The following is a 274,165-nucleotide window of genomic DNA, read 5'->3' as shown; positions in this document are numbered from 1 at the left end:
TCTGAGCGACTTTGACAAGGTCGTGATGGCTAGATCACTGGGTCAGAGCATCTTTAAAATGGCAGGCCTTGTGGGGTGTTCGCAGTATGCAGTCGTTAATGCCTACCAAAAGTGGTCCAAGGAAGGACAACCGGTGAACCAACGACAGTATCATGGGTGCCCAAGGCTCATTGATGCCTGTGGGGAGTGAAGGCTAGTCCGTCTGGTCTGATCCCACAGAAGAGCTATTGTAGCACAAATTGCTGAAAAGTTAAAGCTGGCTATGATAGAAAGGTGTCAGAATACACAGTGCATCACAGCTTGCTGCGTATGGGGCTGAGTAGCCACAGACCTGTCAGAGTGCCCATGCTGACCTCTGTCCACTGCCAAAAGTTCCTACAATGGACAGGTGATCATCAGAACTGGACCACGGCACAATGGAAGAAGGTGGCCTGGTCCGATAAATCACATTTTCTTTTACATCATGTGGAAGGCAGGGTGCGTGTGCGTTGCTTACCTGGGGAAAAGATGGCACCAGCATGCACTATGGGAAGAACGCAAGCAGGCAGAGGCAGTGTGATGCTCTGGGCAATGTTCTGCTGGAAAACTTTGGGTCCTGGCATTCATGTGGATGCTATTTTGACATGTACCACCTACCTAAACATTGTTGCAGACCAGATACACCCCTTCATGGCAACGGTATTCCCTAATGGAACTGACCTCTTTCGGCAGGATAATGCGCCCTGCCACACTGCAAAATTTGTTCAGGAATGGTATGAGGAACATGAAAAGAGTTCAAGGTGTTGACTTGGCCTCCAAATTCCCCAGATCTCAATCCAATCAAACATCTGTGGGGTGTGCTGGCCATCAAGTCCGATCCATGGAGGCCACATCTCACAAATTACAGGACTTAAAGGATCTGCTGTTAACGTCTTGGTGCCAGATATCACAGCACACCTTCAGGGATCTAGTGGAGTCCATGCCTCGACGCGTCAGGGCTGTTTTGGCAGCAAAAGGGGGACCAACGCAATATTAGGCAGGTGGTCATAATGTTATGGCTGATTGGTGTATATATAAGTATATAGTGTATATATACTTTTGGTCACATAGTATAACATGTATCTTACATTATATATAAAATGTATATTATATTGTATATTATATATAAAATGTTCTAAAGTCAATATAAAAACAACTGTTAAGTTTATCAAATCCAATCACCTTCACTTGTCCAAATGTGTATTTAAAAAAAAATAAGAGTAAGTTATTAATATTCTTGTTTCTCAACTGCCTTGTCACTGAATCCTTGAGCAAAGCAAATCTATAAATGATTAAATTATAAATCTATAATCTATCATGTAATATCTGACCTGAAAAGGCCTTCCAATGAACATAAGATAACATCTTCAACAGTTCAACAGGAACTCTTCTTTAAGAGTGAGAGCTCTTCCAAGAATGGGCTAGAGGCTTCTATTCAGGGAACTACTGAAACGTATTCAGTGGAAGATTGCCACAGTGAAACTTTAGCCAGGACAGGTCAGGTCAGAGCTGAAGGATGAGGCATGAATCAGTGCACGTCTGCAGAATCTCTCAAGCTTACTCATCACAACCTGACAGAATGATTAGAGGCTTAACTGGACACAAACTGCTCTGCTATTCAGTAGGCAGTCAAGTTTTGCATATATTTCTTTGAAACCTCACTAGCTCTCTAGCTTTTTGTCAGAATGGTTCTTGCTCGTGCAACTCTAACACAGTGTGTCCATTATTGTGTGTGCCAGTACTTCAAAAGCCCATGTACCCAGACATGTCATAGGGTCTCTGACAAGTGTAGGATAATGACTATCATTACTGACCCAGTATGTTTTTTTCAAAACTAGAACCTTGTTCACTCTTAATACATATACATCTTTATAAATAGGTCTCAGAGTATCTGAGAGTTATGCATAATTTTAGTAGTGCCTTGATGTTGTTTTGAGAAAAAGCACAGAATAGATCCTGGGACAGTATGGTAATCTGGCCTTGGTGCTTTCTCAGGTCTAAATCCCCATCCTAAATACTGATACACGAGCCTGTGACTGGTACAGCAAGTGCTATCCTGGAGCGCAAGTGTAGCACGTAGACATCTATAACTGTCTCTTAGCAAGACTTCCAGTAAGACTTTGACTGCTGCAAATACTGCTGAAGTGTTTATACTACCAGTACACCATTCTGCACTTTCAGTTCACCGTATGTTAGTGCAGCTCTATATAAAATGTGTATACATGCTGACATTCAATACAACCAGCAATTATTAAATATTCAGTTAGTACTAGCCCAAGGCCCACCATGACACTGAAAACATGAACTACACAAGATATATGTATATTGTTAAATCCATACAGACGTAATGCATTTGTTGATTGTCTTGTTGACAAGAAGATCCTTATAGGACTGAGGTAAATAAGCAAAGACACATGCACACAAAGCAGTTTGCTAATTCCAGCTGAGGGTAGAACGTGTGGCTCTGTCTTTCATCCTCTTTAATTAAGATTCAGTCCTTGGCATGTCTGTGAGAGGAACACTGGTCGTGTGCTGAAAACAAAAGCAGTCCTTCGTGACACTCTCCACTCCAGTCCATTTGTTCCCCTCAAGCAACATGTTTTTTCAGTAATTGATGTTTGCTCTTGAACACTGTTTATAACTCCTGCAATTGGACACACACATACACACACCTATATGCAGGAACATCATATATTTTAATTCTTGAGACTTTGCTAATAGATTCCTTTTTGTGATATTTTCAGTCTCTAATTTCATTCTTGTCTGGTCCAGGCAAGAAATTCAAGAAACTAAAACTATGGTCACATCAGAGCTGACAATACAGAATTCACCGCATGTTCTGAGCCTTGTGGGTTGAAGAGTCTCACTTGGCAAATTGCAGTGTGTCCAGTGTACACTTTCCAGTATAGTTGGGGGCTCATATGTTGTCCAAAAACTTCATGCTTCAGTTGGTGTTACACTTTTTATTTATTTAGTATCACAAACACTGAAAACCAGCAAAACACCATAAGAAACTGCATGGATACCATTCACCCTGCAAGCTTCACAGTATACAAACATTCTGTACATAGTGTACTAATGTACTGTATATTGTATATATTTTTTAGTTTCCTATGCCTCCCTCTCAATTAGTGGGTCACAGCATCCTTAGAGACAGCCATACTACACGAACAGTATGTTCTCATGCAGGACATTGTAGAAGACTAGACCAGATGCACAGAAAGCTTGCATTAGTTTTCAGCACCAGCCCTCAGCTGTTAGCCATATCTGACAAGCCCATCCTCACAGACCACTACAGACAGAGTGAGTCATCAGAGACAGGACTCTTAAAAATCATCTGGTCATAGTCAAAAAACATGTAGTTTTGTTTAGTATCCAACCATCCCAGAATTATACACATACGTCAAAATGAGCAGTGCTTCATTAAAGCCAAATTTTAAAAAATGGCAAAACATGTTCAAGAATATATTAAGTCTAATCCCTTTGGCATGCTACTAAAACACAGTATTCATTATGTAGACAATCCAAAATGTTTACAAGCACACTGTTTTTAGACTGAAGGTCAACCTTCCATCTGCCACAATGATCAATAGAGTGTGACGTAAAGAAAAACTTACTTGAAATCCACCTTTTATGGCAGATCTTATCAAGGGACACGCTACCCTGCCCAATTGTGGGGTTTCCTTCTCCCAAAACCCCTAAGCCAACTCGTGAAAAGTTTAATCATTAGCTGGTGACCTCAATCTGGTGTGTTTAGAATTAGGAAACCCTGAAACTATAAAGAGTATGAGCATGGAATCTCCAAATCAGACCTGAAATGTTGGTATATGAAAATAACCAAAAGTGGAATAGGCTTTGACATATCATAGATGCAGATTAACAGTACATGTGAAACAATTAAAGCCCTATGAAAAAGTATCCATATTTAAATTATCATATTTAGAAGTCTGTATGTACTTACTTACCAATAGTCTGCAATTTCACTAAGCTTCCATTTTCCACAGCAGCCAAGATGCTTGTGCATTAGATCATGCACTGAGCACATGAAACAAGACATTATCCAATCATTGCCTAACCCTGTTGCGTGATTCTAGCTCTGAGCCAATTACATGCAAGGAAAACCCCATGTTCAGTGAAGGATGTGTCAAATATATACCACACTGTAGGTCCTATGTAATTGCTAATATTTTATTTGTAAATATTTAAGACTTCTTACTCATTTTTTATACACTGAGAAATGAAAAATGATGAGTATTTTTTTTTTTTTTACAATTACAGTAAACACAGCACATTTTGTGACTTCAACAACATCTGGGCATCATAAGTATGTATGTTTATGTATATGTTTTTATGCACATTTGTTTTTATGTGTGTGTGTGTGTGTGTGTGTGTGCCTGCATGCATGTGTCTGCAGAATGTGTGTAGAGCGTGCTTCAGCATACAGGGTGCCTGTTTGACATTTTGGTTTGAATGGTTCAGCAAACATAGTGGCCTCAGTGCATCAAATGTCACTACAAATTCAGAGCTGCTTCCAAGCATGCACAAGGGTCTATGTAGACCTACCACTAGCTCTTTTTTAACCCCTTCAGCTGGTCCATTCGTCTTTCTTGTATCTACATGTAAAGTCTCTTAGTAAATGGTTAGACCACTATGAACTGAACCTTTTCAGTGCACTTTGGCATAGATTAGGGAGGGACGAATAAGATTTTTTCAAACGATATTACCTCAGTTAGTTTTCTGATGGTGGTGGTGGAGAGTGCTGTCTAACACGTCAGTCCAAAATCTGCCATAGATGTTTAATTAGGTTGAGATCTGGTGTCTATGAGTTCCAGGATTTACATAATCAAATTTTCATCATCAAACCATTCAGTGAGCCCTCTTTCCCTGTGGATGGGGACATTGTCATCCTGGGAGAGAGCACACCCATCAGGATAGAAATGTTTTGTCATAGGTGTCATAAGTTTTGTCATGGTAATCAGTCAGAAGAACTTTTTGTTAATTTGCAGTGACCCTTCTCTCTAAGGCATAGGTTCTGAACTCTGGTCCTGGAGTACCCCCTATTCTACACATTTTAGTGTTTTCCGATTAATCAGCTAAATAAACAGGCCCTTCCTGACTAGAAGTTGGTGTGTTAAAGCAGGAAAAACACCCAAGTGTGCAGAACAGGGGGTACTCCAGGACCAGGTTAGGAACCTGTGTTATATGGGGAAAAGTGGACCCACACCACACCAGCCAAATGCTTCCCATAACAGAACCACTGATTCATAGCACATAGCACTGAATAATATGCTGGGACGTAAAAGGGTTAACTGAACAACATTTAGTGGAGGCACATGTTTGTGTTTAACTTCACGAATGGCTGTGAAAGCAGCAAGGTGATGTTAGGAAGTGACCAAGTCCTATTTGGCTTGGCCCATGGCTACTGCTAAAGTTGGAGGGAGCTGCAGGTTGAGGACAGCTAGAAAAGGAGAAAGCAAGCAAGGGAGAGTGGACAGAAAGAGATCGTGCTCCTTTTTCAGAAGGTGCACTGTATGGGGACAGCTGCATTGGGAGTAAACAACAGCATCAGATTTCTGCTTTGATGGCTGCAGACATGCTGAGCTCGCCCTTGACGTGATTCACACATGCTGTAATGCATACATTCCCTCCTGCACATACGCCTTCTCTAGCCTATTATGCAACATTGTACTTTGCACACATTTCATCCCTTTATTAATTCAATTCCAATTCAATTTTATTTGTATAGTGCTTTTAACAATGGACATTGTCCCAAAGCAGCTTTACAGAAATATATATATTCAGGATATAAGTTATTCACCAGTCAACAAAGTTAGTTTCCGAACTTGAACTAGTCTGTCATACGCTAGGATGTGCCAGGACAACATTTTACATAACAATAATAATAGCAGTAAAGCTAATTATATTTAGATTTAATAACATTGATATTGTCATGTGAGAATAACACATCTCAACTATTTATTTAGTTGAGTATTATTGCAACCATTATATAAATTGTCGACTAAGTAGTAATGAATGAAGTGATTAAGAGATATGAGCTTCATATATATTTTTTTCATTGACAGGTATTGCGTTATGTGCTTAGTTGTTGTTACTCTCTTTGAAGGTGTCCAGCTGGGTTAAAAGCACATCACATTGATGCCATGCCCATGTACTGTATTTGGAGGATGATAATCTCGTCAGTCACTAGGCAGCTCCTGAATAGTTTCCAGCTAAACATATACTGTAAATAATACCTCCTCTGATACACAACAGGTGGTATTTAATAATATTGTGTTTCCCTGGCTTTGTGCCTTTGGTTCTCATTCATATCCTGCTGCTAACCTTTCCCCTACATTACAGGAATTCGATCCAAGAGCTCAAGCCTGACGTGATACATGTACCATCAGGGCAAACAGAATCTCGTTTCTGACATCATCTCCTTTAAAATAGTGTACGTACATAACAAGCTTAGCACAATTACAGGTAGTTCAGCTAGAACTAGCACAGAAACTACTGGAATGCATGTTTCTTTCTTACACTTAGTTTTTATTGTCAAATGTTTTTACTCAATAGAGGACTCCCAGTGCTAGTTAAATAATACTAGCTCATCTGTCCCTGAATATTTTAGCCACTGAGAAATTATTAAGTATAAAAAGTCATTTATGGAGGACAATGTTTTGAGACAATGTTTTCATTATAGTTTTATTTGCAAATTTGCCCTTAGGGCACATATGCATATACGTACAAATACAGCTGTATGTATAAAATATGCACATAGAAAATTTACATTAATGATATAATTCTCAAATTCCCAAAGCAAAACTAAATTACAGGTACTCTGCACTCTTTTAATATTATTGAGTGTCATTTCTAAAATATTAAGCTTTTAATGGTCTTATAACAACAAATCACTGGATTTCTTTAAATGTTTAAGCCTGGTGGCCCTTGATCAGCTGCATCAGGTGTGGCAGATAACCAAATAATGACTAATCTTTTGAGAAAAAAAAAAAACATCCTAGAAGATATTTTTGCATCTTGTGCACCCAGACGAGAAAATGGTGGCACAGGAGCTCTCAGGAGTGCATTTGTTTAATTCTTGCTAATTTTCTGACTGATTCATTGTTAAGACCATTAAAAGCTTGATATTTGCCTTAATATTGGCCTTTTGTTTTCACTCCCTGGCCCAGGAGTATACTGTTAACATGTGAATGATTAAAATCAAGTTAGATTTTTCATAGCAAAATAAAAACAAACCATTAACTCTGATACAAAGTTGTATACTATCATCAAAAGTGCATTCTGAAATCATGCCCTCTGAATTCTAATTCACCATATTTCAGTAAAAAGGCACTGTATTCCCACTGTTACATTGATTTTTTTTAACCAGTCCTAATTAACTTTTTTAGACTGAGATCTGGAATGACAATAAAGGCAGGCTTATCATTACACCAATATGGCAAAGCTCAACTTCCATCTGAAAAAAAAAACCTTTCAGGTCTAAATACTGAGGATACCCCAGAAATAATCAAGAAACACAAAGCAGGCACTATAGTCTAATGCTGTTCTCAAGAAGCTAATTCTCATACAAATGAACACATCCCTTGTTATTACATTACATATTGAGGCTTAAATAAGCTTCCCAACTTGCAATAACAATTACACTTATTAACAGAATTGTTCATTTCTCAGGAAACTAATCTCTTTGAAGATTTTTGGAGCTACATGTTTAACATAACTGGAGGGTAGTGCCACTGCTATTGCATCCCTCTTGCACCTGCAATCCAAGAGGAGAGGGAGAAAATGTTAGGCTTCACCTTTTGCCAATTTACTGAAGGAAGTGTGCACACTTGTGTTTCAGACATGTACATGTTTGCATACCTCTGTATAGGCTGGAGGGGGTGTCTGATGGTACTCTCTGGCATGCATGAAGATAGGACAGTCATCTTCATCGTACTCATCTAGCAATGGTGTGATGAATGGGTCCAAGCAGCCATGCACAGGTATTTCGCTGTAGCTAGGTGGAGCAGAGGGCATGGACACCAAGCTACTGGTGGCTGTTGAGCTCCCTTCCTGCCTGCTCATGCTGCTGGTACGACTGGCAAAGCCAGTAAAGGGGATTGTCCCAATGACCAAAGGAAGTTCTAGGGTTAGCTTCTCACTTCCTGGGATGTGCACATAAATCTGAAACACATACAAGACAAATTAAGATCTATGCATGTGCAATTGGAGTCACTTACACTCCTGGGCAATGACAAATAATAAGCTTTTAATGGTCTTAACAACAAATCATTGATCAAAAAATTAGCAAGAATTAAACAGATGCACTCCTGAGAGCTCCACCATTTGCTCATTTACTTTTGCTGCAGTGAACTGTTTGGGGAAAAGCTAAAAATGGGGAAATTCACTTATATAGTCTTCTTGTACGCAAAGGTAAAATGTAAAATTCAAACTAACACATGTCTGCGTGTACAAAACTTTCCAAAAATATCTTCTGAGATGTTATTTTTCATAAAAGATTAGTCATTATTTGGTTATCTGCCACACCTGATGCAGCCCATCAAGCATCACAAGGCTTAAACATGTAAAGAAATCAAAGGGAAAAGCTCTCTCATACTAAATTCCTTTATCTGTTTGTTTATTTCTTGCTAATTTCCTGACCAATAATTTGTTGTTAAGACCATTAAAAGCTTAATATTTTGCCATTTTGGGCTTGGCCTATTTTTTATTTTTTTGGCCCTGGAGTATACATAAACTCATAAGATGACATGAATATGATATGGCTTTTATGGGTGTGTGCTGAGCTCACCATCAGAGTGTAGTCCATGTGGATGATGTTGCAGCCCAAGATGGTGGGTTTAAGTTTGGGCACTCGTAAGGTTTTGCCTTGCCATATGTCACACATGCCAGAGATGATATGATTACCCCTGACAGCTGAGATCTTTTCGCGGAGCACCTTAGTGCGGCCGTTGGCCCGATAGGTGTGTGTGATAATAATGGCAGCTTTAGGGACGATAATGCGAGAGCAGGCGTTCTCAAATCTGGCATTAATGCAGATGTTCTCTCCTTCACAGTAGCCCTTACGGTCAATCTTTGCTGTGATTGACACGCTGCCATCAGGAATGAACATGCAGGTCAGCTTCTTCTCCTTCGCCCCAGCGACAGGAGACTGGAGAAAAAAAAGGATCAGGAATATTAAGATCTTAGTACTTTCATTTATCATTTGAGTAAAGTGTTGGTGACCAAAGGGGAATTTTATAAACATGAGCTGTACTGTTGAGGCTGACTCACTGTAAGGTCAGGAGTGTTGACATCAATCGGTTCCTCCACCTCAAAGTACCTTTTGCACTCTACATCTGACTGGCAGGTCCTCTCCATCACCGCTTTCACATAGTACTCAACATAGCCAAATTTACCTTTGTATGAGGACACCAGCTGCCTGTGAAAACAGAAACATCTGCTTTCAGATAGCTGAACAACAAAACATCAGGCATATTTCGATGACAAACCATGTATGTAGAGTTGCTTACCCTGACTGGGGAAGCTCGAACCCAAAAGTGTACTCATATCTATTTCCAGGTCTGAGAATAACAGATCCATCCGAGTCTGAAAATTATTCAAATGAATGACAATTTTAATTATTATTATTATTATTATTACATTTATTTATTTATTTATTTACATTCTTAAAATCATCATGACCCAAATGAATTGCAGATCATAGCAGGATCACTTGCTTTACCTGCAGGTTGCTGGTCCAGGTGAAGAACATCTTGGTAGTTGAGGTAATCTACGGCATCCTTACAGCGCTGCTTGCCTTTGCTGTACTCCACTTGGGCGCAGCCGATTCCATACAGTCTGATGGCTGTGACTCGGGTAATCTCCGACACCTCCACCACCACTCGCCCAGCCACTTTATCTCCACTGGAATAAAAAGCCTTGCTGGAATCGTGGAGCTCAATCTTGAAACTCTTTGGTTTTTTAGACAAAACAACCATTTTCGCACTCTTTGAAAGACTAACACGAGTCAAAACACTGAATCCGCTCTCTGTGTTTAAATTAAGCCTCTGTACTGCTCATTTACTTAACACACACTCCGGCGTGCAACTCTTTCAACTTCAACAGGTTTGATTATTTGTTTGTTTGTTTTTTGTCTCTGTCCAGTGGAAGTGTTGTGAACAGAGAATGGGCTCAACTCTTCTATATTTACCAACATGTGAAACCGTTCACTGGCCTAGCCTCTTTATAATATGATGTGGCTACCTGACATGCCTACACGTGAACAACGCGTGCATGCTGTGTATTACTCCTTGCACTGCGCTCTGATTGGCCAGGAGTGTTGTTTGGGTATCTTTCAACCAATGAACGTCCAGCAGCGGCGCGTGAACACCGTGTGAACATTGCCACATAGTGGGAAGGGAGGCGTGGCCAGTTGGAAGGTACTGTACAAGTAGGTGGGGCGTTTAAGGGGAACCCTACATGGACACCCTATCAGATAGTGTTTATTCCTCACGCTTCCAGTGTATTGTACACACGAGGTCAAAAAATACTCACCCTTAATTTCTCTTTCTTGGAATATAGGCCTAACCTTGACTAGGGTTACTAATGATACTTCTGAACCGTATTAAATGACAGATGACTGTTTATCCAGTGTTTATTAAGTGAATATGTCCACTAATTCCTGAACTTAGTATATAAGGCTCTGTCTCCATTTCATTCTTAATCCAACCTTAAACCTTCACAAATTTTCTTCATGAATTTTCTTCAGTGTTGAAGATTCACACACACACACACACACACACACACACACACACAAACACCTTTTTCTTCTTAAAAACCATGATCCTACACTCTCAGAAATAAAGGTACCAAACTGTACTTTACTTTTGTTGCCACTTTACCCTGGTCATGAATCCAGAGCCATTCCTGTTAACACCGTGCTCAAGGCAAGAGAATTCACCCCAAATGGGACGCTACCGGAGGGCATTCACACATACATTCACATCTAGGAACAACTTAATATAGCCAATCTGCGTATCTGCTTGTTTTTGGACAGTGGAACCCTAGAGGAACCCCCCATAAACACATGGAGGACATGCAAAACTTTGCACAGACAGTGACTGAGCTCAGAAACAGGTGCTACCCATGTGCCACCCTTCTGCATAATAATAATAATAATAATAATAATAATAATAATAATAATAATAATAATATAAGACAGTACAGGTTTATGTTGTGTCTTGGGAGTTTGGTAATGGTTAGTATTCGTTAGGGGTCTTTAAATGTATCTGCAGGTTTTCATTCAAACCAGTGAGAAACCAGACCTATTTAACTGTTTAACCGGTCGATCTTGGTCAACTATCAACTCTTGGGCTCCTCTTCAGCTGGAATGAAAGCCTGCGGCAACACTGGCCCAAAAGATTGAAGACCACTGTGACAAACTTACATGTTCGATGATTTTCTAATGAGATTCAAAGGTGCCCTATAAGAATTCAGTAGTCTTTGACAACACATTCAGTTATGGGCTGTGATTTAACAGTGTTTTATTTTTATAAACAACAGCATTCCGCAAAGGGGAGACTAAGCTACATATATTTCCAAAATATGTACCTGTCCTTGGTACTGAAATATTTACTGTATATCAACATATACACTGCCAGTCAAAAGTTTTTTAACATGTAGAATTTCTTATGTTTTATTATAGTTTAATCACTATTATTGCCACAGACCAAACAAACAAAATGATATAGAATAGCAATTAAATACGTAAACCTAAATTTTTGGGGAACTTGTAGACCCCTGAGCCATACACCTCACTCTGACATCAGCCATCAGTGGGAAGAGCTCAATCTTCGCAGTGCCCATTTCAGCCGGCTAAGTAGCTATCAGTGAAGCTATCATATCAGTAAAGTTCGCTTGCTAACTAAGAATTTAACAGGCTTAGCTTGCTTTTTAGTTAACATGCCTAAATTACACTCACCGAGTGCTTTATTAGGACCACTTGTACACCTACTCATTCATTGTCCGGTTTAGTAGTTATTGTACTGTCTTAGTTACTGTACTGTCTTGTGCTGTTTGCACATGTTAGCATGTGCACTTTATATAGACATGTGTAGTCTCTTGTAGTTCTGTGTTGTTTGATGTAGCACCATGGTCCTGGAGGAACGTTGTTTCGTTTCACTGTAGTAACTAGCTGTATATGGTTGAAATGACAATAAAGCCACTTGACTTGGCTTGACTTGACTTCATACAATTATCTAACCAGCCAATCATGTAGCAGCAGTGCAATGCATAAAGTCATATAGATACAGGCCAGCCCGTTCAGATAATGTTCACAACAACCATCAGAATGAGGAAAAATGTGATCTCAGTGATTTTGACCGTGGCATGATTGTTGGTACCAGACAGGCTGGTTTGAGTATTTCTATAACTGCTCCTGGGATGTTCACACACAACAGTCTCTAGTATTCACTCAAAATGGTGCAGTAAAGAAAAAACATCCAGTGAGCGGCAATTCTGAGGATGGAAACGCCTTGTTGATGAGAGAGATCAGCGGAGAATGGCCATAATGGTTCAAGCTGACAGAAAGGGTGTAGTAACTCAGATAACCACTCTGTACAGTTGTGGTGAGCTGAAAAGCATCTCAGGCTATAACAGCAGAAGACCATGTCAGGTTCCACTTCTGTCAGCCAAGAACACAAAGCTGAGGCTGCAGTGGGCACAGACTCACCAAAACTGGACAGTTGAAGACTGGAAAAACTGGAAAAAAGTCTAGGCTGGTGGAGGTGTCGTATTGGTGTGGGGAATGTTTTTTGTCACACTTTCTTTCTGGGCCCATTAATACCAATCAATTATCACTTGAATGCCACAGCCTGTTTGAATATTGTTGCTGATCATGTGCATCCCTTCATGGCCACAATTTACCCATCTTCTAATGGCTAGTTCCAGCATGATAATGCACCATGTCAGAAAGCAAAAGTCATCTCAAACTGGTTTCATGAACATGACAATGAGTTCTTCAGTGGGCTTCCCAGTCACCGGATCTGAATCCAGTAGAACACCTTTGGGATGTGGTAGAACGGGAGATTCTCAGCTTGAAAGTGCGCCTGAAAATCTGCAGGAATTGCGTGATGCAATCATGTAACATGGTCCAGAATCTCAAAGGAATGTTTCCAACAACTTGTGGAATTCATTCCATGAAGAATTGAGGCTGTTTTGAGAGCAGGGAGGCCCTACCCAGTATTAGTATAGTGTTCCTAATAAAGTGCTCAGTAGTTTGCTTTAACAAACCTATATGGCTTGCCTAAAATCTACGTAATGAAACTACCTAGCTAATGCTATATAGCTAGGTCATGTTTTTACTGAGGAGTTGCCTGCAATGGACATGTTTAACTAGCTAAATTTGTTCAGCTGATAAATGATATAATGGCATCTGGTAAGGGAGCACCTCAGCTTTCATCACAACACATTGATGTTGTAATTGTAAAACCTTACATTTTGAACATGCCCACAAACAACAAAGTTGTAAGCATCAAGAAACGTGTATGCCCAACAAGATACAGGACTCAATACTAGTATTAACTGTAAAACATACAGTAAATATTTGGTATGGTACAAGTGCATAATTAGACTGATAAAGATTTTGGCCTTTTCTTATTAGCTTCAGTCAAGATTGTCCAAATAATATAAAGTAATTTCCTAATTAACAAATCATTCGATAATAAAAATATATTTTTTAAAACTGTTGTGGAGGCATTTTATTCCATGAAGAAACATTTCTATCCTAATGCAAGTGGTTTCTTCCCGGATGACAATATCCCCATCCACAGGGCATGAGGGCTCAATAAATGGTTTAATGAGGATTAAATTATGTAAATCATATGCTATGACCTTCACAGCCACAAGATCTCAACCCAGTTATGTAGACAGAATGCTGTTTATTGTTTATTGATATCAACAAATATCGAAAAATATCATACCATTACAAACCCAAAACCTGTAATAGATTCAGAGTTTTTTTTTTTTTTTTTTTTTTTTTGCTTGAGCCCACTAATTTTTTGTCAGTATCTGTCATAGAGAAGCAGGTTAAAAGCCGAGGTTGATACTTTGAACTCACATTTTAGAGATATCTACATCAGTGAGATGTGCCTAAGTCTTGAAGAGCTTTGATCTTTTTGCAAAGTGTGCACTGGAGATGGCATACTCAGCCAGAGTATATGTCATCCTCAGCCAGAATAATGTGGGCAGTGATCAAATGCTTGCACAGAGTCACTCATATCAGATGACTGAGCATTTTCATCTCCCACTCTCAGTTGGTGGTAGCTGTACTGCCATCTACTGAGCAATCCTTGCAACCTGCTCTCAAGTGCCTTGCTCCAGACTATTAGGGGGCCTTTGGCCTCTAATGATTCTCTCTGCACTTTATACCCATCACTAATGGCAGGGCTCTGACTGTACAATTTGTCTGTATGATCTCTTTTTTATGTAGCTTCTTTTTCATACATTCTTTTATCTTGAATGTCTTGAAAAATCTCTTTATCCTGATCAAGGTCACAGTAGATCTGGAGCTTATCCCAGAAACAAAGGGCATGAGGCAGGAATACACCTTGGAAGGCACACCAGTCCATCACAGGGTACCATTCACACACTCATTCTCACCTAGGGGCTATTTATAGGAGCCAATCCACCTACCACTGTGGGAGCAAACCAGAGAACCCAGAAGAAACCCACACAGACACAGGGAGAACCTGCAGAGAAACTATGTGCATCATCTGAGCTCAGGATTGAATTGAGAACCTTAGAGCTGTAAGGCAGCAACGCTACCTGCTGTGCCACTGTGCCACCTTATATGTAGCTTCTTCATGAAATAATATACTGTATAATTAAATGACCAACCGAAAATACGTTTTTTTTTTTAACAGGCTACTTACTCACTTTCAATACCTGCATTTTCCTGCTCACGGTTGTAGTGGATCTGGAACCTATCCTGGGAACACTGGGTGCGAGGTGGGAATACACCCAGGATGAGATGCCAGTCCATCACAGGGCACTATGCACACACTCATTCACACCAAGGAGCAATTTGTCCAATCCACCTACTGGCATGTTTTTATGGAAGATGAGAAGAAACTAATGTGGACAACATGCTGAGAAAATCCACACAGTAACCCCAGCTCAGGACTGAACCAGGGACCCTGGAGCTGCTGTGCCACCGTGCTGCCCTAAACAGGCAATTTGTAAAATTAAAAAAAAAAAAAAAGCAACTGTATAACATTTTTACTCATGTATTTGTATTCATATGTGTGCACAATTTAAAAAGTACATTTGTGTGGAAACAATAGCTGGTTTTAAAACTGTTTAAAACTGTTTCTGGTAACAGAAGGCCTACATTCTAATACTTTTGATGTTTTTAACATGAACTGAAAAAGATCATACCAAATTTTACCAAGATTTCACTAACATATTTTTAAATAACATAATACTGAATTTCCCAATAGACAGTTCCAGACTGTCTTCTCGAGTACATCCCATGAGACAGTCATTACAGTTATAAATCTTTCAAACTAGTCATAATAACAAACATTCATACATTAAATAATATTCTAGTGAAATATTTTGTCACTTTAACTTAGATCTGAAAATAAAAATAACATCCCATGTTACTGGAGAATATTGCAGGTCACATATAATCATATATCAGGACATATTAAGCCATTTTAGATAGATCTTACAAAAAAATCAATTTGATTGTTCAGTCACCAAGGTTCTGAGAAAATATGACATGAAAGAGGTATAACTGATTATTTTTTATAAAATATCAAAATAGGAAATAGCTGCCATTTGAGTGATATCAGCATGATCACATTCAAAATATGAGTCTACATGTAAGCAGAGCCATGAATACTGCTATGAGCCATGATGGTTGCCTGATTGCTGCAGCTGCCACTAGATGCACCTTTTCTGGGTCAGCAATCATGGCTCGGGCATCCTCCAAAGCCTCAAGCGCAGATGAGCTGGAGTTCATGTCCCCAGTGGCCAGCAAATCAAAAAGGCATGCCTGGAAGTAGACGTCCTGGGCTGGAAGTAGAGATGAGCAGTGTATGTATGCAAGCATGGTGGGCCACACAGGCGGTGTTTCTATGCGCTGGGAGGCTGGGCATCCCCACAGGCACAGCTGCAGGTCCTGCTCAGGGGTATATGACTCAATAATAGCACGTGGAGCGCGCACAGCCAGCCCCAGTGAGTGGCCGCTCTGACGTACCACCACTGTGGTGCCGATGTGCGCTGCCCAGATCTCAGCATGGCGTCCCAGGGCCTGGGAACGCACCTGCAGGCTGTGCTGACCTCTCCGCTCACCACTGCTTGTAGAACCATCTACAAATGCTGCAGGGACATTGTCCACCTCCGCCTGGTAAATCTGCTGCTCAGCACACTCCCGCCAGTTTTTAAAAATTATAGTGATCTGTGGAGGGAAAATGGAGATGAGGACAGGTTTACTCAATGTCTAATATATAAAATTAGTATATAAATAGTACCTCTATTATTTTACATAATGACCATGAAATCCACTATATGACCAAAAGTATGTGGACACCTGACCATCACTGCCATATGTGGGCCTTCCTAAATTGTTGCCACAAACGAAGCACACAATTGTATAGAATGTCTATGCTGTAGCATTACAATTTCCCTTAACTAGAACTAAGAGGCCCAATCATATTCCAGCATGACAATGCCCCTGTGTGGTCCATGACATGGTTACATATACAGTAGTGTATTTGTCTGTTCTAACCTTGGTGAGTGCAGTGGCATAAGAGCTCTCTCTAGTGTGTGAGCTGGTGGCCTGTATGTAGAGAAACTGGTTGTCAATGAGGGGCCAGGCTCCAGGTACAGCACACGTCTGGAACTCATTGTTGAAAGTGCGGATATGAGGGTCTCCGAACACACCGCAGTGCAGGTACTCCGGAGCACGGCCTTCGCGCTGCACATAGCTTTTCTCGTAAAAGCAGGCATCCCCAGATACTGGGGCCTGGGGTAGAGGCCGGGGTTGGGCTGTGGGCCCTGACTTAGGACACCGGTGCTGGATGAGCAAGTCCTCAATGCCCTGCACTGCAGAGTGGTAAGCCAGGTCACCACGGCAGGCACGGGCAGTGCGCCGGGTGCAGGTAGCGTAAGAGCGCAGGGCGCTGCAGTAACCCACATTGCCTGAATCTTTCCCACTACCACCACCACTGCCTCCCAGGTCTAATGTTGCAGCTACAAATTCTGAGTTACACCTCAGGATCCTACACTGGGCCCATGCTGCAGCAAAAGAGAGTCACAAAGATGTAAATAAACAACATCCAATGTCACAGTTGTTTCACATAATGTTAGCCTTGATATGACAAAAAGAGAGAGAGATAAAAAGTCATACCTTGTGAAGCTAAAAGGAGAACAAGCAGCAGTATGTTGAAAACGTGATGTTTCCATGTAATTTGTACATGGTTACTGCAGGCAGCCCGTGTTCCCATTCCCATCCATACAGACACAGCCTTAGTAGACTGCTGGAGCTCTTTACACTGTGACTTTGGCTTGGAAGACAGAGGTTCACTGCACACAACAGCCACATGATGGAGACATGTGCAAACACAAATAACATTATAAATGCTCTGCTCGGCCTTTAATCTGTCAGCATTTACATGTCTGGTGACTCATCCATTAACAAAAGCTGTGATTTTACTGTATTTTGTTGTAATCTTTTTTTTAATACCTCTATGTCCTTTTTAAACAATAGGTTATAGTATGATATACAAACAGTTCTGAATTATTATCAAGTCAAAAGCAATTATATCATGTGGTTCATTATCATAATATGTACTGTAAGTCATTCTTACCTTAAGTGTCTGACTGATGCTGTTGCTCTGGATAAAATACTGGTTCAAATGTAATAAACAAAAGTGTAAAACCCATCCACTGAACGGTGACATCATTAGCACATTGTCAAACCTTGGAATGAAAGAAGCACATAAAAACACATTCAATGAGTATCATCCAGGACCTGAGGGGTAACATTTTGGATGAGTGGACAGGTGAAAATAACTTCTGCACACGTAATGGTTCAGTGCAATTTTTTTTTTTTTTTTTAAATGCTGCGGTTCACTACTGTAGTGAAAAGCCTGTCCTATCAATATGGAAGTACTGCAGTTTGGACCTTGGCTACAGTTCTGTTATTTACAGAGTGGATAGCAAACACTAAAAGAAAGAAAGCAAACTCATGGACATTCGTGTGTATTTGCACTGAGATCACAAGCTCTAATTTAAAGTGGTTGTAAGCAAATCAGGCCAATCTGAATATAATCAGATTATAATAACAGAGCGAAAGATAGAAATCTTTTGGCATATGTGCGCAATTATATCAAAGATCATATTTCAGTTAAAATGTTTATTACTGAGCCCTTCCATTGATCCTGTTTGGTAAATTCCATTGACTGCACGGGGACATTTAGGTTTAGGTTTATGGGTAAATACAATTTGAGTTCATTTTTTCACTAATGTCCAGAAACTCTTGCAGTAGATTGTTTACAGAATGCTTTCCTGACTGCTAGCAGAGTCAGCCATGACATTCCAGTTGAGGGAATCCTAAATGGGACAGGAGAAACAGGGGCAGTTGCAGGACAGAAATACAGGGTGCTAAATAAACCCTGTGATGGTAGCCGGCTGCACACAACACCCCACCCCTGTCCTATCTGAAAAAGCATAGACAGAAACACTGGGTCAGGTGCTGGAAATACAGTCAAGCTTCCAGCATTCTGGCCCACATGGGCTATCTTCTTCCCTCAGCAATCTAATTTCATCTGGTGTCTCAATGAGCAGAATAGCTAAGCTATTTCTGACATCTGCCGCCGCAGAGGGCCTCTATGCTAGTAAAGACCATGCACCCCATGCATTTGTCCAGTTTGGTTGGCCATTTGTTGTGTAAGTATGTGTCTGTAGAATGTTACTGATTTTGATTCAGCATTTCTGAACACAGCGACAACACTTCTGAACACAGAAACCAAATAACATATTGATATAAGAATTCCCTGATGAGCACCGGGTTCCATCCCCCACCAGTTACAGGAACCTCCAATTCACAGGTGCACACACATGTACACACACACACACACACACACATGAACTACTGTAAACTGATCCCTTTTGGAACCATTCTTTATTAGAAGTAACTGTAAATTGTAGCGTCATCACCACACACACACACACACACACACGCCATGTCTGAGTTTTGAAGGAATGGCAGACCCATGCTGTATCTCTGTGCATGTTTCTTTTATTTTTTCTGATATTTCTAGGTTATTTGTTAAAAATACATCACTCAAACAACACCAACTATACACAATATATTTCCTTCACCTTCTACTGTCAGATAGACTAGAAGGTGAATTATGTATGCTATATTAGGAATACTAATACAAATAGATACACAGTATAGATAGATAGAATAAATAGATAGAATAGAATAAAATAGATAGAATAAAAACCCTCATATCACAGATCTACTGGTGGCATTTGACACTTTCTTTTATATATCCTACACAATTCACATTACAGCCTAACTGACAGTAAAATGTGAAGTTTAAGAAATATATTGTGTTGGTATTATTTGAGAGATTTCTATTTACCTCTAGGTTGTTTGCTGAGAAAAAATTCTCTCAAATAATATCAACACAACATGTTTCCTTCATATTCCACTGTCAGAATGGGTGTAATGTGAAATATGTTTATTATGGATATTAATAAAAACCATCATATACCAACCGTGGATCTGTGACAGCTACAATTCCACAGTTCCTCCCTCAAACTCTTCAAATCTTATTTTAATAAAAAATACACATGAATATAGACCTGTCCAAAACAATCACCAGTAACCAGTTGCAGCCAATTGCAACTACAAAGTTTCAATTGATAAGTATAAGTATAACAGTATTCATCTGGTGTGTCTTTCTGACAGTGCAGTCAAACCCTATAGAGTATACACAGTCTCTTCTATTTAAACTTATTCTCCTGGTTAGAGAAGAATGTAAGGTAGTTACCATCATCACGTGACGCTACAGACAGCAAGTTTTAAGCTTAATTATTGATTGTTGTTATACAAGGGTTTTACAAGGATGACTTACCTCTGTCAGCTCCGTTAAACGAGACGTGTAATCACCGCATATCCACCCCAAAGGCTGATAAAAGGGCGCCCAGAGTCGTAGTAGTGCTAATTGTGCCAAGCTGTGCTGGTCAGTGCTGAATGAGTGGGAGAGCGCCTCGGCTGACTGCGTAAATCACCCGCAGCGCACACCTGCCGCTCTGCGCAACAACTGCGCCGCTCTACACGGGTCCAGAGCGCAGGGAGGCTATTTTAGACACAGCTCACGCCAATATAACGAACCTGTGTGAGCGCACTTCAGCAGGGGGGGTGTTTGACAACAACCCTTCATTTATGCAACCTTCATTTATAAGGTTTGTTAGGGTACGATGGAGTAAAAAAAAATAATAATAATAATTACTTTGGTTAAATGAACTACTCGAGCAAAACCCGTGCTTCTAAAGTTAGTTATCTGATTAGGATGTAGCATTGATTAAGGTGCTATCAAAATGCCTTCTGTGAAACACGTGTGTCTGCTCATCTGCATATGAGAAAAGTGTCAGTTTGGCGTGAACTGTGATTGGATAACTGTGTGCACATCCAGTCTGTGCATTAAAGCTATCAGGAATTTGTAGAGCTGTCTGTCTTACTCTGATCTTCACTGCATTAAAAAAATGCTTAATCTTCCATAAAGAAGTGTTGCCTACTGAAATGAATTTTAAAGTAAATTTAACTTAGGTATGGGACACTTTAGCATTGCTGTGCTCTTTGCTTCCTCTTAACAAGTGCAAGTAATTGCTATTGATTGATAAGTCTTAGTAATGACACCATGGGATCAAATTCACATGAATTTATGGATATGATATACATAAAGGGTGCAAACAGGCCAAAATGGGCTGCGTCTGTAAAAGCATACATGTAGGCTCTAGTTTGTATGTTATACATACAGCATACAGAATAGAGCCTCCCCCACTCTCCCAAGGTTGTGGCATTCAAGCAATGCTCAGCTGGTATTAAGAAAACATTCTCCACAACATTAGACCACCACCACCACCAGCCTTAACTGTTCACACAAGGCAAGTTTGGTCCATGGATTCACGCTGTTGACACCAAATTCTGACCCTACCATCTGCATATCACAGCAGAAATTGATATTTGACGTTTTTCCAATTTTCAACTGTCTAGTTTCCATGAGCCTATACCCACTGTAGCCTCAGATTCCTGTTCGTGGCTGACAGGAGTGAAACCCAGTGTGGTCTTCTGCAGTTGTAGTCCATCTGCCTCAAGGTTCAACATGTGTGTTCTGAGATGCTTTTCTGCTCACCGTGGTTGTAAAGTGTGGTTATTTCAGTTATTGTAGACTTCTTGTCAGCTCGACTCATTCTGGCCATTCTCCTCTGACCTCGACATCAACAAGGTGTACATGAAAATCCCAGGAGATCAGCAGCATCTAAAATATGCAAACCAGTTCATTTAGTACCAACAACCATGTCACAGCCAAAGCCACTGAATTCACATCAGATTACACAGATTACACATCACATCTATCACATTTTTTGCTCGTATCAAGTTCAGCCACTGGGGAAAATAGTAATTTAAACATATTACTTTACCAACAAGTAAAAAACTAACAGAGTATAAACTATTTAGCTGTTACCCTACTAACTAGAATTTACTTGTTCACATACCAAGGAAGTTGGTATCCTCAGTGCTTTAGTATCCATATATTCATAATAGCATCTTGTGTAATTTACCAGTGTGAACACAATTCTCACACTAAAAGTTGTTTTTAAATTCAGATATGATTATACATCTTAGCTTGTTTTAGAAACCCCCAGCGTCTTGTTCTAAAAAACGTATGTAAAAAAGAGTTCCAATTCCAGTTTACATATGTTTTGTTATTTATAAGCGATGCAAATATAAACCTGTATCTAAACAAGCTAAAATGTATTTTTGCCTCATTGATATCTGGTTTTTAATTACAGATCAAACCGAAACACCTTCCCAGAGTGAAAACTGGAGTGGCTGACTGCTACTTCTTTATTATAAACATCCCTGGGCAGTCTTGGCCTAATGGATAGAGAGTCGGACTTGCAACCTGAAGGTTGTGGGTTTGAGTCTCAGGTCTGGCAGGGATTGTAGGTGGGGGGAGTGAATGACCAGCGCTCTCTTCCACCCTCAATACCACGACTGAGGTGAGACCCTTGAGCAAGGCACCGAACCCCCAACTGCTCCCTGGGCGCCGCAGCAAAAAAGGCTGCCCACTGCTCCGGGTGTGTGTACTTGGATGGGTTAAATGCAGAGCACAAATTCCGAGTATGGGTCACCATACTTGGCCACAAGTCACTTCACTTCACTGTGTGTTTCATCCCATTTTATGTACACTCATTGAGCACTTTATTTATTAGGAACACTATACTAATACTGGGTAGGGCGTCACTTTGCTCTCAAAACAGTCTGAATTCTTCATGGAGTGGACTCCACAAGACATTGGAAATATTTCTTTGAAATTCTGGTCCATGCTGACATGATTGCATCACGTAATTCCTGCAGATTTTTCATTCTACAACATTCCAAAGGTGTTCTACTGGATTCAGATCCGGTGACTAGGAAGACCACTGAAGAACACTGAACTCGTTGTCATGTTCATGAAACCAGTTTGAGATGACTTTTGCTTTGTGACATGGTGCATTATCATGCTGAAAGTAGCCATTAGAAGATGGGTAAATTATGGCTGTGAAGGGATGCACATGGTCAGCAACAATAGTCCAACAGGCTTTGGCATTCAAGTGATGAGTGACTGGTATAAATGGGCCCAAAGTGTGCCAGGAAAACATGCCCCACACCATTACACCACCTCCACCAGCCTGGACTATTGACACAAGACAGGTTGGGTCCATGGATTCATGCTGTAGGCACCAAATTCTGACCCTACCATCTGTGTGCCTCAGCAGAAATCGAGATTCATCAGACCAGGCTACATTTTTCTATGTTTTCCATCTTCAGTTGTCCTGTTTTGGTGAGCCTGTGCCCACTGCAGCATCAGCTTTCTGTTATTGGCTGACAGAAGTGAAACTCGACGTGGTCTTCTGCTGTTGTAGCCCATCTGCCTCAAGGTTCAACGTGTTGTGCATTCTGAGATGCTTTTCTGCTCACTACAATTGTACAAAGTAGTTATCTGTGTTACTGCATCCTTTCTGTCAGCTTGAACCAGTCTGGCTATTCTCCTCTGACCTCTCTCATCAACAAGTCGTTTCCACCCACAGAACTGTCACCCTAAAATCTGTGTTTTTTCTTTATTGTACCCATTCTGTGTAAACTCTAGAGACTTTTGTGAGTATAAATCCCAGGAGATCAGCAGTTATAGAAATACTCAAACCAACCCATCTGGCCCCAACAATCATGCCACAGTCAAAATCACTGAGATCACATTTTTTCCTCATTCTGATGGCTGATGTGAACATTACCCGAAGCTGCTGGCCGTAATCTGCATGATTTTATGCACTGCACTGCTGCCACACGATTGTTTGATTAGATAATTGCATGAATGAGCAGGTGTAAAGGTCTTCCTAATAAAGTGCTCAGTGAGTGCATGTAGTATTTTATACTGTTTGGGTCCATATACTATATTTTGACATAATTATTAGTATGACGTTAGGCTGTAGCCACAGGCTTCTTTCTGATTGGATGACGCTGGGAGACAAGGCTGCAGGGACAGGACAGGTGGATGTGTAGCTGTTTGGGATTGAGATGTGCTATAGGCAAGCTGATGTAATATGTAAATATGTAAACAACAGGTTCATCGCGTTGTTAATGGGTTTTCCTGTATCGATTTTAAAAGTTCAGGGCAAACTATTTTCTAGGGCGACTCAGTCACCTGTTAGTGAGTGGATGACGATATTCGCGGTCGGTCTGTTTCACTGGCCATCCTGAGAGCACTCAGAAGTCTGGCTCTGCGTGTGTGTGTCCGCGTGCACGCCTCACTGAGCAGGGCACACTGCGCTTTGTTGGCCGTGGAGGCGGAGCTCGAGCTCGGCACTGAGGTGAAGCTCCGCATGACGGGAGTCGCATTGTGCGCCGAGATTTGGAGGAAAAGGCAGAAAAACGAAAACTCGACACCGAGGAAGCGGAAGAAGGCGAGGAAACGGACTATACTGGAAGGAGGGAGAAGTTCCTCGCTGTATTTCATTAAGCGCATTTGTGTGTGTGTGTGTGTGTGTGTGTGTGTGTAAAAACAAATGGTTTGAAACTAGTAGGGAAGGAAGGCTGCGACAACAACGACCGCTCTATTGTTATGGGTAAGTTACTGTTTTTTTTTGTTTGTTTGTTTGTTTATTCATTCTTGTGTCACGTGTTATTTATGTGATGTGACATGCGAGTTTATTATAGAAAAGTTAACTTTTACTTGGCGAAATTTTGTCAAGCTCTTTAGTAGGCAATGAACTACAACGTATCTAAGCAACCTGTTGTCTAGGAAACGCCCTCGCGGCGTTATTCATTGGTGCTTCATGCCCCGCTTTATATGAGCACACGTGCTCGCTGGATGTTTGAACGAAGGACTCGGCAATGCATAGGAATGTAAACTAAACAACACATGCCATATAAAATGTTAACGTACAAAAAAAAAAGCCTGTTGGGAGCATCCTGTGATGGACTCCGTTCCTGATGCTCCTCCCTGTTGCTCGTTCTCAGTCTAACACAGTGAATAAAACAAACAACCAAAGTTCATTATGCTTTTAAATGTTGCGTCACAAAGTCAAATCTATTATTATATAAAAAAGTCTAAAATGTCTAATAAAGCACATTTGAAAAGTGAAAAGTGTTATGGGCACTCTCCTCCAACTCGTGTGTTTTTGTTGTGTTTAGCGCTGCTCTGCGGTTGGATGGCCACGGTGTGGACAGCGCATGCGCGAACATCATGTTTCCCGCCGGCCGGCAGGTGCGGGACGCGGTGCATTGTTGTAAGATTTCCCGCCAATATTGCACTCGTCCCGGCCTCCCGGAGCGCGAGGACACCGCGAGCCGGTCTGAACTAGTACTGGCCGGATTCATTAACGATGACTGTGGGCGCGTGAGCCACTGCAGAGAAGCGGCGAAAATACTGACTGAAGTTGTGCTGCTGGGATACGAGTTATGGCAGGAAGCTTGGGGTAAACTTGGGGTAAAAAAAAAGAGTAAAAAGAAAAGATTGGGGACAACGTTCTTAAAAATACACTACATTTTTTATAAATTAAAAAATATTAATAATAAAAAAAAACATAGGTTCCATAGAAGGGTTAGAAAACACCTGTAAATGACAGATTCTGACACCCCTACATTAGGCCATACCATTTAGTTACTCAGAAAAAATGTATAAACAATGTTTTTTGTATGTTAAATAGACAGCTAGTCTTGTGGTAGTCTCAGTCTTGCAATTTGAATGAACTTTTATATAATTATGCCTTACAGTTATATGTGTTAGAGTCCCATGGATGTCACTGTAGCCTGTAATCTGCCCTGTGAGTAACTGTCACAATGAATGTAAAGAGTCCTGGTATTGTTTCATATCTGAGGCTATTCACTTTTAATTATATGAATATTTAATGGTGGTCTATTAAACCTGCACATTTTTCATTTTACAATACAGACGGATATTACACAGGATGGCTCCGTAAGTGTTATTCCTGGCAAATCTGTTTCTTATACACTTTAAAGTTGGTTTAATTTGATATTTACAATAATGGGATGACAGATTTACGGCGAGAACTTACCAAGGAAATCTGTCCTAGACGTAAAAGTCAGTGATCATTAACACATGGTCATCTTTACACATTTTCCCTTTCACTTGTTCCCTCACACATCATTACACATGCACGCACACTCACACACACTCTCACACACACAGCTTTTTGCTTTTTACATTGACCTGAGGCACCTCCTTGCTACAACAGTCTCATTCATAGAATAAAAAGTCAGTTGTTGATTTCTCTACATTGATTTAGCCTCTTCAGATATAGAGGGATGTGGTGTCATTTTCTCTCTTTTTGATCTTGTGTTCCCTTTCACACAAGAGCTCAACAGTCTGACTCGTGCACAGTGGCTGGTTGCAGACCCAGAGCAAATGTAGAGACTTCGTGAGTGTTTCTGTATGAAGAGGCAGTGCAGATCAGGGTGGCCAGCTTTGATTCTCCTATTCCTCACACCTGAATGTGCATTAGTACTTGTTTATGCTGTGACTCAAAGTCCTCCGGGACAGTGTCTGTAAAAAGACAGATATAAATATTTTATAAATATTCAGCCATCCTGTAAAGCATCCATAATCCTTATTTGATTATTATTCTATCACTAAAGACTTTTACTTTTGATTCTACTTCTCAGTCACTGCAAATCATTGCATAAAAAATTGGCATTGCACAATTCACCGGATGTTTATCTGAGTGTGTGTTAAGGGTGGGATACCATTGCATCGGTAGCGTAGATTGGACCAGATGATGTTCTCTTGAGAAAAGCAGAAAACTCCAAGCCGACCTCCTCTCATAGACGTGTCAACCACTACATCAGAGTCAGCCACCAATTCCATTCCCTCATAGAGTTTTACTCTGCCATGCACACAAACACATACTTAACTTATAGAATTCTTATTATAAGACATAGCAGTATATTTCACTATCAAGACTGGACTTCATCTGGAGTTCTACAACAAACGGTTTGATTCTGATAAAAAAATAATAATAATTCTAATAATACCAGTTTACAAAGTGCTTTCCAGAACAATACACACAGTGAAGAAAGAAAACCACATGAAAACATACAACAGATTATTAAATGTAATCAAGCAGAAACTAAACAGCTAAAAACAATAAAATCTGAATACGTTCAACCCCCCCCCCCCTTATTATCATCGTTGACGTTATCAACTATTTTATACATTATTACATTGTAAACATCTTACATACTTTTCTTTTTTACATACAATTTTTTAAAATTAAAAAATCTTATAGTCACCCGTGTTGAGGCTTTGTTAGCCAAACCTTACCACTGGCTATACTGTATATTGTGACATATAGCATATTGTAAAAATGTCAAATACTGTGATACAACATTTCTGCAATATTGTCCACCCCTAATACACAGTAATTATCAAGTAATTACTTATTAATATCAGAAATTACTCATTAATTAGATAATACTAAGTATTAGTGGCATTAGACAGTGTGGGTATACAGGTAGTATAGGAATTAGTCAATGAAAAGTGCCGGACAATTACTGCAATACGGCATATCCGTGCTAGAGTTTGGTGAGAGAAAAGCTGTTGGTGCTTAAGGACAGGAGAGAAGAGTCCTGTAGGAGTCTGGAGGATGACGTGATGTTTTAGAGACGCTGGACTGAAGTGTAGTATAGTGTGTGTGTGTGTGTGTGTGTTTAGTTCTATTCACCACTCTAACTGAATACAAAGCAGGTGTTTCTCTGTGTGCCTGAAAGAGCTTGGAATTTCACAGAGAACTGGCTATATACACACAGCAGTCTGACAGAGCTGCCCCCCATTCCCTACTCCCCCATCTGCTGTAAGTAGTAATGTGCAGAAAGGACTGTGACAACTTCTCAAAATCTAAATCCAAATGCCAGCCCTTGCATGTTTTTGTTTTTAAATGTAATTCAGTTATTTGATGTTGGTTAGAAAGTACCATTGCATATACATGCATTAATATATAGCTTACTTATTAATCTCCTATGTCAGGTTTGGCAAACTGTTATTTTCTGAAACACTTGCATTTGGTCAAATTTTGTGTGCTCAAATGAAAAATATATTATACATGAGTATATACTGTATATGTATATAATACATTAAATCACACATGTTCCTTGTTCTGTGTCCTCCCTTTTCCTCACTGTCTCTCCAGCCTGTCCACTACAGTAGTTTCCGTTGGATCTGCATATCAAGAGGCACCAAGGAAATTCTTGCCAAGGATTTCATTGGCATGGCAACCACAACAATGGAAGGCCAGGAGGCCCAACCACTCACTAAAGTCACAGAGGTTTTGGAGGGCTAGGGCTTTAGGAAAAGGGGGGAACGGAACAAAAAAAAATACAAAGACAAGCATCCAGACCCCCATCTTCATGCCCACCAGTGAGGATTTTGTTCACCTCATGTTGGGATCAATGCATCCATTAACTGTATACAGAAGGGCGCCCTCTAATGTTTAAAGAAATGTTTTACAGAATGTGAGGTAATGACAAAATATTTCTGTAGATTGAACAAGTACTAAATAGTAGGAATGAGATGCAGCTGTTAAGATTAGCAATACGACATGGAGAAACTGTAATGGAAATTTAGGTCGAACTTTTTCTATGGGATGCTGGTCTTTACCCTTGCCAGCCTTACATACACTCACCTGATGTAGCCAACCTGGGGCCGGTGACTGAGCTGCCAGCGATAGGAGGTTTTGTCTTTCCAGCCGACGTTGCGTGGGTCTTTCCACAATAACTTCACCTCACCTTCTGTGTCTCCAGTGTGCCACAAAGCGTTACGGAGAAATTCGCCAGGCCCTGTGCGGGACTTTACTGCCTACAGGTGGAGCCAGAAAGCCAAGTGTAAGCCCTTTCCTACATAATCTGAGTATACATTGGTCTGTATAATGGGGTCTCTAATCTACAAACACAATACAACACATTGATGATACAGAAACACATGGGAGAAGCCTGTTAGGTAAAATATATAAAGCTATTTCAATTAAACACTTCCAAACCAATAAAGTTGTGCTGAGCTGGATAGAATTTGATGTATGGCTACCTTGAGCTGTAGGCCAGGCTCAGCCATGGCTCTAAATGGCACAGATTGCCAATAGGTCTGCTCAGTCTGCTTCCACATCACTACATAGAAGCTGGATGAGTCCTGGTACCCGAAGATGAAGCCAGCATAGTCATCATCAGTTACTGTGTTTACATGGAAAGTGCCCTCAAAGTCCACACCGTTAAATGCTGTATAGCCTGAAAAATGAGCGGGGGTGGGGGTGGGGGGTTAGAACAGATGAGCAGAGGATGAGACAACTTTGTGGTTAATTTCCCCTATGTATGAAGACTTTGGGGACATCCTCTGTATGTATATATATATATATATATATATATATATATATATATATATATATATATATATATATACACACGCACATATATACAGCCATAACATTAAAACCACCTGCCTAATATTGTGTAGGTACCCCTTGTGGTGCCAAAACAACTCTGACCCATTAAGGCATGGACTCCACAAGACCTCTGAAGGTGTGCTGTGGTATCTGGCACCAAGACGTTAGCAGCAGATCTTTTATGTCCTGTAAGTTGTGAGATGGGGCCTCCATGGATTGAACTTGTTTGTCCAGCACATCCCACAGATGCTCGATCGGATTGAGATCTGGGGAATTTGGAGGCCAAATCAACACCTTGAACTCTTTGCCATGTTCCTCAAATCATTCCTGAACAATTTATGCAGTGTGCCAGGGTGCATTATCCTGCTAAAAGCCACTGCCATTAGGGCATACTTTTGCACTGAAGGGGTGTACTTGGTCTGCAACAATGTCTAGGTAGGTGGTACGTTTCAAAGTAACATCCACATGAATGCCAGGACCCAAGCTTTGCCACCAGAACATTGCCCAGAGCATCACACTGCCTCTACCAGCTTGCCTTCTTCCCATAGTGCATCCTTGTGCCATCTCTTCCCCAGGTAAGCAGCGCACACGCACCCGGCCGTCCACGTGATTCATCAGACCAGGCCACCTTCTTCCATTGCTCCATGGTCCAGTTCTGATGCTCACATGCCCATTGCAGGTGTTTTTGGTGGTGGACATGGGTCAGCATGGGCTGTCTGACCGGTCTGCAGCTTCTCTGACCCAGTCGTCTAGCCATCACAATTTGGCCCTTGTCAAAGTCGCTCAGATCCTTATGCTTGCCCATTTTTGCTTCCAACAAATCAACTTCGAAAACTCACTCTTCACTTGCTGCCTAATATATCCCACCCCTTGACAAGTGCCCTTATAAAGAGATAATAATGTTATTCATTTCACTTGTCAGTGGTTTTAATGTTATGGCTGATCGGCGTATAGTGTATATGTTATGGTTTGTGCACCAGCTGCATGATTGTGGCTAATTTTAGCAGCACTAAAACTACCAATGTGAGCAATCAACTGGTGTTTAAATGCTGAGTTTTGAAAGGGGACCTACCAACTGCCAATCCAGGGTCACTGTTCATCGTCTGAACAATCTCCATACCCTGAAATGTCACAATAATCAATAAGGATTTTTTTCACACATTAGCAACTATGTGAGTATTCTTTACTAAAGTGAAATTCATACAGTTAATTCATGTACATTGCAAATCCATGTGCTTTTGCAAACTAGTTAAAATGCACTAGTTAAAATTTGGTTAAGGCTTTGGTTGAATTAACTGTGTACTTTGTCTGTCAAATGGTTAAAAGTGTATTATTCTCCATGAAATCAGATCAGCACAAAAGCACAACACTATAGAAATTATCTGCCAGGCTGACCTGGTTAAGCACCACCCAGTTAGGATCAATTTGGGCATCACCCTCAGGGTCCAGTATGACAGTCTGATAGGCTCTGAAGTCTGTAAGCGTGACCTCAGAACTCTCTGGACACACGTCAATCAAATCCAGTACTGCATCATTGTCAAAGTCATTCTCACATACGTCTCCAACACCATTACCTGGGGAGATGGGGAGAAATATAGTAAAAAATGGGGTTGGACTTTAATATTTTAATAAGAGAGTGCAAAATATTAAAACCTTAGAATCATAACAATCTATCTCACTTTTTTATTTTGCAAAAATGAGCTAATGTGTACTGTTTTTTACATGCCACTGAATATATGTGATACATTTTACAAAAAATTTGCTTTAAGTTATAAAATTAAAGAATTGACAAGTTGTATCTGTTTTGACCTTATTGACCAAAGAATTCTCATTCTTATCCCTGGTTCTTATTCTTATCTTCTTGTAATCTTATCCCTGGTCATAAACAGGTAACTACATGTTTTTTATTTTTTTTGGAAAGACTGAGTGGGTTTCTCAGCCCTGTAGATGTATACAGATAATATATATATATATATATATATATATATATATATATATATATATATACACTATATTACCAAAAGTATTCGGTCACCCATCCAAATGATCAGAATCAGGTGTCCTAATCACTTGGCCTGGCCACAGGTGTATAAAATCAAGCACTTAGGCATGCAGACTGTTTTTACAAACATTTGTGAAAGAATGGGCCGCTCTCAGGAGCTCAGTGAATTCCAGCGTGGAACTGTCATAGGATGCCACCTGTGCAACAAATCCAGTTGTGAAATTTCCTCGCTCCTAAATATTCCACAGTCAACTGTCAGCTTTATCATAACAAAATGGAAGAGTTTGGGAACAACAGCAACTCAGCCACGAAGTGGTAGGCCACGTAAACTGACGGAGAGGGGTCAGCGGATGCTGAAGCACATAGTGCAAAGAGGTCGTCGACTTTCTTCACAGTCAATTGCTACAGAGCTCCAAACTTCATGTGACCTTCAGATTAGCCCAAGTACAGTACGCAGAGAGCTTCATGGAATGGGTTTCCATGGCCGAGCAGCTGCATCCAAGCCACACATCACCAAGTGCAATGCAAAGCGTCGGATGCAGTGGTGTAAAGCACGCCGCCACTGGACTCTAGAGCAGTGGAGACGCGTTCTCTGGAGTGATGAATCACGCTTTTCCATCTGGCAATCTGATGGACGAGTCTGGGTTTGGAGGTTGCCAGGAGAACGGTACATTTCGGACTGCATTGTGCCGAGTGTGAAATTTGGTGGAGGAGGAATTATGGTGTGGGGTTGTTTTTCAGGAGTTGGGCTTGGCCCCTTAGTTCCAGTGAAAGGAACTTTGAATGCTTCAGGATACCAAAACATTTTGGACAATTCCATGCTCCCAACCTTGTGGGAACAGTTTGGAGCGGGCCCCTTCCTCTTCCAACATGACTGTGCACTAGTGCACAAAGCAAGGTCCATAAAGACATGGATGACAGAGTCTGGTGTGGATGAACTTGACTGGCCTGCACAGAGTCCTGACCTGAACCCGATAGAACACCTTTGGGATGAATTAGAGCGGAGACTGAGAGCCAGGCCTTCTCGACCAACATCAGTGTGTGACCTCACCAATGCGCTTTTGGAAGAATGGTCAAAAATTCCTATAAACACACTCCTCAACCTTGTGGACAGCCTTCCCAGAAGAGTTGAAGCTGTAATAGCTGCAAAAGGTGGACCGACATCATATTGAACCCTATGGGTTAGGAATGGGATGGCACTTAAGCTCATATGTGAGTCAAGGCAGGTGACCGAATACTTTTGGTAATATAGTGTATATCAACCACAAAGTTGTTGATTATACTAGCCATTTAGTTAAAGCTTAAGAGTACCAGCAGCACAGAAAACAGATTGTCAGGAATGTTAAGTTGTGATGATCATGATTAAAAACACCAGTGCAAACAACCATGAAAAGAGTTCTTTACCATCTGAATCTTTCTGGTTTGGATTGGGAATAAGCCGGCAGTTATCAGGACCGAGTCCTATCGCAGTCTCAGTGTCAGGAATTCCATCATTGTCATCATCATCATCACAGTCGTCTCCAATACCATCGTTATCCGAGTCAAGCTGAGAGCTGTTGGGGATGTCGGGGCAGTTGTCTCGACTGTCTTGGTGTCCATCCCCATCACTGACCAAACAACCATACAAACATAAATATATATACATATACAATAGGAATGTAACCAAATATGAATATATTATGTGGAAAGGTTCATATGGCATCTGGTTGAGATTAGAGGCGTGCATCTGTACTGGGATCATGTAGGGTAGAGGACAGACATGAAGCTTACAGGGCAAAAAAAGACCACATTAATTAAACTGACCATGAACAATGCATTTACAGCATTCATTAATCTTTTGTAACTGCCTGGTCAGGGTGGTTTAAATTAGGCTACTACATTGTTTAAGGCAATATTTTGGGAAATAAAACCAACTAAATTTGTTAGAAAATGTAACAGGCAGGTATACAACAAAATATATAACAAAAATAATAACAGTATGGGCCAGATTTTTTTTTTAAAGCAGCTATACAGATGGCAATGGCAGTGGCAATGTATTACACCCCTAATATACAGTTCAAGGCAAAGGTTTGTATCCCTCATGGTTTTTGAATTGAAAAAAGAAAATGCACTTGTATTTCACAAATTATTTACAAAACGTCACAAATGAAATGTAAGTGCAACAAACCAAAATATAAATCAAAATCCACAGAAAAAAATTGTTTGAAAAGAAGACTTGCCATGACCTAAGCCTCCAGACCTGATCTAAAGAAGACAATGTAAGCCTGTGTATGTATAAATCTGGCAGATTTATATTGTTCTTGATAGAAATGTCAAGAACAATGGGCAAAGAAGCTTGGCCAAGCATTCTCCATTAACCTCTCTGATCAACAACTGAACTGCTAATTACTGGATGTTTTTTCTGTATTGCACCATTCTGAGTAAACTCTCTGAGTCTGAGACTGTTGTGTGTGAAAATCCCAAGAAATTAGAAGTTATAGAAATAGTCAAACCAGCCCGTCTGGCACCAACAATCATGACATTGTCAAAATAACTGAGATCACATTTTTCCCCATTCTGATGGTTGATGTGAACATTAGCTGAAGCTGCTGGCCCGTATCTGCATGACTTTATGCACTGTACTTCTGCCAGACGATTGGTTGATTAGATAGTTGCCTGAATGAGTAGGTGTACAGGTGTTCCTAATAAAGTGTGTGTAGATGAGAGAGGATACAAAAGAGGTGCACCCAGGATAGGTCCTGCATCCACTGTGACCCTGACCATGTAAAGCAGTAACTGAAGATGAATGAAAGAATGATAAGAAACATCTGCAAAATGTAACACACTAACCTTGTTACTGATATAAATTACAATTGTCTTCTTCAGTATGCCCTAGGGGTATGCAAACATTTGCACTCCTCTGTAGAGTACCAAAATATTACCATCAAAGCACATTACAGAAATATGTGACAGACTGTACAGCAGGCAAAAAGTCTGAGGTCTAGGTGGCGCCAGAGTAATACATAATGTTCATTACACTGCACATGAATTAAAGCTAGTGTGTGCGTATGTTTAAACTTACGAGTCCTGGTTGGTGTCACACACATCTCCTACCAGGTCATTATCTATGTCAGTCTGCAAGGATATAAGTAGCATTATGTTAGCATTTTCTTAGCACTTGAATTGGACTCAAATTACAAACAGCAAATAATCCCAGTGAGTAAAGACCATTGACTGATCAAAAACTAAAACAAGTCCTTTAAAATTTAGAATTCTAGATTTTTAGAGAGTTTTTTTTTTTTTTTAACACAACAGAAAAAGGGCAGTGGTGGCTCAATGGTTAATGCTCTGGGTTACTGATCAGAAGGTTGGGGGTTCAAGCTACCACTGTTGGGCCCTTGGCTATCTCTACTCCAGGGGTGCTGTATCATGACTGACCTGGCACTCTGACCCCAGCTTCCAAACAAGCTGGGATATGCATAGAAAAGAACTTCACTGTGCTGTAATGTATATGTGACAAATAAAGGCTTCTTCTCTAAACACATACAAAACAGTTACTATCAACTTATGCACAGCAATAATACAGATGGAAAAATTAAGTTTTGATCATAATGCAATCTGTCTGGTACAAACAAACCAGACATTACCCACCCAGTGAGTACTACTGCCAGGACTACTGGAATTTTTAAACTCCAACAGAGAACTAAACTAGTCCTTTTTAATTGCTTAAACTGAGACATTAGACCTTAGAATGGTGCTTTGTAAACTCTGAGGACCTGCATGGGGTTGTTCATCTCAGGGCAGCTGTCACAGGCATCTCCCACTCCATCGTGATCCCGGTCTGTCTGCATAGGGTTGGGCACTTTGGGACAGTTATCCAGCACATTCTGAACACCTGCAGTGCATGCAGACACACACGTCAGACATGCAGTCTCAAACACATTACAGCTGAAGGACATGCGTAGATACAAAAGTAGTGTGATTACATTTCTTGAAAACTAATCATATGCTTACTTTGGCCCCAAAACTAATATTATCCAGTACCTTGACTTAATCCTAACCCTAACCTAAAAACAAACTTCAATTACTGCCACTTTGATCTATTTTTACATGTTTAACAGCTTCCTACATTACCCACGATGCCATTCAGCTACCTGCTGATACTGTTGCCAGTGGGAATTAGCGCTCCCTTCATCTCTAGCTAAAGACAGCAATTACCCAATGTATTTTAGTCTTTTAGTCTGTCCAGCTCTCTCACCTCCTCATCTGTATACTCTTCTCAAACAGATCAGGTTCCAAAGCTCTAACTTTCATACTAATATAATCAATGCTATCAAACTCGTTATCATGGAGATCGCTAACTAGCTGAACTGAGTCTCTGCAGTAGCTTACCTGCATCCTATAACTACACTGCATTCTGGAACTTTGAGTTTAACATTTACTGATTTCTACACTGCATTTCTCATTAATATGACATTGAACATTGCTGGAAATCGGTGTGTGAGAAAAGAAACTTGACCATTATTATTTATCTATGAGATCATTTTTTTCATTTATTAAACACCATTGTAACTGTGCTAGCAATGTCCTCCTATGATGTCAGCACAGCAGACAATTGCTAATTTCTCACAGAAACAACAAAAATACACCAACAACCAACAAATTAGCACCAGAATCCCTAATCACATCATACTAATTTCATTATAAACATATTTAATGTGTATTTATGGTGATGTTTTACTTTAATCCAGGGGAGTTGACAGAGACACAGGAATTATACTGACCGTCTCCATCAATGTCTTGGTCACAGGCATCGCCCTCTCCATTGTTGTCTGTGTCTTTCTGGTCAATGTTGGGCACATTGGGACAGTTGTCACATGCATCACCAAAGGAGTCTGTGTCTGAGTTCTGTTGGTCTTTATTAGGTACCAGCCGGCAGTTGTCCTAAAACAAGGTGATTAGGGGAAACAAGCATTTATGCATAACCTATGCATGGACATGTTATGCTGTATGTCACACTGTCAGTAAGTAAACTTGGCATAGATAAATATAGAGGTGTTTTAATGACAGAATAGTCATATAATGAGCTCCATTGTTATACCTCCACATTCTTAATGCCGTCGCCATCAGCGTCCTCATCACACTGGTCACCTATGCCATCATTATCTGCGTCCTCCTGGCCTGAGTTTGGTGTGTGTATACAGTTATCCTGTATAAGAATGATAATGGACATACCAAAATAGACACATACATAGGTGTGAGAAATATATGCGAAATCATATGGAGTGTTCTTTATATTATGACAAAGTATGAACTGTTTAAAAATGTTACAGTGTGGTTGAAAAAAGGTAAACAATTGCTAAATACATAAAAGCAAATCATTAGAATCAGAACTGTATATTAGGTTTGTTGGTGTGCTGTAGCAAAAAAAGAGTAATTAATCCCTACTAACTCTATATAGAATTAGAGATACACAGAGATAAAATGTAAGACATTTAAATAGACTACAATTTCCAGGAGCAGAAGGACACAAAATGTATTTAGATGGACCTATGTATGCCAGTAAATACATCCGCTGCTCACATACTTAATTATATAGCAGTTAATCATCCTTTGAGGAAAGTGGTTGGGTCATTCCTGGGAATTAAACACAGAGTCCCAGTTTGTGGATACTTCTTTGCAAATTGCACCACTTACAAGCCAGAAGGAAACGAAACCGACAACTTGTTGTAATTAATACATCATCCATGATGATTTTCAATTGAGTATGAGAAATATGAGAAATTCAAATATGTAAAAAGTGATATACTGTAGTACAGGCTATGTAATGTAGGCTAGGTGATGAGTTCAAACCTGTTTGCAGTGCTTGTTATTGTCCATGCAGGGTAGAGCACGATCAGGGTAGCCATCAATATCTGTGTCTATACCACATGTTTTCCCGTTACCAGCCCAGCCAACATTACACTGAAAAACACAGAACAGATATAAGACATAAGAATAGTACACACACATCCTCAATCAGACCATACATTCAACAAAAAAGTCCAAGTAAACATAATCATGAATTAAGAAGGCACAATAAAACTTGCATGTTCCTAGAATGAGGCCTCATTTGAAACAAACGTGATGTTTTTACCCATTTATAAGGTTAAAGTGATATTAGCTGTTAGCATACCGCGCAGGACACGTCCCCGTTCCTCTCAATGATACAGTGAGCATGGGAGTGACATGGGTTAAAGTCAAGTGTTGCACAGGATTTCCGAGGAAAACAGCCTGCCGTCTGATTTCCCACATAGCCAGCTTTGCACTGCCCACATTTAAACGACCCCTGAGAGAAAATGAGGAAGAGAGTGTGTGTAAAGTGAATTGGAGGTTTCTTGGCACTTCACTGTATTCCAGCTGACTTCATCGAAGCTTCCCATGTGTTATTAGGGAATTGGGCTGCTGAGGTCTAAATAAGAGCCATAATACTTACAATGGTGTTTATGCAGACAGAATTGGCTGTGCATGCATTGGCAACTTCCACACATTCATCTATGTCTAGACATTCCTGTGAAGGAAAAACCCATCAGATAAAACAGCATTGTGACAGCTATCATGTAAATACAATATCCTCTATGCCTATCATTGTCAGTTCGCAGTTCTCCCCATTACATGACAGCTACTGGGAGGGAGAAGGCTAGCATGGTGAAGCCACCAGATTTTTTTCAAACTGCCACTCACACAATGTCAGTAACTGCCCTTTCCCATATACATAAGCTCAAAGATCCCTATGATTAGCTAGTGTTGTCCTGATTAACAGGGGAGACAGTAATGACATTCTTCTTTCCTAGAAAGCAGAGCAAATTATGCTTTCTTGGGCCCCCTAGGCATAGATGGTGGTAGCATCATCAGGATTCGAACTGACAATCTCCCTGTGATAGGATGAATGCTTTTGTGCCACTCAGGAGCCCAAGACAGATTATGTAATTATGTAGTCATGTATTATGTGAGTAGAGTTGCCACCTTTTCAACATGCTAAAACTGGACACACTATGCCCTAACACTCAACGTCAAAATTTCATTAGACACACCCCTAATGTTTCTTCCAACTGTAATTTGCATTTGGCCATGCCACTGTCAGCAGAACTATCTTGTACTTCAAAACAAGCTTGTAGAATTCAGCACAAGAATCTAAAATTAAATCAAATGCAGATTTCTTCCTTGACAATACTCTGACATTTTTTTTCTTTTCACTTCTTTTTGGGGATTTCTTCCTTTTGCACTTCTCCTGCATATTTTAGACAGACACTGTGACTTGTAGCAGCTCTCTGTATGATTGGCAGTTGCTTTAAAATAAGTGCCAATTATACAAAATGGCACAATTGGCATAGAAATTTTCAGTGGGATGGGGAAGTGGGGAGTGACAAAAGAACTGTCCAGTATGATTTCGTTGCTTGTTTTTTCCTACTGGACATAAGGACACAGCTTGAAAACCAGGTGGGTGGCAACCCTATATATATAAGTGTGATTGTGTGTCCTAGTGAGCACCTGTTTGTGGTTCCTGGCGTATTCCAGACCAACCCCTAAGACAGGTTTCCCCCAATATCCAGGTGGGCAGGGCTCACATCTGAAGCCCTTTACTGTGTTTACACATGCACTTGGAGAGTAGCAGGGCTGAGCCAGTGAGCACTGAGAGAAAGGCAGAAAGAAAACACAAGTATATGCATGCCTTGTATTTATATATTCCAGTGTTTGTTTTTATTATAGCAACAGACTCACTTCGTCAAGGTCTTGACAGTGGGTGCCATTGCCGGTCATCCCTTCAGGACAGGGCCCACAGCGGTATCCTGGGAACTCAAAAGTCTCCATGCAGGGAACGCCCTTAAAGCAGGGGTTGGGCTGACAGCGGGAACGAGGCTCACTGAACCCTAAACAACACATCACAAAAAAGAAAAAGAAAATGCTACAATACTCCAATGTTTTTTTCCCCCCTGATTGCTTAACTTTGCCATTTCTAGTCGGTTTAAAATGATACATTTATTAGCATGTTATATTATTGCAAGCAGTACTCACAAATACAAATGTGACATGGTTGTCACTTCAGGATTAAAACATCCTCAAATTTAACTGTCTACTGTTCACACTGATAGCACTCGAGAATGCTTGTTCTTTTTTGCCACTTTTCTTTTAAATGTAAGATCAGACTACTTCTCTACCTACACAGTTGGTGTTGAAAAAGCTAGTTTCATGCAGTGTCTAATATATCGTTCTTTTTTTCCCCACTGATAGAAGTTAAAAGTAGAAGTAAGATTATTTACCTATGAAAATAATTTGCCATGTTATAAACTAGTTTCAGTTTACTGCTTTATAATGTGACTTTTCCCAGTCGCTCAATTCAGAACAGAGAGTTGGGTCAAATTAAGTAACTCAAAGTAAATCTAGTTTCATTGGTTCCCTGGAGCGAGCTGGGCAGAGAAGACTTACCGCACACTTGGCACTCCAGTATGGTATTCCTAATGAGAGACATCTCCTTCACCTACAATAGGCAGAGAGATATGCACACCCACACACAGTCAAAACACAGCAAAAATAACAGACATTTATCATGATCCACACTTAAACACACACACACACACACACCTGCTCTCTGATATCTTCTCGAAGCTCACCCAGGATCTGATTAAAGATAATGAGCTGTCCAATCAGAGCTTTGGTGTGATCACCTGTGACCAACAAACATAATTCTTTATTATATGCACCCACAAATACAGATGTTCTATAGTTGGTTTATAGCACTCACCAAGGATGGAGTTCACTTCCCCATTTACTGTGAATGGAAGCAAAGGCAGAGATGCAAATTTATAAAAACAGAATACATGAAAGAATAGCCCTAGAATTCACTACATTCATTAATACTTTGAGACTATCTTAGAATACACAAACATAATTAAAATCAATATTATTGGATGTTTCATTAGCCAGCTGTGTATCTGATGGTGTGTTACCTATATTGTATGAGGAGGAGTCACCCTGAAAAGGGCAGCCAGTGAGAGCACCTGCACTAGCTACAGTCCCCCCGAGTGCTAGTTTTAGGCTCTCCACTGATCCCTGTAACCAAACACAAACATTCTCAAACACATAGAAATATCCCTAATTTACTCACTCAAGTTGCCCTTCTCTCACAGGTTCAATTCAAAATAGAAATGTGGGCCAAATCAAGAAACTTTAACCAACCTAGTCAAAACTCTCTGTTGTACATGACCACAACACTTGTTGATCATCATGTTATGAGAGAACAAGTAAAACGGTGTCTGAGCAAAGCTACTATACCTGAAGCCGAGCATATGCCTTGTAGCCATTTCTTATCTCCACCAACTCCGCCTCTGCAGGCAGGGCGACCAGTGGTGGCAGGCGTTGGGCGGAGTCAGCCAGGCGGCAGTTGACATAAAGCTCAAGGCTGAGGTTTTCTCTTTGCAGACCACCTATGCGGAGGATGATGGACTGAGCACGCCCGTCTGCCAAGTTAGAGCTTTGCAGATTTACTGTGTGCAGCTTGCCATCCTCGCGAACATACCGCACAAGAGCTGTCAGAACAGTAACATCATTATTACAAACTTTATTATCAGTGAACCTAAACGGTGACATCACTGATATTATAAATTGGTTAGTAATAATCCAAAGATTATAGTGCAGTTAACACACTTATTATGTTATTAAGGGTGATTTATGCAATGCAGTGGGGCGTTTGTGGTAGGTAAAAGAACGTTGATGTATTTGTATGTGTATAGTAACAGAGTATTAAGACTACCCTCTGGTGACCTCAGTATTGGGTCTTTTTTAGTGGAACAGTTCAAGCATTGTTCTCATAGCCTGGCAGTCTCAGTAATGCATTGCTCTGGTTTCTCCTGCCATCTTGCAGCACTATACAGACAGCAGCACCCTGCTCAAGACTGCCATCACATCATGTTTAGATTTACTCTTATGTTTAAAAGTACCTTTGTTGATTTTGCCCATTATGGCAAGCTCCAGGTACTTTTTATTGTCCTGCTTATTGTAGAAGCCGAGTAGCACTCCTCCAAGTTTGGGTGGCAGGCGGAAGGTAGAGACGATGTAGAGATCACTGAGAGTCTTCAGTGCTCCAGACAGCTTTTCCACTGCAGCCACATTCTGCTTGACATCCTGCAGAGCCAACAGGTCTATCACTGAAATATAGGAAGGATGGATTTTAGTGCTTAAGCAGGCATTTGCACCTAATACACAATTATGATAATTTAATAATTTCAAGGAACATTCCAAGACTTTTCCAATTTTCTTTTTATGTTTTTTTTTTGCTCTTTCTAATTTTGAGCCCCATATACACACTCATTCTAGATTTGAAAGTTTTTTTTTTCTTTTGCATATATTGAATTGCATTTTCATGCACGTTTTGATCTCCAAACTATAAACAGCTCTGTAACCTGTGAAAGCTTAGGATATATTATTTGCTTATTTTGGATATTCCTAAAATATAAGTGTGATATACAGCTCCCCTGTGTCTGGTTTTTAACTCCTTAATTCCTTGCAATACAATAAAAATAATTAAATGTGAAGGGTGTTGTGAGACATAAGAATGTAATTGCAACTTTCCATTCAAAATACAACAGTAGTTTTACCATCTAGCAAGCAGAAATACTCCCTTACAAGGTAAGTGCTTTTTTTTTTGCCTGAACCACTGTCCCCTGTGTATGGGCCTGTTGTGGAAAGTACAGAGTTTTTTTTTTTTAACATTTCCAAGCCCACTGCCCAAAGAATCTATAAACAACATATCCTCCACAATTGCAGAATAAAGTAATGAGAAAAATCAGGAAATATTTCCTTCCGTATAGCACCATGGAAATATCAGTGCACTTTTAACAACAAATGTACACACAAACATTACATACATACTATTTACCCCACCATGAAACCAACTATTTTTAACTTTTATTTTATTTACAGCAATATTTAGGTAATTGCAAGTGTTAACCAGTTGCCTCCACTTTGACAAAAGCATTATCAACCATATAAGCGCTAATCTGAGTATGTATCTCGGACAAGTGTCACATTTACACCATTTTGGTGCCTGATTAAGTAGCAGCTTAAAGACCCCTGCTGCCTTCCAACTGCTCTCCCCTTAGTCATTTCTGACATATTGACCCACTTACTATCAAAATGTTTATGCAATGGCTTGTGGCAAGCCAGCAGTACTGCAGCCAGGACAAGGCTCTGTGTGTGTCTGAGATAAAGACAGAAGGAAATAATGAACCAAGGAGACAGTACACGGGTCTAGGGTAGTGGGAAATCTCTGAGCCTCTGTGTCGTCTCACTCTGTGTTCATGCTCCTTTAGGTCACCACATAGATGCAGATGGATGAAAAATCAAAGGAAATCCCACCCTGTTATCCACCGCCTGAGAAAGCTGCAAAGGGCTTCAAAGGTATATGAGCTAAGATATCTAGAATATGTCAAAGACATATGTGTGGAGATGCATAAAGTATTCCTGAAATGCATGATATGTGTACTACTACTACTACTACTACTACTAAGAATAATAATTTCTCCTCGTGTTATACTTTTCATGAACCTACATGCTTTGAAAAGTTCTTGCTTTCTCAAGGGGTCCTATCTGGAAACTTTTCAGAAAGGGAAACCCTCTGTTGTAGGTTATAACCTACAATAACCTTTTACTCACTTGGTGTGCAGACAAAACAGAACATTGTTTCTGTTATTTTCTGAAGTTTTTATTTGATGACATGATTCATTGGAACAACCACAGCTGTAATGTCTGAGGTTGTTGAGGATGCCCAGAGCACGCAAAGAAAAATGTGGCATTTTTAGAAATGTATTTATTTATTTTTTGCAGTTTCATATTACAGCCTTCTGTGATGTCAATATTGCAAAGGTCAACAAAGGATATATTGTGTAACCCTATGATAGACATGTGCAGACACATGTGATAATGTATCAGAGCAATTAGAAAAATGTATTTATCACATGCACTCAGTTATGTTTTAGTGAGGCTTTGGCTTTAGAACAAACTTGTTAAACATGTGAATCACTTCTTCCATTTTTGTCAGCTTAAATCATACAGAAGCCCTACATCTGTCTCCTGTGCTTATTATAGCAAGCAGCTAGACATAGTAAACTGGTTTTTTTAGAACAGAAAGGCTGTTTTTGTTTAAATCATTTAAGCATGTAATAGAACAACACCTAAGACAGACTGATGGAGTAATAGTGATACCTTGCTTGTCTTGTTTCTCCAGAGGTTCACACAAGCAGGAGATCTGCATCATGGTCAATACAATCCAGACTGGCACAGATCGCATTGCACCCATATTCTTGGATAAAGCGTGACAAGAAAAACAGGCTAATCTCCAGTGGAAGAAAAAAAATAATAAAATGAGTTATAAAACTGAGAAGTTTTCCTTATCAGACAGGGGGGAAGCTGCGCGTGCCGCGTTCAGAGCGCGCTCCTTCCGACCAACTGGCTCGTGCACTCAGAGAGAGAGAGAGAGAGACTGAGTGAGAGAGAGAGAGAGGGAGAGAGAGAGAGAGAATGAGAGAGGGAGAGAGAGAGAGACTGAGAGAGGGAGAGAGAGAGAGAGAGACAGTCCAATTAAGCGCGCGCGGCGGTGGGTTTGTGTCGGTCAATTAACAGCGGTGGACTTTATGAGTCACTTTACTGATTCGGTTCTTTCGAGTGACCTGATTAAGTGAACATCCAGAAATACTGTGTGTTATCTCAGCCCACATCCACGGCTTCATAACGTCACTTTGTCTATAATAGCACATGTATATGAAAGAACTACCAAAGAGCTACCATGTGTGTGATAAGATACACTGTATGGCCAGGGGTATGTGGACACCTGACCATTACACCCATATGTGGTTCTTCCCCAAACTGTTGCCGCAAAGCTGGAAGCACACTATCGTATAGGATGTCTCTGTATGCTGTAGCATTACAGTTTTCCTTCACTGGAACTAAGAGGATCAAACCTGTTCCAGCATGACAATGTCCCTGTGCACAAAGCGAGCTCCATGATGACATGGTGTGTGAAGGTTGGAGTGGAAGAACTTGAGTGACCTGCACAGAGCCCTGACCTCAACCCCACTGAACACCTTTGGGATGAACTGGAACACTGACACCAGGCCTCCGCGCCTGATATCAGAGCCTGACCTCACTAATGCTCTTGTAGCTGAATGTACAGAAATCCCCACACCCATGCTCCAAAATCTAGTGGAAAGCCTTCCCAGAAGAGTGGAGGCTGTTATAGCTGCAAAGAGGGAGACCAACTGCATATGTTGCAGTGAAACCGATGGATAGAAGTAACATGGTCTATCAAACATGGTTTGCTAATCGGTTCAGGTTAACTGAGACAGACTGGCTTTTCCAATGAACTAATCCTGCTGTTATAGCTGTAAGAAATAAATTATAGAATGTCACTCAGGCCAACATCTTACGGTAATAATTTTTACTTAGTCTACTGTGTTCATACAATATTAGATTATGGTGGTGATGATTTGGAGAAGATAGAGCATAGTCCTGTTGCTGAAATGTGATTTACTGATGTCATGAATAAGTATGCTACATAACATTTTTATGACAGAGAAGGACTAAACCAAAGAATATATATATATCCCAAATTACCAAACATGTTTCCTTAGAATACAATATAACCATTTTCCCTACACAGAATAATAGTCAACATCTTGAGGATTTCAGAAATATAATGTGTTAGGTATGCTATTTTAACAATGTCAAGAAAGCTTAGACAATGTAGAAATTAAAAAACTGTCCCAATATTTATGGATTCACCCTATATATACATCTTTGACAATCAGCAGGTTAAAATAGTCAATAGTGGACATTATATGGCCTTGAAGAAGTTTAAAAAAAAAAAAAAAAGTTATTTAAATTAATATTTCCTGGCGAATACAAGAAATATACTGTCTGATTATTCTGTACTCTGTTCTATTAGATGAGGAAACATGACGTAATCTGAAGTTTAAATAAACCAGGTCTTGTATTAATGAAATCATGATGGGCTAAACATGCATGCATCTGGAACTGAGAGAAGAAATAATTTCCAAATTAGAGTTTGTCACTTGAAAAGGAAGCTCAGAGACCTGAAAAAATGTAAGTGTAGCAGCCTCTATATTCACTATTTTCATTAAATGGAAAATGTCCAGAAAGGTAATTGAATGTTTGAGCTGATCAGGAATTTGGTAAAACACACTACTATAATATGAATAAGTAGTTTAGCCTTTAAAGGTTTAATACTCCTTGAAACCTTTTTTTTTTACACGACAAGTTCACAATGTAATACAGCTAGCCAGATCTAGAATAATAAGTAAGAGTAGGCCTATATGATACTATAAGTTATATGATTGTTATTTCTGATTATGGGGAAGGAAAGCAACCTTATTTAACGAATTTAAAGTCATATTTTTGTAGAAGCATAATGGCAAATGTGGACACAATACCATAGAATCTCAACAGATTTTAAATATACACAGACTCTGCAATGGCTAGAGTAGTGACTGGGAGAATGCTGAGAAAAATGTATTAAGATTGCACAGAAAAATGCAACAGCTTCTCTGGACTTCTACAGCACACTGATATGGTAGAAGGAACAAAAAAGGGACAGATGTTGAGGTTATGCACATAATGATCATACACATGTTCTGACACACCAGTGTTCTTTTCACACATCACCAGTATAAATCAATCCTGTGATGATTTGTGATGTTCACAATTCAATAGTCCAGTCAAAACCTCAGAAAAGCACTGTGTTGGGAAAATAAAGGCACGGTTGAAATGAAACAAGTACACTGGTATTTCTGAGACGCGGCAGCTGACCCCTTCAGGCAAACACTTAACCCCTAATATGACCTCGCAAACCTTTAAGCCCACAGCTCTGAAACCTCTTAGCTGCAATTCACTGTACACTGTTAAAAGAATGATGATCTTGGAATTATAAACCCTGCAATTTATAATAATGATTCCAAGATGTGTTTATTAAAGTCTCAAAAACTTTTTAGCCAGTTTTTTATTGAGGGCAGCCTTGACATCTCCCTCCCCTGCTCTGAGAAAATGTTTATTTTTGATTGCTACTGTGTTGCCTCAGCAACCACTTTTAACAGCATGTGCCAAGGAAATATTTCCCCACACGCTTCATTATTGCTGGACCTTGAAAGCAGGAGATTTGGAAATGAATGGTTGGTTCTTGCCCTTTTCAGACACCATTACACAATTCCAAAGTGTTTCTGCTAAAAAGGCACGCTAAACATGAAGTAACGTGCCTGTACGGAATGGGTGGCTTGTTGAAATCATTCTCTTTCAGAGAGAAAAATTCAGAGTTTCCAGAAAAATGTTTGAATGCTTAGCAGTAGTGAGTCTAAAAGGATGACTCACACTTTTTAGTTCCTGAACTAAACTAAAAGCAGATACAATCATGACATGCATGTTCAGGCATTAAACTCCATCCTTCCGATTCTGTCTGAATTGCAATTGGAATCACAGAACAAAGCTGCACAATATTTTTCCTACAGTACATTTTCCAGATCTGTTTTCTGATGTCATTAAACTTCAGCTCCCATTGGAGAGAACACATAAGCCTTGAGTACACATGCGTGTGCACGCAAGCAAACACACACGCACACACACGCATACACATATTACATACCCCCAACCCCTCCCCCCCAACCCCTCCCCCCAACCCCCCCACCCAAAAAAAAAAAAAAAAAAAAAAACCCTGGAGTGAACAGGAGCCAAGGTGGGATTCCTGAGCGATGCTGTAATACACAGCTGTGTGTCCATAGGGTGCAGTGTGCAGTAGAGAGACAGCCCTCAGTTTGGCAGCTCCTGTAAGATGTTTACTGGCCTTCACAGAGAGGAAGAGGAATATAGAAATTAAAACCCACTAGGAGTTTCTTTTTATATTGCAAATACAAAGTCTACTATAAATTCTCCTAAGATAATGGCTTGTCAGTAAGTCAAAATGACAATAAGACAAAATGATGAGACAAAGATGTTTCTCAAATAACATTTATCACATGTAAGGGTGTGATGATCAGGTGTCCACATACTCTTTGGCCTTATAGTGTATATAGATAGGATATTCCTATATATAGTATACTGTTTATACAGAAAGCTAGAGAAAGCTAGAGAAACCACTTGGCCTCATGCCACCCTGACGGTCAGTGTAACGTTGTCTGAGCAAACGAACACAGAAATATCCCAGGTAATAATAACTTTAGGGCCAAGTGACCAACATCAATCTCTAGCTAGTTGATGTGTTCTGATCTTAGATTTGAGTGGGGCAGCACTCACCAACTGGGCCACATTCGTTAGGAAATTCTTCCATCTCTAGCAAGCTAGAGCCTGAGCCCCTCTCACTCAAACAAAAGAGACACTTATGTCATAATCTGATAACACAGTACTGAAGGCTAATAGCTCCAGCAAGCCTAGAAGGATTTGTGCTAAGGCTGGCATTATCAGTCCCAACATCCTCAATAGCAGCTGGTACTTCACATGGTGACCTAGCTGAATCTGATTGGCAAGTATAATAATGTCTGCCACATGTTGAGTTAACAGGGTAGCTAGAATTCTCAGTGAATAAAGCTTCCTGAAAAACATCTATGATGATAGAAGTGGCAGGGTAGAAGGGGAGAACAAGGGTAGAACTTTGAAATTCAGTGCCTGTTCTTGGAAGACAAACCTTAAAAGATAATTGTAAATTTAGTTAAATTTACATCTAGATCTGGATTTCTGTAAAGCTGCTTTGTGACAATGTCCATTGATGAAAGTGCTATATAAATCAAATTGAATTGAATCTAATTTAATCTGTATTACCTTCAGTCCCCTCAAATTTAAAATTGGACAGAACCCAGCATTCTTCTGAACACAGAAGTATGTTGAGTAGAACCCTTGTTTGAACTTTTTGATCACTCCTTTGTTCAAAAGAGAATGAAATTCTCAGGTCAGAGCAACAACTTTGTTGGCAATGTTTTTGGCTGTAAAGCATTCCATGGCCAGCCGCTTCATGGGCATGCTCTGTGGTATGGCTTAATGGATGAGGGCACTTAGATGCCTTCAAATGGTGTAAGGCTTGTATGAGGCAGATGGGCCATTGTGGGCTATGGCACTGGGTTGTGGTGACTTAAAGTGCCACATAGATGGTTCCTTTTTTTTGTTGTGCTGGTGATTATGCAATCTGCACCCTCCTATCCAGGGCCAGGGTGAGGGTCACTCTTTGGCCCTGCCACCAAAGATGCCCTAGAGAATGCAGATTTCATAATCACAAAACCAGCACAACCAAACACACCAACTATCAGCAGAGCCTACTAGCCATCCAAGAACATCCCAGACCCATTTTTGGACATTGCTGAGACCAGACTGCTCATTATCAGACTGATATGCTAGTTGTATTTAATACTTTACTGTGCGCCAGCACACACGCTGAGACCTTCCAACTGTATGACTGTTGGAAGGTCTCATTGTGTGTGCTGGCGCACAGTAAAGTATCCAGGGGATTCTCACCAACCCTGGTGGGTAGAAGGGGTGAAGGGGAGTTCCTTGTTTCAACCATCTTAAATCCCCAAATAACTTCATCCAAAAAAACCCTGAAACTCAGGTTAATCTGATATACTTTCAACCTGCTCATATTGGACTCTTTAGATTCAAATTAAATTACTTTTTTTTTTTGGTGAATCTGGATTGTTTCTGTGCTAATGAAATTCATGGTGATGTCCTTCGTGCTCAGTGGACTATACTAACTGATTTGAGCAGGCTGGCCATTTCAATTATAATCAGTTTGTTTAGTAGGCCACCAACAAACCAAGCTGCGTTCAAAGATTCAACTTCTCCTTTAAGCATCTTGATACTAGATAATCAATTCACTCTTGCCAAACTGCCGCTGGACATGAATACTCTCTAAAACGTTAAGATCTTTTTTTCCTGATACTGGACTGTGTCATACAACAGTTGGACATCAATACCTTTTCAATCCTTAAGGCCACTTAAGGATGTACTACTGCTGTACCTTTTTTACTTTCACAGAAGCAAAGTCTATAATTACAAATATTTGTTCTGTTTTTGAGCATATAAACCAGACATTTGAGGAGAGCAGCTGAAATTAGATGGCACAGTCACACACTGAGTTAGATGTAACTCACTGTAGTTCATTAGCCAGGTCATCAACTGTTCTTTAAACTTAATAAAGCATGACCCTTTCTGTAGACACCTACCCCAAATTATAGTGATAAGACAAGAGTCACCCAAACAAACACTTTTACTGCTGAAAGTGATTTAGAATAGCATGCAGGTAAGGAAATGTAGGTAGAATTGCATTATATATAAGAACTGTAGCAGGTCCCAGAAGTACATACATAAAGAACTGTGATAGATGGTAGGAATATAAGACAGACAGATTATTACTGTTAAAGGGAGGAAAGCTTTGCATACCAAACACCTACAGAGACATAAAAATGACTTAGAGGCCCTAGACTTATAGGCCCTACAAACCCCTCATCTTGCAAGAAAGTACACATATGAAATTATAAAACACACACACACACACACACACACACACACACACCCCATACAAAGTACAGTATTAAAGGTAAACCTACATAAGTAGGATCATCTACTCTAGTGCTAGATATGGATAAACTTTTTGGAATGATCATTATCTAAATTATACACCGTACTTTTTGATGCAACTTGTTAAACACAAAAGAAAATGTGATAAACCCCTGATGTTTTGTTGCAACCAGGCAAATAACACTTTATTAAAGCTCTTGTTTCAAATGTTGACTTACAATGTGTTTTTAAGCCTTTGGAACAAACATAAAAATTTCAATTAAAAAAATAATAAATAAATCAGTGACCTAAGCACTAATGTCCCTTGAACATCATTACTGGTTTGAACATTGCACAGATCAACAGAATGTGTGGCTCAGTGGACAAGGCAACAAGGCAAAAGAGCTTTTCATCTAAGTGCTATGAACAGAGACTACAGATCGAGTTGAGATGTTATTAGTTGGTCCACCAATGGAATTTCACCAAAATGTTTACTAGATGAAAGTAATATGTCAATTAAGATACAGAGCATTTACCACCTAGTCTATAACCCATAGAAATTAGACTTGAAGCACGGGCCATATCTGATTATCACTTTCAAGTCAGATCATAAAACATAGTACTCTTCATAGTACATTTCAGATGTGGTACAATGAAAAGCTAATGTCCATAATGTGGAAACTAGAAACCCTTATAGCACCACGTGATAAAGAACTGAAAAACAGAAAGATAAATGATGTCATATATGCAGGGGAAAAAAAGCAAAGCCCAAATCCCATTCAAATTTCTATGATTAGAAAAGACACATCGTAATCTTAACCTTCCTCATAGTGTGAATCTCCAGTGAAAATTTCTGTCCACCAGATATATTAAGTGTTCCCATTTATTTCCCACTCCTCCCTCCATCACTCCTCCTCTTCATCCTGAAGTTCAATGGAGGCGGTGTGTCCTCTTGACCCCTCCTCCTTCACATGCTCAATAGCAACAATGCCTGTGAGGAGAGCGTAGCCCAGCATGGCTGCTACAGCTACCAGGACAGACAGCAGCTGCTTGCGTCTCTTATAAGGCTCGTGGTCGAAGTCACTCCCCTCCTGCACATTGGATGCCGGCTGACCCATTCCTTCTGTTAACAAATAAGAATTAAATCACACATTTATTCATTCGTCTTTAATAACAGCTTTATCCTGAGCTGGGTTGCGGTCGTTCTAGAGCTAATCCTGATAACACTGGGCACAAGGCACCAAACCATACATGATAACAGTATACCTCTTTATCTTATCTCAGTCTCAAATACAACAAAGAATATATACACATGATATGTCACATGCTCCTGTACAGTAGGCAGGATACTACTGGTTCTTGTGGAGCAAATACTACTCTTCCTAATAGTGACTGGCACCTCACCTCGGTTCTCATCGGGGAAGTACAGGGACAGGATGTTAGAGCAGAAGTTGGTCAGGTTGTCTAGAGCCTTCAGGTGCTGCTGTAGTTTGCTGCTGGGCAGCCTGATCTTCAGTAGAGGTGCCAAGTGTCCAAACACATAAGCATCGAGGGAGGAGGGCCTGGAGGGTAAATCTCAAAGTGAGCTCTCTATAGTCTGCTCTTCATAGCTAGGAGGAATTTATCAGGCTTTAGCAGTGATTGAAGCAATTCTACAGTAGCACGTCAAATATACTATATACTCTGGCACTTTAAATATCAAAAATATATATACAAAATATAAAGAATATGTGCAGAATGACTTTGATTTCTTAAAATGAACAAAGATACAAAATACAAATCGACAAAATACAGTTATGTGCAAAAGCTTGCATACAAAATGAAGGCAGAGAAATGCAATCTGTGCAGGGAAGGCCTGCATTCCCTTTTCTGAATGTGATATAAATATTATCTAATAACTTGTACACATTTTGATCTGACTCTGACGTCTTTCACATCTTCTGAGCTTTTGGATCTTCCCTAACCCATTCCTACTGACTATATCTATCACAAGTTTGCTAGAAGTCATATAAATTCTTCTTCAAATTAGGTCTGGAGATAAATTTGCTTCAGTGACTCCTTGACAAATAGGGCCCTAGAACAAGCTGGTTGTGAATCTGTGCAGACTCACGATTTAACAGATTTACTAGCTTACAAATAAAGTAGTCATCACTTCAGGAACCAGGGATGTGACACAAAGAAGGATGGAAGCTCATTCAAAAACATTTCAAAAGCCCTAATTTAGCCTTTGTGCATTGAGGAACTTACGAGTCCCCGAAGAAAAATCTGTTCGAGCCGAGGCGTTGAGAGAGAAGATTCATGCACTCCAGCGCATCACTGTACAGCTTCAGAGAGAAAGAGAAAGAGGGAGTTTTTTTCTAAATGCATTATGTCTATGACATCCTGATAAAATAAATCAAACTTGCAGGTGTTTAAGTATGTGTATGTGTGTGTGCACAAAGAATCTGTGGTACGCAGAGCAGCAGTACTTCTCTCAACACCTTTGCCTGTAATATTCTGATGATCATCAGGATCTTGTTTGGTTGGATTATGTTATTATATTAGCTGTGGAAACAAACTTGGCCGCAGGGTCGATCCCCAGCTGCATGTATGGACACCTGGGCTTTCGATTGCTATATTACACATTCCCACTCTCAAAGTCTCAGCCCCAAACTCTCCTTCTCCAACCCATAATTCCATGCCTCTGCACCTCTTTCTCAGCCTCCTCGCCGGCCTCCAGAGTGCTGTTTCCCCGCATGAGTCGCACTCTCTCCAGCTGCTGGCACTGCATGCGGCTCGGCAGGAAAAAGTTCAGTGGAAAGGAGATATTCTCTGCATGCCAGCGACGTGTCACCTCAACATAGTTCTTAGGATCAATCCACAGAGCATAAATCTGCAAGTGTGTGTACAACAGACAACAGTGGAAGAGAATGGAGAGAAAGACATACGGGGAAAGATTGATAGTGAATGGATTTTTATAAGGTCATTCTTCTAAAAATGCAAAATTTTAACAGCATTCTAATAACATTATCTATATAGTTAACACAAGCTTTATATGGAGATCCTTTCACAACAGCAGTTCAGGTGATGGAAGAGTTAAAAATGGTCCTACTCCAGCCCCACTACCTCCAACTGAGAGGAAACTGTCTGGAATTGTTCTACAGCAGCTATTAAATACCAGAGATAATAACCCAGTCACCATTTACCTCCTAATGAATCATAGGAGAAAGCATGGCAGGAGAGAGACTGTTAGGACAAACTGCATATAATGAGAGGTAATGAAAAAGATATTGTTATATAATATTGGCCCCCTTTCAACACTGAGGGAACACTGGGCTCTTTCTTCAGTCCACCTTTCTTATCATTTGCACCATTGTGTTCTCACTAACAACAGGACTGGATCATGTATCTCTGCAAACCAGCTTCTGTGCTCCTCATGCGAATCTCACCAGAGCAGGCATCAGCTTTTCCTCCACCAGAGAGATAAAAGCAAGTGTGTCGGCTCCTTCTTTCGCGGACAGATCGTAGTCTGCATTGTATTTCTGAAATAAACACGACGATCATTATCAGCCATTAAGGTATCAAAATGAGGACCATACTTGGATATGTTCAGTGTCATCACAATACAAAAGAAAGCACAAACTTAGTACAGGCTATGTGAGAACTAAATAGGAAAATATACCACAGCAATTTGGCAATGATTACAATTAATTTATTAATGAATGACATCACATACTTTTTAAACATTTAATGTTGTGGAATGTCCACAAGACAAGTTAGTTCCTGTCATCACTTATTTTAACACATCTATAAACAGTCTTTCCCACACTAGCTTCTCTTTTGCCCCCTCACTCTTGAAGTTAGGAAGACAAAAATGTGTCTAGTCACGTTACCAAGAAACCAGAAAGCACAAAAGACTCTCCTATGCCGGAAAACTTACTGTCTCCTTACAGAAATCTTCACCATATCAATGGTTATGTTTTTCTTTGTCAAACAAGACGTTTTAATTTACTTAACCTGTTAATTATTAGCCTTAGATTATTGTGGAGTGTTCACCATACAAGCCCCTATAAATGAGTTGTAACTAAAGAAACGATAATATATTAAAACAAGTGGATTAATATAATCCTCTAGTTTGATTTACAGCCAGAACTATGAGCCAGAACTATGAGTCAAGGACAGCGGGTTACCTGTTTCCTGAGCTGGATGATAATCTTGCTGGGTTGAGAGAAGCTCCCATCCTCTTTGGTCTTCAGAGCAGGGAGTGAACCTGGGAGCATGCAGCCACAACACACATCAGTCTGAGCATACTACTCAATTATTTACTTCTCACATTACTGTAAGGCTACTGTGTGTAATTCTCATAGCAAATGCTGGTCTGTCTATGTTACTGATAGAATTAGTAGAAGTAACTTATTACTACTATTGTTATCTAGTATTACATACTGCTAACTACCACTGATAGCACTAACCTGTAACCAGTACTAATGCTACTCATGCATCTAAAGGAGAAGCTTATCACTGCAGAAGAGTAATGTTGAGGCAGGTAAATACAGCATGCATTATATACGATACAATGAGCACTAAAATTCCTAATTCCTTTAGCTGCTATGTCTATTTCACCATTGTCAACCTCCAACACAAGATCCAGTTCAGATAAGTCGCAGTTTTCTGGGATTAGTGGCTTAGACACTTTCTGACTTTGGAGGTAACCTGATCAGTTTAAAAGCACCATACTTACATTAACTACGCATGCCTGCCCAGAAACCAACCATTAAAATCCCCCTGAAAAAAATCTGCTTACCTGTGGGACTCCTCCAGGGGTTGGAGATCTTGTGAACTTTCAGTGGGGTTCCAGCAAATCGAGCATATGCCTGGAAGCACAGAAGATCACTTAAGAAGCCAAGAATGTTATGAGTAAGACTTGTGTTGTAATCCAGGCTGGAGCTGCACAACATTGCAGTGGTAAGCATCTAGCTCATTTAACACACTCTATTCAACTAGTTGGACCTTTATGAGCAGCATTTGTTGTATTAGAAAAAGAAAACCACAAAGGGATATGGCCCTCCAGGCCCGTTTTTTTTTTTTTTTTTTGCTTTAATCCATTCATAAGGCACTGGTTAAAGCAGTATTATTGAACCTTTGGAGATTTAGCAACCTCTTCGGTAGAAATGTCTTTGCATGCAACTCGCAGAAGAACGTTTTGTAACGTAGTTGAATAATTTAGTAGGAAAAGCTGAACACACACCAGCTACTGAGGTATAGGCACACAACTTTACAGTGATAAATTAAACACAGCCTTCCACAACTCAGCCTGGAAAAGATCTAAATTAATCGCACATTTAATCAAATTATAACCAGGCCAGACTGGAAGAGCACCAATGGACCTGCTGAAATAGAAAGCATTAACACTCTCTACACACCCTACAGGACATCTGTGGATGGGAAACACAGCCAGGATATAAAACAGCCCAGAAACAGACAGTGTGTGTCTTCCTCATGAGGTATAACGCTTAAAAACCTAATAAATATCATAAACCATAAATAATAACAGCCTGTTCTCATACGAGACAGACACAAACACAGATGAATAACCCTTTCAAAACCTTTTTTCCACTGGCAGCCTTATTTTTAGCATAGGAAATTTAGGACAGGATGTGAAGCAGTTCAACAGTTCAGCACATAAACTTGCAGGTACTGAGCCTAATTTTCAGTTATGTTAGCAGTGAATAAATTGTACACATGTCCAGAGTGGTCTTAAAGGAGCTTACTGAGGAGAGAGAAAAAGACAGACTGGGTCAAAAACCTAAGACAAGCAGTGTCTTAGACAAGTGGGAACCACGGCTCTACAATTAGGTGACAATTCAAAGAATTGTGGAATTTTTAGCCAGACTTTTGAGAATTCATAACATATTCCTTATAACAAAGCAGATTGAGGTCGTGATTTAGCTCAATCGTGATTCTGGGTTAAGTAGACTTGGCAGTGAAAGACAGGAAGCCATGCTCTGCTTATTTTATCTTGAGAAAGGAAGCAGTTCACAGCTTCTCTGGCAGAAAACAGCCACTCAACACATCACTGCATGTGGACCAAACTTAAACTCAATGACTTGCTGCAGTTTAATTCCTGTCAAAGATGTTATAGCCAAAGAGCTGTCTTACTAACTACCTAATGCCAATGCCTATGTCACTAATTACATGTAAAAAGCATCCAGCAAATCAATCTTTCTATTACTTATGTCCCAACAAATCTGGGCTAAAATAAAAATGTGGAATAACAATAATTTATTTATTATTTTTTTTAGATTTCCAAGTTTGTAACAATGAGAAGGGTATAAAGAGTACTCCCAGATGAATTCTATTAAGACAGAGACAAGAGTGGTATTCTTTATAGCTCCAAAATAGTTTGGGTGTCATATACATTAGAGCAGAACCATAAAAACCACTTGCATCTATGTGACATTTTTGCTGCAAGCCTCATTTTTTTTAATGTGGAAAGGAGGCACGTAGACTCTCTAGCATAAAGGGTTGGCGGATGAGAGAGAGAGAGAGAGAGAGAGAGAGAGAGAGAGAGAGACAGGGGACAAGGGAACGTCATGGAAAACACTGCTAAATTTCTTCCACAATGTCTGCAGGTCTTGAGATTTTTTTTAAAGCTGTTTGAGGAATTACAAAGAGAAGTGGACTGAGGAAAAAGCAGCAAGCCATAAGGCAAAAAAAGTTAAGTGGTGGTGAAAATACATATCTAGTATAACCACAAACAGAATATAAAAATCATTAGCTTTCATTTCATTTCAAATGTTAATAACATTTTAATGCAAGATCACTGTGACACTGAAACCTCCCCAGAGTCTAGAGCATTAAAGGCTTATAAATAGTCTATATTATACCAAAAAAAGTAATACAGCGACACAAACCTTTAAAGAGCACCATCATCTTTGAAAGGCTATGAATTATTTTCAGTTTTCTACTGAAATGTCAGTTTTTTGTTTTTTTTTTACTATTTTTTACTATATTTCTAAACTAATATAAACACATTTCACACAATTAAAAAGTTAGGAATAATTTTAAATGGCCACTCACTAAATACTGTCAGAATGTCCAGGAAATTTCAGGTTAGTTGAGACTGACTGTTTATATTCTACACTAAATTTCTGGAACTTTCCATCTTTTTTGCAGTTTTATAATTCAGAAATTAGAAGTCAAATGAAATCTAAGTGTCTTTACTGTCACTGTGCGGTTGAGTATTACTGCCTAAACGAGCAGAGCAGTGGAAATAGACACGATGTGATGCAGCCAGTTGGAATAGACCATTACCATCAAAGGCTGACATCATGCCTTCAGATTATTGGAGAATTCCTCCACAATTTTAAACTGCGTGTCGTAAAACCAGAGACATGAATGCCCATGTGCTGTCCAACAGAAACACGAACAGGAAAGTTGCTGCAGGCCAAACTGCTTCTGCTGACAGTTTAGTTTACAGCACAGCACCAGTTCGTATAAAAATGCCATAAGCACCATTCCAAATGGACTTTCTTCTATAAACCATGCTAAGCTGCAATTTCACCACAGTATAAAATGTGAGATTTAACTGTGAAAATAAATCACGCATATTGAATGAATGTATGATTTAGTGCTGGGTGTAATATGCAATCTCTTAAAATACGATCACGAGGTGTCAATAAAATATTGAAACTGAAACCGGACGGCACTGAAACTTAACTGAAACTGGTCAACACAAGCTGTACAGTTAAGACCATTTTCAAATGGCAGCTCACTAAAGAGTAGTACCATACTGATATAACTGCTGGCCTTGATTGAGAGATTAATTTAACTAAAGTCCTCCAGTGCTCATTGAATTCAGTTTAAGGTGAGCCTATACACAGATCACACATCATCTATGCTTTACACACATTATCTGTGTAGGAATTTCCAACATATGAATTTCCATTAAATGGGGAAAAAAAAAAATATATATATATATGGGATTTGCCTAATTATAAAACAAACTAGAGTGCATGTGAACATTTACTCTTCTGTTGCCTCCTCCACGCTGTTAGTTTATTCATTGCAAGAACAACCCAGAAATCATGTGGAAAACTGAATGGAACTGGGCTATAATTTTCCAGACAGTCTGTGAGAGAGTACTATGATGTATCACTAACTGCTTGCTGTGTCAGGAATCAGGCTGTAGTTATAGACCCCGCTACAGGGGGAAAAAATGCCACAGGCATTTTCCCAACCACCAAGAAGAGGAAAGTTCTTCTGAACCCACCTCCTGCAAATAAGCCACATTATCTGAAAGTTTTTTAAAAAAGTGGGGGATCCTGAAACGAGGGAAATTAAATCCATGTGGCTACTATGGTGTTACAGAGATATGGACAGGGATTTCCTGGTGAGGCTGAGACAGAGTGGAAAAGTAGGAAAGTGAAGAAACTCTTTCCATGAGAAGTTATTCCTCTGGAACAAAAGAAGCCCCAGAGGCACAGAAAAGACTTCATATTGTTCATTGTGTTATTTATGAGATTAAAAACACAGTTTACTAAAACAATGCAAATATCAGGCATCTGCAATCCTGGTTTTAATAGCTTTATTAATAATAAGATGTAAATGTGTAATTACCACTTAATTATCAATTTTTTTTTTTTACAATTCCAAAACAAGCATTAGTCTTAACCAAAGTCAACTTTTCTTTTGTCAACTTATTATAAAACAAAAGCATCCAGGAAATGAATCTTTCTATGATTTATGCTATATAAAACCTTAAAAAGGGCCACAGTGAATGTTCAGAGTCAAGTAGCAACAGCACAAAATGGGAATAACAAAACCAGAAACCCAGAATTTGCCAATCTTGAAAGCTTGAGCCAGCAGAAAAAAAGAATGCATGACTAGAGTCATGTCCTTCTGGCAGATTCAGCAGGAGGAAGCACTTATTAACCTTTCAGGACACCCTGTTTTATACAACAACAGTATGTATATCAGAGGTGTAGTGATACTCGCCAGTCATGATTCTATTCATGATACTGGGCTCAGGTTTCGATATTCTCAGAATATTTTGAACAAAATTGGAATGAAGGAATATTTTGACTGAAAAGACTCCTTTTTCATTTTTTTAATCATAAACAATGCAAAACAATGTGCTATTTTGTCTGTATAAAACTGTGAATAAATAAAAAATTGCCAAAGAGGTTTAATATTGTAAACAAATAAGGTCCATAAGTATCTGTACACCACCACAGTAGATGTGAAATGAAGCAATCAAGATGTGACTGAAGAGTAGACTTTCAGCTTTTGGATTAACTGTTTAGGAATTACAGTCATTTTTTTACAGAGACCCTCCATTTTCACAGGGTCAGAAGTAAGTGGACAAACTAACAATCATAAATATTAGGATTATTTTTAATACTTGGAGGCAGATTCTTTGCAGACAATGACTGCCTGAAGTCTGGAACCCATAGACATCACCAAATACCAGGTCTTTACTTCTTCTCCGCCTTCAGTTGCTGCTTGTTTGTGGGACTTTCTGCCTTCAGTTTTGTCTTCACTAAGTGAAAAAGCATGGGTTGAGGTCATCAGACATTTAAGAACATTTAAATTCTTTGCCTTAAGAAGCTCTTGGGTTGCTTTCATGGTACATTTTAGGTCATTATCCATCTGTACTGTGACTCACCGTCCTATCAGTTTTGCATCATTTGACTGAATCTGAGCAGAAAGTACAAGTCTATACACTTCAGAATTCATCCTGCTACTTCTATCAGCAGGCACATCATTAATAAACACCAGTGGACTGGTCAGGCTTTTTTAGAGGGTCTAATCTGGCCTTTCTGTTCTTGAGTGTTACCAGAGGTTTGCATCTTGAGGTAAACTGTCTGTATTTACATTCATGAAGGCGTCTCTTGATTGTAGACTTTGACAATGATATGCCTATCTCTTCAAGAGTGTTCTTGACTTGGCTAGATGTTGTGAAGGGGTTGTTCTTCAACAAGGAAAGAATTCTGCAATCATCCACTTTAGTTTTCTTCTGTGGTCTTCCAGGCCTTTTGGTGTTGCTGAGCTTTCCAGTGCATTCCTTCTTTTTAAGAATGTACCAAATTGTTGATTTGGCCACTCCTAAGGTTTCTGCTATCTCTCTGATAGGTCGGTTTTGTTTTTTCGTCTTAATGACGGCCTCCTTCCCTTGCATCGGCACTTCTTTAGACCGCATATTGAGAGTTCCCATGAACAGCTACCAAATGCAAATTCAGTGCTTGGAATCAACTCCAGACCTTTTATTTCCTTAATCTGTCATGAAATAATGAGGAAACAGGCCACACTTGGCCATGAAACAGCTTATCAGTCAATTGTCCAATTACATTTGAGCCTGTAACAATGGAGGGACTCTGTAAAAAATGGCCATAATTCATAAACGATTAATGCAATATTTTTGTTAAACCCCTTGAATTAAAGCTGAAAGTCTACACTTCAATCACATCTTGATTGCTTCATTTCAAATCTATTGTGGTGGTGTACAGAGGTAAAAAAAATGTGTCGTTGTCCAAAAACTTATGGACCTGACTGTAAATAAACAAACAAATAATTAAAAAATATTTGATTGATTGAATAAACAAAGGCTTTGATGTGGGGAAAATGATCAATTAAAACATAATGAGCTCTGTAGCAGTGCATTACTTTAGATGGAAATAGAGCTCCAAGGTTAGCTAAAATTCCTGACTTCTGCAGCATCTTTCTCAGGCAAGGTAGATTGCAGGGCTGGTGTCAGTTGAAAGCTACCGCAGAGCTCTCTTTAACGCTTACAATGTGGTCATGTAACCATATAACATGTCAGTCAGTGTGATCCAGAGCTAACAGTCACTTCACAAGTGCATATTATTCCCATTTTGGTAATGGTTCAGGTGCTCAATGAAAGAATATGATCACGTGACCAGTGTGCTCTCTATATATTTCAACTCTATGGAATATGCAGGTTGGAACCTCTGGGTGCAAACTGTAACTTCATTACATGCATAATTAACAGAATGCTGATATTGCACATTTCCATGATGCACATCATCACATTTTTGTGTCATGATGCTTCATGTCACAATTGTTTTGTTACACCCCTAATGTACATACATACAAAAATTATACCAATTGGTTAGCGGGAGATAACAAGCTACCACTACCTAACTAAATGAACCTTCTAATAAAAATTTGATAAAATTAGTAGACAGACAGTATTTTGACCAAACTGTGTAATCTCTTACAAACAACAATCTAGCTAGCTGGTTAGCTGTTCAATGAACCGGTACTTAGTCACACCAGGACTACTTATAACTGCCTGATTTTGCTCCACCTCTGAACAAAGTTGCAAGGTGAAAATCTGGTCTGTCCATGGCTTAATGCTAGCTAAATCACAAGACTTCATTTTCATGATTGAAATTTGAAGAACACAAAGTGTAGATAAACAAACAAGCATACTGCTGCAGTTATATTAAGTCTCAGAATCAGCACAGAATATTCATGAATCAGTACTTTGTATCAGGCAGCGAATTTATATGTGCAAACTGTGTTAAGCTAGAAAACAAACTCCCCTCTATTTATGTGCCAGTTCAAGGGTCTATTTACTGGTTTATACTGATGTTTGCACAGCACAGAATAATTTTTTAAATGATTTGGACCAAAATGTAATTGCCGATTCCTGCACAGATGCCAGGATAAGACGGTATTTCCCTGATTTCAAGCACAGCCATCAAAGTCCTGTTCTTACAACCTGGTTTAATGCAACAGTTAAACTTTTATTTTAACCAGTGTGTAAATCCACACCAGCTATTAGAAGAATCATAAAAACACACACACATGCATCCTGCAGTGCAAGTGTCCATATGCCTACATGAACTGGAAAAAATTTGAACGTGTGAAATTTGTTTTTCTTAGCTGTAGTTGGTGTGAAGTAGGTCATACAGATATGTGTAGACACGGTAGAGGTTGCATTTTGTAGAGAAACAAATTTTTCAACCCATTAAAATGTGTGTGATTGTGTAGGACGCAATCCTCCATAATGAGTATATACAAGCTCCCTGGACAAAAAAACAAAAAACATACAGCAAAAGCAGCTCCTTATTGTACATACTCAAAGGTTAATGCACCTGGACAAACGTAATTTAATATAAAAGTCAGTTGTTGGCCACACCATGAAGTTGCTTAATTGTGCGTCATGCCCAAGCAGAGCACAATACTGACACGTGATGAAAAGTGTAGGGCCAAATCTGTGTCTGACTTCACAAGTATTACATAAGTCAGTAACACTTCGGGTGTTTCTCTGTATGTGTTCTCGTGTGTCCTCCCCTGACGTCATCTTTTAACGCCCAAGATTTATTCTAATGCTCAGTGGCACAAGTCCATTCTTTGTGTTCTTGGCATTAAAAAAAAAACATGTTTACAAAAATTTAGATTAAACATAAGCAAAAATAGATCGTACGGTGGCACAGCAGGTACCACTGCCACCTCACAGATCCAGGGTCCCTGGTTTTAATCCCGAGCTCTAGTTAGTATCTGTGTGGAGTTTTGTCTCACCTCCCAAACACATGCCAGTAGGTCGATTGACTAAGATAAATTGCCCCTACGTGTGAATGAGTGTGTGAATGTATGTGTATGGTGCCCTGCGATGGACCAGCAATCCATTCAGGGTGTATTCCTGCCTCATGAATAGTGGTCCTGGGATAGACTCCAGATCCACCGCGACTCTAACCAGGATAAAGTGGTTACTGAAAGTGAATAAGTGAGTGAGATATACAAAAATACACCCAGTTGGATCTGCTTTCACATTATTGTGAGTGAAATTTTATGGCTTAATAAATTAAAGATTTATCATAACCTTTTAATTCCCAGATCTTGAACAATTGCTTGTTCTGCAAAGGGAAGTGTATTTTGAATACTGTGGGTCCAGTATTAGTCCAGGGATTTGAAACAAAACAATCAAGATGTGATTGAAGTGTAGACTTTCAGCTTTATTTTAAGAGGTTCCACAAAAATATGGCATTTACCATTTAGGAATTACAGCCATTTTCAGCAAAGTACCTCCATTTTCAGGGGCTCAAAGGTATTTGGACAAAGTGACATAATTGTAAATATAACCATAATTTTAATACGTGGATGAAAATCCTTTGCAGTCAGTGACTGCCTGATTATGTCATCCATCAATTATGTCACTTTGTCAAAGTAGCTTTGAGCCCCTGAAAATGGAGGTACTTTGCTGAAAATGGCTGTAATTCCTAAATGGTAAATGCCATATTTTTGTGGAACCTCTTAAAATGAAAGTCTACACTTAGATCACATCTTGATTGTTTTATTTCAAATCCACTGTGGTGTATAAAGGCAAAATCACAAAAACTCTGTCATTGTCCAAATACTTTCGGACCTAACAGTATGTGTTTTTCTGTTTCTCCCTTCCTAACAAGTATTAGAGTATGCCAAATTTCCTCTTGCACGATCAATGTTTTTTTTTTTTTTTTTGGTCTTATCGCTGTTCTTATTACATTTCGTGCGTGTGCTCAAACTACAAACTCACACATAACGTCCAACCTGCTGTAAAATATCGGGGAAGAAATGTGTTTTTCTCCCAGCAAGGCTAATCGCGTCGCTAAGCTGCTCAGATTTAATGAACTCTGGGGTTTCGAACAGGCTGTAAAAGCTCCAACTCCCATGAGCATTGCATTATATTTTAAATTAATTCAGTAATATATTTAACACACGAAGCCTAGTCTCTGAGCCAGACATGTGCTTTCCTAAGAGAAATAAACATGTCTAAGCAGCATTATTAAAATCATTCTTATTCTATGTAACTTTAATGCAATGGAATGAAGATGACTAACAGCCAGTCATTGCTGGGTAAAAACCATATCTGATAAAGTTGCGTCTCAGAAAGCATGAACACATGCTGTTTGAGATAAATCTGGTTAGAGTACAGAATAAAACAATATCAAGGCTTACCAAAACAATTAGACTGTCGGTATCAACAGAAGGCAAACCCCAACTCCCTTTCCAGCAAAACAACTCTAAGGGGGCCGCCATCTTGTTCAACTACAATAACCTTTGACTCGGAAGTAATCTTTTAGAGCGCTGCAGAAAACAACAAAATGTTTTGGGACATTCTTTGGACCTTTTTTTTTGTTGTTGTTAGAAAAAAAAAAACGGCATAGTGTACAACAATTTAATATGTATATTATTTTTTCTAGATAGTCTGATGGCATATAGATGACCAAGATAGGTTACTGAAGATGAATGAATGAATGATGGTCTACCTGACCAGGACAGCTTATTGATGAATGAATGAATGAATGAATGAATGATGGTCTACCTGACCAGGACAGGTTATTGATGGATGAATGAATGAATGAATGAATGATGGTCTACCTGACCAGGACAGGTTATTGATGAATGAATGAATGAATGCATGATGGTCTACCTGACCAGGACATGTTATTGATGAATGAATGAATGAATGAATGAATGATGGTCTACCTGACCAGGACAGGTTATTGATGAATGAATGAATGAATGAATGCATGATGGTCTACCTGACCAGGACAGGTTATTGATGAATGAATGAATGAATGAATGAATGATGGTCTACCTGACCAGGACAGGTTATTGATGAATGAATGAATGAATGAATGATGGTCTACCTGACCAGGACAGGTTATTGATGAACGAATGAATGAATGAATGATGGTCTACCTGACCAGGACAAGTTATTGATGAATGAATGAATGAATAAATGAATGATGGTCTACCTGACCAGGACATGTTATTGATGAATGAATGAATGAATGAATGAATGAATGATGGTCTATCTGACCAGGACAGGTTATTGATGGATGAATGAACGAATGAATGAATGATGGTCTACCTGACCAGGACAGGTTATTGATGGATGAATGAATGAATGAATGAATGAATGAATGAATGAATGATGGTCTATCTGACCAGGACAAGTTATTGACAGATGGATGGATAGATGAATGAATGAATGAATGATGGTCTACCTGATTATTGATCAGGTTATTGATGAATGAATGAAGTGAATTGATTAATTAATTAATCTGATGGTCTACCAGACCAGGACAGGTTACTAAAGATGAATGAATTCATGTCTAGAGGTCTATGTAGTGCTAATGAAAAGTCTCATCTGTATTAAGGGAAAATAGAAAGGGTGGAACAGCAAATCATAATGTTAAAAATAAGGTTAATCACAACAGAATCATACACAGTTACTGTATGAAACATGCCATGGTATATACAACAATTCTAATAGTTTGGTTAACTGTAAAAATATATTCCAATAACACACACATTTGCCCAGCTGCCTCTGTTCATATGCAGTTCCTCTTTTTGTTGAACAAAGCTTAGAATTCTCTATCCAAGAGGCTAGTAGGAGACGTTTTATCTGTTGCTAATCATTAGTGTACCAGAATCTGAAAACAATTTAGGCATATTATGGTGTCATGCATGAGGATATTGTTTTATAGACGCAGAGGGACCCTTAGCTGGACATTAATTTGCATCTGTGTTGCAACAGTTCAACACTGCTGCTGGCAAGACATGGGCCAGAACATTCACAAGACATGACATCACATGTTGGGTTCAGAGATAAAGGGGAGTGCTGTTTATTTTTTTAGAGGCCAGAAAGGTCTCCACGTTTCCTCACGTCTTCTTGCAAAACTCATTTGAACTTGGTTGCTTTGACTGCTGAAATGTTGTTCTGTCTTCTGAGTTTATTACCATGGTTCCTTCACAAATAAACCACATTCACAACCACTTTGTGTTCTCTTCTTTTAATTGAGGCCAAAAAAAAAACTAAATGCCAGTTCAAAATACAGACAATTACAAAAAAGCAAAATCACAGGTCAAAGTTAGCCAAAATGTATGCCTACTCTAGAGACAATGTACTTCAGTGGCCTATGTATAAAGGAAAATCTGCTGCCTTCTAGTGGGGAACTGGCTGATAGACCACGTCTTTGACAAAAATGGCCAGCGTCCAGCACAGTTTTTGATCTCCTGCCCAAAACCAAATGATTCAACTTTTTTGACTCAACTCATATTGTATATGACAAAGTGGGATCTATGGACCTGCAGGGGTGTGTGAAGCATAACCAGGAGTCCATGATTTTCTAATTTTGTTACAGTGGTGGAAACTACAACCACCATTGTCAAAGTTATTATATTTATTATTGAGTTCTTAGACTGAATTCTTAGCCTTAGTTATTAGCTTGATTTACTGGTCACATGAATTAAATGGGTTTAATTGAATGGGTTCAGGAATTTAAAAAAAAAAAAAAAAAAGGTCATCGTGTCCAGTTAATAGCCAAACATTTAAATAATGAGCCTAATATTGTAATATTGAGCCTAATTATTGTAATTTTAAATAATGAGACTAATTATTTTAGAATAATTATAAAGTTTGGCAATCCCTGGTATATGCTGTATCAATGTATATATGCTGTATATATATGTGTACGTCAACAGATAAAAAATACTTACTAAGTGCATTAATGTTTTTACAGTTTACAGCAAATCACTAAACTGTATTAGATTTAGGTTACATATAGCACTGTAAATGAGCACTCCCGCTATAGGCTGCTGTAGCAGTGCTTCACAGTTCAAGTCCTGGAGACCCCATGCCCTGCAGATATTTGTTTTTCCCCCTGCTAGTAGGTCTTTCCAATTAAGTCAAATTACAAAATGCTTTATAATTACCCATTGAGTGAAATCAGGTTTGCTGGAGTATGGAAAGCAAGAAACATTACAGTGCAGGATGCCAGGTGACCTCCAGAACTGGCACTGAGCGCTGAATACTTTTCAGTTGCAGTGCTGATATTAATGAGATTTAGCAAAAGATTGTACATTCACGAAAAGATACATGGTAAATTATGGTGAAAAAAAAGCAGAAGTATAGAATGTATAGGACCATTCAAATGTTAGATTTAACCAAAATAATGGTTACCACTGAAGATTTAGGCTCAGGATTTTGCAACATGCTCACGTCTCCCGGTTACAAATCTGAGGGTAGCATACTGTGTCTCACTGGAGGACTGTGAAGAATGATTGCAGACACATTAAAGTGTTTATTTTTGAAAGTACAATAAGAATTAGCAGAGCCAGGGAAGTATTTCTGTAGTTTCCACAAATTTTGTATGTACCTCTGACAAGCCCATGAGATCTTGTTATTTATTAGCTCTCAAAAACAGCCACATAATTTGGTAAATAGATACAACATCATTTAAATAAAATGTGGTGCTAACATAATGACCCTGAGTGAATGGCTATTATAGTTATATACTATTTCCTAACACAACCTTCCTGTAAATATACAGTAAATATACCTGTTACTTCCCTGGTTCTGTAAAAAGACATTAATATATCTGTTTGTTATTCTTACTTGTTGATGTTGCTGTGATGCATTATTGTCCCTCCGACGCATCAAAATAGCTGAAGAAAATATACCCCTCATTGTTAAAATATTGCATCAGTAAGCCTATACTGTATCTTAAAAACACTCACATTCTTCAGATTTCATACCTGAATATACATTTTTGTATATTTTAGCATGGTATATATACTCCGTTGGCTTTAAGGGTTACCTTTAATGTCTTATTCCGAATATAATAATTTCTCCTTTTTTACATTGCATATTCATGACATACCTCTTCTGTGGCAGGCACATATGGCTAGAATTCCCAAGATGATCAGAAGTGAGATTCCTCCCAAAACAGCCAAGGGGACCAAACACTGATGTTCCTTAACTGCAATAAATCATTAAACAGATGGTTTATAGATGATAGAGATAACTTAATCATAGCCAGGATGGAAAATTATCAGTCAGTGTGTTTCCCAGTTACCGGTACTCAAACACCGTTCCTTTGAATAAAATCATAAGTAAATAAAGGTAAACACCAAAATTCTCATTTTTGGGTGAGAAAGAGCAAATCTTGAATGAGTATTTATAAATCTCACTGGCAAAAAAAAAAAAAAATTGTTCCAGGGAAATTGCTGGAAAAAATTAAAACTACATTTAATTTGAAAACCGAATGAACTTATATTAACAAAATAAGGCTTAATTCTGCAATAATGATCATCAGAAAACAAAAAATAATACCTTGTTGTAAATCCTTCTTGCAGTCATGAGTGTTCACTTTCTGCTTGTTGGTTATATCTGGTGCTGAGACAAACAAAAACTCACATCAAACACAAACCTAACACACTAGAGACCAGAAAAACGTACATCTAAAATTATAAATTAATATATTTATTAAGGACATTTACCTATGACTGTCAGCACTGTTCCATTACCCATATAATCCACACCTTCATTCAACAGTAAACAATAAAATGTGCCATTATCCGAAAGATTGGCTCGGGAAATTTTCAGTGTACACAGTGTGTCTTGCTGAGTTTTTCTGGTAACGGTACTGAAGCCTGTCATGTAGAGCCTAAGGCCATTTTCTTGTTGGTACAGGAGCCATCTGACTGAGGAGCACTGACCAAATGCATTTGCGATATCACATGTTAATGTCACATTTGCACCAACATCCACAGTCAAACTGGAAGACTGAAAGACCAGCCTCCCACCTATAACACACATTAAGAAAACGTTAAAAAAAAATAATAAAATTTAAAAAAAAGTTTAAAAAAAAACATTTGATTGTTTTAGTGAGGAATATTTACATATATCGTTATTTATAGAAAATTTATTTTAAGAAATAAACTGCCTTACCAGTACATATAAGTTGACAGAGAAAAATCAGAAAGAAACTGTAAACCATCTTGTGATCTTGACTAACCACTTCTACTGATACTTAAGAAAAACAAAAACTGCTAACATTTGCATGTTACCTTCGATCAATTCGTCAACAATGCTTCTCATGTTTTGTGACCTCAATTTAAAAACCGCAAATAGGCTACCTACTTTTGAATTTTCCGTAACTGTCTTTGATTGTTAATTATCAAACACAGCCATCTTGCTTGTGCTACGCAGGTTCACATGTTTAAACTGAGCCCTATCTGAGAGGCTTTTCCTTTGAACAGTTTAAGCCTGCTTATCATAAAAGAAAAATCTATTACAGGTTTTGAATTTTGATTCAAAATTAACAGCCATGTGATCCTCAATGAATCTCCAATATGAATCACTAGTGGGCAGTACTGAGCATCATATCAGGACAAACACCTAGTTTGCCTTATTTATCACCTCTTCATGACCTCTTAAAACAATAAAGGAATATTCCACAGTCATAGAAAAATTTCTGCAGTCACTCCCAATCTATGCTGTTTTTTAAAAATCATTTTCGTACAGAAACACAGTTATATTTATGTTCCTGTGTAAATAAAGTATCCTTGTGGATGTGGCCCACTGATTAAGCAGATGGGTCCCACCCCAGTGCCTGCTCAGGTGCTCAAACAATAAAGGGACTGTTCACTCTCATAGTGAGGCACTGCATCTAAAGCACTGTTTCATTAGGACAAAAGCAGAGCAGAAGCGTTTACAGGCTGAAGGATTAGCACTAATGTGCATTATCATCAAAGACATGTCTCTTTATTGGATTATTGGGCTCCTAGTGCTTTGGTCAGGTAAGATGTTAATATATTTTTAATGTACAGGGATGAAGATGATAACAGGCGGAGAATGAACAATTTGCAATATTTACAGTTATGAGCAACAACTCTTGAACTATAAATTACATTAAACAAAAATGTTCCTCTTAGAAAGGCATCACACAAATTTGCATAAGTATATAGTATAAGTATAGTGATGTAAGCCAACCTGTTCACCTGTCAACCTGTTCATAAAATGTTTACATATATAGTGTTTTATCTTCCTCGAGGACCCCTAGAAAGTATGTATGGTATGTATGGTCATCTATAAAGAGTATTCCACTACTACGGAATTCACAATTGTTAAAATTTTTAGGAATCTAAAATGAGAACAACAACAACAATAATAATAATAGTAAGGAAATATCATTTAGTTTTTGTAAAATATACTCTGGTGTCATTGTTGCACATTTTATCCACAATCCAGTTGTCCCAAAATAATTTGAATGAAATTTCCTTAATATAAAGACAATGTAGCATAACATTTATGTCTCTATCTCATGATATGTAGAAATATGAATGATTTGGCCATTTGGCTGATGATCTTGAGTAAATATTTCCCATGGATCTGTGTTTGTGCAGGTGTTATTACAGCTATCAATGTCACAGCAGCTCCTGGAGTTGGCACAACAACTCCAAATGAATTCTCTGCCTTTATCATTAGCATAAAAATAACTAACCGCATTTACAACGACTCACTTGAGGACCACCAGTCAGAGAACTATAAAACACTACGACAGGATGTTGAAAATTTGGTAAGATGCCTTATTCTTATCCAACAGAAAGAAAGACTCAGAGTAAAAAAAAAAAACTTCATTAATGAGTAATCATACACTGTCCAATGTAACTGACTTACACTAACATTTTTATTAGTATACTTTTACATACCTCATGAATTTTAAACCTAGCAAACTTCTTATTTTTCTCCATTTGTTCAGTTTCTTGAGACGTATAGCTTTTCACCATCAGCTCAGTATCAAGAGATTGCAGAGATGACTTTCAGGTAAAAAAAAAAAGTTTAAACAACAAATACATTACAAATAATAACAAAGTTGAAATAAATATTACATAATATTAAAAAATCATGGACTTGTTTTTGTAAACCATGGTGTGGAGTAAATTTTATGTACTCCTTTTCACAATGTGTAATTTTATTTTCCTCAGCAATGGATCTGTGATTGCCAATTCCACAGTGTTATTTGGAACTAATCAAAATAGTGGACAGACTGTGGGACGCATCTTTGTTACCAATTATCAGCAACACCCCTCACTGATGCTGGATCTAAATATCAATTATACTGCAGGTAAAAACATCCCTCATATCGTTTCTCATAAGAGTCTGAGTTTTTACTACAATACAACAATCCAGTGGGTGACTAGAGCATTAGGGCTACATACAGAATTAGACAACGTTCTAAAGCCATTCCATGCTTTAATATTAATACATGCTCAGTAGATTATAGACAATATATTACAGAGTCATACATGACTGTAAAACCTTAACTGTCTATATGATTCTGTCTTCCCCTTGCAGATCAGGAACCCATTCCTGTCCCACTCTCTCTCTTGTCAAACATTCCTCAGTCTATCTCCTCTACATCCACGACTACATCCATCACCAGCCCTAACAGTCACACCACCACAGAGTTATCTGACCATGTTCAATCTGAAAATGAAAGTTCTACAACTTCTACAACCTTGGCTTCGACCATCAGTAGCTCAGACAAATTAACAGACAATAATAATGTCACAACTGCAACCGCACAAACTCATTCCACCACTAACGGCAGTGACCTGATCCATTTTGCTTCTGAGACTACTTCAAATAGTATCTCAAACAACAGCATTACAGCAGTGCATCCAAGCACCATCACCTCAACCATGTCAGCTTCCAGTCCTTCAGCCATGACAGTGCATTCAGGCAGCAACATTTCAACCATCTCTTCTTCTAGTCCTTTAAACACGACAGTGCATTCAGGCAGCAACATTTCAACCATTTCTTCTTCCAGTCCTTTAAACACGACAGTGCATTCAGGCAGCAACATTTCAACCATCTCTTCTTCCAGTCCTTTAAACACAACAGTGCATTCAGGCAGCAACATTTCAACCATCTCTTCTTCCAGTTCTTCAACCACGACAGTACATCCAAGCAGCAACATTTCAACCATCTCTGCTTCCAGTTCTTCAACTACGACAGTACATCCAAGCAGCAACATTTCAACCATCTCTGCTTCCAGTTCTTCAACCATGACAGTACATCCAAGCAGCAACATTTCAACCATCTCTGCTTCCAGTTCTTCAACCACGACAGTACATCCAAGCAGCAACATTTCAGCCATGTCTGCTTCCAGTTCTTCAGTTAGTCCAGGGAAAACAGTAACCCAAAAGCCCACAGGACCTGAAGGGACAGACTCAGTGGCAACAGAGCAGGGTGTGCCCGGTTGGGGCATTGCCATCTTGGTGCTGGCGGCCATCATACTTTTCTTCATGCTTGTCCTCATCATACTGCTGGTGAGCCTCAAATAGACTACAAATTAAATCATTCAAACATTGATCTAAGCTGTATCATACTGTAACATTCCTCTGTTTCTTCTTCTTTTCTTTTCCATAAATATATTGTTACATAGTGGAGATCTTGTGATATTTCAGTACTGAAACCTTGATGTCCATACAAAATCTTTTTTACTTGGATGTAATGCATGACTATGTTGTTCACACCGGTGTGCTCTTGCTGTGGAAGGAACATGCCTGTTGTGTCACTATTGTTTTGCTCAAACGTAAAATAAAGCATGCTCCTCCTCACAGCTGCTGTTTTGGTGCTGTTGGTGGAGACAGCGTGGCTTCATGAATGTGTCTGATCCAGACCCAATGGGCTATTATAACCCCGACATTCCTATGTACTCCACTCACAGCACGTATGACTCACACAACGGCAAGTCACTGGTGAGTGAATCTCCATCTAATTTTTGGCTTTACACATGTTGCATAACACTGTTTAAGGGAGCACTCATACCAATCAGGACTTCTTCATTTGCTGAGGAAATAAGAGTTTTATTATATTTAGGGTTTACCTAGTGTGACCACAGAGTGACAATAACATTTTTTATATACTGGCAAAAAAAAAAAAAAAAAAAAAAAAAAGATAACAGACAAAGAAGTTGTTTCCTTTAGAAGTCTTGGGTACTGAGTGAATATAATCTGGCACTAATTACAAATGAATAAAGGGCTACTTCTTTTGGACTACAGATGCAGTAAAAAAACCACAGCTGATTCTATGAGTCGTATGTCATTTATGACTGCACTCAATTTACAGATTAACTCAAATTAACTAAAGACTCAGGTTCACTGATGTAAAAAATGTAATCAAATAATTTAGAAAAAGTAACCAATTTATTATTCACGCTTCCAAATTTATTCACCTCTGACCACTTGTAGTTGACTTTTGGAATCTGATTCTGTAATCCAGATTACCCAGCAGCTCCTTTAGTCACACACATTCACACTTGCATCATATATACACGACTACATATCCTACATACTTATCCTTTGGCAATCAGATGTAGAGATGTGGAGGTAACAATAGGCTCTTGCATGGACTCCCCATGCATCCCCCATCTCCATGTTCATCCAGGCAAAACTGGCTGCAGTTACTAAACAGCCCCCCAGTCTCACTTCCCTCCCACCTGTATAGGGCTCTCTTTGTGCCCAGCCAGCTTTGACAGGGAAACCTGAGGCGTGGGAAACTCTACTCCCGTTCTGTGTTTCTCTTTCCCGCAACTGCCCTGGAGTTAGCGCTTTATCAGACCTCACACTGCACACACACTGCACATCTATGCACAGAAACAACACCGCCTTCACGCACACACGGCTGTATCATTTAATACATAGTTGTGCTCATCATTGAGATTTGCAGGCCCGCAAACATTTCTGTAGTCTGATTTCTATAAATGCCCCATAACTGATCTCACTCTATCAAAACCTTTTGCCCAAAGAGATTAGTAACTGAAACGGCTATTAACAGAAAGGGGTGTGTTATACACAGTGATACATGTTCATGTGACCACAAGTTACATATTCATTAAAGAAAATTCATTAACGAATATTTATTTACCAATTATACATATGATATTACAATGTCTAAATGATTACGTTAGGACTCTGTTTGAAGTCAGTGAAGACTGTTGCTCCATTTCCCTCACACAAAGAGGCCATTGATAGGCCAATAATAAGCCTGCATGCTGTCCACACTACAACAAACTCACACACAGCAGCTCCTGGTGAAGGAGTTTTGCTCTTTTTTTACTCACTGGAACCTAATTCAGTGACCTATGAAACCGTAGGGAAATGTCAGTGAAATTATTGCAGATATTAGTCATTTCAGTAATCAAACTGTACTAATACTCTAACAGAATCTTAATTAACAGGATTCAGACTCAGACAGACCTCCTAAAAACCGGACTGGAATGTATGCAGTGAACAAGTGACACGACACCCAGGGCTTAAAGTCAAATGGTACAACTTTTGAATTATACAATGAAAGCCACGTCATCATTTACTCACCACTACTCAACAACAACATTCAGGTGCTGTTTGGCTCCCCTGCTCTACCTTCCACCTACCAGTCCAGCTCATGAAGAGGCAACACATAAAAGCTGTTCACAGACTGACTGGGGATTCTTCTGTACAATGTTCAGAATATATAATGCTGATTTCAGAGCAATCACAAACCACTACATATTACTGTCACTTTGGAAAACTGCAATGTTCTATAAGACAGTATCTGTTTGCTTAAAAATGGTTTAATACATATTATTATCTAATGCAAAATGTCATTTCAGATCGGTCTGTGATGTCTTGCAACAAAGAAGGATCTATATTCGTTTTGGAAAAAGAAAGGAAAGTGTGTCATTTTATTTTAAAAAGGAATACATTTGATACAAAGATACAAATACATTTTTTTGCTAAATTAACCAGGGATGTCTCTGGTTAAACAGTGTTGAATGGGAGCAGGTTTAGGGATAACAAGCTGTGCCAGTGTCCAGAGCACCTCAGCCCCCCAGGGTCATTGCTTCCTGGGGCTATTGTGCTCATAAAAAGGTTTCTTTGTGTGGATGGGACCAGCTCAAAGATTCTCCTCCAGGTCTCAAAGGGAAGAAGAGGGAAACAGAAAGAATGGTGATAGACAGACCTACAGTACTCTTAGAAAAGTGGAACCCTTCTCCTAAAGAGCTGCTCTTCATAAAAGAGAAGAACATACAGAAGTGAATCAAATATTAGCCCAGAATTAGATCAAAAGTCTGAGTGTGCAGACCAATCTGCAAATCGGAACTCTGTTGAGTCTATGTAGACACATAGTCTTACATGTTTTGTATAGTCAAAATTTATTTTGTGACGTATTCCATATTTCTGCTTACATCCTGTTACACCCAGACAAATCCAGGCCAGGCGGGGCTGAAACTGATAAACATTCAAGGTGATAAGGTAACAAGGTGATTGAACACATTTCTATGACATGATACTGAAATAATTAAAAATCCTTTTAGGCATTACTCACTGGTTGCACCCACAGTGGAATAGGGTGGAATTTTCAGGCACTTGTGGCCAAAATATTTTTTGAATTACAACTGAATGTCTCGCTATTAATGAAGGTTCCAATTAGAATTAGGATTTAACTATCCAAAGAAGAACCAGTTTTTGCGTGTATTTTATAGAGAAATGGAATTTAAAGCCAGTAAAATGTACACAGGCACATGTTATCTGCTGTTACTGTCTGTCTTCAATTCAAACTGAAGTGTTAGAAAAAAAATCACTAAATAAAACATAATGCATTGTCATAAAAGTTCATGATGTGCTTATGTATAGAGTCTTTTTTCTGAGGCTATTCTGTTAAAACTTTTAGTTTCTTATAAATGCTTTGCATACAATTGACTATAATGAATCTGCCAATGATTGTTTTAGCAGCTATTAAAGTTTCACTGTCCAAAAAAAAAAAAAATGCCAACTGTGAATCAATTAACCTGCATCATAGTTTATAAAAGTGCTCATGGTCCTTATAAGCCCAGGACAAGTCACAATGGCTGTGCCACTGTTATTGTTTTAGAACAAACAAGACCACACCTAATGAGACGACCAGTCAGCATGGCCTTTGTAACACTCATTGTGAGACACGCTCTATGTTTTAATCCTGCTGTATCCACATGTTATGCAAGGTTCATAGTGCTGTACAATGAGTTTAAGATGAGTTTTGTAATATGTACTGAATAAAATATAGAAAGACAAATCACTACTATTTGAACATAATAATAAATTAATAGATCAATAGATTAAATGAACTACACTACTTGATTAGTGGGCTAAGTGTTTATCTGAGTAAAAACTTCACAATTCAAGCAACTGTATGTCATTTGTTTCAGAGGTAACAAGAGTCTTTACTGCCCCCTTGTGGCTGGCAAACATTTCATGTTTAATTAGATTAATTAAAATGTTTAAGAAAAGAGCAGAGATGCTTAACAGAAGTAAGATCCTAGCATCATGTTTTTGATGGCACTTAAAGAAAACAACCTCAGTGCATTATGAAGGTAAATGTCAGGTGCTTATTTGGGTTCCACAGATCAGGCCTGAGAGTGAGAAAGCGTCTGCTGCAGTTAGCCCTTCTCGCAGCTAGCTGCCAGGGTACTCAGCCAGAGCTCTAAGGCGTACTTGGTTCCGGTGCTGACCCGCTCCACATCCTCGCCCTCAGCCGGAGCCCGGTTACAGAACACTGACACGGGCAGCGTGGACTCACGCAGTTCACCCTCAGGAGACACCTCAGTAACACTACCACAGAGAACACCACAGCATCACAAATATTAGGGCAGAGCTAAGAACATTCAGTACTAAGATATTTTACTTATGATCTGCATTTAGAGAAGCTCAGCTATGAATGGTGTTCACAGGAGGTTCTACAGTGTTCCCCAATTAGCTATTCAACTAATTACCACTTCTCATTAGTAAAACTGTCTTACAGCAGAGTCAGCAGTACACTCTACAGTTCTACAGTTGAGACAACCCCCAAATTGACCATGTGTACAGAGTGACCGTTTTGGGAGTAAAACACTAACTGGGCAGACAAATCTATGCATTTGAGAAAACATGAGATGATAAGAATGCTTACAAGCAAAGCATTAGTAAAAATGTTGTTTGCTGAACAGCTCATTTGCATGATGCAGGTTTCTGTAATATTAATATGGCACAGCCCTAATCCATATTTAAGTAGATGTGTTCGTAAGGTATGCTTTTTGCAAGGCACACTTCTAATTAGGAAGAGAATGTCTAAATACCTGACGGATTGAGGAAGATCAGCAGGTATATGAAAAGACTTTTCCTCTCCATCCACAGCCGATACGATAGCCTTGACCAGTCCTGCATCAACCCACGCACACGCACTCACCTCAGCAGGCTCTGGTCTCATACAGGACTAATAAGGAAAGAAGGGACAGGCTCACAGATAATAAAGATACACAAGTACAGTCCAGTTACTCAGCTTGCATCAAAATGCCATTTAACTGGTGATGGAAGAGAGCGTCTAAATACATGACAGATTGCGGAAGATCAGCAGGTACTGATAACTCTTCCATCACCAGTTAAATGTCATTTTTTCTGCATATAGCTGAGCTTAGATGACAGAGGGTGGCATTACCTGTAGCTGCAGGTGTGTACGGTTACTGCAAAGCAGCATGTAGGTGACAATGTGATGTCTCTGGGGCAGTCCTCGGGACAGCATGGGTGGGTATACAGACTGTGGAAGAGACAGGTTGTAAGAAGAGTCTCAATATAATATTAGGCAAAACCCACACTGAAAATGACCTCTTTGGATATTATCTACGGACAGAAAATCCCAGAGTAGAAGGACAAAAACTAATTAAACAAAAAAAAAAGAAAAAAGAAAAAAAAAGGCCTAATACATGGGGACATTTTGACAGTAATGAGCCCTGGTTTCAGTGTAGACTTTCAGAATGTTAGAATTTTTTTTTTAGTATTTTACAAAGTCACTTTTTGTTTTGTACTGCAAACATACAGATCGTTTGCTTTGGCCTAGTGTGTCCACACATCAGCACTCTGAGCTCACCTCCCAGAGGCCCAGCAGCTGAGAGGAGGAGATGTCCTCAGGGTCCAGTTTAAGTCCAGTTTCCTCCCTCAGCTCCCGCAGGCCTGCATCCAACAGCTAAAGCCAAACAAGTGAAAAGAAAGGGGCCATACTTAATGTCTACAAGATGCAAAATATGGTCTGATCTTTATTTGATTAATGAGCCTCTGGTTAATCTGCATAAGTAATCAATTAGTAAAGGTTGGTTAAAGTAAAACATAACAAACAAAAAAAAGTTTCTACATGTACAGTCAACTCAAATATTATTGGCACTCTTCATGAAAATGTTTAACACATTTTTTAAACAATATATGGGCGTATGTAGGTTCATTTTGACACAATATTTTTTCAAACATAACTTTTTTTAAGTCACGCAAAACACTGTTTTCAAAATTATCAACACCTTTACAATTAATATTTTATGACACCTAGTTGAAGACACATGTAGATGGATCTTGGTCCACTCCTCCAGGCAGAACATTTTAATATTCTTTATATTCTTAGTTAGTTGACTGTTGATTTGAATGTATGTTTGAGGTCATTATCTTGTTGAAAACAGTGGTGGGCGATATGACAAAAATATATCACAATTCTCAAGGGCATTTCTACGATACACATATGTATCACAATGCATAGATTTGCTCGCAAACTGCCAGCAATACAGTAGTATTTTATATTTAAAAATAACATTTTTTTAAACATATTTATACAAAATAAATACAAAATATTTAACACTGAAAAGGAGAAAAAACAAAAACCTGTAATAAATTGAACATTTTACAGTTTTAAAGTACAAAATCACACCAGCTGCTTCCAGTAATTAAATTTATTACAAGAAAAAAAAAACATAAAAACACATAAAAAAACATAATTTATCACAATACCAATATTATATTGTCATATCGCCCAGCCTTATTTGAACAATCCATTAGCAAGATCAAACTATGTCTGAGTTTTAACTTCCTGGCAGAAGCAACCAGGTTTGGTGCTAAAATGCGCTGGTACTGACAGAAGTCATGATGCCGTCAGTATTCACAAGAGCCCCTGGACCGCCAGCTACAAAGCATCCCCAACACATCAGTAATCCACTAACCTGTTTTACAATGTGTATCAGGTGCTTCTCCTTAGCTGCAGCCCCCATATTCACTAAAGTCGCTGGTGCTGTGCATTGCCAAAAAATTCACTTTTGGTCTGACCACAACAAAGAATTTCAATATCACTTTCGATGAGCACTGGATTTTCTGGCTTGTTCTCATAAAGGGCTTCTTTCATGCAAATAGTTTGATGTCATGGATGATTGGTTGATTTAATAGTTGATTTTAAAGCTTGGTAACCCCAAACAAGCTGTGCAATGTTAAAACTATGGCCTATGTGTTCTCCTCTGCTTGTCTAAAAATAATTTTAATCAAACACTTTTTAACCACATTATTGAAGGGTGCCAATAATGTTAGAGTTGACTGTAGCTCAAATTGTACCTTTTCATCCAGTTCCACATGGCCACCTGCAGAATGTGAGAACAACATTTAATCCACAATAAGAACTGCTTAGCTATGTCAATGATCTGAAATGCGGGCGAAAACATCATGACACCTTTGGGATTAAGAGATATTAAGCATTTCAGACTAACACTCTGCCCTACTGGCCATATGATTGCAAAAATGGCTCAACAGTCTGCAGATTTTTACTTTACAGTTTAGCTCATAAAGCTTATAAAGCCTGAGCCTGCACAAATAGGACATTCCATTTGTTCTCTCCTAAAGCTGCAGTTTAGGGTGAAAAAAAAATAAAAAAGAAAAAAGAAAAAAAAAAGCACTGCAGTCTCAGCAGCATCATGCTCACCAGGTGGGACCCACACATTGGGAAAAATCCTCAGGGCATGAGCTCGCCTGGTCAGCAACAGCCTCTGATTGGCTGACTGGAGCAGTATGGCCACGCCCACATCCACCCCTCTGCGGAGAGTGTTTGCAGGAAGTGACGCCGCCTCTGAGGGAGAGAGCAATTTGATTGGGCAGAACGACGCCCTCTAGAGGCAGAAAGTGAGTTTCATCCACAAGCAAAATAAAACCGCACCCTTTGTCTAAATTTTATTCTACATATCGTTAGGTACTGTTTTGCCACGCTGTTTAGTAAATTATTTAACATGCAACCCTAAAAACCTTTAAAGGGTTGTTTAATGATTAACTGATTGAACTATGGCGTAATGATGTAGTCAGTAAAGGCATAACCCGTGTTGAAGTCTAACCTTAAGAGGCACGCCTCTCTCATGACTTCCCTCACACAAAATAAATCGGTTGTTCTCCAGGGAACAATTCACAGTTGTCTGGTCGTCATGATGTCCAGTAAAGTGTCCAGTAATGCTCTAGGGAAATAAAAACACCAGTCAAACAGTCTGTACAAGTGTCTATGTGTTGACACTGCCAGCAGCTCCTGTATAACTGACCTGAACAAACTGGGCACAGTGTGGAGCTGCGCTTTCTTTGGATAAATGCACCAAAATTCGTCGTACTTTCTCCATTAATATCGATAAAATTAAACAGCATTTACAACATTAAGTTATAATAACTCGTGAAGAAGGGTTACCACTACAATAACAGACCTGACATAGCCCTCAAACAACAATAACAACAAATACACAACTATGCATGAATCCGGTATCGCGGTAACTACTAGACTCTCCCCCAAAATGGCTGCCGATTTTTCAAAATAAAAGTCACGCACAGCAAACTAACTCGCTGTGTTTGAAATGGTGTCCTACTCACTACATTGAAAAACACATAGAACACTGTTATAGGAACAGAAATTGTTATTGAAGAAAATTATACACTACATTACACGGGTTTGCTCATCACCCTGTGTCACTTGGCATGTATCAAACCTAAGGTCAGTAAAGTAACCAAGCATAAACCAAGCATGTGTGACAGATCATCTGCTCCATACATGTATGGGGAGTCTGAGGAGAAGTCTGAAGGTTTAAGCCTGAGTTTATAAGAAGTCTGAGGAGTAGTCTGAAAGTTTAAGCCCGAGTTTATAAGAAGTCTGAGCAGAAGTCTGAAGGTTTAAGTCTTAGTGTTTTGTTGTTGCTGTTGTTGTTGCTCATGACATAAGCCTACGGTATTAATGCACCACCTCTCCCAGAAAACAGGTTAAAAAAGGTATAATGAAACAATAAAAAGAACCACAAATAAAAAAATTAATAATCTTAATATAACCAGTTCGGTACAAATTAAATCTTTATATTAAAATATGCATCGCTTAAAATGGCCATATAAAAAGTTGGGTGATTAGTAGAATCTTGTTTCTAAGGCTAAAACATTGACATTTAAGCTTGTGATGTACACATGCAAGAATGTTTTATTTAAAGTTAATTCAGAATGTAATCAGAGTTTTGATTGACACAGTGGTGCAGCAGGTAGCATTGACACTTCACAGATCCAGAGTCTCTGGTTCGATGCTGAGAGCATTCGATGTGCATGCTCTCCTTGTGTTCAGGTGGGTTTCCTCCCAAAAAACATAACCAACGGTGGATTGGAGTGAATGTGTATGTGTGTGCATGTGTGCATGCTGCCCTGCAATGGACTGGTGTCTCATCCAGTATTCCCAATTCACAGACAGTGTTCTCTGGATAGACTCTGGACCCACCCCAACTCTGCCTAGGATAAAGTGGTTACTTAAGATGAATGAAAGAATCACTGTTTTGTATTCGAAGATCTGTTATAAAGTTGGTCAAATACAACTAGGCAACTTGTTGTCAGTAGGTGAATTCACTTAATTCGCTTCAGTGAGCAACAGCATCTCATTTAGTACATATGTTTGTTAAGTTTTTAAATAAAGAGTGCAATATGATTGGAAACTCTTTAATGTCTCTACCTGCCTTATCTACCATCACAAGCCGTGTCTGAAACTATCACCTATTCACTACATTGTTTATATTCACTCTTGAGAATAGTGCACTATTCTCAGAGTCTGCCATTTTGTAGTAGTATCTGAAAACATAGGGTGCTTCTCCTTTCTTAAATTGAGCCTCTTTGTTTCCTTTTCTTAGATCCTTTCCTTGCTTCCTCAGAGGGAGGTGCTGAACAACAAGGAAAGGAAACAAGGAAACTCAGTTTAAGAAAGGAGAAGCAAAAAGTGGTATCTTTTTTAAGATACCACTACAAAATGGCAGACCCCAAGAATAGTGCACAATATAGTGAATAGGTGATAGTTTCAGACACAGCTTGTGATAGTCGATAAAGCATGTGGAGACATTAAAGAGTTTGCTGTCATATATAAAAACTTCAGCCAAAAATAATTAGTGATGCATAAAAGAATGAATTACGCATTATATCTCTCAAATGTAGACTGTAACTGATCGGCATGTTTGGTGTCTTCAGTTTTGTGTTGTAGCTGATCTGTAGCTACCAGTTTAGCATCATGTAAATTGCATGCCCACATTATAACAGCAAATATGTGTTCTCTGATTAATTACATTAATTACATGATTAATTTGTGGTAAGGGGAAATCATGTTTATTTTTAAAATCATTTAATTTTGCCTGAACTATTCCTTTAATTATTATGAAGCTGTTTTATAATTATTATAATGTATTATTCCACACACTGGAACTACAAGCTGAAACTCATACAATATAGAACCAAAGTGTGAAATTGGAGCAGGACAGCAGGAGAGTGCAACTATTTAAAAAGAATCAGCAAGTGAGTTACTTTAAGACCTTGCTGGGATACTATTTTGGTGCTTTTTAAAAGAAAGAACTAACATAATACATTTTTAGGTATACTGAATATTTATTTTACTTTGTGGGTGTGACATTTTCCTTTAATTTTTAATGCAGAAAATATTCCACTACTGTTTGTCTAGTAAATCATGTTTATTTTAAACATCAATCATCCATAAACACGCATGAAACTGTCTATGATTTTCAATCACGACATATAAAGAAGTCGAAGAATACAGGCAAAATGTAAATCTGACATGCTGTTGTGAAGGCAATGACACACTGACACAAACAGTACTGTGAACTGATAACATGCTTCCACAAGAGGAGATTACACCGGCTGAGCCCTTGCGTGAGGCTTCAACCTCTTACTTATTGTTGTTAGTGTCCATTAATTTTGGTCACAAGTGGTGGCACTTACAGAGTTGGCAGTCATCTTAGCTTTCCTGAAGTATCAGTAAATATAAAACAGGATGACAAAAAAAGCCAAGCAATGCCAGTCATTTGTTAACACTTAGATGATCTTGACACAATTCTCCCTCATTAAAAACATCGTCACTTTCATGTATACACTGGGCAATATTTATCAAGCTTTCATTCTTTTGTAAAGTCTGTCAACTCTGGGTGACTAAAATGTAAACGCAAATATTCTTACAAATACATTGACATTACTAGTGTTCATTACATATTGCTAGTGTGTAATCGTTGAGTTGGCCAGATAGATTCCTTGGACTCTTTTGCACCTAGTTCTTGTTTGAGGAAAAGCTTAATAAATGTTGTTCAGTATTTTCCCTCTTTACTTGCCTTATAATTTGACTGATGTTTCATGCAAATGATGTTCTACAGCACCCCAGCACAGACTTGCATTAATAATACACTATATTATACATCTTCGCTCATATTTCTCTCTTTGTTTTTTTTAAAGCAGTTGTAGTCCAGTATAAACATGGATTATCATGGACAATCTGTCTTATTTGGACATTAGTTAGCATATTAAAATAGAATTGCTACGTACATTTCTAAACAATCTTACAGCATTCACGTCTATGGCCTGCTCATTACTGATCCTACATAAGCATTTTCATGCAAACTTGTTTATTAGTGCAAAATGAATGAAATTCTAGCAACTATTTAGCCATCAAAATTCATTGCGGAGTGAGAAAACAGCCAAATAACGGGAGCTGACAATTTTACAAATTATTTACATTGTCACGAAAGTTTTTTTTTTAAATTGTGTGTGATTTAGAGGCGAAACAGTTGGTTCTTTTGATTGATATGAAACTGTGCTAAAATCATTGACCTTATCCTGTGAGAGATTTTGTTATGTCAGTTCCCATTACGCACATTAGTCCTGGCCTGTCCTCCAGAACCATACTGTGCGTTTGCAGTGGAGCCAGGAATAGGTGTCAACTCCTGGAAGCAAATGGTGAGGAGAAACGTAAACATCAAATGCAATAGCTCTAAGCAATGTAAATTATATCAACAATCATTTACAATAGCCCATTTAGGCCATCAATAATTGTAAAGAATCTAGCCTACCATGGAATGTTATCCTACCATGATTATAGCTTATAGTTATAGTTTTTACATTTTATAGCAGCAATCTTACCTTAATAGCACTAACAGACAGGGCATACACTCCGAAAAGTGCCACAACCAAACCGATAATACACACCAATACCAAAGATCCAATCAAGGTGCCCAAAATGCCATTCACCAGGAACTGCAAAAAAGTTAGAAAGGAATTTGAGTAACATGATATCAGAAATAGCATTATAGTATCCAGAGCTCAAAGCATATATGTAAGCAATGTAAATAGGATTTTACTCCTCAATTAAGACACATGAACTCACTGAGCACTTTATTAGGAATACTATAATAATACTGGTTTGTTTGCTCTCAAAACAGCCTCAATTCTTCATGGCATGGATGCCACAAGATGTTCGAAACATTTCTTTGAGATTCTGGTCCATGTTGACATGATTGCATCACGCAATTCCTGCAGCTTTTTCAAGTGCACTTTCATGCTGCAAATCTCCCTTTCTACTGCATTCCAAAGGAGTTCTATTCAGATTTAGATCACTGAACACATTGTCATCATGAAACCACTTTGAGATGACTTTTTGCTTTGTGACATGGTGCATTATCATGCTGGAAGTAGCCGTTAGAAGATGGGTAAATTGTGGCCATGAAGGGATGCACCATTACACCACCTCCACCAGCCTGGACTGTTGACACAAGGCAGGTTGGGTCCATGGATTCATGCTGTTGGTGCCAAATTCTGACCCTGTCATCTGTGTGCCTCAGCAGAAATCAAGATTCATCAGACCAGGCTTCGTTTTTCAGTCTTCAACTGTCCAGTTTTGGTGAGCCTGTGCCCACTGCAGCCTCAGCTTTCTGTTCTTGGCTGAAAGAAGTGGAACATGACGAAGTCTTATGCTGTTGTAGCCCGTCCACTTCAAGGTTTGTGTATTCTGAGATGCTTTTCTGCTCACCACAATTGTACAGAGTGGATATCTGAGTTACTTTACCCTTTACCCTTTCTGTCAGCTCGAACCATTATGGCTGTTCTCCACTGACCTCTCTCATCAACAAGGCATTTCTCTCTGCAGAATTGCCGCTCACTGGATTTTTTCTTTATTGCTCCATTCTGAGTAAACTCTAGAGACTGTTGTGTGTGAAAAAATCCCAGGAGATCAGCAGTTACAGAAATACTCCAACCAGCCAGTCTGGCACCAACAATCATGCCACAGTCAAAATCACATTTTTCCCCATTCTGCTGGTTTATGTGGACATTACCCAAAGCTGCTGGCCCGTATCTGCATGATTTTATGCATTGCACTGCTGCCACATGATTGGCTGACTAGGTACAGGTGTTCCTAATAAAGTGCTCCCTGAGTGTATAAAATACAATACTGTGTCAGATGCTCAAAGGCCACATTGGAAAATGTTATACTTTGTTAAACGATACAATCTTAAAACTCTTGATTGGCGGTGAGATTTTTTATTGGTGTTTAGAAAAAAACCTTTGACAAGATCCAATAAACTTTTACAAAAAACGAAGGAAGTCATAGTCAAAAATATTGTTGCAGAGGAAGTACTGTATTAAACATTCTGGTCAGTGGTGCATATATTAAAGCACAGAATATAACTCACCTCCTTCTGTCCCTCTTTATCTCCTTCTCCACAGCAAGCCCACACTGAATGGAGTGGGTCACAACACCACTGAAACGAGCAGGGCAGAGCGTGGAGTCACACCTTTCTCAGAGGTGACACATACCTTCCTAGATATCCTTTATCTATTTATTCAGTTTTATTCACATTATAACTGATGCTTTTTATTTCTACTATATACTATAACGTATTATACTGTATATAGCATGAACTAATGAGCGGCCTCAATCTAAGGGATAATTGGGAGATTAATTTGAATATATATTCCTGTATTATGTATTAGACATTAAATATGATCATTAAAAAGAAGAGTCCACATTTGCAATTAAATAAGGAAAGTTATTGCTGCGCAGGTAATGGTTGACAAAACAAAAAAATACTACTGATTATATATTTTGGTATGTGAGTGACGGTAAATGAGTTAATGTCAGGACGTATAACATTTTCCAATTCGAGCATCACACATTTGAATATACTGCAAATTTAACTGATCATACACAAATGTATATAACTGCAACACAGCTAAATTCATGACTGGTGCACAAAACATAAAAAAAAATTGTAATTTTTTTTTTCCATTGAATTCTAAAATTATGTTGCAGATGTTTTCTTGGCATTGGCAAATTAAATGATGGGAACAGTCTGAGGTGTGTGATGTTGCAGATGTTTACCTCAGTGTCTCTGTAATAGTAGGATTCCCCACGAAAAGGTATATGTCGGGCTATGAGACCAAATCCAACAATATCAAATGCTGCGGTTAGCAACTGTAAAACAATGGTCGTACCCACCTGTGAAAATAAAAACGACAAATGTGAAGTCTCTGTACAAAAAATGCAAATCTGTTTGTAAAATTCAGGCATACTGCATACTGCAGTATTGAGTTCAACAGAGATCTGCCCAGAGTCCAGAGTGAATGAAACTGGACACATTCCCAGAAGAGAGAGACTGAGCAGCAGAGTGACAAATACGTTGTACACAGATAGTATTGATACTGGCATGAGCTAGAAGGATCAGATAACAATAACATATAACAAAAATAAAAAGTAAAAAGTACTGAGACAATGAAGCAATATAAGACATAGCAGATCTTACAAACTGTGACTGCTAGAAAGCTTTGAGAGAGAACATTCAAGAATAAATGGGCTTTCAGCTGAACTGTTACATCCAAGTACATCAAGGAAAGTGCAATGGAAGATGAACCTTTGAGCAGAGAAAATCTAAGTGAATGACTGACTACACTAAACTGGCATTTCAGTCCCAGTGCTAACACTGCTAATCATCATCATAAAAAAAAGATCTTAAACAATAGTCATTTGCCTATTTACCTTTTTGTCAAAAAAAAAGAGGATAAAAACACAGATGTCTAGGTGCTGAAGAAGCAAGATTCCAGCTATCAGTCAGCACTGGGTGCTGTCCAAGGGGCTAGACTGCACATGCCCAGCATTTTCTAAAATACAAGTGCTTAACAGATTTTATACATTTATTATACTCATTAGATGGAGAATTTATTTTACTTTAGGGGATATAAAATATCATACCAGACATTTAGACGGTCTCCTACCAGTATGCACCAAGACAATTCCGGTGAGCATGAGCTGCAGGAAAGAGCAATACAAAATACTGCATCACTTCAGTAAGTCCAACTACGACAACTAAATTGTTTAATAACCCTAATTATGTTATTACATGGCATGCAGTGCAGACCAGTGAATTCCAGGGTAACTAGTGCAGTTATTTATTATTGTTACTCCTTTCATTGCAGATCTCTCAATTAATTAAACTGAATGTATTTATTCTGGAAAATAAACTCTAAATTTACCTCAGCCATTGACTCTGCATACAGTAAAGTTAAATCTCTTGCTCACTTGTTTATGACAGACGCTGAGAAAAAGCACTCTACACCCTGTGTACAACAACATAGTGTTCCCCAATCAGAAAGGGTTTACCTTTTTCAGAAGCTATAGGAGCCCTTAACTGTCCAAAGAATGCTTGACAAACCCTTTTTTTCTAAATGGATATAGAAATTATAACTGATCTTTAATTACTTCACTCCTTACTCCACTGATAGGTCAATCTAGGTATCTAGGAGTTATTTTGACATTGTCACGACTTTATGTTGTAGTGAACAATATTTTCAATGAGTCCATAAGTTGATAAGAGCCAGGTCTTACTTGAGCACCATTCACGATGAGGATGATGACCTCCCGCTGGATGTGATAGTGCAGTTTATACACAATCGTGCTCAGAGTGACCGTCAGCAAGCCAATGATGATCTCCACTGCCTTTTAAACAGATAAGCCGCTTATTTATCAGCATACACACCACAATGTAATTCTTTTATAATGAGATAGTTCAACCGCAGTACAATTATTAAAATCACAGTTATGGATTTCAGAACTATTAGGGCAGAAGAACATCTAAGATCACCTATGAGCTATATTACTGCATTAATTAAATGTACATAAATGCATTTTGTAGGTAAATGCAATTGCCAGATAAATAAATTGACAGTGGATTTCTTTTTTTATTTTATTTTATTAGAATTTTTTTTTTTTTTAAATCAGCATATAGTGCACTCCACCCAAATATGTAAAAGAATGAAGTCTGACTAATGGATCTGCTCCAAAGCACTGCTGCATCTCTTTGCTTGCGTGTTTGTTTATGTGCGTGTGTGTCAGAGAGAGAGAGAGAGAGAGAGAGAGAGAGTTTGTTGATATGGGCGTTTCCTTGTATATAGTCAGTGGTAATTTAATCACAGAGGTGAATTTTGAAATGATCAGCACTGATGACTGACACAATCAGGTGCAAAAGCTATACTCATTAATATTTAGGTCACTGATCATATTGCTGTTGTCCATGGCGTACAGTCTATATCGCATAGTCTAGTCTCTTCTTATCAGAGAGAGAAAAAAAAAGAAAAAAAGAAAAAAACTCACCCCGAGGGTTTTGGGCTCGCTGCTCTTGAAAGCCTTAATCTGAGACGGGTACAGCGACATGGTGCTCTGTGTGTGAGCCAAACAAACACAGTCAGCGACACACATTCATCAGCACAGCAAGATGAGAGCATCCCAGTCTGGGACTGAACCGCATCACACACACACACACACGTACACACACACACGCGCGCGCGCGCGCACACACACACTCCTTACATCTTAAACAATCGCAAACGGGCTGAAAATCAGAAGACTACGACTTGCGTTTGCATGCATAGAGTCTGAACAAGTCGTACCTTGAGCTGTGCAGAGGCGGTGATGAGAAAGCGAGGAGGGGTCCAAACCTCTGCAGCACTCTTACTGCCTCAGTGTAATGAGGCGAGGCAATCCGGACACAGCCAAATGAGGGCGAAATTAACCAGCTTCCGACCTCCTTATTCTAGTGCAATCCTGACAGCAAGAGCTGTGTTGTGTGCTATTTTGTAATCTGGATATGAATTATGTAAAGGCTTTTGGGGCTGTAGAGCGCAGCTGAGAATGTGGTGTGGTGAACTGCAGCAAGTAGTGAAGGTCCACTGCTGGAGAGTATTTACACTCGAGTGCTACGTAGTGGGTGTGGGAGGAGATGGAGAAGGTAATATGATGTTAAAGAGCCGACACTGTTTCTGTGTGAAAAGGACATGCACTGAATGCAGACACAGCAAGTGAGCAAAGGTATTGCCTCACCCAACTACTATACTGTGAAGATCAAGCTATGGCTCAGTGTCACTGAGAACTGTGTCACTAAATCATACAATGACAAGACGAACACACACGTAATGCACTTTAGGATTTATTGAAGAATACATGCATGCAGAATAACTGCAAGTAGTTTCAAAGGTTATACACGTTTGTGCAAAGGTGCAATGTCAAAAGCAGAATACATGAGATGTAAGTGTAATATCAGTTTATTATATCTGTGACTCGTACATTAGTGTCCAAAAAGCTGCAAAAGTACTACTCTAAACTAAGTGATACTACACTCTAAACCATAACGTGCTTTCATGCGATGGGGTCACTCAAGGCTCATAGGTTGGAGGTAAAGCCATGTCTCTGTTTAGCAGAGCTTCCTGGCTGCTGCATTTTCCCTTCAGCACCACCGCCTGTAATCAAAACAACAATAATGTGACATGCATGTCATCTCTGTATGTCTATGACACGTTATACAAGGGTTAGAGATGGAATGATTAGTGACTGGATCTGTGACCCCTTTTACTGACTTGGATTACATGTCTACTGACACCTGTAAACTATGCAGTATAAACACAAAACTCATGAAATATTTAAATACAATTGTTAAACTAAAATTTGAGTTTTAATAGTGTATTATTATCAATATGTAATCTGATCTCATATGTGATGGAGTAATGCATATCCCTGGATGCTTAACACATCTATGGACCTTTGTCATTTATAAATGACAAAGAAAAGCAGGTAGTTTTATGAATTAAAATAATCCTACCAATTGCTTTTCACGTTTATAAAGTTACATGGAGTTTCTTTTATCCAATCCAAATTTTTTTGCTGCCAGATACCTAAACTCTTTGACTACCAAGTCAACATACACATAACATAAAGTGCTAACTTTTGCTACACATGGTCAAATGACAGCATGGTAAGCACATACTTAAATACCATAAAGTCAATTTGTAAAAAAAACAAAAAAAACAAAAACTTTCTAGTTCTTTATGGTATTTATGACAAAAATGCATTACATGATGAATAATTAGTGACTTCCAAATTGATTAAAAACTATGCACCATGACAATAGCTTATTAGGGAATATATATGAAGTGCATAATCTTGGTTACAGTGAACATAATTGAGAAATTTTTTTTTGGTAGATGTCAGTAAGTTTTATGGAAGGAGGAAAGGTATGGCAAGATGGTGTAGTTTTTCAGCTTTTTTAATGTAGTTACAGTGGATAATTAATTCATTCATTCTTCTTTAGTAATCACTATATCCTGGTCAGGGTGGTGGTGGAGTCTATCCCTGGTACACTGGGCACGAGGCTGGAATACACCCTAAAGGTGTAAACCAGTAAAATAAACCATGTTTATGAGTAGAACTACACAAGGCCCTGGACGAGTTTCCAGTTTGTGTTTCCACCACACTGAAGGAACCATGACCATTACATAGCGAAAACAGAGGAGGTTGATATTTATGTTGTCTCTGATATTTAACACGCCTTATTAAAATGATGGATATGAGAGCTAGTCTTTACATTTGACCTAAAAGCAGTGCTGAGTACAGCATTTTTTCTTTTACAATAATGAATGATTGCAGAAAATTACATACTCTGGAAAAAGAACTGAATAAGTTCCAGGAACTACTGCCCAGGAACTAAAATTAACCCTGGATCCTCCATCATAAAGACCCTAAAAGTTTCTGAGTTCCTGAAAAAGTTCCCTGACAAGTTTCCTGAGATGGAAATGTGCCTTCTGATAGTGGTTCTAAGTCCTGGTCCTGTACTCGTCACTGCTTATTTTGTTATTTTCCTCATTGTATACTTGATCCACATAGGTGATTAGCACTGGTGTGTTAGGGCAAGGTAAACACTAAAATGTACAATGGCATTTTAGGACCACTGTTAGAGTGGTATTTGGTGAATAGAAATATTTGTCAATTGAAGTAATAGTATTTAGTGAATAAAGTCATAATATATCGAGAAAAAGTCATAGAGCAAGAAAAGTATTTCTTTATTAATAAAACTAATACTATAGTATAACATCACCAAATCCTACAAGTCCCTCATTTTAACACATGCACATTGCTCTGATACCATTTTGTCATAGTATTATGACTATTCTCAAAATATTGCAATCTTTCTTTCTCATAATATCAGATACTATGCCTTTGTTCGTGAAATATCACAACTTTATTCTCCAAACTTCTATTTTTATTTTTTAAACAGTGGCCCTAAAATGCAGTCATGAAATGTGCAGAGTACATGTACAGCAGGATCAGGTTGGGGAATCAATGACCCATGTCTTACTATATACTATTTTGCCCCAAAAACAAGGAAATGATGCATTAAAATGGTAGGTTCAAGTATCAGCTTTACTGACACTGCTCCCTGCTACTGCACAGCTGCTTTATACTTCGTCTAAGTTACATATTGTACATATTTAGCCAGTTAGTAAACTGCTATAAACTATCTTGCATTCCTTAAAGCAGACAAGCGTGAGTTTTCAGTTTCTGAGTCTCGATTTATATTGTCACGTTCTGAGCAGTTCACTCTAACCCTAAACCTATGTTTCTATTTATCAATAACATTAACTTGCTAGGCTAGCTTAGCAAACATATTCTGTAGCTACGAGTTTCCTCTTAAATGTTGTTATCCTCTCATTCTTACTATTTTTTAGCATATTGGATCAAAATAAGTCATTGAGACTATTTTGTAAAATCACAAACTGTGTGTAGTGACCCACTAATAATATTTACATGCAAATACTAAGAAACTCTAATCATATATTTATAACCATTATCAATGGTTATAAAATATGATCAGTACATAAACCTATGTAATCATACTAATCCATCCAAAAAGAGCTAACCATTTAAAATTCATGTTTCTGAGTACAGTACATGTTTAAAGAATATCAGGTGAAGAAATTTACTACGATCATAATAAAAAAATATTATAATACACATTACAAGAGAGTCAGACTGCTGAGTGAAAGAAGAAGTAAAATAAACCATCAGCTTAGCCTTCTGGAACTCTTACCATTTTGGTCCCAGATGCTTGTACGCTGGCCTTGCAGGAAAAGACAATAGTCGTCATACACACGCACACCTCCAGCACGGACAAAACCAACAGTATGCCCTTTATTCCACTTATTAAATTCTGAAGAATGTCAGGAAAAAGTAGGAATGGCAAGTATAAGTCAACTAATCCAAGCAAAATTACATAAGAGGTATGGTTGTAGACAATAAACCAGAACAATCATATTGAAAAACATTAAAACATTTTTGTAAAGACTAAATGCAGATGCCAGTGAGAACACTTACCTGCAGACTCTCAGCCATAAATCTGCAGTTATAGTAGCCATAGTAGCCAGACTCACTCTGCTCAGTGCCACAGGTACTCAGGTTAGGTTTTATGGCAAGTGCAAAGCAGAAGTAGCAGATGCCGGACATGGCCAGCAGAGCACTGATGATGTTCAGGCCAATTGTGCTTTTAATCTAACCAGAGAGAAAAAGCTAGACAGACTGTAGCCCATCACAGTGTAACATCTTTCATTCACAACTGGACAAAACATTCTGGAGTGATATAGATTTCAGACACTTGTATATGAACTATGAAATGGCACAAAAGACAAACATTTGAAGAAGAAATCTGAAGAACTGCAATGATGCCTGTTGAATTGTGTCATATGGATTACTTACAAGTGGAGGACAGGTTCCCTTGTGTGCACCCAAGGTTACAGATCCAGAGAAGATAAACTAAAAAATAAATAAATATTAGTGATATGTTCATTTTTTAACTTAGGTTAAATAGGTTTTAATGTTCATTATCTGACTCTGGTCACTAAAGTAACAATATTAGGTATTGGAGACCTCTCTGGTAAAAATGTGTTATTGCAAACAACACAAGTGACAACATTTCACAAGGTGTTGTAACTGTAGCAAGTTAAAAAGAAGGAGAAAGAAAATGGCACAAGCGGCATAATAGTAGCTGGATAGTAGTAGGCTTACAATCAGTAATTAATAAAAATTTGCATGATTTCTATAAATATTGATGAGGATGTTTATATTACATACACCAAATAATCAATTAGTCGACTCCTAATACTGTTACTGTGCTTTGTAGTTAGATGTTACAGAATAATATTAATTGTTTTATCGGCTTTTTTTTTTTTTTAATTCTAGACATGCTTTCCGCAGTTGTGTGTAAGGATGTCATTGGAGCTGAAGCTGTTAATACTCACTGATAGTCCAAGGCCCAGAGGGATTTCACCATACAGTGTTTGTGTGAACCAAGTAACTGTTCCCAAAGCTATCATTACGATCCCAATCAAGATCTGGACAGTCTAGGAAAGGCCAAAACCCAAAATCAATCAACTCAGAATTATACACAAGTGATTAAAAAGAATACTCAAGGGTTTTATCACCTAATCGCTATCTGCTATCTGTAGCACACACTGCCACACCTTGTATTGACATTTAAACATGTAAACTTCAAGAAATGGATTCATGTTTAATACTCTAGAATTAGAAAATAAGTAAGAAATAGATATAAGTGAACTGAGAAAAAAGTGGAAACTGGAAAAAAAAATCGAGGCCACTCTAATTAGTTATTTGTAGTACCCAACATATCTCAACATCGTACAGTTACCTATCGATAAATCTAGGATTAACTGGTTTACCAAACAAGTGCACTAGAATCTGAGAGTTATTTTTTCCTTATTCCATTTCCAAGAGTAGGTAAACTGTATTGTATTGTAATCCCACCTGTTTAAAACCTTTTGACTAGATGTGTATGTGTGATTACACATATAAGAATTTTTTCCCTGTCAGTAGCAATTTTAAGCCAACTTGCTCTGGTGTATAGACAGCAGAGTTTGTTGTTATTTTGTGACTTACTATAAAGGAACTATTTCAGTGAGTGGGATGGCTATTCTTACCCCTAATGCTACAGGCTCTCCCTTCAGGAACATCCTGGTCATGTACGGTGCTTCAGGTACTTTAGTCTTGTTGTCTTTCCTCTCACTGGGACACTGGGCAGGCTCTGGACTCAACAGAGGGATGATCTGGGTGATCACTCTGACTCCATGGGCATCTGTGGTCATTGAGGAGTCCATTTCTCAAGAATATGGGCCAAAAGCAAACAGTGTCTGTAAAGCATGGATGTTCATAAAGCATGGTTCCAGTATCTACTGACTGAGTGTTATTAGATTTTGACAGATATGTCCATATTACAAACTGATTCTATTATATAGGCTATATTTTTTTTATTTATATTTGAAATACAGTAAATATATTTGGAAGTGCTAATACATGCCATATATTACACATATAAATTTGAAAATAAGCAGCATATAGGCTCTCTCTCTCTCTCTCGCTCTGTGTGTGGGTGTGGGTGTGATAATAGTAGCCTATAGCATGCCAAATTTACATAGATTCTGTGTACTGGCTTCTGAAGGAGCCAGTTTTAAAGGGTGCACGGGTGATTAGTGTACAAAACCTAATGGAATTGGCTGGGTGCAATATGGACAATTCTGAGTCAGTTGCAAGAAAATTAGAAATCCGATCTATCTGTGTAGTAGAGCAGGCTCTGAGAAGGTTTTGGAGAGCACTAGTTGAAACAGAAAGAGAATTTCTGACAAAGTAGTACAATGGACAAATAATACCTGATGAGTCTGATACCTGTCAAAGTTTTAAATCATGAAAAGATAAGAAATAGATTAGATACACCTTGGAGGGATTATTTTAAGGTACAGTCAACGATAAAACCTGCATGAAGGCTGCTCTATAAACCACCGTTGACGAAAAATGCTGGTGATTTACACTGGCGAGTTCTGCATGGTATTGTTGCAGCGAATGCTTTCATGTCCATCTTCAACCCCACAGTCTCAGACAAATGTCCTTCTTGTTTTTTGAGAGAAACTATTTTTCATTGTTTCCTAAATTGTGAAAGATGTGAAGAAGTTATTTCATATGCAGAACACTCTGTCAATAGCTTTCGGTGAAAGGTTTAGTGAGCAGATGTATATTTCTGGCTATTCTTATGGTAAAACAAAAAAGAAAAAAAAGGCAAAAATGGCCATTTATTTCAGAAGAAAGAAAAAAATAGAAGGAATTTCCAACTGTGATTGCCAGTGTTCAAGTGTTTGGTCAAAGCAAGGATAATGATGGAATATAAATATCATGTTAAAATGAAGGATGTGAAAACATTTAAAAGTATATGGGACTTTAAAGCTGTTTTATTCTCTCTAAATTATGGAGAAATAACTTTTGTATATGGATTTGGATAAAGAAGTGGCAATAATGTAAAGAACTTGTATGAACGAAAATGGGTTTAATAAAGTATTGTTAAAATCTCTGTGTGTGTGTGTGTGTGTGTGTGTGTGTGCGATAAGAGTAGCCTATAGCACGCCAAATTTACAGAGATTGTTTTTAGGATGCTTTTACTATGTGAGTATAGTGCTGTAGACAAACACATCTCAGTGGCCTGTGTTCAGGTTAGTAGCTGTAAGTGCAGGGTTTAGGACAAACAGTTTAAGAAAAACAAGCGGAAATGGGGGAAAATTAGGCCCAAGGATACAAAACCGCTACAACAACTACGTCAGTGCTTTTTGACGCCGTCTTTGACCCCGAATTTGCATTTTTATCTGAAATTGTCAGGCATTATTCTTCTAAGTTCACATTTAAAGAAGCTGAATATGGCGTTTAGCTCTGGTGAGCGCGTTAAAGCGCAGGTTTCTCCTTAAGAAGAGCGTCTCGGTCTTCGTATGTTTGTAAACGTCTGAACTGCCATTACACCACTGATATCTAGCAAAAGACCGCTGGTTTTTATTGAAAATAAAACTGAAAATAAAAATCCCAAGTTTGTAGAGGTTTTTAACTTACCAAACTGGTCGGGTGTTCAAAGGTTTTCTGTGCGACGTGAACGTTGTTGTGGACCGATAAGTTTCGGTTTCATTTCACCGGGTTGCCATGACCTGCTTTCTCACCAGTAATCAATATTTATTAAAACCCGTCCAATTTACAATAAACTATCTCAAATTATATTAACCAAATTAAGTCTAAAAAAATAACATTTGTTCGACATGTGTGTGGGTGTGTATAATATTTATTTATCTAAAAAAAATAACATTTGTTCCACACACACACACACACACAAACACACGTGTATATATATATATATATATATATATATATATATATATATATATATATATATATATATATAATTATTATTATATAATTTATTTATTTATTTATTTACTTATTTATTTATTTATTTATTATTTATTTATTGCACCTCCGGGGTTGGGGGCTTGAATGCTGTGTGCAGGTTGCATGTTCTCCCCGTGCTTCAGGGGTTTCCTCCAGGTACTCCGGTTTTCTCCCCCAGTCCAAAGACATGCGTTGTAGGCTGATTTGGCATTTCCAGATTGTCCTTAGTGTGTGAATGTGTGTGACTTGTGATAGTTTGGCACCCCATCCAAGGTGTCCCCCACCTTGTGCCCCGAGTCCCCGGGATAGGCTCCAGGCTCCCTGTGACCCTACGCAGGATAAGCGGTACAGAAAATAGATCGATATATTTTTAGTGAAATCAAGTAAGCAATCTGGCAACCATGTCTGGATCGATGGGACAACTACCCAACTATTTATTTTACTAGTTTATTTATAGTTTATTTATTTATAGGCCTAGCTAGCTGTCACTACCTTCCTTTTTTTTATCACAACATGGCAGACACTACTAATTTTGTTGACCTAATTTTGTAAAAGTCTTTTGATGCTCTTACTGATGAGGAAAGGCCGAGAATTAAACAGGAGGCCAGACCAACAGATAAAACAGAGCACACATAGATATATTTCAATAACACCTGCCTGTGTTCATATATTTTAAAAACCACCAGTCAGGACTGCCGGAACAAGCAAGTTTAGCAAGCTAACAAGAAAGCGAACTATTCTTTGGCCCCACTGACAACATTATTTGGAGGCATAAACACTGGATTTCATCATTTTCTTCAGTGTGTACTCCAGGACCAGGTTTGGGAATCTGTGGTTTAGATCACAGACCATATATAACAGGGATCACCAATCTTATGCCTAAAGGGCAGGGGGGACTGCAGGCTTTCACACCTTCGGTAGGCCCACTAACAACTTCAAAAGACTTCAGAAACTTTGAACATAGTCACAGAAATCCTAGCTAAAAATTTCATATTTGGAGGCATGGAAATGTCTGTGTAATGTGGTAGAAATGTACATTTCTTAATTGATGGGAGCTAAATCCCATCAGTTAAATCCACACTTTGCTAATTTTGCTAATTCTTAAAGACAGTTTGTTTTTGAGGAGCAACTTTGAGAATGCCTATGTACCCTCTCCACAAAAGGACTGCAGTAACAGCAGTCAAACAAAACAGAAGGGAAACAACCACCACCTAATTATAGTAACTCATTTGACATGTTAGAGAAATGGTCATCTGTATTCAAAGTGCCTCCACTCAAATGATCAGGGATCAGTTCTATCTCTTAACCCATTTGTAGCCTGGTGGTTTGCAGATCATGTAGAGAACTCTTGGAATGAGGAGAGGCATGCATGCTCAGGGAAAATTCTGTTGAAAACATTGCTCTTCAGAACCAGTGCTACTCCACAGCAGTGCTGCTGCCATTTTCATGCTACCAGTCGAGGAAGCATGTGTACAGCATATAATATAGCCTTACATTAAGAGTGTAATCATTTCAAATGTCCATATCATGGCATACTGTTGTACTGACATCTCCTTACACCCATCATATCAGTAAGCCTTACAGAGTTCACACTGTAAGGAAGCTTTTCTTCCCTAAGTTAAGTGTGTCATCACTGACATTATATGACACTGTGGGGGAATAAATTCATTCATCAACTGCAAGACTAGGAGGGGAGGATAATAAATAGCATCATTAGACTATACTTCTTCAGTTGAATCAGCCAAGTTAGACCTGTTACACATCTTTGGAATAGTAGACCATATCAGAATGCAAATGTTTTCAGTTTTTTACAAATACTTTTAATACAGTTTAAATATTTCTGCTCTACCTGCACACTTCAGCAACTTGCAACTGAAATTTGGACAATTGTTAGTATTTTTGGCCTGTATGATGGCCTCCAATCCATCAGTTAAAAAAAGGTATAAATGAGCATGTCTATTTTTATAGTTAAGTTTCATATGCTTTAGAATAGCCTTCTGTAGTGCTTTCAGTTGCTCAATAAAAACACTATGTATGACTGCAAATATTACAAAATAATCCATTTTTAAAAACAGCTTCCAGGTTTATTGCATAAAAATACTGTATTTTGCAAAATAAACAATAATATCCCCCTCACACTTTTATTATTTACAAAAGGCAAAGAGTCCAGACCGGCAGCATCTAATTTTTTTCCTCCTTTGACAATTAATGATCATCATCTCATGAGTGATAGACATGTGAGATTTATACACTGAGATAAGTGCCACATAGAACAGCCTGGGCTCCACAGTAGAATCAGTTCAATCCTCTTTACATCTCTTGCATAAAAATTACAAAATTAACAGAATCATAATTTCCTAGGACAAACACATATTAAGTAACTTGCTCAAGGTCATCATGGTGCTTCAAGACAGTAACAACAAACCTTTCGGATCATTTCTGAATCAGTAGTGCATAGCTACTGCCAAATCAAAAAACAAAATTCTTAGTTACTGGCTGGGAGTTCAGGGTAGATTTCTAGCCCTTTAACCGTAGAACACTGGCTCTTAACCTATGTTCAACTTACAGACACTCATCAGTAATGTAGCCGGTGATGGCACACAGAAATACAGAATTCTGTTTAGCAGATGAAAGAGGACTTGATCAGTCAACTTCTAAAGTGTCTGAGCATTTCATCATTATCAATGCATTCACTGGATAATCATTCTGTGTTTGTCCATGTGTTAAAATGAACTTGCTGACTCCATTTAGATAAATTTGTTCAGGTGCGTGGCACTGGTTCAGCTGTGCCGAGTCTCTCATGTTCAGTGCAAATAGAAGTGTGTCAATCCTCGGCACATCACCGGGCCACAGCACACAGAACCTGCAAAGCAGCGCCCACTGCTTACACTTGGGGAGGTGTGTGGAACTTCCTGGGCTGGTGTGCTGCCCTAATGGGGGGTGCCAAGGGACGTCTAGATAAAAGAGAGAAAATTTTAAATCTGTTTTTTTTTTGCTCCATTTTCCACATTCACTGTTCTGATCTACTATCATTTTAAGCTACCCAGTGTCCACATTAAATGTTAAAATTGCACTTCTTAACTTGCCTTCATATAATACATTTTTGTAAGCCTCCTGCAATACATAGGTAAGCTATATTCCAAATGGCTTCCTGTCCACTATATGCTCAATATACACTCACCATCCACTTTAATAGGAACACCTATATCACCTGTATCTAATCAACCAATCATGTAGCAGCAGCACGATCCATAAATTCATGCAGATACAGGTCAAGAGCTTCAGTTAATGTTCACATCAAACATCAGAATGGGGAAAAAAATGTGATGTCAGTGACATTAACCGTGGCAATGGTTGTTGGTGCCTGATGGACTGGTTTGAGTCTTTCAGAAACTGCCGATCTCCTGGGAATTTCACACACAACAGTCTCCAGAGTTTACACAGAATGGTGTGAAAAACAAAAAAAATTTTATGCATTGCACTGCTGGCACACGATTGGCTGAGTAGATAACTGCATGAACATGCATGTGTACAGGTGTTCCTAATAAAGTGGGGAATGAGTGTATATCATAGGTACCATATCATACTTTTGGTTTTACAGAAAAAATGCATACTTTTTTTTATTTTATCTGTAATTTGAATGTAGATATATAGTATATAACTGAAAATATGCAAACATGCATCAAGCAGCATTGGTCATTCAGCCACAAAAAGCTACAAAAGGTACAATATGGGATCTTAATCAACTGTCCTTTTGAAAACTCTTTAGAAATTTCTTCTGACAGTCGTAACATACACATTATCTTTGAATGTTTTCAGTCATACAAGTCATTTTGAATGCTTGGTGGCTCTGTTCATCAAAACTGATGAGTGACAAAACTTCAAAATTATATCACAGGGCCAGAAGCCCTGACATACTACTGCTCAGTGAACAGACACAAACCCTACTAGCATGCACACCTTGCAGGAACAGCAGCAGCAGAAGGGCTGAAGCTGGCAGAAGCAGCAGCAGCTGTGTGGTGTCCTGATGGCTCAGAGAGGGGCAGCAGTGGCAGAGGAGCAGGGTAACCAGAGGGGTCTGCGGGCAAAGGCTTTCTAGGAACTGGAGGTCTTGGGGGAATCTGCTTCTGGCTCTGAAAGAGGAGAGTGAATATAAGAATCCAATATACTGTTCATAGACGATAAAAAGAAGATTAGCGCAGAGCCTGTGGACCGTCTCTCTGCAGGCATGCAGCTGCTGGTACCTGTCTGTCAGACAGGACAGGGTCGGGGGGGAGAGGCTTGCTTGGTGCAGCGGGTCGTGTCACCTTCAACTGGAGATCCATTGAAAGACGCGGGAGTTTAACAGAGAAAAAACGGATGAAACCACTCCACCTCCACTCACGACCACCACTTTATTCTCACGTCACAACACTTATCCATCCCAAATCAATCACAGAGAATCACAGGCCATGCATTACTCCTGCACTCCAGGAGACTAACACATTCCCTTGATTAACTTAAGCATGTCAGATCAGTTATTTTATTTTTCAATCACATGACTTGTAAAAGGTGACAGAGTAAGTCTGAAGGTTTCAGCAGGCATTCCAAATGACCTAATTTAGATGACAGGTGATAAGTGAAGAGATGATAAGAGATGACACCTTAAGAAATATCTAAGTATGGTTGCATGGTGTCCTTTTTCTTGTCCTACTTACTCTGTCTCCCTTCACAGTAAACGAAAAGATTTAATCATATGGATGACAACCAGCAAGAGCTGCAGCAAATTAATACTCACTTAAAGCAGGGTTTCTCACCTTGAGCTCACAATCCAAAAATACAACACTGTGTTCAATATGGTCTTTTAAGAAGACAGTAGAAAGCTGTCTTATCAAGTTGCTGCTGAGAAACCCAGCCTTAAACAATCCGATTTATACCCAGCGCCTCTAAATAGCAATCTAGCTACAGAAACGCATGCACTGACAAACACAGTTCAGGCACAAGCTACACAACACTGGAAAACAGGCTGGAGACAAAAAGCAGGTGACATGATTGCTATTGACAAGTGAGGTGTCAGGTGAAGACTCTCTGCCGTGCTAGATGAAGCACGGGAACAGGTGGACATGCGCGGCTGTAACCTGTCTCTACCTTTCGCTGCGTCTTGCTCTCTGAGGGGGCGGGGTCAGGAGGGAGGGGCTTGTTGGGAGGGGCAGGCCGTTGCCCTGCCGACTGCGGCAGCAGAGAAAGCATTAAGTAAATATACTGTTAGTAGTAACTGAATATAATATGGATCACTTCACAACAGGAATCCAGAAATATGAGAAAATAAATTGAAATTGAATAAAAAGTAAATAATAAATCTAAAAAATGTTGTGAAATTAAAAAATAATTACACCTTGTGAAACTAATGCAGTATAATGAGGTATTTTTATTTAAGAGAAATGATCATTGCACAGCATTAAGCACCACAGTGTGATTAATCAGAATAGAGTATATGGATGCCCTGGACTGTGAATAAGATATGTGGAGTCCTGTCTTTCTCCAGTAATCTCTCTAGAGAAGGACAGTTTACCTGGACAGGCTGTTTAGAGACAGGATCGGGTGGAAGAGGTTTAGTAGGAGGAGCAGGCCTGGTCTGAGCCTAACCACAGAGAGAGAGAGAAAGAGAGAGAGAAAGAGAGAGAGAGGGGGGGTGGGGTGTAGAGGGAGAGGTAGAAGAAAGGCAGATAGCACATGCATGCATGATGTTTAAACAGTGAGTGCCAATAAGTTTCAGTGAGTTAGAAAAAGCAACATAGTGGTTTTTACATAGAACCAGCAGTGGTTTAGAGATAAGTGAAAATGTGGAAGCTGCTTCATTTCCCATCAAATACAGCTGTGGGATGTGAGATACGAGGTATTTTACAATTCCTATAAAGCTGTCATGCTCAGTCTGTGGTGTCAGATGATCCATGTAGCCCTAACAGGAAAGCAAATACACGCAGGAAACAGGTGATGTAGGTGTTACCTAGGCCTTAATATAATAAACAGCATACCAATGAGTGTAACACAACAGTCTGTTGTCTTATAGTCAGTGTCTGCAGGACAAGTGTGAGATTCTGAGAGCATCACAGCTGTAACAAAGTCTTAGCAGGTTAGATGCCTCCATCTTGAGATGCTCTGCAAAACCAATCTTTGTTTAGTTATTCAAGTACCAGTTCGGTTGAGAGGATTATACAATAGGATTACGCAAAATAAAAAAATTACAATGAAACCTGCTGAGACTCACTGACTTCTTCCAAGAGTATGAAACCCTATCACATACTACTGCAAACAAACTTAGGCATAAATACACAAGCTTTAATTGCACTAAAAACAGAATTTTTAAAATGTAAAATTTAATCTAAAATTAAATCTCACTATATCACTCACTTATAAAGTCGAATAATGATTCAACCCTGGACCATATTTTTCTTTCTCATCTTTTTGTTCTTTTCAAGCAGAGTGAAGAGAGAAGAGACACCTTGTACCTTACTAATGGCTCGTGTGAGTGGGATGTCATTCTGCGGGGTCCACTGGTACCTCAGCGGCAAGATCTGCTCTCTATTATGTGTGTTCACTCGCTCAGTGGCAGGGGTGCTGTGAACAACACATACTGGGTCAGAACTGTTCACTCTACACCAAGTCACAATGAACACCTTAGCTAAAGTCATGAACTCTTACAAGGCTCATAGATGAATCAAAATGACATGATTTTGAAGCGTTGTGTCTCAATTCAAATCTCTAGAAACCTCTATTTTTTTTTACAAGTGACTGCAAAAATCAGTCCAGCAGTACATACTGCACTGTAGCCATGATACTGCTCATTGTTTTTTAATTTTTCAGAACAAATTCATGTAAAGCACACAATATCTACCTATAATGCACTACACTACAAACACATATGAGCAGTAATGTTCAACATAATTAACATTACTGCTCATATTTCTCAAATACCTCTCAAAGTGTTCCTCTGGTGGATTCATGCAATACTCAATATAAGCCACAGAGACATTACTGTGTTATGGGTAAAACAAAGAAAAGTGCGAGTCAAAAAGGTCTTCTTGTTAGTAAAGCTAATATGAAACCATCAGCTCGTTAACATATTTTCAAATATGAAATCATCAGCTCAATGAAATCATCAGACATATCCAGCATATCAAGACATCATCTCTCTCTCTCTCTCTCTCTCTCTCTCTCTCTCTCTCTCTCTGACTCACCGGCTGGACTGTCTGGCCTTGCTGAAGGGTGTGTTGTTGAAACATAAGAACCTTCGGCGGCAGCGAGGAAAGCAGAGTGCCAGGAGCAGTAGTATCACCGGCAGCACAAACAAAAAGATCACTAGCAGAGCCACACGAATGGGATTGGAATCTGCACACAAACATATTGATACATTAATATATAAGTTTTATGTGTAAAGAGATATGTCAACATTCAGTTTATGTAAACCAAACAAGTAGGCATGCATCGTTAGCTGACACCTCTGGGCTGATGTGCAGGGCCGCTGTCCACACTGCCCCCTGTTCCTGAGTATTTACAGTCTGGTGGAGCCCAGCCCACATCACAGTGACAATTCTTATTGCTGTTACACACCTACACATGGAGAGGCAAAAGTGACAGGAGATTAATTAATATTACCTGTTTGTAGCTGCTTGATATATCAGGCTGCTATCAGTATTATAATTTTAGCTAATAGTATATAGTGTTAAGTATTAGTTAGAGAAAGTGACCAAACATAAAATACCCTCTTTGGCATGGCTATGTGAAATTAAAGGTGTAATATCTAAAATGGATCTTGCTAGTTTCTTTGTTTCAGGATTTTGCTTACATTTTCCAGCCCAGAAATTAACCCTGCCTCCAGCACCTTTTCTTTAAAAACCAAGTCACAAGGCATATGTGTACTTTTAACAGAGAGGACGGAGCTGGTTGGGAGAAAGTGAAAAAGCGTGTCAATGTTTTCATTGCAAATGGGATTTAGCTTGCAGGCATCAAGGGGCTCTAAAAATTACACAGTGTTCCTAAGAAACCAGCTCTTCTTAATTAGAACATGATTGAGATATTAGGAAAGCCATTTACTGGATTTAATAGATTATTTACAGTGCCAAATGTTAATCAGATGTACAAATTCTACTTTAATACACCATTTCTGAAGTAGCATAACTTCATACGGTAAACAATGCTGCACCAGAAATTATGGAAGAATTCCTTTTAAAAAGTACTGGAACATTTGGAACAACTGGAACAACTGGAACACTGGAACACAAAAAAAGAAAGCAGAGCTGCAAGTGTGACCATCTCACCCCATGGCCATTGCACTTCCCACGACACTCCTCAACACCAAGGATTGACACTTCCTGACAGCGCTGGTCTAAACACACCTGTGTGTGAGAGAGAGTGATGTAGTATATACATATTACAATAAACAGTATATACTACTGCACTGCCAGTATAGCATAGATATTTACTAAGTGAAAAGGGAAAACCATCCATCAGCACCAACAGGTGCCTTATTAAGCTAAAATAATTCAAAAAGCCACAAGTTACATTTTACGGTAGACAACTGTTCAAGTGATTTGCATCTATAGTAAACATGAGGTTTACTAGCAATGAGTTGTTGGTACTCAAGTGTATCATATGTTATATATATGTAAATATATGTATATGTAAATGTTTGGGTGTGTTTTGTGCAGCTGCCATGTGAAAACACTGACCTTGCCAGGAGCACATGCAGTTCCCTGAGCTACCATGGCTGGGTCAGAGACATCATCACCCAGGTGGAAATATGCTCCTCGACAGGTGAAATATGCTCCTCCTTCACTGTGGTTCAGTTTCACCTTGGTTGTCAGAATCTTTGCATTTGAGTCTATCAGTGGGCGATCACTGCCACCCTGACACTGGATTCTCCCACACTGCACATCACTGGAGAAAGAATAAAATACAGAACTAAACAGCATTTCTATAAACAACACTTTTAAGCATTCAGTATGAGTATTCAGTCATAATTTAATTTATCTTTCATGAAAACAAACTGATATTCTTGTTTATTCTGTCCTTCTTTATCGAGACATTATATGCAGCAAATCAAAGCACTTTGATTTATTGTATTTGTAGCTATTATCTGATTTTAGAGACTATACTTGCAGAGTTGGATACTTGAGGACACATACTCATTTGAGCAGGGTATATAGGTGCCATTGGGCATCTGGCCACAGTTGCCGAACATGTTGCCCTGTTTGTTAACGAAGGAGAAGCAGGCTGGAGGAGCACGGGTGGAGTCTGAGAGAACCACAAACACAGATTAGTTCTACGCTTGCACCCTTTAACAGACAGGAGTACTTCTGACAGGAAATAGATAAGGCTGCGTTGAAATATGTAATTATCAGTTTGAGATTAACCCACAGACAGATTTGTGGCATATACAGTACTGTGCAAAAAGTCTTAGGCACTCTATTTTTTTTTAGTACAAATTTTGCTACTGATGTTTATTTTATGACTTCTGCATTATTGAGTCAGTACAAAAACATTTTACTTTCCAAACATTACATAACAGACCTCCTGGGTTTTTCATCCAAAAATGACAGATTCAACCCGACGAAAAAAGAAGCAAGTGAGACAGTCAGACTGTCCAGGAGAACTGTGACAGATTCTCCAAGATGCTCAGTAAAATGTACCAGCTAATTTTCATATAAAACTTTACAAATAGTACCTGAGACTACTATATATATTTTTTTTCCAAAAAAGCAAAGGGTTTTCACACCAAATATTGATTTTGTTTAGTTTATTACTGTTTACTACTTTTTGTAGTATTTTTTGTAGAAACATTTAATTTCATTATTTTTGAAAGCATTTTTGCTTTACAGCATTTCTTTGCATGTGCCTAAGACTTCTGCATGGTACAGTTTTTGTGGTATATTTGGTACACTAAGCACATATTCTTACAGAATAGTAACACAAATGGACTCTGTGTTTCTTACGGATGATTACATAAGAGAACAGGTTTCACTTACTGGCTCCCCACAGCATATGACACTGCTCATCCATAGTGGTACACACTCCGCTGTAGCAGTAGGACGTGCCATCCTGACACGTCTCACCGTTCTGGAGAAACACATTGGGAGGGCAGTGTGGGGATGCACCAGTGCAGTACTCTGGTAGATCACATTCTCCCAGAGGCTCTCGACACAATGATCCAGCAACACGCAGCTGCCGAGACAGAGCAAACGAAAGCAAGCAAGCAAGAGACAGGAGAGATGTGAGATAAAAGAAACAAAACTATTATTACGGTAATAGTTATGAACATGGATCATGTATGAATTGTAACAAAAATAAAAAATCATACATACTTTGCAGTTCTCACAGCAAATGCCATCGGAGGAACACTGGGCACCTGGAATTAGCTTACAGGTGCTGGCATTACAACATGGATCAATGCATTCCTGCACATATACACACACAACCAGTAATTCAGAAACCTGCAGAGCATACTCTTCTTTAAGTAAATTTAGTTGAATACAAGGAATGTCCACAAATTCAATACTACTTCTTACATCAAGTAGGCCACAATCACACTCCTCTCCCTTCTCCACGTACAGGTTGCCACAGCGTGGCCCTCCCAGCATCTTTTCTGGCTGTGGCACGTTAAAAAGGCACATGCCTCCACCATGCATCAGGCTCAGAGAGAGATCTTTCTCACTGCAGCTGCTAAACAGCTGACCTGGCATGAACCTGTGAACAAAACACACACAATTGAAGCTGAAGAAGGCTAATCGTCTGATAATGCTGGACCTTTTAGTCTATTTTCATGTGTAATGCTACAGCAGGTTTGATGGTACACCATTATAAAGCTATAAGGAAATCTGGAATACAAACTGTTAATACATTAAGGTCCTATGCATTCCCTGAAATATAGCACACGATCACACAGGATATAGCACTTATTTAATTATCAACAAGTAGAACGTAACACGAGTCCAACTTGTTATTAATTTGCATGCCTCCAAAATATACAAAAGTATGTGGATACCTGACCATTCACACCCATATGTGCTTGTTGAACATCCTATTCCAAATTTGTTTCCCCCTTTGCTTTTATAATAACCTTCACTCATTCCTAGATTTTGGAGCGTGGCTGTGGGGATTTGCCCAATCAGCCACAAGAGCATTAGTGATGCCAGGCACTGATGTTGGGCAAGGAGGCCTGGCACATATTTAGTGCTCCAATTCATCCTGAAGGTGTTCAGTGGGGTTGAGGTCAGGGCTGTGTGCAGGCCAATCGAGCTCTTCCACTCCAACCCTGGCAAACCATGTTTTCATGGACCTCACTTTTTGTGCACAGGGGCTCTTACCTTGACCCTATTTTGATCAATTCTAAAATCTAAATCAAAATCTTAATCAGTTCATCTGCTGGTTACAATGATAATTCCATATAAATCCTACAAACATTTAACCACTCATTCTTGCAATATCGCACTAACGATAATGTTGGACAGACGCATGGATTGACAAATACAGACAAGCCAAAAACATAATGCCTCCTCTACCTGAATACATTTCAGGAGTGATGAGCTATTCAGTGCTTACAGGAACCCTATTAACTAGCGAGATTTAAGAAATATTCTAGCAGCTTCCAAATCTTGTTGAACACGTCAGCTGCTCATACAGTGTACTGTCATCCTATTTTTCAAACTATGAAGCTGTAAGCAGTTATGAAAACAGCTATTTAGGTTGTAGTCATATAACGTAATTGTTATATACGATTCCCTCACTAATCTACCCAGAAGCACTCACCCTGTGGACGGCTCCATGATGCAACCCCCAAGCCGTGGTTCATTCTGGCACTGACAGTGGCGGTCAGCTGTGTCATGGTTCATGCCCAGGTTATGGCCGAGCTCATGCGCCACTGTGGATGCAACTCCCAGCACACTTACCAGATGATCCTACAACACAAAAAAGGGCGAGGTATCTGACATTAGTTATGCTTTTTTCAGCATTGCACATTCTGCACTGATTGAGATTGATGAGCTATGATGAGCAGATTTCAGAACCATCACACACACTGTCTGTGAGAACACCGGATTACACTGTTTATTACCAGCATATCAGTAGTCTCTCAGTAACTGTGAGAGAACAGATGTAAGCTCTCCAGCCTCTAAAATGCAAATACCTCTGAATGTATAGTACTGGGCAAAAGTCTTAGGCACATGCAAAGAAATGCTGTAGAGCAAAGATGCCTTCAAAAATAATGAAATGTTTCTACATTTAAAAAATACTATAAAGATCAGTAAACAGTAATAAACTAAACAAAGTCAATATTTGGTGTGAAAACCCTTTGCTTTAAAAAAAATAGCAGTCTCAGGTACAGTGTGTGCAGTTTTATAAGGAAATGAGCTGTAAGTGTTACTGAGCATCTTGCAGAAGCAGCCACAGTTCTTCTGGAGACTTTGACTGTCAAACTTGCTTCTTATTTTTGCAGCAAAACCCAGCAGCCTTCATTATGTTTTTCAGTCTGAAAAGTGTCTCTTATGTAATATGCAACTTTCTTTACTGACATACACACATTTTTCTGTAACATTTAATTTTGTGCTGGAAAACTAATGTTTGGAAATCTAAAATGTTTTTGTACTGAATCAATAATGTAGAAATCATAAAATAAAAATCTATAACAAAGTTTGTACTAAAAAAAAAGGTGTATTTGTCATTTTAAACCAGTGAAAATCACTAAACAGATCTGGATGGCCAATTTAATTTCATGAAGAGTCTCACCACACTAACTCCTCCAGATCTGTCCTTGGTGCACATGGAAGACTGAGAGGCCATGCCCACTGTTGTGCCATCAAACGATTCACCCCTTTAAAAAAATCAATAAAACCCTGCTGTAACATTGTACACTGTTACACCCATTGTTTGAATTAACACAGTCAATACCTTCCAAAGCTATAATGATTTGAACCTACATGACTAGCTGTGCATTGTCATGGCGTAGTCGTGGCAGCAGCTCTCTGTTCCTCCATTCCAAAAAGCGGCTGAGTGTGTCACTGGGGCTCTTATCTATCAGGATTTTATCTTGATCACTCCAGATCTCCAGCCCCACTAGGGCCACTCGCACATTCAGCGGCCGATAGAACTGAGATCCATACAGGGCAGGAGAGGGAGAACAAAACAGCAACAGAGTTTGAATACCGTAAAGCACATAATACAATACTGCAGAGTTTTAGACCTGTTTTTGACCTGATTTCACTTTAACACTGAACTGAAGAGGACTTTAAACTGAGACAACCTTTTCTTTTTTTTTTTTTCAAAGGGCTTGAGTACACAAGAGTCTGAGAATTCAGTCTAAATGCTAATCTTTTTATATGTGATAAAAGGCCTTTTGTATAGTTTATTTAAAAAACTACACTAGATTTGTGGTCACATGGCAAGTGATGCAGTACAAGCAGAATAATACTACAGTACATTCAGGTCCACTACAAACACAGTAGAAGAACAAATTTACTACCTCCTTATAAATTAAGGATATGCGTAAATACTTTCTGTCTGTTTTTAAATTACATTTGAATAAAAATACTAAACTGATTGAATGCTGCTTATAACTTTGCATTTTTTATTTGGACAGACAAGCAAGCATTGTACTCAGAGGTAACAAATGAGAAGATTATTAAACCAAATTCCACAAATGAACTCACCCAGTCTACCTGGTTGGCCACATCCAGCATGCGATAAATAATAGTCTTCTTGTTCTTCTGATAATTTAAGTACTGTGATAAAGACATGTATGCAAAAAACATCAAACCACCTTATTTAATCAGATAAAAAAAAAGTTACAGCATCCTGCAAATGTCATATGTTTACAGAACAGTAGAATTACCAGTAGATGGTGCTGGAATAACAAATGTGGCACTAATTTCAAACAAAACTCAGTGGACCGTATTATAAATGCTAAGCCCTTCATGATACAGTGCCACCTGTAACTATTTGGACAAATACTTACAGACTGCATTGTATACGACTCACTTACCTCCTTGTGATCAACCACCAACACCAGCTCAATGTATTTGGTCTCTAAAAGAATATCTCTTTTAGTCTATGAAACATAAACACAGAGAAATAAATGAGTACAGCAGACAGATGTCTCTTCACATTATTATTATAGACAGCTGCAAGAACACACACACACACACAGCTCTCACCCTGTGTATTTGTGGAATAATCTGAATAGGTGGTATAAAGGTGTGAGAAACACCACATCCCCCAGATTCAGAGCTCAGCTGGTGGGTTGGGTAGAGCGTGTGCAATTCCTTCTCTTCTTCTGAACTACCACTTCTCCTTACGTCTTCATCGCATTCGTCTGGCTGCAGTTCAAAGCTCAAACTTGCATTGATTACAATCAGTCCCCTGCAGAGATAGGCAGGAGAGTTACTTTACTAATATTGATTTCCCCTTCCCCACTATATGTCAGATTATATTACCATCCATGCATATGGGATTAAACCCAATACTTGTGTATAAATGATACTTTTGAATGTGAAAAATTCTCTAACTTCCTTATACTCATAATGCATGTACTTAAACTCATCATATGTTACAATGTTGTCTTTGCTCTCTGCATTTCATGGAAAGAAATGCCTGTCTTGACTCTGAGCTGACCTAGTCCCTTGATCTACAAGCCATGCAGTGATCAGACACATAGTTTACCAGCATGAAACAACACAAGTGGTAATTATGTCTCTGTGTATAATTCTGGGGCGGCATGGTGACGCACTGGGTAGTGTTACTGCCTCACAGCTCCAGGGTTGGCGGTTCGATCCTGAGCTTGGATTACTGGCTAAATTGAGTCAGTAGATGGATTGGTGACGGTAAATTGTACCTTGGTGTGAATGTGTGTGAATGTGCACTCTGCATTCTTGGGACACATCATGCCCAGTGTTCCTGGAACAGGTTCTGCATCTACTGCCACCCTGATCAGTATAAATGTATTTACTGAAGACGAATGAATGTATAATTCTGCACAAATCAATACACTTTCTCAACACACAACCTGTACTAATACAGCACTGTTTGGAACTAGAGACAGAATCAGATTTTACAATGGTTATTCAAACTTCATATTCAAACACTTATATTCCTTTCATTACTTACCTATAGACTGTGTTAACTTCTAACAGGTTGTTCATATTCAACAGTCTCCAGCCTCTCTAAGATTCTCACAAGAACACTCTTTGCTACATAATTATTGTAGTGCAGTGCAATTTAGAGAAATATATTTAACTATTTTGCTTCAGAAGAAGCATACTCAATATTAGATATCATACAGCTTAAAGATTATATGAAAAACAGGTCCGCACAATAATCTAAACCTAAAGTAAACCTCAGCAGACTGTGTTTACAGCAACAGAAGACTAACGAGTAGATTCTTACCGTAACCCAGCACAGGTGCTGATGGCCACGCGGGACTGAGGGAACCCTCTCACAGAGCCATGATAGTAACACTGAGCCTAAAAGAAAACAGGTGTAGTTAAATATTTCACTCTCCTCTGCCATGTCCCCTTCTCACTCTCTATTTATCTGACACACAAAAACATGAAGGTCTACTTTCAATCTTACAGGACCCATGGGCAAGTGTCATGCCATTTTTGAGACAGAAGCAAAAGTCACTGTTTCTGTAAAATACAAGGTACTACTAGCTTTACATTTGCAAAAGGCATTTATTTAAACTATTAACACTAATTAAAAAGATTTACATTGTAGAATATAAAGTGCATTAATTAATGTGCACGTTAATTTGTTCATAAAAATGAACATACCACCTGGCTCTCCTTCATGGACACCCCTGTTCCATTTGGCAGGTAGTAGAAGATATTAGGCGGCTTAGGCAATAGCTCTCTGCAGAATCCAGCAGATGAAAATGATTGAGGTGGTAGAAAGGCAGATAAATAAACAAAATGAAACATAAGATAGTCATAATAATGCATTGGCCTCATATGCTGCATATCTGTGATTGCACACTCACTGGTTCTTTTCCAGGTCCAGCAGAAGGAGGCTGTCTCCCACTTGCAGCCCACACAGCAGTCTGTCTGGGTGACCATTCTGCAGAAGAAGAATAAATCATGACTGACAGGCACCATTCAATGATTTTTACAACTAGAATTCCAAGAATGTAAAACGACAGAGTATTTCTACATACATATTGTATATGTACAGTGTATGTATATACACATGAATACATGCAATACATATAATTGCAAATGCAATGTACATGGCATTAATTTAGTGAAATGTCATAGTGTAATGTCCGGTGGCAGATTGGCATGAAACCCTGCATCGTTAATCCTTGAGTGTAATCTTATAAAAGCAAATTTCAATCGCTATTGCTATATACATAAATGTTAATGACATATTACTGGAAATACTCAGTGAAGTGCCACTATATTATGTATGAGAATGAAGTTCTGCATAAAGACTTTGTGCGTATTTAATGAGCCCAGTTCTATACGGTATTATTTACAACAGCGCCTTTACTCCAGTTGGTCTTATTAAGTGAGCCAAATTAGATTTACAGGATCAACAAATTAGGCTGATTTAATCTGATGTGATTATATCTGAACAGAATATAACTTAGGTAGATTCTAGAATATTTACAATACGGGTGCAATTTGAGCTATTTTTTTGTTAGTTTGTTTTGGTTATTTTTATTAATAATTTTTAGTTACTGAGTTTTTCTAATACTACAACTTATCTAGTAATTTGATTTTCACAAAGAGGACAAAATGTTTTATTAAAACTACCACACTATATTCTTTGCACATAAAATAATGTAAAAGCGTATATGATATACATATAAATTGCTTAGCAGTGCAATCCTCTGTATTCACATTAACCTAAAGGAATGTTATCTCCTTAATGGACCAGGCTGACTTTCTGCTGCGAGACAGATTTAAACTCACTGAAGAATTCTGGTGCACTCTGATGAGATGTCTAATATCCACTTCTCTTCCCCACACACATCACCATTAGGAACAAAAGATCTGCTGATCTTGCTGATGACAGACAGTTAAGTGAGGCAGGCAGTGCTGCACTATAAACAGACTTCTCTTCCTTTTGCTCTCTTAACAGTCATCTAACATCCTGTTATCTGAGTCTTGCACAAATCACATTTCCCCTACTTATGAGCCTTGCTCAGAGGAGCCAGACTAGGAAAACTGCCATATCGAGTGATTGCAACACACATGTAGATGCACTAACAAGGACGCACATACACAAATGATAACCTCCACCCCCACCCCCACCCCCACCCCGAAGTACTGGAGAAAAAGTGAAAACTCAGTCAGCTTTCTCCTGCACTGCTGCCTCAGCTTCCTGTCTTTCTTCTCTCCCTCACATTGGGAACAGAGAGTTCACACAGACGCTATCTCAAAAGAAAACCACTATTATCACATATTCCAGGCTGACAGGCACCAGGAGACTTATTACTGGCCTATCTGTGAGTGTTTAACCAGTATTTCAGTAACATTTTAATTTAATTGAATTGATGGTCATTCTATTTGACTGTTTTTTACATTTGAAACTGGTCTGATGCTGATAATTACACAACATGGTAAAAACAAAGTTCTAAGTAAAGGCAAATTATCATGTATCCCTCACACAATATCCACGTTATGTAACTATTATCAGAGTAAATGATAATGCCAACTGCTTTCAGTCCAACTCCAGCACTGGTCAAATGGGCAAAACCAACTGCTGGACCTTCTTAGTTTTTAGGGTGCATAAGGTCAACCTTTCATCAACCTCATTTTAACACTGACAACTTGGATATATTTGACTGATGTGTCAACGGTTATCACTTATCATAATCCTAGAGAAAAGAGTGCTATGGACAATTAAAAGACAGCTTTGCAAGGAATTTCCACAGCTGTGTGTCTAATTCATCATGAGGTTATGGGGGTAGAGGTTGACTGAGGGCAAATTTGCATCACTCTGATCTCCCTATCTTCTCTGAATGATCTTTTTACTGAGTCCCTCCCAGAAATGAAACTGTTAGAGCCTTACTGATACAAATGCCAAAAAGTAGAGTTTGTGTATTATATATGGATTAGATAAATACACCCACAATTGGCTGTTTGCAGACTTTGCAGGGAAGAACTCAGACACAAATATTCGAGATACTTTTGAGCAATGTGGGCAAACTGCCAGCTAGTGATTCCATGCAAATAATGTGAAGGGTGGAAATATGACTGCAGACTAACCACAGCACAGCAACTGGGAAGAGAAAAAAAAGCCTGGAAGAAACAAGAACCTTCTCACGGGACAAGCTAATAGATGATGAGAATAAGCAGAGAAGGGAAAACTGAGAAAGAGAAAATCAAAGGGGAACTGAGGAGGAATAGGAGATACAAAGAGAAGAACACTACTGTTAAAAAAAAGAGCTAGATGAGTGAAAGCGAGAGTGTGAGAGCTGGCATCTCACAGAAGTGATCACAAGACAATCAGTGGTGTCAAAGAACCAGAACTAATGACAGTATGACACACTCAAAACTACGCTAAGCAGATAACACCTCCCAGACCATATCAACTTCTCCTCCTCCTCCATCCTCTACATCTTATCCATTCTGGCTCCTTCCTGGAGTTTCTTTCTGACCTTTTCACTCATTGCATTCTCTGTATCCCTTTTGTTCTTCTTGTTCACGCCATTATCTCCTGACTCTCTGGAGCCTTTCAACCACTCTCTGACCTCCACCACTTATGTTGATGTCTGCACCACCCTTTACTGCTCTGTCTCACTATCGCGCATACACCCCACCTCCTGCCCATGATGCAATGTCCCTACACACATGTTCCAGCTGGTGGGATGACCTCAGCAGTGCATGAATGCTGGGTGTGGTTCATAAGCAAGGCTCAGCGAGAGTAAAGAGAGTGGGTGGGTAACATTAGTGGATGGATGAAGGGCGAGCAAAGTCTGTTTCCTTCCAGTTATTCATAAAAGAAGATCTACACTTATTGGTTATTACATTACAATGAGATTAGTCTTGTGGTCATGAGCAAGTAATCCAGTATGGAGACAGTAAAGCTAGTATTGAGTCACAGTGTTACTACAGTGTCTCTTTTACAAAATGACTACTGCCTGATGCTGTTGGTTTAGATCTTAATTAGACGAAAACATTCTTTGATTAGAACTTTGGATCAAAAGCAAATGTTTTGGAATTTAAATTAGACTTTTAGATACAGTAACAAAATAGACCACTCCCTGTCTCTGATGGTCTCTTGGCTTCCTCACAAATCCGTGCAGTTACACAACACATCATAATGTTTCAAGAATTTTACAAGCATGGGGGAATGAGAGATGAAAGCTCCATAAAACCTTGTGTTCTCTCTCTCTCGAGGAGCAATGCCCTAACTATCATACACAGCCACTTTCTTTTCATCCTTTCATCCATTTCTGTAGCTGCAGTACTTCTCCTGTAGCACACTGATAGGTCAGTGAATGAATGTTCTGAGGTGTAGTCATGCTGATAAGCAACACAGTGTGTCTGCACACTCAGATACTCACTGAACTGCAGTCTAATTACAGACTTTACAATACAGCAGCACAGCATTACACTGGAACAGCACAGAGACTCTAAGTGTGTCCAAATGTAACTGTGTCTAAGTGTATGTGTTTGATCTCACTTAACTAAGCAGTGGTGTTAAGTGAGATCAAGGCTCAGACAAACCGGAACATGAGTCAACACCAGCATAAGCCTATTCAGAGTGTAGAGTCATATAACTTCAATTAATTTTCTAGAGCAGCACAGCTGTGACAATAAAGGTGTTTGTAATATAACTGATTATATATTAATGTACTTATTCTAATATGCTATTGCTTCTGTAGTATCAACTCATTTCTTGTAAATTACCTTTATGGCAGACACTATATGTAATCTAAGGCTTAAAATGCGTTAATGTGTTAATCTAAGAAACAGGTGTAATCATTGATATGGTAAAGCATTCTGTAAGAAGACTTTTATTTAACATTTATGGAAGGAGTCTTGGGTGTCAGCGCTTTGTAACAGTCATTAGGTTTCCTCCATGGTAGAGGAAACCTTACCTCAGGACAGAGGACTTTGCGCATTCCGGTTTCTCAGTGACATAAGGTTTTGTTTGTCTAATTAAGTTCAATAAAGAGGAAAAAAGCAGGCTGGTAGGGATATGGCAGTTTATAGCTTCTATAATATAAGTGAGCAGAAACTAAGTTGTCTCGTGGGCACTGCACAACATTAAATGTAATAATAATCAACTTCATGATGGTAACGGGCTTCCGGTCCGCATCAGGTCACATCACACCTCCACGGCGTTGGTAATTTTCCTATAATAGCACGTCTGTCATATTTTATTGCTTACACATTTGAGCTTCAGTTCTTTTAAGAACTTTTATTCCTTTATCAAAGAAGTCAAGCAGCCTGTCACTGTACATATAAGATCCAGCTAATGGTCAGCATACACACAACATACAGTGTATATGAGCTAACCTGTGCTAATTATTGTTATCCGATAGACAATACACACAAATATGTTTTGGAATTAAGATAATGTGTATTTGTAACTACATTTAACCCATTAAAGTCTCAGTATATTATTCGGTAAATCCTGATATTTCTTCATTAACTACAGTAAATCCAAACAGGAGAAGTATGCAGTGATCAAAGGGAGGAATGTACATTTGGACCCAGTGACGGGAGTCGGGAGTGTAAGAGGTTACTTGGGAGGGGGTTAGATTAATTCCACATCAACTGAGGTCAGACTTGGCATTGGGAGCCAAATAATTGTTAAAGGAACAGGGTGGACCAAAGGAATAGACTTTGTTCATGAATGGGTGTCCGTTAGACAGGAACAGAAAAGGCTAATAAATTACACATGTACATACACCCACACATACCGACACCCACACCCATGGCATCACCCCACCTTTCCACTTTCTCTGAACACTGACACACTGCTCTCCACCTTTCCTCACTTTTGGAAAACAATCTAAAAACAGACCACAGTTGCCATGGTTGCACGAGCAGCCTGATTCACTGACACACACACCCTCTGCATTTCAGAAAGGGGCTTCCAGATAATGATAGCTGAAACATGGAGAACCAGATGAGTAAGGACAGTGTGGGTAACTTCCAATTATAAGTATGACAATAAAGAAAGCACTACAAAAACTGACATCTTACCAAGTGAAAATATCTTGAATATAGTCAAATTTATCTAGTATTTCCTATTATAAGGTCACAATAAGCCCAATACAAGATTATTAAACATATTTCCAGGCATTTTTACCCATTTAAAGCTTTACATTTTCTTATTCTACTGGCAGATAATTTTGCTTCTTTTGAGAAATAAATGCTTAAAATGAGAAAAATTATCTGCCAATAGAATAAGACATAAAAATCAAAAGAAAAGTTTAGAAATAGATTTAATAACCTTATATTTGGTTTATGATAATCTTGTAATAGAAAATACTAGATAAATTTGACTATATTCAAGATATTTTCACTTACTAAGATAACTGTGTCTTAGTAGGTCACAAATACTGTGAAAGAAAAAGAATTAACAATTAGAAACTTTTAGACATGTTAAAATGCCCACATACAAGTTGTTGTCTGTGCATGTCTGCATGGGACATGTGTGTGTGACTGATTTCGTGCTCCCGACACCTGCGCTGCCTCTCCAGAAAGTTCTAAAGCTAAGCAGAAGACTAGAATAAATGTCGGGGTCTGGTCCAGTTCCTGAGAGAGTTTGCTCAGTCATGTCTTCAATCTGTGCTTTTTTAATGAGGGAACAAGGAGTGATGAGAGGTGGATCTGCTGACTAGTTTCCTTTTTTCTGCGCTCCTGCAATGCAGGAAGGAAGTAGGCGCTCTGGCATTTTTTACTGGTGACTTCCTGAAATAAGTATGATCTGAGAGGAGAGGATGTGGAGGCAACATTAAGGGGATGGTCATGTCCTGTGCAGCTGAGAAGACCCCTGATATCATATCCTGTTGTATTCCACACACACACAAAGCACCTTAGAGCACAATGGTACTCTTAGGACTACAAAGTTAAACCTGATCCCAAATGACAATGCTGAATAGGGGTAGAGTACTGTGTCATTATAGGTCATAGATTTTATAAAATAAATATAAATTTAAAAAATAATATAGAAGTAATAATGAACTTTCAGATGTACAGAGTCCTGTAAGGCCACAGCACCACACATTTGCATCTCATTATCGTCGTCTTAGGGAGTTTTTCCTTGCCATTGTCGCCTCTGGCTTGCTTATTAGAGATCTAAATCTAAATCTCTATCCGGATTTCTGTAAAACTGCTTTGTAACAATGGCCATTGTTAAATGAATTGAATTTAATATTTAATTACAACCCCTTTTTGAAACTAATCAGTTGAGTTAAAATAAAAGCATTCATAAAATTTGTGATTTCTGAATATGTATCACTCACAAAATAACTACGCCCAATTAGCTGAAAACAGCATTCTGTAATGTGTTGATAAACCAGTGTTTGTAGCCTAGGGCCTCACATAATATGTGTACGCATGAATCATGTGATGTCATTTGTAGCACAGTCTGTATACGTATATAATGTATGCATATAATAGAAGTGGCAGAAATATCAAATATGACAATACGCTATATAATCTTGTTGTTAACAATCTTCTTGTTGCTTAACACACGACAGCTGACAATAAGCACAGTCTTCTAATAAGAGTATCTCACCAGAACCTTGGCTCTACCTATTGCTCGACTGAGAGCAGTGAGCAGGCATTGCTTGCATGATTAGATTTGTCTGTGATGATCCTGCTACAGCCCCAGATACACAGCCTCAGTGCCGACATAAACTGATTTTCTACTCTGTCTCATTTAGTGTTCTATAAAACAATCTAATCCACTTAGAAAAAAATTATTAGCAGTCAGAAAACAGAAACGTGGGAATTCTGGTTGGGACTTCTGTGCTTGCTTAGAAGCTTTTGCAGTTTTGCAATTTGTTTCTGCACAAGCTGATAATGTAGTCCATGCCCACAGAGTACAATGACTTGCTTCCCTCACCTGTAAAACGTTACTCAGGCTCCTCCTGTGTCCATCCACAATGACAAAAGGTCTCGTCTTCCCCAATGGCTTAACTCCTCTGCTACGACCTGTCACTGCAGGGAGACAGAGAAAAAAATGAGCATGCATATCAAATAAAAATATACCTGTTTGTCTACATAGCTTATTGGTCAGCTATCATAGGTATTTGTCATTTTCACTGGGTGCTGCTTAAATCGTATTTTTGCTCTACGGCAGTCACAAGGATGTCTTCCAGACACAGAACTCCAGTCAGTCGATAATGACATCATCATTACTGCTCTACAAACAGTCTTAACCTGACTGCCACCTCCTAGCAATGTGTACATATCCATTACACAACTGTAACAGTTTCCAAGGAGTTCATAAGTTTGATGGCAAATAGAATTTTAAAAACAGAATGTACTATTTTATATGTAAGCAATAATGTTTTACTGTCACTATTAGAAACCTCCACACACTACATACTATAGTAAATACCATTAAAGCTATAGTGCACAGGATTATTTTTGTTTAAAATGAAAACAACATCATAATTGAGTGATGGGAGGAAAATATACTTTATGATATGTTCCTGAGCTGCTGTAAGTCGCCCTGACAATCCTGTCAGCACTGTGGCAGGGGTATCAGCTTAGAATAGGTGGGATATTTGTACACATACATCATTCTCCAGCTCACATATGTCAAATGTCCTCACACCCCAGCTTCAAGCACGAAAGAAGTCTGACTGTAGAGTGCCAGCCAGGAGTCAGAAGCCAACCGGGGGGAGGAGAGTGTGAGAGTATAAACAAACACGAGTCAGAGTGAGAGCCAGTATGACACTACAGGAGAAAATGGATTCAGTACTGTCAGTTTTTTGCTTCCTGAACAGGTTTTGGTGGGAATATAACGATAGACTGTCAGTTGATTTGTCCTCTGTAGAATTTGTATTGTTACCGAGTTGCACAGTTGTCGAGCTAAACAACTCATGATAGCTGGCTAGTGACTAATGGGACATGTTTGTGCAAGTCTCTGTATTTTTGTATTTCTAAACTGAGCTATATCCAGCAAAAGTGAGTCATCCACGGTGTCTGCTTTCCCTCAGTGTGCATATTTATTAGTTTGTGTTTTAGCTATTGTGCTAACACTATCCAGCTTGTTTCTAATGTGTTTGACATGTTGGAGGATTACATAATAAAATATACAGAGAACACAGACTGGGTAATATATATACACAAGTGACCAGATGTGATAGTTATTGTTTTCTACACTGTATTTCAGCTAGCTAACATACACTTCAGCTAGCTAACATGGCTAATCCATATTTATTGGCCTCCGAGATACACACCAATTAGCCAGTGTACTTTGGCTCAGTATGCTTCTGTAATATTGAGGTAATGGCAGAATATAATTATATCCTCAAAGTTGCAAACACTTGGTCCTTTTCCCAAAATGCATACTACCACATCAAATATTTTGTCAATAAATCATTGGTGTAATTACTATTTAATCATACTACTTAGTGTGCTTTATGCAGATTGGGACATAGCCCTCAATTCTGTCTGAATGTGTTTTAGTGCTGTGATGTACTTTTAAACATTGCATCTGAGCTGCATGAATAAATGAAGAAATTTGTGCAGTGGACCAGCAGAACTCACATAAGGAAACATTCTTCCACAAGGAGCAATGGCAGAAGTAATAGGATTTTTCCGCCACAGAGGGGGAAATTCCAAAATCTTGCATTCAGTATTGCATTTCGCATTCCCCTGTCTTTCAGCTTTAAGCATTGCATTGTTTTGCATTAACATACACCATAGACTGTATTCACTGTCTGGTGTATTAATATTACCATATTATCACCTAGAATTTTTGTGTATTAATCTGATTTAAGTGCTCGTAAACTGACCAGTCCCAGGATGAAATTCTTTCATGATTACCACTGATGCACTACAGTTCCCAAGAATATTGCGCAACACAGTTGAGAGCTAAAGGCTCAAATGAGGAGAAATAATGAGATAGTGATGATAGAAATTGCAGTGTATATATGACCAAAGCTCTGCTACAGTTACTGTCTAATCTACACAGCAAATACAGTACTTTATGGTATGTGTGTGTCACCTACAACCACAGCAGCATTAACAACACTGACCATTTCTACTGCTGAACAACTGTTGTTGTGACTTAAAAACAAAACAACTTTTCACATTGCAATATCAGTGATTAAATTAGTTTATTTAATTATCATCATATCAAACTTTTTATCTATTGATAAATTTACAATGACAGTCTTTGTAAATTGTTCTGTGGAACTAATAGGCACATGTGTGTGTTGTCAGCAGCTGTGTGTGTGTATGGGTGAGTAGCAGTGACCATCTGTGGTCAGCAAATTTTGTTTGTGACTGAAGGCTAAATACTATAATACTACAGTCCAACAAAGACTTGACAGTATATTCCTTTTAAAAAATAAAATTATAAGCTTTGTTGTTGCCCACGATGTCTTATCTTTAGCTAATACAATGCTTTCTCTTTCATTGCCTTTAGCACTCGCGCAAAGCGTTGCCCTCCGTTTGTCTGGTTATGAAGTTTAGAAACAGCTCTTTACTCACTGCACAGAAAAAAGAGACATTCTAAACCAAGTCCACCCAACAACAGAACATTGTTAGAGATTATGGTTAGAACTAGTGCTGCATATTTCAGCTGTGAAGTACAGATATTCATGTATTTTAAATATACTAAATATACATTACTATATATTTCCACTTGTTTGACATTACTCAACTAATCCAACTAATCTAGGACTAAGAATTGACATAGTTCAGGGTAAGACATATGTGTAAAAGACCCTTATGACCCTTATTAACAGAGGGGACCTCCAGACATCTCTATACACAATACTGACTTCCCAATTGATGATGATTTCTGTCACTTGCTCTGGATTAATGCTTTGACAATAAATCTTATCGTTGACTATATAAATTTGACTATTTACACATATTACTCAATTTTCTTGCCAGACCCTGAGTACAAAGTGTCAACACAAACAGACAGCACTTCGCCAGACTCTTTGACCCTCTCTGACCCGATTTCTACATTAGCACTGGGTTTCGTATAGGGCACATATTGCAGGCTAACTGAATGTTTTACAGACAATATGACGACAACCGATAATATAATATTCCTGTCAGTACAAGCAGCTGCACACTGACCACAGACCAAATCAGACACTAAATATTTTATTCCTGGAATATGCACATATTCCTGGAAAATGCCATGAGGGCAAAGAAACCAGGGTATTTCTCCGGTCTGGGTTTTTAACTCTATCAGATTTGTTGCCTATTTTGAGTTGTGGATATGGTAGGTGAATATATTAGGCCATTTGAGCTTACAGTTTTTTACTGTGGATGGTATGAAAGCATGTGATCATATACGGTTTATGTGATATTTTGCTTATGTCTTATTTTTGTTCTTATTTTTATCCATACCATTACAGATAATGGCATAATTTAATGGTACCATTAAAACCCGTCCTACCCACAATGTGGATTAGGGCTTAAATGAATTAAAAGCAAACTGCTGGAGCTCTTATCCTTGTACAGTGGATATAAACAGTCTACACACCTCTGTTAAAATAGATTTTTGTAATGTAATAAAATTAAGCCTAGATGCCAGATCATTTTCCACCTTTAATGTAATATAATAACCAACAAAATTCAAGTAAAAAACTGAAAAAGAAAAGACTTACAGTACTGTAATGCAGTACTCAGTCTTTCTGGGTAAGTGTCTACCAACTTAGCACATCTAGATTTGGCAATTTTATTCCACTCTTCCTTGCAAAAAAATTCCTGTGCACAGCCCTCTTCAAGTCATTTCACAGGTTTCAAAGCCATTACTTTGTTGACTTGGATTTGTGGATTTGTTGTTATTTTCCTGCAAGGTGAACTGTTTTCTTCATCTTCAGTTATTTAACAAAAGCCTGCATGTTTTGTGCCCAAATAGACTGGTATTTGGAGCTATCCATTATTCATTCTATCATGAATAGAGCCCCAGTCCCAGTTGAAAAGAAGCAGCCCCATAGCAAGATACCGCCACCACCATGCTTCACAGTGGCTATGGTGTTCTTAATACATTTTGCCACATGGTTTGGGGTGACCGTATGTATGGTTTGTCAAAATTTAGATGTTATGATAATTATTTTGAACAGGAGTTTGAATGAGATTGGTTAATTCTGAACACATTAATGTGTCCTATTACAAAAGGGTGTGTACACTTGTACCTTTCGTATGTATCTTTTACCTAGAAATGTTCATGTAGTGTATCTTTAAAGCCTTAAAAACTAATTACTGTCCATTTATGTACCTTACATCTTTTGTAACGGTACAGTATACCCATGTTTACAGGTGAAAGATACATAGTAAAGTTACATTTATTTTTTCCTAAGAGTGTAATGATGATGTATAGTGCCTCGTACCTGAGTGAACAGAATGAGTTATTGCTGGTGTGCTCGTCAGCACATCATCTTGGCTGTGTGTCTCTGTCCTTGTGTCAGTGCTGAAGACTTCCTCAGGTAAAGCTGAAGTCCACGCCTTCTTATGCTGTACACTCACTCTGCTGTGGTCACTTTGTGTGAGTGTACCCCTAAATGTTATAACAGGGGTGCCCTGAAAAAGCAGCACAGTGACAAGGCTCCGAAACACAAGCAGAAAACCGTGGCTCATTGTCTATGTTTCCATTCGGTGTACAAGAAAGGAGTGAAAAGCTGCCAGATGTGTTTCCACAACGACTACATCCAGGTGTCGGAGTGTCTGCTACGTCTTGAGGGGACACACTATCCGGAAATAAAGGCAGGCGGGGTGGGGGGAAGTTATTTACTAAATGTGTACACCTTTCACCTGCTGAGCCTCCAGTCCAGAGTGAACAGTGTAGATCGGCCCCGCGCTCGCGCCTTCACACGCAGGCGTCATCTCCGATTCAAAATGTCTCCGCTGCTGTCAGTTCCAACACTGAGAGAAAGCAAGTGCCTCTGTCCTTCTCAGCCTGGTGCATCTCAGCGTCTCGCCGTGGTGCGACCGTGTAGCTCTGCAGCTCTGGCTCAACTAAATGTTTACAAGGTCGCTGTAGTGCTCGTCAGCAAGGCGGGATTTCCTCCTGCTGCTTAACCCTTTCATGGCCGAGCACTAACACGGACACTGCTAAGCTTTATCCGACCTCTGAGCTTAGTTCACACTGGGTCGAGCAGGGGAAATAATTTTTATAATAAATCTTAATCTTTATAATAAATTGTTCCACAGAGCTGTTGAAGTCTGGAATCTGACTGGCCAGAAAGTTCATTTCGTTTAAACAGCACTGCAGGGACACTAGTTCCAGCTATAACAGGTTTATATTAATGCACTCCTTTATAGGTTATTTATTGCTTCTCTTGTTCTCCAAGGACATTAGTAAACAGATTTCTTAAAAAATAAATGAATAAAACAACAAAGAAAAACTATAAATTGTAGATCTGGTGAAGATATTCATTTGGAATTTATGGAAGGAGTCTCCAGTGTCAGTGCTTTGTAACAAGGTCCTAGGTTTCCCCCCCCACAGGAAAGTCTTCAGGACAGAGTACTCTGTGCTTGCCAGTTTATTGGCAGCATAACAAGCTGCATTGTTTTTGTCTTATTAACTTCAAGAAAGAGAACAAAATTGACACTGGTGAGTGAACAACTGTTTATCGCTGTTATACCATAAATGATAAGAGGAACAAAATTTTCTCATGGATGTTCCACAACTTTAAATGCCTCTACAAACAGTTAAAAAGCATGATGTGTTGTTCATTAATAAATTTAAATTGTAATTAATACATTGCTGTGGTATAAAAGGATATAAAACACTTCTTTTGTGCTGTTATTGGAAAATAATCAGCTTCAGTGTGACATCACACCATCCCAGTGTAGATCGTTTTCCTAATGTAGATTCGTAATTTGCTCTAATCAGACAAATACAGAATACTAAACCACCTTAATGCTTGTAAATAGGAACCACACACATTTAAAATGTTTTATTTTTTATTAATGGGAATGTTTAGTAAACAGATAATAAGTGAATTTGGGTAAACATTGCCATTTTTGTCCCATGCGAGACTAATTAATGAACATAGTAAACTGTGTCTGTGTCAGAGTCACTGTCTTGAGGCTCCCTATCTTTGGGGAAGGAGCAGATACAGCTGTTCCCCAAATCCCTCCAGCATTGTGCACAGTAGAGCGCATTACAGCCAACAACAGAACAATGCACAGCACGCCGCTGCCTCATACACTCCACACACACCCAACACCAACACACACCCCACCCCAATCGTTCCAGTGGAGACAGCAGCACAGACAGCACCTGAGAAAGACAGAAAGAAGAGACAGTTAGAGAGAAAGTGTGAGAGAGACAGACAATAGTGTGTCAAACAGAGTGAAAGAGAGATAAAGAGTGTGGGCAATGAATACAATTGAAAACGGCAAAAGAACAGAGTGACAGCAAGAAAAAGGAGAATGGAGAAGATCAATGAAACTGGGATATTCTGGCACTCTTGTTTTTTCTTTTGTTGTGGAAAATTAATGAGTCTCTATGAGAAAGTGGAAGGTTGTGTAACAATCTTAATTAAAGCCTCACCACCATAGTCTTCTAGGTTCTACATGCATGTTACACTAAACTCTATAGAGTTTGTAACATAGAGGAATACAACTTAGATATAAATTTACTTAACATAGACTGTTAAAACTTTGTCAGCAAAATTGTCATTTAAAACTGTGTGCGTGTTTTTGGTCCTTTTTAGTAGTAATTGGAGTGTAACTGCATACACACCGTTTTTGGTGCTTGTCGCTGACGCCTGAGCTGTTTGCTCAACCGGTTGACAAAAGTAATGCGTTTCTGGATCTGGAGGTTATAGAGGAAAAGAATCCGTTTCTTCTCTCTCTATCCAGGACCAAGAGCCCAAACAGATCAAGATCATATGGAAGATCCAAATAGTCAAGATAAGACAATGAAGTAAAATATAAGAAAGAAACATAGCTCAAACATACTTTAAAGCTAGAAAAATAGATTCTAGTCGTTTTCCTTTGGCAATAAATGGAATGAGCTGGGTGAGACACAATGGTATAAGCAGTGATCTGTTCTGCGTAATAGTGTTATTGATGCTGCAGCTGTTTCAAGCCTGACGGAGCCCCTAATCCTTCTCATAGACACATGGGTCCTCAGTACACGATGTGTCTAAAGCTATTAGTGTAAAATGCTCTCTGCTTATTATTACACATACACATACATATTTCTCCCTACACAACAAAGTCCACAAGAGTTGAATTAACACAAACAGTCCAGCTGTACACAAATGAACACTGTAAGAGATAATACAACAATAGGGATTTTGCTGTGCTCATGCAGCATGTTCTGTTAATTCTAATGAACTCAGTGAAACACACTGCAGCACACCACCAAGCGTTTAAGACCTGTAAATCGTTCTCCGAGCCAAGTCCTGTTCTTTCATTTAAGAGCTTTCTACCATTCTGCAAGTGAGGTATATCAAATGCAGTGCAATACTGGTACTTGTAATGGTCTTATTAATTATTTAGAAGGAAATAACAATAAGTACCCTAGAAAAAAAAATGCAAGGTCTGCAGTCTAAAGAAAAATTAAAAAAGTAAAATCCTTTTTCATAAGCAAGAACATTTAGTATACCAGATATGCAAGTTTACATTCATAATTTACATACTAAATAACATCTGTTAAGCTTCTGGAAAGGCATGAAGGAGCATCTGATTTTAAATATACAATGATAAAACCATAAAATTAGATTATTACTTTTATCCAGTTGTGGTAATAGATCATTCTTGAATGTACTTGTTCACCTGATTACTCTTGACAGTGACCATAATGAGGCTAAAATGGAAGTTAAGACTCAGACAATTCCTTAAAGACCTACTCAATCAGGCTTTTTTCTTGTTGGCCCATTCTTGTGATGTATCACTGGGGATAGCCATCACCCATAGAAAGACACCCTATGTTATTTATTTGCTGGTAGAAGCTGTATAATGATGTGTATTTTCATAGATCCTTATTTGTACTGGTTAATGCTCCCTGTATAGCAGAAAGCAACTTGTTATAGATTTGGAACATTGACAAACTCTATTCTTTAATATGATTTTGAATAAATGACAGAATATCAGCGTGTTTAGAGAAAATATACATTCAGTGCTTAATTATGACTGCATTCCTGCTCATATTTCTATGTGAAAGTTGACAGACTATATTAGGGCTTATATTGGAACATTGTATAAGAGGCACTATCTGTGTGTGTGTTTTGTGTCTGAAACAGTGCTAGATTAAATCCTACTCATCTCATATTGCAACTATTTGTTATGTAACACTAAAACTGTTTAACATTTTGCAATGAGAGCTTACATATGCAGCAAAATGAGTCATTTGTGCTGCTCTGTGTGGAGGATGGATATAAAGTTCCTAATAAATGACCAAAACACTTGACAATAAATACTCCTTCATCTAATTACTGCAAATATATGAAATATATTAATCTTTTGAACTAACTGGGCATAATAAAATATATATTGAACTAAACTAACAGTGTTACCTTAGGGAAGTAGAAGGTGGTGATGACCCTGCGTAGGCGGTTTGTATAAACCTGCAGGCAGCACATAAGGCCCATCAGCAGCACTGGGAGGGTACTCCACAGGTAGTCAGCCTGGCTCAGGGTACGAGGCTGTGGGAGACACTCTATAAGCACACACCAACACACACACACACACACACACACACACATGCACCCACAGACGCATTTGTAAGCAGTTTTGTAACGAGTTTTGTGGGGACACGCCAAAAGTCCCCTCAAGGATCTGGCAGTTTTGACATTTGGTCCCACCAAGATATAAACATGCCCACTCGTACACACACACACACACACACACACACACACACATCTTTGTCTTACTATCCTGGTAAGGACTTTCAAATGACATAATTATTAATGCAGCTAATTAATGCTATGTCTACACTTATTGTCCCCACAAGGTCGAAATTGTCAGATATCCCCCTTCTTCTGCACACACACACACACACACACACACACACACACACATTATGTGATCCATTATGTCCTCATCTCAGAAAAGCTGGTAAACAATTTCAGTGACCCACTGTTCTAAGACTGCAGAATGACTCACTTTTGAAATCTACAATTGCCAACATACAGTTTTGGGCAAAAGTTTGCATTCCCCATTGTTTTTAATGGAAATAGCAAAATGTGCTTTCATTAAAACAATAAAAATCTACAAAAATAGAATTCCAAAATGAAATATGAGTGTATGCTGAAACATGACAATTACTAACCTAAGAGAAAATCAATATTTTTGAAATGAAGCTATGTCTCTTTGTTACCCTCTCAAGTCTCCAGACCTGAGCTAAAAAAGATGAATGCTTGGCAAAGTTATAAGTTATAGTTCCAGTAGGAAAAATGGGCAAAGATCTGTCAAGCAATCTGGCAGAGATATACCAAATATGGCAGGAGGCATGTGTAGTGGTAAGTGGGCTACAGAGGGGCAAAGATCCAAAAGCTGTTCAGAGGATAGTGAAGAGGTTGGAAGTAGTTATAAAGGTGGGCATTTAATTTATTAGATAAATATATGTATATATCACATTGAAGCCTTTGAAGTGATTTCATTCATTTTTCCCCTTTATTCATATTAAAACATGTTGTTACTTGTGATCCTGAAGGATATCTATGATACTTTTTATTTGTTTTTGTTCTAAGGCCATGTAAACTGGCAGTACAGTGGCATAGCAAGTAGCATTGCCTCTTTACAGTGCCAGGATCCTCGGTTTGATCCTGAGCTGGGATTACTGGCTGTGTGGAGTTTTGCATGTTCTTCCAGTTTCCTCCCACAGTTTAAAAACATGCTACTAGGTGGATTCCCCCCTAGGTGTGAATGAATATCCTCAGGGTGCCTTACAGTGGACTGGGGCGAATTCTCCTGCCTTATGCCCAGTGTTTCCAGCATAAGTTCCAGATCCACAGCAACCCTCACCAGGATAAAGTGGTTACTGAAGATGAATGATTGCAAGTTCATGTAATATTTTGCATTCAGTTGTATAAATATGCTATTTACTCTGATATGAGGTTTTGAGAATCTCATTTTATTTATTTTTTCTGGCCTTCAAATCTAGTTAACATACTTAGACCATAATGCTTTAATATATATATATATATATATATATATATATATATATATATATATATATATATATATATATATATATATATATATATATACAGTCAGGTCCATAAATATTGGGACAGTGACACAGTTTTGGTAATTTTGCCTCTGTACACCACCACAGTGGATTTGAAATGAAGCAATCAAGATGTGACTGAAGCGTAGACTTTCAGCTTTAATTCAAGGGGTTTAACAAAAATATTGCATTAAACTTTTAGGAATTACAGCCATTTTTTACAGAGTTCCTCCATTTTCACAGGCTCAAAAGTAATGGGACAAACTAATATAATCATAAATATTAGGATTATTTTTATTACTTGGAGGTAAATCCTTTGCAGTCAATGACTGCCTGAAGTCTGGACCCCATGGACATCACCAAATGCTGAGTTTCCTCCCTTGAGATGATTTGCCAGGTCTTTACTGCAGCCATCTTCAGTTGCTGCTTGTTTGTGGGTCGTTCTGCCTTCAGATTTGTCTTCAGTAAGTGAAAAGCAGCTCAGTTGGGTTGAGGTCAGGTGACTGACTCGGCCATTTAAGAACATTTAATTTCCAAGCTCTTGGGCTGCTTTCACAGTATGTTTTGGGTTGTTATCCATCTGTACTGTGAAGCGCTGTCCTATCAGTTTTGCAGCATTTGACTGAATCTGAGCAGAAAGTATAGCTCTGTACACTTCAGAATTCATCCTGCTGCTTCTATCAACAGTCACATAATCAATAAACCCCAGTGACCCAGTTCCATTGGCAGCCAAACATGCCCATGCCATAACACTGCCTCCACATGTTTGATGGATGATGTGGTATGCTTTGGATCATGAGCCCTTCCTTTCCTTCTCCATACTTTTCTCTTCCCATCATTCTGGTACAAGTTAATCTTGCATCAGAACTGGTCAGGCTTTTTTTAGAGGTTTTTTAGCAAAGTCTAATCTGGCCTTTGTGTTCTTGAGTGTTACCAGCGGTTTGCATCTTGAGGTAAACCGTCTGTATTTACATTCATGAAGGTGGCTCTTGATTGTAGACTTTGACAATGATAGGCCTACCTCCTCAGAGTGTTCCTGACTTGGCTAGATGTTGTGAAGGGGTTGTTCTTCAATAAGAAAAGAATTCTGCAATCATCCACTTTAGTTGTTTTCTGTGGTCTCCCAGGCCTTTTGGTGTTGCTGAGCTCACCAGTGCATTCCTTCTTTTTAAGAATGTACCAAGTTGTTGATTTGGCCCTCCTAAAGTTTCTGCTATCTCTCTGATAGGTCTGTTTTGGTTTTTCAGCCTAATGAAGGCCTCCTTCACTTGCATCAACACTTCTTTGGACGGCATATTGAGAGTTCCCATGAACAGCTACCAAATGCAAATTCAACACTTGGAATCAGCTCCACACCTTTTATCTCCTTAATTTATCATGATATAAGGAGGAAACAGGCCACAGCTGGCCATGAAACTGCTTATCAGTCAATTGTCCCATTACTTTTGAGCCTGTGAAAATTGAGGAACTCTGTAAAAAATGGCTGTAATTCCTAAACGGTTAATGCAATATTTTTGTTAAAGCCCTTGAATTAAAGCTGAAAGTCTATGCTTCAGTCACATCTTGACTGCTTCATTTCAAATCCACTGTGGTGGTGTACAGAGGCAAAATTACCAAAACTGTGTCACTGTCCCAATATTTATGGACCTGACTGTATATATATATATATATATATATATATATATATACATTAAAGCATTATGTATTAAATGTATATATATATATATATATATATATATATATATATATATATATATATATATATATATATATATATATATTTACCAAATAATTATAAAAATGACATGGGGTAATCCAGGAGGTAAATGTAGGTATGAAAGATAATGTCAATCAGGTACAACACCATCAGAGTATATCACTACAAAAAATGATATCTTAGCATGTAAAAATCTTGATTATAGACATATTCAACTAATAGCTCTGTTTTTTTTTAGATACCATTACAATAAAACAACTTTAAGATTGAAATTAGTAAATATATACAGAAAAAGGCTTAATGGCTTATGAGATAATGAGAAATATTATGAGATAATGAGAAATATTAGATAATGTTTCCTTTATTCGAGAGATTTATTCTTGCTAAGATATAATTTTTTGCAGTGGTATGGTTATGCACGGGCCTTACCCTATTTAAAAAAAGCCAGTAGGAATGTATACAGGCATATACAGCTCTGTATTCAGCTCTGTATACCAACATGTAAAGGACAGACCTGATTAGACAGAGGCCAGACCGAGCCCCAAGCTTGTGTTTAAACTGCCCGATCCAGAAACTTTGATCAGCTTAAAGTCACAGCCATGCTAAACATGTCAGGACAAACAGGGTTCCAAAGCCTGTGACTTGCAAATGTGGTAATCATTTTACCACATGCAGACATAACAGACATACTAAGGGCGCTCTTGGAGATCTGTCAAGGCTCTGAAAACCTTTGCATAATCACATCATAGGCTATCAAATCACAGAATATCAAATCACTGAGCAATACAGGAACGATGGACAGTCTTACTGTAAGCTATATTGTGAATGGACTCTCAATGGATAATGTTCCACCTCAAAGCCAACAGCTCATTAACTAAATCCAGATCAGTGGAAGTGCTGAAGCCTGAGAGCCGAGGACTCAGCTATAAATGTGCTGAGACCTTGCCTGCATGTTCTTAGCTCATTCCTGGACTGAAGTCACTGTCTGGTTTGGATCATAAAACACTGGTAAGGTCAGCCAGGGGTCAAATAAATGTTTGATGTCACCCATTTTCATTTACACAGTAAGATAAAATATGTCTCAGGACCATGTGACATACAAGGCAATGCAAGGCATCATATCAGTGTAAAGAAAGTGTAATGTAGAAAACTAGAAAGACACCTACGCCAGTTACTGGACTGCAAGTCTAGGTTAGAGGAGGTGTTGAAGGCACCGATAGTTTTACGCAGGAGCTTAGCTAACATGGAATTGCCTCTAATGTCAATGTGTATGTCATGACTACCTGTAAAACAAGAGAAAATAAGAGGCACAAATTTCTGAACATTTTACAAGTATACTGATTAAAGTAGGAACATTTTCACATATGTGTGTTATACTCACTTGTAAAAGAGTGCTCTGTAAAGGTATGCCTACGGATGATGTCAAAAATGTGATAAAGGACTCTATCAGTGGCCAACAGAACACACACAAACAGAGCCAGAGATACAACCTGGACCAGGCTTGCTGTCTATTGAGTTGAGATTGCATTGTTTTTAACATAGAAACAGCAAAATAGCTTCCATTTCCAAATTTCCAAAAGCTACAACATTGGTAGTGATTGAACATATATTATATTATTGTATTATATTATTACTATTATACTATATATATATATATATATATATATATATATATATATATATATATATATATATATATATATATATATATATATACATACATATATATATATTAATACAACATGTACTATATCCCTAAAGATTGTACCACAGGTTGCAGCTCATTGGAATGGATTTTTAAGCTCCAGGGCTCAATGAAACTGCTCTTTTCTGCTTTCTTCAAGGGCAGCAGATACCTCTTTCCCTGAAAAAAATAGTTTTAGTCAGCTTTAGCCAAGTTCAATGGGAAAAAAAATGTCTATGCACTCCTGTTAAATTGGCAGGTTTTTGTGATGTAAAAAATGAAACCAAGATAAATTATGTCAGAACTTTTTCCACCCTCGATGTGAAATTACATCATATAAAAATTAAATAAGAAACAATCAGAAACATTTTAGGGAAAAATAGGAAAAAGGAAAAAAGTTGCAATAACCTGGTTGCATAAGTGTGTACACCCTTTTATAATTGGGGATGTGGCTGTGTTTAATTCAATTTAATTCAATCTTATTTGCATAAAGCTTTTAACAATGGACATTGTCACAAAGCAACTTTACAGAAATATATAAATTCAGGATATAAATTTTACATTTATAAATTTATAATTTATAAATTGGTTCAGAATGAACCAATCACATTCAATCTCAATCAATTTCAATCAATTAAATTATTCTAATTAACTACAAATATAGATCTTGGTGACATCACCAAGAACAGGACGTTCCTCCAAAATTTATAAAAGGACAAGACAAAAACGTACCAGGGAGGCTGTAAAGAGACCTACAGCAACCTACAGCAACATTAAAGGAGCTGCAGGAATATCTGACAAGTATTAATTACTCTCTGCAGGTGACAACAATCTCTCATATTTTTCACATATCTGGGCTATGGGTTAGGGTGGATAGAGAGAATCCCTTTCTCACAAAAAACATCAAAACTCAACTAAATCACCCCAAACCATGTGGCAAAATGTGTCATTGTCAGGTGGGACCAATTCCAAAAGTTATAATAATTCCATAATTCCAAAGGGTATGTTTGGCACAAAAAAAGCACATCACTGAAAGAACACCATACCCACTGTGAAGCATGGTGGTGGCAGCATCATGCTTTACAGCTTCTTTTCTTCTGCAAAACTGTGGCTTTTATCAAGGTGGAGGGAATCGTAAATAGCTACAAATACCAGCCGATTTTAGTGCTAAACCTGCAGGTGTCTGCCAGTAAGATGAAGATGAAAAGGAATTTCACCTTTCAACACAACAATGACCCATACATCCAAATCAACAAAGGAATGGCTTAACCAAAAAGAAGATCAAAGATTGGGCTGTGCACACTTATGCACACCCTTAAACTAACACTTTATTGAGGGGTGTGCACACTTATACAACTAGGTTATTGTATGTTTTTTATTTTTCTTTTTTCCCCTAAAAACGTTTCTGATTGTTTTTCACTTTATTTGTATACTTTGCAATTTCAGGTTTAAAGGTGGAAAAAGGTGGTTTTTACATCACAAAAACCTGCCATTTTAACAGGGTTGTGTAGATTATTTACATCCACTGTAGTTTTTTAGGGGGAAGAATGGATCTTACCCCTCTCTTTCTCCTCTCATCAATCTGTCTAAAGTAGGTTGTAATGTAGACATTGTCAAAGCAGATATCACTGGTGTATTGTCGTGCATATCCAAAAGCCCTTAGTAGATATAAAAATAAAGGAAGGCTGTGAAGATCGAATATTAATAGCTAATATATAATATATCTTTTTTTCAAAGGATGACAATTTGTTTAGATTTATTTAAAATATGCTTTATGGATGTCAATAATTTAGGCACATACAGTATATATCTCTGAGATTATTTTTACACATTGTTCTTGTGAGAACTCTTTTTTGTTTAAACAAAAGTAATTTTTTATATTTTATTGTTTACACTAAATATGAATGTATAATAGTGGAGGGGGTGAAAATCTGTGCACTTACGAAATGAAAACAGTTATGAACGTGAAGGAGAGGAGGATCTGCACAATCCCTGATATTTGCTCAACAGTGTTTTTTTTCTCCTTAAATGTCCTGGCCAGCTCTTTGCGAAATTCGTCCTGAAAAACTGTGACTCCAAACATGGGCTGATCCTCAATTTTCTGTAGATAGCACAGGACAAGACTAACATAGCATCTAATACTCCCAAACATAAAATATAGTTTTTTATTAAGCTTCTGTGGTTGAGAATGAATATGCGGCTAAGATATAATGGCTTTAAGACGTAAGGGCTTGAATGTGTTTCAGAGTCAGGAGTCACACACACTAGCACATGAATATGCTTCTGAGCATTTTTAATGTTCATTATCAGAATATAGCACACTAATCAAAGGATTGTGGCATAGATGAATCTATGCCAACCCACTGTACCTCAAGGACTACGCTGGTGGTAAACTGTTCCCCGAGTTTACTGATGGAGGAATTGAGCTTGTCAAAGGTTTGGCCAAAGTTTCCCTCCACTGGGATCTGTTCCTTACACCACGGAGTCATTACTGAGGTGAAAACACAGTTGAACCAGAAAATACCATATATTTTTAATAACCCATCTCATGAGACAGATGTACAATAACTACACAGTGTTTGTTGTAACTACTTACCTCTCATAATATTACAGAGAAAATCAAACTTCATAGGCACACAAAGGAAATGGTTGATGACAGGGGATTTAATAGTGTCCATGCACTTCAGCCATGTATCACTGAACCACTCTGTGCAGCGATTAATGCCCTTCTTTACCACATCTGTACACAGCATTCTGTCCATTACAACATGACAAGGTGTATGTATTCACAACAACGAGGAGCATTCTTCATGGCCACCACGAAATGTGGCTAAATGATGCTACTAAATTCTCTTTGTAGCAAATGTAAATCCACACAAAAGTACCATTTGAGTTGTCCTACAATGTGTGTGTGTCACTCACATTCACAGCGCTTCATAGTCTTTGCAGTGTACTGCTCCTGTGTGCTGTTGCCTGTAGCTGTAAGATTCTGACCAAGGGAATCGTAGCCATACTGGCCCATCACTTCATCCCTGATGCCCTGGAACTGTCTACTCACATTCTGCGCCTCTCTCTGGAGTTGAACACTGTCAGTCTAATGTGGGGGAGAGAAGTATGGGCTTGTTAGAACAGTGCTGATAAAGAACTCTCTAGATGTTTCAATATATAAAAGCATTGTGGTTTATTTGACAAACATCAACATACATTTATATGAGTAGACTGTCTTCACCATTAATGAAAAATGTCCAGCTTCTTTCAATTACGTCCTTCAACTCTCATTAGTTTCATAATCTTGTTTAATCCAGTGGTTAATTTTAATTTATAGTATGCAAATATCGTATCTTTTGTCAATTGGGGTTGCAGAAAATGAAGTGCAGGCTAGCAGAAACATCATTTTACTGTTGAACTCACCACTATCTCCTGTAACACTTGAAAAAATGGTTCAGAAACCGTCCTCCACATAATCTTACTGTGCCCAATTTGCAGGTCTATATTGCAGCCCATAGAGAAGACCACATCCTGGACATTATGTTGGATATTGGAGATTGGACCTGAGAGGATACACTTTAGCAAGTGAGAATAACCCTCTTAAAAATAATATGTATATATAACTACTCTCTCTAGCCAACAAAATTGTCAGTTTAAGATTTCATGTCGTACATCGTACATGATGTCTACATTTTGTAATATTCCACTATAGGGTTAAATGTAGTGAGTTTGATTTGTTAGGGAAGAATAGGTATGTATAAATCCTATGGCCATTTAACTGAGTATAATCAAAATGCACAAGATATATACTTCCTCTTTATCCTAGTAGGAAAGCTAATTCAGTGGCAATAGCACTATTATTTTTCACTGAAAATCAGAGTAGAGCAACAAAAGTCCAACCTGCATAATGCAAAACAAGAAACATTTCAAACCAGGTTTTTTTTTTTACCTTGATAGAGACACTGTATTATGAACAACATTACATAAGCCTGTCCACGAGAGCCAAGAATGCTGGGAAACATCAGAAGAACTGAGCAACGAAAATATGAAGACAGCATCCCACCTAGAACACACAGTGCTGTAAAAGCACGCATGCATCATTAAAGAAGTTTCACATCAGCAAACCAAGTGTATGAAAGTTCTAGAAAGAGGAGAGACATACCTATAAAAACATATCCAGCTATGACTCTGTGAAAGGTGGTCAGTGAAATGTTGTACATGAGTCCAAGGAACAAAGCTATAATACAGATAATGACAAAAAAAATGTATGCTGTGTATTTGTTTTAAAATCCATTTCCAAAAATCTTTACATTTCTGAGGCAAAACACAACAGTATGCTCTCACCTGTCCCACTGATGGCTCCAAATGCAGCTCCTATTAAAAGTCTGGCCAAAGGGAAATCAGATATTGGTCCAAACAAGAATCTGTGAGCCACGTCAGGCAGGATAAGCTTACTGACCTTCTCTAATGCTTTATATGTAAATAAAAAAAAATGCAATGTAAAATGATTCATTTAAAGAATATTACTAAATTCAAAAATAACATTATTTCAGATAATATCATACTTGAATGCGGTGCTTTTTTTCTATATCTCCATCTAGGTTCCTCCATTTCTCGATCCCTCATTGTCCACTGGAAAAGTCAGCACATTCCAAATGTTGTCAGTTGAAAAGTGATGTAATAGTGTTCTAGACAGATGCTTTTGTTTCAACTTGAAAATAATCAACAATACTTATACATAAATTTACATACCAGAAAACTGTAGTTTCTTGAATTGTGAGAAAATGTTCACAGAAACAGGACATTGACATTGAGTGTTTACTACCAGCTATGGAAAAGGGGAATATGCGTACAACTTAGGGCAATGCGTCCTGAAAAGGCAAGATCAGTGGGACTTTTGATGAGAAGGTAGAAAAGACAAAGATGATATAAAAAACATAAAGCTAGCTATTTTAAAGTGTTTCCACTTTAACATCTAAACATTTCACTTTGCTTTGTTTTGACAGGATGAAACTCAACAGCCAGGTGTTAAGGAGCTTTTGCAGTTCGGCATGGAGTCGTGCCTGGCGCAGTCTTGCAGCCTTTTTGCTTGGTCTGTTGCTTGTCTTCATTTACGGTGCAACAGCACTGTACATACAGAAACATGCGCTCTGGTACTGCATTATCACCACGGTAACCATGGCCGCCTTTACAGCGTTTGGAATGGGTCTCTCCGTTAGTGTGCGTTGCAACATCACACTCATGCTTCCCATGCTGTGCTCCAGTAAGAATCCTTACCGTCATTTAGAACTACATCTAAAACTTACGTCTTATATAATAGCACTTAACTCTATGTGATTGAGTATGCTATGCAGATTATATATGCTATACAACAATTAGGCTCAATGACAAATTCCCTTCTCTGGATTACTTTCATAAAACTATTCATTAGACCCATTGAATATTTCTGGAACTCTCTCTTCATGTGTTTATTCTACCTCTGAAGGGGAGGGTAAAAAAATCCTGCTCTTCCTCATCATCACCCTTGTGGTTCAAGGCCCCTTGAACAATACTCTGGAAAACTTTGACCGAGCAGCAGCCAGCGTATTGTGCGGTGCTGAGTTAGCCATGAACCAAACCCAGCAACTCATGCAGCGAGCTGCCACTCCTCTGCTGCGTAAGTCATGTACACTAGCCTTCACTGTATGTTTCTAAATTCAAACAGCAAGTGAATGTGGTGCTGTTTGTTTTCTTATTTGAGAAACATCTGACTTTATTTATGTTCTCTGAAATGAAAATGTATTACATAATTCATAAATGACTGACACTGATGCCTTTGTGTTTCTGATTTGGGAACATAGCTGTGCTGGAGAAGGTAAGGGAGGTCAGCAGGAACGCCTACTCACTGGCAGGCAGAGTGCAGAACTTAATCAGAGCCCTTACAGAGTCTGTACGCCATGTCTGTGAGTGAATTTCAGTGACAGATGGACAAAGCAGAGAATGTTGACTATGGAATGATTCATAGTATCTCATGGTAACCACTTCATCCTCTCTTATTCTGACCTTTTTCAGCTCGTTCTCTGAGAAATGTGCTGCACTTCTTGGCGAGTATCGGCGATATCTGTAATGCAGAGATGGGAACACCGTATAAGAAATGTAACTCAGTGTTTGATGAGGGCCGTGCTGACTGTATGGAGCTGCTCTCAGTGTTCTCTTTCCTGTGCCACATCGTGGATGGCTTCAGGCCTCTCTGTGGCCTCACGCGCGGTCAGCCTCTCCACAGATGTATTATTGTGACCTTTGCAGTCCTGTAATTAACATCTTTACAGGAAGCTTCTGATCATTGCCTTCTTACTCATTACTGTGGTGAAGTTTGTTTTTCCCTTGTTTTTTCATCCAACTTGGTTTTGTAATAGACTATATATGAGTACTGTGTGTTTACATACACAATGTGCCATGTTGTATTATATAGTACAGGGCTTTAGATTAATGTTTTACAGTCTTCTTATGTGTCTTCACTGTGTGCCTACAACATTAATATGTAAAAAATACATATTAATGCTACGTGTCAACCACCATGAGTGCTTTAAAATTTTTTATATCGTCTAGAGATCAGTGTTTTAGCATAAGAACTGCTCTGAATGCTTACCCTTCACTATGGTTTTCTCATTTCCTGTCTCATTCTTGTCCTGGCTGACCATGACGCATTCATTTCCCTCTTTTGCCAGCATGTTCTCATTTTGAATAAATTATTGTTTTATATCCGCCTCTGTGCCAAGACAACCTTAGTGACAGTCCTGCCTGTAAATCCAAACATGACCTCAGAGTACACACACACAGCCTCAGACAAACAGAGCTCTCCAGCTTGAATGCTGCTGCATAGAGAATGTCAGGGGTTGAAAAGTTAAAAATAAAATTATAATAATAGTATCCAGAAGTTCTCAATATTAACTCAGAAAGTGCAAATGTCATCTAAAAGTTAAAAACTCACAGTTTTAATGATATGTAGTGATATGTAATATTTCTCCTCACCTTGTTCCCAACAGTTGGCGAGTTCTTCTGTGTCATACCCTCATATATTGCCAACCATCTAAAGACAAACTTGGCTTTCCGTAAGTTCTGCAACTCCTTCTTCCTGTTCTCCCCTACATTATTGCACCCTGTTCTTTCAGGATATAGTAACATAGTCAGTTAAGACTATAGACCGTATATAAGATCTAGATACTACGTTATACATATGGTTAATGGTTAAACCTGGGTCTTCTATTAATTTGTTTGTTTTCACTCTAGCAATTATTGCAGCATTCAATCAAATGAAGAAAGAGTTTGAGTTCAACATGTCGGCCTCTGTGCACTTTGAGATGAATCTAAACAGCAGTCAATCTGTGCATCATATGGCTCAGAAGATCATGGAGGAGGTGTCTCAGGACCGAGAGCGTGTCCTGGACATCATGGGTCTACTGGCCTATGTGGGCCTGTTTCTGCTGCTGTTCATGTACCTACAGTGAGTCCACCATTACTAGTCAACAAAAACTCCTCAGTCTGTTAATTACTGCCCTTTATTTTATTTTGTAGACATAAAGATCAAGAAAATTTCTCTACTGATCTGGTAAAATATAATTAGAAAATACACTGTTGTAGTTCAGGAGTTTAATAAAGTGGTACACTCACTCAAACAGGCAAAATGAAATCTGGCTTTGTATGAGGGAAATTTAGCATGCATACTGCAGAAACCATGAAGTATGTGTGTTTATTACCTACTGTATGTAAACTTTCCATGAAGCAAATGGAAGTACTGATATAATGCAGCGTAATCTGTTGACTGTGTAGTGTGATACTTTTGCACTTGTGAACAGGGCAGTCCTGTACAAAAATCACTACCTTCATGTAGATGATTTTGACAACTTCTACATAACAGAGCAATTTGTAGAGATGGATCGTAAGTTCTCAAGACAAGGAAAACCAGCAGTCCTGCCCCTGAGTGAGAAAGAGGCTCTGACCTACATCACACCCTGTGAGAATCTGTGTGTGTGTGTGTGTGTGTGTGTGTGTGTATGTGTTTGGATGATTTAAAAAAGATAAAGACAAAGAATGTCTGACTCAATAATTGTTAAAGAGGAGCCAAAAGTGTGGACCTATAAATTTCTATAATTTATATAATCACTTCTGTTTTATGTCATACCCCATAAGACTGCTTTCGGTTGACGGCTCGAGAGAGGAGGACAGTCATATCCGGCCTGGTGTCCATGCTTAAGCACATGATAATGGGCTGTGTGGTGATCGCCATAGAACTCATGGTGTTCTGGGTGTTTGACATTCTGCATTACCATGCTCAAGAAGAGATAGTGGCTAGAGGTAAGTGGCTTTGGGTTGTTCACTTTTTATATATTCTGACACATTCTATGCTGACCTTGTTAACTGCCTACGGAATTTGACATTGATGATTATTTAAACTAAAAATTGACAAATTTGAGAAAAATACATTCAAATATGTGATGACTTATGCATCATCACTTCTAAAATATGCCTGCCTTCTTTGCAGATAGGGCCTAATTCACCCAAAGTTTAGATCCGATATATCTTACTATACTGTAATGTTAGTATACCTTATTTCCATTAGACAATGGCATGCTCACAACACCTTTCTGTTATAGCTATTATGGTGAAAGCTCCAATGATTCATTTTCATGAGCAGTTAAAAATATATGAAAGAGTGTTTAGATACCTTTAAAAACTTGATTCGCAATATAGCCATCCAATGCATCTACATTTTTCCAGCCCAGAAATGAGCACTACCCTTGCTTGAAGAGAACTGCTTGGCTTGGCCCTTTATCTTTAAAAAGAAAGCTATGTGGCATATGTAGTTTCAACAGAGGGGGTGTAGTCATTTAGAGTTAGAGGTGTGCTGATTTTTTTTAATCCTACTCTCATCCACTCCTGAAGAAATTCTGACCATTCCATCTGCTCCAGAAGTATTTTTTGTTTGCACCACCCCACAATAGTTTCTAATGAATTTATTTGGTTTTATCTTCCAAAAATAACTATGTTGCACAGTACTCCCATGTAAATTAAAGTTGCCTTTATTTGTGCTGCAAGTTTCACATCTGACTGCTCACTCCCATAACTGTTGTTGGGTCCAGTGGGATCCCAGCCCCGATACACACCTCTAGCTAGATAGGGGAGAGGACAAGGCTTGTCAATGTTCTAATTCTTCAAATCGTTATGTGATGGTTATAGCAGGCAGGAGAATACTCTAAAAGTTACAAACTGCTCCCTTAAAATGCTGTGACATATACAAATAATTACCAGTAGAATGATTTCACCAACTTGTCAATGTTGACACTTGGCACTATTCGAAATCTCAATTTCCTCCTTTTCTAAATAACATAGCCTTCTAATATTGTTTCATATATTTCTCCAGCTCCTTTGGTTGTGGACATACAAGTGAATGGCTCAGGCTATGCTTCTGACATCTTTAAGGATATTCTGGCCTCCTTTGACATTCTGCAGAAAGGGAACATTACAATCCTGAGCAAGAAATGCCTGATGAAACCTCTGGAGCCAGAATACATGATATACCTATTCATTGGTACATACAGAATGAGTGCTTTATGTGTGAACAGATATCTAAGGACATCTAGTGGTTAGGACTGGCACTATGCATGCTATCAATATTTATGCCAGATTGGTGCCAAGCTGTATCAAGTTTAGCGGTAGTATAAAAATAATAAAGGAGAAGTGATCAAGAGGAACTTATCAAAATGATGAACCTCTAGAACAATAGAAACATGCCTGCCATGGCTGCTGAACAGGAAGTAAACCTGCAGTGACATTTTAAAGTAATACTTTTTACGTAACTATGTATTTTTATGAAATGCAATTGTTGATGTACCATAAATTAAATTCTATAAATGGTTTTATTAATCCTAGTCATTTGTGTTACTTTATGATAACATACAAATTATTTATTAGATTAAAAATGATGGTTACTAGCAACAATATAGGCAACATTCATCTAATTGTGACCTACATGACTTTATTGCTAAATCTATCATATGGGGTGATAACATACAGTTTCAATTTTATGTTAGAGCTCACAATCTCTACAGTCTGCAATATAGTTTTGCAATGCATCTGGCTATCTGGCGTCTTCATTTTAGACTTTTGTTTACATTTTCCAGCCTAGAAATGATTTCTACTCTAGTTTGAAGAGAACTGCTTGGCTTAGCCCCTATCCTCACAATTTGCTGTCTACATGGTAACCTGCATTTGGGGTATGACACATTTTATGCTCATTCACAGGCTTTCTTTATGGTCTTGCCTTTTTCCTGGTGCTTGCTGGAAGTTATGCGAAACGACTACAGAGGTTTGTGTGTGCACGTTACCACCCTCAGCGGGAAAAAGTAAGACAAACACCATCTACACAACAACCATAGTTAAGGTAGTCAACTTTTTTTTTTTCTTGGTAATCCCTTTCACAGTATTCAAAAAATTTCGCTAAATGTTTCTCTCCTCACTGGGAAATCATTTGGGTGATCAGACATTATAATGGATTTTTTTGGGGTGCAAGCTTATCTCCTTAGCAAAAAGCTGGGACATCTCTAGGCACACCAGTGGTGGTGAACGATATTACTTTCACATTTAAAAAAAAATACATGATACACTGTATGGCCAAAATTATGTGGACACCTGGCTATCACCCCATATGTGCATCCCATGACATCATATGAACATCCCATTCCAAAGCTGCTCCCCTTTTGCTGCTGTAACAGCCTCCACTTTTCTGGGAAGGTGCATTGTCATGCTGGAACATGTTTGGGGTAGACCACTTTGCTCCACTGAAGGGAAATCTTAAAGCTACAGCATACAAAGACATTCTAGACAATTGTGTGCTTTCAACTATGTGGTAACAGTATGAGGAAGGCCTACATATGGGTTGTGATGGTCAAGTGTCCACATAGCTTTTGGCCATATAGTGTATCACTTGAAATCATTCTCTAGCAGCTGTATGCAACATGGCTGCATAATAAGCATAATTAGCATAATTCTGACTTGAACCTTGGTTTGCAAGATCTTTTTTATCTTAGAGATAATCACATTCACTTTTATTTGGCTTAATTTCTGTTAAAGTTTTGTTTATTTTACTTTTAGAAAAGTATTTTCCCACCATAGGCTAATGGAACAGTATTGTTTAGTGTGGACTATAAGTGTTGTGGACTATAAGAATTGGTGTGCAGTAATGTTGACATTTTTTTGCATCCAGCTGCATACATTATTGATGGAGGAAAACAAATGGTATTTCAACTATTTTAAGATTGCTACACATTGAGGAGATTCCTTTCTACACACCTCTTTAAGATACACTGTAGTTCAGTAAGCAACTAATCAGTACCATACAAGGGTATTTAAGGGTATCTACTGTATATTAGGTGAAACATAAAATTTACTTGTTTCTTTCTGTTGGACAACAAAGAGTTGTCTAGTCACCTTTGCTAGCTGCCTTTGCCTCTGGAATCTGTTGCTGCTGTCTCACAAAATGAGTTCCAAAAGGTTATGCCACTAACCCAGGCCATAATAATCATAATGAGAATAAATCAGTAAAAGACAAAACATTAGGTGTGCAAACTAAACCATTTGGTACAATGGATATAAAAACTTTACACCCTGTATTGAAATAGCAGGTTTTTGTGATGTAAAGCCAGAAATCAACATAAATCATGTCAGACATTTTTGCCTTTAAAAACAAAATTGAAGTGTAACTTTAAGAGAGAACTTTGGAGGGTTATCCTGATCTTGGCAAATGTCCCTGTTTTCTCCACTTGTTGATGATTGTCTTCAGAGTGCTCCATGGTAGATCCAGTGGCTTGATATTCTTTTATACCCTTCTCCTGATCGGTACCTTTAGACAATAAGATTCCACTGAGGTTCTGGCAGCTCCTTATAAACCATGGCTATACCAGTATGATAGTTTCAAGGAAATCCTACAAGAAATGATTTTTATTTAGGGTAAATCAGAATGAATAACTCTGGACACAATTTTTAATGAATGTTTAACTCTGAACACAGTTACAGCACCCATTATAAAAGGGTGTGCATGCTTATGCAATCAGTTTGTTTTTTGCTTCAATACTTTTCCCTAATAATTGTCTATTTGTTTTTCTCTTGAATTTTGTTGGTTTCAAGGTCACATTAAAGATGAGTGTGTATAGTTTTTCACATTTTGCAGGTGAGGATTCTGCGACTCCGCAGTCATATCCTCTCTCAGCGTGGCTCGCTGGGGAAAGCGTTGCTGCAGGTGGTGGCCAGGGAAAAGGAGAACCAGGGAAATGGTGGTGTACTGCAAACTTTGGCACTGCGGTGAGTCACACCCTATACTGTTCTAGGTGGAATTAGCTAATGATTAGCCAGACACAAGTCAATACTGTTCTGGTGGAAAACATGCTGTAGGAACAGCTTAATGTTGGATGGTTAAGGGAATGATGCATGCAAATAATACGACTCAGTAACAATAGCAGCCAGAATTAAATAGTACCAGTTAGTTCTCTCATTTAAAATGATTTTAATGAGTTTATTATAATTAATCATTAGTTATGAAGTTATGATAACTCTACAATTGTCTGTGGATGCCGAGCTTAGGAAATGGTCTTTAATGTGTGCTGTGTATACAATGGAGCCACCACAGTCAGATTTGTGTGTCGGTATATGTATTGCAGTCTGCCAGGTGGAGTCACCATAGCCAGATTCCTGGGATTGTGTGATAAGTCATGCCTGGCCTGTGGGAAAGTTGTGAAGGTCAAAAACAGCTCAGATTTCTACACCTGCTCTACTCAAAACTGCACAGGTCATATTAGTATTCATGTTAAAGGAAATATTGCCTTTAATATCATAGCCCAGGTATCCCCAACCATAGTCATATGGAGTTTAAGACATTTTCCTTTATTCAGAGGATTCACAAGGCCTTGATTAGCTTGATGTTTTAGTTTAGGCTTGGAAATAAGGAACATGAATGGCGTTATCTGCAGGAGATGGTAGATAGATACAATAAGCTTGAGTGAATTAGTATATAAACTATGTATATAAGCTTTCAAAACACTGTGTGTGTATATACACATTTGTTTTCAGGGTGTTTCTGCATGCAGTGCTTCAGGATAATGGGGAACATCTGTGCTGTCTGTATGGGGCCCCTGACATTCCAGGAAGACTCTGAGTATGAGCTGTGAGTCAACTGTTATTGAACTTAGTACAAGCCAACACTTAGCTAAAGCTGAAGTTTATAGCTGGTGCACAACACCAGAAGGAAAACAAATCAGAAACGACATTTCAACATTACAATTCAAATGTCCTTGACCATATTTTAATTTATTCAGTTATGGACAAACTAACACTGACATTGTTTTGGTAAAATATAATCCTTTTATGATTTTATATTATTATGGTTATGGTTATTCACAAAATCAATGGGCATATAAAAACAAGTGAATAGTTTTCATGCACACATAGCTCTCATGCTCATGCTACAGTGTTGGTTTTGTATGATTCTGTATTATTATAGGTTATACTACAGTAATACTGCTTTACTCCTCAGTATTATAACTAGTAAGATTATTGTTTGAAATATATAGATAATTGTGCTATTTGAGTTCATTCAATGTGACATGGTGGCACAGCTCCAGGGTCCATGGTTCAATCCTAAGCCTGGGTTACTGTCTGTGTGGAGTTTCTGTGAATGTTCTCCCCGTGTCCATGTGGGTTTCCCCCAGTTCTCTGGTTTCATCCTACCCTCCAAAAACATTGGATTGGTTATGCTAAACTGCCCCTAAGAATAAATGATTGTGTGTATGTATGAGTACACTGTGCCATGCGATGGACCGGCATTGCATTCAAGGTATGTCCCTGCCTTGTGCCCAATGCCCAAGATGGGCTCTAGATCCATGACCCTTATCAGCATATAGTCCTTACTAAAGATGAACGAATATATGAGTTAATTTGGTCAAGAGAAGGCAATAATTAAAACTGTGTTAGGAGTAGACACGTGCTTCCATTTAAATGAAATACACGGTATCACAGAGACTCCAGTGATGAGGAGCAAGTGAATCTGTGGGAGGCGGCTATGACATCACCACACATCAATAAGAATGCTGACAGGATGAGGCTGATGGGGAGGTACATGTCCGTGGCAACTGAGAACCCTGTAAATACTGAGGACCGGAGTGATTCACACACCAGCAACTCTGAGCTCAGGTAGTGAAGTCACTTTATCACTCTACACAGAACATACACCATATCATATCATGGGACCTTTATATTTTCGTGTGTGTGTGTGTGTGTGTGTGTGTGTGCATTTCTTTGACAGAGCCAATGAAGACCAGTGCCATACCTTAAACCTACCAAAGTTTGAAAACATAGTTTGAGACCTGTGCAAGACAGAGGCCACTCAAATCACCTTCCAGTACAAATTCAGCATCATCTATAAGAACAGCATTTTTGCCTTAACTCAATAATTGTATAAAAGTATGTTCCTCACTGCAGGGTTTGTGTTTTCTTCACAAAGCGTGAAAATGCCATTGTTTTTCAGATGTTCTTTGAGAATGTGGTCAGGCTGGTTGGGTGTTGAGTTATTGCTCTACTTTTTCATGGCCTGCGGCTTTGTGGAATTTGTGGTATGGGCTCTTGTGCACTAATAAATATCTCAGGATTTCCAAATCCATCTTAGGATCTTCGGCTTGTTCTATGACATGGCAGAAAAACATCACAAACAATTCCTGCTAACACACAAAACCTACCATTTCCCATGTTACCACGCCTCCTTTGCTTGAACTGTTTCACTGTTGCCTTGTTGTTGTTGTTGTTGTTGTTGTTTTCTCCAAGATTTTTGGAAAGCCAAAATTATAAATTGTGAACTTAAGGCTACTATGAACAGGACAAACATAAACTCTTAAGTCAGTGTAGATAAAATAATAGTATAAATCAATGAATTTGGGTACCTACACCATATCTTTCTGCCGCGCTTAGATTTGAATCAAAGGAATCAGAACTCGGACACGCAGCACTGAACATTATTCTAATATGATCATTCAAAAGAATCGACTCAGTGAAGTGACTCGCGAAGCCCGTCATTAAAGTCAGAAGGACTGACGTGGAAAGGGAGGAAGATAAGGGGACTCTCCACACGCAGGGCGGTGAGAAAACACCGTCACTCATCTACTGATCCGTATTCACGTAGTTCCCCTCGACATCAGGAGAATAAACGGACGGAATGGCACCAAAGGTAAATGACTCGACTTTTTTTTTCTTCCTGCGCTAACCTATTTGTAGTTGCATGCTTCAAATGATTTATAAAGCAGCTTCCCCAGTCAGTGTGCTCAGGACTTTGACTCTGATCAGACTTTGATCAGACTCTGATCATACGTGTGTACAGTCTGAAACAGTTTGTAATCCAGGCTTACTTTTAGAATTATGTTCACCTGTAATGCAATCTATGACAAACTGCATAAATAGCCTACTTCCTTGCTTTAGACTTGCTTGTCTAAAGCAATCACTTCATAATAATCCTCAAGGTACCTATAGGCTTTTTTTTTTTGTTGTTCATAACTAGTTTAAAACAATTCTTTCTATAATATCATATTGTCCTCAGAAAGCTTGCTTTACATGCAATAGGGAATCACATATAATATTGCTCGAACAAAATCTGTGATCAAGATCACCTTAGGGCAGATTTCTACTACTATGGCCATACCAGAGTTAAAATTGGTTGCTGGCCAACGCCCATAAAGCAAATAGTACTGCTTTGTTGGAAATGCTCTAACCCAACCTGGTGTAACTGCTTCCTGAGTTTCATTGTCTAGGCTCAGTTACCTGGTTAGGTAAAGAGGATCATCCCCCTGATCATTCTACATGCTGTGAGTAACACGGCAAGAAGGAATGGATCCTGTTTTACATCAGTACATAAGAACAAAGCTTTGACTTTTAGGAAAAGGCCAGGATCACCTCAAAATCAAGTACGAACATTACTTTCAGTACTTACTTACTGCTGGAACATTTCTGTCTTTTGACCAGTAGTAATTTTATCAAATACTCAGTAGTTACAGTTCAGGACTGTTTTGAAGCTCACATTAAAAGATTATAGCAGAGAGCTTATCCAACTACAAAAGAATTTGGGGTATGACTCGAGAACAGCTGTTAATCTTTTAGACATTCTTCTGAGTAAGCTACAAAAGTTAGTGTGGCTAAGATTTAAAGTAGCATCACAGTGTTTTAAGATATGCAAACTCACAGGATCAGACAGACCCTAAACCAGTGACTGATGTAGAGAGCTTTTCAGTCTAGTTTAAATGCAGACTGTAGAATTAACAGTGTGTGTGTGTGGAGTATGTGGAATCCCTATAGTGCTAAATTCCTTCTATCACATCCTAATACTGAAAATATAATATGTATACACATTACATGATGCTATTTTTTTGTTATGTTGTAATAAAAAGCAATTTGAAATCTTCCTATAGTTATTTACTGTACACTTTTTTTGGAAAGGAAATCAGGATCTATATCACAATTAACACTATGACTGTTATTTTTTTTATTTGTTACTCCTACAAAGTCTAATAATACTGTGATGCTTATCCACTACATAAATGATATCTTAGCAAGTGAAGATATCTTGAATAAAGGAAAAGTTATCCAATATTTTTCATTATCATATTTGTTATTATTATATAACAAATAGTAGAGCATTAAGCTTATTCCTAGACATATTTACTCATTTCAAGCTTAAAATTGACTTATTCTATTGGCAGATAATTTTGCTTATTTCTAGAAATAAATGCTTCAAATAAGCAAAATGATCTGCTAATAGAATAAGCTCATTCAAGCTTGAAATAAGAAAAAAAAATATCTAGAAATAAGCTCAATGACTGATAAGCTTTTATATTTGCTTAAAGACATGAAGAGAAATGTTTGTTGAATTTGCCTATATACAAGATATTTTTATTTGCTAAAATATCATTTTTGGCAGTGTATTATTGCTGTTCTAAATTTACACTAAATCCAAGCTAACTCTAAATATTGCTCCACAAGTTATAAATAAATATGGAAACTGTAGTAACACTGACTATAGTGTGAAATTTTAAAAGACTCCTCCCTTTCTTTAGTACACAGATCTAGAACTGGCCATCAACACCATAGTAACCCAGTTCCATGAAGCCTCTGCTAATGATGGTCCCACTCTGACAGTAGAGGAGTTCCAGGGCATGCTTTCCAAAGAACTGCCTACAGTGGTAGGTAGCATTTACCACACTAAGCTCTAATTCTCCTAAAGGAAGGTCTGATTGCAAACTATAGTACATTCAGTATTCCCCCCATTTTCACCAAAGGATTTTGATTCATGAAAGACACTCAAAATGGACTTGCTGTAGTATCAGCTGTATTCAGCAAGCCTGTGAGCTAGCAAACCATTTCATGAATATGACCAGAGTAAAGCTTTATTTGCTTCTTTAACAGACTCCCAAGGACCAGGAAGGTCTTAACCAGATGCTGAAGGAGATGGATGTGGAGGGGCAGGAAGTCACCTTTGAGAACTTTTGGAAGCTAGTGAATTCCCTTGCCACCACTCAGTGTGGGCTGCTTCAGAAAGACAAAAGTGTTAAATGCGCTTGCCTGTTACTCTGAAACCCAGGGAAATGAATAACCTAAGCATAGAGCACACATCAGCCCCTCCCAGTTCATGTAGGTGCAATGCTGTCCCAGCAGGCTCCTGTTCAGACTTCCTCTGCTTTATCATTAACATGTTATCAGATTAAAAAAAAAAAAAATCTCAGCCACACCTGTAACCCTAATGGCTAACACTGCCAACATTGTAACTGTCACATACACATGACTTTGAGAACAATATGTGAAGAAGCAACTTTTTTATTTACTAATATGCTTTGGTGCTGCAGGTCTATTGGTTAAACTTTTCTGATTTAACCTTCTCATCATGATATTTTTGTACAATGATGATATCTGCAATAATTATTGTGTTGTATGACGCTTTGTTGTTTTTTGACAAGTGTCCCTTTTATACATACTAATACACTTTTGTACCATGGTAAAATATAAATAGGTATGTAAAGTAATAAAAAAATATATGTTGGCATCCAGTAAAATGACAAAATTTACTTGCATGAAGTTCTGGGTTAACCTCGTTAAGATCATTAAGATCTCTTTCCTTGTAGCATCCTACCTACCTACTAGAGTGTCTTACTCTGTTTAAAAATGTACCAGTACTCTGTTAAAAAACCATGATCATGATCCCCCTGTAGTTATGCTGACTATATGTTTTTTGCTCTCAGAATGTCTTCAGAGGTTTGACTGTGCCACAGCAGCAGTAAGCTTGCGCTTACAGCAGGGGTCAGTGTAGCCCTTATGTAGTCTCCAACAACAATCTTCCAGTGCAAAAGATTTCCTACTTTATACATAAATAAAAATGTATTTTACAACCTCATGAACATTTACCCAGTAAAAAAACAGAGGTCTCTTCTTGGCTTCAGCAAATTAGTGCATCCGGGAAGAGTATAAGTCCTTTATTTTATGCACAAAAATTAGTCTCTTAATTCTAGATTCTTCTTACTTCCTTCTTGACACAATCTCTGGTGGGGGACCAGATAAAAACCTGATATTTTCACAGAAATAAGACCTCCATAGTAGCATTCTGCTGTAAAAATTTTGAGTTTGAGATTCCACTGGTTACAGAGTTAGGGCTAGTAGAAATCTGGGGAAAAGCCTACTTTATTCATGTATTTTGAGAAATGAATAGCTGTAATATAAGCATAAGAAATAATTAAAATGAATAGTTTTTTACAGTAATTATGTTTATGATAGACATACAATAGCTTATGCTTGTCAATGGGGTCTAAAATGTTACTATTTTTGATATTGGCAACAATGAAGCACAGGGTTATGCATGTACCTTGTAATGTGTTCTAGAGATCGGTTTTTGTTCCAAAGAGCTAAGACCATCCTGAGCTGAGATATTGAGGTTTCCGTGAACAGCTGTATAACAAAAATTTGTTGTGTGCCATGACACAAAGATGGCCATCCCGGTTAAACCAAGTGAAATTTAAAAAAACAAACAAACAAACAAAAAAACAACTGGTGGTTTTGCAATGCCAGTATACAGAGGTAATCACTCAAAAAAAAAAAGGAAAATTAAATATGGTCAAGCAATCTGTATTGGACCGCTTGAGATGGAATAGCCCAGTTACATCAGTTGACCTTCATATTCCCATAAGCCTTATGCTATCATTTCCTGCTGTTCATTCTTACAATGGCCCTTTTGTCTTTGGGAATTCAGTGCATATTCTGATTCACAACACTGACTTCTCTCTTTAACATATGTCATCAGGGACATCAGTGTAGGAGTCTCTTTCTCTGAACTTCAGCAAACATGATAGACTAATACAAAAGAGCTGAGCCATGAAGTGTTCATTCCAAACAAGGGTATCACTTGACTGTATGTTTTCATCATAATGAGCCAAATTAAATATGATCATCTACAAAAAGACAAGAATGCAAAAGGGCATTCAAATATCCTGAAATATTCAGTTTTCAACATCTCTTTCTCCTGTGTCTGTCACCTCATGCCCTTAAAAATCCCTCAAAGAGAGGCTCTTTAACAGCATTATGAGAACAATCAAATACAGTATAACTGTGTTTCTTACAGTTACTAGCCAGCTTTATGGGTCACTTTTCACCTTACTGGCCTGACACAATTAATACAATCTGCTTACATAGCATTTTTGATAAAATCTTTTCAGTAACAAGAATAAAAAAAGAATAGAAAAATTCTATTACTAAAATAAAAAAAAAAAAACATTGTTGCACACATTTAAATAATGATTCCAATATATGATTACATTTTGTTCATAAAATAAACCTGTCCATCAAATTTATTTCAGACCAAAGATTTTTACCTTAAAGTTTATAGGAAACATAGCCAAAGGGGTCTGGAGGACTAGTGATGAGGCCTCGGTGCTCTCACTGCCGTGGCCTGGGTTCAATTCCAGGCCAGGGAAAAGACCCCAGCCACTGGGGTTGCACAAGACAGTGCACTCCCAGTGCCGGTCCCAAGCCTGGAGAAAAACTGGGGAGGGCTGCGTCCGGAAGGGCATCCGGCATAAAACTGTGCCAAAGCAAATATGCAGACCAATGATCTGCTGTGGCGACCCCCCAATGGGAACAGCCGAAAGAACAACAACAACGACAACAACATTGTATTTATAATTAAGTTTGTGCCATTTGACCTAAATTAAGCCTGTTTGACTGCTCCGTTGAATGATGAATGATATTGAATAAATAATATCTAATGTGGTGGCTCAATAGTTAATGGTGACAGACAGTGGTGGCTCAGTGGTTAAAAGCTCTGGGGTACTGATCAGAAGGTTGGGGATGCAAGGTCCTTAACCCATTCTGCTCCAGGGGTGTTGTATCATGGCTGACTCTGTGCTCTGACCCAAGCTTCCCAACAAGCTGGGCAATGCAAGAAAATAATTTCACTGCAGTGTACACTCAGTCAGTCATTTCTCAAAGTTGATGTGTTGGAAGCAGGAAAAATGGGCAAGCGTAAGGATCTGAGCGACTTTGACAAGACTTTGACAAGAGCCAAATTGTGATGGCTAGACAACTGGGTCAGAGCAGTGCCAAAATGGCAGGTCTTATGGGGTGTTCCCAGTATGCAGTGGTTAGTACCTACCAAAAGTGGTCCAAGGAAGCACAACTGGTGAACCGGCCACAGAGTCACGGGTGCCCAAGGCTCATTGATGCCCGTGGGGAGTGAAGGCTGGCCCGTCTGGCCTGATCCCACAGAAGAGCTACTGTAGCACAAATTGCTGAAAAAGTTCATCCTGGTTATGATAGAAAGGTGTCAGAACACAAAATGCATCACAGCTTGGTGTGTATGGGGCTGTGTAGCTGCAGACTGGTCAGAGTGCCCACGCTGTCCCCTGTCCACTGCCGAAAGCTCCTACAATGGGCATGTGAGCACCAGAACTGGACCATGGAGCAATAGAAGAAGGTGGTCCGATCTGATGAATCACATTTTTTTTTTACATCACGTGGATGGCGGATACATGTGTGCCACTTACCTGAGAAAGAGATGGCCCCAGGATGCACTATGGGAAGAAGGCAAGCTGGCAGAGGCTGTGCGATCATCTGGGCAATGTTCTGCTGGGACACCTTAGGTCCTGGCATTCAAGTGGATGTTACTTTGACACATACCACCTACCTAACCATTGTTGCAGACCATGTACACCCTTTCATGGCAACAGTATTCCCTAACCACTCTCTTGGTCAATTTCAGTAACCATTTTATCCTTGTCAGGGTTGCGGTGGATCTGGAGCCTATCCTGGGAACACTGGGTGTGAAGTGGGAATACATCCTGGATGGGAGGTCAAGTCCATCGCCAGGCATCTTGTGCACACACATTGACACCTACAGGTAATTTATCTTAGTCCTCTTACAGGCATGTTTTTTGAGAGGAGGGAGGAAACTGGAGGTCCCAGAGAAAACCCATGCAGACATGGGGATAACATGCAAAACACAGTCAAGCACCTGAGCTCAGGATCGATCCTTGGACCCTGAGGCTGTGAGGTGGTAATGCTCACAGGAAATTTATTTAACATGCATATAAATGAATTGTACTTTCATTAAGATGACACAAAAAATGGTGGTAGAACCCCCTCCCCTCCCCTCCCCATTTGAAGGTAGAGGCATTGTCAATCATTAGATGCCTCATATAATAACAGGTTTTGACTGTCACTCAACAATTAAATTTGGCAAACAAAAAAAATGTCAAGTGCTTATCCATCATTTTATGCCTCAGCCAATCGTATTTGGGGTATTGGGGATACTCATTAATTTGGTGGTAACAAGCTAAATCTGAGGTTGATTGATGCAAAAAAAAAAATAAAAAAAATAATGGACCGCTGATGTTAATCTGCGATGAGATTAATGGACACGAGCAGTTGCTTTGATGGTTGATGCAAAACATGACTGACAGGTTCCTCACCCATATTCCCGCCCACTGTCAAACGTCCGATGTACGCATGCACAAGAATGTTGCGCATGCGCGCTGCAAATCGTGCACGGGAAACTGTGCCAATAGACAGGTAGTTCTATTGGTAAACTAAACTTTGCAACTAAACAGGCTAATAGATGATTAAGGCATTGGTTTGCACTAGCTTAACCTATCATCAGCACTTTCTGTTGTTGCCTCGACCTTCAGCAAGAGGACAGAAGTATTTTCGGGACCTAGAGAAAGAGGACGCGTGAAGACATGCCTGTGCAGCGGGCAGCAGTGAAGTGAGCGAGTGAAAACGACTACCTGGCCTATGAAGAGCAACGGTTTGGCGGTACTTTATTTGTAAGGAGGTTTTGTTTTTCGGTGTCTGAGAGGATGAAGGAAGACAGAGAAGATGGTTCTGCTCAGAAAGGGCGCACACACTCGTGCTTTGTCGCGGGAGGGAAAGCGGAGGCGTGCGCGGTTTGCACAACAAAGCTGAGTTCCAGCGCCGAGCCCAAACTTCTGCCGTGTCTTCACATGATGTGTAAAGCGTGCACTGTAAACACCTCTGAGGACAAACACACCAAAGGTAAACATCACGCTCGTGTCCACAATATAATCGGATAATCATTTCTGTCTAATCTGATCCCGACAGCAGCAGCAGCTGTTTACACTCTGGAAGTAACCAAATCTAAAACACCCATAACTTAGCATTAAATTGTAAAACAATAAAGATAAGCCTCCTCATGCCTCAGGTCCTTATTATTTAAAATTCATTTAAATATGTTTTTATTAATGTATTATTTTAAAGATAGTGTTTATATATATGTGTGTGTACATATGTGTATGTACACACATACATGCATATATATGTATGTGTGTGTGTGTTTCACATTTTCATTATGGTAGATACAAAAGTAGAGTCTAGACAGACCTACACTATTGATTTGAGAAGTGTAAGGCCAGTGAAACTTGTATAGTTGTTTAGTGGTATTTTATAGCTCAGAAAGTAGCTTGTGTCATGGCAAAAACTCTTCAATTCAGAATAAGAAAAAAGACTTCCAAAGACAAGGGGTTCTGGATGCCAAAAGCCAATAGACTTTATTGAATCAACCGGCAAACGCCTGCTTCACACTGTCGGTGCTCAAGCTTTTATACAATTCTAAAAGTAATGATTTCATCAGGCGGAGTTTTCTCATTTTTTCTTTTAAATCATACTCCTACTTTTCGACACAATTATTTCGTTGGCCCACTGACTTACTTTTAATTGTGGCGTGAATTCAGCCAGTCTATTTTTTAAAAAAGAGCTAATTAAAAGATAAGACAGTATATGACAAAACGTCTGTATATTTGGTACTTTCCACAAACCAGGTTACGTTAGTTTATTCGAATTCCACTCCATACATGCACACTTGGTTTAACACTAATATAAGATGAGATCATATCACGCTCCCTTCTGGATTACATATTTCAATAAACACTAATTGGACTACTTCAATGTGGTTACATTCTTAAGCCCTTGTTTAACACCTTGATTACTCAGAAAGGACAGAAAAAATAAGATACAGTATACATGAAGGATTACAAAATCTTCCAAACCTGGAACTATAAAATGTATTGTTTTAATCAGACTGAGGTGTGTGTTAACTGATTATAAAATAAGAATGCTGGGAATGGCTGAGTTTTAGGTGATGTACTGCTGCAGTAGCAAACAACCAGCTGAGTCTTAACTTGACTTACTGCTGCTAAAATAAAGCATTTTATTAAAATTATCCTCCTTTTTTCTGTTTCACATGCCATCTGTGTTCTAATAGAATTGCAGGTGAATCAATACAATCCCTAAAATAACCGTAAACAACTTCTTGTCTCAACTAAAAATGAGTGAACGATCTTAGCTCCCATCCATCCATTCTCTGTACCACTTATCCTACACAGGGTCGCGGGGTAATCTGGAGCTTGTCCCAGGGGACTTGGGGCACAAGGCGGGGTGCCAACCCATTGCAGGGCACAATCGCATACACATTCACACACCCATTCACATGCTACGGAAAATTGAGAAATGCCAATCAGCCTACAACACATGTCTTTGGACTGGGGAGGAAACCGGAGTACCCTGAGGAAACCCCTGAAGCACAGGGAGAACGTGCAACCTCTGCACACAGAGGGCAGAGGTGGGAATCAAACTCCCAACCCCAGAGGATCCTTGTAGATTCAAGTTGCTTTCCTTTAAAAAAATCAATTCCTCTGTGCAGTTACTTACACCACTTGTTCTCAGTCCTCATCCTGCTTTGCCTTATCAGGAACTGAGGATCTTCTCGGGAGTGAAGGCAGAAAGTGCAAAATAAAGGACATATCAAGACAGCAAAATACCTTTTTAAGTCTGATGAGGAAAGTTGAGCATGGTTGAACATTCATTTTGCAAATGTGATGGGCTCTAGTGGTAACAAGGTGAACAACAAAAACAATGGACTGATATGTTTTCAAAATCACCATATTTTGATTAAATTCTATGTCACTGGATCCCTTGGGCTGCCACCCAGCATGGAGCTGGCAGATCATCATAGCCAATCCGGCTAACTAGTGTGCAAGCATTGTTCATCTCATTATTCTTGGTCATTTATGAAAAAGTTAGCAATAAACAAGCAAAATAGTTTAAATTGATTTAAACAATTTACTAGTTTGCAGCATTAACTTAACTTGCATTGCTTGACCAGTAGAAATGTATCCTATTAATCCTTTTCATGGTCGGTTTTATTCCCACATTTGTAGTATTTGTTGATGTTGGCCGTTTATCATTGAATTCCCCCATATTTGCATTTCTCACCAGTAAAAATGGAGTCATGTCTATAACGTAACTGACAGCAGGGGCATAAACACAAACAATGGGTGCAGTGTTGATCTGTGAAAAAAAGGCTGTATCCACAAATTGATTGTGAAAAGATATAAGGGCTTGTTGATATGCCAGGCGGATATTCCACTAAGCGAGTTAACGTGATAAGCTTGCTTATTTCAACAAACCTGGCTAATTTTCTACAAAGGAAGCTAATCTTAAGCCCCACTTAGTTGCTATGACAACACATGCTTTTGGACAAGTCTGCTCAGTGTCACTCTGATGTTGAAACTTTCTATACAATTATATTGGACAAGCTTGAGTAATATATCATTTAATGCATAAGCAAGAGTGCTGCTGTACTGAATATCAGCTCGGCTGATAGTAACATGTCTGACTAGTTTACATGAGGCTATTGTAAATAAGCCTGGATGTTACTAGTTTGCTTTGTGGAATAGTGTTATTTATCAGATTCTCTCTTATTTCAGAATGTCCAATGTGTGGCCAACCTTTCAGCCTGTCTGAAGTTACAGATTGTTTCATTTTTGAGGACTTTGCCCCTAAGGTAAGCTCTTTCATCCAATTAAAGGGTCTTCAGTGTCTATATCCATGTCTTCTGGAAGTATTTCATGACCTCAATATTATAAGAATCTGTGTAGCATTTTTGTAAAAAATGGGTTAACCACATAAGCTCCACTACTGGTGTTGTTTTTGTTGTTGTTGTTGTTGTTGTTGTTGTTGTTGTTATTATTATTATTATTATTATTATTATTATTATTTTGCAAAGCCTTTGGTATAATGTTTTAAAATGTAAAAGGTTCTATCTCCAAACTCGCAGATAAACTTGGTTTTATAAGGTTCTGTCTGCCAGCCAATCATCATCCAGGATGAATGCAACATAGGTTGTAATCAGTATCCATGTTCTCTTTACACTCTCACAGAAAGACAGTTCAACACTTAAGAAAGACCCTAACACACTTAAAGCCTCAGTACGGCAAGTTAGAGGAGAAAGTAACTTTTAGCTCTACATAGTGCCTTTCGCACCACGGGAACCTTTTCATAGTACCTGAACTAATTGTGGAACTACCCACTTTTTGGCGTTTTCGCACCTCCGGAACTGGGTGCGATTTTAGTACCGGACTGCCTTTTTCGAGAACCAAATGAGCTCCTACTGCGGAGCAGGGTCTAACCAGCACAACTGGTACTATCCGTGACGTTAGTAGACGTTGATTGGCCAAACGCGTACGAAAACGCCCTCACCTGTCATGATTTAAAACGCCCTCACCTGTCATGATTTAAAACGCCGTGTAAACATACTGTAGTGTCAACTTATTTCGCAAGTATGGAGAACAGCGATAGATGGACATGAGACACAACAAAAACACAGCTCCGATCACAGCGTCCTCCATCCTCCGGTTGTTTACGTTGTTCTTATTTGTTTCCGTTGTTGAACGCTGCGCACAAATGACGTCGCTGTCGACCAGCTTACGTCACTTTGTAGTGCCCACTGCGAATACAACCCTTTAAACAGTACTGGGAAATAGTTCACGCAGAATCGCCCAGTACTTTAGCACTGTAAATTTAGTTCTGGAACTAAAGCGGAACGAAAGGCCCTCATGTTACACATATGCATCAGAAGAGTAATAAAAAGTAAATGTACAGTACAGGTTCACTGTACTCACTGGTTTTATTTATAAACTTTCTGGCACATTAGTAAGCACAGCAGAAAGCTAATATTGTGGCTAACATCAGATAACATTAGCAATATCACTGACATTACGCTAAACTAGAAAAAATAATAATAAACTGTATTAACATTATGCATAAACATAAACATTGTATGCAGTCAAAACGTGACCGTGACAGACATAAATTGGTCTTAATAGGCACAAAAAGTATTTTTCTGTTGATTGTATTGCTTTAAGTACTCCTAAAGCGTTTAGTGTACTTCACAGTTTTGCTAGCTGGAATATTAAAACTTTGTCCTATATCTCAATGTCCTATAATACTAATGTCAGGAGTTTTTTTTTTTTTAACTGCGGTATGTACACTACAGGCCAAAAGATTGAAAGCAGCGCTAACTTTAGGGGCTTGCAAGTAATTCAAAACAGGTCGCTTGAAGGCAATGTTACTAAAAAGTACTGTGAAACATCAATTCATGGCATATGAAATATTTTAGAAAAACTTGTTTTGTTAAGTGTCAATAAACATGACACTTTTTTGTTCATGTAATTCTGAAATAGTTAACACTCCAACACTCTTTTGGCACTACAGTGTAGTAGATACAGGGACAACATTTACCGAAGGCATTGTTTGTACTTCAAATTCTTATTCTGCTGTCTAATTTAATTGGTTGGTTGAATCTCTGAGTTGAATGTATTCTGTCTGTCTGTAGTGTGGAGGATGTGATGAATCTGCCCTTAGTGGATGGTGTAAGGAGTGTGAGGAAGCTCTGTGTTCAGATTGTGTATCAGCCCATCAGCGAGTGAAGGTGACACGCAACCATGCAGTCATCCCACAGGAACCCCAGTCAGGTCTGTAATTTCAAACCATGCTCATGTAGAGCTCATTGTTCATTTAAAAAACAAGCTCTGAATGTTCTGTGAGGTGTTGATAAGATGAACTGGGTACTATGACTTGGCCTTGGCCTTGGTTTGCAAAGCAGCTTTTGTAAAACATTTTATTATGTCTAGAATTAAGGAGGGTCTAAAATCCAGAAGTAGTTTATGCACTTTTCAAACCACTGAAATTTCAACCCACTGTAGAAGGAATGAGTGATTAATGATTTATAGACTGTACTATGATAGTGTTTGACAAATCAGAGCTGCACCATGGGACTCCAGACCGTGGCACAGATTTGGCTTTTTTGGCTTTGTACTTCAGCACATTTTGATTGGAAATGAACCAGTTATTTTGAGCTTAACAAAATATCAGACTTCATACTATTTATTTGCATTTATATTGTTTGGACCCTGTAAGACTTTAATTCTGTTTTATACATGGTACAGATTCTAACAATTTTCTTGCCTATAAGATATTTGACCCAGTAGTTTATAGCTCCAAATTCAGCTCTTTGTGTTACACACATTGGGAAGGGCATCAGGTCAAGAGCTGCTGTGTACATATGAGAGTGGTCATTTGTTTAAATTTGAATTTCAATTTGAAATATAATTTGAATTTCAGTTACTTAGTATTATTTAGTATTCGGATGCAGTTAAAAGGTAAAGAGAAAATATATTTGGTATAATGCAATAATACTGTATAATATTATTATACAGTATTCTTATAATAATGCTATAGCTTAAGCTTGCATTAACACTATACTATGCATATACTATGCATGCACATTTCTTGGTAGATATACATTGGTTACAATATAGGTAATATAATATAGGTTGTTTGTGCCTCAGGGGCCGTTTACACGACAAGGTTTTCAGCCAAAAACGGGAAACTTTTTATGCATTTTGCCTGTTCGTTTACACGACAGCGGCGTTTTGGGGACTGAAAACGCATATTTTTGAAAACGTTCAAAAAACGTTTCAAAAAGTTTTTGAAAACGCCGTTGTTATCGTCTCCATGTAAACACCCAATACGGGAATCTTTGAAAACGGTGACGTCATGTGCGCGCGTAGTACGTGTTAGGTATGTAGACATGCGCAGTACGTGTCTATTGTAAAGGCAAGCGAGAACTAACATACACAACAATGGCGGAGTACATGGTAGTGTTTTTTCTTTTTTTTTTTTTTTTTTTTTTCTTTTTCTTTTTTTTCTTCTTCATGGTAGTGTTGTTGCTGCTCAAGAGTTTGCTAACGCTTCTTCAACTAAGTGTGGATTTACCTCACCATTATTACAACCAACTAACAAGGTGACAGCGCCAACTACTGGCCTGGCATACGTAATACAGCGTTTTTGGCCGTTATCGCGGATATGTGTAAACGCAAATCGTTTTGAAAATATTGTCGTGTATACGTGAAACTTTTTGAAAATGCAAGAGAAAAACTTTTCCGTTTTTGACTACATCGTTGTCGTGTAAATGTAGCCTCAGGTAAAACACAGGCTCATGGCATGACTTCCGTTCTTCCTTACACTATGGGGTGTTATACAAACACACATTTAGAGTTCTAGGATTACGCAGACTCAACTGGTGCCTGATAAGTGTGAGTCCTCTTTGGGGGAGGCTCCAGTTATCAGCTTGGGCCACTCTGTTTATGAAAGATTCTTTGACTGGAATCTCCCTTCTCTGTTACTCTGAGGATTTAACCGTTTCTTTTTTCTCCCTGGTTCCTTATCTGGCGCCTTGACACTCATCTTCCCTTCTTTTATCTCTAAGGCCCCGTTCACACCTGGCATTAACATGCATACTGACAAGTGGTCAATAAATAAGTACAGGCGTGAATGGGATCAAATGCATCTCGACGGTGCATTGTGATCCGATCACTCGAACCACATTAGGAGGTGGTCTGGGACGCATATAGCCACATCACATTTGTATGGTGAACGATGTGTCTCGATGCGTCCCGTACAGCAACAAAGGGCCAACTAATTAACTGCATCATTACCCTAGCTTTAAAATATGTAATCAATGCGAGACTGTTTGGAAATTGTGCTGAACTGTAGAATTCTCTGCCACTAGGCTAATGGATAAAAGTGACTCTATAACAGTAGAGATGAAAGCAGCTGCTTTTCATAGCTCCTATTGTCGTCTCATCTCTCATCAAAAATCATTTTCATTTTTAAATACCTGTATTTTCTCTCAAAATATGTGCCAAAAACATTGGCACCCTTAATCATACATTGTACGTAAATGTGGGGGGAACGTATTGCTTCCGGTCAAGGCATTCCAGTAATTGCAGAAGCTCCTCTATGGAATAACTGGAGAAGACGATGTGCAGAGTATGGCAAGAAGATTATGAATCTCTGTGGATGGTAAATAAGTAGTAGTGTTAAGAGGTTATTCAAAGACAATTCAGGTAGTGGCAGGAGAGACCGTACCAACATAATGCTGTAGGTGACAGTTAAACCACCAACATGACCAGAAGGGCAGGCGTTCTCTATGTACATACCCTGGAGAAAAAGATTCTATTAGTGGTGAGTAAAGTTTCCATTAGGCACATACAATCAACTCCTTTGCTGAGTATGTGGTTGTGAATAAGACATGACTTATTTGTGAAAGATTAAATAAACACAGAAATGGTAAAAGAAATACAAAATTTGAATATTATAATATTATCCTATTACTCTGAATTGTCTTTTGCTTTTAATCTACATTGCTTGCAGGTGGTAGCATATTTCATTCCAAACTCATGTTTGGCTGCTTAACATATTTTTCTTCTTTAGGCTTGAGTACAAGCTTGCGCTGTACTTCACACAAACAGGAGCGGCTCAAGTTCTTCTGTGTCACCTGTGATCAGCTCACCTGTAGAGACTGTCAGCTGATTGACCACAGAAACCACAGGTACTCTTGGCACTGGATCCAAACTTCTTTGGAGCAGTATACATGAAATGGTCCGCCTAATATAGTCTTCTGTGTTAGAATCCCTCAGTTTTGGTGAAACAGTTTGCTTATTAAAATTGTCTTAAACTACACTCAGCAAAAAGGTTATAGACTGTCTTGTATCAATAGCAGAAACGATGGATGTTTCCTTTCTTTTTTGATATCCCATTATGAAATTTTAAAGTTTTATTTTCCGTAGAATACAATTTTTGCCTTGTTGTTATTATTATTATTATTATTTACTGCCTCACAGCTCCAGGGTCCCTCAGTTTCACATGTCTCTGAGAAAGCATGTATTAGCCCTCTCCCTCCCTGTTTGGTAGCTGTCATGTAATAGGGGAACATGGGAATTGGTGAAATGATCAAATAATAATAATAATAATACCTGTTGGAGAAACCTCATAAAGACATGCACAGGCTTAACTGCAATGAAAGTAGCTTTATTCAGTCATATGAGTGAAGTTTATTCACACAGCATATAGATTATGAACATTCTTCAGATTTGAAACATGACTTTATTAACCCTACTTAGCTCCCCCTGCACATCCTCTTGCACAATATTAACAATTCTTGATCAGGTCATGTCCATACCTAAAGCAGAACTGAGTGTTCTGGACCCCAACATGTTTGAGAGATGTCTGTCTAGTATAGCTTCTCTTTTTCAGTATAGCTTCTCTTTTTTTTACGCCATCATTTGCTCTGTTTACATACTCTACCTCTTAAAGTTCACACAAAGTCTACAGAATCCCCTGGTCATGAGACACTGCAGAACTTACTGTATATGTAAATTATCTATGATTGACTATGATTGAGCCATCTTCTGGGTTTACCACGTGCAAGATAAAGAGTGGGGGTCAGCTGCAATGCCAGTCAGGTGGCAGGCACGCAGTGTCCTTGCAATGGAACCTGGCTTTGGGAATGTGGTGGATAACAAGCACAAGTTACTGGGTGAGATGAAAAGGTACAGACTATGTATAGTTGGCCTTATATCCACATATAGTATGGCTCCAGAACTTAGACTTCTTGATCGGGTGGCGTATGAACTTTTACAGCGATATAACCCCTACAGTATGCCCGTTCCTTTACAGCCATAAACCATATCAAGAAAGGTCAACAAAGGGTTAGAAAAGACACTTATTGTTTATATAAACTCCATTTCTGCCTGGCTGTTATAGTCATAAACCACCCTTTGAAGCTTACTTGAGCAAGCAAATCAAAGCAAATCTCCCTCTGCAAGAAACAACCAGAGTGTCAACAATCTATGTGACTCCAGGCCACTCTGCTCCAACGGGGGGCAAAGACTGTCTCTCCAGGACGACAAAGGACAAAAAGTTAACCAAACCTTTGTTTTAAACACCAAATCTTTGTTTAAAAAAAAATTAATTCTCAGGAGATTCTTAGCCTCCTTTTTCACCAGCACTGAATGAGGAGAGGCAACAGCACTGACACACCTCTTCACGCCTCAGTATAAATCCCAGAAACTCACAAACATTGGTGAGTTGTGCATTGGATATCCATCCACCTGGGCCTCTGATCATCAGCTGTTTTTGACTCAATCTCACCTTGATCTCAGCCAAGTCACAACCATTATAAAATGTATATGCATCAATTCTGGACATTTAGCTTGATCTCCACTGGAGAATTGTGCACAGTGAGTCGCAAAGGCCTTGCCCATGAACTCTGGACTCAGCTTTTGCTAAAATAAGTGAATGATTTATGATTTTTATTATAGATTTTTGAGATTTTCAGGCTACTAGCTATGTGGATTCTGAGTGATTCACAGAGCACTCAGAAATGAACACAGAAAATGTTCTTCAGCAGCTCTGTCATGAATGTGTGATTTTTGAAAGGCCCCAATGATGCTTCTGCAAGTCTATTTTCTATGATTACCAATGACATTTGGACATTTATAAACAGTTTTTTTTTTTTTTTTTAATTGTGTTTTTTGGCAATTACAGGGATAATTTAAAATAATAATAACAATAATTCAACAAAATACAAACAAGACAGCAAAATACAGAGGAAGGGATATCACAGACATTATATATGGAATATATAACTGAAATAAAAAAAATAAATAAAAAAAGGGGGGTGGGGGGTCACACAACTTCACCTCTATCCTTCCGTGCTAGATTTTTTATTCTTTATATTTTATATTTTATATTTCTTTTATATTTATATTTTTATTCAGGGATAACTCTACACCTAGATATTTAAGAAAGGGGTCCCAGATCCTATGAAACTTAAAGGGTTTATCTCTTAGCGCTGTGGAGTAGGCTTCGTTAGAGATAAATCCCTTAGCGATACTTATCCACTGGGCCACCGAAGGGGTTATAGCCGTTATCCACAATGTAGCAATATTTGCAAGAGCTGAGTACTTTTAAAACCATAAGGGAGTTCCTGTGTAAGGCCCAGTAGGCAGATCTTGGGTCCTAACTGCAGAGGGCAGGAGAAAGTTTTCTCTAGTTCTAAGAAAACAGTCTGGTGATGCTTTTGTGGTCAGTTGTTTGGAGAGTTTAGGATCCTCTTTCAGGGTTTGTGGTATGCCACCTCAGTTATCTAGAACATACATTGCTGCTATTTCTCAAAAAAAAAAAAAAAAAAATTAATTTTTTTTTTTTTTTTTTTTTTTTTTTGGCTTACTGTCAGATTTTTGTTGCTGGAGGAAGCGGTGGTTTCTCAGAAAGACCAGCTCATGAAGCTGCTGGACAGCATCAGAGAGCAGAAAAACAGTGTGAGGGCCATGATGCAGGATCTGGATAGAAGGTAATACTCAAAATTGTGTTACCCTATATGATATTCAGACTAAAGGATTTGCATGGCCACCACAGGTCATCTTTATTCATTAAAAAAATAAATGTATAAATTTTTAATGTTAACATGTGCTTTGCTGTAAGACACTTAAATATCTGGAACAATAATGCCATAAGTGGTCAGAAAGTAATCTGGAAAAAAAAAACTTGATAAATTATAGCATAAATGCTGCATCATTGTATCTATGTGCTTGTAATGTAATAAACACATTCTTTCAGGTTGCTGATTGAACGCTAAATTATTATATGGTGGTAAAAAGTTTGCCTTCAAGCAGAACCATCTGACATAAATACAGGAAGAGATATGAATATAAAACACTTTGTAAAAGCAGCATTGTTATGCTACAATACGACATTGTATCAATTTGGGAAATGGTTAACAGCTTGAATAACAAAAATGATTCCCAGTCAACTAATTTATGTGTTTTTCTGAGGTAGATTGAATGACATAAAGGAATTAAAAGCATTGTCAGAGGAGCAACTGCATAATGCGGTACGCTCCCTGTACGTCTCTTTGGTGTTACGATGTCGACAACTGTCTAAGGAATTGGAGGTAATTGCATTGCTTTATTTGCATCTGTTTTCTTTTTTAGTTAGCCATGGGCTCTAATTGCTTATAAATTATTTGAATTTTGCTGTGATCCTGTTTGGATTTGTTCCAAATGCTCCAATGTGCTCCAGTGTAATATCAGCCCACAGTAATGGTAATAAGAAAGAGAATACTGCAGGTTTCACTGTTTGTTGTAATCAGTCTCTTTTAAAGTCTTGACACTCCTTGTCAAACTTGTTCTTAGAAAAGCCCTTAAGAAACTCAGTCAGTTAGTCAGGTACTCAGACAGTCAGGCAATCAGTCAGTCCTCCATATTAATCAGTGTGGCCTTTTACAGCAGACTTAAATATACTTATTAATATATACTGACAAAATATAGCCTGCATGTTGTGGCATGCATGATTTCTAAGAACTAGAAAAACAATATAATACGATATTAATGCTATATTGTGTAGTGTATGCACATAATCTAAACAGTACATGGCTATATATGTATATTTATATATGTATAAATTATGTAGTCCCTTGTAGTTCTGTGTTGTTCTGTGTCGTCTTATGTAGCACCTTGGTCCTGGAGAAACATTTCGTTTCACTATGTACTTGTATATGACTGAAATGACAATAAACTCCACTTGAACTTGTTGAACTTGAACTATGTTTAAGCCAGTAGTCATTCTGCAGCATGATGTGTTCTTGCCTCAATTACAATTTGATAACACTTTATGTTGGTGCTACTGATACCTTTTTCGATCATATGTAGTTCAGGGCTTCCAAAATTTCAAAATCCCTGGTAGCCCTTCAGGCAGGCACTCTTTTTTTGGTAGCCCGAAATTAAGTAGTAAAATATTTTATTTTATTTTATTAAATAAAATTAAAAAAAAAAGATATTATTTTTAATGTAGAATATTGTAAAGGAGACAAAACATTAATCAAAAACATTTTCAAAACACAAATAACAATTGTATAAAATAATCAAATTACAATCATCAATACAAATATTTGGTTCTAACTGAACTGAAATTTCTATGAACTTGTAAAAACAATATAGAATATAATTCAGTCTGTGTCAGATTCTGAATCTGAAATATCAACACACATAACTATCAGCGATTTTCTCCACTGCGCGTGCAATCTCTATCACATGTTTAAGCTTGCTGCAGGAGATTTCACTTGTCACATGAGGATAGTAATGACTGACAGGACAAGCGTCACTGATACACAGTTTGTGCGAACGCGAATTGAAAGTGAAAGTTGAAAGCGAGCGCCCATTCAAAAGTGATTTCAATACCCCAAATATTGATAGTGGCTCCCCGATGCCCGAAAATTACATACAACATAATTACCCGACCAAATTTGTGAGAGAATGCAAAAGCATTGCAATATATTTTTTGTCCCTATAAGATAGCCCGATGGGCAGGGCGGAAATACATTTTGGTAGCCCGACTGGATGACACAATAGCCTGCAGTTTTACCATGTTCATAATAATCAGACTGTCAGTATGGATATTAGCATATTAAATTTACCAACCCAGTTCCTAGAAAGCACAGAAATAAATACCCCTTGTGTCGCCTACATTGTAATTGCCAAACACCAATTGTTTAAGGACACTGTGTGTCCTTGTTTTTGTAATAAAGAAAATATGTACTTAGGGGGTACAAAGGTGTGAGAGAGAGAGACACTGTAATGCACAGCTCATATAAATCATTTGGTACTTTTGGTTCTTTGAAGGGTTTATGTGATGAGGAGGAGAAAAGCCTGAAGGTGATGAAGACCAGTCTGGCAAAGCTGGAGGATAAGCAAGAGTATATCACTGCCTTCATTCATAAAATACTGAGCACTGAGGGGCAATGTATCCTGCGGCACAAGATGCAAGTAAGGGTGTTTTTTTTTTCTGCCCGGAATTAGAGTTTACTCTGAATTTGTTCAGTCTGTCTGAGTTGCATATTGCTTTATATGATAACTTGTCCTGTGTGGCATGGACTGCAAGTTATAATGAAAAAAAATGGCTGGTAGAGCTCTTAACTGGATAAAAGAAAATGCACTAGTGAACTTGTTACTGTCTTTTTGTAGTTTGGTGTTGAATTTAGGCAAAATGTATTGCTGCTTTCCTCATTAGATTGAGAAATGGGCACAGCGGATTCTGTCACAGAAGAAACTTCTGCCTGACACTGTGATTCAGCTTTCGCTGTCACTCAGAGAAGACATCTGCAATATTATTAAGAATTTTGGTAAGCACATTTTTTTTAAAAATGTTTTTCACCTGTGCTACAACATATCATTATTATTGTGATTTTTGTCTGTCAATCTGGTTGTTAGCCTTTGAACTTCCAAAATGGCCTGATTTGTCAAAATTAGCATTGGTATATTACTTTTGATTCACAGCCTTACCAGTGCTTGGATTAGTGACTGTGTTATAGTCAAAATTTTAGTTATTTGTTTATTCATTATTTTTCTTTCTCCAGCCTCTTTTAAGGTGACCAGAGTTCCTCTTACTGCCAAAAGAAAATACAACAATGGCAATAAACCTAAAAATACACCCAAAGAAGCAGACAAATGCCCCTCAGGATCAAATTCAGAATCTAGTGCAACTCTGTCAGTGTCTCACACTACATCCATTCAGGCTACAGCCCATTCGATGTCCCAGGATGCCTCTGATCTTCCTCAGTGTGGACAGTCTGAGTCAGCCTCATCAAAACCAGCGCAACCCACCCAAGGCTTAACAGACACTATGAGCCATGCTAGTTCTTCCTCTATCTCCAATAACGTTGCTCCTCTCCAAACCACTCAGAGCAACATGGCTCAGTATGTAATTGCTCAGGTGGGCCAGCATTTGCCTCAGCCTGTCTCACCTCAACCCTCACAGTCAAAGCAGATCTTCAGAAGTCTGTCTCACCCTATTCAGTCTACATCTCTCACTCAGTCCAGTTCTCCTCTTCTTGGCCAGACTGTTTTAAATATTATTCCCTCAAATCTTCCTCAGCATGGCATTGTAATGCCTCAGGTTGTGTTACCACAGTCTCAGTCTGGTGTTGTCCTTGCTGCAACAGCTCCTCCAGGCCTTGCTTCCTGTCCCTCTGTGGCCCATCCCTCTGTCTCAGTCCACACAACCTCATTCCAGTCTTCTCATTCGAATAACTTAACCAACATCCTGTCACAGTCTTTCGCCAGTAACCAATCTGTTCCCTCTCTTCTCACCTTAGGTCCTTTTGCTCAGTCTAGTCAGGCCATGTCTAACTCTCACCCATTTACTCTGAATTCTTCGTTTAATCATACACAGCAAAGCTTTCCTCAGTCTCAGGCAGTATCTGGTCAGTCTTTTCCATCTCAGATTGCTCCCAGTAACAAATCCCTACCTTACTCTCAGGCTGTCTCTAACACTCAGTCTGTCAATTTGCAGTCTTCTCAGTCTGCCAGCACTCAATCCAATCATTTACAGTTCACTCTACTCAAAGTACCAAACACTACTTCTCTCAACTCTGGAACAGCTTGGAAATTCTGCCGTTACACTCCTGTCTTGACTATAAATAAGGGCACCACTCTCACCTGTGTACCCCAGCCAAAAAAACACATCTGGATGACAGATAGGAAGTCATCACACCCCACAGCGGGTAATGTGTCTTGCCCCCAGGCTCCCAGGCTTACTGTTCTTCCAGTCAGCAGTAATAAAGAACTAGATCCCCCTGTGTCCAGCACGCCTCTGCTCCCTGCTGCTCCAATTCCCAGTGCTCATAGTAACACAGGTCAAATAGTATGTGCCACTCAGACCATCCAAATGCCAACCTGTGAGCTCCCAGTGAAGGCTCCGGCTGATTCCGTTTGTGAGGGAGATATGAGTGTTTGCAGCAGGGCTTCTCCAGTTGCTGAGGAGGCAGACAGTAACCTGCCTACTTCCACAGTGCCAGAAAAAGACACTAAAGATGAAGAACTCCCAGCGGTGCTTCAGCCACAAGATTCTCTTTCCACTGCCTCAATCAAGGGCTGCCCTCCTAAGCAGAGCTTCCTCACTCGATCTGAATCACCACTGACGAGCATATCGGCTCTGTCCTCCACAGGAAGCCCCTCAACTAAGCACTGGCTCACAGGCTTGCCGTCGTCCTTCAGAGAGATTCTTTCCAGTGAAATAAAAGTGCCTGCTGAGGATGCTTGCTCCAGATCTGCATCTGAACATGCATCTGTCCCTAATGCAAAGGTTATAAATATCATGAAACTGCCCAACTTCTTGTATGGCAGCATATAATATTGAGTCATGTAATTGTAATAGTCTTTTTAATTGATTTAAGTCATTTTTTCCATCCTTCTAGCAGGATGATGATGAGAAGACTGATGATAGTGATTCTGAATTGGTGGAAGGGATGGATGAATCAGAGGGTGAGACTATTTTTCACACATTCCACTACGAATGGAAACAATTTGTCTTTAGACACATCACTTTCATCAGTATGTGTTTTTTGCTGCACTTATCTTAATTTATTTTTCCTTCTGTTCTTTCAGAGGAGCCCATATTAAGACAGAACAGCAATAAGTATGTCCGCTTATGTTCTGCACTTGTGGTTGTGACACAAGTGTGTCCACTTTGCAACTAACTACTATCTTCTTTTTGCAGGACTTTGCTTGTATCACTGATCCGGTTACCCATCTCAGGATCTTCTCAGTCTCAATTTCGAATAGTTCCCAGTAGTGAAAAATCTGAAATTGTGCTTCAAGAGATTGAAGAAAACCAGGTATGTCCTGCACTCAGCTGTGTGTTTGTAAAGGTACATTTGAGCATAGCTCATGCACACATTTCCCCCCTCAAGGGAGTTAAATCTGAGTGTAATCACTGAAGTTTGTGAATCGTTTTCACACATCAGATGCAGCCACCAAGTTTGACTTCCACATTATTCCTAAACAAAATTTCAGTAAAAAATGTAGCTTATCATGTTGTGTGTACTTACAGTCAGTCCAGAGATGTCTCAGGATCACTGTACCCCCAGCTGCCATGTCACCCTCACAGTCCTGCAGTTCTGAGTGTTCCCTGCAGGCTGACGTACTGGACTGTGCTGTGTGTCTCTCCGCTGGAGCCTCACTGCAGTGTGCAGAATGTGGTAGAAGCTTTCATACCAGCTGCCATGTGCCACCAATCCTTTTCAATCCCATGTAAGATGAACATCTTGCTCTATGTCCATACTATGTATTTTACTCTACTAGATTTACAGTATATCCATAGAAGTTTCTAGTAATGGTGTTTTACTGTGAATGCTAATTACAGCAGCCTCAAGAGATGCAAGCAGAGTGGCATTTGACTGATTTACAGTGCTGTGTACTCTGCAAATTCTAAGCAGTTAGTTATTTAGTTAAAAAAAAACTTTGTGTGTGTTCTGTATAGTGCAATGTGGGTATGCTCCCTGTGCCAGGATGTGTTGGATGATACTGACCCATTCAGTTGCGACAGACTTAAGGAGCCGTACCTAAGTCTCTCGGACCAGAGGGTAAAACGTGATATACTTCACACATGCTCAAATACAAACACTCAAAAACACTAACCAGCCAGAAATGAAAGGATTGTGTTTATGAGTCATGAAAATAAAGAATACATTAATATATTTCATTTTTGCTAAAGCCTTCTTTTTTGTTACCTTTGTTTTCCAGAGGTGTGAACAACTTCTGCTCACTCTAATGTGTGAGAATCATAGCTACCTGCTCTATAAAACTATTAAGGTATGAACTTCACTCCAGTTATTTAAGCTCACAACCATCACATGGTTTGTGCCACACAAGTAGAGATAACCTTGTTTGGCTGTATTTGTCAGTTACATATTTTCTGCAAATTGTTAATATAACTGTTTGTCTACCCATAAAGCAAAGTGCAGGATGTGTGGAATTTAACTTAATTGTTGGACGGCTGTTGGGGAAACGCAGCCCTCCATACCGCTCAGCAGCTGAAATGGTGTCAGACCTCTGGGCTCTTTTTGACAACTTGTCAACAAACTCCAAGGTAAGAAAATATGTATATGAGAACGTAAAGAATTTAAAAAAAAAAAAAAAAAAAAAAAAAGCAAAGCTTTTATAGGAAAATAATCAGCAGCATGGTGGTGTGATATGGTTTTATGTGAAGCATTTGATTCTTTTCCAATAATAGTACGTCTCAAAATATTTTATTCCTCTTATACCACAGCAGTTTGCTAATTACAGTTTATATTAATTAAAGAACGATGTGTCATTGTTTAATGTTTAATGTTGTGTAACTTTTGAGGAGCAAGTTAGGTCCTGTTATCACTTACCTGATAACAGCAGTCATTTCAACAGCCTTTTTTTCTGTCTCTTGAAATTAATAAGACACAGAAAATACAGAGTGTAATGTTCCAAAAAAAAAAAAAACCCTGCAAGCTCTCCATCCTGAAAATTTCCTGTGGTGAAAAAATTAAATGAACAGTTTTACTTCTGACTGTTGTATGGACACTGGAGAATCCTTCCAATAATGCTAATTCTTTTCACAGAAGTCTTAACCATATTGTGATTACACACATTTACAAAAAAAAAATCCTTTTATGTGGACCACCATACTAGTCTATAAGTTGTTACTATTGATCTGGTAACGTATCAGAAAGATCGCATTAATATGCAACTATTTTCAGAGCCATGTTGTTATAGAAAAAGAATCAACACCAATTGAGAATGAACATTCAACAACGCTGTAGTATAAGCTTTATTAATAATTATATAAATTATATATTCTATTACAATGAATCATCACCACTGCTGAATACTAATTTGAATCCGTTTCATTCAAACGTATACTGTCAAATTTCACACCATTAAAATATTTAAAATATTTATGTGCAGAAGAAAGACTTGGTTGTCCAGCTCCAAAGCTCATTCCAGCAGCGACTGAAGGTATCATTTGGGAAAAGCCTCCATGCTTCTCTCCTGAGGCCTCTGAGCAGTGGAGACCAGACGGGGGCACCAGAGACTGAGTCTGATCGAGAAAAGGCCAAAAATACTCTCAAGAGGATGAGGGCGTTTTTAGCTGCAAACTGTACTCCAGTGGCAAAGAAAGCCCACACTGAGAATACGTGAAGGACCTGCTGCATTTTGCAAGGATAAGATGATTACATGTTTACAAAGACATCTGTACATTTCTGTATTTATGTTTTTCAATTGTATTTATTATTTCTCTGCAATTATTTTCTATAAACAAATGCAGTGTACTTTATTTCATATAGTGGCTTAATTGCCATGGGTAATAAAGGTTTGGGTTCTACATTTTGTTTACTTGCTGCAGAAGAACCTGTTTCAGAGTTTCAGAGCAGTTCATTATGTACCAGACAGAAACCTGACAGACTGAATGTAAGCCTTGTATACTGGAGTATTTAATTATTGTTTTGTGTGTTGAGTCACAGTTTAATACTGAAATAAAAAAAGTTTTCCTTGCTAAATCTGTCTTTTGTCAACACTGTTTATGTAGCTGGTCTGTATTAATAGTCATGGTAAGGTGTGCCATTGCCAAGAACGCGGTTGCATTACTTCCATATTCATATTTCAAATCCATATTTCAATAAACCGCATAAACAATGCACTTGTATTTTGGACAAATTCAGTTGTCTGTGAGCCTCTTTGTTTTGCCTGTTAGGTTTGAATTATGCTAGTTATAAACATGTATCATTTAAAAAATGATAAAAAATAAACAAAATGGCATAATATTAGGCTAAAACCGTACGGTTTTGCCCGGGTTTTATTTTCCAGTTATTTTTTCTGTGCCGCAAATGAAATAAACATAAGCAAAGCGATGGGAGTGATTTCCTCTATTCTGGGTACACCGTGCTGCTTGGTTGGGAACCACGCCCATCGCTAAGCCCCGCCCATCAGTAGTATTTACTGGCGGTGCGCTGTGTTCAGAGCTCATTGCGCGTTGTGTTTTAAACTGCTGCGACACGGCACACTTCACTATCCGAATGGTTGTCGAAGTCAGATCGAGTTTACCCCACTGCAGCAAAGCAATGGATGGAAACCAGCATAAAGTGGTTGCAAACATCCTGCTGCTTGGAGCCGAAAATGTCGGGAAATCAGGTATGAAATGACCAATATAAATATAAATCTATGTCTTGACTCCTGTAGAGCTTCATAAAGTTCGTGTATATGAAATAAACAATATTTGTTCTTCTGATCCTGCAGCTCTAACTGTGCGGTTTCTTACCAAAAGATTTATTGGTGAATATGGTGATATTGGTAAGTCTGATAATACTGTGCAAGCCTGTATATTTTTTATTAAATATATATTTCCATAAGAATATATTTATTTTTATTTACATATATTTGCTTTTCCAGAGTCAATATACAGTCACATAGACAAAATTGATGGGCGGGAGATCTCCTTCAACATCTGGGACTCCTTGTATCCACAGGTGAGGCACTAACATTTATAATATTATTGTTTTTATAGCCTTCTGTCACATGAGAGGGTCTTATCTGATCTGTTTCTGAATTCCTCTTTAGAGCTGTGAGAGCTCTGAGTCAGTGACTGAAGAACAGCTCCGCTGGGCAGATGGCATTGTGCTCGTCTACAGCATCTGTGACCGCTCCAGCTTCGAGGTGGTGCAGCAGCAGGTAGCACTTATCCAGAAGCTGTCCTCTTCCTTCAGCTCCTCAGTGCCCATGGTGGTGGTGGGCAACAAGCGGGACCTGCAGCATCGTCGCGTTGTCTCAAGTGAGGAAGGGCGAATGCTTGCCCTCTCAGCAGACTGTGGCTTCTTCGAGGTCTCAGCAGCCGAGGCGTACCATGGCGTTCTCCTCGTCTTCCGTGGCCTGCATGAGCTCATAAAGGAGGCTAGGGGTGTCAAGAAAGGAGCAGCTGGTATTATGGGCATTGTGAGGACTGTATCCGCTGTCTTCAGCAAGAAACGGGGAGTAGGGCCTCTTTTTTATGAAAGATGATTCTGTGACCAATATGTCAAGTCCCCATGCACAGACAGCATGATTAATAGCCAGAGAGGGCAAGAGTGAAGAGCGGACAACCATGGATCCTATGAAAGAGGAGTAATTGTAGGAACCGGTTTGTCTTTTTGTAAGTTGGAGGCTGAAATGAAGATCCTAGAAGGTGTACTGAGATGAGAACATGGTTTCTTCATGTATCTGAGCAGGTGTGAACCTCTGGATAGTGTACAGCCAGTGTCTTTCTGATCATGGAGTGATACAAGCCAAGTAAAGGGGTCTGAGAGCTGTTCTAAGAGTTTCAGGAGAATCTGAGAGATGTGCAAATGCATTTGAGGGTTAAATGCAAGTGCGACATTCTGAAGACAATATATTCATACAACCTGTGTATATAGCCTACTGAAGAGCTTTGTAAATAATCCTAGGTTTCTTTTGTACCAGTGCTGAAGAACCTGTGTAAATTGACTGCTAATTGAGATTCTGCATGGAAAGTTCTATATACTACAGTTTTATAGATTAAAGAAAATAAAAATGCTTTAAAAATCAATTTTGTTTGTTTTAATTTAATGTAGTGGCTGGGGAGGCAGTAATAATTTAGCTTTATTCACATCATTATTCCAAAGCATAATACATTTTGAGCTAAAGGTTTTTACGTTTTTAAGGTTCCAGCTGTAGCTGTTATAGAGAAACTCTGACTTGGATTATGACAAACAAAACATTATCTAAAAATAACAGACTAAGTAAGGGTAGAAGAGGTTATACTAAAAAAACTATTAATTAGTTTTTTTAGTATAACCTCTAGTATAATTAGCTCATTAATTACACCTGCTCATTTATGCAGTTATCCAGTCAGTCAATCATGTGGCAGCAGCACAATGCATAAAATCATGCAGATACAAGTCAAGAGCTTCAGTTAATGTTCACATCAAACATCAAAATGAAGAAAAAGTGTGATCTCTGTGATTTTAACTGTGGCATGGCTGTTGGTGCCAGATGGGCTGGTTTGAGTATTTCAGAAACTACTGATCTCCTGGGATTTTCACACACAACAGTCTCTAGAGTTTACACAGAATATTGTGAAAAACAAAAACAAAAAAAATCCTGTGAGTGGAGGGTCTACAGGGGCTGAAACACTTGAGAGAGATGAGAGAGATCAGAGGAGAATGACCAGACTGGTTTGAGCTGGCAGGAAGTCTATATTGTGCGTGGGCTACAACAGACCACATCAGGTTCCACTCCTGTCAGCCAAGAACAGGAATCTGAGGCTATCATAGGCACAGACTCACCAAAACTGTACAGTAGAAGACTGGAAAAAGACCAGGTGTTTTGTTCTGTAATCTTCAATTGTCCACCTTCTGTGAGCCTGTGCCCATAATAGTCTCCAATTCCTGTTCTATTCCTGTTCTTCCTGATGTTTGATGTTAACATTAACTGAAGCTCTTGGCCCTTATCTGCATGATTTTATGCATCATACTACTTGGCTGCCACATGATTGGCTGATTGGATAACTGCTTGAATGAGCAGGTGTACAGGTGTTCCTATTAAAGTGGACGGTGAGTGAATGTATAAGTGACATTGGTCAGCATATATTACATGAGTTGGCTCATGAATCTGCCTCCTTCTGTGGCTCAGCTCAGCAAAACCCACAACACACTTCCCACACTTCCACTCTCTCTGTCATCCTCCATTAGTGTGAGATCTTGCGCCTGTAGATGTTACTAAGTGCCATGCCAGCCCACCCATGTTGATAATCATTCTCTCTCCTCTCTCTACTTTCTGCCTTTTTTAAATTGTAGATTCTTCCTGTCCTAATCTAATCAAAAAAGTTCATACTGTGCCTTATACTTCTTTCTTCACATGGTCCATAACCAGACCAACACTTCCATGAATGAGGCTTTTCTCAAGAGCCTGGATCTCTCTCAGACGCATTGTGAACATGCTATAATGAGTACTGACAGTTACCGTAGTTCCCCATTAAAAGCATCATCAGGGTTTGCAGAGAAACAACGTGAAAGCCTCTGTACTGATCTCCCTAAATCCCAGACTGAGAAGTTTGGGGCATATTCTACGACAAACATGTATATACAAGAGCCAACAGAGACAGCCATATACACTTAAATGGTTGAGTTGTGACATTTTTAAAGCCTATTTTATTTTAACAGAATATTGAATGTCTTCCACTGTAAATCTCATGAAGCTTGCACTAATTATTTTGAAGAAAAAAAAAAAAAAAAAAAGCTGAATTTGTACCTGTTACCTGTGAGACTTAATCAGTCATATATACACTGGACGCGTAATGTGTAATAAAGCCTGACAAAGGTTCAACTCAGGTCAAAACCCCACAATCAGCCAAGTCATGACATGGCCTTGGAGGGAGCCAAGTTTGTCCTGGAGCCAGCAACGTGAGTCTGCCCTCAGAAACTTAAAGATGGTTTGGCAAACTCACAGCCATCACTGCTAACGCTGACCAATCCTCCCATCTAATTCTCATTAGTTTTGGAGTGGAAAGTGGTTTGGCCAATTTCAGGGGTAAGGGAGCAGATCCAGCTAGATCTTTCTCTTTAGCAGAGCCAGTAGGCTCCCCATGGGGAGCTGTATCGTAATTTAATTAAACACAATTAAGTTGATAAATGCATGTAAACCCACTGCAATTTGGTTTACGTACCTGCAGAGACAGTTGTACTGTGTGAAACCACTTTTTTTTTTCCTTCATTATTCTTTCTGAGGTGTCTGATGTATTTGCTAATGAGCTCTGTCAATAGTGGAAAAAACAGCACCAGCAGTGATCACCATTTCCTGCAATTACTGACTGAGAAATGCTGAGAAAACTGCAACCTCTCTGCAAGGAACAATTCACTGATATGCGCTGACAAGGTCTTTCAACACCAATCCATCTCACTAATGTGGTCATATAAACCAGGTTGTGATCTTCCAGGCCAAATTAAAACCAAAAATGTTGGAACCATTTCCTCAACCCAAATGCAGACCATAAGCCAGTGTGTGCTCCTGTTTTGTACTCAAGCTAGGAACCCCATGTTGCTAACAACATTAGGGAATTAATGGAAGCATATAGATATTAGTTTACCAAACTACATGCCTAAATCCTCGTCCTGAAAGTACATTCTTTGGCTACAAATATGGTCTCAACCAGCCAACAGTTCCTGTGATTTTAAGGGTTTACAACAGATGCAAATTATCATTTGAATCACTTCCAACCTACAATTCCCCTTCAAACTTTGGGCCACACTTTCCAACTAGGTCTGATGCTTATGTAGGGTGATAGTAAACTCTGAAAAATGTTATTTTTTTATACAGTGTCAGAATCCACCTTACTAAATCTGTTTGAGGAGAGTGTGTGATGATATACAGATTCGTTATCTGAAGATTTATGTACAGATATACAGATTTTTTATCAACATTAGCCGCCAGCTTCTGAAGATGCAAACTCATCACCAAACTATTCAGGGTTGATCAACTAAAGCCAGTAATACCAAACAGCAGCTAATCAAGAAAGATTATTGTGACACTCATGTTAGATGTTTTGGTAAAGAGTCCAAGTAAACAGATGTTCTATAACCCAGTCATCAAGTACCAGTGGTCGTCTGACATATCAGCTGATATATCAGTGTTTCCACCTACTGCTGTTTTGAATCTGGTAATCAAAAACAGAGGGTATCACGGAAAAGTGTAATCAAGCCTCACATTGTGTACTTACTAACAGCCTCTCTTGTGATACTAATCAACATGAATGATGTTATTTTCACAGCCCTTAACCTCATAACCACAGAAAAACATTATGGCATTTCAAATTTTATATGAGATACTAGTTTTCCATTAATATAAGTTTAAGTAGAAGGTTGTGCAGGGACTTAATAACCTTTAGCCAGCTTTATGATCTTATATCAGTCACCTCCCTGCATTACACATACAATCTACAGTTTGGGTTGCTTTCTCTTGGAGACAACCAAGTGTTTATTTTTCCATGTGCTATCTCAATATCTTGAGTGTTCTCTAGGTCTGTGTGTCTGAGAGGCAGAAAGCTCAGAGCTGCACGTACCACCATGTCCCATGGGTGCCCAATTCAATCAGAGCTCTTTTTAAACACATGACACAATCTGGCTTGTGTGTGTGGGTGTGTGTATGTGTGTGTGTGCGTGTATGTGTGTGTGTGCCAGGTTGTGCTTTTATTTGCACTTAGGACCAAATTACCCACATCCCTCATATAGAGCATTAGCTAGGGTGCAAAAGACATTAACTTATGTCAAAAGTAGTTCATTTATACAGGGTGTATATTCATTCTAGGTTTGCCTGAAATTGTACAGCCTGAATGTCCACATATGGGAATATAAGATACTGCAACTAAACGAAACTAAACTTCTATATAGATAAAATGGTGTAGATGTCTATGTAAGTGACTCTAAAATGGTGATGACTCTAAAATGGTGAGTTGTTCATGTGGTCTTGCAGAATATAATAATAAATTAAGGTGCAAATTGGTGCAAAGAGGTGTTTTAAAGTGACAGGAAAAGGACCTATGCACCAACCACTAATACAAACTAGTAGCAGGTTTAAAGTTGAATGAAAAACTGCCTTCCTGCTACATCCCTGATGCTGCCAGTGGCCACTCAAGTGGCTTAGTTGACACATACTTTGGAGTCGGGATGGAAAGCCAACAAGTCCATTGGTAAAGGAAAATTGAAACTCCAACTTACCTTCTGTTTGAAAGGTACCTCCAAAATGGAACTGTTTTGACATAGGTGGAAACAGACTATATTTTCTAGGATCATTTCTATAGTTCCAAAACTTTGAAATGGGATTTGAAAGTGTTGTGTCTCCCTACCCACGTTGATGAGTTGTGATGTTTTCTTCTGAGTATGAGTCAGAGTGAGAACTATGAGTAAATTCGTAGGTTCTCTGTCACCACTGGAAAAAGAAGCGTGGAAGAATCGAGCATGTTCAGAGTGGTGAGTTTTCTTTTGTAGTTTAAGGTAGAATGAACTGACATTTATGTTCTTTGTCTGTGCTAAGAATCTGAAAGGATGTTTTCTATTCAATCATTTTTTACATGTGTCTTTGTGTGTTTGAAATTCATTCTAGTTTACCCCAACTTTGTGCACCTGTCAGTGCGTTCTCAGACCTTCAAAAAAGTCTAACGATATTGCTGTAGTCTTTGCTATAAATACTTTCATGCCATGTAATTTCTTAATTTTTCTCTATTAGACTTTGTGCTCATGCCGTGACACAAGTAGATTTTGGAGCAATTCAATACGGCTTGTGATTTCTTTCAGAGGTACAGTTTTTTTTCCCTGAATTCCAAAGCTGTGACAGACACCTGTTTTTACCTGTTGTTTCTCTCCCATCTGGTATGAGTCAATTTTATTCATTAATTGAAAATTTAGCTTGTTAGCTTACACTCTGCAATGTCCCTCCATTGCCCTTACAGCTGATTGTATCCTCACTGAGCCATTCTCATGGTGCATGCATACCCTTCAGTTTCCCTCACATCTACCAGAGGTATTGGTGCTAGTATGACTGGAGTGTTTATGACACTGTATTACCTGTCCACACCCCCACTGTTTTTTACAATCCCCTGCTGACTAGTGAGGCAGCTGCTGTAGCCCTGCTAGCATACCATAGCCTGCTACACCACAGTGCTGTTGGCTATTGGCACTCTTAGAGCCAGAATTTACAGTATTTCCCTCCATTCATTCTCACAACCAATGATTGCAGCAGACCTCACTGTGTTCAGTCCAAAATGCCATGGACTTATTCTCATGCAGCCAATATCCAAATCTCCTGGAGCCCAAAGACAGCCACCAGACATCAACTATCAACCTAATCAGAGTAGTAACCACAAGCTACAAAAAAACAAAACAGAAAACACTTTTAGGTTTTATCCAAGCATATGGATGGCATGATGCTAATTTTAGGGGTGAATCCATACATGTCCTTCGCACCCTTCAAACTAGCTCCACTGATAGTTCATGATCTGTGAAGCAAGAGTATATCTGTGGCAGTGTCTCAAAGACACATCTATGGAAAAGGAACTGGCAGCTGAGCCTGAATAGGGTTCAACCCATCACACTGAATGTGCTCCTCCACCAAATCCGATGTACCTCATTGCAATGATTACATCAACAACTATGTGACAAGATTCAGGGGCCATCAGCTACACACCATGTGTAAGCTCTGGCTAGTATGTCAGGCACTGACGTGATTGGTCTGAACCACATGCCCCTTGTGGATGCCTGCATCACACTGCTGATGAAAAAAACTCTGCCCCTTTCTGTAGTCATTATTGTAGATACTAATCAAGAACCTGCACTTTTTGATCAAGCAGGTGTGGTGGATCATCCATGGAGCAATGGTTTCTCAAAGAAATACAGACCATAAGGGCTAAAATTCAACAGAAGATTGCTAGTAATCTATTATGTACTCCTCCATATGATGAATCATTAAAGAATCAGTGTTGCCAAAAGTGATCAGTGACCTACTGCTTGCCTTGGATTGAGAATATGTTTCTGTCTTGGTACTGCATCATTTGACACTACTGACCATAATTTTTATATGCAAAAGCTTGAAACCACAGTTGGATTAGACAGGTTCTTGACTGGAATTGATCTTATTTAACAGATTGTTACTGTCGTTAACATAAATAGCATAAATTCGTCAATTCTTCAGAGCCTATAATATGGTATCCCACAATGTTCTGTTTTAGGCCCCAATTTTTGTCTCCTTTTAAATCCTGCTCCTTGGGCATGTAATTTGCAAGCTAATCCTGTGAAAAAGTATAGCTCATCCCAAACACTTCGCTCAGTTGAGATAGGCATACTGTTACTCCTGAAGATCAGTTGCAGCTCAACTGGTGGAAGATCTTTTTCTTATATGCCCTCTTTGTTTAACTTATTTAACAATAAAGAGCCCACACAGAGAGAGTCGTACCAGGCTTGTTCTAACAGTTTGAGATGTAATCACTGACTCCAATTTACTATGTGTATGGACTTACACTGCATTATTTTCCTCTTCTGAGATAGTCTCAGGAGGCCTGGACAAGAACACATAATTACAGGGAGTCGTGCTTGGCTAGCATGAGCTCTTAATGCTGTCTACGCAGATAGGAAGACAAACAGATGCCTGGGAGCAGTTTGAGCAGCTGGAGAATGGTGGAGTGCACGTAGCGCTTTCTATTTTTGTTCCCAAACTCAAATGTCGAGGTTATGAAAATTTCATTACGGGGTGGTACACAATGTGTCTCTAGAAAAACAAACATAATCAAGAGTAGTATGAAATGGTTGTACAGAAGGGGTCTGATGTTAGCAGCCTCCCTTAAAGCATACAAGACACTATCCGTCATCTCTTCTCTGACTAAATACAAATTGATCCAACAAATTCTAACTTCTTTTATATGGACTGTGAGAACCTCAGGTTCAGACATGATTTGCTAGTCATAGAAAACAATTTCTCTGTATTTGTGTACTGAATAACCCACGTTTGAGGGGTGAATGCTTTATTTTGTAAATTCCTAGCTTTATGTTTCATTAATTTTTAGAGCACTTTTTGATCATATCAACACATTTGATATGATCATAATTGCTTCTCTTGTTAGATTAGTCAAAGTCTGGGATTATTATTACTTAATTATTTATTATGTTATGTATTTATTTTCAATGTATTCATATTTTACATTGGCAAATTTCAATACTTTTTTGTTGAAAAACAGAGCAAAAAAAAACAACCTCATTACACATGTTTTGTGTTTCTTCTGCTGGTTAAGTTTTATTTTTAGTTAAATTTTTTTCCTGGACTTTCAAGGTTCTAACAAGCTGCAAAAGATGATGAAAATGTTTTAGGAAGCACATGCAAATAGTGAAATTTCATTAAAATCTGTAGTTTTCTCTCTGCCTTTCTTTCACTTCCCACATGTGCGCACACACACATACACACACAAACACACACACACACACACAGATTCATTCCCACTGTCAGTTTTCATAATCAGTGCAACTCACACTACCGCTGCCTTTATGCACACTGACTGTAGGTTAGCAGTTTTATTCCTTTCTGTTCAATTCTATTCCATTACGATATCACGTTTTCTAGTTCCTTATTATGTGGGAACCCTATGTATTTATTTAGTCATTAGTGTTCAACAATTTATTATGCTCACAATATACACCATACACAGAAGTATGTGGACACCTGAGTACATACCATTCCAAAACTATGGGCTTTAGTATTGATATAATGTTGTTCCTCCTTTGCTATAACAGCCTTCACTCTTCTGGGAAGGCCTTCCACTAGATTGTGGAGCGTGTCTTTTGGGGATTTCTGCCCATTACCCAAAAGAGCATCAGTGAGGTCAGGCACTGATGTTATGCAAGGATGCCTGGTGAGCAGCCGTCATTCCAATTCATACCAAAGGTGTTCAGTGGCGCTGAGGTCACGGCTCTGTGCAGGTCACTCTAGTTCTTTGTGGCAACAGTTTGAGGAAGAACCACATATTTTTGGCCATATAGTGTATGAAGATTGGCAAAATGTGAGAAAAAGTCTTAAGAAATACACTATATTGCCAAAAGTTTTGGGACGTCTGGCTTTACATGCACATGAACTTTAGTGACATCCCATTCTTAATCTGTAGGGTTTAATATGGAGTTGGCCCACCCTTTGCAGCTATAACAGCTTCAACTCTTCTGGGAAGGCTTTCCACAAGGTTTAGGAGTGTGTTTATGGGAATTTTTGACCATTCTTCGAGAAGCGCATTTGTGAGGTCAGGCACTGATGTTGGACGAGAAGGCTCGCAGTCTCCGCTCTAATTCATCCCAAAGTTGTTCTATCGGGTTGAGGTCAGGACTCTGTGCAGGCCAGTCAAGTTCCTCCGCACCAAACTCACTCATCCATGTCTTTAAGGACCTTGCTTTGTGCACTGGTGCGCAGTCATGTTGGAACAGGAAGGGGCCATCCCCAAACTGTTCCCACAAAGTTGGGAGCATGAAATTGTCCAAAATGTCTTGGTATGCTGAAGCATTAAGAGTTCCTTTCACTGGAACTAAGGGGCCAAGCCCAACCCCTGAAAAACCACTTGGCACAATGCAGTCAGGCAAGTACCATTCTCCTGGCAACCGCCAAACACAGATTTGTCCATCGGATTGCCAGACAGAGAAGCGTGATTCGTCACTCCAGAGAACACGTCTCCACTGCTCTAGAGTCCAGTGGCGGCGTGCTTTACACCACTGCATCCGATGCTTTGCATTGCACTTGGTGAAGTAAGGCTTGGTTGCAGCTGCTCGGCCATGGAAACCCATTCCATGAAGCTCTCTACGCACTGTTCCTGAGCTAATCTGAAGGCCACACAAAGTTTGGAGGTCTGTAGCTATTGACTCTGCAGAAAGTTGGTGACTTCTGTGCACTGTGTGCCTCAGCATGCGCTGACCCCGCTCTGTGATTTTACGTGGCCTATCACTTTGTGGCTGAGTTCTTGTTTTTCCCAATTGCTTCCACTTTGTTATAATACCACTAACAGTTGACCGTGGGATATTTAGTAGTGATTAATGGATATTTAGTAGTAGTAGTAGTAGTAGAAATTTCACGAATGAACTTATTGCACAGGTGGCAACCTATCACGGTACCACGCTTGAATTCACTGAGCTCCTGAGAGTGACCCATTCTTTCACAAATGTTTGTAGAAGCAGACTACATGCCTAGCTGCTTGATTGGAACACCTGAATTCAGTGATTTGGAGGGGTGTCCCAAAACCTTTGGCAATATAGTGTAAGTCACAGCAGGAGTTCTCGAACTTTTAGCTGTCAGTGAACCTTTTTCAGTGTTTAGACAGTGTAGATTAGATTGCGAACCCCTACAGTTATATGTCACAGGACCCACTTGTTAAGAGCAGAGACACTGTTCCTTGACATTTGTAAACAATTAAGAAAAGCTGTGGTTTTAAAAACAATGAGAGAAATATCAAAACATCATTTCCTGCTGAGAGCAGCTGAGCAAAGAACATTCGCTCCCTCTTGTGGTTAAGGAGCAAAGAATACCAAAGACTCTCTGCATATATACAATATAGTGTGAGATTATCATGAGCAAGGGTTAGCACATGACCCTGTTACTCAGACGTATCGTAAGATCTTGTCTGGATTGAATAAGGATTGTCAGATGTAGATTGTAACTAATCTTGTATGACATTATTTGTCCAGTAAATGCACATAAATTTGACACCACAATATGAACAACTGCCTCTAAATCTGTGCAATTTTCTGCTGTGCAGCACATCCTGTGCAGTAGTGTGATAAAAGATTAATTTAGAATTTCAGGGCAATAAACTGGACAATGAGGAAGCCAACATTAGAATACTTAGAATTTTAAAAACCTCACTTATTCATTTTTGTTAACACATATTTAAGTTTAATATAATGTGTTGTATTGAAATTTATGGAAACTTTTAGTACATGACTACACCTGCTGAAAGTAGTATTACCTGTTAGGTTGCCTTGATGAGTAGTAACTTGAGAAATGGATTTTTAAAATTATAATATGTATAGTCTGCATTTGCTTGTTGAAATCACTTTTGTGAAAGTTATACAGAATAAACCAGCCCCAAGGCCTTATCTGAGAAATGAATCCATCCAAAGAGAGGAAGCAAAAAGATGTCATCACAGAGCCACACCACAGTCCCAAATAATGACTTCCATTTATCATTGTTATTGTTATTACATTTCTATAAAATCACTTATATTGATAAGAAAGTTTTATATTTTACAGTAGGATTGTGATACCATAAAATATTGAATCATTAGTAATATTTTGTAATATTAGTAATTTTTTAATGGCATGAAAATAGCAGACGACTGTGCTTAGAATACGTATTCTAGAGACAAATCCTATATGAGGATAAAACAGTTTTCTGAAGATGAATGAATGAATGAATGAATGAATGATGTGCTGTACAATACCCTATCAAGGCACATACAGTGCAGTGGTATAGTAGTTCTCTTCCACTCTGGATATATTATTTAGGATCTGAAATAGTTAATGTGGGGTGGGCTTCAAAGACAAGAGGCAAATTTCATTTTTTGTACCACATTTAATTTACACATTCAGTGTGTTTAAGAACACCAACATACATGTTAATGTGTTATATGTGTTATATTAAATGTCATTGAACATTCAGCAATGTAAGTAAAGTTATTTATTTATTTTTTTTATTTCAACACAAAGGTCCCTCCAATTAATGTTTTCTCACTAACTTAATTATAATCGTTACACCTTCTGGTTGCTGTCTAATATTTTGATTTTTGTTTCCCCCATTTGACTCAGTAATACTCGTTTAAAAAAAACACTTTTTTCACTTACTGTTGCACTGGACTGTTACTGAGACTACAGCAGAGGAAGTGTTTAATTTGTGTAATAAGAACCCTTAAATCATGTACAATCAAATGCCATTTTCCTTTTACTATTCTACCGGTTCCTATGACCCCATAAAAATGCCAGCCAAGGTAGCCAGTGCAAGAGATGTCTAAAGGACTGTGAATATAATCGTGAGCTTGGAGGAAGGGTAGAGGGACTGTGTATGCTGTATGGTCGGACAAGTGTATGTGCAGTGTACAGCAGTACCACAATCAGACAGGTATCAATTGAGTCTGCTGCGATAAGCAATGCACACCAGCCTGGGAGGTCAGAGATCAAAAAAGCCAAAATATAATGTTCAGTACCTTGTACAACTCACTGTAGGAAGGCAGACTTCATCTTTACAGTGTACTAACCCAGTATAATTAGATCTAACAGACCTGTTACAGACTCCAAGGTTTTTAGGAAACACACCACACCATATCAAAAACAATCATGCCACTGGCATTCAGTGCATATAGTACAATACCTATTAAATACACACCAGTGCCCCTTTACATTTTGTACAGTATTTACAGTGACATTAAGAGATAGTATAGAAAGACTGAGAGAAAATTATAAAAGTGGCTACATGGAGCATGTGTGATCTTACAGATGTAGTAACATTCAAAGTAAGTTTGATTGATGTGGACTGGCTTCATATTTTCTAATGTAGCCTCACACTGAAGCACGTACTACCTGGACGGTGCATGGACAATAAGGAAAAAATGGTGTTTAACACATGTTATCTCCAAATTGTAAGGACAGCAGTCAGTAGTACAGTCACGCTTTTGATACATCTTGTCACTTCTCAGCACTGACTGCTGCTTGCTTGGTTTCTTGAATTTTTATAGTAAATCTTGTGTTATTCAGACATGCGGTACAGTGAACTACAGCAGTGTAGTGAGGTCTGTGAAGGCAGACATGTTACACCTTAATTTAAACATACAATCAATGCTAAGTTCAGAAGAGTGTACTTGTAACAGTCTCAAAATTGTGTACATAGCAATATTTTGGTCTCTTAAGTTACTACTGGTCAGTGTGTTTGTGTATGTGTATTTGTGTAAGAGATTGTGTGTCACTGATGGCTAAAACAGTGCTGTTTAGAAAGGATTATTTGAGAACTTTCACTACGTAGCTGTTGCAAAAGTTCATTGTATTTTTCATAAGTCCATGTGAAGTGCTCTAATTCATTGTCTTCCTTTAGTCTTATTTTTTAAAGACAGATAAGGCCAGACGTCTCTCTTAGGGCCTTGAGGTGTCCCTCATGTATTTGTGTATATCATTATTGTGTACTGCATATGTGTGTATCTGTATGTTTGTGGGTGTGTCTGTGTGTGCTGTGTGTGTGTCTGTGTGTATTTGTTTACGTGTGTGCAGAACAGACAGGAGAAACCTCAATACTCGACAAGGCTGTGCCACTTGGAGATTTGCCGGCGTGGATTTTGGCAGACCTCCTGCCAGTGGGTGGCACCAGAGGGGCAGGGACTGTGTGTTCCCAGTACCAGACGTCCCACGGCCTGGTTCTTAGTAGTGCGGTCAAAGTCCATAACTAGAAATTCGATAGAGATGTCGGGCAGCAGGTCAGCGGGCACATCGTAGATGAAGGACTCGTTGAAGACTGGATTCAGTGTGCACTTCTTCACATGAGTCTTCTTCTTGGCAATGCGCTTGCGGTTATAGAACACATTCACTTTCACATACGGGTCTGAAAGAACAGACAAGTTTATTCATTACATTAGGTATCAGTTTATTACACATAATCTTTTTTTAACTATAAATTTAAATATTCCATTTATATTTATAATATGAATAAAATCTTAAAAAAAACATACTGAAGCAGAGTTCACTAAAACATTCATAAAAAACATATAACAACACGCCACAATATGTGAAAAATGCATAGAATTGTAATGTAGAGAAAATATAACCTAAAATCTATGTGTGTGTGTTCGCACAGGTGTACTCACTTCCAGCCAGGCCAGTGATGTCCAGTTTGGGAAGGTGTCTAGCTTTCAGGACTACCACACTGAGTCTATGAGAGACAGGCTGATATGAAAGAGACACCAGCAGCTCCCCACGGCTCACACACTGCAAAAACCCACACACAACAATCTTCTTCAGTTCACTAATACCTTTCAATCATTCACTCATTCTCTTATCTACCCTATTTATTCCTAGGTACTGTGTTTTGGATCTGTAATGGTAGGTACGGCACATGTGCCTAATGCTAAAAACATTGCTGTGCTTTTCATCTGAGAGCGTATGAAAATCCTCCTTTGTAAATGTGCTGTGTACACTGGACCCTTCTTATACAACCTACACCCCTCCTACAGACGTCTGCTATTCATGCTTTCATGCTGCTAACAAAGCTGTTTATGAAGTAAAAAAAAAAAAAAAGCCTTAGACATGTCACGAGTCCACACTGCACTTCACCCTGCATTTAGGGACAGCACAGCAGTTCTGCTCAAACGATAACCAAGGTTTCTGTTTCAGCTTTTGATTTTTGCATAATCTGAGTGACAACTGTGTCATAGTTTACAGGATATGGAGTGTGAATTTAAAAAAAACAACTATACATTAAAAGCACCTTCAAAATTGAAATGAAACCACCAAGAACAAAATCTATGAACATTACAAGGAAGAGAAAACCATGTCTGTATCATGTTTTCAATTCTAAAATAACACCACCTAACCTGGGATAAGAAAATGAAACTCCCAGTCTGAGAATGCTTGTTCTATTCAAACTAAGCAATTTTACAAAAGGAGCCTTCATTTCTTTGTTATCCTCCCAGTGTTAATATATTTAAGAACTATAATCTGAGAACAGTCATAGTCTCCTTCCCTTCAACTAATATAATAATATAATAACCACACATGTATGCACACAGACTTCACTGCTGGTTTTCATCTTTTAGTAACACCCACTATTTCTCTGTGTCCTCTGTTTTCTGATTATTTTTAGCTTTCAGTGCAGAGAGTGCCATGAGTTCTCCAAAATAATATACTTCCACTTTCTTCATTCCCTTCCAGTTTTAGCATCTATGCATTAGCTGAATACAACCTCAAAGCCATTGTTGGTTACCTGTAATTATGTAAATTGCTTATTAATTAAAATCCCCTTTATATACCCCTTTAAAGTACAGTACATTAGGAATCACTACATACCTTTACAAACTGGAAATATCTCTATGTGAACACTGTTCTTTTAAAGAACTTTAAGTGCTAAGATGTTTCCCTGAGCACAAGAATAAACAGCTTCAGCAGTGACTACCGTTTCACTTACACATACCGTTCTTTATGTCTATCTGATGCCATATCAATACTAATGATTTCTATCCTCTGACACTTGACCATTAATAGACGTTTGAGCGTGACTTACAAATCTTACAAATAATACGGACACTGATTTAATTACATTAAACTTGAACTGTGTGTTAATCCAGAGTTGACCTAATCCTCTTAATTATTGGGCATTTAATAGAGGAGGGATTGTAAAATTGTTTTAGTACTGTCTCAAGAAACAAATGAACTAGAATTATAGGCCAGAAAAATTCTATTCTCAGTTATGTATGAGGTAAAGGGTGGATACTGCTCTCACCTGAACGCTTCTCTTGCTGATTGGCTGTGTGATTTGCACTTTGCCTGTGCTGAGCTCCACACCAGCCAGTGGCACCAACGCCTCACCGATCACATCATCGCGAGCAAAGCGGTCGAAGCTCAGCACGAGGAAGTGCAGTGTGAGCTCTGACAGTGAGCTGTATGGCACACCATAAAATGTGAACGTCTCATCAAAGGCAGGCTCAAGTGTCTTGCGCAGGACCCGGGTCTTCACTCTGTGCTTCTTTTCAGGCAAGATGGTCATCTTGATGTAAGGGTCAGCACTGCCTGCTTGGCTATCTACAGCACGTAACCCTCGTGCCTCCAGTACAGTCACCACCAGTGCCTTCTTGGGGAAATTGTAGTCGATGGAGAGGCTGAGGGTTCCACGATCGGCCTCATCAGTGAAGGGAGTGGCGCTGTTGGATGCCGTGGTGCTTGAGCTTTGGCTGCCGCTGCTTGAGCTGTTCTCCAGGCAGCTGTAGTCTGCACGAACAGGAAGTTCCCTCTCTAGTCGTGGAGTTGGGTGAGCGCTCTCATCTAAACCACCTACCTCAAACTGAGGTGTCACCAATGGACTTTTCTCGGCACCCACGTCCACCAGCACTACAGGACACCCCTTGCCCTCTCGCTCAACATCACTGCTGTTGCTGCCGGCTCGACGCACTAGTTGCACGATTCTCTTGCTGCTGGTCAGCGCCTCTGGGTAGATGCTCATGCCCTTCAGCATGTGGATGAATTTGTAAGGCGGGTCTGTCAATGGGTCACCACACTCTGTCTGGACACCATGGAGCTTGTGGCTCATCCTGTGGTAGCGTTTTTGGCAGCATGTCCAAACGAAGATTAAGGCCACCACTGCAACCACCAGTACGCCGGCGCCGATGAAGCCCGCAAGAACTGGGGACATATCTGAAAAAGAAGTAAACAGGGATTTTAAGCACTACATTATTGTCTACATTTATCATAAAACAGGGACACACCTAGAAAGAAGAAAAACACAATATTAAAAAAAAATCAAAAATGGCTGCATGTTGTGTGTTCATAATACATTTATGTGCATATAAATACACCTGGTTAAGAGAGGACTACTAGACAAAATAAGTTAAATATTTTAGTGTTTTAATACATATTATTGATTTATTTGTGTTAGAGCTAAGAAGATTCAGGTCATTGTAGTACGATCTGTTCATTTAATAAATTCCACAGTTTATTTCCTTAAAGAAGTGTTTTGATGGCAGCTGAGAGGCTCTGACGCCATGGCATGGCAAAGTGGGACAGAAATAAATCGCACAGACAGTGAGAAACAGAGTGAGTGTGGGAGGATGAGATGATTCAGAGAGACTTAGCAACCAAAACACACACAAAATATCTAGACATAAACTGTAGTCATAAAAAAGGTACATCTGCGTCAGAAGGTATCATGGTGTGTTACCACACTGGGCATTACACAATGTCCAAGCATGAAATGAATGTATAATGCATTTCACAATTGAGCAGGAAGCTGTGAGAGGCTGGGTAGGAAGATGGCGGAGGAGGATTGGAGTGAGGTGTTTTGGAGATGGAGAGGTAGGTGTAGTGACGGGGGAGGAAAAGGGAGGGGAGGAGGCCCACTGGCTTGTTTATGTCTCTCTCCGGTGTCCTGTGTTTTGTGCCAAAGCTTTGCCAATGTGGCATCAGGCTGACTTGTATCAACAGTCTCACAGAACAAAAATACAATAATTTAGCTTGGCTATGCACAGTACACTCAGTCAGTCTGTTGGGTATTAATGTGGGGACGCAGCAGGGTAGAATGCCATCGAGCCTGACAGAAACACAGCAGGAACCCACATGCAGCAATGCTTTGGCAAAGGGCACTGACGCACAGAAATAATAATGAAAAGGACAACAAATTACATCCAAAACACACCAGCAGTCGAGCCACGAATTAGTGGTGGGTAAGTCTGGCATTGCTGTCCATAGGGCATGTCTGTGTGATGCAATTTCACAATATTACCTGCTATTAAACACAATACAATAATGTTGGCTGGTATACAGTATACACTAGTGCATATTAATTATCTGACTTCATCCTTCCATCAAACAAATGTCAAACAACAGCTACTGGTGATTTTTTACAACAAGAGAATACTGGCTCTATTTGTACAAATTACAGCTCTTACCAATTGGCCAGATACATGTTGTAGTAATTATGTATTATTATAACTTTGTTACCAATCCAGTCATATAACGCTTGAATATTTTTACTTCGGATGGGAATTTGTATTGATATCTGTCATCCATACAGGGTGCCAGAAATACCACATCAGAATTTATCAGGCTCTAGAACTGTTCACTACTAATACTCCATCTAATTCTTTCATTTAGTTGATGACCAGAACCTCATGCAAACATTTTTGCCAAGGCAGGATAAAAAAAACCCAACCCAATTCAAAATCAATATAGCAAGCATCCAGCTTTTAGTGCTTGGTCCCTTAAAGAGAAACAATGAAATAAAGAGAGCAAAGAAACAAAATGGTGATGGGGGATGAATTATCAGGTGGTGTGTAATGAGTGTAAAATACAGACACTCCCCAGAGGCACTGAGCTTCCCTCTGTGCCAATGGCCTTTGAGCTTGAGGAGCTGCAGTGCTTTGTTACAGAGCTGCCAGAGAGCTAGGCTGGGGTGTGTGTGAGTGCGCGTGTGTGTGCACGCACACTGCTAATGAGACCTCTGAGACAAGACGAGACAGACGCTGCAGAGAATGGGTAGGTGTGTACCTGTTTGTGCTTTTAAAAGGCACCTGAGGAAGTACATGCTGTTCGTAATGTCATACAATGTGACTGCATATTTATGGCACAATGTGTTAGTAACATTAGCATACTGAGCAGTATGCAAGCTGCTAAAGTATGTATTTCTATATTCAGAGATATGGCTAACAATTAGGAATAGAGTAGTTAGCTACTGGGAGGTTTCAAAACATTACAGTGTAAAACACCTAGGTTCACTGAGACTAAATACATCTATTTACTGCAGCTTGGGTAGTGGTTAATAATTATGGACAGAATAAGTCCAACATTTTATGCCTTATTGCACAGCTGAACACTGCAAAGTCTTGTAGCATTTCAGCGACGGCGGTCAGAAGTCCACACAGTAGCTGAGCATCCTCATTAGCACAAAGGGCAAATAAAGAATTGCAGCCAATTGCACTTGTCTCATCCAGCAAACTTTTTTTTAATTACTCGAGCCATTTTTTACTCATAAAAGATGACTGGAGTAATTGCAAGTCATCTTATCTCTGGTGTGATAGCTTCTATTACTGTAGTGTATCCCACACATGCTCTCACTACTCTACAGCCCTCCAGAGAAAGATGTAAAGATTGGATTAGGCCTAGAAACACTAATGCTAACACAACCAGTGAGAGAAAGGTCAAAGAGGAGAAAGTCTGTCGAAATGAGAGTCTCTCACACACACAAAAGGCATGATTAAATTTAACTTCCTGTGTTCCCCTCTCCTGCTCCATTTTCTCTTTGGTTCTCTTTACTAATGCATCTATAGACAAAGCCGGGCTGCTCCCTGCCATTGGGCACTGCAGGGATTCCAACACGATGATGTCAGATTTTGGAACACTGTCAAAGCCAGCTGCTCCAGTCGCCTGGAAACGACCCCAGGGGACAGCGTGCACACACACACACACACTCACACACACTCACACACAATGTTGCAATCAAAATTTGACACAAACCATTGTCTGAGCCAATTCTCACAGCCCAGGCATACACTGGCCTGATCTGAACTCTACCGTTCTGTATGATTGTTAGCAATTTTCTCACAGACCCAGAAAAAAGAATGCAAGGGCACATTGGCAAGAGGTTTAAAATTAGTAAAGGATGTTCTTTCCAAAACCTAAATAACAACATCATACAGAACAGAGACATTCATCACTCAACCAACAGCTCCAATGCACAATTCTTCATGTGGAACCAACATAACACATCAGACAGAATGCTGTTAACAAGGCAAGAAAAAGGACAAAATATTCTTTAACATCGTATCAGAACTGAGGAGCACAGGATATGACCCAGGTGATGACAGTTTGCCTCACCTTATATGCACAAGTCCCTAAAAACAGATATTGATTAAAAGAAAGGATGTGTTTTGAAATCCTCTGATGGATATTAACTGCATGATGTATTTTCCGTGGAAAATCATTGAGGCACAGTAACACCGCTGGGAGAGTATAAATACTGTAAATACTGAACCATGTTTGAAACATCAAAGGTCTACATCAGCATCACTGAGGCTCATCTATGCCACCACTCCACCCATTTATTGCAGGTAATTACTCACCTAACAAAGTCAGACTGTGTTCATTTCTGTCTCATTTTAAATGGCCAAACATTTTTATCTTTAAAGGTCTAGCATAGCAGAGTAAAAATTAATCTCCTCAAGGCAGACATTAGTTGGCTTGAGGTGTGATATTGCTGGCTCTGAAGGCAGCTTTGGCCGTAAGCTGATAAAACAGTCAGGCAGCGAGCGAGCAGTAGGATGATGCAGCAAAAGGCGGAGCAGCTGCTGGTATCTGGACCATGCTGTAAAACCTGTAACTGGAGACATGATGTGAGCAAGACTAAATGCCTCTGTGTGCTCGGGCTTACTCTCACTATTTTCATCTTATTTTTTTACAGATGACTCCACCCATTATGTAAAGGTCATAACATAAGGAGCATGCCTAAGCATGTGGATGTACTCTAAAAGGCCAGGTTTCCCCTATGGTCCAAATTAAATCATTTATTCATGCATCTTTAGTAAGTGAATTGTCCTGCTCACAGTCCAAATATGTATCTTCTATATACAATACTATTATATTGTATAGAATTATATTCTTCAATACAAAGGTACAAAGGTTTTCTTGAGGGTACTCCTAGTAAAACGCACGCGTAGCATAGGAAAGGTTTAACGACTTATTCTGGAGTATAGGCTGAGTTCAGGTATTTTTCAGAAATGTGACATGGCACAGCAGTGTGTAGAAACATTGCCACATGTTTCTAACAGTGTTTACATCATGCTCATGTTGGGTTTGTTGGGTGGTAGAAAGCCGAACATCTATTTGTATTCTATAGACTTGGTAGTGACTGAGGCTATATTTATTAGGTGTGGCTATATATCCGAGAAATACATTCAAGATTTCTGTTAGGATGCTAGTTTAGTGGATTTACTGTGCTGCTAACATATTGTGCTAGCAGTGCAGTCCTCAAATAGCTGCAAATAATTTTAGAGTCTTAAAGCATACTGGAGAAACTCTGTATTAGACAGGCACACAGATCTTCCACAGACCATCCATCTATCTCTGACGCACACTGTGTGATCAGACACTGTTTTTTTTTTTTACCTCCTCCTCTTCAGTAGCATGACTCAGGAAGACAGATTATGTTACTCCCACAGCCAGCACAAGCTGGCACCGCATACAGTAACCTACGTTACACGTCATACAGTCCCACAAAAGAGCCCACATGAATAATGGCTGTAGTTACATCATCAATAGCGTCACAACACGACCGTTTTTGGGGTACAAATCCTGTCAGTTAAGAATGGTTGACAAAATAAGTTTGCTTTTTGGCTGCAGGCATTTACTGAAGTTGGTAAACGATGAAAGGATCTGTCAGAAGACCGCATTACAATTTTTTAAAATAGTGATATCCCACCAACAGCTTTCAGAAATCAAACCTGATCCATAGAAGAAAACTCATTTGAAAGACTCTAATCTTTCTCTAAAGTGCTTTCTGTATGTTTACCTGAAATAGTTAGTTCTGGAGACTGACTCACAAACTCCTTCCTCTCATCTTGCTGCATATCAGTCTGTTCACATCTGGACATATTGCTTAATTACTTAATGAACCATTTTAGACAATAATATCCCCATCTTAAGCTGCATCACATTTCATTCAACAGCCTGATGCAAACATAGCAAGACCAGTGCAGCATGACATCACGTCACATGGATGATCAGAATCTAATGTTAAAGAACGCATGTTACTCACATCAATTCAAAGAACTGTAAACCATCGATAATACCAATAAGTCAAAAATACATAAATACCAGTATGTATAAACAAGAAAATCACTCCTAACTTGAGAAGCCAGTATCAGAATGTTGGAGTCAGACAAGGCTACAGCAGTCTGGGACATCTCTGTTGCTAGCCAGTTAACATGTGTAGTGATGGAAAACAAAATTTAATTACAATAATGCACTGTATAATATAAAAATAACCAGATTGTTTAGACATAAACTGCCATTTGGGCAGCTAGTGGCCCCGTAATTATGAAATTAACCATCATGCAAAGGTTCTAATTAATAATACACCTTATCACCTAGGAAAACCTTGCTCAGACTAGAGATATATTGTGGTATAGAGTCTAGAGCACCTACTTGATAGTTTAAAAAACAAACTACAGATACTCTCTACCCTTTGGCAGTGGTAGCTCAGTAGTTAAGACCTTGGACTACTGTTTGTAAGGTCGTGAGTTCGAATCCCAGCAGTAGCACATTACTACTACAAGGCCCTTAGCTGCTCAGGTGTATTTTTTATATATATATGTAAAAAAAAAAGAGAGAGATAAATGTAAGTTGCTCTGGATAAGGGCGTCTGCCAAATGCCAGCAATGTAGTGTAAACTGTTGTGAAGGCCAAGACAGGGACATATCAGGTTTTGAGTGAAAAAAAAAAAATCCATTGACAATAATAAAAGATTACTTAATAGACATATCTGAATAAAGACCTTCATCACTCCATCATTCTGCTTAAGACAGCTATGACAGAAGCGCATGTTTACACCCTTCTCTAACTCACATATAGGCCTACTGAATTAAAAACAACGCAATTGTTCTATTAGCACATCTGAACTTCAAATGTATTTTATCAGACTTCATCACGAAAGATATTTTAGTATTCAAAACCAGACTTTAGGCTACTCACCGTACGCTGCTCGTATTTCGGTGATCTCGGCCATTTTGAGGGCTTTGGGGCGCGTCGCGTGCGGTCCAGAGGGAAAAAAATACAAGTACCAAACGACAGAACAGTAGACAGAAGAGTCGTTTAATTAATTGTCGCGACCTCGATAATTCATGATTAAAATTTCTACGAATTTGAATTCATGCTGCGTTGTGGCTGGGGGAGGTTGGAGTGCTGGTGTTTGTCGCCCGTGATGCTGCGCAGTGGTGAGAGATGCTGCTGAGCTTTAAGATGCTGCTGCTGCTGCTGCGCCTGCGCTGTTCTGAGATAAAGCCCCGCCCACCTGCGCCGCCATCACCACCAACACCTAACGTGGAAGCAACACCTACAGCATCCTACTGAAGTCACGTTTAGCTCTGATAGAAGTGACAGTGTCGAATTAACTCCCACATCCGTTTCCCCCTTTTTCCTCTTACAGCGGAGGAAGAACACTGACAGTGATGAATCAGCTATGGTTATGAGGAGGACAAAAGTTTTTTTAGATGTTGCTTGTACTGTATGGTAATTAGACAGCCTGTTTATTTATATGGAATAAAGTATATATACAGTCACTAGGTTTTTGACTTTTATTAAAATATATTTTATTAGTGTTGTATTGCCACACTCACTACTGTTTTGGTCAAGCTGCTAGACAATCTTTGCCAGTAAGTGTTGGGAGAAAGGAAACAGTTTCTGAGTTACCCCTTATGCTACAACATTAAGGCAGTCAGAAAATTTATTTTTAGTTATTGATCAATTTTGTCAAGTAATAACGAAGCTGGAAAAGAACTTGGCAGCTGACAAGGATTGTCTACCTGCTTGAACAGCATTGCTGGTAGCTGGTCATTTTTTCAGGGTTATTAGACACAGCACTCTCTGCACTATACATAAATGCTGGCTGTGTTGCCTTTCATATTAGGTTTTTTTTTTCTTTTTGTCATTAACATATACGCTGATCAGCCATAACCTTAAAACCACCGACAGGTGAAGTGAATAACATCGATTATCTCGTTACAATGGCACCGGTCAAGGGGTGGGATATATTAGGCAGCAAGTGAACAGTCGGTTGTTGAAGTTGATGTGTCGGAAGCAGGAAAAATGGGCAAGCGTAAGGATCTGAGTGACTTTGACAAGGGCCAAATTGTGAAGGCTGGACGACTGGGTCACAGCATCTCCAAAACAGCAGGTCTTATGGGGTGTTCCCTGTATGCAGTGGTTAGTACCTACCAAAAGTGGTCCAAGGAAGGACAAACAGTGAACTGGCGACAGGGTCATGGACATCCAAGGCTCACTGATGCACGTGGGGAGCGAAGGCTAGCCCGTCTGGTCCGATCCCACAGAAGAGCTACTGTAGCATGAGTTGCTGAAAAAAATTAATGCTGGCTATGATAGAAAGGAGTCAGAGTCAGTTAGCAAGCTAGTCAGTGTACTTACGTCAGGGTTTAGTGGCTCAACTGTTGAAGCTACTAGTCAGAGAGTTCCAATCACCTGCTGCGACGCTGCTTTCTCTCGAGCCATGTACTTATAAGCCTCTCTGCTTCATGGGCATCGCTGCACCATGGCTAACCCTGTTCTCTGGCACTGCTTTCTAGCAAGTTTTGAAGAAAAAAAATACTAGAAAAAGTACAAAATTAAGAAAAAATAAACTTTTGTTGTACTAGACACTTGTACATACAATATATCATGACAATAAAAGCTTTCATTCAACACTTACAGAATTAATTTACAGTGTAGAACAAACAGCTAGAGAATTAGTATAGACTCAGGCATAACTAAACACTGGCCTGTGTCCACAGCTGTGTTTTGTAATTTATAGTATTTATACTCATTGCAGACTGTGGAGACAAAAAAATACAAAAACAAATACTGTCATTGCTTTCTTTCTTTAATTATTTCTTCAAAAAAGACTGTACAATACTAAATAAAGTATTGAGTTAAAACAAGGGTTTGGGTTCAAACTATGTCTTTAATAATGTTCACAAAGATGAAGGGAAATCTTGTGACGTTTAACTTATCATAGCTTCCAGTAATATTATACAAGATCATGGTGTGCAAAACCTGAAAGTTAGCATACACTATTGTATAACTCGTCATACCTCAGGAGTAAAGTTTGTGTGTGGCATTTTTTGGTGCTCAGTTTATGAGTCCACTTATGACTTGTAGCTACAGTATGTCTAAAGTGTGTGCAGCTACTTCATCTACAATGACTTTTTTTTTTTCTTAGCTCAGGAAACCTGTTGAAAATGATGCCATATTGCCATCATTACTATTAAATATTTGTAGTATATTTTTGCATACTTAATGCTTTTTCAGACACAAAATTTGTTTATACTTTAAAGAATTACAATAACTTTATGAAGCTGAATTCCAAGAGAACAACCACAAGTCTCCTAAATGTTTAAATAAGTGAAGAAGGGAACATTTAATGTGTGTGGGAGACACACTTGAATGGCATATAGAAAGGGAAATCAAAGCAGTTAACAGTACAAGTGGCAAAAAAAAACAAAAAAAAAAAACGAACTACTCTCTACTAAACCTCTTCAAACAGTCTGAAACTTCTAAAACATAAGTCACTGACTAGGTCAGTCTGGACGTGAAAAACAAACGGGCTCAGTAATAAACATAAAAAATGATTTTGCATAGATTTATATAAAACGGGCACAGCATGTACTCATTGGTAATAAGGCACAAAAAGTTGGAGGTGGGGTGGAACAAAAAGAAACACGTAAAAGTTCTTGTAAAACAGACAGTCTTCATGATGAGAAAGGGTTGCAGCATGAAATTAGGTGCAGCATACTCTACTCTCCGAAGTAATCAACGATCTCATGCCTAATAAGTAAGACAAGATGCATTAAACATGAGGAAATCCTTGTGCTTTGCTTTACTCTAAAGAAGCTGCCTTTTTGGTATTGCAGTGCTATAAATCCATCTTTGGCATTATAAACAATGAAATAATGTGTTCCAATTATTTAGAATTTGGTGCTAAAATACTATTTGTTTTTGCTAAAATACTATCCCATAGTTACAAAAACACATTGTAACAAAAGTTAAAAATGATTGTCTATCCATTGCCTATATTTAGCCAAGTTTGGTGTTTGTGGTATCATTGCTCTTACAGAATAACTCAGCATTTCAAATCATATCCTGGGCCAAGAATACCATGACTCATTAGTTCTTGTTCGGACGACCCACAGATATCTCTCAAAGTGCGCGCTACTCAGCACTTCACCAATTCCAGGGCCTCCTGTTCACCTGTGCCTTAAGAACATCTTTCTCTGGTCTTTATTTCCATGTGAGTCAACAGTCTTATGATTGGACTATACACTGGTCAGCGCAGAGGTCCACTCAGTCTGCTGGCCATGGCAATGGAAAGCTTGCGTAAGTGTCTGCCTCCTTCCATGAGTCACTGTCTGTTCACGTGGGCATGCTGTGTATGTGGGAGAAGCTATGGAGCATATCATCATCTCTCCATCTCTCCTCCATCGTTCCCTGTTGTGGATTCTTGTGAGATGCTGTGTTTGATTAAGCTCTGTTACCAGGTCAGTTGGCAGGGCTGGGCTCAGCGAGGGGCATGGTGTGTAGCACCTCATCCAGCAGCTGCAATGCCCGGTGGAGATGCACTTCTATCCAGCAGGGGGTTTGTTTGATGCTCTGGCGTGGGTAATCCGGCCCCCAACCCTTCACAAAGCTCAGACGCAATATACACAGCCGACGCAAATCATCAACTCCTATGCCCGCTGCAGCAGAGAAACCTAGTAGGGACAGAACAATGCAGACAAATACTCCTGAATAAATACATTATATCAGAAAATATAATTGTACCCATTAGTCATTATGGTAAATTAATGTCTGTGATTAGTAGAACTTACATGGCAATTAATACATGCCAATTTAAACACAAACGCATAGACTCACTGATGGCGGGGGCGATGCCCCCCACACTGCCGGGTCCTGGAATATTTCCAGCCACTGCTGCAGCCTGTGCAGCTGCAGCTGCCTGTGCAGTTGCTGCTTGCTGCTGCATCTGCCTATGGCATTGACGCAGGTCAAATACCTGGACAGAGAGAGAATGAAGGGAAAAAAGATTGGACGATAGAAAGAACAGAAATTACATTAAATGTGTGACTTGGTACATTTGTGGTACAGATAAATTTCCTAAAAAATTTACTGTAAATTACTCCTACCTGACTCTGTTGCCACACATTGTACCACGTCTAGTCATATCATACCAGAATATGGTGACAAATTAATGGAAAAAAAAAACATTGCTGGCATGTTTTGTTAAATCAAAGTTATTCTGACTGGTCACCGTTACCCTATGTTGAAACTTTTCTATCCTGATGGGAGTGGTCTCTTCCTGAATGACCCTGCCCCCATCCACTGGGCACAAGGACACATTGAACAGACTGATGAGTATGAAAAATTCATAAATGATATAGCCTTCACAATCACCAGATCTGTGAACACCTATAGGAGATATTGGAGCAATGTGGTTATTATTTTTGTTTCCTAATTATGGTTTTATATTTAATGCAAAAATTTGCACTAAGAAAAGGAAAAATTAGAAATAAACCTGAAGCTCCATCAAAACATGCCTGACTACCAAGTCCTCCTTTACACACACACACACACACACACACACACACACACACAGGATTCTATATTGGCACACAATGACATATTTCCTTATATTTCCTCACTTCAGTGATCCCATAACAACAACTAGCAATGAAAACGGATGTCATTAATATTAAATCCATGGCTGTTGAAGTGTCTCACTATTGGAAAGGAGAAATCCAATGGTACAACAATGCTCAACAAAATGTGAGGCTGCTCTAGGTTTCCCTGATGTACAGCTTATTGCATCTTACAGGAGAGACAACGAACAACTACTGTACTACTGTCTTGTTAGAATGATGAAATGTCAGCACCAAAGGAATTTGTTTTAGCAATAAATACTTCAGAGGTCAGTTCATCCATTCTTTCAACAGAGGTAACATGGGCCATGGAATCACTACTAATGTACCAATAATACTATATACAATTATTATTATGTACCAATAATAATAATGGTTAAAGCCTTAAACCAAACCTTGTCCAAGAGTGACAGCATTTTTATTTAGTCAACATTTTGGTACATATCACTGTTTGACGCAGTGGTGTTTTTACTTTGACATAAGCTCCTGGGTAGATTTTGTGCACAGCATCCCCTGGTGCTCTTCCTGCCTCCCTGTCCAGGTAGTAGCTCTGCACAAAGACAGCATGGTCACTGAGACATCGCATCCACACGTCTCCCTCCCCACGACACTCTAGCTGCACACCTTTACCAATGTGGAGCCTGGGACAGGACAGAGACCCAGCATGGGCAGGAAGAGAAGAAAATAATGTCAGCTATGGTAGAAATACATAGTGGCATAATGCAAGTGTGAAGTTAAGCAAACAATTAAAGAAAATGAAATAAAAATGTAATGAATATTTGAAGATATGTGTGTTCAAGACCCAAGTCCCTGCACAAGCAGGTCCATGTAATGACACAGTGTTTTTTAACTACACACTCTCACCGTGCTCTCTCACTAGCATCTGTGCGATGCACATTGCTCAGTTGCCCCAGACAGAAGCGGTCTCCTCCAGATGGATCCACATAGCCGTCTATAGTTACCAGCGGACAGTTAGCCAGGACCTTAAACATCTCCCCCACCTGGATGTCCATCTCAAAGTATGAGATTGAACACCAGAACTCTGGACCTTGAGGTATGCAAGAGGAAAAAGCATTCTCACTAAAATACATTAGAAATAAGAATTACATAAAATTTGAAGTATGATTGCATGCACAGTTTAATGTACCTGGATGGTTGGAGACTGGCTGTGGGTATGAGGTGGGAGTGTGATGTTGAGACCCTGGCGAGAATGGTAAATAGCAAATTAGATTATAATTGAATAAGATTGCTTCTGCATAAACATTTTAGATTACAAAAGGATTAAATGAAACAAGTGATTGGCATACAGAAATGACCAGTGTGGTGGGGAGGACCCTGCTGGTGACTCCGCCCATTCTGCTGGGACCCCATAGGTGTGTAGGAGGCAGTGCTCGTGCCTGTCCAAGTTGTTGCTGTGATTTTGGAGAAGACTAGTATATTTACACTAGTATTTTAGAATAATATTTTCTAGAACAGGCCTGATATGAGCAAAGATCTCATTTGATCTTTGCCCATATGCTAAAATTCATTAACTGAGTTTACAGTTAATTTATTTCCAAAATGAAGATTTCTTTGCCATTACTCACTGTGGTAGGAGGTCTGTGCCTGTGTCTGTTTGGAGGTGCTGTAATCACCCTGACTGCAGCGATCTGCATCAGGTTGTTGGGCTGAGGTCTGGCTGTGTGTTGTTGTGTTTGTTGGTGTGTGTGTAGGCGTGGTGGGGGGAGAACAGGATGCCAAAGCCCTGCTTTGAGCAGAGGCGATCTGCAGTAGGCCCTCCGGATGGCTACCCTGCAGGGACAATCTGGAGCTGCTCGCTACACAGAGACAAACAATAACCATTAACATTAGCAACCTTCTTACACAATGGCAAATATCTGAAATAATATTTCTCTGATATAGGGGCATTATATAGCATGGCAATATATATACTCAGCTTTAGAGCACCTTATTTCAACATTTCAATGGTCTCCTGCATAATTAAATTACAATGATGAGACAGATCCCAATAAACAAACCTGTTCAGCTCTATAAAGGCCTTAGAAAAACTGACCAAGGGCACACTTATGCAGATTGCAGTGATCGTATGATCAACATCTGTTACTGGAGATATATTAAAATATATTAAAGATGAGTATGGCTCTTTTATGAAATGTGAATGAAAAGGACAGATTTGAAGAGTGTTGTCGTGATGGAAAAATCAGTGTGAAAATAAAAAATGTGAAGAATTCCACGACTTTATTTTTCCCCACTTTAAAAACACACTGCTGGGATCACAGCCCAAGATAAGTCATTTCTAATTTTCATTTACTATGCCCAACTGTATTTAAACTAATAATGTTAACATGATTGCAAGGTCATAGGTTTTGTTAGTGGCACTTACAAGGTGGTGAGAGGGGCAGGCTTGGGTAGATGGTTACTGATGGAGTGGCGTGATGATGGGGCTCTGGTGGCAGCTGGAGTGGGGGCAGCTGTTGGCTATAGTGTTCTGGGGCATGATGGTCCTGCTGGGAGGGCATTCTGGCTGGACCGTCCAACTGGATACAGTCATGGATATACTCTTCCTTTATCGGCCTGGCTGTAGAAGGCAAGAGGCGGCAGTATGTAATCATTATGGGAATCTTTGTTTTAGTATGGCCTGTTTCAGTCAGGAGGGTATTCCACTAAGCGAACTAACTAAATAACCCAGGCTTATTTTAAAAAGCCCCACTCAGATACAGTGGCAACATACGCTTTTGAAGGAAACAGCACCGTGTCAGCTTAATGTGATCAGTTCTACTGGATATGCCACATGAAAGCGTAAGGCATTTAGCCACCGGCTCGCAGATTACTTGGCGACAGGTGTGATCCTCCAGCATTTACCAGGGAGATTGCTGATTGCTATAGATTCTGGAAACCCACACTGAAACATGGATTTTGTTAGTGGAGTGCACTAATCCTAGAGTCACCTGTCTGATTAATTTAAGAGAGGCTATTTAATAAGCCTGGATTTTATAAGCTTGCTTTGTGGAATATCTCTCTGGTTTATTATGTGACTGCAAACAGCTTCATATCAGTGTCACCTGTTCAGACAAATTTAATTCGATCCAGTTGCTGGAAAATCTACATAGACCTTCTGTGCCTTACCTAGCTGATTTGGAAAAGAATAGTTGGATCAAAGTTTTCTGTCTACAAATATGCTCATGCAGCTGTTCCAATAGCTTACTTCTCATATATTGTGCAAATGTTTTCATATTTTAAGGAAAAACAAGCTGAGACTAACAAAACTATGAAGCTTTTTGATAAGTATGTAAACTACCTCCTGTACACACACAAACATTCTGCATCATTCAGATATGTGATAGCAAACAGACACAACAACACAAGTGGCTTTCTTACCTGTAGTCTGCAAGCTTAGTCCAACTGCGTAGGATAAAAACAGAAACAGAAACAGCAAAACACTTTAGCTGTAGAAAGGTCATCTGGCAATACCGCTAATATAATAATAACACACTAACATGCTGACTGTATTTTGTATACTAAACATTGTAGCTGTATTCTGTTGTGAGAATCTGCTGTGTTTTGCAGTCATTATATAATCTTCATCATTCCGAGATTTCCTTATATTTATACTTGGTGTAGCTTTACACCATGACAATAAGACAGAAACCGAGGTGAAGAACTGATAAGCCATGGTTGGTATATAAAGTATACAAAATTCCACTTAGGCCATTCCATTTAGGCCTTGTCATGCATCAGTTTTTCATCTGCATTTCGTCTTTTAGTGTAATAGTCGTAATAGTCATATTTTCCTGCTTCTATGTTTTTTAATGAGGACCACACACATACCGATGCCTGGAGACACCACCCGTTCATAGTGATAGGGGTTGACACATACATTGTCGTACTTGAGATCGAAGGCATACTGGCAGAACTTGACATGTTTGAGCTCGTTTTTGTGGAGGTCTGGCCAACGCCACAGTCGAGCATATATGACATGAGGAAAGCCTTTTCGCCCTGCTACCTGTAGAGATATACAGAAGGGGGGTGGGAGGGTTGGTGTTATAATTATGACAAGGTGCATGGGGGAAAAAAAAACAACAAGGGGAAACCCAACAAGAGGTTTGTGACTACAAGGGTAATGGGGTGGAGTGTTTGAAAAGTAAGCTGAGGGCAGAAAAGAAGAGCAGCAAAAGGAATGTATTATAATAAAACATTTCCCATCACATTCTGAACAGCCTGACTCTCAGAAAGAAAAATAAGTAAGTGTGAAAGGTATGAAGGGCTATAAACAATATAGCTGTTAAAGGAAAAACAGAGCCTGAATCCTGACAGTGAACATCTTTACAGCTCACACTGAGTTCATATACAGCTCAGACACAGCATGATTCAGCCTGATTCAGCCTTTCCTACAGCCTTTTCTTTGCTTGTGAAGGACAAGCTAAGGAGAGATAATGTATTGTGTGTATTTTGTAATAAGAAGAAAGATAAGTGTAAATGTAGAATATCAGTATCTGTCCCAAATAGTAAAGGATAAGTTAGAACTAATTTGCCATTCTAACCATTTGGTCCCCACCCAGTGAGAATAACTTCCAAACAGTGTTAGGCTTGGTATTTACTTCAAAACTTATTGTTATGTTATGTTTACTTAACTCACACAAAGACAAATGCACTCTTCCAGACAAATCACACACACGCACCAGTGAAAGTTCAGAACTGGGCCAACACATCTTGAATAAACACACTGCCTGAAATATAGCGCAGAAATACTGTGAACACATGCCTAAAAAACTTGAGTAGATTGTGTACATACTTCAAATACTGACACTCTTAGACACACACCCACACACACATATATACACAGACTCCGAGACAGACAGGCCTTAACTTAACCCTGCCCCTTTCCTGTGTCTCAGACAAAACAACCCTCTCTCCCTCCACCCCTCCTTCTCCTGCTCTCTCTCATTCCCTCACTCTGTCTGCAGCTGGGGGAGGGGAAGGGAACTCTCAGTCTCTCTTCTGTAGTTGTTTCTTCATCAGCCAAGAGTACACAACAATCATGTACATGTGACGATAACAAAATGGTGAGCTGCTGACCAGAAAAAGGCCACAACGGTTATTCTGAACAGAACTGGTGTTCTGTCTTGTCTGTCAGAAATTCCCACTTGAGAGCCTCTTGTCTTTTGGAGCTCTTGGCATGCATTTAGTCTACTGGCAAGAACCAAGCTAATATGTGTGAAGTTTTTGAAGCTTTATGAGAGTGCCATTAAGCTCACAGCAGTAACCGCTCTGTTATCATTGACACTGCTGATCAGACTGAGTCCAGCCTAAACACAGGGAGAATGGCATATCAGTCACACAGCAAAGGATTACATCACTGTGGCATTTCACAATGTTCTCCACTGGACTAGATCAAAGAGCAATCTGCCTTTGTGTGAATTAGGATCACATAATAGTGTTTAAGAAAGTCCTCTCTATACTATAAACAATGATATGGGAAAAGCACATATAGTAATATTTCAGGCCTGTTAGTTCACTCAAAAAGTGCCATTTTGTCATTGTTGGTGCTCAGACCTGCAGCCTGCCATCCAGCGTCCTCTGAATGGTGACACATTTGCTGGGGTGGACACCGTTAGTTGTGATGGCGGTTATAAGAGAATCCAGCTCGTCCTTCTTCTCTTTTAGTTTCTTCACAAGGCTCTCGATGGCACGCTTGGCAAAGCCCTCGTTCTCTCCACCCTGCCGGTGGCACATCAGACTGTGAACGATGCTCAAACATGCATCACTGCTACTGGGAGAGTTCACAGACATACTTGTGCCCTAGGTAGGGATAGAGGAAGAGAGGCAACAAATTAAAAAGTGCAGTTCAATACTTGGGAGGCTTTCAAAAAGGTTGTCTGTATACCCAAAACAAAGCAGAGCATATCTGAGCTAACTTCAGATAGCCTGGCAGGTCCTCTACCACTGGCAGGAGATGATGAAGATTTATTTCAGAGTAATTAAACACGGTCAGTAGCTGTACCACTGGTATGAGGTTTGCTTAGTGTCTTAGTGCAGATAAACAGAAATGATACTGGATCATATGCCTAAGCCTTGTGATCAGCTTGACATCGCATTGAATTCTCAACTTTTTCACATGCTTTGGATGTGAATAACAGTAAACGTTATTATAAACTGCCAGCAAATGCAATTCAACTAATATAATCAAGCTTATTACATGCAACGTTTTTGTCCAACTACAAGAGACATCATGCGATCAGTTATTAATGTAGAGAAGTTTCATTCCTCATCGAATAATCACTGTAGAAACGTAGAAAACAAACCACAACCAGTTCGAGTGTAAGATTAGGTGAAATAAAAGTGCGCTTACGGAGTTGAGGTGTCACGTGTGTAAATAGTCCTAAATGTTTTGCTGTCTCCTCCTCTGTCCCTTTGCTGAAGTTCTGCGTGTCTCTCTGTTTATCTGTCTCGCGCCCTCATTCGCACATCCTGCCGCTCCCAGAGAGAGAGAGAGAGAGAGAGAGAGAGAGAGAAAGAGAGAGAGGCGGGGGCGGGGCTTATTGTGAATCCAGCCAATCACTACACTCTTCTCAGCCAGACAGACTACACAGAATCACAACTAGCAGTGACGTTGGTGTCTGTCTGTCTCAGTCAAAATTTCATTAGGATTGAGTGCATCGCTGACGCAAAAACTTAATAATATATACTTTTGACAGAAAACCAGATGTCGTGTAGTGTGAGCTGTGTCACGATCCGATAGCACAGAAGCCTGGTGTAGAGCAGTGAAAACAGTTTGCAGCCAGCACCTTCAAAATCCTATCTGTGACTGTTTATCAGCAGTGAAGTTAATGCTCAGTGCTTCATTATTCAATTCATTAAAAGCTTCACTCGATCATGAATGTTAAATGAGAATGAATGAGAAAATGTCCAGCATAAAAAATGCATATAAAATCATATTAATCTTTTTTCTTTTTTTTTTTTTTTTGAGCTTCTTCCTGCATCATTAGTTCTGCCTAGTAGTCGATTTTTTTTTTTAAGCCTGGGAAAAAAATTGACATTAAACTTTGGACTAAGCACCTGCTCTTTTTCAAACCACGAAATTCAATTTCAATTCAAAATAATAATTTTCAAATTCAAATGTTTACATTCAGATTGTAATTTCTAATGTCACGAATCTAACTCCATAAAAAAGATAAAAATAATAAGAAGACTCCTACTAATTCTTCATCTACAGAGACCCTGGCCTCTAGAGGGCCCTCCAGGAGCATATATGAAGTGAATGATTAGATTAGGCCATAACACTGTCACACACAGCACCATACACAGAGCAATGAATGTAAAAAAGTCACAGAATCTGAAATAAATTCAGAAATGTGACTGGTGTGTGGGTCTGACCCATAGTGAGTGTGGTGATGAAAAGAAAACTTTAAAAGAAAAAACAAGCCAGAGAATATTCATTTTCCCTAATGGGTTAGATTAAAAATAAACTCTGTATGTCACTGTGCTGTCACTACTGGCCATTGATTCTGGACTTGTTAAAGAGGTGGACGATTTTGTGGATTGTGAGGAGAAAAGCAAGAAACAAATCAGTCACATAAGTTTAGATTGCCTTCTGCAAAGCACAGAGGCTCCTCAAATACTAATAATGAAATTGTAATGTAGTAATATATACACTTTATTTTCTATATATTGTGTTGCAAGGCAGGGCAATCAAGGCTCCATGCACTGGGAAGTCCTGAATTTAAAGTGAAAAACAGCTAAGCAAATGCACAAGGAAATAATTAATTAAGTTTAAAAATGCTTCTTCTTATCACAGATATATTGTTGAATGAAATACAATCTGTTTTTAATGCTAAGCAGTGAGCACACTACAATCAGAAGCAGAGGCGTAGCCACAGGGCAGGCAATTGCCTGGGGCCCTGCTTTCTGAGAGGGCCCCTGACAGCTGATCATTTAAACAATCAGAAATGTTCATCTTAAAATAAGGCAGCATTCGCTTTAGCTAAGGTTCATAAGCGGCACTTTTAAGGTGACAGTGTACTGTAAAATAGTTGAAGATGGACATTTTGTTTCCTCACTGAGGTTTGATTTCCTATTTGTAAAACACACCATGAAGCTGTAATAAATAAATAAATAAATAAACATGTTATGTTCTGTTAGATGTGTTTTGACTATGTACATTATACAATTATATCTCTGGGTAATATGAAGACATAACAACAAAAAATCTGTCAGAAGGGCCCCATGCATTTATTTTGCCTGGGCCCCATAGAATCTAGCTCACCTCTGATCAGAGGTATTAAACCTGCAGTTGTGAGACCACGATATTTTCGGAAGAGTATAGGATAATTCAGCGAGGGTTTTAACTATGAGGCACAGAGGAAACACTAGAGGGCGACTTGGAAGTGCTCTGAACTGAACTGAACTGAACAGCCTACTGCCTTATAGTCATAATGACCACATACTCCTTAGGACTGTAGCTGCCAGTGACTCCCAAAGCTTAGAAAGACACACTTGCAAAGTTTGTGAGTGAGTGAGTGAGTGAATGAAGAAAATATTTGTAAAGTAAGCAGACTTGTTTCGTACTTGGGGTTTTATCGGTTACAGTGGGAAGTTTGTGGGGAATTGTGGGCCAGAGACCAAGGAGCAGAGTGCAGAGAAAAGGTGTAAGAACCGGGCGACATAAATCTCCCCCACCTGCTTCACTCTCTCCTAGCCAACATCTCAGAGCCGCTTGCTAAGTTTATTAACGTTTCTGCAGCTAAAGATTGGCTAACTTTATTTATATATATATATATATATATATATATATATATATATATATATATATATATATATATATATATATATATAATATTTTATAAATGTATAACATTTTGCAAATGTTACAGCATCAAGGTAGTTAGCTAGCTAACTCCTTCTGGATAGATTTGTATACTTAGCTAATTTCACAGCTAATATCAGTGAAATGAATGTGGGATATAGTCACTGTTACTACTTTTACCGAAAGACAAACTTTAGTAGTATTCACTGAGAGACATGTTTGGCTATGTAACAGAAATGGCGTCAGACTTTGTTAGCAATTATGTTCAATTTCAATCGCCAGACCAATTACCTGATTATCTGCTACTATCCAAAACTTGCTGCTAATTTAGAGCATACCAATTTACTGTAAATACCACAGTAAATTAATCCAGATGCTCAATTTGAACTGTTTTCTTAGAGTTTATAATAACTTTTAGTTGTAAGTTTAAAATAAGAGTTTATAATAATGTTGCATCACTTTTTCTGCCCATTACAGAGTTGGTTGTTGAAGATGAATTCACCATCCTCCCAGATCTTGCTGAAAAGCACCTCGTCCATGTCATTAGATGAGCGGTAAGAAGAGAAACCAATGTTTGCTGAGGCAAAGCTTGTAGAACACTTTTAGGCAAACTAACTTCCAGTGAAAGTGAGGTAAAAGCCTAAACAGGTGTCTTGTGGTTGTTTTAGTGCTGTTCTTAGGCTTTTCTTTCTGTCTTGCTCTCCTGTAGCTTCACCATGATGTTGCAGAATCAGCAGCTGCCTCTGACTGACATGAGGGACACTCTGCCCCAGCAGCTGACAGCTTCAGTGAAGAACCAGCGCCTGGCTCAGCAAATGGCCAACCGTCCTTCAGTTCTGGCTGCCCTTCAGAACAAATTGGTGAATCTCACTTTCTTTTTTTCCTTCTTTTTTTTAACAACATAAAGCAAATAGAAGAAGGAAAATGAAGTAAAACACTGGTGTGGTTCAACTGAGTTATGTGAGGCAGCAGTGCTATCACTGTTCACAGCGGGTCCCGGGTTCGATCCTGAACTTGGGTTACTGTGTTTTGTGGAGTTTCTGTGTATGTTCTCCCTGTGTTTGCATGGGTTTCCTCTAGGTTCTCTGATTTCCTTCCACTGTCCAAAAAAAAATTGCCAGTAAGCGGATTAGCTACACGAAAACGTGTGTGTACATGGCACCCTGCAATGGATTAGCATCCCATCCAGGGTGTATTCACCCCTTGTTCAACCCTGACTTGGATAAAGTGGCTACTGCATATGAAGGAATGAAAGCATTTATGACAATAAAAACTTCAACATATTAAAGTTTCAGCCTGCGTTGGTTATATTTTTTGCATGTTATTTTTTCACTTGACAGCGTTCTCTAAATAGTGTTATACAATATATTGTACACTATATGTAGACATAGTGAGTTTGTTCCTATGACCACAACATTCCAGGATATGCCAGTCTATTTTGAAAGAGTATCATTTCCTGTTCTCTTTACTGTTGAGTCTCATGCGCTTACTGAGTTAATAATGCATCTTTTAATCCTTCACCTCCAGAGTGTGACGCAGCATCAGTTTAAGGGCAGCGTCAAGGCAAGGCTTGGGAGGCCCATGATGAGGGGAGGTCTGTGTGGGATGTCCAGATCCTGGGGAAGACCAAGAGGAAGAGGCATACTACTGAGGGGAGCTGTGACACAGAGATGTGAGTGGCAGTGAAAGTTCACATATGCACATTTATTTCTGTACACAAGTATTGTTTTCGATGTCTTTATGCTAATCCCCCCCCCCCCCCCCCCCCCCAGTGTTTACTGAAATCATGTTAGTGTGTCTCATGACTTTAAGCTTATAGAGGGAGAGTGTTTTCTCAAATAACATCACTGTTGTGATTTGGTTGCAAGCATGAGCTGAACACAAGCTTTTATACTACAGCTTACCATGTAAAGCAAAGAAACCATGAATATTGTTTAGGTTATTTAAAATGGTGTTTTTAATCTAGACCACTTCTTCTGCTACAAGTGTCTTGTTGCTATGCAACAAAGAAAAAATATTGATATTGTAGATGTCTAAGCCTGTACACTGGGGGCTAGTCTGGAAGTTTCATTAGCCAGCTGCACTACATAACGGTTAATGTAATTATAATGTTTGTTAGAAAAAGGCTAAATGATAGTCTATTCCTTGAACACTGAACACTGCATCACTTTACTTACAGCTTAAACTTAGTGAAAAAAGTATTTTACAGTACTTATGACTTCAGTGTTGGCGGTATTGGGGAAGAAATTTCTCCAGCACTGATTGATAGACAAATCTAAGTAAATCTAACATAGCTCATAAATATAGAAAGGTCTTTGGCCTCTCTTGCACATCCTTGATCCTTCAGAAATCTTTACAAAATTCTAGTTTGCGGGAGCCTGATTCAACAACAGCATGGACCTTATATAAACAGAGGAGGACTGACACGAAGTAGAGGACTAAGAGGAGCTCTGAGAGGTAAAAGATCTAATAACATTACAAAATGCTGGCACTATGCACTGAATGTACTATTCATTCAGATGTTTTTTTGGCTTTAAATCCAGTTTTTAATTTCTCTAGTATGTGAGGTTATTTTTCTTGGCAATATAATCAAGTGCTGTATATTTCAGTTGAGTTTTGAATTCATCAGCTTTCAGTGACTTGTGGCTTAAAAGAATATGTAAAAGAATTTGTGTAAAATGGGAAAAAATGTTTTAAAAAAATTCTGTTTCAGTGAAAACCAAAGAAAACTGGCATTCAGGATTTGTCTGGCTTATATCTTTCAAATCATTAATTTAACATGAACCTTTCAGCAGGAACTTTTCTTATGCTTCTATGTACAAACTCCATACTGTTTATCTCAGCAGGTAGAGGCATGCTTTTTGCAGGCCGTGGCTCGGCTGGAAGAAGTGCTAGACCAGACACTCGTCCTCTCCCCACACGAGAGGAGCTGGATGCACAGCTGGATGACTACATGTCCATGACCAAGAGTCAACTGGATGCACAGCTGGACGCATACATGGCAGAAGTTGACCCTGAAGACCTACTGTAATGAAGCCTTCACCCCCACAGGGAGATTTTGTACTTAAAGCCCATTTCATAGCCAGATTAAAGAAACTTGATGCTGGGTTAAGAGCACTGATCATCCACAAACATATAAGTATATTCATACTCAGGTCTCATTAAGGTTTGATATTGTTGAGTTGACACTGTTTGAGGAGACTGCAGTGTGTTATTCCACTTTATCTACATTAAAGAAACTTGTTATGGCAGCATGCTTTGTGGACTGAAAATGGAAAAAAAAAATGGAAACCTCAATTACAGAAGTGTTACAGAATCTTATGTGTGATTCCTGTAGAAAGTCCACATCCCCTTTTTTGTCCACTCATTTTTGGTTCTTGCATCTATTTGTACAGAAATCTGTAACTGAAAGGAGAAGAATGTTCTTTTAAACTAAATACAGAGGGATATAATAAGTAGATACATTTCTGATCAACATTTTGCTGGGAAGTCTGCAATTACATCTCTATTTCCAGGAAATTTAAAATATTGAGAGAATTCATATCCATAAAATGTTGCTACTTCTATCGGTGGTTGTGATAAAACAGCAATATTTAATGCATTCCTTACATATTTGGTTAGATTCTTGGGTCAGTCTAGGACAGTTACTGCCATTTTATAGTTTCAGTCATTTTTTTGACTTGTGTAGCCTTGATAAAATATTTGGGCAATTAAAAACAATTTTTCCTACATTCACTATATATCCGCAAAATGCCATATGATCAGGAGGACACTTGATTAACCGATCTTTTGGGGGCCTAATAATGTAATCCGTTTGGTGCTGTGAAATTCTTTTTTTAAAAATAACAATAATAGTGTAGAGCCGTGGAGTAGAGCTGGTAGCTCGGTAATGTTTTGCACCAGTCTCAGGAATGCTAATGCCACTGGGCTGCCAATTTTTGTTCCTCCATTGGGAATCGAAGGAGTGATTTAATTTTAGTCTATGTGGTCAGGATTAAATCTTTTGAAGGGGCTGCCTAATTTTTGTCTAGATGTTTTGTGTTCAGGAACAGATTGGGGTTGGCTAATAGATTTTGGTGTTTGGCCAATCCTAAGTGACGCATTCTGTAAATAAATATTTACAAATTTACTGTTAAGCACTGTGCATCCTGCAACTGCAGCATTAGAACCAAGCACCTTGGCTATGGTGACCAGTATGCTAATGGGGTCATCTGCTAAATATTGCTTTAATAATTAGTTGGCATGTTTCCCTTTGTTTGTTTGTTTGTTTGTTTTTCTTTCTTTGTTTGTTTTTCTTTCTTTTTCTCAGATTGCTAATGCAGTACATCCACAAAACAGCCAGGTTCCTCCTTTGAGTTGTTTATATTGTTTCTTGAGGGACGGTTTGGTTATCACATTTTAAATGTAATTCCGTCTCATTATGTTGAATCAGTTGGTTCATGCTAAATGTACTGCTTTCATTTCAAGTTGAATATCATTCAGAAGATCATGGCAATGTGACATGCTGTAAAGACCTGCTTGTTCATATTTGCTTAACTGTTTAAAAATCTAGATTGTGAACACTATTGCCATATCTTATATATCTGCCATCTGATGTTATTCATCTGATGTTATTCTTTATTTAATAAATGTTCATTCAATAAATAAAAACAGACTTTTTTATACATTTGCAGTACACCAGTGGGGTACTGCAAATGTTGCATTTTTGCCATAGAAACATCTAGCAAAACCACTGATATTGAAAAGGTTGTGAGATTAATAGATCAAGATAAGTTTATCATCTACATGCACCTTAAAACTGATGTAGAGAAAATAAGGTAAACAAGAAAATGTGATGGTAACTTATAAAAAGGCAGACGTTCTCATCCATAAACTAAACATTTTAGCCTACCTCAGTGAAAGAGTAAAACTGCATCATATTTAAAATCGGTTTAAACAGTTTATGTATGGACACATTGTGATTCTACAGAAGATTCTTACAGCTACATTTTTCTGTTAACATATTTTTCATACCCAACGAGCAGTTGCACTTAGGTGCTGTAACCTGACCCACTAGTGTGATGTGTTAGGCCATGAAGACCTTGGATTTCTACAAAGGAGAAACTTGATACAGGATTTTAGCATTTTTGTTACTTGACTTTAGTGTAGCAAGCTGAAGCACAAGTTCTGCAAAGTCAGAGCTGTGCAGTGTACACTACATGATTGCCCCTATAAGTACCGGAGTGTGAAGTACAGCAGCAAATTAGAAGAGTAATTGAGCTTGTCACATTATAGAAGATGATTTGCTCACAGAGTGCTGAAATGCAATTTTAGATGGAAGTCAGTGGGGATTGTACATCATGACCCAGTCTGTTGATCACTAACCAGACTCTGTTGAGTGGAGTAAGCCAGTGTCATTCCCCCTGCGTGTTGTCGTAAAATAAAAAGCCTGATCTGTGTTGAGACATTGTAGTAGTAGTGAAATAGCTCAGGGCAGTTATGTAATGCTTCATTCAGGATACTTTTATTTTTAGATTTTATATACATTTATATACATATGACACTCTTGAAAATGTGTGAAGGTATAAAAAATATTTCAATTATTGTTTTGTGTACAGAGAAGTTCATTTTTGTTGGTGGTTTAAAAAAAAGAGAGAATTCTGATGTTTGAAAAGAGAGGATTTCTTTAAAAAAAAAAGAGGATTTCTGATGTTTGGGATGTAAATGCAATTTTTGTAACCTCTACCTCCCTCCAAAAACAGATTTCTCCTTCCTTGTAGTGTCATGGTGAAGAAGAAGAAGCAGACTGGCTACCCTATATAAAACAAACCATTATAACTACCTGGTTTCCTCCAAAATAATCTATACAGACTATGCGCTTTCATTAGCTTTCCTGGCTCTGTGTGCGTGTGTGTTTGTGTATTTCTGAGAATGGAGGACATGCTGAAAAAAAAATACAGAGCAATACAGAGTTCAGCATCTAGGGGGCATAATAACTCCTAGCCAATTGCTACAATAATAATATCTGTGGCCACTTGTGGAGGTAGGCCTTTTATATAGCCTTTCTGAATGTCCTTTCGAGAAACTCTCAAAAATCCAATTACTTAATATTAAATTATGATAAAAGACAGGCTCAAACACATACTCTAAACTGTTTAATGAATCCCTTTTTTAGGTTCTTGATTTATCATCCTCTAAACAGTCTTGAAGTGTTTCTATAGTGTTTCTTGTTTTGTATTGTAAATAATTGATTGTTGTTTAGTTGTTCTACCACAGCTGTTGTATTCTTGAATCTGATTTGTCAGAAGCTGTTTTTTGGACGTTCCACTATAATTTTTAGTGTTTTGACTATAGTTCAGTATATTATTTATAACTCAGCTGACTGTTATACATTCAATATTCCAGTAATTATTTGGATCCTAACTTGAATGTAATCAGTTTTGAAATATACTGAAACCATTTGCAAACAGGCCTGCAGAATTACACTGTTTTGGCAGTAGAAATTTGAAAAAGACATGCATTTTATGTAACAGATATTAAAAATGTATTTACAGTTAGACCACTGTTGTGCCAACATTATAAAGAGTTTTGAAAAATGGACTTTACACTGTAAAATATTTATCTTTTCTCAAAAAATATGAAAAAATGTGAAATTGCACATTAATATTGGATTCAAGTTACCATAGAAACTGATTGAATTTTCCAGTGTGGTGTACACCAATCAATATTCTGCATTTGTTGATTCTTGTTAAATCAAATCCTCAAAAATCCTTTTTTCCTGTCTAGGTCTAGTCATAGATGTTTCCCTGTGGTGTTGAGTATCGGGATTCTTAGAAGATGAGGATTTCTGAGTCATACTCAGTTCAACATGATTTCTGCAAGGAAAAAATTCAATTTTTCAAATAAAACAGTTTCTGGCATATGAGCTGATGATTAAAGATGTGTGGGAGTATGCAGAGATGTCAGCCAGAATGAGAAGGTTAATGCCTGTTTTCCTTTTCAGTGCTAAAACGCAGCCAGTACCAGTAACTGCAAATGTGATTATCAGAATCATTTTAGAAGGTGAAATAAGGTTATGGAGAGTTGAATAATTATTGATTTCTTTATTGTCCTTCACTCTAGTCTCTCTATCACTTTCCCCTGTGCCAGCATGGCTGGCAATCTATTCTGTGCATCTAGTCACATATCAATAAATATGCATAAATATATATCTAGTCACATATGCATATATATATTTATTTGTCATCTTTTCCTCCAGCTTAATTGTTTACACTCCAAATGTGAACTATCTTTGCAAAGTACATAATTGCAAAACATGTATAGATTGATATAAAGTCTGTTGAATAAGTTAATAAAGTTTCTTTGGTTATTCAGAATACTTGAATGGTTGTGACTGTCCCTTGACAGATGAAATGTAAATACACTGTGTTCTGTAGTGTCTGGGGCATAGGTAAAGTGTTATATTTGTTCAATTTACCCCATACAAGTAGCAATTTCTTCACCACGTCTGTCATTTCGAAGCAGCTTGATTTTAGCCAGCTGAACCTTGTGATTGAGAAGCATTGGAGTTAGCAAGGCTAAGCCCCAGCTCCCCCTGTCCTTCACAGATAAAAGACATAAATATATTAGATTATTTGCTGATAACAAATGTCTTAAAGTGAATTATTTTAGAGTTTTGTGGAGATAAGTGCAAGAGCACCACTAACAGTCATAAAGAAACTGCACAGAATGGTATTAAGAAGTGGCACTGGGGCTGATTTCTGTCTAGCCCAGACTGTAGATTTATGCAACCTCTCAGTGACACTAATCTCAGGTGATCACAGAAAGTGATATGATCTCTAGATCTGATCTTCAATTGGGCTGATATTTTTCAGCCTACTTTATTGGCACATGGATAGCACATCATCAGCAGCCATTGAGAAGGTGCATGTGAAATACAGTTGTTGGTGTAATGAACTTGAGGTAGATTAATTACTCTATCATCCTTTTTCTCCCCAAAATGCATTTGGAGGAGAAACTAAAAGTAGATAGACTAAGCATACATTGTCCACAAGTACAAATGATAAAAAGGACAGACAGCAGAATTGTAAATTTAGTGTTTTTTGGTTTCAACAACAGAGCTACAGCTTTCCTGTTTACTATGTTTGGTTTTTGGTAGAAACACAGCATAAACCTAGAAGGACATTTTGGAATTGAAACACTTAAAAAAGAAATCACAAATGTAGCTGGCTATCTGCCTTCAAGTGTGTGTTTTCCCCACATCGTTCGTATTATGCTGTTGATAAGATCTCATGATATAATGCATTGCTCAAGCCTAATACTTGCACTGTCAAGTACTGATATATATATATATATATATATATATATATATATATATATATATATATATATATATATATATATATATATATATATATTAGATTTGCATCCTCCCATCTAATATCAATAACAATCACTGGGCTTAGCACTGAACCCACTGATGTGGGGTTGAACCCAAGATGTACATACTTATATTGCTTCAGTAAAGGTTTGTGTAATGGATTTGACATTTTTCTGGTTATACAGGTAAGCACAATAACAACAACAAAAAACATACAAAAAATGCTTTACATTTTAAAATAGTATAATTCAGGTGGGCCACTATATTTGGTGAGCTACAAAGTGGTCTGATATGCAATATGCCTCTATATACAATACTAGATTTTATTTATTGATTGGTTTGATATGTCATTCAATTCAAAGTTTATTCAGACTCTTCTGAGTAGTTATGTGTTGATGTTTTATTTAATGACGTGTTAGCTATGAACATTTTATTCGAGCATCCTGACATATGCGCGCAGAGACAGTCAGGAGACGCTGGTATAACAGTGAGAAGCCAAGTCTGCTATCTGGTTTCACAAGGCTGGGGCTACAAAACGCTTCATCATCCCAGCACAACAGTCACAATGGGTCAAGCTGATTTACAAAAAGGGTCTACAGAGGATTCTGCAAAATAGAATGTGTTGTCCAGTTTTACATATTTGCCTTAATACAATTTGGAGTGTTTCTACTTAAAAATCCTAAGTACAGGGTGGAGTCAATGCAAATATATTCATTTAGCAATTGCAATGTGATTAAGTAAAGGTAAAAGTCATTTTTGGAGTAGAGATTTTTGCAGGAAAATCAGAGACATTTAACAGGCACACAATGAAATACTTGTGCAAAAAATATTTTTATGTTAATTCTTATTAATTAGATCACTTTCAACCACCTTTCAGTGATTACTTTCAAATACACCCTTTAGATTAGGAGTTATGGATGTCTGTAAACTTTTCCAACTGCTTAGATATGAAATTACAATCAAATGTTTTTATATATGTAGTCTCCCACACATACTAGACAGGACAAGACCATGACTGTTGCCTTCTATAGGAGTATCACCTTCTATATAAAAAAAACCCAAACAAACAAATACAACCAATATATGCTACATATCCTATATACAGTTAAAACTTTATTCTACATATTTTAGTAAAAGGCTCACAGAAATTTAACCCTTAACCCTTTGTAATCATTGTAAAACAAGTTATCTTCATAAAATATTATACTCATGATATTGCCGCTAACTCCTGCGAAATCACTTGAGTTTCGCAACTTGGTGACCATGCAGTAACACACGTTTTAACACATACATAATTCATACGTAAATACAGGAGCATGAATGTACTGTAATAATATACCGTCATAATGTCAAGAGTGGAAAGTCAAAAACAAGGTATGTGTTTTATCTTTTTACTAACTACTGACATTTTAGTTTGGTAACTTGATGAATGAATAGTAGTGCTATATTTCAAAAACTGAAAGAGAACATATCAGATAAAGATAAAGGGAAGTGTTGGAGATGAATTTATGAACAGTAAATATTGGAATTAAAATGATAAATGTGTGTAACTGTGTAGTTGAGCTGCAAGTTAAATAGTTGAATTAGCAATTTTCTACAGATGAACAAAAAATTTATATTGTTATTATATGTTATTATATTTAAATGTTTATTAATGATATACATCAGTATCTCCAGATGATCAAATAGTGTCTTAAAGTGGTGACAATATAATACCAGAAACGTTAGTTTCAGAAATATTCTCTGCACGGTCACATCTCTGATGCCAACAGTATTTTAATATTCTCTGTGAAAAGGTTTTATTTTAATATTCACTGTGAAAAGGTTTTATTCACCTTAGCCTATGAACAGAACATACACTCATATATATATATATTTATATATATATATATATAAGTGTGTGTGTGTGTGTGTATTTACAGTTTTCAACACATCTCAGCCTTTAATTGACGTTATAGTGTACGTGCAGTTATGCATGTATGGCTGTATATTAGCAAACTGGTTGCTGTTTCTGTCTAAATTACCAAGCTTCTGCACAATGTTTCCAGTCATACAGATCCTCTGCAATTAGAGTTGTTTGTAGCATTACGTTTGCAGCTTGGTACTAAATTAAACAGTATTATCAGTGTTTAAAAGTCAGGATTATAAACAAGACATGAAAATGTTTGTGGTGGTACACATATCAAATAGCTGAGTTATCTAACAAAATGATTATGCCAGAAACATGTTCATTTTGTGCACTAAACCCCACATTATCATTCTGCTGCCCACTATTTGTTGTACTGTAGGCTACATATAACTTTAGTTGAACTTGCTGATGACTAGAGATGGGAGGAAGCTCAGGAAGTGCAATGTGCTGTAAAACGTACGGCTAGTAAACTGTTCAGCTAGTTCAGGGATATCTCCATCTTTTTTATGATGCCTAATTTGCTGGGTGATGGTTTTTTTATCAGTCAAAAAGTGCAGATTGGTAAGGTGCCTTATGTGCTAGTTTTATTAGTTTATTCATAAACTTCTTAAAGCCCATACAGACCAATATTTTCACGTAGGAAAAGTAACTAATCAAATGCTTAATACTTCAACATGCTACTATGGAATGTGTCTTTAAAACCTGATATACTGTGTTTGTAACAGCTTTTCATTGATTTTATAACATCCACATGTAGTATTCTTAATGTTAGTGTATTACAGTTACTTGTATAAAAATCACTACACTATGCATGAGAGTTGAAAGATTCAATCACATTCCAATTCAATTTTTCAAGCAAATTGTCAGACACAAAATAACATAGATGCATGCAGATAAAATAAACAACCAGGATTTGTCAAGGAAATACAGAGGCAAAGAATACGAAAATGAAAGGCACAAACAGAAGGGAAAAATAGTTTGAGGTCAAAAGGGCAAAGGAGCAAGATACAAAAGGGGAAAACACAAGGGCAAAACTGGAAAAAACAATGCAAAGGTCATACAAAAGCTATCTTCTTTATCTTAAAAAACAAAACAGAAAACTTTCAGAAACTGAGCACAGAAAGAGGGGTATTATGGGATAAAATTTGGTCTTTGCACGGGTCTCCAATCTTACTTTCTGACTAAACCGAATGATTTTCTAGGGCTTTGAGTCATCCTTTATAGTAATGTGACACCATCTGAGTAGCTGAGAAGTACAATAATTAATGAGATTTCAGAGTAATGCTGAGAATAGAGAAAATTCTGCAAATTTTCAGTGACTTACTGGAAAATGAGTTGCAGTGAAATTACAGTACAATTAGATTACAAAAAGATACTGTAATGATTTCCAGGATGCCACCGTAATTGTATAATTATTAGTATATGTTTTCCTATATACTACTACTACTACTACTACTAATAATAATAATAGTATTAATATTCAGTTAATATTAATAATAGTAATATTAATGTGAAATGCTTATAATTTTACTGCAACCATTCTTTCATTAATCTTCAGTAAGTGCTGTATCCTGGTCAGAGTCGAGGTGGAGATCGAGCTTAGCTATCCTGTAAACCAGTCCCGTCTTCGATCTTACCCTCAAAGGGCTCCAGGTTTTCCAGCCAAATAGGAGGCACACTTGAGAGTTGATTGGAGACCAAGATGAATTGATTAAACAAATGGAATCAGGTGTGGCTCCTGCTGAGTTGGAAGGAAAACTGGCCCTTTGCTGATAAGTTTAACCCCTGCTGTAAACAATATGTGTGCGGTAGGAATGCACTCTGGATCACAGGGCGCCATGCACAGACACACAACTGCAGTGGAAACCAGAGAACCCAGAGAGAGCCACCACCATTACCAACACCATTATAACCGTTGCACCATTGTGCCATGCTTACTGTAGCCATTTGCCTGTCCTCTAAACTTACAAGGAATTTTTTAACAGTCTATGGAATATTGAAAGATGGTGATGAAGGCTAGTAATGAAGGCTAGAAATCACAAACAAGACTTAGTAGTGTGTAAATATATACACAAAGAAGTATATCCTGTATATGCAGGAGAAAATTAAACTAGAATAAGCTACAGTTGAGATCAATCAGTAAGCAGGGGAGCTTGAGCAAATGGAGTGGGAAGTGAATGTGGATTTCAGCTGAGGATTGTGGGAGATGGATGTTCCAGAGGATGTGGCAATTGTCACACAAACATCGTAATGCCATGGTGATAAAGACACATCTGTGTGTTAAAAAGCTGTCTGGCATGAAATACTCAAGGTTATTTTACAAGAACTACAATATCATATTTGACTTTCAATCACTCCCTGCCACTTTTTGCACAACAGATTAACTAATTTCAGTATACTGTTAGCTGTGTCTAAATATAGTTAAAGGAGAGAGGCTTGAAATGTTCCATTCATACCCCAGCTGTGCCTGCGAACAAGCCTATTACGAGCTCTGCAAGAGATCCTGTGGTTCATAAAAGAGATCTGTGTGTTTGGGTGATTTTTACTACTCAGTGGTGAATTAGACTTCATTTTCTTACACACCTTAAAACATAGGTCCTCCCTGAAATATTTGGGAAGTTCTTAGTGATTCTGGTGCTAATTTGTTGGTTGATGGTGTATCTTTTGGCATTTCCATGAGAAGTTAGCAAATGTCTGCTGCTTTTAGGTCACGGGGACATTGCTACCTCCATTACAATGATGTTTAATAGGAGAAAAAAAATTCAGTAATCTCAAACATAAGGGTTTACGGTCACATTTTGCTGTTAGCTCCTAGAAACAAGAGAGCAATAGCTTTCTTCTTACTCACCATTTTAAACTAAAAAACTCAACTAAGAATTGAATTATAAAAAATTGAATTATATAAATTGAACTATATAAATCTTGAATGCTACTGAAGATCTGTTAATTATAAAGATTAATTTGCAAGTTGTTCAGGGTGGATTTTTCCTTTTTCTTCACCTGAGACTGTGAATGTAACAGAGGACCACAGACACAAATATACACAGTCATATATTCTAGACAAAAAGTGAAAGATTTGTTTCACCAAGTTTTGCATTTAAGAATCATTTGCTAAACAAAGCAAAATAATTTGACCCAGAGCTGATGTATGCTCATACTTACATAGGCCTGCTTTGGCAGATTGCTCCATGGCAGTGCTGATCTCGCCTCCCATTCTGGAGGTCTCTAGAGAGAACACTCTAGTGCTCCCCATTAAGGAGGATTTTCCTGTTGGAGTAGAGTACTAAACAGCAATAATGTCTAATTTTATGCAATTTTATCTAAAAAAAAAAAAAAGAATGATGTTTACTAAAAGTTAAACAGGAATGCCAGGGTTTGTCTGCGAACAGACTTTTGTCTGTCTGTGGACTTTTCAGACTTGACTTTGTTGAACTGAAGTAGTTGTGAATTTTGTAAAGGAGGAAATTGGCTGCTGAGTGTCTAAAGTAAGGACAGAAGGGAAGATAAGGCGAATTGAAAGAGTAGGGGAGGGGGTACTATTGTGTTGCATCCTGTTTTGGTAACCCTATCCATCAGACTGTGCCACTCTCTCTGCATGATCGACAGAACTGATCCAGTGCACACTATACACAACCCACGAGGGCGCTTTTGATTTTTGGTTACTAATTTCTCTTTTTTCCTTTGGCCGAAGGTTAAGGTGCAATGCGAAATGTTGGGTGGTATTTTTATACTATGACTCTGCTAATACAAATAAAATACAATTTTATTTTACCCTTTATTTTACCCAATTTTATTTTTGTCTTCCCTGCGATTTTACATATAGCAAAAATTTATAACTGATTATATGAGGGTGAGTCAAATAAAAACCTTCATTTTTAAAGAAAAGAATTGTATTGTTTATTGCAAATAGGTCTCACAAAGGTATATCAGGTTTAATGGAGCAGTAGAAGGAGCTACTGAGTACCATGCACCATTTTTACTTTGCAACTTCAAATTTAATGTATTGTTTCATTAATTTATATACATGAAGGAGAGGGTAGGAGAAGCTTATTGTGCACAAAGATAATCAATTAATAGTAGAGCAAACACATTAAACACTCTCTATCAGAGCTCATAACTATGCTTTTGGGAAACTGAGCCCTGTCCATCTACAGTAAATGAGGAAGTTTACCAAGGATTGTTTGTGTACTTTTTGGTCTAGAGAAAGATATGAGCTCAGGTCAAAGCCAGTTTAGAATCCAGGGAGATTTAGAGCAGGGAGCTGACCCTAGGGCTATGGCATCTTTCCACTGTAACTGCTCTCACAAATGAATGGTTTTATGGCTCACTGGTTATTACTTTATTGATTTGTAAATGCTGTGTGTAGTGGCTAGCAGAAGAGCAAGAGGGAAGGATGCTGATGGGAAGAATTAAAACACCTTCCGGGTAAAAGAATAATATTTTGCATTTCACTGACAGAGGAAGCTTGAGAGAAGTGTTTAGACATGCAACATCTCTTAAAATACTTACACATACACACCACCAGCCTACTAGGTTTTACACAATTCAGACTTACATACAGAGGAGTAAAGAAAACATAACCACAGTGGGAAATTTTAAAAATCACAATGAGTATTCTTTTTTTCCTGCAGTGTTTAGCTGATGTGAAAGATACAGAGCAGAAGCACAGAGAATGCTCATTTATCATTCGCTTTCACAACCTCTCTCCCTTTTCCTCTCCCTCCCTCTTGTGGAAAGAGAGAGAGGACATTAGAGGGAAAGATATGTGGACCTAGGTGAACACACACGCATTCTCACAGTCTTACAGTGTTACTCAGGCGTCTCTTGCTCGGTCTGACACCAGGCTGCTGTTCAATCAGGATACTCCAGCTTGTAGCAGAGCCAACATTTCACTGCATCACTATAATATATAGCCGTATTGAAGATTCTGCCCCAGTTCTTTACTGCAGGCGATGAAGAGTTTTCAGTGCTGTTACTTCAACTCTGGAGCCGCAGGAATGCTGTCAGCATGAGAGAACATTTAGCCCAGATCTTCCATGGTCATAATGAATGATTGACTCTTTGGCTCAATGTGCCCTGCGTTGTGTGGATGTATGGATTTATTGGCTTCTGTGGATGATTTAGAAGCATATCTTTACACAATTTGGAGGTGTTTGCTATTGTGTGAGCCACCGGAGTGCTTTATTACCAAAGGAACATACTCAGTATTTTTCTCTCCAGCCTATTTGGATGCTACAGGTGAAATCTCACTATGGATCATTTACCTGATTCTTCAGCCTCTTATATGTCTGATGATTCTCCCTACAACTGCGTATACTTCTGAAATGTGGGACCACTCCCCCGCTGTGATTCACTGATCCTCTCTCTCTCTCTCTCTCTCTCTCTCTCTCCCTACCAGCTGTAGTGATAGCAGTAGTCGAGAGCCATAACCACCCCAGCTGCTGCACAGAGCACAGCCTGACATGGAGATAACCTGTGCTTTATTTTAGGTAATGTAGTTTGAAGAAATCAACCCTGGTGTAAGGGCTCTGCCTGGGCAGGACACACACACACACACACACACAGCATTAGAGCAGTCTGAAAGTTAGTGAGAAGCTGTAATGTGCTGTGTACACTCTCATCAGAGCTGCCCATGCGGGTAAGTGGTGAGTACATTGTAATTGGATTGAACTGGCTGATGGATAAATGGCTAAGATGATGGAAACTGTAGTGATAGGGAAGTGCTTTTGGACATTCTTCTACACCATTACCTCAGAACATTTCCAAGTATTACTATTCAATGACACTTACAGTCGTTTGGTTTGATTAATGATCACTTATTCCTTTTGCATGCATCCTTGGCTTTGGAATGTTGTTTTTATATCACAGAAATGGTACTATGTTTTCGACATTTACTTGTAAATTTGCCCAGCAAATCTTTGACCCTGAATTACAGATTAGATTGAGATTAGTGCACCTGTTTTTTTTTTTTTTTCCTGTAGTATGTTTTTATTTTATTACACAGTATAGGAATAAAAAATGTATGGAAATACTTTTAAAGGAAGTACTCACATTGCAACACTGTGTACACTGTCTTATAAGTACCTTAAAACATTACATATAAGCTCATTGAATCTTAAATTTGTAAAGCGTTATTTTTAGCCACTATTTATCAATAGCCATGATGTTTTTCACTTTTATAAAAGTGAATTGCTTTTCAAAGTCTTGCCATTTTGTTATTTGTGATTATTTATTTTACTCTCCTCCTTTTAGTTGTACAATTATTTGTACCCTTGAATATGATTATTGAAAATTTCAAACCTTTAACACTTTAACATATTCTGATTTAATCTAGACAAAGCATTACGTTGCAGTCAAAATCAGAATGGCATTTCACATATGCCACCTTTTGACGAATCAGTTGAAACCAGAAAGCTGAATCAGTAAAGCTTTTCTTGGAGCAATCTTTCTGAAGAGCAGTCAACTCTAAAGTTGCATTCTACAATAAATCTCATGTCTTTGTGTCCCTGAGAAGCGACAGCCACAGTTACAGGAACAATCAGTTATAATCAGCTTGAGAATTTTACAATCACATTTAGGGATTGGCTAAATGTTATTAATGAATGTGTTGTATTTTTACTGATACTTGCAATAACAGATATTAGGAAAACTGAAACCCAGCATAGCTTTGGTAAATTAATTTTTACACCAGTCGATCAAATTCCTTTTGAATTACAAGATTAAGCTAGCTTTTTATTTCACAAAAAGATATTCATTGCAGAGAATAAATATGTATTGAGGTAGTCAAGCTTGAGCCAGGATCATCAGTGAATAAATGGTATGGCTTTGTGTTTACTATTAGAATATTTTAAAGTCTAGTGACTGCTTGTGACTGGATTTCAGGACTAGCAGTGTTGCCAGGTTTGCTTCATAACACCTTCCCAAATCAACACCAAAATTCAAAATAAATATACTGTATATTTTAAATATTGTTTATTTTAAATATACAGATTAAAGTGTCCAGCACTCAGACTGGTCACTAAAAGCTAAATGTACACCGTCAACTGACAGACTGCATCTTTAGTGACACTTTTGCTTACCTGATCACTCGATCAAATTACCTATGTATACTGGAAATTAAAATCAAGCAAATTATATTCAGCTCAACTCTGCCATTTATAATTATTTTTACAGACTTTTTAAATTCACAGCAAAGCAATTCAATTTTTTTATCTTTTTTTTTTTTTTTTTCATTTTAAGTTTTTATCCATTTCATTTTTTGGTGCAATTGTAAAATGAGGATTGAGAACACTACATAAAATTAAGGAAAATCAAATTCAATTGTGCTGGCATAAAGATTTCTGTGTGTGTGTGTGTGTGTGTGTGTGTGTGTGCAGTGTTTCAGACTCTTAGGCTTAGGGGAGTGAAGTGTGGAGCCATGAGTCTGCTGTGCTGGTTAGAGGGAGGTAGGCACTCTGTAGCCCCATTGCTGCTGCTCCTGCTCTGCTGTCCTTCTCTTTCTATCCGTCCCAGATCCTCCCATCCCCGTGAGCCACACAAACACATGCACAAACAGGAAAACATTACACTGGCTGTTATTCTGCCTAAGGACAATATCTTGTACCCGTGGGCCTGGCCACGTGTGGGACCTGCCCTACTGCGCGCAATAGAACTCATCAACGCAGATTCTTCGCTCCTGCCTGGGTACAGACTGCACCACGTTTTTAGTAACAGTGAGAATGCTGATGGTATTTGCTCTGAATCTGTTGCTCCACTAATGGCTGTGGACCTGAAGTTCAGTCATGAGCCATGGGCTTTCATTGGCCCAGGTTGTGACTACACAGCATCTCCAGTGGGCCTCTTCACCACACACTGGGGTCTACCCATGATCACGGCAGGGGCACCAGCAATAGGCTTCCTCCGTGCCGGGGTCTACACCTCCATTACTAACACAGGCCCTACGCACAAAAAGCTGGGTGAGTTTGGCCTTCATGTGTGTAGACACTTTGGCTGGGGCCAGCATGCCCTGTTGATGTTTGGAGACAGCAAAATGAGTGAGCGCGAGTGCTATTTTGCCATCGAGGGTCTTTATATGGAGTTGCATGATGCCAAAATCACCACGGTGGACCTTGTGTTTGAGGAGGACAGCAAGTCCATCAACTACTCTGAGCATCTGCATAAGATAAAAGAAGAGGGTAGAGGTGAGTGGCTCTGATTTATCTTCTATAGCAGCAGATGTGCAGTCTTGTTAAATTCTTAATGGCTGGACACAGTTCCATATGATTTGCATATTGACTCGACTGTACTTATGTAATATACTAACCTAGTACTGAATCATGGTTTCATATTTAGTCAATCATTCTAATGGCTTGTGTCAAACCTTTAGGAACAGTATTTGTTTACACCATTTACCTAAATCTTTTAGTTTGTTTTGTTCATCCTATTTCTTTAGAACATTTACTTCCTAGTCATACTATAGTTTATAGTAAACTATAAAGCAGTGTTTACTGCTTTATAGTGAGATTTGGTAGTTCAGATTCCCAGAACACAAAGTTAATATGTCACCCCACAACAAACTGCACCTCTAGTCAATGATGATCAGGAGAGAGATAGAGAAATAAAATTATAGTGAGAAAGAATGGACAATGTTTGTACAGCATTTTCCTGTTATCCTTGATCATACAACTGAGTATTATTAGTAAATACAATTTAGTTTTAGCACTGCCCCATATTCAGCTTCAGATATCTTCTATTCATAACCATAAAACTCTTCAGTAGTTTTATAGAAATCAGAGAGCAAATTGCCGTTTGCGTTTTCTCTGTACAATTGTTTACTGTAATGAGTACAATCCCACAACTCCCTATGTTTTCATGTGTTTTTGCCAAGAGTCCAGCTTGCTTCCACCTCCCAAAAAAAAATGCTAGCAGGTGGATTGGCTACATTGTCCCTAGATGTGAATGTGTGTGCACTCATCTGGGGTGTGTTCCTGCTTCACACACACTGTGTTCCTGGGGAAGGCTACAGATCCACCACAACCCTGACTAGGATAAAGTGTTTACTGAAGCTAAATGAATGAATTAACATATTATCCAATAACTACAAAGAACTGTTCAGTAACTACAGTGAAATTAAAAGTAAAGTGTATTTAGTTGCAAGACTGAAGACTGGCTGAACCCACTGGCAGTTCTTGCAAGTTTATGGGGTTCTTTATAAGGCCTGGTGACTCAAACACTTGGATGTTTACTTGAATAATTTTTAAGTATAACTGTTGTAGGCTGTAGTACAGAAGGAGGAGACAAAATAGGGCATTTTACACTGCCACACAGACTCAGAGAGTAAAACAGTACATAGAAGATATGTTTTGAAGCCCTATTCTGTATTTTTAGGGCAGTCACTGCAGGACTAACCAGCAGGTTTTCAAACAGAAAAAGCAGGATACTGCATGTCCATAAAATGGTGGAATCCTGTTTAGGAATCAATATTTCAGACAATGAATAAAGGAATTAAGATGAAGGATTCCCTTTTGAATCTGGTTCTTCTCACAGTATCTTCCTCAAATACTTTGCACATCTCCATTTTTGGCATAGTTACATTTTTATTTTGTTAATTTGTCACTTCTGTTGCTTACTGGAATAGAATTGATTTCTCTATTGGGGAGAACACACTGCTCATGGAACCTTGCCTATCATATGATTAATGTATGATTTGTATCATTAACATTTGCACAAAATATTGGCAGCAAGGTTGTTTTCACTTGGGATATATTGTGAAAAAGGATTTAGTAATGTAAACCTTTAAATGCAAATAATCTAAATAATTTAAAAAATTGAAAAATCAGTGCATTGCTTCAAATTATGTCACTCCCCCTCTTATTCACAATTCTATAATGAAGGTTTTATATATATATATATATATATATATATATATATATATATATATATATATATATATATATATACACACACACACATAAGCTATACATCCATAAGTATACGTACATACAGTATACATCCATACGTATTTGACAGTGACACAATTTTCATAACTTTGCCTCTGTACACCACCACAATGGTTTTGAAATGAATTTGAAATGAAGCACTGAAGTGTAGAATTTAACCTGTGGAAATGGAGGGACTCTGCAATAAATGGCTGACCTGTGCCCCAAGTTTCCTGGGATATGGTCCAGGCTCCCCATGACCCTGATATATATGTGTAAATATATATATAATTTAAACATTAAGATTAAAATAAATCCAAGAAATTTGTGCAATCAGTGAAAACAATATTTAAATATTTCACATTATACTAAAGGGGTGCTGTTTAAGGTCGTCATCAGAAGAGAACCAACTCTGATCCTGCTACAAATGGTGCCAAAACTCCAAATATATAAATACACTGATGTGTTGAAAACGTGAAGACCTATCATACATAAGTCTTAGCGATTACATGAATTAAAAGCAAAATCTTAACTACCCTTACAGCTACTGAAAAAGGTTGAACATGAACAGTTTGTGCAACTTACATCTGTGATGGTATATTAGATTCATAACCCAACAAGAGGACTTTTAATGATTGCTTTGTAACTTTTGTTTAGGTCCCTAAAGAATATAAAAATATCTACTCAACCTTTATAATGAGAGGTCACCGTATAAGGAAGTACAGCACATTGTATCAGATCCATTGGCATTTCCTGTGAAAACAGACTTCGTCATTTGCAAACTTTATCCCACTTTTATGGCTATCTACTTTATGCTGTAAAGGCAGAGCTCTTCAGTATGTAATTCAGCTGTGCCTTTCAGACGGTGGTATCTGAGTATCTGCCCTTTTTATAATAATTATATAGTTTAGTGAAGGAGTACCTTGAAATTTACCATAGGCAAATCATGGACTTGCCATAGTAAATCATAATATTATTTCATGAAAGGTGATTTACTCTATAACATGCACAAGCAACGCAACAGAACCTTAAATGAAGTGTTTGATATACATGTGCATGCTCTTGCTTGTGTGCTTGTGTCTGCATGTGATTTATAACCATGTCTTTTAACGAAGATAATCTGATCTGATCTAATAATCTTCCTATATGTTCCTATAAAGAAGCTTGTTAATAAAGAAAGTGGTATGGGGTAAGGGGACTAGTGTGAGAGGGATCTAGGGGAGATGGAGAAGAGACGGGCAGGTTGCAGTGTAATACGCTGTTAAAGATGATATATATTTGAGTCCTCACTTCCTGATAAACACCTGTGCTGAGCTCACCTGGGGAGCTATGACCTTCTCCTCAGGTCTCAGCTGACAAGAAACACTTCTCAATATAGCACAAGAAGTGCATACTGTGTTCATTTCAGCAGGAGCAGAGCAAGAGATGCCCTGCCTTTCTGCTCCAAAATGTTCCATGTACTTCTCTCTGTTCTGCATGATATGTTATCCTTATTATTTTATAAAACTTTGCTTAACCTTTGTCTCAAGACTGTTTATGTCCGGGTGTATAGAAGTGTTACAGTATATTGCCATTATGACCATAGTTGCCATAATGTTTGATGTCATAATCGCTTACATACTGTCACATGCTAATTTTTGGTAAGTGTGCCTCTAAGTAGTCTAAATTTTATTACATGGTTTATCAAAATGATCAATTTCATAATATGTACTCATCAACAGCTGTCATAATACTTGATGAAATAATATTCTCTGACATCATAAGAAATGCCACTTGACAAACATGATTTCTTATAAGAAGTTATGAGTTCTATAATGACAGGTTGTTGATGAGTCTATAGCATCATAAAGGGTGTCTCTTATGCTGTTTTGACTATTTTAAAACATTTCCACACACACTGGACCATATGAATAATTTCTGTATATTATTCCTTCGTAAATTTGTTGTTGTTGCATTTCAACAGTATCAGCAGTGATGGTGATAGTATCAGGCAAATTAATTTAGAACTGGGGTTTAAAAAAAAAATCATGGACCCCATAGCAGCCAAAGATTTTTTTTATATAACTTTCCATCTATGGATTGTCATTAGATTCCAGCTGACATTATGTATAGGTGTAATAATGATGGGTTGTGATTTCCACCATTGTAATTAGAAAATCATGGGCCCCATGGCTAAGCCTCACAAACCATAGAAGTATAGTACACTTGGCAAAATTATTCTGTGACATAAGTTGTCATGGCATCATTATGGTATCAATACAATTACCAATATTGGTAAAATATATTGGTCTGTATCACTAATGAATGTGCTAATTAGAGGAAATCTGTTAAAAGAACTGCCTGTACTGGATAAAACCAGGTGGTGAAGCAGTTACTTCCCTCAGTGGAAACGTCATGATGGAGATTGCCTCTTGCCTGAATCAACTAATTTTTCAGTAATGACCAAAATTGGTTCTTCATTCATTCAATAGTTCATTGTTTCAATCAGCAAGTCTTTCAGTCTTGCTTGATGAAGGATTCGCTCTTTTCTCATTTAGCGCTTCATTCTCATTCAGGTTGAGCTGGAGATTTCCAGGTTTTCAGTGCATGCAGTAGAAGTCTGTGTCGGGCTAAATATGACATTTTTGTTTGTTTGTTTTACAAGCATATTATTTGAAAACCCCACAAAATAACTCACAATTTCAAGTGACAATACAATAATCATGTCACAATGTATGACAGAATAGTTTCCATGTCTTGTTTATGACATGATTATATCAGTCCTAAGTCGGAGGTTTTAAGTAAAGTGTGATCATTCTGTGACACAATGCCATATCTGGAAGAGATAGTTCTAGAAAGATGTGCTTTGTTTGTGAATAAGAATGTCTGGACACAGGGCCAATGCTCTTTTTTATATACACATAAATTTATGAATATGTTTCTGATTAAGTATGCATGATTGTATTTAAATTCTGTCATTCAAAATTGGAGTGCTGACTTCAACCAGACCAACTAAATTGAAATCTTTTGGCTCTTTTAGTTTTCATATGAAATACCTGTATAAAAATGTTGGGACCTATTAGACATTAAAACCAAATACAAACACCAGTAGTACTCCTAAAAGGTCTAATGTTCTCATTTCTCGCCTCTGTGTTTTTTAAAGAGCATGCAGAATACACGGATTGACAGACCCTGCTGCTGTGGTCCCAATTTGAGCCTGTTTGTAGCAGAGCTCTTTCATCAGGGCTGCTAATAGCTAAGAATCAGCAGGAGCTTCAACATCAATACATCTTATGCACACACGCACTGTTGATGAGAACCCGTCATGCTTCTCGGATTTAAGTTTGTCTTGTTTGAAATCACTTCATTCTCTCTCAGCTGTGTGCTGCTGCAGCAAAGGAGTCTTTTGTTCCATAGATGTGCACTCGGCAGGGGAACCTCCTACCCATTTTTAAGTTTCCACCAAATTAGCTTTAAATTGCAACACTGAGCAGTGTTCTAAGCTTAGACTTAAATATGGATTCCATAAGTGTGGTTTCCATTAGTATTTACAAATTAGATTTCAGATTAGATTCTTTGGCAATTTAGACCTTCCTGTACTTGATCTGCAAGTAAAGGTTAAATAAAGTCTTGGGCTAAAGTATAGTTGCTGAGTAATTATATATTATTTGTATGTATGAAAGTGCTCACTAAATCTTGAATGAGTCTACCAGCTGAAGATAGCATTCCTGATTGTCACAAAAGAACCTCAGACTCTAGAGGATGTCTTGATTTGGTCTTCTTAGAAATCATGCCACTGCAGATGCCACTCTCTATGTGTGTAGTTTCAGTCCCTGACATCACCATGGTTTCAAGACGGAGGAGCACCCATGCTGAACTAAACTGGCCACAGCACTGAGCTAAATGTTTCACTGCGCTCTGCTTACATATGTCCGATCCATCTGGCCTTAGTTAAAAATTAAGCTGGACTGGTGAAAACCATGGAGACACAAAGAAGAACAACATAAGTTGCTCTAATTAATGGTGGAGGAGGGGGTAGATGTGCATGAATAGCCATGCATATTACACATATATGTCACTGCTAGAGAAGGAATGTGCTGATGAGAGGAAATCTGCTGAAGAACTGCCTGTACTGGACAAAACAGGTGGTGAAACAGTTACTTCCCTCATATATCATGATCGAGATTGCTCTCTCCTCTCAGTGCTTAAATAAGCAAATTGTTCGATTATGACCATCCTCTCATGGTCTGCTGGTTAGTATCAGCAAATCTTTCAGTCATGGCTGAGATTCACTCTTCTCTTGTTTAGCAGATCAGTTGAGACAAGTTCAAGGAATCCCCTTCGGCCTCATTTGGTCCGAGCTGGAGATTTCCACCATTTCAGTTTGTGTTGGGCTCAGTGTGGAAATAGCTTTCTTCTAAACACAGATATAGAAATATGTTTAAAAAAATTGCAAGGATTATTAGCTATTTTTACATTCAAGGTTGTTGTCTGCTTTATTTTGTGTTTATGCTAGCAAGGAACGAAACGACAGCTGACTATGAAGCTGTATTTCTGGTGACAGAGACAATTGACATTTGAGTTGATATGCAAATAAGGTATGATACGGTAAATAGGCTAATCAAAAAGACTGGCTCCATTGAATTCCTCGAACCACTACTACGGACCCTAATACCTCTACTCTCACAACTTTAGTGCCTACATAGGTACTAAAAAGCTAAGGTCTTTCTGGGTTTAACTGAAATATTAAATATCATTTTAAACAAAGATAACAGTCATGTGTATAAATATTACAGTATAGTGTATACAATATGGCCACTACCATGTGAAAACAGAAACTAAAATAAATGGACAGTGCCACAAGTGACAACATAGCAGTCAAGACACACTACACACCACACACATGCTACAAGTGAGCAAGCGACTTGCTAATGTGAGTGTGAAAACAGCATCAGACGCTGGCATAATAAAGCTGCACATTTGGGCAAATCATTTAAGTGAATGGACTTAAATGACTCAAGTCACTGAAAAATTTTCATTGACATGGAGAAATTAAACTAACTAAACTGAATACATCCCCTCCCAAATAAAGTGGGGAGATGAAGATGTAGCAGTACTCAGACTCTGGTACACTTGGGTAGTTACACGGTCATTGGAGAAGTCAGTGAGCTGTGTCTGGTCAAAGAGGTGCATGTGTGCAAGCTGGAGTGTGAGAGTATGAGAAATAATTGATGTTGGGACAGGTAATGTGTCACTTGGAGGTTGTATGATTGTCTAATATCCACTTTTCCTTAGGAGGAAAATACTGCCCTATAAATGGGCATGAAGCATGAGGCAAGGAAAATGTCATGAGGCAGATGGATGTAAGAGTAGCAGTTTGTATAAAGAATCCCAATGAATATTCAAAGCTTTCTTTCTGACTTTACAACGTATCAAGGCTGTGTTCATGCCTAATGAGACCTCTCTGCATAATAAATATTCTTTTTTGCCTCCGCAAATGAGTGGGAGATACGTTATGTTTTTGGGTTGTCCCTCTGTCCATCCATCTGAGATTCTTGTTTGCACAATACCTCAAGAACGAGTGGTTGAATGTTTGTAGGATTTATATGGAATTGTCATTGTAACCAGCAGATGAACTAATTAGATTTCAAAATTGATCCAGACAGTGTCAAGGACACAGCAGGGTCAAATGTCTTCAAGAGTTTGTCTCCTTCATGTTTGTCATCCAAAGATGTTGCTTACATCTTCATGGGCATAGGAACTCAAGACCCATTTTCATCGCTGTCTACAATTTTTCCATTGGTCCACCTGTCCGTCCATCCGTCAGTGTCTCTGTGTATCTGTCCAAGATTCTCATTAAACCAATATCTCTAGAACGAGTTATTGAATGTTTGTAGGATTTATATGAAATGATCACTGTAACCAGGAGATGAAATGATTAGATTTTGGAATTGATTCAAACAGGGTGAAGGTCACAGCAAGGTCTGAAATTTTCTTGAATAGTTTCCGTCATATTTGAAGTATATTTTAAAGATATTTCTGACATTCAAATAAGTAACAAGAAGGAGTAGACTTGGTGGTGGTGGGGCATCCCGGTCAACACTGTTGGCATTGCGTTTGACTTGTTTTAAATAAAAATGAAATTTCTGCTTTTAATATCAATATATTTAAAGGAAGAAAACTTCAATACTGGTTCTTAATGAAGTGAATACTGGTATGTTTCTAATATGGAAAGTCACAGCAGTAGCAGTTGTATTTAGAGATATGTAATTTGACACTTTCATTGCAGCTGTGCTTCTGCTACAGCTATTTCTGTATAACTGCAAGGACCCGCTATCCTCTATCTATCTGCTATCCGCTATCTATTTCCCACTCATTTTCTCTATCTCCAGTCCACAGAGTATTGATTACCCAGAGTCCAGTTCAGGCAGTTGTATGTCTCCACTGTGTAGTTGAATCTAACACTGGAATACAGTGAGAAATTATTATTCACGTTCCAATGAATATTTAAACTTATCCCTGCTGTTTATTCAAACATATCCAAACTATCTGCAAACTACAGATCAGATCAGATCACAGTGACAATGTCTAATAACTGGGAGCAGGACTGTATGTTCTGATCATGTTTTGATAACATATGCATTCATGACTGTGCTCTTGTCTATCTGCTGCTAACACGCCTGCCATTTGCTCCTTTATGTCATGTTTTTATTATTCGCCTGTTGGTGAAAGCTTTGAGAACTGCACGCTGTTGGCTGTGTGCTTTTTACTTTGGTTTGTAAGAGCTTTAGTACTCTAATGGACTCTTAGTTTCCAGGAAATCTTTGATAGATGACTGCATTTAGAGGAAAGAGGTTGAACTTGCCCCTCGCACAGATTACTTTGCTATTACTCATTGCTTTTAATTAGGTATAAAATGAACATAATGTATGTCTTATCAATCTGTTTCAGACCATTTTGCCGACTGTCAATGTTTTTGTCGTGTGTGTGTGAGTGTGTGTGTTATCTACCACTTCTCAAATGTTTTCAACCAGGGACCCCTTTAACTGTTTAAAAAAAAGAGAGAGCGTGAGAGAGAGAGAGAGAGAGAGAGAGAGAGAAATTCCAGAATTGCAGATTTATTTTATGAACACAATCCAGTTGTTTAAAAAACAGATAACATTTTGAGATTCATGTGTGTAGCACACCTAACCTTTCCCTAACACCCAACCTTTATAATGTTATATATTCTGCTCACACATACAGTATCTCTGTATTTCCTTGTGATTCGACAGCTGCAGCCCAGGTGCCATAGATCATAGTGTCAGTTTTATTGTTTGCAGGTGCTTTGTGTACATCTGCCTGTGTCTTTGGCCTTCAGTCTACTCTCAGCTGTGGTGCATAGTGGTGCAGCTCTCCTGAAACACACAAAGTAATTTTTATTAGGCTCTCTTTTTTCCATATTTATTTAATTAAATTAAAAAGCAGACTATATCTGAAAATCTAGGAGCTGCCTAGACCTCTATGAATGATTAATGTAGAAATCATTTTTGTGCTGTTTAAATATAAACATTTCTCTGTACTCATAATTTAGGCACAAAGGGATCTTAAAGTGCTTTATGACCTCTAATGGTGTGACCTCTAATCAAATATTGCTTATAACTGCTAAAAAGGAGTCAAAGACTGACACTGGTATGAAAACAACCTTTCAAATAAGTGCCTACTCTAGTAGTACCATCACAGAATTTCAATGAAAAATCGCTGTCAGTGTATTTTAAAACCATTTTATGGCCAAACAGTATCCTGCTCTCTCTGAGTGTGCTTAAAAATGCATGGGACTTCAGAACATATCTTCTATCTTCTGTTTTTCTGTTCAAGTGAAAAAGATGCTCTGTTTTGTCACCGAATATATGATCCTGAAGCATGTATGACCTTGAAGGCATGACATTGTGGATTTGGCAGCTTCACTGACTTTGCAGAGGGCAGTCCTGTGTTACTTATGTAGCACTTATATGCAGATGTACAGAAATGACCCTGCTTCCAAACTTGAAATGATTGTCCTAGTTGGGAATCACAGTCTCTTGTTCATGCAACTTTAATGAAGCCTTTTATAGATACCACTATATGTACCTGTATGATTGTCTTTTTTTATTAGTTTTGTCCTTTTATGGTATTACACAGACTTAGATACTGCAGACCAGGACATTTTCACTCTCCCCCTATGTGTGTGTGTGAGTGTGTGTGTGATATACAGTACTGTGCAAAAGTCTTAGGCACATGCAAAGAAATGCTGTAGAGTAAAGATGCCTTCAAAAATAATTAAATTAAATGTTTCTACATTTAAAAAATACTATAAAGATCAGTAAACAGTAACAAATGAAACAAAGTCAATACACTGTGATGATCCTTCGCTTAAAAAAAAAAAATAGTAGTCTCAGATACAATGTGTGCAGTTTTATAAGGAAATGAGCTGTAAGTTTTACTGAGCATCTTGCAGAACCAGACACAGTTCTTCTGGAGACTTTGTCACACTTGCTTCTTATTTTTGCAGCGAAACCCAGCAGCCTTCATTATGTTTTTTTTGGCTGAAAAGTGTCTCTTATGTAATATGCTGCTTTCTTTACTGACGTACAAACATTTTTCTGTAACATTTAATTTTGGGCTGGAAAACTAATGTTTGGAAATGTAAAAGGTTTTTGTACTGAATCAATAATGTAGAAATCATAAAATAAAAATCTATAACAAAGTTTGTACTAAAAAAAAAATAGGGTACCTAAGACTTTTGCACAGTACTGTATTTGCACTGCTGGTCTTCTGCTTTCATTGCTTTAAGCATTTCTGTGTTAATAGAGCATGTTAATAGATCAGCAGTATAATGTGAAATACATGACGAGCTAATCATCAAAAGTGCTTTTTTCTTTGACTGACAAAGTTAGTTACTTTTGGGCATGCACACATATGCATGCAGACACACAGACCACAAATTCCTACCTAATAGTGTTAAGATGACATTTTGCTCTTGCTGTATGCTGAGGTAATCTCATTAGTCTATTGAACAGCCAGTCAGTGCTAGGAAATTGGGCCTAATGGGTACCATCTATATTTAGACTAGTGATGGAAACAAGTAAAGCTTAGGATATTATGTCTGCCATATACAGAATTGGGGGTCACAAAATTTGCTGTCTATATTTTGTGTTAATGAACCTGTATTCTCCCTTTTTTGCCTTTTCTCTTTTTTTTGTGTAGTGGTGTTTGCATGCTGTGCTCCGGATATCTTTCGGCAGCTAATGGTGAACTTCCGAAAGGCGAATCTTCCTCAGGAGGAGTTTGTCTTCATCTACATTGATATCTTTGGACGCACCGTGGTGTCACAACCTGCCCGGCCTTGGGCCAGAGGAGACGCTGACGATGACCTAGCAAAAGAAGCATACCAGGTAAGCTTGAGGAGAGACTTCATAGGAGAGATACAATGTGCCTGCATTGAATCAAAATTTATTTTAGAGTGCAAGGAGAAAAAATCAACAGGTTCAGCATCAGGGATTTGCAGTACTGTAATTATGTGCAAATCAGCAAAGAACTTGCTCTCAAACATTGGACAATCAGTGACAACAAAAATACAAGAGCCATACAGACAGAAACTTTGTAAAATATAAAACTCTGTTTGAATAAATAATGTCTTTGTGCTTTGCAGGAATTTTATCTGCGCCTAAATAAATACTCATCACAGTAATCCTGTCAGTTTTTATTTTGTTTTCAACATTGTTTGTTGCGCTTGGTCCAGAACATTTCCCCTCAGCTGTGTTATTATTTTCCTCTCAGGGTTAATGAATGGATAATGAAAAGCACAAATGATGTTTCATGCTGTATTTGCCATGTGATTGAAGTTACTTGGTCATATGGCCTTTTTTCATTATGCATTGTGCCCATTCTCATTGTGCGTGTTCTTTGGGGACTATATCAGCATCCAGGCAATCTTCCTCTGCTGCTTCGCCCCCGGATGCTGCATGTGCGACTGACCAGTGCCAGTTACAGTGTTTCCTTTTTTCCCACAAGAGGCACAGAACAGCTATTAGTGCGAACACTTGACTTTCTTTAATATATCAAGTCTTAAGGAAGACTGGCTTGCTTGTTGGCATATTTGGAGTAAAATGTTAATCAATGTTAATCACACTTGGCTCCTCATCCTTTAGTTCCTAGTCTATGTGAGGTCCAAGAAAGGGTTGTGGGCTGAGGTCTAATATCAGCAGTTTCAGCAATAGATTCTGCTTGAGCGCTTCTGTTTTTACAGTGGAGGAGTTCTGGGGAAGAAGTGGCAAAGTGGCACAGGAGGCTCCCTAATATTTTCATTTTGTGATGTAGGTTTATTTTACAGTCATTCATCAACTCTTGTGTCTCCCACACTAGACGTTGTGTAAGATTAATATTCCCTGCCTTCCTGTACTGCTGTAGTGTGTTCACTCTTCTGCTGAATTCCTGGCATCCAAGTGCTTACAAAAGATGTATTAAGAATGAAAACATGATTGACATTGTCCGTGACATCCTTTCTGAAAATTATAGACATGACCGAACAGTGTTTAGTTCTTACATGTGACAGTGTTTTATCAGGGTCTCTACTGTTTCTTTTTCAGAGTGTGAAAATCCTGACATACAGAGAGCCACAGAATCCAGAGTATAAAGACTTTGTCACTGATCTGAAAGCAAATGCTAAGAAGATGTTCAACTTCACAGTGGAGGACTCTCTGGTAGGTTACATCAGCTATTGGGATTTGGATATGATAGAATTTGAGTCTTGTGTCTCTGTGGGTTTCGTCCGGGTTTCCAGTTTTCTCCCAAAAACGTGCCAGTAGGTGGATTGGCTATGCTAAATTTCCCCTAGGTGTGAATGAGTGTGTGATCATGTGTGTGCATGGTGCCTTGGGATGTATCGTACTATTGTCCCGTCCTAGGTGTATTCCTGCCTCCTGCCAAGTGTTCTGAGGATAAACTCCGGATCCTCCACGACTCTGACCAGAATTAAGTGCTTACTGAAAGTGAGTGAGTGAGAGTGAGTGTAACCCAGCATGACTCATCATGCTGACAAATATGAGAATGGCCGTGACCTTTAAAATGACTTATAATTCTATTTATCATATACGTCATTTATGTGACTAAGTTCAAATGGTTTTACTTAATTTTCTCTTAAAAATGTATGAATATGCAGAACACAAAGATAAAAGCTATACATATCTACATATGTATACATAAATATTCAATACTCTTGTTAAAGTAATGTCACTCCTCACACCATCTGTGCTTTTGTCATAAGATTGTCTAACTAACCCCATGCCCTGAGAGTTTAGCCTTTAGCTTTAGCTGTCAGTGGGAATGTTTTGTGTGTCGGCAGGTCGGAAAGAGAGAGCAAGACAGAGGTCTTGGTTGCACACTTTTTATAGGGCATTTAGATTTTTTTTAGGCACACTTGGACTCAGTGATCAGAAAGTTTTCCATGAGCTTATGTTTTGATTGGATGCATATTTGATTGAGTTCACTGCTGATATTTAGTTCAGTTAATTAAAATAATATACATGTAATACACAACAAAATATCTTTATGAGTTATGAGTGAAGCTGACAGGTCATCTTTTGGCTAGAGTTTTGGCTTTTCCTTTCATATACAGTATTAAGGAGTTAAATGCATGTGGCAGTGTTTCTTTGAGATATTTGCTGGGTGTTCACACTGCCAATGCCAAGAGGATTTAAATACAGACTGTGAAAAGGTTTTTTTATTCAAACTGTACATACAAATATTCATATGTGGCAAGGTTTAGTTTCAGTTTAACTCTTCTGGCAGTCTGTTTAAGATCTGAACTTGCCATAGTGAACAACAATACACACAAAAACAGAAGGTTACGAATGGTTACTTGGATATGATAGAATGGGATGCTCTTTGACTTGGCTCTTTGACTGAATGGAGGACTGCCAGGCCACCTCATTTCAGTGCCTAGTACCAATAGCAAACAGGTCACCTCATGATCATGACCTTACGTGTGCAGCCCATAAAAGGTCTTTGATATGTCATGCTTGTCCTCTGGCTATTCTCAATCCCCGAAATGGTGGTGGCCCTAGCGGTCATTCACTCAGTTGTGGAACCTCTGTTACACATGTAAGCTTCTGTTCTACTTTCTTTTGTTCCGGACCATGAGGATTTCTTTCAAAGTGCAGTGGAGGCTGCGTATGAAAGTGATCACAAGGGTTCAGAATACATTCAGATAGTGCATCCCATGAGACAATAACAAACAGCACTGATAACTAGTGCTGATACTTTATTCAAGACAGGAATTGCTCAAATCCTGATGCTGTACTCTACTGGGGGTGAGAATTTCTTTACCCAATAAACTCCTTTATGGTGCTTCCCAAAGCACACAAAGTTCTGGGCAGTGACCCGCCAGCTGATTAAAATGAAAGGACATTTGTCTGTTTGAACATGTTCAATTATAAAATTCTCTGTTAATATAATATCTGTATTGTTTTGAAAGCCTCACAGCTCCTGGGTCCATGGTTCAATCATGAGATCAGATTACTGTTGTGTAAATTTTTGCATGTTCTCCACATGCTTGCATGGGTTTCCTCTGGGTCTTTCAGTTTCCTCACACTGTCCGAAAACATGCAAAAATGGCAGCTTGGCTATGCTAAATTACCCCTAGGTGTGAGTGACTGTCCCAACTTGCACCCAGTGAATATATTGTGAGCTTGAGTACACTAAGATTTCTTTGACTTTTCCTTTGTAATAGGATGGGTTTTGACAATCAGGACCTAATGTGTTTTTTTTTTCTAAATTTATTTCTATATGCTGTATAAAAGGGTTCAATTTATTTATTTATTTTTTATTTTTATTAAGAATAGTTTATTATGGTATAATGAGCACACTGTTTTCATATATTTTATAATTTGGTTTTTGAGATGTATGACATTGATTTATGAATTTATTTTGCAGATGAACATAATATCTGGAGGATTCTATGATGGCCTAATGCTGTATGCTCATGCACTCAATGAGAGTTTAGCAGATAGTCAGAGCCAACTGTCAAGAGAAAGTGTCACAAAAAGGATGTGGAACCGAACATACTATGGTGAGCCACTCCATGATAAATGCATGATTCATGCTGAAAACTGTTAGAACACACAGTGTCAGTTTTACCCTTAGTCCAGAATTAGCTTAGGTTTGTCTGGGAAAAGTATCTAGTAAATAGTAGTAGTCATAATAATAATAATAATAATAATAATAATAATAATAATAATAGCTTTTGGTATTTTGGAACCTTCTGATGTTTGTGTTAAATTTAGTGCCACTTATTCTGGTTTATGCATTTGTACACAAATGGTCTATTTTTTTTTTTTTTTTTTTTTTACTTTCCGCCAGTAGGATTTCACTAGTTATAAAATTCAAAGCATCAGCGATCATACTGAGAATCACATGTATCTAATTTGTTTGTGATATGTGAGATAACCCAGTCAGCTAAATACTTCTCTTGAGCAAATTGCATGACATATATCAGAACTGTCAGGCTTCAAAGCTATTTTTCTAGTGCCCCAATCCACTCTCTCCCTCCTTGTGACTCTCTTACCTCTCTCATTATTACATATCACATATGTCATGAGCTTGTTTTAGCTTATTTTGAGGCTATAAAATACCATTCACACACCAGATACCTTTTAGATTCTTTCTGAATGGATTTCTTCTTTGATTGATTCTGTTTTGTGTTCCAAGTTGTGATCTACCCACAGAGCTTAATGAATTATTGTGTGGGTATTTTGCACCTGCTACATGCTGTCAGCTTACCAGTCTTCTGATCAATGGCATTCCCCACACAAACCTGCTCTGTGTCATCTGCAGTTCATATATATTATTTGTCTTTATGAGGTTTTGCCAATTTTTTTATTGTACTTTTCTGATCAAAGTTAGTTAGAAAGGTAATTATGCATAATGTACCTCCTTAAGATATCAAAAAACCATATCCTCATGCTAGTTCATTAGGTCAGAGACTAAGAAGACCATCAACCTGTTGGAGTTAATGCAGAATGAAAAGAAAACGCACAAGATGTTTCTTCCCCACCGTGGACAAGATTTTTATTTTTAGAAGGCACATATCGAATTGCACAGATGCTTCTTAAAAAGTAATTTCTGTACACACACAGGTGAAAAGCATTATTGTTTTGTATAAAATCTACTTAAATTCACTGTATTTCCATATTTACAATATTTTTGTAATATTGATTGAAGGACATTACAGAGCATATTAGATATTTAGTTCTTAATCTTTTTAGTGAAGAGATCAATGATTCATGCATTATTAATGCCTAATGCATGAATATCTCCACTGGCAGTGGCTCTAATCAGTTTAGTCGGTGTGTCTCAGCCGTGACACTGTCTCCTTGAAACATTGCTTTCTGTCAGCTTCCCTACTTATCTCTGTCCATGCATCTGTTACTACACTACATATCATGCTGCTACCATTCTTTTTGTATTCTTGTCACATTGACACTACTACTGATATATTTATATGTACATTCTAATAAATTATATTCTTACATCATAATCTTACTATCATGCTGCTGTAACAATTTAATTTCACCATCACTTTTTTTTTTTATCTTTTTAGTTTGTCTTTTCATAGAGCTCTAGAGCTTCAGCTGAGCTCTAGCACTAGTGTTCTAGTTGTACTATAGGTATTAAGGAATTATGGAAAAGTCCTCAAATGAAGGAAGTATTTTACATACTGCCTAATATACAGTATTAACAGATATTGTTACAGTACTATAGTGAAATTTTATGTCTAACAATTACACTCTATGGGAGATCTGCCATTTCCACACATAATTCTTCTCATGGAAAGACACAACAATACAACAAAGCTAAAGACACCAAGGTTTTTGTTTTTGGCCACTGTGTGGCAACCGACACATCACCTTTATCTTTCCTTTCATTCCCTTTTCTCTTGTTGCAAAAGTCAAGCCAAGTAATTTAGATAACAGTAATCAGATCCATATATCACCATCAGAGCTGTATATCTGTGCTTGGCTTTCTATTCAGACATGTTCTTATTAAACACAGAGGGGAAATTACACCTTCTGTGTTTTACATACAGAAGAGATGAAATAGATAGCTTTATTGCTGCTTATTGTTTCTTTTTCTCATCTGTGCTTTGAATGAGGCTCAGTATTTCACCAGATAACCATGCAGGTCACAGCGCAGAACAGCAGAACTCTGTATGTTTGCCAGATTGTTAAAAGGTGAATTAGATGGTGAAATAGAGGCCATGATTTAGTATTTTACTAATACCAAGTGCTTATTTGCATATGTAATGGGATAACTTGCGAACACAAAAAATGGCCATGTTGCAGGTGATAACAATATGTAAATGTGATTTTTGTGCACACTAAATGTTCCTGGTAGCCATGGTGTTTATGCATATCAAAAAAACAACAGAGTAAAACTGAGCACTCTATTTTCAAAAGATAAGCACATTGAGTGTGTTTGCTATCTTTGTGACCATTGGCTGTAACATAGTACAAAGCAGAGCAGATTTAAACAGCAGTTGGGTTTAAATGAATGTATAAGTAAGAGGTGTGATTGGGCATTTTGTCATGAGCTGGTCTTCAAATTCATTCAAATTTTTTATACATTTTTAGTGGTAGGAATAATCAGCTGGCTGGCAGAACTTACAGCCAGTATATTTCTGTCTTCCCTGTCACTATATTTTATGGGCCGTATACAGAGTGGAAGCAAGTGTTAAGTCCAGCACCAGTGCCTCACAATTTGTCACACTGAAATTCATGTTGTAAATACATTCAAAAAAATTATTTGTCATTTTTCAGACCAATAGAAAATACATAAACATGATCCTCAGTTTAAAATGCACAAAAAAGAGATTGGAGGAGACCACATCTTAATCAGAAACATTGCTTATCCTGAGGACTGAATCTTTTATCAGTTTTTTTATGGATAAACTTATGAATTAAATTAAAGTAAGCCATAAGTGTAGCAGATGAGTGCTTGGTCAGCTTAACCTTCAAATGTTCAAACACATTTTCTGTATAGGAGAGCACACTAAATTGTCATTACTTTTTTAATTCAACAACTCAAAATAGCAAATTAAAAATATGATAAAATAGCCTACATCATGCACATACATTATGATTTCATCAATTAGATTATGAATATTGGTAAATTAAACCAAATTTTCAGGGATAAGTACAACTTGGACTATTCATGCCGCAATATATTGGCATACTAGACTCATGTTCAATGTTTATTTCAATGCCTGCCATCTTCTTAATACTTTATTATCAAATTAATCTTTATTTTTACATTTTTACATGGCTTAAAGGAAAATGCTTATGTTTAAAAGAGGTGGTCTAGATGCTTTTGAAAAATCCAGTTTCTTTATTTTCTATTTAAGAAAAATATGGTAACTTCAGAGACATGAACTAGAGCAGGTGCTTAGCCCATCTCTGAATACGCTTAACCTTTCCGGTGTAAATATTGATGTAACTTTTGGACTTAAGTTGCTGAATCTGAATATGGTCCTATGCTGATGTCGCAGTACATGCACTATAAAAAATTGACTGTAAATTTTGCAGTAATTTACTGGCAACAGGTTTTTTTTTTTTTTTTACAAGAGCAGCTTATAGTTGATGCAGGATACAACAGAGCTGAAGGTTAAGGGTCTTGCTCACTGAGCTACCACAACTAACACAGCTAGGTTGCATCGATTAAATGCATTCTTTTAGTGCGAGTAAATTCAGTGGTGGAAGTGGTTGAATCGGTAGAAGCTGGGTGAGCTAGTTGCAGTAGTTCACTTATTAAGGCTTTGCGTTGCAGATTATAGGATCATGTGTTCAAGTCCTGCTACCACCAAACTGCTTTGGTTGGGTCCTTGTAAGACCCTTAACCTTGAGCTCCTTTGTCAGCCAAATGAGCAACTGTACTGAATTATATGGTTTTTTTACTCTATAAGATATTACAATACTTTACTATAAATATATTTATTGTTGTTTATTGTAAATTTCTACAGTATTTTACTGGCAACCCTGTTAAACCCTGTAAAATTGACAGTGATCTTTTACAGTGTGTTAAAATTTTGAATGCCTATGGTCCAAAAATCACAGTAAAAAACTATGCAGTGGGTTAAATATGCAGACATCAGGTCATGCCAATAGAAAGGTATTAAATAGTATATTTTCCCCTTAATATGCTATATAATCACAATAAAATCCCTCTATAATCCCTATAAAATATAAAACATTCGTGCTAAAATCATGCTAAACACCAAAATTTCACATATCAGAGGAACTGAATGCACCAATAAGCCACTATATACTAATTATATTTGATGGCATTACAAGCACTTGGTGTTTAAAGAGTTGAAAGACGAGTTTCATAAAATGCAATATCTTCCATGTCTGTTTTTAACAAATTGTTACATATCACAGGAGAATTAAAGCCCTGTGCCCGCAAGCTTTATCTAGATAACTAGGCTTCATACCCACTCCAACAGAAAAAAAACCAAAAAACAATTGCACAGTTTTTTTTTTTTTACACGTTCAAATATGTAGGCATATGTAGAGTTATTGGATGATTCTGATATCATTTTTAAGAGTTAGCCAAAACGCACAGCATCAAGAAGCAAGAAAGTGGAAATGCTTTTCAGTGAGAATGCTATTTGTATACTAACTAGTATACTATTTGTATACCAACTAATACTGATAACGCTGATGATTATACACTAAATTGGTTGTTTTAGTAACAGAATGTATTTTTAATTTATCTGAATGAATTTCAACCACATTTGCTGCATGAGAAAGCTTCTTAAAATCATCTTAAAGTTGGTTGAACATTATGAGGAACTTAAAGAAGGTGTAACTCAGTAAATTGGCCTATTGGTATATTGTTACAGATAAAATATTTAATTATGTTGTATTTATTTACCATTTGGATTAAGTTGTTTATTTATATTGTAATGGTGGACATAATAGTAAACATCTACGAAACTAGTTTGGAAAAATGACTGGACTTACAGCACTGCGATCAGAAAAATACCATCTTTATTCCTGCATCTGTGCTACGAGAGGGTCCTGAAAGGTGGTGCATGCAATTTAATGGAGCCACAAAATACTAAATTAAGGTCACGAACTGGTAATGTCTGTATGGGATGTAGGCTATTTTATTTTGCAATGATGTAGGCTATTTTATTTTGTGAATGTCATTTGCTGTACTCTCCTATAAAGAAAATTGCCATGGTAGAGAGGATAAGCTGATCGAGCACTCATCTTAACTTTTCATGGACTTTAAATGGACAATATTATTAATTAATTAATGACGTCACAGTTATGTGTTTAATATTGGCCTCATATGGCATTTTATGATTTTTTGTGTATAAAGAGCCCAAAACAGTGTGACATATTGTGTATTACATCAAACTGTGGAGGTCCATGGAGGTGCCTGGACCCCACTTTGAGAACTACTGCTATGTAAAACCAACCAACAAATTTCTGATTACTTTTGTAAGGAATCATTTAGTGAGTTAGAGAGTGCACTGTTGGACATCAGACCACTGAGAATTGAAAACAGGTATGACATCATTCGATCAACATTGGTCTGGATTTTGATGTGATGATGTGTCTGTGAACAACTAATGAGATGGGTTTCATAAGGGCTTCAGTGTTCAGTGAGCTACGACTAACAGAGCCCAGAGAGTGGCCATGCACTTGATAATCATGATACAGTCCATGTTTTAACTGTAGGATGATGTATTTTTCTGTATTCTGCATCTCTATTATTTATGTCCTGTATTACTACTTTGCTGAGTGGATATAAATAAATTTTGTGTGTGCGTGTGTGTGTGTGCTGTCATATGCCAATGTTTGTTCTGTCAGCTGCAGACATTGAAACAGCTGTTGATCTTTAAAATGATCCACTAACCTGTGTGTATGTCATTCACCATCAGCAGGATGACTAATCCAGCACATCATTCACTGTGAAAGGTTACAAATGGAAAGGCATGCCACACACCCTCTTAGTTAGCATCAGCGTCTCACTTCCGTGTTATGTCTGAGTGCTATTTCTGTCATCAGCTGTAATTTTTTGATTGCTGCCTTCGCCTACACCCTATTTCAGTGAAAAACATTAATTCCAAGATGATTATTAGTGCAAACTGCAGAGATGAGACATAGCTAGTACAGGATTTTCCTCAAACACAAATGCTGACATCAAATAGGCTACAAATGTCTCATAAAAAACATCAGACAAAGCTTCAAGGAAATTTTTTTTAATTGTTAAAATACAGTTGTTAAATTACAATTGTTAAAACACTTTCTGTTATGCCATTCGGGAGCCTTGCATAGTGATTTTTATTAGTAGAATACCTAGCTAGCTGATACAGCAAATATACAGCAAATATATTTCCTTAGACATATCTTCTCTTATTCGCTGGATTGACCGTTGGATTCAAGAGCACGCTTTTGTATTTTCAATTCCAGCAGTCCACTGTCCTGGTGGTAACCCAGTGGTTAAAGCTTTGGGCTACTGTGCCGATTGTTGTGAGTTCAAATCGTAGTAGTGCCAAGCTCTTACAGTCAAGTCCCTAAGCAAGATGTCACCTTCAACTGCTCTGTTGTATCCTGTCTCAACTGTAGGCTGCTTTTTTTTTTTTTTTAATTATTCTTACAGAGATATCTAATGCAGGCTATTGCAGAGATTGAATGATATAAACAAGAAAATGATATGATCAGAATGACACAATTCACACAAATCATGTTTTGTGTACTTCAGTACTTGGAGTAAGGTAATCAGGAAGCCACCATTTTACCCTTGTGTCTGTGCTAAAAGGGGGTCTTTTTCCTACCAAGATGGGTTTAGAAATGACTGCACCAATGGATTTTGAATGTCACACTGCTTTTAGTACCAGGATTAACCAGCAAATTATGCTTGCAGAGACACAACAATAGTGCCCTTTGTTAACAATTAGTGTCCCCTTCTACTATTATCCCTTCTTTTTTCACTCAACATCCATTTCATATTGTGCTACATGCAGTGCTCACCATTCACAAGAAAACGATGTGTGAGAGAGTGAGTGCAATTGTGCACATAGCTCCTAATAAGAGTATCACAGTTCACATCTCCTCTACCTTGTTCAAGTGCCTGTGTCTCTTATTCGTTCTTGCTCTCCTTCTTTCTGTCAGTCTCTTTTTTCGTTTCCTCTATGGCTTTGACATTTGCAAGCTGATAATGGCTAAGCTCTTCATATCTGTTTAAATGTCAGTGCTGGGTTCCCCTGAGTGTCTATCTTCTGACTGCTCCTCTCACACCTTAATAGTGCCGAGGCCATTCGAGCAGGAAATGAGAACTCTGCCCCATGGCCTCTTCACGTGGCCCAGTGTTTCACCCGCAGCAGGCAGAGATCACGCAAGGAGGGGGTAGGGGACAGGAACCAGTGAGCTGGGAATCAGGGGTGCCAGATATACAGTAGTTATACTTAATAACTTTGGTGTATGTACAAACACACGTGCAAAAATAAAATAAAATATAATTCAATTACTATGTTTTTTGTAGTAATTGAAATCTTAATCTCTATGAACTTAAACATAAAAATATAAAATAGTTATTTGATAGTAATCACTTTTACTGTATGTAATTGTTTCTTTTAGCTCTGAGCAATTGTAATTTTATTTTTGCATTTGAGAATGTCTGTCCTGATCCCGCTGTTATGGCTAGTTCACTACTAAAGAGAGATTTTGTATTTCAAGGGTCTTACCTGATAAACCAAAAATTTATGAAATGATGAACAAAATTATTTCTGTACGATAATACATTTTATTCACCTAAAAACTGCTAAAAATTTCTTATGGTTTAATAAGATCTATAAATATACATGTCTCACGTGTCTTATACTACCCCTCATAGTTAGCTGACTAGTTAACTGCTTGTAAAGTAGTTCACATTTCTCACAGGTAGATATGAGTAGAATTTCAGTATTCAAGTGTAGTTAAGCCTGTCAAAATATACAGTAACAATCATAAGAATTTTATCACTGATATTAGCTATCAGTAAGTTAGCTATAAGTTATTTATCTAGCTAGCTCAGCACACAGGTTTGTGGCTAAAATATTTAGGTTAATTTGTTCATTAGATGCTCAGTGGTCCAGGGCCATTGAACATAATTTGTGACATCGCAAATTGTGTACAATCTATTAAAACAAATATAAAAAGTCATTTTATACATTTCAGTAATGCAACCCAATACAGAGCTTGCCACTGGCTTTACTCTGAGGCAAACAAATATCAAATGTGAATCACAACAAGCCAGCGCTCAAAATCAGTTCAATTCTGAGCTGTATAAGTGCATATCTAGATGTTATAAGCTAATAACTGTCCTTAAACTCTGTGGTCTGCAGGTGTGACCGGACTTGTGCAGATAGATGATAAAGGAGATAGAGAGACTGACTTTGCTTTATGGGATATGACTGACACCAACACCAGCATCTTTGAGGTAGGGTCTCGTCCCACACACACACACACACACATACACACACACACACACACACACACACACACACCAGGTCTCTTAGGTAGATGTTATTTTATCTAGCACATTCACACAGGTAGCTGCTATTTCTCAGAAACACAGTGAAAATGAATTCTCAGGAGGGAACTGTCATTATCCAAATACAAGGTAATTACCTCACTGCATTCAATCCGACAATCCAGTTGTCTCTCCCATGTCGACCAGTTAGAAGGTTAATTACAGGTTGTTATCTCTTGGTGCACTCACGCGTGTGTGGAGGGGCACGGTGTGCGCTCTCTCTCTCTCTCTTTCTCTCTCTCTCTCTTTGTGTGTGTGTGTGTGTGTGTGAGAGAGAGAGAGAGAGAGAGAGAGAGAGAGACTGAGAAAGTGTTGGATAGATTATTGAGGTAATCCAGCATTGCATTACATATTTAGTCCTCTCATATTGCAAATGATGTAAGATGTAATATAATAGAAAGAGACAAAAATGATTAGGACACTATTTCATTGCCAGTGTAATGAAGCCACAAGTGTAATTTTCTGGTTAATGCACTGTAAGACATTTGAATTATAACGCACTGTAAGACACTTGAAGTTCACCTGCTGCTTTAAAAACATGAGTAAACTCAACTTGAAGATAACCTTTGTTTCAACTCAAAGTCAAGTCAAGACGATGATTCAAAGTCAAGATGATGGATTACTTTAAATTTAATTTTTGAAAACTTATTCAATATTATTCAATATTTGTTCAATATTTGTTCAATATTTAAATCTTGTCATGACAACTGGAGTTAAAGAGAAGAAATAAATTAATGGGGATATCATGTTTTACAGTGTGTCAGTGCTGCTATTTTGGTTAGACGTAAACTTTTTTCTTTTTTTTTGGATTCTATTCATATTTTCCTGATTTCAAGCAGAGGAATCCTGTCCCATTTCTTTTTCAATGGTCACAAAAATACTGAAATTCAATATTAGTGTGAACTTATGCTTTGTTAAGTTTGTACACATAGGAAATTAACCATATGAGGTTCACGTTAGATGACCTCCTTCCACATGTAGGGGACACAAGGCCATTATTTAGGCAACATATCAGAATTGCACTTTAACATGCAGATATATTCATACATCTCTCCCTTCAGAGAACCAGAATGCAGCATCTTGCATTGTGTTTTCGCATTTGCATGTCCTAGTCTTGACTAGCTGTTTAGCTATTTGTTTAACTATTGTCTCTGGGATGCTAGATCTAAAGCAAAACACCTCATAAGTTACAGATTTATAGACTAAGATTCATAGTTATCAAAACGTAATTGAGTAATTCAGAAAAAGTAACTGTTTACTTTTAAATGTAAAAGGCATTTTTAGCCAATGCTGAAAGTAAGACAAATTCATGTAGCATAGATTATTTAATATGTAAAATAGACACTTAAAACATCAGTACTTACTGTAGAGCCATTTGTTATGTTTATAACAGAAATATAATATTGAGTCTTGATAAATGCTCGTTTATCAAATGCCCATGGCTTCATGGCATCAGCTCTCTGTTTGTCAGTTAATTACTGTTGTTTCTTTTCCAGATTGTGGCTGTGTATAATGGTACAAAGAAACAGATGGAGACGCTGCCTGACATGGCCTTCCACTGGCCAGGAGGCAGTGTTCCCCCTGACATGCCTTTCTGTGGTTTCAAGAATGACAACCTTGCGTGTATCGCACGTGAGTAATGCACTTTTCTCCATCTATATGCAGCCTTTACTGATGGTGACAGTCTCTTCACTACATTGTCAGCATTCATTTCTTTTCTTTTCCACCTTAGCATGCATCATCACAGGTTTTCGTGTATTTTTAGCTGCAATGTGCAAATTTCACTTCTCCATTCTTTAGTGTTCAATTTCATTCATTAAGGAAAGTTTTTCTCACACACTTGTTTTTTCAGGGACCATCACAATGCACCAGATGGTGTCAATTGTCGTGTTCTTTATCCTTGTCATCATCTTTACTGTCACCGTCTTCATATATAGGTGAGTGCAATGTGGGATTAGGTGAGGGATATTGGCTCTGTGCAGACACTTCTTTAGAAGGTTCCATCAAATTTTGATCTTGTCTCATCACTTCCACTTTTATGGATTTTGTACTTCATTTCTTAATCTTTTTCTCTTTGTCTCACACAGGAAGCTGAAGTTGGAGAAGGAGCTGGCTGCTCAGCTCTGGAGGATCTTCTGGGAGGATTTGCACATGAGCAATCTAGAGAAGGTGCTGCGCAGTGCGGGCAGCAAACTGACCCTCTCTCTGGTGAGTGATTAGATGGTGTTCATTAAACCAATTTAGGAAGGTTATACGTTTGTCTGTAAGGCTGCCTCTCTCTCTCTCTCTCTCCCCCCAAAGCGAGGATCAAACTATGGCTCTCTGCCGACTGCTGACGACAACTTCCAGATGTTTGCTAAGACTGCCTACTTTAAGGTACACACACACACACACACACACACACACACACAAACACAAAAGCTCTGTTTAAATATTGTTCCACTGCTCTGCTGGGGTTAACCTTTGGTACACTAAACATTTGGTACTCTCCACTGCTCATCTTCAACATGTTTATCACATCCCCAGGGAAACATTGTGGCTATCAAATTTGTCAACAGGAAACGCATCGAACTCACCAGGAAAATGCTGTTTGAACTGAAGCATGTGAGTCAGGAAGGAGATATTTTACTTATGGGTAGTAGACTCTTAGAGAAAAAGTTTCCTCAGTGGTTCTTTAGCTAAGTCAGGGTTCTAGCTTTCTAAATGGGAAAGAGAAATTCTCAGGTTTTTCATAGAACCCTTGAGGTTCACTTAGAGTACTAGATGGAACCTTTGTTTCTAAGAGTATAATAGTTGTGTTTATTCATATCTTTTGTATGTGTGTCTTATTTATTATTATTATTATTATTATTATTATTATTATTATTTTATTAATAATAATAATAATAATAATAATAATAATAATAATAACCTTTTCTCAAAGTTTTAAGTCTGTCTCTCTCTCTTGTTCTTCAGATGCGGGATGTGCAGAACGATCATCTAACTCGCTTTATTGGGGCATGCATTGATCCTCCCAACATCTGCATAGTCACAGAGTACTGCCTGCGAGGCAGTCTGCAGGTACAGCCAGCACCTCACCTAAACACCTCACAATGCAGGAAAGAAAAAACAAATCTTCAGGTCTGAGTGCTCCATCCTTCACTTAATGCTGTTTATCAGTTTAATGGTTACCTTGTTGTCTGCAGTAAATGGAGAAATGTCTGCACAGGCAATAATCATTATACACAGTGGTGGTACATTATGGTCTACAGTGACTCCTCCCAGACAAAAGTAATCAGAACCCAGTTTCTTGTTTTTTTTAAAATATTTATTATTTGTTTATTTATTTTTTGAACAGTGACTGAAGTTATATACATATTTTAAATACATATATACATTATATATGTGTTTTAAAGTTGTGAGGAATTTACAAGGCAAATAAAAATGGTCACTAATTACACAGAAAAAAATTATGAATTAATCACATACTGTATCATTCACATTAAAGGCATTACTTTGCTCTGACTAGGATGGGTGATTAAAAATAATTATAATGAATAGTAGACTGTACCTACCCCATGTCTGTTTACTGCAGGGTTGTCATGGTAACCCTTTGATCACTGATGGTGCTGGTTTCCTATTTTTATCCATCTCACTCCCATCCTTGAACCCCCCACCCCATTTCAAAACCTGGCCAAAGCAGAACACAGAAAAAATAAGAAGAAGAAAGACACAGAAGTAAACAGCTAAATTATTTCATTCCATTTTCTCATCAGTAAATAGCCCTTTTAGTTGTATTTTAGAGCAGGTTAGTTCTATAGTTTGTAATAATGACATGCCTCATAAATAAATGCTTTAATAATATAGCCTACATCACATCTTTTCCCTTCTGGTATGTAATCACATAGTGAAGAGTTTATACCTGGCTTTGCTAGTTTATTTGTAGCCTGTACCAATCACTAGATTGATTCTGAATGTTTAATGAGCTACTGTCATTTTCTTATTTGTAAGAAAAGTAAGTAAAATGTAAATATGATTTTGGTTTATATTAGCCTATATAACAAGCTGTCACAAAATATTGTCTCTCTTTTTTTTATCTATTGTCCTTCTGAAAATGAATGATATCATAATTTGCCAAGGATTAAGGTGTTAGTCATCAACGATATCTGATTACATCATCATCTTTTCACCCAGTCGTACTAACTAGCTATAGAACAAGATGTCGTTATTGTGTCATGTGTCTGTCATAGAGTGTAATTTTTTAAAGGGGCTTAGTTACTTTAACTATAGAAGAAAATGTCATTATTGTGTCATGTGTCTGTCATAGAATGTCAAGATTGTTTAAAAACAGGGGAGGGGCTTGCTTTACTTATGACAACTTATGGCAGCACATCACATATGACATTTTTTGACACAGTTCTGACATCTGTTTCATGATTCATGTTTCAAGTAAAGTGTATATGTGGTTTTTTAAAAATTATTTCTAAACAGCAATCAGAAAAACATGGTGATGCTAAAGCATAAATAAAACATGGCAACTTCTGACTGGATTACCAGAGGAGGCTTTTTCCATGGTCTTCTATAGTGCTCAGTAATTTACAGCATCATATACAATGTCCGTTCTCCCAGGAAGGACAAGATGCATTATCCTGTTCCCTTCCTGAAGATCTCTAAATTTATCCCTTTGTCCAAGCAATAAATATAGCACAGATACCAGACAAATGCATCTTCAGATGGATATCTGCTGCAGTGAATGAGTGCAGTCTACTAGACTTTACAAATACCATTGACTCTCATGTTACAAATTTTAGAAATTTAATAAAAAAAAGAGACAGAATAAGAAGGAACAGTCATCCCTGCTATATATTTGTTTGTGTTTAGGACATTCTGGAGAATGAGAGCATCACACTCGACTGGATGTTTAAATACTCACTGATCAATGACATTGTGAAGGTACATATGTAAATTTTTTGTTTGTTATTGTCCCCTTTTCCCTCCTGCTTTTGTTCAAGACTTGCCAATATGATTCACTGATGGTACTGAGTAGCTTAGATGTACTGGAACTCTGATGCCTTTGTGCAATATCCCAAGCGATTTTCAGTAATCAGCCTCGGTAGGTAACACTAGTTTCCAGTAGTAGGTGGGCACTTCCTTCCCCTTCTGTAGGGTCCAGTATTTTTCTCTTCTTTTTTTTCTTTATAGGGAATGGCCTTCCTTCATAACAGTGTGATTGTATCCCATGGTAATTTGAAGTCCTCAAACTGTGTGGTGGATAACCGCTTTGTGTTGAAAATAACTGACTATGGGTTATCAAGCTTCAGGACTGAATCCAACAGCGAGGACGCTCACTCCTACTATGCACGTAAGTCTGCATGTGGTTATACATCATGTCAACAATTCTTCTGAACTGCCTTCATGGAGCACTTTTCTTTCTCTCACATAAAATGAATACTGAATGACAGATTAAAGAACAAAAAGGAGCAAAATAAAACAGAACGAGAACAGTAATGAATCATAAGCAAGATAAAGATAGCAACTGACAAAGCAATTGAAAATGGGCTAAAATCAGTTGCCTACTGGCAGAGTGAGAGAGAAGACCTGCGTCGCCTGGCTGGCTGTTGAGGAATATTCCTACTTGCCCTCTTAATTTATTAATTCTTGGAAATTATTATTAATTCATTTTTACCTCTGTTATTAGCTAATTGAAAGGGGCACAGTTAAGTAAGGAATAAAACACAACAGGACATGCTGTTATAGGAAAACAGTCAATGTTGGGGTGGTGTGATGTGACCTATCAAGTAATTATTTGATTATTTGATACAATATCAAATGATAATATTGTTTTTTTTGTTAAATAATAGCATTTGTAAAAAAAAAAAAAAAAAAAAAAAAAGTATTATTAGTCTTAGATTATGGGGCATATCTGCCATACAACTCCCTGTAAAACAGTTGTAGAAATGATAATGCATTAGCACTTTAATATAAACCTGAAATTTCCATTGCACTAATATCAGAGCTGTGCTGTTTAACAGATTTGAGAATTCAACAGTGCTCTGGTATAATGCTTGTTATTTCATATCATACCAAGAATAGGGGATAACAACAGCACCTGTGTGATCTGTTTGTGTCCCTTATTGGTGTAGGGAAGTTGTGGATGGCTCCAGAGCTGTTGAGGATGGGCAGCCCTCCTGCAGGCGGCACACAGAAAGGAGATGTCTACAGCTTTGGCATCATCCTGCAGGAGGTGGCACTGCGCAGAGGTGTCTTCTACATAGAGGGAGAGACACTCAGTCCTAAAGGTCAGTCAGACCTGCCTTGTAGACCCTAAATCCTGAGCTTTAACCATATACATCTAAATCTACAACAACAAAGAAAAGATGAGAAGACAAATTGAGTTTGAGAAAACTATCAAGCCATTCTCACACTGAAACTAACAAACACGTGTTTAGTATTGTGCTTATCTGGATTTGGCTTGTTGTTAGCAGAAGCTGATGAAGACATTAATGCTATTTTAGGTTGACTGTCTTCTATAAAAGTAGCTCAGATGTAGTGATTTAGTGATTTGGCATCTATAATGGACCTACTCAGTGACATGCTTGTCTTTCCTGAGATCACATTTCAGAGCAATTGATGTTGGTTCAGTGTCAAGCTAGGCAGAGGTTAAGAGCGACTGAAATAGTGCAATTCTATCAGCTTGTTATCCCCAGTACATTTGTGACAGTTGACTCCATCTTCACCTCAGATTATAGGCTTTATTTCTTTCTCTTAGATCTTCTGTCTCTCAGACCTCTCTATGTCTCTGTCTCTGCTGCCATTTACACTTGAAGAGGCTCTGAATGTGCACTAATGGAGAAGAGCTTTTTCTGCTTCCTGTCCATAAGGGGAGGCCATGATTCACTCACTCATAAAACACACGCGCACACATTAAAAAATGTTGGCCTTGATTTACTCCTTCACCACAACCCTACCATCTAATGATACATCTCTACACAGAAACATTTACTTAGTCACCTACAGAGAGAGGATGTCAGTTCAGCTCACTGCTGCATTACAGCAGTTGTGCATCACAGTACTCACTATGTAAAAAAAAACTTCATTATCAAATCCTCATTCAGAATCTTTGTTTTGTAATATGACATAGTTACTCAGATGTAGCATCTTAGTACTGTGGCTATAGGCACAGTATATAGTTAAATTACTAGATTCATTTTAGCTGTGATGTAAGTTGGGGACCTATGATACATTAGTTTATTTATATAAGAAGAGTATTTAGCATTATAGAATTATTATAATGGAAGCTACTTGGTTTCAGAATTCCAGAGTATATAATGTTCAGGTAATGTATTGAGGTGTATACTTTCAGGGAATTTTCTTTATTTGTTAAGAAAGTTGAAAAAAAAAAAAAAAAGACTGGTCCTGTGGTGCAATATGAACCTTCCACCCCTAAAAGTATGGTTGATTCAGAGTTTGCCCAAGCTGATGCAGACTAAAAACTCAACATTTTTTGTAAACTGTCAAACCTGGGAAACTGGGAACAAGGCAGGAATATTCTTTGGAGGGGATGTCGGGCCATCACAGGGCATTACAAACTCACATTCTCATTGACACCTATGAGCAATTTTGAGTAGTCAGTTCACTTACTGGTATGTTGACAAAGGAAGAACATGTGAAACTACAATATGTTGTTACACCAAGTTATTATGCCAAGTCTGCTGAAAATGGCTTTATTTATGGCAGTAATATACTTCATAAACAACCAAAAGAGTACTAGGTTTATATACTTTGTGTGGGTAAAGTGGTGATTTTACAGTCTAATATTATGCTCAAAATGGGGATACAGGGATTAAGGTCTTCTGGGAGATAACATTACACGGTAAAGCATTTCAGAAAATGTCTTTGTCTAAAAATGTCATTGTGAAAGGTCAAGTTCCCTGTTACTGCAAGAAAACAGAGTATTAGGTTCAGCTGCCTGTGCTAAATCTGGCTTTCAGCTATTTGCCCTACCTGACATTGACACACTACTGATGCTATCAGGCAATGAGGCTCAACATTTACTATTGTAACACACACACACCAAACGCACACACTAAGACTCTGACATGCACATTCACATATAATTATTACACAGACATTAAATCATATGTAAGGTGCTATTACTGATGGAGCAAAGAGCAAAGATAATGAGGGTGTTTGAAGCCATTGTTCACTCCAGCGCTCCTCATTATACACACCTGAGTTTGTCATACAATTTCCTCCATGAGGCTGACAGCAACAACATATGGTTCGTAAAATAATGGTATTAAGGGCAGAGATGCTGACAAAATGAGACAAATATGGCAGAGAGACAGAAAGACAGAGAGAGAAAGATGTAAATACACAAGAAGTGGGTGAGGAGAGGCTCTCACTGCGCTCTCAGTTCTTTGACTGGATACAGATGAGACTCACGCTTATATCTAACATTTATAAATGTGTGAGGACACAGAGAGATTTTATTACTTTTCTCTGCATTTCAGCCTTTTAATAAAAAATCTACTCTAAGTAACAATTCAGGCTAAATAAATTAAGATAAGATGACACCATTCAGACACCATTTTCCTCTTGCCTTAATGGCAGGCTGTGATCACTGTATGAAAGAGAACACGGCTTTAGAGGATAGAAGGTGGAATGGAAAATTATATAAAAAAAACTATTAAAAATAGGAAACAGATGAGGATGTCAAGTCCCGTATTAAAATAAAATGTGAGAGCATAAATGTTCTTTAAGGGACACTGTGACTCCACAACTTCATTTTCAGTCTAATGTCTGAGACTTGGCTGTGAAAGAAAGTCTTTGTACATTTGTCCCAGCTTGGCCATTATATAGAGTTCAGGAAAAGCAGAAAAAGATATAAAACTTGGGGTTTGCTCTCTCTCCCTCTCTCTCTCTCTCTCTCTCTCTCTCTCTGTCTCTCTCTGTGTGTGTGTGTGTGTGTGTGTGTGTGTGTGTAGAGATAGTGGACCGTGTGGCTCTGGGTGAGTGGCCATACCTGCGGCCGGCTGTTAACACCCAGGCGCACAGTGAGGAGTTGGGGCTCCTGATGCAACGCTGCTGGGCAGAGGAGCCTGCAGAGAGACCAGAGTTCAGCCACATCAAAGTACTTCTGCTCAAACAGAACAGGTATTGCTCTCATTTTTATATATATATATATATATATATATATATATATATATATATACTATTCATTTAGTCTACTTGATCTCAGTATCATTTCTATATCTCCAAATAACACTTTGCGGTTCACTCACTTTTTGCCATTCCAGCTGCATAGAAGATATTGTTCTTTACTTTTCCACCTTGCAGATTCCAAGAGTGCTTTGATATTCTTATTTATATAGTTACATTTATTTGAAGTCAATCAGATTCGACCATCTCGACAGCACACATAATACACAGTCTATGACTCTGGTGCCTTGTTGTTCTCTTCTTTATCTCAGGGAGCACAGCAGGGATATCCTGGATAACCTGCTGTCTCGGATGGAGCAGTATGCTAATAATCTGGAGGAGCTGGTGGAGGAGAGGACGCAGGCTTACCTGGAAGAGAAGCGCAAGGCGGAAGCCCTACTCTACCAGATACTGCCCCAGTTAGTCATTACCAGTGATATCACATATATAACCATAGCATGAAAATACACAACCGGATTTTGCATTATTGCCATTGACTAGATATATACATATAATACATATTGCTCTACCTAAAAATGCCATTACCTTGTTGAACAAATACTGGTTAAATGGCATCATCTCACTTTATCTTAAATTGTCAGAAATAAATGTTGAGGTGACATGTTGATGTACGTTGACTGGTGACTATAAATTGCCCCAAGGTGAATGAGTGTACAAATGTGGTGTCCCATTCAGGGTGTGTTCCTGAATCCTGCCCAGTGTTCACAGAGTAGATACCTGACCTACTGTGACCCTGACCAGGGTGAAGTGATTACCTCAATGAATGAAAAAAATTAATTTCATTGACAAAATAAGAAAACATAGATAAACAAAGCATATGCATACTCAGCAGCCACAGTTCAGCAGTACAAAAGGTTTTTTGGAAAGCTCGGTGTCTGTAGACATTTGGCTTATTGCATACATTATAAAATGTCTATTAGTACAAGTTGAAAGAAAAACAAATAAGAGTCAATAAAAATGGTCACACTGAAACATTTAGGTGTTTATACAAAAATACAAAAAAACAAACAAACAAAAAAAAAAACAAGCATAACCGGATCATAATATTGATCTGGTCCACACTAGATAATTTGTGGCATTGCTACACAAGGAGCTGGAATGACCCAGTTTTACTGGAGAATGCAGAAGTATTAGTCGCATCCTTGCAGAACTACCAAGTAATTAAATATCTTGTGACCAAGTGATGCTGAGGTCTAGTACTATCATCTGATGGAAAAGCAAATCATATCATGGTGTCACTGTGACAATCATAATGATTATATAAAATAGATGCCAAAACTGACTAATATACTGAAACCCTAATTCAACGAAAATTTGTGATGGTCCAGATTCATAAAAGCCTGTGCTTACAAAGGTCCCGATAAGCACCTACCATGAATGAATAGCAGCAACAGTTATCTTTTAATGCTTATGATTAGAGATTAGTTCATGCCTATAAATAAGACAAATGAGTTTAAAATGATTTGTTTTGTTTTGCAGTGTAGCTTCACATTGCCAGTAGCGAGACAGAGACATCTGTTTTAACATTAAGTGAAGAATACAAGCAAACTTTATTGTTGAGCCTGTAATTATGCATGTAATTAGCTGCATTAGGGAAGTCATGTTTTTTTAATCGTTGATTGGTTCTGCTAGTGTTTTTTTAAGAGTGCTCAGTTAAATCCACTGAAATGTGGAAATACCACCAGTTGAAGACTCCAGCCCTAAGGTCTGGCTACTAGTTAAATTAAGCCATTAGGACAGAAATGGATATATCAACTTGTTTGAAAATGCCTTACAATAACATTTGGTATTTGGTATTTTTCCATATGGCTGGCATCCATTAAAAGAACTGTAGGCCCTAAATCCCAATTTAACCCTCGCACACAATGTGTGTATGTGTGTGGGTGTGATGTTGTATTACATACTGTGGTACAAACATTTGTGTTTGATAATCCTCATGTATAAAATCTCAGGTTTTTTTCCATGCAGCTCAGTGGCAGAGCAGCTGAAGAGGGGGGAGACCGTGCAGGCTGAGGCTTTCGACTCAGTCACCATCTACTTCAGTGATATTGTGGGTTTTACTGCCCTGTCTGCTGAAAGCACACCACTGCAGGTATACAACTCACACTGAAGTTACACTCCTCCCTAAGCTGTATGTATATTATTATTGCCTTCACTGTCACCGTGGAACTGTAAGTATTTTTCTCTTTTTTTGTTTGTTATAGTTATATTATAAGTGTTTATTGATCCACATGGTGAATATTAAAATGAATAATCATAATATTTATAAGAAAAGGAATAATATATAGAATATGCTATGCAACTTGTATTTTATCCAGTGTTCTGAAAAGCTGTAAAGAAGATTTATCATCATGATTTGTTGTTTTTTCTCATATAGGTGGTGACTCTCCTAAATGATCTCTACACGTGTTTTGATGCTATTATAGACAACTTCGATGTTTACAAGGTATTTCTAACGCACCAGTCTCTTTTCTTCAAATATTTTATAGACAAAATGTTCAAATTGCTAAGGATTTATTCTTCTGCAAACAAGTAGACTAAATGATACTGTAAATGTATTGCAGCATTCTAGATTTTGTATCAGTGTGTGATATAATGATAAAATTATTATCTAGAAAAAAAAGGATTTTTTCCGTGTGTAGTGCTGTTGTCAGATTGAATGTGCAGGATCCACCTTTCTTGACTCTATGCCTATGTCGGTTGTCCTGTAGGTGGAGACGATTGGTGATGCCTACATGGTTGTCTCCGGTCTGCCGGTGCGTAATGGCAAGATGCATGCATGTGAGATTGCCCGCATGTCCCTTGCTCTGCTCGAGGCCGTCAAAACATTTAAGATTCGTCACCGACCGGACCAGCAGCTCAAACTGCGCATCGGTATCCACAGTGGTGAGCATAATACAAGCTCCTGTGTATGCTGAGAATTTACTGTATAGTGGTAAGGACTCTAAGGCTCTATATTCATGACTGGGACTGATGTGGGTAAAGCTTGCTAAAGCTTTTTATTAACAAAACAATTATGTTAATATCAACCCCAATATAGGTGAACTTTCCAGAGCACAAACCCCAAACTGCCTTTCACTATTTAATATCCGTGTGGGTGTGTGTGTGTGTATTTTCAGGCCCTGTATGTGCTGGTGTAGTAGGGCTAAAGATGCCTCGGTACTGTTTATTTGGAGACACAGTGAACACATCATCACGCATGGAGTCCAATGGCGAGGGTAAGTTATTTAGTACTGTGAGCTTTGAAATCTCCATGTAAAATTGTACATGGATTTTGTTCAAACAGAAGAGCATTTCTAAAAGTTTTTCTTTTAGAAATAAAAATTTCTGGAAATAAAATTTCTTGTAACTACACTTGTAATTTTAATTATCATTTTGAAGCCAGTACTGCATAATTGCCTAAAACATATCCATGTATAGTGGGGAAAAACATTTTTAGAGTCTGTATTTATATTTGAATAAAACTATTCATAAGTTGCTTAAGTCTGTGTAAAAGAAAGGTCAGTGCTGATATAGCACCGCGGTGAGTACCATTATACTCGAATTTTCATGGCATATAAGATTGGGAAATTTATAGTCATTCAAAAACAAAGTCATAGTAAATATTACATTTTAATTTGAATATAACTCATTGAATATGCTTCAATATTTCATTATACTTAGGAAAGATATATATTGTATTAATGGCATTTTTTGGCAGCCTTAAAGATCCACGTGTCATCGGCAACACATGATGTGCTGCAGGAATTTAACTGCTTCCAGCTTGAGCTGAGAGGAGATGTGGAAATGAAGGGCAAGGGCAAGATGAGGACCTACTGGCTGCTGGGAGAGACAAAGAGCAGTGAGTGAATGGCGTAAGGTGCTGAGCAGGACCCAGATGGTGCACCTAAATCCCTGCTGCCAGGACTTCCTCCCTCTGTTTGCACAGTCCTTCACCTGTATTCCAGTATACAGCATTGTTGGAGTTGAACTCTGGCTTTTCTACTGATTGAGAAACTTTTAGATATTTTGTACACTGTGATCACCACTTGTTGATATTTTGCTTTTATAAATTAAACACGTAATGTCATTAAGATCCTGAGCAGACATGTAATCCCATTAAACACAGCTAGTAGTATTTATGTATCTCAAGGTTCTGAGGTGTTTTAGAGGATGGGTGCCATCTGAGTCTGTTGATTACTCTAACTTACAGGATAGAAAGTCTCTTCAGCTTTTTAGGGATTTTGTCCAAATTGAACTTTATATTGTGAAATGATTTATACTATATAATTTATTTCACATGAATAACATCTGTATTTTCGTGAAGAATGTACAGTGATTATTTTCTGTGACAGAGTACAACTGACATTGCATCTAGCTGTTAAGACTTTGCTCTTTTTCATTCTTGTTAAAAAAATGAAATGCTGAGCAGTATATGTTTTAATATTGATGTTTCAGAGTAGAATCTGTTCTAGATAATAAAAAAGAAATCACGAAAGTGGTACTTCTTCCAGACAGAATTCAGCACACTCAGATTATAATCCGACTATCATTATTATTAATTATTAATTGTTATTTTACTAATGCAAGATGTACCTGATTTTCAATAGGTTTTTACAATGTTATCTAATTAAAATTCCCCTCTTCAGAAAGGGGAAAACTTGGCTCCAAAATCATTGTATTTTTTTGCTATATTTTACATTGTTATTTTTCTAGCATATTAGGCCTCAAATACTCTGTATATGAGGAAATTGTTGGAGCTTGGGGTTTTTCCAATCTGCAGTGATATTCAGTGTATTTTTGTAATAATTATTGTTTATGAATTTATAATGGAACATTTAGCACCCACATAACACTAAGTCATAACTGCATATTAGTTATTGTACACTATAATTTTCTGAATTACATTGTAATAATAGCACACTATTTTTATGTTATTGCTAGCTACATGCGAGTGCACTTGAATTAAAACGAGTGCCTTTCAATTACGTAAAATACGTAAAAATTTTGTGCTGAGATAGATTTATATGAGCTCCAGTGCCATCTGTTGGTTGTATGAGTCCTTGACTATGATTTAAAAATGTTTTTAATTTTCACTGAAATGCAGTGTTTGCCCTGAAAGTATTTCCCTTACTAAAGTATTTTATATACCACTTCATGACAATGCATTATCACTGGAAAAAGCCTGCAAAATCTAATCCTCTAAAACAAAAACATTTTAAATAAACTTTTTAAAACGTCTCCTGACATAATGAGAGACGTTTGTTCGTTGCTTTTACCACAAGTCTTATTTATTGTATTTCCCTCCAGATGTAGTGATCCATGCCCCGTATTTTCATCGATAGGCTGCGTTTTCTGGGGTCGATGCCGTTGAATCTACTGGAACGTATCGCATGTAGCGGTTCCATGGTGTAATGGTTAGCACTCTGGACTCTGAATCCAGCGATCCGAGTTCAAATCTCGGTGGAACCTGTTTGTCTTTCTTTATGGGGCAAAGCACATGGGGATTCTCTGCAAATGTCAAAGAGCTAATCTCATGCCTGAGCCTAGGTTTGGCCAGGACGCTTGCCTCATAGTCATTAGTATGCATGTCTCACATGTCTTGGGAAGTAATAGTGCCTGTAATACCATATGCTTCCTACTGTGTAATAAATGATTAACTGTGATCTAATATTTGCAATAAGCATTTCTTCCACAGCACAATAAATAATCAATCAAATAATGGGCTATTCTACAAAACCAACCTGATAAAATCCAGTGTTTAATAAATTATTTAATTTATTATTAATGTTACTCGCAATAAACAATTATAAAATATTTCCATTTTAATGTGCTGCAACAGGTCAAAGTGTATCTAAGTGAGTATATCAAAAGCGACCCGGCCAATCACTGTAAGACTAGCGAACTCTCAAACTCCTCCTCTGACTGAACGAGCGGAGCATAAAAGAGCACACTTCTCCGTTCAGATGGGGAACTTTCCGTCAGAGCTAGATGAAAAATCTTGGAGAGCAGCAAATGTTTTCCTCAAAAAAAAAAAAAAAAAAAAAAAAAAAAAAAAAGCTTGCGTTGAGTGTAAATGTCGACTGCGGTTTACCAGTGTATTTCCAGTTAATACCCTACATTATTTAAATGTTTTTAATTTTCAACAAAATGCAGTGTTTGCCTTGAAAGTATTCATTTATGTATTCGTGATTTATATACCGCTTCATGACAGTGCATTATCACTCAAAAAGCCTGCAGAAGCCAGCTTTTATTTATTGTATTTGCCACCAAATGTAGTGATCCATTCTCCGTATTTTCAAGATAGCTTTCCCGCGGGGTCGATGCTGTTGGATCTCCTGAAATAAATATGGAACTAGGGTTCCATGGTGTAATGGTTAGCACTCTGGACTTTGAATCCAGCGATCCGAGTTCAAATCTCGGTGGAACCTGTGTGGCTTTCTTTATGGGGCAAAGCACGTGGGGATTCACCGTATAGGCCAAAGAACCAATTTCATACCCGAGAATGCTTTGGCCAGGACACATTGCCTCACAGTCTTTAGGATAAAAGCTTAAGTCACATGTCTGGGGAGTTGATAGTGCCTAATACCTTATGCCACCTACTGTATAATAAATGATTAACTGTACGAAAATAAAACCCTGTCACCTGTAATAAAATAGCTTTATTTGTGATAAGTGTTTATTAGTTAGCTCTCTGACGGAGAATAAATAGATAGATATACTTTACTGATCCCATGAGGGAAATTCTCAGTAGCAAGATACAACACGTACACACACAGAATATAAAATACAATAAGTTAAATTAAATGTAGTAGTGCAGATATGGAACACAGTTGTAGATTTAACTAGATTTACATCAGTATTTACATAAGTACACTTGTGAAAACTGGCAGTGAATAATGAATATGAAGAACCTTGAGAATGTAGAATATAATGACAGCTTTCTAAATATTAGCTTTCTTGTAGTAGTGTAATGTGAAAGTGATATCATCTGTCACACACAGGTGAGGTGTTGTACAATGTCATTGCGAATGGTAAGAATGAACTCCTGTAACGTTCTCAGTGACAACGAATTTGAATGAGTCTTTTGGAGAATGAGCTCCGCTGACTCTGTAGTGTGTTGTAGAGTGGGTGAGACGGATTGTCCATGATGGAGAACAGTTTGTTCAGTGACCTCCTGTTCCTCACTGACTCAAACGTCTCTAGTTTGTGTCCAATGATAGATCCAGCCTTGCGAATAAGCTTGTTAATCCTGCTGGTATCCCTGGCACTGACGCTGCCCCCCTCAGCAGACCACAGCACAGTAAATGGCACTTGCCACCACAGGCTGGTAGAAGATCTCCAGCATCTTGTTGCATACATTGAAAGATCTGAGCTTCCTCAGAAAGTAGAGTCTGCTCATTCCCTTCTCATACACAGCATCAGTGTTGGTCCTCCAGTCCAGTCTGTCATTTAAGTGTACACCCAAATCCTTGTAGTTATTAACAATTCCAACTTCCTCACCCATGGTGGTTATGGGCTTAATCAAAGTTTTAGTCCTCCTAAAGTCCACCACCATCTCCTTGGTCTTTGTCACATTTAGGAGTAGGTCATTCTTAGTGCACCAGTCCACAAAGTTATCCAGTAGTCACCTGTACTCCTACTCCTGTCCATCACTAATAGACCACACCACTGCAGAGTCGTCAAAAAACTTCTGCAGGTGGCATGATTCAGAGTTGTACTGAAAGTCTGAGGTGTACAAAGTGAACAAAAATGGAGACAGGACAGCCCCCTGAGGTGCCCCTCTGTTACTGACCACCGTGTCAGACAGAGAGGCCCCTAATCGCACAAACTGGGGCCTATCTGACAGGTAGTCAGCAATCCAGGAGATGGTGGATGTGCTGACACCCATTCTGAGCAGCTTCTCACTCAGCATGAATGGTTGGATGGTGTTGAAGGCACTGGAAAAATAAAAAAACATGATCCTCACAGAAGATTCCAGAATTAGAGGTCTGCATCCAGAGCTGGTTAGTTAGTTAGAGTTAGTGAGAGCAGTGTAGTTTCTGTAGGGGAAAGTCTGGATGCCTTAGGTGGAGTTAGCAATCCCCCAACTCCGGTATTAGAGCCCTCACAGCAGGGCGAATGGATGATGACTCAACATCACAAAGCCAAAGCAAACACTTGGGCTCCCTCATGGGAGCACTACTCCTCTCTGCTTCATGTGTCTAACAGGTTTGATCTCCTCAGTGAAGCACCAGCTGAGAAACCTGAAAGAGCTCTGGTAATAGGAGACTTTAAGACATGTGAAATTAAGGCATGTGAAATTAGATAGGCCTTTAGGGGCACCAGCATCTTTAGTTAGGTGTATAAAGTGAGCCAGGGTGCCGAATATAGCAGGTAATCTTAGGGTCTTAGGCAAGCATAGGTTTTCAAAGATAGTTTTTCATGTAGGAGCTAATGATATATGCCTTCGTCAGTCAGAGGCTACTAAGAGTAACATTGTAGAGGTGTGTAAATTAGCGAAGGCGATGTCCGATGCTGTAGTATGCTCTGGCCCCATCCCAATGTGGCGTGGTGATGTAGCTTACAGCAGGTTATGGTCACTGAACTGCTAGATGTCCAGGTGGTGTTCTGAAAACAATGTGAGCTTTATAGATAATTGGAGAAGTTTGGAGGGCAAAGGTGGCCTGTTAGGGTGGGACGGTGTCCATCCCACTCAGCTGCTCTCATTTCTTGTAGCATAGCACATAGTCTCAGGATATGGGCCTAGTTAAGCAGTGACAATCCAGAGCCAAGGCCAGGGAGCAGACAAGCAGGTTAAACCGACCGTCTGCTAGCTGCTAGTCTGCTTGAGTCGTCACTCAAGTTCCAACATATTCAGACTGTGTCTGCTCCCCGAGCTAAACAAAAATGTAGAAATACTCAGAAAGTTTGTTTTAGTAAACTAATTAACATAAATTTAAACATTAAATTAAATCATACTGAATGCACAGCTAGCACCTTTGATCTGAAGATAGGACAGTTAAATATTAGATCTCTTATGTCTAAAGCGCTTATTGTTAATGAAACTATTACTGATCACGAATTGAATATACTGTGTTTAGCAGAAATGTGGATTAAACCAAATGAGTGTGTAGCATTAAATGAAGCTAGTCCTCTTGGATACAGTTATATACATCAGCCCCATCTAACTGACATTGAAGGAGGTGTCGCAGTTATTTATAATGATAATCTAGGTGTCACACATAAACCTAGTCATAAATTCAACACATTTGAAGTTCTTTATACTAGCATAACATACATAGCCACAAAAAATAAGTCTACCAAGACGATTCCACTAATTATTATTTACAGACCCCAGGGCCATATTCTGAATTTCTTTGTGAATTTGCAGATTTCATCTCTAACCTGGTTGTTTCTTTAGACAAAGCATTAATTGTTGGAGACTTTAATATTCATTTTGATAAACAAGAAGACCTTCTGAAAACAGCAGTTGTGTCCACTCTAGATTCAGTAGGGGTTAATGAGAACGTAATAGGACCCACTTATAATGGTGGTCACACTCTTGATTTAATACTAACATTTGGATTAAATATAGTGTTACGTCCCTGGATGTAAGTTATTCTTTTATTTTATTTGCATTTGCATTTGCATGTGTCTTATATGTTGTACTGCATGCTACCGATTGTGCGCAGTCTCTCTCTCGCGCTCTCTCTCTTTCTCTCTCTCGCTCTCTCAGGCAGAATCACCACCACCTGTAGCTCGTTGTGAGAGCGTGCCTGAGACTGAGGGTGGAGTATATTGTGCAGTCCAGTGTGTGCGGCAGAGAGAGACACACTTCTCCCCTGCTCCAGACTGAATTTAGTAGTTTCAGGATTATAGTTGCTAACCTGAGTTTGAGTTGTGAATTAGCAGTGGCTAATAGTGCTACAGTTGTGAACTGTGTCTGGAGGTAGTGCTTGTTCTTGTTCTGCATAGTTAAGATAAGTACAAGATCATGTTCTTTTGAATTCTGTTGTTTGTATTTGCTGAGAGTGAAAAGGGACGCTGTAGGGAGAGAGTGCCTTTTTCTTTAAATACTACTTTCATCCCTGTTTTTGGTTCAGTTAGGGAGTTGAGGGAAGTTTTATGTTGTTTATTTCTTTTTTCTTTTGGGTGTTTGAGGTAAGTTAGTGCTGCTCCCTAACCTAGTTAGAGAACTACTTGTGTTTGTTATTTTAGGCCTTGCTCTCTCCTGAGCCATTGCTCCCTATCTCCCTTATGTTAACCTTACTGTCTTTTTTTTTTTTTGTAAATAAATCTTCACTTTTGTATACGTCTGACTTGGTGTCATCTTCACTCTGGGGCAGGGGACTGAAGTGTGTTCTTGCCGTTTCCTTTTAATTTTATGCTTTTTCATTTGCTACTTCCCCTCACAATCCCCTAGACAGGAGGGGAACGTAACAATAGAAAATATAGTTTTCCATTTCCACAGTCTGAAGCTATCTCAGATCATTATCTCATCTCGTTTAAAATGTGTCTTAATCATAATATATGCACCTTGCCATGCTATCACGCCAAACGTACATTCACGTCAGCAACTGCACAGCGTTTTATCAGTAATCTCCCAGAGTTACCAACCATGATTGAATCACCGCCTGACCCTGAAGAAATTGACCAGGCAACTGAATGCTTAGAATCAACATTCTGCTACACTCTAGATAAGGTAGCTCCACTTAAAAGAAAGATAATTAGAGAGAAACAGCTAGCACCCTGGTATATAACGATCATACATGCACTTTAAAACAAACCACTCCAAAATTAGAAAGTAAATGGCTTCAAACTAAATTGGTAGTATTTCAAACAGCATGGAAGGAGAACCTCCTGAGCTATAGAAAAGGTCTTAATGCCACTAGATCAATGTATCTTTCCACTCTAATTGAAGATAACAAAAATAATCCTAGATTCTTATTTAATACTGTAGCAAAATTAACTAGGAATAAGACCACAATAGAAACATGCACACAATCAATATATAGCAGTGATGACTTCATGAACCTGCATATTGTGCATGTAACAAACATTGCTGTTTAGTTGAGGTACTTGCCTTTATGTAAAGAGTCACAAATAAATGTACAGAGTACTTTCATACATGAGGTTAGGAAGACTGGAAGCATCAGTGCCATCTGGCTTGATATGATAAAAATGAAATGTGGTGGTGCTGAAACAGGAATAAGACCACAATAGAAACATCCGCACAATCATTATATAGCAGTGATGACTTCATGAACCTCATGAATTTCATAATAATAAAATATCAGATCAACGATTAAAATGTTTTACTCCCCTTTGAGAGACTGAACTAATTTCACTAATTTCCTCATCAAAATCATCAACTTGTATACTAGATCCCTAACCTACGTGTTTCTTCAAACAGATCAATCAATCTGAAGCAATCGAACTTCTTCTAAAAATAATCAGTTCTTCCCTTAGCACTGGCTATGTACCTAATTCTTTTAAACTAGCAGTTATCAAACCCCTGATTAAAAAACCTGACCTCAACCCCTGTCAATTATCCACCTGTCAATTGTCCAACTATTTTATCTTTATCTCCAAGATCCTAGAAAAGGTTGTAGTACAGCAGTTATGCTCATACTTGCATAGGAATAACATTCATGAAATGTATCAGTCTTGTGTTGCTTGACCTTAGCGAAGCTTTTGATACCATTGATCATGCTATTCTCCATGATAGACTAGAAAATCTTGTTGGTGTTAAGGGAACAGCCATCTCCTGGCTCAGGTCTTATTTGACTGATCATTTTCAGTTTGTAGATGTAAATGGTGAGCTCTCTATGCAATTCTGCAATGTGTTCTGTAATGTTCTGTTTTAGGCCTACAATGTACTGTTTTAGGTCTATTGCTTTTTAATATGTATATATATATGCTGATGACACACAGTTGTATGTTTCAGCAAAGCCAGATGACAGACACCGGCTTAATAAAGATGAGGAATATGTAAAGGACATTAGACACTGTATGCCACCTATTGTATAATAAGTGATTAACTGTGATAAAATAAAACTCCCTCACCAGTCATAAAATCATTGTAACGCATGGCCTCAAGTGGCTTAAGGCTTTCATAAAAAGTCTTAAAGTGTGCTTTAAGTTGTTCTATCTTGAATTTATTCTCTACTGGTA

General features: G+C 38.4%; 18 protein-coding genes, 1 long non-coding RNA gene and 3 other non-coding genes across 36 annotated transcripts; 10 read left to right on the top strand and 12 right to left on the bottom strand.

Annotated features, from left to right (window-relative positions):
* Positions 1 to 6,693: 6,693 nt before the first annotated feature.
* On the bottom strand, positions 6,694 to 10,259 carry txnipb (thioredoxin interacting protein b). The gene is made up of 6 exons (XM_026940303.3): positions 9,758 to 10,259; positions 9,546 to 9,621; positions 9,307 to 9,454; positions 8,825 to 9,184; positions 7,897 to 8,199; positions 6,694 to 7,792 (listed from the first exon to the last, which is right to left on the bottom strand). Exons 1-6 carry the CDS (start codon positions 10,011 to 10,013, stop codon positions 7,745 to 7,747), a joined length of 1,191 nt encoding a protein of 396 aa, XP_026796104.1. The 5' UTR covers positions 10,014 to 10,259; the 3' UTR covers positions 6,694 to 7,744.
* Positions 10,260 to 15,308: 5,049 nt separating this feature from the next.
* Positions 15,309 to 20,392, bottom strand: hjv (hemojuvelin BMP co-receptor). Its single transcript, XM_026940302.3, has 5 exons — positions 20,169 to 20,392; positions 17,889 to 18,000; positions 17,429 to 17,604; positions 16,808 to 17,316; positions 15,309 to 16,477 (listed from the first exon to the last, which is right to left on the bottom strand). The coding sequence occupies exons 3-5, from the start codon at positions 17,529 to 17,531 to the stop codon at positions 15,881 to 15,883; spliced, it is 1,209 nt and encodes a 402-aa protein (XP_026796103.3). The 5' UTR covers positions 17,532 to 17,604; positions 17,889 to 18,000; positions 20,169 to 20,392; the 3' UTR covers positions 15,309 to 15,880.
* Positions 20,393 to 23,885: 3,493 nt separating this feature from the next.
* Positions 23,886 to 25,763, top strand: LOC128318021 (uncharacterized). The gene is made up of 2 exons (XR_008301454.1): positions 23,886 to 24,423; positions 24,992 to 25,763. It is a non-coding gene; the product is annotated as an uncharacterized LOC128318021 (long non-coding RNA).
* thbs3a (thrombospondin 3a) lies at positions 25,496 to 43,601 on the bottom strand. Its single transcript, XM_026940157.3, has 23 exons — positions 43,469 to 43,601; positions 41,206 to 41,412; positions 40,541 to 40,794; positions 40,216 to 40,318; positions 40,011 to 40,037; positions 39,851 to 39,933; positions 39,695 to 39,746; positions 38,990 to 39,138; positions 38,759 to 38,899; positions 37,704 to 37,778; positions 37,404 to 37,556; positions 37,082 to 37,192; positions 36,330 to 36,437; positions 36,013 to 36,172; positions 35,005 to 35,123; positions 34,311 to 34,363; positions 32,654 to 32,856; positions 30,643 to 30,821; positions 30,320 to 30,368; positions 28,896 to 29,092; positions 28,498 to 28,670; positions 26,564 to 26,703; positions 25,496 to 26,363 (listed from the first exon to the last, which is right to left on the bottom strand). Exons 1-23 carry the CDS (start codon positions 43,560 to 43,562, stop codon positions 26,302 to 26,304), a joined length of 2,892 nt encoding a protein of 963 aa, XP_026795958.2. The 5' UTR covers positions 43,563 to 43,601; the 3' UTR covers positions 25,496 to 26,301.
* A 6,383-nt stretch (positions 43,602 to 49,984) lies between these two features.
* mtx1a (metaxin 1a) lies at positions 49,985 to 63,892 on the bottom strand. The gene is made up of 8 exons (XM_026939590.3): positions 63,755 to 63,892; positions 54,594 to 54,663; positions 53,980 to 54,059; positions 53,239 to 53,331; positions 52,500 to 52,682; positions 52,058 to 52,134; positions 51,215 to 51,372; positions 49,985 to 50,933 (listed from the first exon to the last, which is right to left on the bottom strand). Exons 1-8 carry the CDS (start codon positions 63,833 to 63,835, stop codon positions 50,716 to 50,718), a joined length of 960 nt encoding a protein of 319 aa, XP_026795391.1. The 5' UTR covers positions 63,836 to 63,892; the 3' UTR covers positions 49,985 to 50,715.
* Positions 63,893 to 65,323: 1,431 nt separating this feature from the next.
* On the bottom strand, positions 65,324 to 68,529 carry LOC113542572 (uncharacterized). The gene is made up of 5 exons (XM_034305905.2): positions 68,087 to 68,529; positions 67,920 to 67,982; positions 67,468 to 67,566; positions 67,203 to 67,252; positions 65,324 to 66,855 (listed from the first exon to the last, which is right to left on the bottom strand). Exons 1-5 carry the CDS (start codon positions 68,403 to 68,405, stop codon positions 66,784 to 66,786), a joined length of 603 nt encoding a protein of 200 aa, XP_034161796.2. The 5' UTR covers positions 68,406 to 68,529; the 3' UTR covers positions 65,324 to 66,783.
* A 674-nt stretch (positions 68,530 to 69,203) lies between these two features.
* LOC113542431 (uncharacterized protein DDB_G0271670) lies at positions 69,204 to 75,407 on the top strand. 3 transcript variants are annotated; one of them, XM_026939977.3, is made up of 7 exons: positions 69,204 to 69,388; positions 69,995 to 70,167; positions 70,351 to 70,415; positions 70,577 to 70,716; positions 70,947 to 71,923; positions 72,218 to 72,355; positions 73,837 to 75,407. In XM_026939977.3, exons 1-7 carry the CDS (start codon positions 69,325 to 69,327, stop codon positions 73,894 to 73,896), a joined length of 1,617 nt encoding a protein of 538 aa, XP_026795778.3. In that variant the 5' UTR covers positions 69,204 to 69,324; the 3' UTR covers positions 73,897 to 75,407. The 3 variants fall into 3 exon arrangements, with proteins under 3 accessions (XP_026795778.3, XP_026795779.3, XP_053092745.1); XM_026939978.3 differs by having other exon boundaries at positions 73,822 to 75,407; XM_053236770.1 differs by lacking the exon at positions 73,837 to 75,407 and having other exon boundaries at positions 72,218 to 72,566.
* A 146-nt stretch (positions 75,408 to 75,553) lies between these two features.
* On the bottom strand, positions 75,554 to 80,236 carry nudt17 (nudix (nucleoside diphosphate linked moiety X)-type motif 17). Its single transcript, XM_026939979.3, has 8 exons — positions 79,978 to 80,236; positions 79,780 to 79,896; positions 79,377 to 79,560; positions 79,013 to 79,038; positions 77,520 to 77,615; positions 77,091 to 77,189; positions 76,732 to 76,868; positions 75,554 to 76,228 (listed from the first exon to the last, which is right to left on the bottom strand). The coding sequence occupies exons 1-8, from the start codon at positions 80,050 to 80,052 to the stop codon at positions 76,057 to 76,059; spliced, it is 906 nt and encodes a 301-aa protein (XP_026795780.3). The 5' UTR covers positions 80,053 to 80,236; the 3' UTR covers positions 75,554 to 76,056.
* A 2,083-nt stretch (positions 80,237 to 82,319) lies between these two features.
* On the bottom strand, positions 82,320 to 88,979 carry si:dkey-7j14.5 (uncharacterized protein LOC556563 homolog). Of its 3 annotated transcripts, XM_026940042.3 has the most exons (8): positions 88,658 to 88,979; positions 88,362 to 88,427; positions 87,597 to 87,707; positions 86,964 to 87,020; positions 86,097 to 86,213; positions 85,408 to 85,476; positions 83,861 to 83,974; positions 82,321 to 83,664 (listed from the first exon to the last, which is right to left on the bottom strand). In XM_026940042.3, exons 2-8 carry the CDS (start codon positions 88,419 to 88,421, stop codon positions 83,578 to 83,580), a joined length of 615 nt encoding a protein of 204 aa, XP_026795843.1. In that variant the 5' UTR covers positions 88,422 to 88,427; positions 88,658 to 88,979; the 3' UTR covers positions 82,321 to 83,577. The 3 variants fall into 3 exon arrangements, with proteins under 3 accessions (XP_026795842.1, XP_026795843.1, XP_026795844.1); XM_026940041.3 differs by lacking the exon at positions 88,658 to 88,979 and having other exon boundaries at positions 82,320 to 83,664; positions 88,362 to 88,596; XM_026940043.3 differs by lacking the exons at positions 85,408 to 85,476; positions 88,658 to 88,979 and having other exon boundaries at positions 88,362 to 88,594.
* Positions 88,980 to 89,180: 201 nt separating this feature from the next.
* On the bottom strand, positions 89,181 to 96,092 carry si:dkey-7j14.6 (uncharacterized protein LOC556585 homolog). The gene is made up of 7 exons (XM_026939563.3): positions 95,973 to 96,092; positions 94,028 to 94,237; positions 93,332 to 93,433; positions 92,790 to 92,846; positions 92,412 to 92,585; positions 92,128 to 92,247; positions 89,181 to 89,503 (listed from the first exon to the last, which is right to left on the bottom strand). The coding sequence occupies exons 2-7, from the start codon at positions 94,202 to 94,204 to the stop codon at positions 89,420 to 89,422; spliced, it is 714 nt and encodes a 237-aa protein (XP_026795364.3). The 5' UTR covers positions 94,205 to 94,237; positions 95,973 to 96,092; the 3' UTR covers positions 89,181 to 89,419.
* Positions 96,093 to 98,360: 2,268 nt separating this feature from the next.
* Positions 98,361 to 124,470, bottom strand: adam15 (ADAM metallopeptidase domain 15). 3 transcript variants are annotated; one of them, XM_026939662.3, is made up of 25 exons: positions 123,826 to 124,470; positions 119,361 to 119,455; positions 112,306 to 112,382; positions 112,100 to 112,178; positions 111,714 to 111,790; positions 110,486 to 110,690; positions 110,314 to 110,379; positions 109,982 to 110,053; positions 109,253 to 109,422; positions 109,062 to 109,146; positions 108,087 to 108,235; positions 106,847 to 107,024; positions 106,643 to 106,735; positions 106,307 to 106,502; positions 105,467 to 105,575; positions 105,011 to 105,218; positions 104,600 to 104,677; positions 103,781 to 103,892; positions 103,520 to 103,670; positions 102,791 to 102,899; positions 101,854 to 101,922; positions 101,430 to 101,510; positions 100,547 to 100,615; positions 100,263 to 100,435; positions 98,361 to 99,256 (listed from the first exon to the last, which is right to left on the bottom strand). In XM_026939662.3, exons 1-25 carry the CDS (start codon positions 124,070 to 124,072, stop codon positions 99,187 to 99,189), a joined length of 3,018 nt encoding a protein of 1,005 aa, XP_026795463.3. In that variant the 5' UTR covers positions 124,073 to 124,470; the 3' UTR covers positions 98,361 to 99,186. The 3 variants fall into 3 exon arrangements, with proteins under 3 accessions (XP_026795463.3, XP_026795464.3, XP_026795465.3); XM_026939663.3 differs by lacking the exons at positions 100,547 to 100,615; positions 101,430 to 101,510; XM_026939664.3 differs by lacking the exons at positions 100,547 to 100,615; positions 101,430 to 101,510; positions 101,854 to 101,922.
* Positions 124,471 to 125,280: 810 nt separating this feature from the next.
* On the bottom strand, positions 125,281 to 137,185 carry dcst1 (DC-STAMP domain containing 1). Its single transcript, XM_053235205.1, has 13 exons — positions 136,959 to 137,185; positions 136,433 to 136,572; positions 135,944 to 136,115; positions 135,618 to 135,761; positions 135,391 to 135,512; positions 134,965 to 135,122; positions 134,580 to 134,679; positions 133,106 to 133,201; positions 132,719 to 132,845; positions 132,504 to 132,620; positions 127,966 to 128,108; positions 126,186 to 126,296; positions 125,281 to 125,720 (listed from the first exon to the last, which is right to left on the bottom strand). The coding sequence occupies exons 1-13, from the start codon at positions 137,101 to 137,103 to the stop codon at positions 125,481 to 125,483; spliced, it is 1,815 nt and encodes a 604-aa protein (XP_053091180.1). The 5' UTR covers positions 137,104 to 137,185; the 3' UTR covers positions 125,281 to 125,480.
* A 424-nt stretch (positions 137,186 to 137,609) lies between these two features.
* Positions 137,610 to 147,969, top strand: dcst2 (DC-STAMP domain containing 2). Its single transcript, XM_026939666.3, has 15 exons — positions 137,610 to 138,272; positions 138,495 to 138,665; positions 138,850 to 138,951; positions 139,061 to 139,255; positions 140,035 to 140,100; positions 140,279 to 140,492; positions 140,845 to 141,002; positions 141,179 to 141,343; positions 142,410 to 142,577; positions 143,291 to 143,391; positions 145,215 to 145,345; positions 145,702 to 145,829; positions 146,111 to 146,204; positions 147,056 to 147,229; positions 147,342 to 147,969. Exons 1-15 carry the CDS (start codon positions 138,017 to 138,019, stop codon positions 147,397 to 147,399), a joined length of 2,181 nt encoding a protein of 726 aa, XP_026795467.3. The 5' UTR covers positions 137,610 to 138,016; the 3' UTR covers positions 147,400 to 147,969.
* Positions 147,970 to 151,610: 3,641 nt separating this feature from the next.
* Positions 151,611 to 174,122, top strand: trim33l (tripartite motif containing 33, like). Of its 3 annotated transcripts, none has more exons than XM_053234912.1 (17): positions 151,611 to 154,454; positions 158,338 to 158,414; positions 160,245 to 160,383; positions 163,187 to 163,304; positions 165,993 to 166,109; positions 166,595 to 166,709; positions 168,436 to 168,579; positions 168,824 to 168,935; positions 169,170 to 170,896; positions 171,009 to 171,075; positions 171,199 to 171,229; positions 171,311 to 171,428; positions 171,644 to 171,843; positions 172,073 to 172,175; positions 172,336 to 172,404; positions 172,547 to 172,681; positions 173,530 to 174,122. In XM_053234912.1, the coding sequence occupies exons 1-17, from the start codon at positions 154,400 to 154,402 to the stop codon at positions 173,761 to 173,763; spliced, it is 3,561 nt and encodes a 1,186-aa protein (XP_053090887.1). In that variant the 5' UTR covers positions 151,611 to 154,399; the 3' UTR covers positions 173,764 to 174,122. The 3 variants fall into 3 exon arrangements, with proteins under 3 accessions (XP_053090887.1, XP_026795777.3, XP_026795776.3); XM_026939976.3 differs by lacking the exon at positions 151,611 to 154,454 and adding an exon at positions 155,000 to 155,608 and having other exon boundaries at positions 171,012 to 171,075; XM_026939975.3 differs by lacking the exon at positions 151,611 to 154,454 and adding an exon at positions 155,000 to 155,608.
* A 152-nt stretch (positions 174,123 to 174,274) lies between these two features.
* zgc:171704 (Ras-related and estrogen-regulated growth inhibitor-like protein) lies at positions 174,275 to 176,161 on the top strand. Its single transcript, XM_026940035.3, has 4 exons — positions 174,275 to 174,753; positions 174,859 to 174,912; positions 175,012 to 175,088; positions 175,180 to 176,161. Exons 1-4 carry the CDS (start codon positions 174,639 to 174,641, stop codon positions 175,615 to 175,617), a joined length of 684 nt encoding a protein of 227 aa, XP_026795836.1. The 5' UTR covers positions 174,275 to 174,638; the 3' UTR covers positions 175,618 to 176,161.
* Positions 176,162 to 180,378: 4,217 nt separating this feature from the next.
* Positions 180,379 to 180,580, top strand: LOC113542661 (small nucleolar RNA U3). Its single transcript, XR_004579248.1, has one exon. It is a non-coding gene; the product is annotated as a small nucleolar RNA U3 (small nucleolar RNA).
* Positions 180,581 to 186,677: 6,097 nt separating this feature from the next.
* syt11b (synaptotagmin XIb) lies at positions 186,678 to 197,879 on the bottom strand. Its single transcript, XM_026940300.3, has 4 exons — positions 197,554 to 197,879; positions 190,601 to 191,508; positions 188,970 to 189,090; positions 186,678 to 188,707 (listed from the first exon to the last, which is right to left on the bottom strand). The coding sequence occupies exons 1-4, from the start codon at positions 197,585 to 197,587 to the stop codon at positions 188,397 to 188,399; spliced, it is 1,374 nt and encodes a 457-aa protein (XP_026796101.1). The 5' UTR covers positions 197,588 to 197,879; the 3' UTR covers positions 186,678 to 188,396.
* A 1,556-nt stretch (positions 197,880 to 199,435) lies between these two features.
* smad10b (SMAD family member 10b) lies at positions 199,436 to 208,746 on the bottom strand. Its single transcript, XM_026939955.3, has 12 exons — positions 208,615 to 208,746; positions 207,819 to 208,064; positions 206,094 to 206,268; positions 205,644 to 205,667; positions 204,649 to 204,843; positions 203,852 to 204,082; positions 203,573 to 203,677; positions 203,413 to 203,466; positions 203,130 to 203,313; positions 202,738 to 202,906; positions 201,484 to 201,622; positions 199,436 to 201,320 (listed from the first exon to the last, which is right to left on the bottom strand). The coding sequence occupies exons 2-12, from the start codon at positions 208,053 to 208,055 to the stop codon at positions 201,109 to 201,111; spliced, it is 1,725 nt and encodes a 574-aa protein (XP_026795756.1). The 5' UTR covers positions 208,056 to 208,064; positions 208,615 to 208,746; the 3' UTR covers positions 199,436 to 201,108.
* A 1,884-nt stretch (positions 208,747 to 210,630) lies between these two features.
* chtopb (chromatin target of PRMT1b) lies at positions 210,631 to 215,718 on the top strand. 5 transcript variants are annotated; one of them, XM_053235095.1, is made up of 6 exons: positions 210,631 to 210,809; positions 211,546 to 211,622; positions 211,778 to 211,928; positions 212,596 to 212,740; positions 213,436 to 213,525; positions 213,915 to 215,718. In XM_053235095.1, the coding sequence occupies exons 2-6, from the start codon at positions 211,561 to 211,563 to the stop codon at positions 214,097 to 214,099; spliced, it is 633 nt and encodes a 210-aa protein (XP_053091070.1). In that variant the 5' UTR covers positions 210,631 to 210,809; positions 211,546 to 211,560; the 3' UTR covers positions 214,100 to 215,718. The 5 variants fall into 5 exon arrangements, with proteins under 5 accessions (XP_053091070.1, XP_026795873.2, XP_026795874.2 ...); XM_026940072.3 differs by having other exon boundaries at positions 210,638 to 210,809; positions 213,912 to 215,718; XM_026940073.3 differs by having other exon boundaries at positions 210,662 to 210,769; positions 213,912 to 215,718.
* A 10,413-nt stretch (positions 215,719 to 226,131) lies between these two features.
* On the top strand, positions 226,132 to 267,786 carry npr1b (natriuretic peptide receptor 1b). Of its 3 annotated transcripts, none has more exons than XM_026940241.3 (23): positions 226,132 to 226,574; positions 226,735 to 226,825; positions 228,713 to 229,516; positions 240,458 to 240,645; positions 241,840 to 241,953; positions 244,184 to 244,319; positions 252,642 to 252,736; positions 254,326 to 254,461; positions 254,682 to 254,766; positions 254,917 to 255,037; positions 255,131 to 255,205; positions 255,356 to 255,433; positions 255,785 to 255,889; positions 257,690 to 257,761; positions 258,011 to 258,170; positions 258,952 to 259,107; positions 261,796 to 261,964; positions 262,282 to 262,428; positions 263,999 to 264,122; positions 264,408 to 264,476; positions 264,742 to 264,916; positions 265,150 to 265,248; positions 265,731 to 267,786. In XM_026940241.3, exons 3-23 carry the CDS (start codon positions 228,754 to 228,756, stop codon positions 265,877 to 265,879), a joined length of 3,216 nt encoding a protein of 1,071 aa, XP_026796042.1. In that variant the 5' UTR covers positions 226,132 to 226,574; positions 226,735 to 226,825; positions 228,713 to 228,753; the 3' UTR covers positions 265,880 to 267,786. The 3 variants fall into 3 exon arrangements, with proteins under 3 accessions (XP_026796042.1, XP_026796041.1, XP_026796040.1); XM_026940240.3 differs by having other exon boundaries at positions 226,735 to 226,974; XM_026940239.3 differs by having other exon boundaries at positions 226,735 to 226,981.
* trnaq-cug (transfer RNA glutamine (anticodon CUG)) lies at positions 267,410 to 267,481 on the top strand. The gene has a single exon. It is a non-coding gene; the product is annotated as a tRNA-Gln (tRNA).
* Positions 267,787 to 268,368: 582 nt separating the features above from the next.
* On the top strand, positions 268,369 to 268,440 carry trnaq-uug (transfer RNA glutamine (anticodon UUG)). The gene has a single exon. It is a non-coding gene; the product is annotated as a tRNA-Gln (tRNA).
* Positions 268,441 to 274,165: the final 5,725 nt, after the last annotated feature.

Source organism: Pangasianodon hypophthalmus, chromosome 1 (assembly GCF_027358585.1).
Source record: "Pangasianodon hypophthalmus isolate fPanHyp1 chromosome 1, fPanHyp1.pri, whole genome shotgun sequence".
Taxonomy (NCBI): Eukaryota; Metazoa; Chordata; class Actinopteri; order Siluriformes; family Pangasiidae; genus Pangasianodon; species Pangasianodon hypophthalmus.
This window is presented reverse-complemented; position numbering and strand designations above follow the sequence as displayed.

What these genes read in the sequence shown, in the direction of transcription:
- trim33l (XM_026939975.3), top strand. Translation starts at nt 155,413, where the DNA reads ATGAAGGAAGACAGAGAAGATGGTTCTGCTCAGAAAGGGCGCACACAC. An exon ending in TTGAGGACTTTGCCCCTAAG is followed by an intron (nt 158,415 to 160,244) that starts GTAAGCTCTTTC and finishes GTCTGTCTGTAG; the next exon opens with TGTGGAGGATGTGATGAATC. An exon ending in AACTGTCTAAGGAATTGGAG is followed by an intron (nt 166,710 to 168,435) that starts GTAATTGCATTG and finishes GGTTCTTTGAAG; the next exon opens with GGTTTATGTGATGAGGAGGA.
- zgc:171704 (XM_026940035.3), top strand. Translation starts at nt 174,639, where the DNA reads ATGGTTGTCGAAGTCAGATCGAGTTTACCCCACTGCAGCAAAGCAATG. An exon ending in CGAAAATGTCGGGAAATCAG is followed by an intron (nt 174,754 to 174,858) that starts GTATGAAATGAC and finishes CTGATCCTGCAG; the next exon opens with CTCTAACTGTGCGGTTTCTT. An exon ending in GGGACTCCTTGTATCCACAG is followed by an intron (nt 175,089 to 175,179) that starts GTGAGGCACTAA and finishes ATTCCTCTTTAG; the next exon opens with AGCTGTGAGAGCTCTGAGTC.
- syt11b (XM_026940300.3), bottom strand. Translation starts at nt 197,587, where the DNA reads ATGGCCGAGATCACCGAAATACGAGCAGCGTACG. An exon ending in CGAAATACGAGCAGCGTACG is followed by an intron (nt 191,509 to 197,553) that starts GTGAGTAGCCTA and finishes CTTCTTTTTCAG; the next exon opens with ATATGTCCCCAGTTCTTGCG. An exon ending in CATCACTGGCCTGGCTGGAA is followed by an intron (nt 188,708 to 188,969) that starts GTGAGTACACCT and finishes CTGTTCTTTCAG; the next exon opens with ACCCGTATGTGAAAGTGAAT.
- si:dkey-7j14.6 (XM_026939563.3), bottom strand. Translation starts at nt 94,204, where the DNA reads ATGGACTCCTCAATGACCACAGATGCCCATGGAGTCAGAGTGATCACC. An exon ending in GAGAGCCTGTAGCATTAGGG is followed by an intron (nt 93,434 to 94,027) that starts GTAAGAATAGCC and finishes GGCCTTTCCTAG; the next exon opens with ACTGTCCAGATCTTGATTGG. An exon ending in AGGGAACCTGTCCTCCACTT is followed by an intron (nt 92,586 to 92,789) that starts GTAAGTAATCCA and finishes CTCTCTGGTTAG; the next exon opens with ATTAAAAGCACAATTGGCCT.
- dcst1 (XM_053235205.1), bottom strand. Translation starts at nt 137,103, where the DNA reads ATGCGTGCTTTTACAGCACTGTGTGTTCTAGGTGGGATGCTGTCTTCA. An exon ending in AATACAGTGTCTCTATCAAG is followed by an intron (nt 136,573 to 136,958) that starts GTAAAAAAAAAA and finishes GTATCCTCTCAG; the next exon opens with GTCCAATCTCCAATATCCAA. An exon ending in TTCATAACTGTTTTCATTTC is followed by an intron (nt 134,680 to 134,964) that starts GTAAGTGCACAG and finishes ATATCTACTAAG; the next exon opens with GGCTTTTGGATATGCACGAC.
- thbs3a (XM_026940157.3), bottom strand. Translation starts at nt 43,562, where the DNA reads ATGGGTGCAATGCGATCTGTGCCAGTCTGGATTGTATTGACCATGATG. An exon ending in ACTGTCAAGACCTTGACGAA is followed by an intron (nt 38,900 to 38,989) that starts GTGAGTCTGTTG and finishes CCTTTCTCTCAG; the next exon opens with TGCTCACTGGCTCAGCCCTG. An exon ending in ACGCCAGGAACCACAAACAG is followed by an intron (nt 37,779 to 38,758) that starts GTGCTCACTAGG and finishes TTTCCTTCACAG; the next exon opens with GAATGTCTAGACATAGATGA.
- smad10b (XM_026939955.3), bottom strand. Translation starts at nt 208,055, where the DNA reads ATGTCTGTGAACTCTCCCAGTAGCAGTGATGCATGTTTGAGCATCGTT. An exon ending in ACTAAGCTTGCAGACTACAG is followed by an intron (nt 204,844 to 205,643) that starts GTAAGAAAGCCA and finishes TGCCTTCTACAG; the next exon opens with CCAGGCCGATAAAGGAAGAG. An exon ending in ACCCAGGAGCTTATGTCAAA is followed by an intron (nt 201,623 to 202,737) that starts GTAAAAACACCA and finishes CTCTCTGTCCAG; the next exon opens with GTATTTGACCTGCGTCAATG.
- hjv (XM_026940302.3), bottom strand. Translation starts at nt 17,531, where the DNA reads ATGGGAATGGGAACACGGGCTGCCTGCAGTAACCATGTACAAATTACA. An exon ending in TCTCCTTTTAGCTTCACAAG is followed by an intron (nt 17,317 to 17,428) that starts GTATGACTTTTT and finishes CTTTTGCTGCAG; the next exon opens with CATGGGCCCAGTGTAGGATC. An exon ending in ATGCCACTGCACTCACCAAG is followed by an intron (nt 16,478 to 16,807) that starts GTTAGAACAGAC and finishes TTCCCTCCACAG; the next exon opens with ATCACTATAATTTTTAAAAA.
- chtopb (XM_026940072.3), top strand. Translation starts at nt 211,561, where the DNA reads ATGAATTCACCATCCTCCCAGATCTTGCTGAAAAGCACCTCGTCCATG. An exon ending in CTGCCCTTCAGAACAAATTG is followed by an intron (nt 211,929 to 212,595) that starts GTGAATCTCACT and finishes CTTCACCTCCAG; the next exon opens with AGTGTGACGCAGCATCAGTT. An exon ending in ACTAAGAGGAGCTCTGAGAG is followed by an intron (nt 213,526 to 213,911) that starts GTAAAAGATCTA and finishes TGTTTATCTCAG; the next exon opens with CAGGTAGAGGCATGCTTTTT.
- npr1b (XM_026940239.3), top strand. An exon ending in CTAAGACTGCCTACTTTAAG is followed by an intron (nt 255,206 to 255,355) that starts GTACACACACAC and finishes TCACATCCCCAG; the next exon opens with GGAAACATTGTGGCTATCAA. An exon ending in AGAGACACTCAGTCCTAAAG is followed by an intron (nt 259,108 to 261,795) that starts GTCAGTCAGACC and finishes GTGTGTGTGTAG; the next exon opens with AGATAGTGGACCGTGTGGCT.
- LOC113542572 (XM_034305905.2), bottom strand. Translation starts at nt 68,405, where the DNA reads ATGTGTGTTATAGGTGGGAGGCTGGTCTTTCAGTCTTCCAGTTTGACT. An exon ending in AACAGTGCTGACAGTCATAG is followed by an intron (nt 67,983 to 68,086) that starts GTAAATGTCCTT and finishes TGTTTGTCTCAG; the next exon opens with CACCAGATATAACCAACAAG. An exon ending in CATCACAGCAACATCAACAA is followed by an intron (nt 66,856 to 67,202) that starts GTAAGAATAACA and finishes CATTCTTCACAG; the next exon opens with TCCTCCAGTGAGACACAGTA.
- nudt17 (XM_026939979.3), bottom strand. Translation starts at nt 80,052, where the DNA reads ATGGAGAAAGTACGACGAATTTTGGTGCATTTATCCAAAGAAAGCGCA. An exon ending in CAATGTGTGGGTCCCACCTG is followed by an intron (nt 79,039 to 79,376) that starts GTGAGCATGATG and finishes CACATTCTGCAG; the next exon opens with GTGGCCATGTGGAACTGGAT. An exon ending in GTACACACCTGCAGCTACAG is followed by an intron (nt 76,869 to 77,090) that starts GTAATGCCACCC and finishes TTTCCTTATTAG; the next exon opens with TCCTGTATGAGACCAGAGCC.
- mtx1a (XM_026939590.3), bottom strand. Translation starts at nt 63,835, where the DNA reads ATGGCGGCCCCCTTAGAGTTGTTTTGCTGGAAAGGGAGTTGGGGTTTG. An exon ending in AAAAGCTGATGCCTGCTCTG is followed by an intron (nt 52,683 to 53,238) that starts GTGAGATTCGCA and finishes ACACACTTGCAG; the next exon opens with ATTTATGCTCTGTGGATTGA. An exon ending in GCGAGGAGGCTGAGAAAGAG is followed by an intron (nt 52,135 to 52,499) that starts GTGCAGAGGCAT and finishes TTCTCTCTGAAG; the next exon opens with CTGTACAGTGATGCGCTGGA.
- txnipb (XM_026940303.3), bottom strand. Translation starts at nt 10,013, where the DNA reads ATGGTTGTTTTGTCTAAAAAACCAAAGAGTTTCAAGATTGAGCTCCAC. An exon ending in TTCGAGCTTCCCCAGTCAGG is followed by an intron (nt 9,455 to 9,545) that starts GTAAGCAACTCT and finishes CTGTTTTCACAG; the next exon opens with GCAGCTGGTGTCCTCATACA. An exon ending in TCAACACTCCTGACCTTACA is followed by an intron (nt 9,185 to 9,306) that starts GTGAGTCAGCCT and finishes TTTTTTCTCCAG; the next exon opens with TCTCCTGTCGCTGGGGCGAA.
- si:dkey-7j14.5 (XM_026940041.3), bottom strand. Translation starts at nt 88,466, where the DNA reads ATGTGTGTCGCTGACTGTGTTTGTTTGGCTCACACACAGAGCACCATG. An exon ending in ACTATTACAGAGACACTGAG is followed by an intron (nt 85,477 to 86,096) that starts GTAAACATCTGC and finishes TGCTCGTTTCAG; the next exon opens with TGGTGTTGTGACCCACTCCA. An exon ending in ATAAAGAGGGACAGAAGGAG is followed by an intron (nt 83,975 to 85,407) that starts GTGAGTTATATT and finishes ACTTTTTTGCAG; the next exon opens with TTCCTGGTGAATGGCATTTT.
- dcst2 (XM_026939666.3), top strand. Translation starts at nt 138,017, where the DNA reads ATGAAACTCAACAGCCAGGTGTTAAGGAGCTTTTGCAGTTCGGCATGG. An exon ending in GCTTCCCATGCTGTGCTCCA is followed by an intron (nt 138,273 to 138,494) that starts GTAAGAATCCTT and finishes CTACCTCTGAAG; the next exon opens with GGGAGGGTAAAAAAATCCTG. An exon ending in TCTCTGTGGCCTCACGCGCG is followed by an intron (nt 139,256 to 140,034) that starts GTCAGCCTCTCC and finishes TGTTCCCAACAG; the next exon opens with TTGGCGAGTTCTTCTGTGTC.
- adam15 (XM_026939662.3), bottom strand. Translation starts at nt 124,072, where the DNA reads ATGAGCCACGGTTTTCTGCTTGTGTTTCGGAGCCTTGTCACTGTGCTG. An exon ending in GATCTGGAGGAGTTAGTGTG is followed by an intron (nt 108,236 to 109,061) that starts GTGAGACTCTTC and finishes TTTGTGTTGTAG; the next exon opens with GATCATCTGGTAAGTGTGCT. An exon ending in TATATACCCTGCTCAAATGA is followed by an intron (nt 105,219 to 105,466) that starts GTATGTGTCCTC and finishes TTCTTTCTCCAG; the next exon opens with TGATGTGCAGTGTGGGAGAA.
- LOC113542431 (XM_053236770.1), top strand. Translation starts at nt 69,325, where the DNA reads ATGTGCATTATCATCAAAGACATGTCTCTTTATTGGATTATTGGGCTC. An exon ending in GACAGGATGTTGAAAATTTG is followed by an intron (nt 70,168 to 70,350) that starts GTAAGATGCCTT and finishes CCATTTGTTCAG; the next exon opens with TTTCTTGAGACGTATAGCTT. An exon ending in AAATATCAATTATACTGCAG is followed by an intron (nt 70,717 to 70,946) that starts GTAAAAACATCC and finishes TTCCCCTTGCAG; the next exon opens with ATCAGGAACCCATTCCTGTC.